The sequence below is a fragment of the Lissotriton helveticus genome, chromosome 3_1, assembly GCF_964261635.1.
Source record: "Lissotriton helveticus chromosome 3_1, aLisHel1.1, whole genome shotgun sequence".
Taxonomy (NCBI): domain Eukaryota; kingdom Metazoa; phylum Chordata; class Amphibia; order Caudata; family Salamandridae; genus Lissotriton; species Lissotriton helveticus.
In genome coordinates this window covers 196,725,588-197,013,945 of record NC_136061.1, presented here as the reverse complement: position 1 = coordinate 197,013,945, position 288,358 = coordinate 196,725,588, and positions in this window count along the sequence as shown.

The window sequence follows — 288,358 nt, the reverse complement described above, 5'->3', positions numbered from 1 at the left end:
TATGTTATGGTTGGAAGGAGGTGCGGTATATCTGGTTCATGCCATAACTCTAATGTTGGGCGGATGAACCAGATATACCGCAGTATATCAGGTTACAGGAGGGATTGCTGGCCCCCAAGCGCCCTCTGGAGCCAAGGGGGAGTTCATTCCCTAACTAGTAGTGCACCAGGAGGTGCATTGGCAGAGTGGTGGAGAAAGGGTGCGTGGCCACCAAAAACCTCTCAGCTAACTTTGTACCATAAGATACAAGTCAACAGAACTTGAGGAGAGGAAAACAGATTTGGTTTTTTTATACACCGAGTCCGATTTTGAATGGAATGCTACTTTCAGCATATTGGCTGGAGTGTAAATGAATTTACACAAACATGGGGCATGCAGCATGGACAGGGGGCAATTGTTTATGCAGAATTAGCCAAATAAAGTGCAGTGCAAATGCAGTAAAAGTTCCAAATTTGGGCTGCAAAATTTCCATATTGGTTCTGCAAAATTTGCATACCCATGCCACAATATCCTGGGGCGATACAAAAAACAACGGTCCTAGAACCTTAATCACAATGTAGATTCAATCAAGTACATATTTAAAGTATTTCCTTAATTTTAAGAGGTAGTATGGAGCAGAAATAAATATGCAAGGCTCCTCAATGTCTGAGTCAAATTAAATAAACTTTAAATAAACGTAAAGATAAACAGAACACATACCATAGATTCAATTCTTCTGGTAATTTAATACTCATTAATAAAGAAATCAAGTAATATTCATGAGATAGAGGCAAAAAGCAGGTTGCTCCAAAGGGGAACGTGCTGGGGAAGGGGTGCTCAGTGTTGGTCAGTGAGAGAAAAGGATTTCAGTGGCATAGAAGGGAGAGAAAACGTCATGTTATTTACTTAAACAATATGAACGGTTGACATTCACAGTCATATGTGGCCTAGCTTTTCATATATTACAGTTCATGATTATATACACTGATACAGAAATAAGTTCAAATTTGCACGGTAAGGAACAGGTAGAGGTAAGTCTAGGCCTATCCAAATGTGTCGACGTTTCGATCCGACTTAGGGCACAAGAGGAATTAGCAGCCTCAGCCGTGCGGATCTTCTTCAGGACAGAGGTAGTAGGGAGCAACCAGGGTAGCGGTGGCTTAGTCACCTAATGTGTATAAGGGAATTGATCAGGTCTGTGACTGGGTATCAAAAAGGCACATCAAGCACATGTGCGATAAGTTAAAAAGGCTTACCCTCCGCGTGTTGCGAGGAGCCCAGGCAATGTAGGTATGTCATGGAGATTCCAATTTATGTATTAATCCATATGAAGATAGCTGGGGAGAAGAAGGTAATGCATTATAGGCCAGAAGTGGCTGGAAGTGGTGAATACCACGAGTTAATCCTGTGATAGCTGTGGAGCAAGACATCCCTTATAACCCTTAGAGCATGTAGCGCGGATAAGGAAAAGGGGCACCGTCGTAGTCCGTGCCAAATAATCCACGAATTTGGATTGGCGTTCTGGAATTACAAAAGGAGGGAGCGCTCAGTGCTAAGTTCAAAGTACAAACAGCATACGGGCACTAAGGGTTAAGCCACGTATTCAGAGAACCGATTACCTGAAAGTGAAGCAGAAGCGTGTCCGTTCAATCTCCCTGCAACTGCATATAATGAAGGGCGCACTCGCTCGCGGCTTGATTTAAATGCCGTAACCGCGGGACATGCACGGCCGGCCAGTGTAGAAAGACTAGATCAGGACAAGCGCCGTAAGGGCGGTGGAAATTGTCTTGTGAGATGAGGATCACAAGGGTAGAGTTGGACCTATTAATAAATCATGGCGAATTGGGCTCCAAAAGGGAAAACAAATTATCGCAACCATGTCAGCTTCATTAAAATTGGCATGCTATATATACAGTCACGTATTCACTAATTAAAATTCAAAAACAGAACAACAAGTGTACACAGTATATACAGTGACGATGTGGTTACAGAGTAACAGAATAAACCGTTGCAATAACATTAAGTCGGGGCAAGACATGTACAAATGGCATTTGATATACATTAAACCATCTACAATAATTGTCCTAAAATCTTGGTATGTGAGGTCAGATCACATATGTAGTGCAACAAGTCGGTAATTGTGGGGCATATATGGTACAATATAGGTCACTAATCAGCTAAGGCGCAATAGCATTGGATCAAATTACAGGGTTGGTATGTGTGAAAGAACCTTGTGTGAGTCAGGCGTTATGCATGACAGACACTCGTCTGTTAATCTCTTCGGATTCGTTGAAACCCCGTGCAATTGTATCAAGGGCATGTATCCACCTACATTTGCGTTTCCTGAGTATACTGGCAAAATCACCACCTGGTGGATTGGGTCTGACCTTTTCTATAATTCACCGCCTGAGGCTTTCTGGTGTATGTTCAATGGATGGTGGAGAAGTGGTCTACCAGAGGAGCCCCCGGTACTTGGCATCTGATGCGGCTGCAATGTTGTAATATGTGGCACTTTATTTTTTATAGTGTGTCCTATGTACAAGAAACTACAAGGGCAGATGATGGCATAGATAACTCCAGAGGAGTTGCAGTTGCTGTGATCCTTGAGTTCATAGGTCTTACCATTATGTGTGAAATCCGTCATCTCCCTAGTCATTTGGCATGCTTTGCACGAGCCACATTTATAGTGGCCCTTGACTTGAGGGAGTCCCCTAAGTGTGCTTTGTCCAGGGTTGCAGGGTAGGGGTATTAGGGATTTTACTACGTAGTCCCTCACATTCTTCCCTTTTCTAAAGGCATGGAGGGGAGAGGCATGTTCCCCAGTTCATCAGTTACCAAATGCCAATGTTTATTAATGGCTTTCTTGATGCTGTTACTCTTAGTATTAAACGTGGTGAACCAGACCAAACGTTCCTCATTGATGTTCTTTACTCTGGGGGCAAGTAGGAATTCTCTATGATTATGCCAGGCTCTCTTCCTTGCCTTCTTCAGGAGTCTAATAATAATCCACATTTGTAAAGCGCACAATCACCCGTTAGGGTCTCTAGGCGCTGGGGGCCGTCGGGAAGATTAAGCAAGCTATTGCCCAGAGTCACATGGTGCTGGACTAACCTGCCGCCGGAGCCGGGGATCGAACCGTGATCCCCAGATTCCAGCGTCAGTCGCCCTGGCCGCGGCGCCACACCTCTTCCTGGGATAGCCACGTTCTAAAAGTCTTGTAAGGAGGCCAGAAGGTTCATTAAAGTAATCCTCCTTCTTTGTGCAGTTCCTCCGCAACCTCAGAAACTGACCAAACGGTAAGTTGTCCCTGAGGTTGCGGGGGTGGTGACTAGTGTACCTGAGCAAGGTGTTGCACTCGCTACTCTTTCTATATAGACTAGTTATCAGTGAGCCTGATTCTGCCTTAATCACAATGTCCAAGAAGTTTATAGATGTTTTGTCAAATTCTAGTGTGAACTGAATGTCAGGTGAGCATGTGTTGAGCCATGTATGGAACTGTTCCAATTCAGTTGCTGAGCCTTCCCAGAGGATAAACACGTCGTTGATGTATCGCCGCCACATTTTTATGCAACTCTGGTGAGGGTTATCAATACTCAAGCTATACTCTCGCTCATACTCATGCATGTAAATGATGGCCAGATTAGGGGCAAAGCTTGCCGCCATAGCCACTCCCTTCGTCTGTTCATAGTATTTCCCTTGAAAGTAAAAGAAATTTTGGTCATAGCTATGTTGAGTAAGTTAATGATGAAGTCAGTAGGGGCCGCATGAGGAGTAGGTCTCCGTTTAAGTACCGCTTCCATGCATTTAAGGGCTGCATCTTGTGGTATATTGGTGTAAAGTGCAGCGATGTCCATAGTGGCAAGTAAGTTAGTTTCAGTTTTGAATGGGTGGCCATCGACAAGTTGGATAGTCTGCATCGTATCCCTCAAATATGTGGATGTGCTTACCGCTATAGGTTTTAGGAATATGTCTATATATTTACAGAGGGGTTCTAGGATGGACCCACACCCTGAAATTATGGGTCTTCCTGGTGGGGTTTGCATGTTTTTGTGAATCTTGGGCAGAGTATAAATAGTGGGCATACTAGGGTGTTTATTGTTTAAATAGTCAAACTCAGACTTACTTAGGAAGCCATCCTCAAAGGCCTTTTTGGTGATATTCATTATCATTTTGCCAATCTCCTTGGTGGGATCTTTATTGAGTCTAGCATAATTCCCCCTTACCTCCAGTTGGGATAGTATCTCATGTTTGTAGTCCTGAGTATTTTGAACCACAATGGCTCCGCCCTTGTCGGCGGGCTTGATGACAATATTCGGATTGGATTTAAGGGAGCTCAGAGCGTCTCTTTCTGATTTGCTTATGTTGTATTTGACATATTGTCTTTCATTGAGTATCTTGGTCACATCCCTCATCACCACCTGCTCGTATGCTAACAGTTTAGGTGGCATCAGGTGAGTGGGGGGGGTTAAATTTGGATGGTGGTCTTAGACCACTACCAGAAAAGGTAACTTTGGGTGGTATTTTGAGAAAGTGATGTTTAAGCCTTAGTTTGCTGAAAATTTGGTACAGCTCAACCTGAAGGTTAACATTGTTGGGCATAGATGTCGGGACAAACGATAGGCCTTTGGACAATATCTCCTGCTCATCAGGTTTGAGAGCATAGTTGGACAGGTTAACTATTGGGTAAGAGGGTATGTAGGCTACCATCTGTAGTGCTGCCGTCTGGTTTGGATCTCCCCATGCGACTCTTGTAGGAAGTGGGTTTGTCTCCTCCCTCTGCCCCTGCCCTGATTCCATGGTTGAGTCCTTGTTCCCCTGGGGCGACCCCAGGGACGTCCCCGTCCCCTCTGGCCCCACCACGGATCCTTCCCTAAAAAAGGCTGTTGGTCCGTGTAGGTATTGACCTCATATACCAAGATTTTAGGGCAATTATTGTAGATGGTTTAATGTATATAAAATGTCATTTGTACATGTCTTGCCCCGACTCAATGTTATTGCAATGGTTTATTCTGTTACTCTGTAACCACATCGTCACTGTATATAGTGTGTACACTTGTTCTGTTTTTTAATTTTAATTAGTGAATATGTGACTGTATATATAGCATGACAATTTTAATGAAGCTGACATGGTTGCGATAATTTGTTTTCCCTTTTGGAGCCGAATTCGCTATGATTTAATAATAGGTCCAACTCTACCCTTATGATCCTCATCTCACGAGACAATTTCCACCGCCATTACGGCGCTTGTCCTGATCTAGTCTTTCTACACTGGCCCGCCGCGCACGTTTTCCCGCGGTTATGGCATTTAAATCAAGCCGCGAGTGAGGGCGTCGTTCTTTATATGCTGTTGCAGGGAGATTGAACGGACGCGCTTCTGCTTCACTTTCAGGTAATCGGTTCTCTGAATACGTGGCTTAACCCTTAGTGCCCGTATGCTGTTTGTACTTTCAACTTAGCACTAAGCGCTCCCTCCTTTTGTAATACCAGAACGCCAATCCAAATTCGTGGATCATTTGGCACGGACTAAAACGGTGCCCCTTTTCCTTATCCGCGCTACATGCTCTAACGGTTATGAGGTATGTCTTGCTCCACAGCTATCACAGTATTAACTCGTGGTATTCACCACTTCCAGACACTTCTGGCCTATAATGCATTACCTTCTTCTCCCCAGCTATCTTCATATGGATTAATACGTAAATTGGAACCGCCATGACATGCCTACATTGCCTGGGCTCCTCGGAGGGTAAGCCTTTTTAACTTATCGCACATGTGCTTGATGTGCCTTTTTGATACCCAGTCACAGACCTGATCAATTCCCTTATACACATTAGGTGACTAAGCCACCGCTACCCTGGTTGCTCCCTACTACCTCTGTCCTGAAGAAGATCCGCACGCCCGAGGCTGCTAATTCCCCTTGCGCCCTAAGTCTGATCGAAACGTCGACACATTTGCATAGGCCTAGACTTACCTCTACCTGTTCCTTCCCGTGCAAATTTGAATTTATTTCTGTATCAGTGTATATAATCATGAACTGTAATATATGAAAAGCTAGGCCACATATGACGGTGAATGTCAACCGTTCATATTGTTTATGTAAATAACATGAAGTTTTCTCTCCCTTCTATGCCACTGAAATCCTTTTCTCTCACTGACCAACACTGAGCACCACTTCCCCACCAACACGTTCCCCTTTGGAGCAACCTCCTTTTTGCCTATATCTCATGAATATTACTTGACTTCTTTATTAATGAGTATTACATTACCAGAAGAATTGAATCTATGGTCTGTGTTCTGTTTATCTTTACGTTTATTTAAAGTTCACATAATTTGACTCAGCCATTGAGGAGCTTTGCATATTTATTTCTGCTCCATACTCCTCTAAAAATTAAAGAAATACTTTAAATATGTACTTGATTGAATCTACATTGTGATTAAGGTTCTAGGACAATTGTTTTTTGTATCGTATAAAGTCCCCAGGTCCAGGACCATTATTGGGTTAACCCCATTTTCTAAAATGGCCACAATATCCTGGGGGTCTGCTTAATAATACCAACTATCATACTGAAGGTAAGTTTTCGTATTGACTTTGGATAATGCTTAAGTAACTTTATTTTGATTTGATATTTGAAAAGAAAAAAAACGATTTCACTTACACAGTACAACAAGTGACACAATTGTCAAATGACATAACAAATCTTTACAAATAATTGCTCTTGACAATAATTTAGTAGTAATTTCTATGTGGATCTTTGCTAGGAACCTTTTCAGCTATCTGGAACCAATACCTAGATGTCAATGCAATGGAGGGAAACACCCAGTCACCCAGCTTGCTATCAATTCCCAAGTACTTTAGAGAAACTACGATTTGGAGGCACGCTTTCAATTTGTTCAACTCACATGTATGAGATGTACATGTCACATGTATTGGTCTGGATGAGTAACTACACAAAGTTTATTTATTCTAATTTCTTTATAGCGCTACTCATCTCAATGTTTGGTGTCAGAGAACTCTACGTCACACGTATATATATATATATATATGTATATATATATATATACATATATATATATATATATACATATTACCTACTGGCGGTCGCCAGTAGGTATATATAGTTAGGATTTTTTCTCTATGGGATTTTTGAAAATTCTATGTCTAATAACTTTGGCGTTTGTGGACGGAATTGGCTGAAATTTTCAGGAAAATGGAACATTTTGTTTCTGAGCAGCCCCTGAAAATTTGGGGGGGTTTCGTCAAGGGGGGCCGAGAAAAAAGGGGGTCCCAAAACGTGTTTTTAACATTGAGTTTTCCATAGGGCGGTTGGCCTCACTTTTAGCCCGAACGGCTGAATGGATTTGCACGAAACTTGGCAAAATTGTAGGGACTGGTAGCCCGATGTGCCTTTTGTAGGTCTCAATATATGTGCTACAGTGGATTTTGAGAAATTAACGTTTAAAAAAAGATATATATCTGTAACAGCGGACCGGGCAGCGCTCCAGTACGCGTACTTTTCGCGCAACGGAGCTTTGTGAAGCGAAGCTGATTGGTTCTCCGGCGTCTGTAAACATTCCAAACAGTCCGTAGCGGCCGCCATCTTGTCTCTCGGTAGGATCGAGAGACAAGAGGAGGCCAAAGCGAAGGGGCAAATGACCATAAGGGGGCATAGTAGATCCTCGCTGACCCCCTAGGTTTGATGTGGAGGTTTTAAAAGGGCCCCGCGGGGCAAAAAAAAAAAATAATAATAATAATCGAACGGCTGAATGGATTTGCACGAAACTTGGTAAAATATTAGGGACTGGTAGCCCGATGTGCCTTTGCTAGGTCTCAATATATGTGCTCCAGTGGATTTTGAGAAATTAACGTTGAAAAAAAGATATATATCTGTAACAGCGCTCCGCTTCGCGTACTTTTCGCGTTACGGAGGTTTGCGAAGCTGATTGGTTCTTCGGCGTCTGTAAACATTCCAAACAGTCCGTAGCGGCCGCCATCTTGTCTCTCGGTAGGATTGAGAGACAAGAGGAGGCCAAAACAAAGGGGGAAATAACCATAAGGGGGCATAGTAGATCCTCCCTGACCCCCTAGGTTTAATGTGGAGGTTTTAAAAGGGCCCGGGGGGGGAAAAAAAAAAAAAAAAATTTTGTGTAGCGGCCGCCATCTTGTCTCTCGGTAGGATTGAGAGACAAGAGGAGGCCAAAACAAAGGGGGAAATAACCATAAGGGGGCATAGTAGATCCTCCCTGACCCCCTAGGTTCAATGTGGAGGTTTTAAAAGGGCCCCGCGGGGCAAAAAAAAAAAAATTTTTTTTGTTTTTTTTGCGTGGGTAGGGCCCGGTCCGCGAACCTTAAGCGTTACGGGAGTCCACCATTTTGTGTTTCAGTCGAATTAAGATACAAAATGGAGGGCAAATAATGTTCAGAATGGGTAGAAGGGGGCACGGTAGACTTATCTTGACCCCCTAGGTTTTGTTAGGATGGCTGAGGAGGCTTATATGTGCGAAAAAAAACATTTTTTTTTAAAATTTCGCGAGGTTAGCTCCCGGTTCGCGTACCGGGTAGCGCCCCGGGGAGCGTACTTTGTTGAAAATTAGTGAAAAAAGTTAGAGTAAAATAATAATTGTGAGTGATCAGATGTAGGGTAGCTCTGAGAAGAGCTTTTGGGTTTATGGTACATTTAGGTACTTATAAGTAGGTACCAATGCACATTCTTAAATTCAGAATGAAAATTCTGTTGCCCTCATCTGAGAAGTGAACTCCATCTCCTCTGTAGATATCTTGCATGTAGTAACGCAAGTTATTGTTGTACAGGGAGCCCATTCCATGGTCTCTCATGTAAGCTGAAACAGATTTGTTTACATGCTTCCTCGACTTCTCAATTTGTGGACAAAATTGGTTCGACCACCTCCATTTCTGTCTTTGGCATATATTTGAATATACCAAGGCAGTCTGAGGAAAAAGTGCCATTAATTGCTCAAAGGTGTCCTTTAAAAGCATTTCCAGACCTACCCCAGTCAAAGTGCCCAAGTCATTACCTCCACAGTGCACAATTAACAGGTCAGGTTTTGGCAAATGCATAAAGGTTTTCACCAATGGTATCAATTGGTGACATTTTAATCCTCTGTGGCCAAACCACTTAATTTCCACATCTTGTAAATTGAGGTTAGGTAATTTTCTGTTCTCAGCATACCTGTGAGCCCAGTGGATATAACTATGTCCAACAATCTAGACAGAAAACATGGTGAGAGAAGGTTCTGCTGCAGTCAGATGAAGTGTGGCAATGAAATGGCAGTTGAAAAAATGAGAGTTTAAAATGAAAAAAACTGTGGAGTTTCTGTGTTAATGAAGCAGTAACAGTGATTGGTGGATTTTGATTGCTGAAAACAGAAAGTTAGGGTGCATGGGTGAGTTCTTTGAAAGATGTATTTTGAATGGTCAATAAATAATCATTAAATGAAAGATTGCAGTGGATACGCAGGTGCACTGAAAGTTCAGAGTTCAATTGCAACATTGTTGTGTGAACTTGCAAACACCAGAGGTCTTGCAAGAGGTGGTTGCTATGCAGAAAAGGCATGAAATGGCAGAGGGGGGAAGGGTTTTCATTTGAAAAAAAGTGAGGGAAGAGTTTTGATTGGGTGACATGAGATATATGTGTGAAGAATTACAGCATTTCTGTGCTTTTGATAGCTGCAGAGTCTGGAGTGCATACCTTTTGCTCTGCTGAAGACAAATTGGTGTGTTTCTGAGACTGTTTTCAAACTCAAAGTATTTGCTAAGGTGAGAAAATATTTCTTTAATTTAGATAGAGAATAGTGTGCTTTAAGGAGAAAATTATGAAGAAAGTTGTGTTTTTCAAATGTTGCTTTGTCTCAAGTGTTTTACAAATAGATTTTGTTTCTTTGAGAAAATGTAATTGGAGAAAATGTGAAGTATTAGTACTGACAGGGTGTTTTTCTGCATAGGAGCTGTGGAGTCTTTTCAAATTATGACTTGAGAATCGTTTTTGAGGAAGATGAATGGTTATAATATTTCTGACAAGGACATAATGGTGTATGCTTCTTTATAATGTAATTGAATGTCTCTGATGTTATTTTTCCCATTTTAATGTAAGACCTTTCTCTGTGGCGCAAATTGCTTGTAAATATGCTCCCACCTGTGCATGGTAAATTTAGATTTTGAATGTTTGTGTTACATAGCCATGTTAAAAGTGATACAAACATGCTGCAAAGGCAATCAAAAAACGCTTTTATGTGTCTTAAGGACATTTAAAGTAATTTTCCCATGTGCAGTGTTTTGTACAGGGAGCCCATTCCATGGTCTCTCATGTAAGCTGAAACAGATTTGTTTACATGCTTCCTCGACTTCTCAATTTGTGGACAAAATTGGTTCGACCACCTCCATTTCTGTCTTTGGCATATATTTGAATATACCAAGGCAGTCTGAGGAAAAAGTGCCATTAATTGCTCAAAGGTGTCCTTTAAAAGCATTTCCAGACCTACCCCAGTCAAAGTGCCCAAGTCATTACCTCCACAGTGCACAATTAACAGGTCAGGTTTTGGCAAATGCATAAAGGTTTTCACCAATGGTATCAATTGGTGACATTTTAATCCTCTGTGGCCAAACCACTTAATTTCCACATCTTGTAAATTGAGGTTAGGTAATTTTCTGTTCTCAGCATACCTGTGAGCCCAGTGGATATAACTATGTCCAACAATCTAGACAGAAAACATGGTGAGAGAAGGTTCTGCTGCAGTCAGATGAAGTGTGGCAATGAAATGGCAGTTGAAAAAATGAGAGTTTAAAATGAAAAAAACTGTGGAGTTTCTGTGTTAATGAAGCAGTAACAGTGATTGGTGGATTTTGATTGCTGAAAACAGAAAGTTAGGGTGCATGGGTGAGTTCTTTGAAAGATGTATTTTGAATGGTCAATAAATAATCATTAAATGAAAGATTGCAGTGGATACGCAGGTGCACTGAAAGTTCAGAGTTCAATTGCAACATTGTTGTGTGAACTTGCAAACACCAGAGGTCTTGCAAGAGGTGGTTGCTATGCAGAAAAGGCATGAAATGGCAGAGGGGGGAAGGGTTTTCATTTGAAAAAAAGTGAGGGAAGAGTTTTGATTGGGTGACATGAGATATATGTGTGAAGAATTACAGCATTTCTGTGCTTTTGATAGCTGCAGAGTCTGGAGTGCATACCTTTTGCTCTGCTGAAGACAAATTGGTGTGTTTCTGAGACTGTTTTCAAACTCAAAGTATTTGCTAAGGTGAGAAAATATTTCTTTAATTTAGATAGAGAATAGTGTGCTTTAAGGAGAAAATTATGAAGAAAGTTGTGTTTTTCAAATGCTGCTTTGTCTCAAGTGTTTTACAAATAGATTTTGTTTCTTTGAGAAAATGTAATTGGAGAAAATGTGAAGTATTAGTACTGACAGGGTGTTTTTCTGCATAGGAGCTGTGGAGTCTTTTCAAATTATGACTTGAGAATCGTTTTTGAGGAAGATGAATGGTTATAATATTTCTGACAAGGACATAATGGTGTATGCTTCTTTATAATGTAATTGAATGTCTCTGATGTTATTTTTCCCATTTTAATGTAAGACCTTTCTCTGTGGCGCAAATTGCTTGTAAATATGCTCCCACCTGTGCATGGTAAATTTAGATTTTGAATGTTTGTGTTACATAGCCATGTTAAAAGTGATACAAACATGCTGCAAAGGCAATCAAAAAACGCTTTTATGTGTCTTAAGGACATTTAAAGTAATTTTCCCATGTGCAGTGTTTTGAAATTATGATTTTAAAATCGTTTTTGGGGAAAAGGAATTTTTTTAAAATTAATAACAAGGACATAATGGTGTATGCTTTTTTATAAGGCAATTGACTGTCTCTGATGTTATTTTTCCCATTTTAATGTAAGACCTTTCTCTGTGGCGCAAATTGCTTGTAAATATGCTCCCACCTGTGCATGGCAAATTTAGATTTTGAATGTTTGTGTTAAATAGCCATGTTAAAAGTGACCCAACCATGCTGGAAAGGCAATCAAAAAACACTTTCATGTGTCTTAAGGACATTTTAAGTCATTTCCTCATGTGCAGTGTTTTCAAATTATGATTTAAAAATCGTTTTTGGGGAAAAGGAATGGTTTGTACATTTATGACAAGGATATAATGGTGTATGCTTCTTTATAAGGCATTTCTGTGTCTCTGATGTCATTTTTCCCATATTATATTAAAAGACCTTTCTCCGTGGGCCACATTCATTGTAAATATGGTCACACTTGTGCATGTTAATTTTGGTTTTTACTGTTTGAGTTACATAACCATGTTAAAAGTAACCCAAAAAAATTGCAAAGGCTTTCAAAAAACACTTTCATGTGTCTTAAGAACATTTTAGGTAATTTCCCTGTGGGCAGTGTTTTCAAATTATGAATTGAAAATCGTTTTTGAGGTAATGGAATGTTGTTAAAATTTATGTGCGCCATATGCCCCCAAATTTCTTTTTCAGGGGTGCAGCAGGGTGTTCTTGAGACACACATGCACCCTTGGAAAAATTCCTAATTTGCGATGAGCTAATTGCTAATCGCAAATTGCACCTTCATTCCTATGAGCCTCCTAGCCCATGGAAATGAATGGGTAATTTGCAATTAGCAATTTGCTCATTGCAAATTAGGAATGGTAAAGAATTGCTATTTATTCCTTAAAATTTGCTATTTTGGAAATGCAAAATAGTTATATGATACATATGCCGGTTGATGTCTAACAAGATAAGAAGCTTAGGGATACATTTATGATGACTGGCGCAATGAAGTGGACATTAGTTACTTCATTGGTAGAGCTTTACATGTATTATGTCCTCTGTATTCTTCATCAAGCGTAACTTTAATCTGCAATCCTGAGTAGGCCTCACCTTAAACAAACCTCTGGATAGGCCACACCTTATCGTCATCATGAATTAATCATTTAAAATGCTAGGGACAGATTTATGATAGGTGTATGCCTCTTTTGCGCCACTTACAAAACACTGTCCACGGGGAAATGACTTAAAATGTGCTTAAGACACATGAATGTGTTTTTTTAAAGCGTTTGCAATTTTTTTGGGTCACTTTTAACATGGCTATGTGACTCAAACAGTCAAAATCTACATTCACCATGCACAGGTGGGAGCATATTTACAAGGAATGTGCTCCATGGGGAAAGGTCTTATAATGTAATATGGGAAAAATGACATCAGAGACAGTGAAATGCCTTATAGAGAAGCATACACCATTATGTCCTTGTCATAAATTTGCAAACCATTCCTTTTCCCCAAAAACGATTTTCAAATCATAATTTCAAAACACTGCACATGTGGAAATGACTTAAAATGTCCTTAATTCAAAATTTGCCATTCCTTATTTTGCGATTGCACTGAAGGATTTGCAAATTTTGCGATTTCTTAAATGCAATGTATCAAACAAAAAATATGTAAAAAATGACATTAAGGATTTGGAAACTACCACCAACTTCTAGTTTGTGGTAATTTGCGAATTCTTTTCAAAAAGAATTTTTAAAAAAAAAACAAAAGGTGCCACATGACGCCAATACATGCCCTTAGGGCATGTATGTGCGCCATATGCCCCCAAATTTCTTTTTCAGGGGTGCAGCAGGGTGTTCTTGAGACACCCATGCACCCTTGGAAAAATTCCTAATTTGCGATGAGCTAATTGCTAATCGCAAATTGCACCTTCATTCCTATGAGCCTCGTAGCCCATGGAAATGAATGGGTAATTTGCAATTAGCAATTTGCTCATTGCAAATTAGGAATGGTAAAGAATTGCTATTTATTCCTTAAAATTCGCTATTTAGGAAATGCAAAATAGTTTGATGGTACATATGGCGGTTCATCTGTAACAAGATAAGAAGCTTAGGGATAGATTTATGATGACTGGCGCATCACCAGGGATGTGCCAGTCATTTTGCGCCGCTGTTCCGCCACCCATGGTGTGCTGCATTTACAATGCGGCGCAGCATGGGGCAAAAATGGCACAGATGCGTGACGTATCTGTGCTGTAAAGGTGGCGTATTGCTGGAATTGTATCGCAAGTGCGATGCAGCTCAAGCAAGGCTCAGGGGTGCCCCATCTCCACAATGCCTGCTTAAAGCAGGCGCAGGGTTTTGACGCAGCTTTCTCCTATCTGATTGTAAATACGGCACACCATGGGTGGCAGAGCAGCGGTGCACGTTAACTGGTGCATGCCTGGGGATGTGCCATTTAACATAAATCTGCCCCTTTACATTTAAGTATGTGCAGGGGACACAGAGTTGGTGAGGCTTATCCAAGGTTAAGAAGAGATGAGTCCTGTTCACTGAAAAATTAGACATAGGCTTCACCTGCTCAGCATCGCTGGACATGGCTAAATAATAGCTGCAAAATGTTACTCTTGTTAAACAATTTTACTATTATAATCTCTGAGATTTGTCTCTTACTCTGCAACATCTCATTGTTGTTATCTTTCTTTAAAGATAAAGACAACATCAATATGAGCGACAATCTGCAATCAGTTGATTTTGACCTCATCATTGAACTTGTAATTGAAACATCAGTGGATGTTGATCCCTTGGATGATTTAAATCCTGAGGATGAAGAAGAGCGTGATGAGGATGCAGATTTGTCCGAATTATATGACATAGGGTGGGAAGCTGACCTGCTTGAGCCTATGGAACTATAAACATTTATTTTTAAAATTTATAATAAATAAAAAGTAAAAGTGTAAACCGTTTAATTTAAAAATAAAGACACCTTCAAAAACAGGTTATGTGTAGTGTCTTCAATAAAATATTAAAATATGCTCATAAAATTAGATCAGATTCACATATAAAATAGCACAGGTAACATGAATATAAATTCCATTTCTTTTCTGCTATTTCTGTATTGTAAATCTGCCAAGGACTAAAAAATCTTCTATTTAAAATGTCAAGTAGTGTGTTAAGTTTTTGATCACTGTTATTGATTTACTGTTTGGTAATAGTGGTTAATAACATTTTTTAATATATTTTACCACAGATTCAACTGCAGATCATTTCAACATTTCACCATGCCAACGAAAGAAAGAGAGAGAAAGGCTGCAAAACGTCAAAGACAGCAGGCCAATCAAAAGAAGCAGCAGTCCTCTAACAAAAAGATTTGTCAAGTCACGAAGAAAGCACTGGGTAAGAGTACAAAAACATTCATAAGAAATATGTGTAGTAAAAAAAATATTACTACAGAAAATGTTTCAGTCCATAAAAAGAGAAGCAATTCAAATGGAAAGGAAAGGCCAATCAAAAATGTTACTGCTAGAGCAAGAGATAACTCTGTGCATGATAGTAGAAGGAAACAACAGTTTAGGGACATTCGTAAACGAATGTTCCGCAACAGGATAATTGGCAATTTGTTAAAAAATATTAAGAAAGGTCAACAGAAAGTGGTTTTTTATAAGAGAAAAAAAAAAGTTGAGAAAGTTATTGATCAGGCATTTGAAATTAAACGTAAGTTATTTATTTTGATAATCAATAGAATTAGGAAGGTAAACAAGGCAATTTATGATTTCAAAAGAAATAGTAGATGGAAGAGAATAGTTAATCGTAGTAATTTTTGTGAAGTTTTTTCTGGAGAATGGATGCATAGTTCAAGCTCTGAGGCATTTTTTAATGAGGAGAGTTTTTTCCAGGATAATGATTTGGTGCATGCAGTTGACACCAGTGGTCGTGCTTATGAAGTGAAAGATGGTTGTCCAGTTGAAAAAGAAAAACTTGTGACAACAGAGGCAGAAGAGGTGTTAGGTAATGAGGTTTTAGGAAGACGTGCTAAGGGTCCTGTGTACACCTGGAAGTGTAGTAGTATTTGTAGTGTGCGACAGGATTCCATCAATTTGCTTTGTGATTTTGTACGGTCATTTAATAAGAAAAGTTTGAAGCAGAAAATGATGTTGTTGCAAGAATTAGATCCTTGCAGAGTGAGAGAAGTGACAGGTTTGCATGGTCATTCACTGGCTTGTCTTTCCAGGAGAGTATGCCAGAGTGTTTTTCATCATTTCAGGATGCTAGCAGTGCATCATAATAAAGTGAGGAAATTAGTTAGAATGTTGTATTATGCTAAGAGTCCAGCAATTATGCTTAAACAATTATGCGCTGCTCTTTTGCATGGTTCTGAAATAGATGTGAAGAATATATGTGAAGAAATTGAGTTTTGTTACTTTGGAAGTAAAGAGGAGAATGTTGAAATTGAGCAAGAAGAAGCGGGTAATGTGGAAGATAGTGTACAGGTTTCCAGTACAGATAATTTCCAGAGGGAAATTGCGACGTTTCAGGTCAAATCAAGTGAGAGGCCAAATTTCACTTGTGTGTGTTGTCGACGCACTTATTATAAGAATCAGACTAAGTTAGTGGATTTATATGCAAAAAGTGAAAGGGAAAATAATAGTGAATGGAAGGATTTCACAACATACTTGATGGTAGAAAATTGTTTTGATTTGGGATTGGATCAACGTGTGTGTACTTATTGTTGTAACAAATTAAATCAAAACCAGATGCCTGCTAGAGCAGTTCATAATAATCTGGAATTGATTGAGATTCCTTCTGAATTGAAGGATTTAAATACTTATGAATCTATTTTGATTCAAAGTATCCATCCCTTTCAGGCTATTGTAAGAATGGAGCCAAAGACAGGGAAATTGCCTCCATCAGATTTACAGAGAGGATTAAAGGGAAGAGTTGTTTATTTGCCTCTAGATTTGAAGAAAAACATTAACACAATTGGAGTAGAAAAAGTGGACGAGGAACCTCTGGTTATCTTAGTTAATGGGGTTCCGACAAAGAATAAGAAAATATGGCAAGATTTAGTAGATGTTAGGAAAGTTAAAAAGGCAACATTGTATTTGAAAAAAAATAATAAATTCTATAAGAATGTATATGTTGCAGAAGAGGAAGTAAGTGAGGAAGAGGATAGCGATTTGTGTGCTGGTCAAATTGAGAAAGTAGAACCCTCTACTAGTGAAGAAATATATGAACATTATAGTGTTCATCCTTTGCATTCCAAGGAAGTCATGGGGAATGCTATTGAGTTGTTTCAAATGAAACAAGCCAAAGGGAGTCCCATTAGTGTTTGGGATGAAAGTTTGGAAGCTCGGTGTTTCCCACAGCTTTTTCCAACAGGTCAGGGAGGAAGATATGATGAGCGACCTCATCAAATTCCTGCTTCTGAATACCGGACTTTGCGATTGTATGCAGGAGATGCTAGGTTTCGACAATGCATTCCTTATTTGTTTCATCTCCTGTTTGAAAGCGATCTGTCTGGACTGTCATATGCAGTGAACCACATCTTGAAAAGTGGTATACACATGCAAAACATCTCGGCAAGTGACTTTATGGATAAAGTCAATGTCCAAGACAGTATTTTGGATTCTCACCTGATTAATCTCATGGCGTGTCAGCGTGGTACTAATGAGTATTGGTACCGTCGTCATGGTGATTTAAAATGTATGCTGAGGAACTTAGGTACTCCCACATGGTTCCTCACTCTGAGCTGTGCCGAGTATGGCTGGGAAGACTTACTTGAATTTCTACGAGAGGCAAATGCTAACGTAGATAACATCGAATTCAAGACACCCGGAGAACTGTGCTCTTTGGATCCAGTCAATGTATGTAGGTACTTCAATCATAGATTTGAAGCTATGATGTCTTTCATCATGAATAAGAAGAATCCACCTCTTGGAGAGGTGTTGGATTTCTTCTGGAGAAAGGAGTACCAAGCAAGAGGTGCTCCTCATATACATATGTTGCTGTGGATCAAGGATGCACCTAAATTTGGAACGGATCCAGAAGACTCAGTGATGAGTTTCATCCAACAGTATTCTACGTGTGCTGTTCCAAACGCAAAGGAGAAGAAAAGCCTAAGAGAAAAAGTTCTGCGTTTCCAAAGCCATCGATGTGGAAAGTACTGCCGTCGTAAATTCCGAAACAAGGACAAGTTCTACACCAAATGTCGTTTCGGCTTTCCACGACCGGTGATTTCTAAAGGAAGAGTAAACAGTTTGATGTCTTCGCTGCGACATAATGTGATGAAGAAATCACCTAAAAACACATACAATTTGAAGAGGAACGAAGAGTCCAAGTACATCAACGACTACAACCCGGTGATTTTGTCCATGTGGAATGCTAACATGGATATACAGTTTGTGGCTGATAACTGTATGGCTGTGGCTCGGTATGTGACATCTTACATCACCAAAAAAGAGAAGACAGAATTGAAGGATATGTGGGAGGACATTTCCCATGAAAAGAGCCTCAGCAAGAAGTTGTACAGTTTCAGTCTGAAGATGTTGTCGCATCGAGAAATCGGAGCTTACGAATGTTCTGACCGGTTGTCTTCAGCAAGTCTCTATGCCAAGTCCAGGAGTATCGTTTGGGCGAGTGTTGGTCTTGCTGCAACGCGTAATCGAGTTCTGAAACCTGTGAGGGAAATTGAGTATTTGGCGGAAAAGGAGCCAAACAGTACCGACATTTTGAAGAGCAACATGTTGGATACATATTATCCAAATCGAAGCAGTCACCTCGAGAATGTTTGTCTGTATGAGGTTCTGCAAAATTACATATTCAAGAGGAACATCAAAGAAGATACTGAGAAAGGAGTGTATGCTGTAATAGGAAGTGAGGGATGTCTGGTCAAGCAAAGAAAATGCCACTTGATAAACCATCGAAAATTGAGTGGCGAATCTCCTGAAAAAAAGGAGTTTTTCTATTTAGCACTTTTGCAACTTTTTAAGCCATGGCGTGCAGAAGAGGAACTGCTTGGAGATTTCCTTTGTTACGAAGACTCATTCAATGCTGCCAAGGAGACCATAGAATGTCCTGCTTTTCCCAAATATGTAGAAATGTTGAATGTGGAAATTGAGCAGGAAGCAACGATTGCAGCCGAGATTGCCAGAGACAGTTCTCAGGACAGTCAGAGTTCTGCTTCATTGAGTCAGAATCCACTAGGAGGACCTCTTATCGAAAATGAAGCTGCCACTGCTATGAATGAAGTGGAAAGAGCCATGGCACATGCTCAGGAGGATGCGGTTAACTTAGAAGAGTTGGAAAGACAACTCAAGGTTGAGCAGAGGAAAATATATGACGAACTTACCATGCAAATTGATCATGGATTAAGTCATGACAAGAAAGAGTGCTCATGTACGTCGTTGAAGCCTGTCCGACTGTATGTGAGTGGAGAAGCAGGAACTGGAAAAAGTTTCCTTATTAAAGCAATTTCATGTTATTTGCAGGAAAGGACAGAGTCATCGCTGTCTTGTGTTGTCACCGCTCCAACTGGACTGGCAGCACATAACATTAAGGGATTACTTTACATCGTTTACTGATGTTGCCAGTGGAGCATGACAACAAATTAGAATATCACAAGCTATCTGGAGATGCTTGTTTTGAAGTTTCAAGAGTCTTGAGGAAAATGAAACTTCTTATCATTGACGAAGTAAGCATGGTTTCCAATGTCATGCTTGCCTTTGTGCATTTGAGAATGCAAGAAGTTCTCAAAACAGAGTATGATGTGTTATTTGGTGGCAAACACATCATTGTTTTCGGAGATCTTCTGCAGCTGACACCAGTGAAAGGGCAACCTGTGTTCAAAATGCTCACGCATGAAGATACCAGGAAGTGCTTAGGGAGCATTGGCAACGTCAATATATGGTTAAACTTCAATTATGCTGAACTGCATGAAAATATGCGTCAGGCAAAGGATGAAGTTTACAAGACTATTCTACAAGATGTTAGAATTGGAAAAGTGACCGAGCATGGGAAAGAAGCTTTACATGCACGATTACTGACAAATTTATATCCAGACGAAGATGTTGTGCCTGAGAATATTTTTCAGAAAGTTACTGAGAAAAAATCTGGAATATGTTTGATGCCAACTCTTGCAGAATGTGCCAAATTCAACAACAAAATGTTGCATTTAGAAAAGCAAGAGATTGTGAAACTGGAAGCTATTGACAGAGTAGAGCATATGGGATCAACAATTATTTTGTCTGAGAATCTGAAAACAAAATTGGATTCATTAGAGAAGAGTATATCTAAAACTGCGGGTTTTGAAAAGACTCTGAATGTGTGCTTGAACTGCCGTATAATTTTAAGAAGGAATTTACATGTTGAAAGAGGTCTGGTAAATGGATCAATGGGTAATGTTGTTGATTTTGTGAAATACAGAAATAGAGATGGAATTGAATTTTTAAAAATTAAATTTGATGGCATTGAGGAAGTACAGCTAATTGCTCGTTGTTCTGCTAGATTTTTGCTTGTAAAAGACTTATATGTTCGTCGTAAGCAGTTTCCTGTTTGCTTGGCATATGTGGTGACAATCCATAAATCGCAAGGTTTAAGTGTAGACTGTGCATTGGTGAATATTGGCAGTTCTGTGTTCAAGGAGGGTATGGCATATGTGGCATTGTCACGAGTTAGAACTTTATCGGGATTGTACTTGATTGAGTGTGATGTCACAAACATTTGTGAGGATCTAGATTGTGTTAAGGAATACAATAGGTTAAGAAGAGAGTATGCGCCACATTTGCCTCAGTATCCTTTGTTTGAGAAACGTGTGGTAGGCCGGAAACGAAGAAATGTGACCAATACTGGGGAGGTTGTAGCAAAAAGACGAAAAGTCGATGAACCTGAAATTATAAGCAGAAACAAAAAGGATTCTGTTGAAGATGTTGTTGGTTTTCAATTTGAAAACAGTTCTGGTGTCAACTGCTATGCTAATGTAGTGGTTAATGTTTTGTTTTCTCTAGAAAATGTAAAAGAAGAGATTGTGGTCAATTCTGATCAAAGATTTTGCAGTTTGTTAAATTCTGTGTTAGAGAAATGTAGCACTGATAGAACAAACATAGAAAGTGTGTCTGAAATTCGAAATCTGTTAGACAGATGTTCAGGCCAAACACAATTCTCTCAAAATAGTCAGCAAGATTGTCAGGAGTTTTTAATGTATATGCTTGATGTATTGCATGATGAAGGTGTAGATGTAGATCACCTGTTTGGGCTTTCTTATCAATGGCAGCATGACTGCGAGAACTGTAGGGTATCAAGTACTACTAGTGTAGACTCAGAAAGATTTATATATTTAACTTTGCCAGACAGTAAATCAGTCTCTTTTAATAAGCTAGTAAAAGCAGCTGATCACAACATGGAGTGTAGCCAATGTAAATCTGAAATGATGTCCACATTATTTATACGAACATATGGCCAGTATGTCATTTTAATGTTCCAACGATGTAGGCCTGATGGAACAAAATTGACAACTTTAATTAAAAATTTTGTGGCTTCACAGTTGTCAATATCAGGAAGGACTTTTGTAACTGTAGCATTATATATCATGATGGTCCTTCAATAACATCAGGACATTATACAGCTTATTTAAAGTGTAGAAATGGCTGGTCATTCTGCAATGATTCTGTTTTAATTTTCAAAAAACAATAGCCGTATGACCTTAAAAACTCTTACCTGGTGTTTTTAAAACCAAAATTTTAGGGAAAGAATCTCGGGATGTGCTCTGAGGAATTTCAAGAAGTTCTAATGGCTCCTACAGGATTTGGCCTTGAGGATAAGTGTAGTACAGAGACATAACTTCTTACCATAACACTGGACGTCATGGAGAAATACGTGCACTTTGAATGAGTTCAGAAAAACTGTTTCTTTTTATAAGCTAATTGAAGCAGCCAATCAAAACATGGAGTAGAGGGAATGTAAGTCTGCAATGCTGTCTACTGTTTTACATTGCTTTGTCATTAAAAGTGATGTAGAGAATTAAATAATTGTACTAGTCATAAAGGTAGTGTAAGTCTGCTTCATAGTAAGCAGTATCAGTGTGATAGGAAATGTAGAACATGATTGAGCAAGAAGGGGAAGATATTACTAGTCCAGGATTGTGAAAATGATCTTCAACATTTTAATTGTGAAAGTTGCGGAAATACAACATGACGGGATTGGCTTAAAAGAATTCTAAGAGTTATAAATGGCTCAGACACGATTTGGCCTTGTGGAAACGTGTGGTAGAGAGCGAGAAGTCATTTATTGTATGTAACATGTTTTTGAAAACTATGGAGGTTTTCTTTCAGAAAGTGGCGGGTTGAAAGTAATAACAGCACAACAGAGTGTAAGCTGTTCATAGGACATCCTTGGCCGTCATGGAAAGTAAGTTAACTTTAAGGAGTTCTGAATTCTGATTTGTTATGTTGTATGGGTTTTTTAAACACAATCATTTTGATTGTGTTTTTTTTCCCCGCTGTTATATGATGAATACCTTCAAGTCACTGTTTTAGTGAAATTTGATACATTCTGAGAACAGCAAAAATAAACCATTTAACATGTATAATTAATTCTGTTCTGTTTGCATTTATGATGTACATGTAGAACTGTGTAGGAGGCATGGAGAAGGTGAGGCTTCTGTAAGTGTCAAAGTTGTTGCATACAGTGCTCATATTCTACGTAGTCTTTTATATTTCATTACTTTCACTGTTTCTGACTGATCTAAACATTTTTTTTTAAAAAGAACAGTAAGTATAAGGGAAGGAAACAGACAGTTATGTTAAAAGAAACACAGCTATAGGGAATAAACTAGGGATACTGTTACCTGCAATCCTCTGCTGATGATGTCACTGAGCATGTCATGAATGATGTAATATGTGACATCATCAGCAGTGGATTACGGGTAATAGTATCTCTAGTTTACTTCCCTATAGCTGTCTTTCTTTTAACATAACTGTCTGTTTCCTTCCCTTATACTTACTGTTCTTTTTTAAAAAAAAAAAATTTTGGTTCGCTTCCGGTTCGCGTACCGGGGAGCGAACTGGGAAGCGAACTAAGAGAAATAGAGATTGGCACAGTTCGAAATATTGTACCAATTTTTTAATAACGGGGAGGTAGTTCTGAAAAGAACTTTTTTTTTTTATTGTTTTTGTTGTTTTATATTTTTTTTATTATTTTTCTGAATTTTTTTTTACTTTTTTTGAATTTTTCTGAACAGTTTTATATATATATTTTTTTTTTTTCGGAGGGGGCAACTAAAACGATTCATTGTAAAGGGCTCAACAGGAGCAACAAAACAAAAAAAAGAATTTATTGTTTGGGGCGTTTCGGACAAACATGAGCATGATTGTCAATAGCTCTGTTGATCAGAGTGATGCTACTTTCTCCGTAGCAAATGAATCCATTGCAATGTACGCAGACGTGTTTTAGTTCACGAAATCTCATTTGTATATTTGGCACCATCTCCCTGCCCTCTGGTCCCGTTACTTCCGGTACAACAGATCTTCTGGCCATAATAGGGAGATTATCTAGGTCGTCCTGTTCCTCTTCTTCCTCTTCTTGCTGAATTATAACTTTAGCAGGTGGTCCACTCTTCCTTGGATGTGGTGGAGGTGGTGGGGAAGCACCAGCTGAAGCTACTAAAGAAGCCATTGCTCACTGGTAACAAAGGGTCTTTCTCTCACAATGATGAAAGTCAGAGTGAGGAAAGAAGGAGGGATTTTCATCATTTGGGAAAAACAATAGTTCTCAACCAATGAAAAGTGTTCATTTTAGATCATATGACCTAGTCTTACATCATTAGGAAACCAAAAGTGAAATGAACCAATGAAAAGTGTTATTACCAAGTCACATGACCTGCTGTGTTTACGTTACGCGCTTTGCAGGGCCTCCCGGTTTGCTTCCAGAAACCTGTGCTTTGCGACTTGGTAAGCGTACCAGTTCGCTAACGTAGCACGTCATATGAGGTATCACGCGACAACGCGAAACGTCATGCGGACGGGAGGCGTCACAATGTTGTTTTCTAACGCGGCAGTTGCGGTAAAGAAACGTTTACCGGCTCGCGGTCTATTTCGCGGCATCAAGGTCAGCTAACGGGAAGGATCCCGATTCGCGAAGCGGGAACGAAGAAAAAAATAATATTAAAAAAAAAAGTTATTAATAAACATATAAAATATCTTTTTGGATTTAAAGAAGAATACATTTTACAGCTACAGATATTAGCTGTTAAAAAACCAATGAAATTCACTGAAAAAACCATAGGTTATAGACCATATATAGTTAGGAATTAGCATTTACAAAACCTTGAAAATTCACTGAAAAAACCATAGGTTATAGACCATATATAGTTAGGAATTAGCATTTAGAAAACCTTATTTTACTCACACAAAACCATTGAAATTCCATATATAGTTAGTTGCACTAACTATATATCGCGCACCCGCAATCCACTGCTGATGATGTCACATATTACATCATTCATGACATGGTCAGTGACATCACTGATGACATCACTGATGACATCTCAAATGACATCACTGATGACATCACTGATGACATCTCAAATGACATCACTGATGACATCATGACACACCAATACCAGTTACTACATACGCACTCACTGATTCCTACGTCTACACACACATTCACTCATTCACCCATACAATCACTCATACATACAGTCACTTATTATTAGAACACTATCATATGCACTCATACACCTATGCAGACAGTCACACACTGCCACTCATCCATGGAGTTACTCACACACCAAGTCAGTCCTGTAAAGAATCAATCACACTTCCATTTCTTCATCTATACAGTTAAACACAGAACACCATACTTCAGTGACATCACTGATGACATCACTAATGACATCTGAAATGACATCACTGATGACATCTCAAATTACATCACTGATGACATCATGACACACCAATACCAGTTACTACATACGCACTCACTGATTCGTACGTCTACACACACATTCATTCATTCACCCATACAATTACTCATACATACAGTCACTTATTATTAGAACACTATCATATGCACTCATACACCTAGTCAGTCCTGTGAAGAATCAATCACACTTCGATTTCCTCATCTATAGTTAAACACAGAACACCATACTTTTCACACATATACTAACACATACTTAGTCTCTTATACAATCACTGATACAAGTACGCATTGATATGCACAGAGTCACATACCTCCCAGCCAGCCACACACACACTCAGTCTTCCATACATCCAGTCATTCTTCAATATGTAAAACGTATTTAAACTTTACAAAAACACACAGACACTAGATGATGTCATCAGTGATGTCATTTGAGATGTCATCAGTGATGTCATCAGTGATGTCACTGACCATGTCATGAATGATGTAATATGTGACATCATCAGCAGTGGATTGCGGGTGCGCGATATATAGTTAGTGCAACTAACTATATATGGAATTTCAATGGTTTTGTGTGAGTAAAATAAGGTTTTCTAAATGCTAATTCCTAACTATATATGGTCTATAACCTATGGTTTTTTCAGTGAATTTTCAAGGTTTTGTAAATGCTAATTCCTAACTATATATGGTCTATAACCTATGGTTTTTTCAGTGAATATATATATATTGGTTTTGTAAATGCTAATTCCTAACTATATATGGTCTATAACCTATGGTTTTTTCAGTGAATATATATATATATTGACATCACTGATGACATCATCTAGTGTCTGTGTGTTTTTGTAAAGTTTAAATATGTTTTACATATTGAAGAATGAGTGGATGTATGGAAGACTGAGTGTGTGTGTGGCTGGCTGGGAGGTGTGTGACTCTGTGCATATCAATGTGTACTTGTATCAGTGATTGTATAAGAGAGTAAGTATGTGTTAGTATATGTGTGAAAAGTATGGTGTTCTGTGTTTAACTGTATAGATGAGGAAATCGAAGTGTGATTGATTATTCACAGGACTGACTAGGTGTATGAGTGCATATGATAGTGTTGTAATAATGAGTGACTGTATGTATGAGTGATTGTATGGGTGAATGAGTGAATGTGTGTGTAGACGTAGGAATCAGTGAGTGCGTATGTAGTAACTGGTATTGGTGTGTCATGATGTCATCAGTGATGTCATTTGAGATGTCATCAGTGATGTCATTTGAGATGTCATCAGTGATGTCATCAGTGATGTCACTGAAGTATGGTGTTCTGTGTTTAACTGTATAGATGAGGAAATGGAAGTGTGATTGATTCTTTACAGGACTGACTAGGTGTGTGAGTAACTCCATGGATGAGTGGCAGTGTGTGAGTGTCTGCATAGGTGTATGAGTGCATATGATAGTGTTGTAATAATGAGTGACTGTATGTATGAGTGATTGTATGGGTGAATGAGTGAATGTGTGTGTAGACGTAGGAATCAGTGAGTGCGTATGTAGTAACTGGTATTGGTGTGTCATGATGTCATCAGTGATGTCATTTGAGATGTCATCAGTGATGTCATCAGTGATGTCATTTGAGATGTCATCAGTGATGTCATCAGTGATGTCACTGACCATGTCATGAATGATGTAATATGTGACATCATCAGCAGTGGATTGCGGGTGCGCGATATATAGTTAGTGCAACTAACTATATATGGAATTTCAATGGTTTTGTGTGAGTAAAATAAGGTTTTCTAAATGCTAATTCCTAACTATATATGGTCTATAACCTATGGTTTTTTCAGTGAATTTTCAAGGTTTTGTAAATGCTAATTCCTAACTATATATGGTCTATAACCTATGGTTTTTTCAGTGAATTTCATTGGTTTTTTAACAGCTAATATCTGTAGCTGTAAAATGTATTCTTCTTTAACTCCAAAAATATATTTTATATGTTTATTAATAATTTTTTTTTTTTAATATTTTTTTTTCTTCGTTCCCGCTTCGCGAATCGGGAAGCTTCCCGTTAGCTGACCTTGATGCCGCGAAATAGACCGCGAGCCGGTAAACGTTCCTTTACCGCAACTGCCGCGTTAGAAAACAACATCGTGACGCCTCCCGTCCGCATGACGTTTCGCGTTGTCGCGTGATACGTCATATGACGTGCTACGTTAGCGAACTGGTACGCTTACCGAGGCGCAAAGCGCAGGTTTCTGGAAGCAAACCGGGAGGCCCTGCAAAGCGCGTAACGTAAACACAGCAGGTCATGTGACTTGGTAATAACACTTTTCATTGGTTCATTTCACTTTTGGTTTCCTAATGATGTAAGACTAGGTCATATAATCTAAAATGAACACTTTTCATTGGTTGAGAACTATTGTTTTTCCCAAATGATGAAAATCCCTCCTTCTTTCCTCACTCTGACTTTCATCATTGTGAGAGAAAGACCCTTTGTTACCAGTGAGCAATGGCTTCTTTAGTAGCTTCAGCTGGTGCTTCCCCACCACCTCCACCACATCCAAGGAAGAGTGGACCACCTGCTGAAGTTATAATTCAGCAAGAAGAGGAAGAAGAGGAACAGGAGGAAGAGCACGAAGAGAGGCACTTTTTGCCTGAGGAGCCCAGGACGTCTCACCGGAAAGAAAACTTCATTTGGCAATTTTTTTAAATTCCCAAAGGTCAGAAAAAAGTAAATGCAAGATACGTAACTTGCCTTATATGTCAAGATAGACTGTCCAGAGGGACCGACAAAAAATACAGTTTCGGAAACTACACAATGCATCGCCATATGACTAGGTGGCATCCTAACAACTACAGTGCTGCACAGTTTCGTAACGACCTAGATAATCTCCCTATTATGGCCAGAAGATCTGTTGTACCGGAAGTAACGGGACCAGAGGGCAGGGAGATGGTGCCAAATATACAAACGAGATTTCGTGAAGTAAAACAAGTCTGCGTACATTGCAATGGATTCATTTGCTACGGAGAAAGTAGCATCACTCTGATCAACAGAGCTATTGACTATCATATGCAAGTTTGTACGAAACGCCCCAAATAATAAATTCTTTTTTTTTTTTTGTTGCTCCTGTTGAGCCCTTTACAATGAATCGTTTTCGTTGCCCCCTCCGAAAAAAAAACAAAAAATATATAAAACTGTTCAGAAAAATTCAAAAAAAGTAAAAAAATGTTCAGAAAAATAATAAAAAAAATATAAAACAACAAAAACAATAAAAAAAAGTTCTTTTCAGAACTACCTCCCCGTTATTAAAAAATTGGTACAATATTTGGAACTGCGCCAACCTCTATTTCTCTTAGTTCGCTTCCCAGTTCGCTCGCCGGTACGCGAACCGGAAGCGAACCCAAAATTTTTTTTTAAAAAAAAGAACAGTAAGTATAAGGGAAGGAAACAGACACTTATGTTAAAAGAAAGACAGCTATAGGGGAGTAAACTAGAGATACTATTACCCGTAATCCACTGCTGATGATGTCACATATTACATAATTCATGACATGCTCAGTGACATCATCAGCAGAGGATTGCGGGTTTTTTGGCAACGTGCCTTATCCACGGTTTAATAACGCTGCCTTTTGCTTTATATAAGTTTTCAAATTGTATGAAATATATACCAATAGGTCGTTATGAACCTTTAGGTAGTGGTTTTCTTCATGAGGTCTGGTCGCTTCCATACACATACAGATGTTTCAAAGATGATCAAGAAGTTTATCTGAATGGAGAGGAATGCACTGAGACGCCAGATCATTCACTAATGTGTAGGCACATACAGTTACACGGTTCATGCAACAAACACCGACCAAATATGGCTTGCGTGTTGCAAGGCACGCCAGTTCCTGCTATCATCCCCACGTTCAAGTTGTTGGAAAATGGTAGTTATTTGATGCTCAATAATGAAGATTGTTCTGGGTTAATTAAAAGTATTCCTTTTATCGTAACAGTAAGTGAACGGGTTATTTGCTGCAGAAATGTTCTATTTCCTCCCACACATGAACATAGGGAGTTTTCAATCTGGCCACAAATACCAACCTTGGGAGCAGATTTCAACGGCATGGCAAGAATAAGAGCTCTTTTGTCTCAGAGAGAGGTGGCCTTGAGTTCGGCCCGTGAAACTTTCGTGCTTCACATAGCGAACACCCGTACAGAGGTGCAGACCCTTTTAAATACTGATTCGCCTTTCCATTTCAGCAAGATGGTTCGGACTATCTTTAACGCGTCCTCCACAAAGGGCCTGGCGCACTTTTTTAAAGTTGTTACCAGTGGTCTCGTGACTTCATTTGAGAAAATCTTTGGAGTCATCCCTGCTTTCTTTCATTCTATTTTTTCCACTGTGCTTGGTGGATTCCCATTTTTACTTGCATTACCAGCGGACGCTCTTGTGCTTTTTTACATTTTTAAATATGGATGTCCCTCCTGTGCAAGCTCCCGCCCTGCAGCTGCTGACGCTGTTCCGCAATCGCATGCTTGAATATTATGGCACAATGCCGTTGGCGATATTAAGCACGGCATATGGATTATCTTTTCGATTCTCCTACTTCACCTGTGTCCAGCCTGTATTTCACTGCCTGACCTGTGATTTCGATTGGGCCATTGATTTGTGTCTCTGCGGACCGGTTTCTCCTGACATCGACTTTAATCAGCTGATGACTCCTATCATTACTCACGAGTTGGCTTGTCCTGGCGAAAGGATTATGGCTGTGGCATTGATGCATGGACTAATTGGTCCCTGGAATTTACTGGCGGCAACACAGTCTTTCTTGGAACAGAGCTTTCTTGAAAACCCACCGAGCTGTCCTCTGATGGTGATAGAGGATCCGGTGCTGGGAGAGCACGTATGTTCTTTTCCGCTTTTAAATTGGATGGCTGAACTCTTTTCGGATGAAGACGGTGACTTCCTATTGGAGGCTGTTGCAGCTTATTTTGCATACACAGTTATGTCATAGACCTTTTTCATGTTTGATATGCTGAGTACTAGCATTTCATTGACAATTCATTGACTTATTTGTCAAGTTTTTATTATTTAGCTTGCCTATTGGCTTAAGCCTCGATAAAGTAGTTGGCTGTTTTATTTTTCTTTAGCATTAAATTTTCCTAGTTTTTAATGTTTTACCTTGCGGACCGTCCACATATAAAGTTGCAATCTGCTCTCATGAGATGGCACTTCTATTATCTTATTCAGTTCGTTTCCGGATCATGGGGAGGTGTCATCTAGGTCCTGGATATCTTTACACCGTGTTAAGTTAGCATGGGCTCATTACCGGTTTAAACGCCATTTTTCCTTTTTTGCAACTTCTGCACACGACACTTAGTTGTTGCTTTAGCTTTCAACCTAGTAGTTCATCGTGGTTTACATGAGAATAATATGTTATTGCTCTACTATCTGCTTTGCTTGTTAAACTATATCTGTACAGCGAGTGCTGAAGTTTCAAGAACAACACGATACAGAATTGTTATGAGGTCTGATCTCCACGACATGAGGCGGGTTTTATATTGCTTTGCCGAACACACATACACAACACTTGATGCGGTTCACATGAAGAGAGAGCTGGTGTATGCTGATGTGATTCCTTCAAATCTAAGACACTAAAGTATGGGCACGCCCTAAACCAACACAAAGAGACCTTCTTAGCAAATAATATAATATGTGTATTAGGGAGGGTGAGATATAAGCAGCCGCGGGCCGTGGAGGGAGTTACGGTGGGGCAGGGAGGCGGGGAGGGGGAGGGGCAGGGTGGAGCCTTCTCCACCCTGCCCCTCCCCCTCCCCGCCTCCCTGCCCCACCGTAACTCCCTCCACGGCCCGCGGCTGCTTATAAGTGTTGCTAACTCTTATTCATTTACAGCATGTTAACATACTGTCACCATTCGCTTTTTATGTACTACTAACTATGCTGGTAATTTTGCTACTGATAATATGTGTACTTGTATAATCTAAGATACTACGCCTGAGAAGACGGCATTAGTAAATAAACATTCCAAATACACATGTGTTCTTCTTAACTCCATGTTCTGGTTTCTAAGAACTATATAACGACCGAGTGTTCATGAGTTCCACGTATCCTGAGGTACTATAAGTTCATATTCTGGATTGTCTAAACATTGAGAGTTTGTTATATCCAATGTGACACTGTACCTAGCTTGCTAAGCGGTTTTTGATTACTAAGGTGAGTTTTGGGGCACCCTAATTCGCCGAGGTTCCAATCCTCTGTGCACAGTTCTCTGTGAGAACAGAAACCCTGCGACAGGGGCACCCCTGAGCCTTGCTGGAGCTTCATCACACTTGCGATACAACTCCAGCAATGCGCCACCTTTACGGCACAGATACGTCACGCATCTGTGCTGTTTTTGCCCCATGATGCGCCGCATTGTAAATGCAGCACACCATAGGTGGCGGAACAGCGGCACAGGATGACTAACACATCCCTGGTGATGCGCCAGTCATCATAAATCTATCCCTATGCTTCTTATCTTGTTAGAGATGAACCGCCATATGTATCATCAAAGTTTTTTGCATTTCCTAAATAGCGAACTTTAAGGAATAAATAGCGATTCTTTACCATTCCTAGTTTGCGATGAGCTATTTGCTAATTACAAATTACCCATTCATTTCCATGGAGCAGGAGGCCCATACGAATGAAGGTGCAATTTGCGATTAGCAATTACCTCATCGCAAATTACGAATTTTTCCGAGGGTGCAGGGGTATCTCAAGAACACCCTGCTGCACCCCTGAAAAAGAAATTTGGGGGCATATGGCGCACATAAATTTTGAAAACATTCCTTTACCTCAAAAACGATTTTCAACTCATAATTTGAAAACACTGCCCACGGGGAAATGACTTAAAATGTCCTCAAGACACATGAAAGTCTTTTTTTAAAGCCTTTGCAACTTTTTTGGGTCACTTTTAACATGACTATGTAACTCAAACAGTCAAAATCTACATTTACCATGCACAGGTGGGAGCATATTTACAAGGAATTTGCTCCACGGGGAAAGGTCTTTTAATTTAATATTGGAAAAATAACATCAGAGACACTGAAATGCCTTATAAAGAAGCATACACCATTATGTCCTTGTCATAAATTTTAAAAGCCTTCATTTTCCCCAAAAACGATTTTCAAGTCATAATTTAAAAACACTCCACATGGGGAAATGACTTAAAATGTCCTTAAGACACATGAATGCGTTTTTTGATTGCCTTTGCAGCATGTTTCGGTCACCTTTAACATGCCTATGTAACGCAAACATTCAAAATCTAAATTTGCCATGCACAGATGGGAGCATATTTACAAGCAATTTGCTCCACAGAGAAACTTCTTACATTGAAATGGGAAAAATAACATCAGAGACTCTCAATTGCCTTATAAAGAAGCATACACCATTATGTCCTTGTCATAAATATTAAAACCATTGCTTTTCCTCAAAAACGATTTACAAGTCATAATTTGAAAACACTCCACAGCTCCTATGCACATAAAAACCCTGTCAGTACTAATACTTCACATTTTCTCCAATTACAATTTCTCAAAGAAACAAAATCTATTTGTAAAACACTTCAGACAAACCAACATTTGAAAAACACAACTTTCTTCATAATTTTCTCCTTAAAGCACACTATTTTCTATCTAAATTAAAGAAATCTTTTCTCACCTTAGCAAATACTTTGAGTTTCAAAACAGTCTCAGAAACACACCAATTTGTCTTCAGCAGAGCAAAAGGTATGCACTCCAGAGTCTGCAGCTATCAAAAGCACAGAAATTCTGTAATTATTCACACATATCTCTCATGTCACCCAATCAAAACTCTTCCCTCACTTTTTTTCAAATCAAAACCCTTCCCCCCTCTGCCCCCTCTCTGCTTTTTCTGCATAGCAACCACCTCTTGCAAGACCTCTGGTGTTTCCAAGTTCACACAACAATGTTGCAATTGAACTCTGAACTCTCAGTGCTCCTGCATATCCAGTGCATACTTTCATTTAATGATTTTTTCTTCGCCACTCAAAATACATCTTTCAACGAACTCATCCATGCACCCTAACTTTCTGTTTTCAGCAATCAAAATCCACCAATCACTCTTACTGCTTCATTAACACAGAAACTCCTCAGTTTTTTTCATTTTACACTCTCATTTTTTCAACTGCCATTTCATTGCCACACTTCATCTGACTGCAGGAGAACCTTCTCTCGCCATGTTTTCTGTCTGGATTGTTGGACATAGTTACATCTATTGGGCTCAGAGGTACGCTGAAAACAGGAATTTACCTAACCTCAATTTACAAGATGTGGAAATTAAGTGGTTTGGTCACAGAGGATTAAAATGTCACCAATTGATACCATTCGTGAAAACCTTTATGCATTTGCCAAAACCTGACCTGTTAATTGTGCACTGTGGAGGTAATGATTTGGGCACTTTGACTGGGGTAAGTCTGGAAATGCTTTTAAAGGACACCTTTGAGCAATTGATGGCACTTTTTCCTCAGACTGCCTTGGTATATTCAAATATATGCCAAAGACAAAAATGGAGGTGGTCGAACCAATTTTGTCCACAAATTGAGAAATCGAGGAAGCATGTAAACAAATCTGTTTCAGCTTACATGAGAGACCATGGAATGGGCTCCCTGTACAACAATAACTTGCGTTACTACATGCAAGATATCTACAGAGGAGATGGAGTTCACTTCTCAGATGAGGGCAACAGAATTTTCACTCTGAATTTAAGACTGTGCATTGGTACCTACTTATAAGTACCTAAATGTACCATAAACCCAAAAGCTCTTCTCAGAGCTACCCTACATCTGATCACTCACAATTATTATTTTAGTCTAACTTTTTTCACTAATTTTCAAGAAAGTACGCTCCCCAGAACGCTTCCCGGTTCGCGAACCGGGCGCACTCCACGCAAAAAAACTAAAAAAACGATATTTTTTTTTTTGCCCTGCGAGACCCTTTTAAAGCCTCCACATCAAACCTAGGGGGTCAGGGAGGATCTACTATGCCCCCTTATGGTCATTTGCCCCTTCGCTTTGGCCTCCTCTTGTCTCTCGATCCTACCGAGAGACAAGATGGCGGCCGCTACGGACTGTTTGGAATGTTTACAGACGCCGAAGAACCAATCAGCTTCGCAAAGCTCCGTAACGCGAAAAGTACGCGAAGCAGAGCGCTGTTACAGATATATATCTTTTTTTGAACGTTAATTTCTCAAAATCCACTGGAGCACATATATTGAGACCTAGCAAAGGCACATCGGGCTACCAGTCCCTACAATTTTGCCAAGTTTCGTGCAAATCCATTCAGCCGTTCGATTATTATTATTTTTATTTTTTTTTGCCCCGCGGGGCCCTTTTAAAACCTCCACATCAAACCTAAAGGGTCAGGGAGGATCTACTATGCCCCCTTATGGTCATTTGCCCCTTCGGTTTGGCCTCCGCTTGTCTGTCGATCCTACCGAGAGACAAGATGGCGGCCGCTATGGACTGTTTGGAATGTTTACAGACGCCGGAGAACCAATCAGCTTCGCTTCACAAAGCTCCGTACCGCGTAAAGTCCGCGAACCGGAGCGCTGCCCGGTCCGCTGTTACAGATATATATCTTTTTTTGAACGTTAATTTCTCAAAATCCACTGAAGCACATATATTGAGACCTACAAAAGGCACATCGGGCTACCAGTCCCTACAATTTTGCCAAGTTTCGTGCAAATCCATTCAGCCGTTCGGGCTAAAAGTGAGGCCAACCGCCCTATGGAAAACTCAATGTTAAAAACACGTTTTGGGACCCCCCTTTTTTCTCGGCCCCCCCTTGACGAACCCCCCCCAAATTTTCAAGGGCTGCTCAGAAACAAAATGTGCCATTTTCCTGAAACTTTCAGCCAATTCCGTCCACAAACGCCAAAGTTATTAGACATAGAATTTTCAAAAATCCCATAGGGAAAAAATCCTAACTATATATACCTACTGGCGACCGCCAGTAGGTAATATATATATATACACATATATATATATATACTATTCCCATATGATGACCTCCGCTTTCGGGTCATAGATGGGGCGCACACGGGGAGATATGTATTTTGACAGTTTATTTTTGATGCACAGCAAAAACACCTGACAGACGCGTTTCAGCTACACGCCTTTGTCAATGTCCTATATATATATACACAATGACAATAAAGTAATTAAGGGTGTAAATCAATGTACAGGATGCGTTACATAAGACAACAAAGATTAAAAGGTATAGGAATCACATATCGCCATCCTTACTAGTAGGCCTTATATGTTAAGAGTACATAGATGGGAGAAACACAAAATCAGGATTAAAAATGAACCACAGTGCTTGGGGGTTGTCTGTACCAATAAAACGTTATAACGGCCCAAAGCAACCCTTTTTAGCAGCCAGAAAAACAATAAGGTTCGAATCACATGTCTTTTTGCAGTATTCATGCAGCTCCTTGATGCGGTTCATAGCTCACTGTGCTATATTAGAATGATATCAATTTATGAACTGCAAGTAACAAACGGATCTCTGTGACAACAGCAATAACCCAGTTACCTATCTACATAAAATAAAAATATGTGATCTGCTTGTTACACGATGTAGGAAAATGCATTAACTACCAGAGTTACTTTACCATTAGTATTATCCTGTGAGATGTGCTAGATGCGCAGAAAGAGCTCTGCTGCAGGTGCCTTAACTAAGCCTGGGTGGTGAACTCCGCTCCATTCGCAGACTTTGCGGAGTTTTTCGCACTTCGTGCTCCACGGAGCTTGCGAAGTTCCCAAAAACTCTGCATAGCAGAGCGGAGCTTTATCCTCGCTCACACTTGCTAACAGTAATTGGCACAAGCAAGGAAAATCCTGTGATATTTACCAATGGGGGTGGCCATGGATGTTCACTACCGCTCGCACTGAGAAACCTTCCTTTCTAGTTGAAGAAGCTGCGGCTCAAGTAGAACTTCTACTCAAGCGACAAAAAGAAGCAGCGGCCCCTTGCACTGTGCAAGATGCCATTGGCACTGATTTTACAGCACGGGATAAACACCTGGCATTAAAAATCAGTGCAAAGGGCGCAAGATAACTGACTCTGCTGCTCGTGGAATGCAGCGTGGCTTGGCGGAGATTTTTTGTCACTACACGGTACTTGGAAACCCTGAACTCCACCCAGGCTTATCCTTAACCCCATCCAATATTTTAAAATGCAGCCTTTGTGACCAATTAAGCCAGGACAGATTTACTTTCATGTTTGTCCTTCTTGCCAAATTCTTTGCAGAAGAGATTCTTAAAAAATAAGGTGAATATTTACTCAATAATCATGCAGCGTAGCAAGTCACCTTGCTGTGCTGAGTGAGTGATAGGCAAAGGGCAGAAATGCACTGTACTTAGCAATATATGGTGCATTACTGTAATTTCCCAGTATTGGTGCACAATGTGCTGACTAGTGCCAATGCAGCACCCTTTGCACCAGGGTGCAATGTTGCCTGCATTGTAAGCATCATTTTTTTTTGTGCAGGAAGCAACACCTTCCTGCACAAAAACAATCATCTGAGGTATATTCCTCTTTCTATGTGTGCTGCAGAGTTATGGTAAATCTGGGAATGTGCCAAAATCCACGGGTGGATACATGGTAAAACCCCGTGGTCCGCCTATGGAACACTTCCCTGCGGTACTTGCGCTGCATTGCATTACTCTAGATTCATAAAGCCACGCAAGGTGGCCTTGCGTGGCATGATAAATTAAACTTGAGTCACATCACCCATGCGCCTCATTGCATAGCATAAGGGCAATGCAACTCCTACATAAGTATGCCCTTAAATGTATAAGTTGACTCTCAGACTTTGCTTTTCATGTAAATGTAAATGTAAATGTAGTATACTTGTAAAGCGCACAGCTGCCCCAGCAACGGGGCGTCCCGGCGCTGTATAACTCTGGGGAACCCGTCCTGGCTTTCCCTGTGGGATGGTCCCTTGCTGGGAGTCCCCAAGGTGGAGCCAGGCATCCCCGGAATTGGTGGGGCCGTTGTGGAGATTAGGCAAGCTAATGCCCAGAGTTGCCGAGTGGAACCCCTGATTAGAGTAAGCACCGAAGCGAGAATTATCGAGTCCGCTGACCAAGGTCCACGACCCTGCCGCGTCGGGAATTGAACCCTGGTCCCAGGCTGACTTCTGCTCTCAGGCCTGCCGCCTCTAACCAGTGAGCCACACTACTCCGTCATGACTCCACACCTCGTAATGTAGGTAGGCGTGGTGTTGGTGCATGCCTGTGCACAACACGTCAGCGGCGTACTATCATGAGCCAATGCCAGCACTGACAGTGAGGTTCCCCGAGACAAGGAGGAATCTGCTGGCCAAGTGTTCTGCCTGTAGCGACCCCAGTGAGGTTGTCGCCGAGCGGGCGAAGTACCGGCTGACCCGGTGGGCAAGTGAGCCCGCGAGGTGGAGGAGGTGCAGAAGAGTGGTGGTGTTCCCGTCTGTGAAGTAAGGGGTGGAGTGCCAGGTCTAGTACATGGACCCTGAGTAGGGAGCTCACCGGTCGCCCACCCCACATCAGGAGAGCCAGCTGTGGAAGAGGAACAGCTTGAGATACCCACTGGGCATGTGGAAAAGGAGGAGCTGAGAGAGAGACCACAAGGTGGCAGTATAAGGCACCTGCATCTGCCATGAGTAACCAGCGTCCACGGGGTGTAAACAAGGATGGCATACAGGAAGCGGCATGCAGCCCCAATAAAGACTATGGATGCAAAATAACTAAGGCATGACCCACAGTGGAAGGAAAGTTGCAGCTTCCAGGAGAAGTGCTGCGCTGCAGCAAGACTAGTGCGGCCGTGGGGAGAAAATGATGACTACAGCCTGCTGTTCCCCCCACCCCTGAGAATTGGTACATCGCCTATTGGTACTAACCCGGCCCCGGTGAAAGAACAGTTGGAGGTGAGAGATGGTGTGAAGAGCTTGTAGTGTAGATGGACTGTTCGCGGCTGAAGAAGTGCTCAGCCTAAAGTGGGAGGAGTGGTGCCCGGGGCCATGCTAGTATGGTGTAAAGGCCTGAGGTAGAAGAGTGACTGCCGCCGGAAAAGAAAAGGACTAAGACGACAGCTCAGCTAGGCGGAGGCCATAGCCTGCTGGCAGAAAGCTAGGTACAGTGGCAGTACCACCTTGTGGTCCCAGGATGAACAGTGGCCTGCAGTGAAAAAACATAATATTCATTAAAACTAAAGGAACAGTGTGCACTGAAACAGACAGCAGCACAGGAACGGCTGCTGCGGTGCATAGTTAATGGGGGAGGTGCACCTGTGTGGGAGAAATGCTGGTGTCTGCAGTGGTGGGGAAGAGAACGTGGATTAGGCACCACTACTTCCAAGGGGAGTGTACCCCCTGCAGATTTTTCGACAGAGCCAGTCAAGAAAGGCAGCATGGCCTGCTGCATGAAATGGACTACCATTTTAGGCACCTGCAGCACCACCTAGTGGCCACAGGTGGTACTGCACGTCTTATAGCAAGTCTGGTACAGTGCAACAGCCCTCAGTGCAAGGAAGGTGTCAGTAGCCCAAAGCTGAAGGGACAGCAGCACAAAGCGGTTTGTACTGTGACGGAGACAGTGACTAAGCACCCCTAATGCAATGAACCCCACAAGATGCACCTATGGAGAACATGATGAGGAGAGGACTGGGCAGAGAAGAGACTGGACATTTACTCCTGGCATCACAGCAGAGAGAATTCAAGGGGGTTTGTTTAATATTTTCAAGGGGAGAGACTGGACACCCCTGCAGGAGGAGTGCCTCAAGTAGCCTGAATCGGCCTGCATCAAGAAAACTGCGGGGAGGATGGTAAAGTAAGCTGATGGAAACCTTGGACCACAACCAAGAAGTCATCACCACAAGAGAGGTGCAGGTGAGCATGGCACCAGTCGAAGGCTCACCTAAAGTGAACGACAGAGGGCACAAAGTTAGAAGCATGCTGAAGACGCCACCTGAAAAGCTGACAGTATGGGCAGGAGCCTGGAAGTGCGAGCCATGCAAGGCAGAGGATCAATGTAGTCACAGGGTGTGACAGACCCTGTGAAGCCTGCCTGAGTGGAGGTAGAAAGAGCGCTACGATGGCGTAGCCCTAAGGCGCAGGGAGTGCGGCCTCAAGTGAAGACTAAGACCTGTGAGAGGTCAACAAAGAGACCTGTGAGAAGTTGACGGATAGGAGACCTATGAGAGGTCGATGAAGAGACCTGTGAGAGGTCGATCGAGAGCAGACCTGTGAGAAGTCGACGAAGAGACCTGTGAGAGGTCAATGCAGAGAAGCCCTGTGAGAGGCCCATGACGATAAGGATTGTGAGAGGCCCAAGAAGAAGACCTTTGAGAGGTTGTGAAAAGAAGAGGGACACAACGAGAGATCTGGTCAGTAAACGAAGAGAAGGCTCAGTCCAAGGGGTAGGACGTGGCCATGGAGACCCGTGTGAAGTGCACATCACCTGGAGAGGCCTACTCAAAAGAAAGAAGAGTAAGGCACAATGGCACCAGACAACATCCTGTAGAAGTGACATGAGGCCACAAGTTTAAATATTGAGGCAGAAGAAAAGAAGATGGAAAAGAAACTGTGGCACAAGGCCACATCACTAGAGTCTGAAGAAGAAGAAGAGACTGGTGTGTAGTAGTCACCTAGCATACCGCAAATTACAGAATATGAACTGTAAGTGTTATTATCACAATCAAGTACATCCCTAAGAACATCTAAGGACTCTTGGACATCTAGAGTGGAGCACTGTGCCTATGAAACACCCTGAGGTCAATGAGGCATCTTTGGTGCAGTCAGAGACTGGCCGCCCAGAAATCTTCAGGTAGACCAAGTGAAACGGAAGCCTGCTGAAGATAGCATTCTGGACCATTTGTACCACCATCCACATTTGGGGCTGCACGTGAGACTTGGTTGTGATCCAGTTTGGTCGTCCTGAGTGACCTCGGTCGTGGAGATTAAAAGAGGATCCAAGCAATCCACCCCAGCCCATGGCAATCCAGGGGTCAGGACTTCAGGGATTGCCTGTGAGAGAGGAATTCCAACATGAGAGCTGCGTCTGCATCTGTGACCCAGCACTTACCAGGAAGCATGAAGGTCTTGGTCGCAGTCTGGCTACCCCAAAGACTATCCAACAGAGGCTGGTGCACCAGAGTCAGGATGGCAGGAGCATTCCGACCTTGGAACAACTACTCTTGAGGCAGAGCGAGTGACTTAAAGGTGGGACTGGTAGTGATTCTTCCATGGGCCTATAGTATGGCATTGGAGCGACACAGCGCAGTTCTCACAGTCCTGTGGAAGCCCAGTGAAGAGAACCTCAGGGGACTCCCGTGAGGGGGAAATCCTAGTAAGAGTGGGGAATCTTGGTGAGAGAAGGAAGACAGAATTTGCTCCACCATTGGGCAGCTGGAAGCACTGTGGCATCTGAGGAAGACTCTTCAACAGTCGTACGGACTTCATCAGTCTTTGGAGGTTTGCTGTCCATGGAGCCAGGGCGTCTATGAAACCGTATCAGGAACAGACTTCACTATTGCTCCACATACACCCTCACAGTAAACAGTGTATATGGACTTCCACACAGTGAGGCCAGATGGGGCAGGACCCACAGTGCCCAGGTGAACTGTGACAATTTGGACTCGCGAGCGATAAATCCAGATTTCATCTACACTGCCATTCGTGCCCAGAGCAGTCTGGTTAAAACGACAGAGCTGTGCCGTGATGCCTGGTGCTCCCACTTGCACCTGTCCACTCATCCTGTCTGGAAAGCAGCCTGAATAGATTTGGTGGAGTTTTGTATTGTTGTTTTGTTCTCTCCCATAGGTCGTACTCGTTTGTCCCATTTTTATTAAACTTTGGGAGGGATGAAGTGGCCGGCTAGTCGCGTTCTAGTGTTTCTCAGTAATGTGTTTCCACCAGCTACCCCTAGAGGGCTGGCTTCCACACTCACCCCAAACCCATACATCGCAGGTATCACAGGTCATGTGACCCTGCCAATAAAAGGGGCCGGCCGAAGAGGCTCCCCTCCAGTTCTAGATAGTAAACCATGGTGTCTATGTGGTCATTATTACTGCATGGGGGCCTAGGACCCGACCCTTACAGCTTTCTCCAAACAGCTGAACAACTCTGAAAAATAAAAGAGGCAGTGGGGATGGGCCTAATGTGTCATCAGTCAGACATGACTTCTGCTGAGGTTTTTATGTATCTGTCTTTTTTTGTAATGATGTGTGTGCAGTGGCAAACCGTTGCCCCTCCCACTTGTAGTTCTATTCAATTGATGATCTTGGTTTCATGACCAACAGTTATGTATTTTTTCCTTAAATCCGTCAGTCATTACATTTGACGACCAGGCCCCACTGCGCCCACTTAGCGCGAGATGTTCCCGAGGACTATGTATTTACATTTTTGCAGCCTCTGAGCTGGAACTTAACATCACTGTGTGAGAGTGACTGCTCTCTGGCCGAAACCTCTGAATGAAATAATAAGGTATCATGAATGTATAAAGTCTTTCGCCTAACACTCGATTTATTTGATCTTTTAAGACTCGCATGCATAATACAGGCAGGGTAGGAATGCGCACCTACTACTATCTAATATTGCCTTTTTTTGCCAAAGTATAACTCTTGCCTGTGCGTTACATAGAACCTTACTTAGCAATTAGTTATTTCATACCAAACAGAGATTAATTCAGGAATTTAAACTGAAAAGGCAATGGTTTGCATCAACTACCCATCTTATGTCGTCATCTAGACTTGCAATGCAGTACTACAGCGTGTGTTTTTAACATTAAAATCAATTTCAGCACCTCCTTTCTTTCTCACAATTTTTGAACAAACATTTACCACCAGTATAAAATATGTAAAGGCTACAACTGGTGGAAAAATCTTTTCTCACATTTTTTGCCATTGTTTACACGAAGGCCATAATCAGGTGCAAAAATACATCGGACGCCAAGAGTTAATGTTGTTTTCTTGTATCACATCGTATATTATTTAGTTCTTGAGCCAACCTGAGCCTGTTTATGGAATCCAGCCAATATCATTATGTACAAAACGTGAGTTTCCTTATGTACAAAACCTGTGAGCATCTTTATGTACAAAACCTGTGAGTGCTGCGGAGCCGTTTTAACCTGTTTGTCGCCTACCCTTCCCTCATCCCGCCCGGCAGCGTGCTCGGCATGTTTTCCACCTTATAAATAAAATATCTTCTGAGGTTGCTCCAATTTTCCGCTGTATGAACAACTCAGGCTCGCTAGTCGGTATTTCCCGCCGTTCCCCTCTGCAGAGCTTGCCGGAACTTTGCCCTCGGCATTTATTTGGGAGGAAAAAGCACATCTTCTGCGCCTGGAAAAAAGGAAAGTAAAGACAGAGGTTTAAAATCAAATGCCTCCAACTGCAGATGGGCAGCCCCGCTGCCTCGCCAACAACCAAAATGAGCTGTCAGTGGTTCCGCCTGCCCGCAGGCTGGCACACGGCCTTCTCGAGGCTTCTGCCACTGCGCAGGTTTATCTCTTGCTTGGAACGTGTCTTTTGTGCTTCTGTTTTCATCACTTGGAAAGCGAACACACAGAATCTTTATCTTTCAAAGCGATTGCATAAGCAAACTCCTTTCATTGCTGCTTGTTGAAAACAAAATGTAAAAAAAAAACAGCTAACAGTTATAACACTCCGGATTTGAAACCTACTGGTTTTTGCATCGTGTTAAAAAACATATGAGAAAAATTGCTCCAATCAAGCAATCAGATTTCTTATAAAGCATTACTACTCAATAGTGGCGTAGCAAGGGAGGGTGCGGGTGCTTTCCGACCCTTGGCGGCACAAGTTTTGGGGGTGGTGCCCCCGGACGCAGGAATTGCAAGCATCCCACCTGCTCTTCAGATTTGGCCGCTGCAGGGTGTCGTCAGAGGTGAGGGTGGTCCATTTGGGAAAGCTTTGCTGGAGTCCGGAGCCATTGACTGCAGTGTTTGCAGGGGGGTGGGTAGGTCTTTGTCGTGTTCCCCCCAGCTCAGGAACACACTCAGGACGCGATGTAGATTTGGCAGGTACCTTTATTCTTGTGGATGTGTACATACGTGCAGTACAGTGTTCCTGCGACCTCTCACCCCGAGGTCCTGGTTCTTACTCCCCTGTCTCCTCCCCTGACCAGATGTGGTGTCCGGTGTCCCCTGTCCCCCTCCCTTTGGGGGTGGTGCCCCCGGACGCAGGAATTGCAAGCATCCCCCCTGCTCTTCAGATTTGGCCGCTGCAGGGTGTCGTCAGAGGTGAGGGTGGTTCATTTGGGAAAGGTCTGCTGGAGTCCGGAGCCATTGAGTGCAGTGTTTGCAGGTGGGGTGGGTAGGTCTTTGTCGTGTTCCCCCCAGCTCAGGAACACACTCAGGATGCGATGTAGATTTGGCAGGTACTTTTATTCTTGTGGATGTGTACATACGTGCAGTACAGTCTTCCTGCGACCTCTCACCCCGAGGTCCTGGTTCTTACTCCCCTGTCTCCTCCCCTGACCGGATGTGGTGTCCGGTGTCCCCTGTCCCCCTCCCTGTGTCCACAGGGTCCTAGTGCCATCGTCTGGGCACGACATCTCCCCCCTTGTTCTGAACAAAACATTTTCTGGACATGTGTCCCTTGACTGGTGATAGTGAGAAAAGAGAGAGAGAGAGAGAGAGAGAGAGAGAGAGAGAGAGAGAGAGAGAGCGCGAGAGAGAGAGAGAGAGAGAGAGCGAGAGAGAGAGAGAGAGAGAGAGAGAGAGAGAGAGAGAGAAAGTCACTCTCCTGACATGTCAATGTCCATGTCCCAGTCCCTTCATATCTATTCGATCAGTCTCTTTGTCTTTTTTGCATTCTCTTCTTGGTCGCTGTTCTCTGACGTCCGTTGGGGACTCTGCTTGTGGTGTGTCCCCTTCTTGCTCTTGTTTTGGTGTATCTCCTTCTTTTGATCTCAGTTCCTTGAAGTGGGAGCTGTTTCTTGTAATGTGGTATCGGCCGACAGATGCGGTGACCATCGGTCCATTTACCTCTGTCACTGTCAGAGGATCCTTTGAGAAGGCGCTATCTGACTTTCTCGCCTGTCGCTGCTTCACAAGCACGGTGTCTCCTTTTATTTTGGTGCTTGTCGCATGCCGTTGTAGGTCTGCGTAGGCCTTCATCTTTGCTTTCTGGTCCTTGTCTCTTGCAGTGATCTCTTGATGTCCCGTTCTCTCTGCTTCTTTTGTTTTGGGCAGTCTGGTTCTGCTTGAGCGCCCCAGTACCAGCTCGGCTGGGCACCTTCCCGTGGAGCTGTGAGGGGTATTTCGATAGTCCCTTAGTACTTGACATAGTGCTTGTCCAGTTGATATTTGAGTAAGCTTTGCCCTCTGTATCGCTTTCTTGATGGTTCCCATGAACCATTCTGCCATGCCATTCGCCTGCGGCCACAGTGGTGTGATTCTCCTGTGGTTTATTCCCAGGTATGACATGAATCTCTTGAACTCTTCACCGGAGCATGGTGGGCCATTGACGTCATCTAATACTGGATGTGTTGGGCGGCTGATGTTGATGATACTGGTCTCACTATGGGAAACCTTGAGTACTCATCGATTATGACCAACAGGTAGCTTCCTGTTTCCAGGGGCCCATAGAAGTCTGCTGCCAACTCTGTCCACACTGCCTTTGATAGTTGGGACATTTGTATGTTGTCCAGTCCTGGGAACCACACCTTTTCTCGCAGCATTTTCTTAGTCACCACCATTCCCCTGTGTGATTCATGCGCCAGCTCTACTGCTCTACTGTTCTTCTTCTCAGTGTCCTGGGCACTACTATCCTTGTGCCTCTCATTATGACTCCATTTTCACACTCCGACAGTTCTTCATTTATTCTTTTGAACGCCAGTAGCTCCTCTTTGTCTACTCCTCTTTCCACGCTGGTGCTGCCATTTACATGTCTCCATCGTTGCTTCTTAGTAATCCTCATGGTCTCCTGCATGGTGTCATCGTGTTTTGTTTCACATTCTAGCTCTTCTAATGTTATTGTTTCTGGTGTGCTGAGCTTCAACGCCAAATTGAGATATTCTTCTGCCATTGCTGTCGCCTGTGTAGCTTGTGGCAGGGGATGTCGCAACACATAGTCCGCCGGGTTGTGCTCCTTTCCTGGTTTGTGGATGATCTTAAAGTTGTAGTCCATGAGCCTGATTTTCCCACCTCCCTATCCTGGGCGGTATCTTTGCATTTGGGTTTCCATAGATTGTATTGAGTTCCTGATGGTCTGTTATGATGATGAATGGTTTCCCGTGGACGAATATATGGTAATGTTCGCAGGCCCACACCACTGCCAAACTCTCTTTTTCCGGTTGTGAGTATCCCTTTTCAACCTCCGACAGGCTCTTTCTTCCGTGTGCCCCTATGTTTCTTGGAGAGTCCCTCCCTGGTTGGTGCTGCGCCAGTGTTGCTCCTAGTACCATTGAACTCGCGTCTACTGTTAATTCGGTGCACAGTCTTTGGTCGAAGTATGCTAGGTGATCCACTGCTGTCACGGCCTCTCTTGGTTCTTCGAACGCTTTGCTGCATTCATTGGTCCACGAGAAACCCTGTCCTTGCTTTGTCAGCTCTCTCAATCGTGCGCTTACAGTGGCAAAGTATTTTATGTGCTTGCTAGCCCAAGAAATGACCTTACTTCCGCTACATCCACGGGCTTCTTTGCCCTTTCCAGTGCCTCCACCTTGCTATGATCCGGCCGCATTCCTTTCTTTGAGAAGATGTGGCCGAAGAAAACCAGCTCATTTCTCCCCAGTTTGCACTTATCTTTGTTCAGTGTCACTCTTCTGTGATGCTGTGCGACTGGCCTCACTGTCTCGTCAATGTGCAGCGTAATTTGTCGGCCTTTCAGCTTTCCTAGTCCTTGTAGTATCTTGGGGTATTCTCTTAGAATGTTCTTCTTTTCTGACATGTTGTATGTCATTGCCATGAGACCCATTGCTTGAGCCGTGATGTTGCTCAGCAGGCATGGCGCCGGGATGTCTCCTTTTAGTACGTTGATCTCTTCTGTTGTCCTTTGATCTTTGTATGCCAGCTCTTCTTTGAATTTTCCCATATTTATCACTGGTCTTTTGGCCCCCCACGTTAATTCTCTGACCCGAGATGGTCTTAGAACTGGCTTTATCTTCATTTTCTCATATTCAGAGATGCACATGATGTTGCATGTTGCACCGCTATCCAGGACAAATTCTGCTTCATGTGGCCCCACCTTTATGTTCACCGATTCTGTTTTATTGTCTTTTTGTCTATCAGGCATATTCTTTCTTCATCTTCCCTTTCCATTTCTGACTCTGTGGTAATGTCTGTCATGAGATACAGTCGTTCAGTTTTTTCTTCTTCTTCCTCTTCTTCTGACTCTATTGATGAGCTTCTTGCCCCTGCCTCGACATGTCTGATGTGTTTGTTTATTGGCATTGGTGCTCTTCCTGGCCTTCCTCGGTCATTTCTAAATTGACTCCCTTGGCATACGCCGGCATAGTGGTCTCTTCCATTGCATTTTTCTGGCCAAAAGCCAGGCATGGGCCTCTGTGCGGGAACTCTAGTCCGCACCTGTAGCATGTTCCTTCTAGCTGCTTCCTCGCCGTCTGTTCACTCTTTCCTTTTCTCCAGCCTCCTGGGCGGTTGTTGTTCGTCATTCGTTGTATTTGCTCTATGCCTCTAGCTGTTCTTCGTTCCATTTCCTTTGCATGCGCTGTCGCTCTGGCTTCAGCCCTTCCTAGCGCCAGTATGCTTTCAAGTAATATTGGTTCCTTTAGTATTCTTGTGCGGAAGCCGATGTCACGACAGCCTTCGATGATTCGCAACCTTATTGCCTGCTCGTTGTCTAATTTGTCAAACTCACAATGTGTTACAAGTTTCCGCAGTCTTGTTGCGAAATCATCCAGAGATTCATCTGCTTGTTGGAATGCGATCGTGAAGCTGTATCGCTTGAAATCAACATTTCTCTGGGGGTCAAATTTATTTGTTAGACATTTCTTTAGCTTGTCATAGGTGTCAATCTCTTCTTTTGGCAGTGTCACTAGGAGGTCTTCCACTTCGTCTCCTACCAAGTTCAGAAATAGCCCTAATTTCTTGGCTGTCGTTACATCTGTCGCTTCCACGTAGTTCTCAAATTGTCCGACCCACTTTTCCCATCGTATTCCAGTTTGGGGTTCATTGATACTAAATGGTAGTGGTATCCTGTATTGTGCGCTTTGTTTTGGGTCTGCCATTCTTTTTCTTTATTTGTTCTTTATTCTTTGCGTCCCCTTTGATTTATTTTATTTTCTTTCAATTTTTTCTTTTCTCCTTTTATTTGCCCTTTTTCTTTTAATTTCCTCCTTTCTGCCCCCTCAGGTCACTTCTGTGACTTATTTTGCCTTTAATCCGCTTTTGTATGTCTTTCTGCACCTTTTGGTGCTTCCTCGCACTTTGCCTGGCCTCAAAATGGCCGCCGCGCTATTCCTCGCTTTCTATTGGCTCTCGTGCCTGATTTTGAAATGGCTGCCGTTGTTCTCGCATTGTTTCCTGTCCAATCGGGACGCTGCCTGACTTAAAAATGTCCGCCCGTCTATTCTTTGCTCTCATTGGCTCTCGCGCCTGTTCCTAAGATGGCCGCCGAGACTCTCGCGAGAGCTCGCGCCGATTTCTTCCAGTCTTCGCGCTTCGCGTGGAAGGGTATACTCAGATGTGAGTCCCTTGCTCATTGCACCATCAGGATTCAAGTAAGCCGGGCCGACGACGCCTGAAATGGCAGAAACCGGTCCCCGGAAGCTTGTTTCCTTCCCAGTACAAGAATTGGCTTGGTAGTTTGGTTTGCCCTGTTCCCATCATGCACTGGGACAGGAACAGACTAATTTGCATATAGCCAAGTTCTGAGCTGGGATGGTGCAGTGAGCTAAAAAACGGTGATGGATCAAGCCCTGATCTTTGGACTGGGTAAGAGTGGTCTGCTTAATTCAGGCACTCTGTTCATCACCACCCCCTTTTCTGAATCATTTTGTCCACCATAAGCGTGGAAGGGTATACTCAGATGTGAGTCCCTTGCTCATTGCACCATCAGGATTCAAGCAAGCCGGGCCGACGACGCCTGAAATGGCAGAAACCGGGCCCCGGAAGCTTGTTTCCTTCCCAGTACAAGAATTGGCTTGGTAGTTTGGTTTGCCCTGTTCCCATCATGCACTGGGACAGGAACAGACTAATTTGCATATAGCCAAGTTCTGAGCTGGGATGGTGTAGTGAGCTAAAAAACGGTGATGGATCAAGCCCTGATCTTTGGACTGGGTAAGAGTGGTCTGCTTAATTCAGGCACTCTGTTCATCACCACCCCCTTTTCTGAATCATTTTGTCCACCATAAGCGTGGAAGGGTATACTCAGATGTGAGTCCCTTGCTCATTGCACCATCAGGATTCAAGCAAGCCGGGCCGACGACGCCTGAAATGGCAGAAACCGGTCCCCGGAAGCTTGTTTCCTTCCCAGTACAAGAATTGGCTTGGTAGTTTGGTTTGCCCTGTTCCCATCATGCACTGGGACAGGAACAGACTAATTTGCATATAGCCAAGTTCTGAGCTGGGATGGTGTAGTGAGCTAAAAAACGGTGATGGATCAAGCCCTGATCTTTGGACTGGGTAAGAGTGGTCTGCTTAATTCAGGCACTCTGTTCATCACCACCCCCTTTTCTGAATCATTTTGTCCACCATAAGCGTGGAAGGGTATACTCAGATGTGAGTCCCTTGCTCATTGCACCATCAGGATTCAAGCAAGCCGGGCCGACGACGCCTGAAATGGCAGAAACCGGTCCCCGGAAGCTTGTTTCCTTCCCAGTACAAGAATTGGCTTGGTAGTTTGGTTTGCCCTGTTCCCATCATGCACTGGGACAGGAACAGACTAATTTGCATATAGCCAAGTTCTGAGCTGGGATGGTGCAGTGAGCTAAAAAACGGTGATGGATCAAGCCCTGATCTTTGGACTGGGTAAGAGTGGTCTGCTTAATTCAGGCACTCTGTTCATCACCACCCCCTTTTCTGAATCATTTTGTCCACCATAAGCGTGGAAGGGTATACTCAGATGTGAGTCCCTTGCTCATTGCACCATCAGGATTCAAGCAAGCCGGGCCGACGATGCCTGAAATGGCAGAAACCGGTCCCCGGAAGCTTGTTTCCTTCCCAGTACAAGAATTGGCTTGGTAGTTTGGTTTGCCCTGTTCCCATCATGCACTGGGACAGGAACAGACTAATTTGCATATAGCCAAGTTCTGAGCTGGGATGGTGCAGTGAGCTAAAAAACGGTGATGGATCAAGCCCTGATCTTTGGACTGGGTAAGAGTGGTCTGCTTAATTCAGGCACTCTGTTCATCACCACCCCCTTTTCTGAATCATTTTGTCCACCATAAGCGTGGAAGGGTATACTCAGATGTGAGTCCCTTGCTCATTGCACCATCAGGATTCAAGCAAGCCGGGCCGACGACGCCTGAAATGGCAGAAACCGGTCCCCGGAAGCTTGTTTCCTTCCCAGTACAAGAATTGGCTTGGTAGTTTGGTTTGCCCTGTTCCCATCATGCACTGGGACAGGAACAGACTAATTTGCATATAGCCAAGTTCTGAGCTGGGATGGTGCAGTGAGCTAAAAAACGGTGATGGATCAAGCCCTGATCTTTGGACTGGGTAAGAGTGGTCTGCTTAATTCAGGCACTCTGTTCATCACCACCCCCTTTTCTGAATCATTTCGTCCACCATAAGCGTGGAAGGGTATACTCAGATGTGAGTCCCTTGCTCAGTGCACCATCAGGATTCAAGCAAGCCGGGCCGACGACGCCTGAAATGGCAGAAACCGGTCCCCGGAAGCTTGTTTCCTTCCCAGTACAAGAATTGGCTTGGTAGTTTGGTTTGCCCTGTTCCCATCATGCACTGGGACAGGAACAGACTAATTTGCATATAGCCAAGTTCTGAGCTGGGATGGTGCAGTGAGCTAAAAAACGGTGATGGATCAAGCCCTGATCTTTGGACTGGGTAAGAGTGGTCTGCTTAATTCAGGCACTCTGTTCATCACCACCCCCTTTTCTGAATCATTTTGTCCACCATAAGCGTGGAAGGGTATACTCAGATGTGAGTCCCTTGCTCATTGCACCATCAGGATTCAAGCAAGCCGGGCCGACGACGCCTGAAATGGCAGAAACCGGTCCCCGGAAGCTTGTTTCCTTCCCAGTACAAGAATTGGCTTGGTAGTTTGGTTTGCCCTGTTCCCATCATGCACTGGGACAGGAACAGACTAATTTGCATATAGCCAAGTTCTGAGCTGGGATGGTGCAGTGAGCTAAAAAACGGTGATGGATCAAGCCCTGATCTTTGGACTGGGTAAGAGTGGTCTGCTTAATTCAGGCACTCTGTTCATCACCACCCCCTTTTCTGAATCATTTTGTCCAGCATAAGCGTGGAAGGGTATACTCAGATGTGAGTCCCTTGCTCATTGCACCATCAGGATTCAAGCAAGCCGGGCCGACGACGCCTGAAATGGCAGAAACCGGTCCCCGGAAGCTTGTTTCCTTCCCAGTACAAGAATTGGCTTGGTAGTTTGGTTTGCCCTGTTCCCATCATGCACTGGGACAGGAACAGACTAATTGGCATATAGCCAAGTTCTGAGCTGGGATGGTGCAGTGAGCTAAAAAACGGTGATGGATCAAGCCCTGATCTTTGGACTGGGTAAGAGTGGTCTGCTTAATTCAGGCACTCTGTTCATCACCACCCCCTTTTCTGAATCATTTTGTCCAACATAAGCGTGGAAGGGTATACTCAGATGTGAGTCCCTTGCTCATTGCACCATCAGGATTCAAGCAAGCCGGGCCGACGACGCCTGAAATGGCAGAAACCGGTCCCCGGAAGCTTGTTTCCTTCCCAGTACAAGAATTGGCTTGGTAGTTTGGTTTGCCCTGTTCCCATCATGCACTGGGACAGGAACAGACTAATTTGCATATAGCCAAGTTCTGAGCTGGGATGGTGCAGTGAGCTAAAAAACGGTGATGGATCAAGCCCTGATCTTTGGACTGGGTAAGAGTGGTCTGCTTAATTCAGGCACTCTGTTCATCACCACCCCCTTTTCTGAATCATTTTGTCCACCATAAGCGTGGAAGGGTATACTCAGATGTGAGTCCCTTGCTCATTGCACCATCAGGATTCAAGCAAGCCGGGCCGACGACGCCTGAAATGGCAGAAACCGGTCCCCGGAAGCTTGTTTCCTTCCCAGTACAAGAATTGGCTTGGTAGTTTGGTTTGCCCTGTTCCCATCATGCACTGGGACAGGAACAGACTAATTTGCATATAGCCAAGTTCTGAGCTGGGATGGTGCAGTGAGCTAAAAAACGGTGATGGATCAAGCCCTGATCTTTGGACTGGGTAAGAGTGGTCTGCCTAATTCAGGCACTCTGTTCATCACCACCCCTTTTTCTGAATCATTTTGTCCACCATAAGCGTGGAAGGGTATACTCAGATGTGAGTCCCTTGCTCATTGCACCATCAGGATTCAAGCAAGCCGGGCCGACGACGCCTGAAATGGCAGAAACCGGTCCCCGGAAGCTTGTTTCCTTCCCAGTACAAGAATTGGCTTGGTAGTTTGGTTTGCCCTGTTCCCATCATGCACTGGGACAGGAACAGACTAATTTGCATATAGCCAAGTTCTGAGCTGGGATGGTGCAGTGAGCTAAAAAACGGTGATGGATCAAGCCCTGATCTTTGGACTGGGTAAGAGTGGTCTGCTTAATTCAGGCACTCTGTTCATCACCACCCCCTTTTCTGAATCATTTTGTCCACCATAAGCGTGGAAGGGTATACTCAGATGTGAGTCCCTTGCTCATTGCACCATCAGGATTCAAGCAAGCCGGGCCGACGACGCCTGAAATGGCAGAAACCGGTCCCCGGAAGCTTGATTCCTTCCCATTACAAGAATTGGCTTGGTAGTTTGGTTTGCCCTGTTCCCATCATGCACTGGGACAGGAACAGACTAATTTGCATATAGCCAAGTTCTGAGCTGGGATGGTGCAGTGAGCTAAAAAACGGTGATGGATCAAGCCCTGATCTTTGGACTGGGTAAGAGTGGTCTGCTTAATTCAGGCACTCTGTTCATCACCACCCCCTTTTCTGAATCATTTTGTCCACCATAAGCGTGGAAGGGTATACTCAGATGTGAGTCCCTTGCTCATTGCACCATCAGGATTCAAGCAAGCCGGGCCGACGACGCCTGAAATGGCAGAAACCGGTCCCCGGAAGCTTGTTTCCTTCCCAGTACAAGAATTGGCTTGGTAGTTTGGTTTGCCCTGTTCCCATCATGCACTGGGACAGGAACAGACTAATTTGCATATAGCCAAGTTCTGAGCTGGGATGGTGCAGTGAGCTAAAAAACGGTGATGGATCAAGCCCTGATCTTTGGACTGGGTAAGAGTGGTCTGCTTAATTCAGGCACTCTGTTCATCACCACCCCCTTTTCTGAATCATTTTGTCCACCATAAGCGTGGAAGGGTATACTCAGATGTGAGTCCCTTGCTCATTGCACCATCAGGATTCAAGCAAGCCGGGCCGACGACGCCTGAAATGGCAGAAACCGGTCCCCGGAAGCTTGTTTCCTTCCCAGTACAAGAATTGGCTTGGTAGTTTGGTTTGCCCTGTTCCCATCATGCACTGGGACAGGAACAGACTAATTTGCATATAGCCAAGTTCTGAGCTGGGATGGTGCAGTGAGCTAAAAAACGGTGATGGATCAAGCCCTGATCTTTGGACTGGGTAAGAGTGGTCTGCTTAATTCAGGCACTCTGTTCATCACCACCCCCTTTTCTGAATCATTTTGTCCACCATAAGCGTGGGAGGGTATACTCAGATGTGAGTCCCTTGCTCATTGCACCATCAGGATTCAAGCAAGCCGGGCCGACGACGCCTGAAATGGCAGAAACCGGTCCCCGGAAGCTTGTTTCCTTCCCAGTACAAGAATTGGCTTGGTAGTTTGGTTTGCCCTGTTCCCATCATGCACTGGGACAGGAACAGACTAATTTGCATATAGCCAAGTTCTGAGCTGGGATGGTGCAGTGAGCTAAAAAACGGTGATGGATCAAGCCCTGATCTTTGGACTGGGTAAGAGTGGTGTGCTTAATTCAGGCACTCTGTTCATCACCACCCCCTTTTCTGAATCATTTTGTCCACCATAAGCGTGGAAGGGTATACTCAGATGTGAGTCCCTTGCTCATTGCACCATCAGGATTCAAGCATGCCGGGCCGACGACGCCTGAAATGGCAGAAACCGGTCCCCGGAAGCTTGTTTCCTTCCCAGTACAAGAATTGGCTTGGTAGTTTGGTTTGCCCTGTTCCCATCATGCACTGGGACAGGAACAGACTAATTTGCATATAGCCAAGTTCTGAGCTGGGATGGTGCAGTGAGCTAAAAAACGGTGATGGATCAAGCCCTGATCTTTGGACTGGGTAAGAGTGGTCTGCTTAATTCAGGCACTCTGTTCATCACCACCCCCTTTTCTGAATCATTTTGTCCACCATAAGCGTGGAAGGGTATACTCAGATGTGAGTCCCTTGCTCATTGCACCATCAGGATTCAAGCAAGCCGGGCCGACGACGCCTGAAATGGCAGAAACCGGTCCCCGGAAGCTTGTTTCCTTCCCAGTACAAGAATTGGCTTGGTAGTTTGGTTTGCCCTGTTCCCATCATGCACTGGGACAGGAACAGACTAATTTGCATATAGCCAAGTTCTGAGCTGGGATGGTGCAGTGAGCTAAAAAACGGTGATGGATCAAGCCCTGATCTTTAGACTGGGTAAGAGTGGTCTGCTTAATTCAGGCACTCTGTTCATCACCACCCCCTTTTCTGAATCGTCGCTCTGGCTTCAGCCCTTCCTAGCGCCAGTATGCTTTCAAGTAATATTGGTTCCTTTAGTATTCTTGCGCGGAAGCCGATGTCACGACAGCCTTCGATGATTCGCAACCTTATTGCCTGCTCGTTGTCTAATTTGTCAAACTCACAATGTGTTACAAGTTTCCGCAGTCTTGTTGCGAAATCATCCAGAGATTCATCTGCTTGTTGGAATGCGATCGTGAAGCTGTATCGCTCGAAATCAACATTTCTCTGGGGGTCAAATTTATTTGTTAGACATTTCTTTAGCTTGTCATAGGTGTCAATCTCTTCTTTTGGCAGTGTCACTAGGAGGTCTTCCACTTCGTCTCCTACCAAGTTCAGAAATAGCCCTAATTTCTTGGCTGTCGTTACATCTGTCGCTTCCACGTAGTTCTCAAATTGTCCGACCCACTTTTCCCATCGTATTCCAGTTTGGGGTTCATTGATACTAAATGGTAGTGGTATCCTGTATTGTGCGCTTTGTTTTGGGTCTGCCATTCTTTTTCTTTATTTGTTCTTTATTCTTTGCGTCCCCTTTGATTTATTTTATTTTCTTTCAATTTTTTCTTTTCTCCTTTTATTTGCCCTTTTTCTTTTAATTTCCTCCTTTCTGCCCCCTCAGGTCACTTCTGTGACTTATTTTGCCTTTAATCCGCTTTTGTATGTCTTTCTGCACCTTTTGGTGCTTCCTCGCACTTTGCCTGGCCTCAAAATGGCCGCCGCGCTATTCCTCGCTTTCTATTGGCTCTCGTGCCTGATTTTGAAATGGCTGCCGTTGTTCTCGCATTGTTTCCTGTCCAATCGGGACGCTGCCTGACTTAAAAATGTCCGCCCGTCTATTCTTTGCTCTCATTGGCTCTCGCGCCTGTTCCTAAGATGGCCGCCGAGACTCTCGCGAGAGCTCGCGCCGATTTCTTCCAGTCTTCGCGCTTTTTCTCGGCGCTTACCGGTTTGCTTGGTCTTCTCCCTGCAGCGCTTGGGGTGGGCTCCCACGTCGCTGTACGTCTATGGATGGCACTTCCTTCTTCTTCTCGTCACGATGCGATCCAGGGTGGGCTCCTGGTTTAAAATCGCGATGTTTACTCGTCGGTGGGTCCTGATCCCTCCTTCGTCGCCAGATGTCGTGTTCCCTCCAGCTCAGGAACACATTCAGGACGCGATGTAGATTTGGCAGGTACCTTTATTCTTGTGGATGTGTACATACGTGCAGTACAGTCTTCCTGCGACCTCTCACCCCGAGATCCTGGTTCTTACTCCCCTGTGCCCTCCTCTGACCGGATGTGGTGTCCGGTGTCCCCTTTCCCCCACCCTGTGTCCACAGGGTCCTAGTGCCATCGTCTGGGCACGACAGTCTTGGGTTGTGAAGCTGTTGTAGATCTCCTTGAAATTGCAGTGGAAGAAGGTGGCGGGGTTTTCGCAGAGGTCTTGAGAGGGGGCAATGTCTGCTGGGTCTGAGCTGGGTTTGACAAATTCTTTCACCAAGGCAAAGAGTTCTTTGCTGTAGTGTCCGTGGCGTTGATGCGTTCCTCTTTGGCTCCTTTCTTTGTTGATCTGCTGAGGTGGTGGTGTGCGGTGATTAAGCATGAGCGCAAAATCCGCTCTGATCGAGGATTTTGCGGATTTTCGGTAAATTCGCGGTCCGCGAACTCTCGCGAATTTACCGAAAATCCGCAATCCGCGATCGGAGTGGATTTTGCGGTCAAAAGTTCAAGCGAGCCTAATTTACGATGGCGCCGGCAAGCTGCCAGCGCCATCCTCAAATAGTTACTTAATTAGCTTCAACAGGAAGCTCTAATAGATAAGATACAGCAGGGGCTCGAGCGCCTGCTTTATTTTATCAGTTGGAGCTTCCTGTTGAAGCTAATTAAGTAACTTTTGCAGGATGGCGCTGGCAGCTTGCCGGCGCCATCGTAAATTATTTATGATGGTGAAAAACGGTGGTGTCTTCTTGAATAAATATGAAGGGCAGGGTTCATTCGGGCACGACGGTCCTGGCACAAAAAATAAACCTCAACAGGAAACACTTGCAGATATCAATAAAGCATGTGCCCTAGTTGAAGCTTAAATTCAGTGACTCATTCATCAGCCCAAAAACAATCGTGAGCGTTGTGGGGGCTGGGCAGGTGTGCCTTCTTCCCAAATATACCATCGAAAATCCGCTGTGATGCTGGCCAGACGCATTTGCATCTTTGACTTTCACGAGCGCAATCCCCGTGCTGTTCCTGTGACCAGGAGCTTCTGTCTCTTAATCTGCTGCTCTGATCGGTCTCTGAGTGACCTTTTATACACACAAGAGGCATGTGCGCTCGCATGGAAGCCCCGTCCGTTTGGCCCCGCCCACACACTCGAGGAACACTTGCAGATATCAATAAAGCATGTGCCCTAGTTGAAGCTTAAATTCAGTGACTCATTCATCAGCCCAAAAACAATCGTGAGCGTTGTGGGGGCTGGGCAGGTGTGCCTTCTTCCCAAATATACCATCGAAAATCCGCTGTGATGCTGGCCAGAGGCATTTGCATCTTTGACTTTCACGAGCGCAATCCCCGTGCTGTTCCTGTGACCAGGAGCTTCTGTCTCTTAATCTGCTGCTCTGATCGGTCTCTGACCTTTTATACACACAAGAGGCATGTGCGCTCGCATGGAAGCCCCGTCCGTTTGGCCCCGCCCACACACTCGAGGAAGCCCCGCCCCCAAATCCGCCGATCCGCACAATCCGCGGATTTTGCGGATCCACGATCCGTGAATCCGCAAATTCGTGAATCGTGGATCCGCAAAATCCGCCCATGCTTAGCGGTGACAGCAGTTTTGAAGGCTGCGTATTCTGCTATGATCTTGCTGCTCCTCCATCATTTCTCAAGCTGTCTGCCGGTGTTGTATGGCGTTTTAGATTCCGAATGGATTTTCCTGATTCATGCCCTTATATAGGTACAATTCATGTTGCCCTTGTATAGGCATAGAAATCAAGCCCTTATTTAGGCATAGCCCATGCAGCCCAAATACAGGCATGGCTACTTCCATCCGTTCACCAAACATCACAATGATTTCTTGGAAAACCTGCTTAAGCCGTTAGGGACATCCCCTTGCTTGAATATTGATTTCTCTAAGAACTCAGTTAGTTTTACAATGAACATCTATTCATTAGGGGTTCATTCATGATGTTCATATGCCTGACTTTACGTCAAACATGGCATTCCTAAACACCTTCAAGATATAAATATACCTTCACTTGCTGTAGCAAAGGACAGTGGCTCGGAGCAGTTCGATGACCTACTTGCCCAATGCAGCTCGCTACAGCAAGTGCTGAAGGAAGCGAACTCTCCAACTGACGCACTGATCAGGAAGCTGCCCTCCTCTGCTGAGAAATCCAGCTGTAGTGTTTCTGACTCCCCTTGCGGGGTGTTGGGAAATCGAGTCCCGAGACAGAGATACCAGACCTCCTTCATTCTAAGGTATGGAGTTGATTAGAACCTAGAGAAACCTTTGGTAGATTCTTGGCAAAAACTAAACCTATGCTAAGGATCATACTTCTTCCCTCGTACTAGACCTAGGTTAGGTACATTGAGTTAGGCGTATTTTAGCAGCACCAGTTGAGTATTTTAGCCTGTGTTATTTATGTGTGTATTTTTATATGGCTTAGAAACCATACAACGCTATTACAGTATTATTTTATAATACTATTCTCGCTATACGCATTATACTTTGCATTCTGTCTAACGATTGTAGCAGTTCACCTCTCTTGCATGAGAAAGAAGACTGCTCAATAAACCTTTTATTGAAAACGCCTGTCTCACTATTTCTCTGCAACTCTGTAGGATCGAAGCATGCACGATTGACTGAGTGAAATGCTTATCTATTGTTTCCACGACTCTGAAAATAGTTATTACAGTCCTAGGGAAACAAAGTTGTCATGTTTATGCAGTTGTCAGAAACTAATCCCTTCTTGTGTATTCGAGAAAGTTTCTAGTGACCTCTGAGCTAGCTGGCACTCACAATTAAGTTTAGTATATTCGATAGAGGCCTACCGACCTAAGTCCTACGTCATATCTATAGGATATATTATTCCAATGCGCAGAGCCTATTGGGAATATAGGAACTACACTACATGGCGCCCAAAGTTTGGTAAGGCACTCATTTAATGCTAGATACTAAAGTAACTCAGTTGTGCTTTTCTGAGAGACCCCTTTTTCTGTAATACTCCAATGGACGTCTGGAGTGGGTAAAAGGATAATATCCGCCATAGCTGAGTAGGACGAAAAATCCTATGTATTAGCTTTTTGGTTTGTCCAACGTTGAAGGATACAGTGTTCCAAAATATTGTGCACCTTATCTTTGTTTTGTTGAAACTTGTTCTGCAAGCTTTCGGTCAACAAACTTCCGGATAGTGACAACAACACCGAAGCCGGTGGTGCTGCGGCTTATCCAGCCGTTGCAGCTTTAAACTACTCAGGTTTCCAAGAAACCAACGATGATGCTATAAGCATACCTCTAAATTTAAGGAAAGCCATCACTCTAAAACTTATAAAAAATGGCTATCAGCAAGAGGTGGTGGGGCAGTTTTTGTGATAGAGGCACATGAATATCACCAGACAGAGGTATTCTATTTGTGGATAGTCTTACACATGTGTTTCATTTCTACAAAGAAGATGAACCGCCAACGGAATACATTCCTTTCGAGGATATTGAAATTCCACTAACTTACCAAGAGCATGCGCTCTAGTTCAACGGCGCCCTAAACAATATAAATCACATTACCAGGCTCGGTTCACTAGGAAGACTAGGAGCAACATGGCTAGCTTTAGCTAACTACAGACCTGACCCTGACATTGAGGACGGTCAGAACACAAGGAAGAACGCGTGAAGTCCAAAGATGATCAACACGTTCAAAAAAGCAAGATACCTCAATTCACGAAAAAGAAGGTAGCAGGTCTAAAAATCAGACATGCCGATGATCTTGAGGACACAACTCAAGAACGGGGAATGGACTCAGACAATGTTGGACAGCGCAGCAGAAGTCACCATAGCTCGCACGATCTTGAAGGATCATCTGGAGACAGTGGATTTGAATTAATTCATTCAAGCGGAAACTGCAGATACCAGGGTTAGTTGTCCACATAAGTTACAAGGAATAACACTCCAGATGGAGGGGGATATACCAAGAAAAGTGAGAGCACTCTTTTGGGAGCGACTTTCTAAGGGTTATGACATTCTTCTAGCTGAACAAGACTGGCCACCACAATTTGTCAGAGAGTGCCCACATGGCAAAGACATCATTATGCCAGCCTTCTCCAACCACATTCCAATTAATTTAAAATATACTTATGCCAGGAAATGGGCAGTTGCCCCAGCTCCTGCATTATACAAAAATCATTTAGGATGGGATGAGGACTCGCCTCACCATAAAATCCAACTAAAAAATCAACCAATTGCACAAAGGCAGTACCCAGTTAAGCAAGAAGCTAAAAAACAGGTCAGGGAGATAAGGCAGCATGCCCTGCAACTTATGAACTTTGCTTTTTTTCCCTACTGACGATTGAGGAATCATGAAACACCTGTCTAGGGATACGAATTGAAACTTATAATACAGCACTGGCTATGAACACTTTGAATTGAGCGAGAAATAATGAACTACATGAACCATCATGCTAGAGGTAATTACGTTGGGGCGTGTCTGGTGCGCTCCCACCCCCCTGAAAGTATCAAATACCTGTGAGCTGACGAGCTCGGGAGCCTGCGCCTTCATGCTGTGAGTGGAACTGGTCCTGAGAGATAAGGCAGCATGCCCTGCAACTTATGAACTTTGCTTTTTTTCACTACTGACGATTGAGGAATCATGAAACACGTGTCTAGGGATACGAATTGAAACTTATAATACAGCACTGGCTATTAACACTTTGAATTGAGAGAGAAATAATGAACTACATGAACCATCATGCTAGAGGTAATTACGTTGGGGCGTGTCTGCTGAGCTCTCGCCCCCCTGAAAGTATCAAATACCTGTGAGCTGACGAGCTCGGGAGCCTGCGCCTTCATGCTGTGAGTGGAACTGGTCCTGAGAGATAAGGCAGCATGCCCTGCAACTTATGAACTTTGCTTTTTTTTCCCTACCGACGATTGAGGAATCATGAAACACGTGTCTAGGGATACAAATTGAAACTTATAATACAGCACTGGCTATGAACACTTTGAATTGAGCGAGAAATAATAAACTACATGAACCATCATGCTAGAGGTAATTACGTTGGGGCGTGTCTGGTGCGCTCCCACCCCCCTGAAAGTATCAAATTCCTGTGAGCTGACGAGCTTGGGAGCCTGCGCCTTCATGCTGTGGGTGGAACTGGTCCTGAGAGATAAGGCAGCATTCCCTGCAACTTATGAACTTTGCTTTTTTTCCCTACTGACGATTGAGGAATCATGAAACACGTGTCTAGGGATACGAATTGAAACTTATAATACAGCACTGGCTATGAACACTTTGAATTGAGCGAGAAATAATGAACTACATGAACCATCATGCTAGAGGTAATTACGTTGGGGCGTGTCTGGTGCGCTCCCACCCCCCTGAAAGTATCAAATTCCTGTGAGCTGACGAGCTCGGGAGCCTGCGCCTTCATGCTGTGAGTGGAACTGGTCCTGAGAGATAAGGCAGCATGCCCTGCAACTTATGAACTTTGCTTTTTTTCCCTACTGACGATTGAGGAATCATGAAACACGTGTCTAGGGATACGAATTGAAACTTATAATACAGCACTGGCTATGAACACTTTGAATTGAGCGAGAAATAATGAACTACATGAACCATCATGCTAGAGGTAATTACGTTGGGGCGTGTCTGCTGCGCTCTCGCCCCCCTGAAAGTATCAAATTCCTGTGAGCTGATGAGCTCGGGAGCCTGCGCCTTCATGCTGTGAGTGGAACTGGTCCTGAGAGATAAGGCAGCATGCCCTGCAACTTATGAACTTTGCTTTTTTTCCCTACCGACGATTGAGGAATCATGAAACACGTGTCTAGGGATACAAATTGAAACTTATAATACAGCACTGGCTATGAACACTTTGAATTGAGCGAGAAATAATGAACTACATGAACCATCATGCTAGAGGTCATTACGTTGGGGCGTGTCTGGTGCGCTCCCACCCCCCTGAAAGTATAAAATTCCTGTGAGCTGACGAGCTTGGGAGCCTGCGCCTTCATGCTGTGAGTGGAACTGGTCCTGAGAGATAAGGCAGCATGCCCTGCAACTTATGAACTTTGCTTTTTTTCCCTACTGACGATTGAGGAATCAAGAAACACGTGTCTAGGGATACGAATTGAAACTTATAATACAGCACTGGCTATGAACACTTTGAATTGAGCGAGAAATAAGGAACTACATGAACCATCATGCTAGAGGTAATTACGTTGGGGCGTGTCTGGTGCGCTCCCACCCCCCTGAAAGTATCAAATTCCTGTGAGCTGACGCGCTCGGGAGCCTGCGCCTTCATGCTGTGAGTGGAACTGGTCCTGAGAGATAAGGCAGCATGCCCTGCAACTTATGAACTTTGCTTTTTTCCCTACTGACGATTGAGGAATCATGAAACACGTGTCTAGGGATACGAATTGAAACTTATAATACAGCACTGGCTATGAACACTTTGAATTGAGAGAGAAATAATGAACTACACGAACCATCATGCTAGAGGTAATTACGTTGGGGCGTGTCTGCTGCGCTCTCGCCCCCCTGAAAGTATCAAATACCTGTGAGCTGACGAGCTCGGGAGCCTGCGCCTTCATGCTGTGAGTGGAACTGGTCCTGAGAGATAAGGCAGCATGCCCTGCAACTTATGAACTTTGCTTTTTTTTCCCTACCGACGATTGAGGAATCATGAAACACGTGTCTAGGGATACAAATTGAAACTTATAATACAGCACTGGCTATGATCACTTTGAATTGAGCGATAAATAATGTACTACATGAACCATCATGCTAGAGGTAATTACGTTGGGGCGTGTCTGGTGCGCTTCCACCCCCCTGAAAGTATCAAATTCCTGTGAGCTGACGAGCTCGGGAGCCTGCGCCTTCATGCTGTGAGTGGAACTGGTCCTGAGAGATAAGGCAGGATGCCCTGCAACTTATGAACTTTGCTTTTTTTTCCCTACTGACGATTGAGGAATCATGAAACACGTGTCTAGGGATACGAATTGAAACTTATAATACAGCACTGGCTATGAACACTTTGAATTGAGCGAGAAATAATGAACTACATGAACCATCATGCTAGAGGTAATTACGTTGGGGCGTGTCTGCTGCGCTCTCGCCCCCCTGAAAGTATCAAATTCCTGTGAGCTGATGAGCTCGGGAGCCTGCGCCTTCATGCTGTGAGTGGAACTGGTCCTGAGAGATAAGGCAGCATGCCCTGCAACTTATGAACTTTGCTTTTTTTCCCTACCGACGATTGAGGAATCATGAAACACGTGTCTAGGGATACAAATTGAAACTTATAATACAGCACTGGCTATGAACACTTTGAATTGAGCGAGAAATAATGAACTACATGAACCATCATGCTAGAGGTAATTACGTTGGGGCGTGTCTGGTGCGCTCCCACCCCCCTGAAAGTATCAAATTCCTGTGAGCTGACGAGCTTGGGAGCCTGCGCCTTCATGCTGTGAGTGGAACTGGTCCTGAGAGATAAGGCAGCATGCCCTGCAACTTATGAACTTTGCTTTTTTTCCCTACTGACGATTGAGGAATCAAGAAACACGTGTCTAGGGATACGAATTGAAACTTATAATACAGCACTGGCTATGAACACTTTGAATTGAGCGAGAAATAATGAACTACATGAACCATCATGCTAGAGGTAATTACGTTGGGGCGTGTCTGGTGCGCTCCCACCCCCCTGAAAGTATCAAATTCCTGTGAGCTGACGAGCTCGGGAGCCTGCGCCTTCATGCTGTGAGTGGAACTGGTCCTGAGAGATAAGGCAGCATGCCCTGCAACTTATGAACTTTGCTTTTTTTCCCTACTGACGATTGAGGAATCATGAAACATGTGTCTAGGGATACGAATTGAAACTTATAATACAGCACTGGCTATGAACACTTTGAATTGAGCGAGAAATAATGAACTACATGAACCATCATGCTAGAGGTAATTACGTTGGGGCGTGTCTGGTGCGCTCCCACCCCCCTGAAAGTATCAAATTCCTGTGAGCTGACGAGCTCGGGAGCCTGCGCCTTCATGCTGTGAGTGGAACTGGTCCTGAGAGATAAGGCAGCATGCCCTGCAACTTATGAACTTTGCTTTTTTTCCCTACTGACGATTGAGGAATCATGAAACACGTGTCTAGGGATACGAATTGAAACTTATAATACAGCACTGGCTATGAACACTTTGAATTGAGCGAGAAATAATGAACTACATGAACCATAATGCTAGAGGTAATTACGTTGGGGTGTGTCTGCTGCGCTCCCACCCCCCTGAAAGTATCAAATTCCTGTGAGCTGACGAGCTCGGGAGCCTGCGCCTTCATGCTGTGAGTGGAACTGGTCCTGAGAGATAAGGCAGCATGCCCTGCAACTTATGAACTTTGCTTTTTTTCCCTACTGACGATTGAGGAATCATGAAACACGTGTCTAGGGATACGAATTGAAACTTATAATACAGCACTGGCTATGAACACTTTGAATTGAGCGAGAAATAATGAACTACATGAACCATCATGCTAGAGGAAATTACGTTGGGGCGTGTCTGGTGCGCTCCCACCCCCCTGAAAGTATCAAATACCTGTGAGCTGACGAGCTCGGGAGCCTGCGCCTTCATGCTGTGAGTGGAACTGGTCCTGAGAGATAAGGCAGCATGCCCTGCAACTTATGAACTTTGCTTTTTTTCCCTACTGACGATTGAGGAATCATGAAACACGTGTCTAGGGATACGAATTGAAACTTATAATACAGCACTGGCTATGAACACTTTGAATTGAGCGAGAAATAATGAACTACATGAACCATCATGCTAGAGGAAATTACGTTGGGGCGTGTCTGGTGCGCTCCCACCCCCCTGAAAGTATCAAATACCTGTGAGCTGACGAGCTCGGGAGCCTGCGCCTTCATGCTGTGAGTGGAACTGGTCCTGAGAGATAAGGCAGCATGCCCTGCAACTTATGAACTTTGCTTTTTTTCCCTACTGACGATTGAGGAATCATGAAACACGTGTCTAGGGATACGAATTGAAACTTATAATACAGCACTGGCTATGAACACTTTGAATTGAGCGAGAAATAATGAACTACATGAACCATCATGCTAGAGGTAATTACGTTGGGGCGTGTCTGGTGCGCTCCCACCCCCCTGAAAGTATCAAATTCCTGTGAGCTGACGAGCTCGGGAGTCTGCGCCTTCATGCTGTGAGTGGAACTGGTCCTGAGAGATAAGGCAGCATGCCCTGTAACCTATGAACTTTGCTTTTTTTCCCTACTGACGATTGAGGAATCATGAAACACGTGTCTAGGGATACGAATTGAAACTTATAATACAGCACTGGCTATGAACACTTTGAATTGAGCGAGAAATAATGAACTACATCAACCATCATGCTAGAGGTAATTACGTTGGGGCGTGTCTGGTGCGCTCCCACCCCCCTGAAAGTATCAAATTCCTGTGAGCTGACGAGCTCGGGAGCCTGCGCCTTCATGCTGTGAGTGGAACTGGTCCTGAGAGATAAGGCAGCATGCCCTGCAACTTATGAACTTTGCTTTTTTGACCTACTGACGATTGAGGAATCACGAAACACGTGTCTAGGGATACGAATTGAAACTTATAATACAGCACTGGCTATGAACACTTTGAATTGAGCGAGAAATAATGAACTACATGAACCATCATGCTAGAGGTAATTACGTTGGGGCGTGTCTACTGCGCTCCCACCCCCCTGAAAGTATCAAATTCCTGTGAGCTGACGAGCTCGGGATCCTGCGCCTTCATGCTGTGAGTGGAACTGGTCCTGAGAGATAAGGCAGCATGCCCTGCAACTTATGAACTTTGCTTTTTTTCCCTACTGACGATTGAGGAATCATGAAACACGTGTCTAGGGATACGAATTGAAACTTATAATACAGCACTGGCTATGAACACTTTGAATTGAGCGAGAAATAATGAACTACATGAACCATCATGCTAGAGGTAATTACGTGGGGGCGTGTCTGGTGCGCTCCCCCCCCCTGAAAGTATCAAATTCCTGTGAGCTGACGAGCACGGGAGCCTGCGCCTTCATGCTGTGTGTGGAACTGGTCCTGAGAGATAAGGCAGCATGCCCTGCAACTTATGAACTTTGCTTTTTTTCCCTACTGATGATTGAGGAATCATGAAACACGTGTCTAGGGATACGAATTGAAACTTATAATACACCACTGGCTATGAACACTTTGAATTGAGCGAGAAAAAATGAACTACATGAACCATCATGCTAGAGGTAATTACGTTGGGGCGTGTCTGCTGCGCTCCCACCCCCCTGAAAGTATCAGATTCCTGTGAGCTGACGAGCTCGGGAGCCTGCGCCTTCATGCTGTGAGTGGAACTGGTCCTGAGAGATAAGGCAGCATGCCCTGCAACTTATGAACTTTGCTTTTTTTCCCTACTGACGATTGAGGAATCATGAAACACGTGTCTAGGGATAAGAATTGAAACTTATAATACAGCACTGGCTATGAACACTTTGAATTGAGCGAGAAATAATGAACTACATCAACCATCATGCTAGAGGTAATTACGTTGGGGCGTGTCTGGTGCGCTCCCACCCCCCTGAAAGTATCAAATTCCTGTGAGCTGACGAGCTCGGGAGCCTGCGCCTTCATGCTGTGAGTGGAACTGGTCCTGAGAGATAAGGCAGCATGCCCTGCAACTTATGAACTTTGCTTTTTTTCCCTACTGACGATTGAGGAATCATGAAACACGTGTCTAGGGATACGAATTGAAACTTATAATACAGCACTGGCTATGAACACTTTGAATTGAGCGAGAAATAATGAACTACATGAACCATCATGCTAGAGGTAATTACGTTGGGGCGTGTCTGCTGCACTCTCGCCCCCCTGAAAGTATCAAATTCCTGTGAGCTGACGAGCTCGGGAGCCTGCGCCTTCATGCTGTGAGTGGAACTGGTCCTGAGAGATAAGGCAGCATGCCCTGCAACTTATGAACTTTGCTTTTTTTTCCCTACCGACGATTGAGGAATCATGAAACACGTGTCTAGGGATACAAATTGAAACTTATAATACAGCACTGGCTATGAACACTTTGAATTGAGCGAGAAATAATGAACTACATGAACCATCATGCTAGAGGTAATTACGTTGGGGCGTGTCTGGTGCGCTCCCACCCCCCTGAAAGTATCAAATTCCTGTGAGCTGACGAGCTTGGGAGCCTGCGCCTTCATGCTGTGAGTGGAACTGGTCCTGAGAGATAAGGCAGCATGCCCTGCAACTTATGAACTTTGCTTTTTTTCCCTACTGACGATTGAGGAATCATGAAACACGTGTCTAGGGATACGAATTGAAACTCATAATACAGCACTGGCTATGAACACTTTGAATTGAGCGAGAAATAATGAACTACATGAACCATCATGCTAGAGGTAATTACGTTGGGGCGTGTCTGGTGCGCTCCCACCCCCCGAAAGTATCAAATTCCTGTGAGCTGACGAGCTCGGGAGCCTTCGCCTTCATGCTGTGAGTGGAACTGGTCCTGAGAGATAAGGCAGCATGCCCTGCAACTTATGAACTTTGCTTTTTTTCCCTACTGACGATTGAGGAATCATGAAACACGTGTCTAGGGATACGAATTGAAACTTATAATACAGCACTGGCTATGAACACTTTGAATTGAGCGAGAAATAATGAACTACATGAACCATCATGCTAGAGGTAATTACGTGGGGGCGTGTCTGGTGCGCTCCCCCCCCCCGAAAGTATCAAATTCCTGTGAGCTGACGAGCACGGGAGCCTGCGCCTTCATGCTGTGAGTGGAACTGGTCCTGAGAGATAAGGCAGCATGCCCTGCAACTTATGAACTTTGCTTTTTTTCCACACTGATGATTGAGGAATCATGAAACACGTGTCTAGGGATACGAATTGAAACTTATAATACACCACTGGCTATGAACACTTTGAATTGAGCGAGAAATAATGAACTACATGAACCATCATGCTAGAGGTAATTACGTTGGGGCGTGTCTGCTGCGCTCCCACCCCCCTGAAAGTATCAAATTCCTGTGAGCTGACGAGCTCGGGAGCCTGCGCCTTCATGCTGTGAGTGGAACTGGTCCTGAGAGATAAGGCAGCATGCCCTGCAACTTATGAACTTTGCTTTTTTTTCCCTACTGACGATTGAGGAATCATGAAACACGTGTCTAGGGATACGAATTGAAACTTATAATACAACACTGGCTATGAACACTTTGAATTGAGCGAGAAATAATGAACTACATGAACCATCATGCTAGAGGTAATTACGTTGGGGCGTGTCTGCTGCGCTCTCGCCCCCCTGAAAGTATCAAATTCCTGTGAGCTGATGAGCTCGGGAGCCTGCGCCTTCATGCTGTGAGTGGAACTGGTCCTGAGAGATAAGGCAGCATGCCATGCAACTTATGAACTTTGCTTTTTTTCCCTACCGACGATTGAGGAATCATGAAACACGTGTCTAGGGATACAAATTGAAACTTATAATACAGCACTGGCTATGAACACTTTGAATTGAGCGAGAAATAATGAACTACATGAACCATCATGCTAGAGGTAATTACGTTGGGGCGTGTCTGGTGCGCTCCCACCCCCCTGAAAGTATCAAATTCCTGTGAGCTGACGAGCTTGGGAGCCTGCGCCTTCATGCTGTGAGTGGAACTGGTCCTGAGAGATAAGGCAGCATGCCCTGCAACTTATGAACTTTGCTTTTTTTCCCTACTGACGATTGAGGAATCAAGAAACACGTGTCTAGGGATACGAATTGAAACTTATAATACAGCACTGGCTATGAACACTTTGAATTGAGCGAGAAATAATGAACTACATGAACCATCATGCTAGAGGTAATTACGTTGGGGCGTGTCTGGTGCGCTCCCACCCCCCTGAAAGTATCAAATTCCTGTGAGCTGACGAGCTCGGGAGGCTGCGCCTTCATGCTGTGAGTGGAACTGGTCCTGAGAGATAAGGCAGCAAGCCCTGCAACTTATGAACTTTGCTTTTTTTCCATACTGACGATTGAGGAATCATGAAACACGTGTCTAGGGATACGAATTGAAACTTATAATACAGCACTGGCTATGAACACTTTGAATTGAGCGAGAAATAATGAACTACATGAACCATCATGCTAGAGGTAATTACGTTGGGGCGTGTCTGGTGCGCTCCCACCCCCCTGAAAGTATCAAATTCCTGTGAGCTGACGAGCTCGGGAGCCTGCGCCTTCATGCTGTGAGTGGAACTGGTCCTGAGAGATAAGGCAGCATGCCCTGCAACTTATGAACGTTGCTTTTTTTCCCTACTGACGATTGAGGAATCATGAAACACGTGTCTAGGGATACGAATTGAAACTTATAATACAGCACTGGCTATGAACACTTTGAATTGAGCGAGAAAAAATGAACTACATGAACCATAATGCTAGAGGTAATAACGTTGGGGTGTGTCTGCTGCGCTCCCACCCCCCTGAAAGTATCAAATTCCTGTGAGCTGACGAGCTCGGGAGCCTGCGCCTTCATGCTGTGAGTGGAACTGGTCCTGAGAGATAAGGCAGCATGCCCTGCAACTTATGAACTTTGCTTTTTTTCCCTACTGACGATTGAGGAATCATGAAACACGTGTCTAGGGATACGAATTGAAACTTATAATACAGCACTGGCTATGAACACTTTGAATTGAGCGAGAAATAATGAACTACATGAACCATCATGCTAGAGGTAATTACGTTGGGGCGTGTCTGGTGCGCTCCCACCCCCCTGAAAGTATCAAATACCTGTGAGCTGACGAGCTCGGGAGCCTGCGCCTTCATGGTGTGAGTGGAACTGGTCCTGAGAGATAAGGCAGCATGCCCTGCAACTTATGAACTTTGCTTTTTTTCCCTACTGACGATTGAGGAATCATGAAACACGTGTCTAGGGATACGAATTGAAACTTATAATACAGCACTGGCTATGAACACTTTGAATTGAGCGAGAAATAATGAACTACATGAACCATCATGCTAGAGGTAATTACGTTGGGGCGTGTCTGGTGCGCTCCCACCCCCCTGAAAGTATCAAATTCCTGTGAGCTGACGAGCTCGGGAGCCTGCGCCTTCATGCTGTGAGTGGAACTGGTCCTGAGAGATAAGGCAGCATGCCCTGCAACCTATGAACTTTGCTTTTTTTCCCTACTGACGATTGAGGAATCATGAAACACGTGTCTAGGGATACCAATTGAAACTTATAATACAGCACTGGCTATGAACACTTTGAATTGAGCGAGAAATAATGAACTACATGAACCATCATGCTAGAGGTAATTACGTTGGGGCGTGTCTGGTGCGCTCCCACCCCCCTGAAAGTATCAAATTCCTGTGAGCTGACGAGCTCGGGAGCCTGCGCCTTCATGCTGTGAGTGGAACTGGTCCTGAGAGATAAGGCAGCATGCCCTGCAACCTATGAACTTTGCTTTTTTTCCCTACTGACGATTGAGGAATCATGAAACACGTGTCTAGGGATACCAATTGAAACTTATAATACAGCACTGGCTATGAACACTTTGAATTGAGCGAGAAATAATGAACTACATCAACCATCATGCTAGAGGTAATTACGTTGGGGCGTGTCTGGTGCGCTCCCACCCCCCTGAAAGTATCAAATTCCTGTGAGCTGACGAGCTCGGGAGCCTGCGCCTTCATGCTGTGAGTGGAACTGGTCCTGAGAGATAAGGCAGCATGCCCTGCAACTTATGAACTTTGCTTTTTTGACCTACTGACGATTGAGGAATCACGAAACACGTGTCTAGGGATACGAATTGAAACTTATAATACAGCACTGGCTATGAACACTTTGAATTGAGCGAGAAATAATGAACTACATGAACCATCATGCTAGAGGTAATTACGTTGGGGCGTGTCTACTGCGCTCCCACCCCCCTGAAAGTATCAAATTCCTGTGAGCTGACGAGCTCGGGATCCTGCGCCTTCATGCTGTGAGTGGAACTGGTCCTGAGAGATAAGGCAGCATGCCCTGCAACTTATGAACTTTGCTTTTTTTCCCTACTGACGATTGAGGAATCATGAAACACGTGTCTAGGGATACGAATTGAAACTTATAATACAGCACTGGCTATGAACACTTTGAATTGAGCGAGAAATAATGAACTACATGAACCATCATGCTAGAGGTAATTACGTGGGGGCGTGTCTGGTGCGCTCCCCCCCCCCTGAAAGTATCAAATTCCTGTGAGCTGACGAGCACGGGAGCCTGCGCCTTCATGCTGTGAGTGGAACTGGTCCTGAGAGATAAGGCAGCATGCCCTGCAACTTATGAACTTTGCTTTTTTTCCCTACTGATGATTGAGGAATCATGAAACACGTGTCTAGGGATACGAATTGAAACTTATAATACACCACTGGCTATGAACACTTTGAATTGAGCGAGAAAAAATGAACTACATGAACCATCATGCTAGAGGTAATTACGTTGGGGCGTGTCTGCTGCGCTCCCACCCCCCTGAAAGTATCAGATTCCTGTGAGCTGACGAGCTCGGGAGCCTGCGCCTTCATGCTGTGAGTGGAACTGGTCCTGAGAGATAAGGCAGCATGCCCTGCAACTTATGAACTTTGCTTTTTTTCCCTACTGACGATTGAGGAATCATGAAACACATGTCTAGGGATAAGAATTGAAACTTATAATACAGCACTGGCTATGAACACTTTGAATTGAGCGAGAAATAATGAACTACATGAACCATCATGCTAGAGGTAATTACGTTGGGGCGTGTCTGCTGCGCTCTCGCCCCCCTGAAAGTATCAAATTCCTGTGAGCTGACGAGCTCGGGAGCCTGCGCCTTCATGCTGTGAGTGGAACTGGTCCTGAGAGATAAGGCAGCATGCCCTGCAACTTATGAACTTTGCTTTTTTTTCCCTACCGACGATTGAGGAATCATGAAACACGTGTCTAGGGATACAAATTGAAACTTATAATACAGCACTGGCTATGAACACTTTGAATTGAGCGAGAAATAATGAACTACATGAACCATCATGCTAGAGGTAATTACGTTGGGGCGTGTCTGGTGCACTCCCACCCCCCTGAAAGTATCAAATTCCTGTGAGCTGACGAGCTTGGGAGCCTGCGCCTTCATGCTGTGAGTGGAACTGGTCCTGAGAGATAAGGCAGCATGCCCTGCAACTTATGAACTTTGCTTTTTTTCCCTACTGACAATTGAGGAATCATGAAACACGTGTCTAGGGATACGAATTGAAACTTATAATACAGCACTGGCTATGAACACTTTGAATTGAGCGAGAAATAATGAACTACATGAACCATCATGCTAGAGGTAATTACGTTGGGGCGTGTCTGGTGCGCTCCCACCCCCCTGAAAGTATCAAATTCCTGTGAGCTGACGAGCTCGGGAGCCTTCGCCTTCATGCTGTGAGTGGAACTGGTCCTGAGAGATAAGGCAGCATGCCCTGCAACTTATGAACTTTGCTTTTTTTCCCTACTGACGATTGAGGAATCATGAAACACGTGTCTAGGGATACGAATTGAAACTTATAATACAGCACTGGCTATGAACACTTTGAATTGAGCGAGAAATAATGAACTACATGAACCATCATGCTAGAGGTAATTACGTTGGGGCGTGTCTGGTGCGCTCCCACCCCCCTGAAAGTATCAAATTCCTGTGAGCTGACGAACTCGGGAGCCTGCGCCTTCATGCTGTGAGTGGAACTGGTCCTGAGAGATAAGGCAGCATGCCCTGCAACTTATGAACTTTGCTTTTTTTCCCTACTGACGATTGAGGAATCATGAAACACGTGTCTAGGGATACGAATTGAAACTTATAATACAGCACTGGCTATGAACACTTTGAATTGAGCGAGAAATAATGAACTACATGAACCATCATGCTAGAGGTAATTACGTTGGGGCGTGTCTGCTGCGCTCCCACCCCACTGAAAGTATCAAATTCCTGTGAGCTGACGAGCTCGGGAGCCTGCGCCTTCATGCTGTGAGTGGAACTGGTCCTGAGAGATAAGGCAGCATGCCCTGCAACTTATGAACTTTGCTTTTTTTCCCTACTGACGATTGAGGAATCATGAAACACGTGTCTAGGGATACGAATTGAAACTTATAATACAGCACTGGCTATGAACACTTTGAATTGAGCGAGAAATAATGAACTACATGAACCATCATGCTAGAGGTAATTACGTGGGGGCGTGTCTGGTGCGCTCCCCCCCCGAAAGTATCAAATTCCTGTGAGCTGACGAGCACGGGAGCCTTCGCCTTCATGCTGTGAGTGGAACTGGTCCTGAGAGATAAGGCAGCATGCCCTGCAACTTATGAACTTTGCTTTTTTTCCACACTGATGATTGAGGAATCATGAAACACGTGTCTAGGGATACGAATTGAAACTTATAATACACCACTGGCTATGAACACTTTGAATTGAGCGAGAAATAATGAACTACATGAACCATCATGCTAGAGGTAATTACGTTGGGGCGTGTCTGGTGCGCTCCCACCCCCCTGAAAGTATCAAATTCCTGTGAGCTGACGAGCTCGGGAGCCTGCGCCTTCATGCTGTGAGTGGAACTGGTCCTGAGAGATAAGGCAGGATGCCCTGCAACTTATGAACTTTGCTTTTTTTTCCCTACTGACGATTGAGGAATCATGAAACACGTGTCTAGGGATACGAATTGAAACTTATAATACAGCACTGGCTATGAACACTTTGAATTGAGCGAGAAATAATGAACTACATGAACCATCATGCTAGAGGTAATTACGTTGGGGCGTGTCTGCTGCGCTCTCGCCCCCCTGAAAGTATCAAATTCCTGTGAGCTGATGAGCTCGGGAGCCTGCGCCTTCATGCTGTGAGTGGAACTGGTCCTGAGAGATAAGGCAGCATGCCCTGCAACTTATGAACTTTGCTTTTTTTCCCTACCGACGATTGAGGAATCATGAAACACGTGTCTAGGGATACAAATTGAAACTTATAATACAGCACTGGCTATGAACACTTTGAATTGAGCGAGAAATAATGAACTACATGAACCATCATGCTAGAGGTAATTACGTTGGGGCGTGTCTGGTGCGCTCCCACCCCCCTGAAAGTATCAAATTCCTGTGAGCTGACGAGCTTGGGAGCCTGCGCCTTCATGCTGTGAGTGGAACTGGTCCTGAGAGATAAGGCAGCATGCCCTGCAACTTATGAACTTTGCTTTTTTTCCCTACTGACGATTGAGGAATCAAGAAACACGTGTCTAGGGATACGAATTGAAACTTATAATACAGCACTGGCTATGAACACTTTGAATTGAGCGAGAAATAATGAACTACATGAACCATCATGCTAGAGGTAATTACGTTGGGGCGTGTCTGGTGCGCTCCCACCCCCCTGAAAGTATCAAATTCCTGTGAGCTGACGAGCTCGGGAGCCTGCGCCTTCATGCTGTGAGTGGAACTGGTCCTGAGAGATAAGGCAGCATGCCCTGCAACTTATGAACTTTGCTTTTTTTCCCTACTGACGATTGAGGAATCATGAAACATGTGTCTAGGGATACGAATTGAAACTTATAATACAGCACTGGCTATGAACACTTTGAATTGAGCGAGAAATAATGAACTACATGAACCATCATGCTAGAGGTAATTACGTTGGGGCGTGTCTGGTGCGCTCCCACCCCCCTGAAAGTATCAAATTCCTGTGAGCTGACGAGCTCGGGAGCCTGCGCCTTCATGCTGTGAGTGGAACTGGTCCTGAGAGATAAGGCAGCATGCCCTGCAACTTATGAACTTTGCTTTTTTTCCCTACTGACGATTGAGGAATCATGAAACACGTGTCTAGGGATACGAATTGAAACTTATAATACAGCACTGGCTATGAACACTTTGAATTGAGCGAGAAATAATGAACTACATGAACCATAATGCTAGAGGTAATTACGTTGGGGTGTGTCTGCTGCGCTCCCACCCCCCTGAAAGTATCAAATTCCTGTGAGCTGACGAGCTCGGGAGCCTGCGCCTTCATGCTGTGAGTGGAACTGGTCCTGAGAGATAAGGCAGGATGCCCTGCAACTTATGAACTTTGCTTTTTTTCCCTACTGACGATTGAGGAATCATGAAACACGTGTCTAGGGATACGAATTGAAACTTATAATACAGCACTGGCTATGAACACTTTGAATTGAGCGAGAAATAATGAACTACATGAACCATCATGCTAGAGGTAATTACGTTGGGGCGTGTCTACTGCGCTCCCACCCCCCTGAAAGTATCAAATTCCTGTGAGCTGACGAGCTCGGGATCCTGCGCCTTCATGCTGTGAGTGGAACTGGTCCTGAGAGATAAGGCAGCATGCCCTGCAACTTATGAACTTTGCTTTTTTTCCCTACTGACGATTGAGGAATCATGAAACACGTGTCTAGGGATACGAATTGAAACTTATAATACAGCACTGGCTATGAACACTTTGAATTGAGCGAGAAATAATGAACTACATGAACCATCATGCTAGAGGTAATTACGTGGGGGCGTGTCTGGTGCGCTCCCCCCCCCTGAAAGTATCAAATTCCTGTGAGCTGACGAGCACGGGAGCCTGCGCCTTCATGCTGTGAGTGGAACTGGTCCTGAGAGATAAGGCAGCATGCCCTGCAACTTATGAACTTTGCTTTTTTACCCTACTGATGATTGAGGAATCATGAAACACGTGTCTAGGGATACGAATTGAAACTTATAATACACCACTGGCTATGAACACTTTGAATTGAGCGAGAAAAAATGAACTACATGAACCATCATGCTAGAGGTAATTACGTTGGGGCGTGTCTGCTGCGCTCCCACCCCCCTGAAAGTATCAGATTCCTGTGAGCTGACGAGCTCGGGAGCCTGCGCCTTCATGCTGTGAGTGGAACTGGTCCTGAGAGATAAGGCAGCATGCCCTGCAACTTATGAACTTTGCTTTTTTTCCCTACTGACGATTGAGGAATCATGAAACACGTGTCTAGGGATAAGAATTGAAACTTATAATACAGCACTGGCTATGAACACTTTGAATTGAGCGAGAAATAATGAACTACATGAACCATCATGCTAGAGGTAATTACGTTGGGGCGTGTCTACTGCGCTCCCACCCCCCTGAAAGTATCAAATTCCTGTGAGCTGACGAGCTCGGGATCCTGCGCCTTCATGCTGTGAGTGGAACTGGTCCTGAGAGATAAGGCAGCATGCCCTGCAACTTATGAACTTTGCTTTTTTTCCCTACTGACGATTGAGGAATCATGAAACACGTGTCTAGGGATACGAATTGAAACTTATAATACAGCACTGGCTATGAACACTTTGAATTGAGCGAGAAATAATGAACTACATGAACCATCATGCTAGAGGTAATTACGTGGGGGCGTGTCTGGTGCGCTCCCCCCCCCTGAAAGTATCAAATTCCTGTGAGCTGACGAGCACGGGAGCCTGCGCCTTCATGCTGTGAGTGGAACTGGTCCTGAGAGATAAGGCAGCATGCCCTGCAACTTATGAACTTTGCTTTTTTACCCTACTGATGATTGAGGAATCATGAAACACGTGTCTAGGGATACGAATTGAAACTTATAATACACCACTGGCTATGAACACTTTGAATTGAGCGAGAAAAAATGAACTACATGAACCATCATGCTAGAGGTAATTACGTTGGGGCGTGTCTGCTGCGCTCCCACCCCCCTGAAAGTATCAGATTCCTGTGAGCTGACGAGCTCGGGAGCCTGCGCCTTCATGCTGTGAGTGGAACTGGTCCTGAGAGATAAGGCAGCATGCCCTGCAACTTATGAACTTTGCTTTTTTTCCCTACTGACGATTGAGGAATCATGAAACACGTGTCTAGGGATAAGAATTGAAACTTATAATACAGCACTGGCTATGAACACTTTGAATTGAGCGAGAAATAATGAACTACATCAACCATCATGCTAGAGGTAATTACGTTGGGGCGTGTCTGGTGCGCTCCCACCCCCCTGAAAGTATCAAATTCCTGTGAGCTGACGAGCTCGGGAGCCTGCGCCTTCATGCTGTGAGTGGAACTGGTCCTGAGAGATAAGGCAGCATGCCCTGCAACTTATGAACTTTGCTTTTTTTCCCTACTAACGATTGAGGAATCATGAAACACGTGTCTAGGGATACGAATTGAAACTTATAATACAGCACTGGCTATGAACACTTTGAATTGAGCGAGAAATAATGAACTACATGAACCATCATGCTAGAGGTAATTACGTTGGGGCGTGTCTGCTGCGCTCTCGCCCCCCTGAAAGTATCAAATTCCTGTGAGCTGACGAGCTCGGGAGCCTGCGCCTTCATGCTGTGAGTGGAACTGGTCCTGAGAGATAAGGCAGCATGCCCTGCAACTTATGAACTTTGCTTTTTTTTCCCTACCGACGATTGAGGAATCATGAAACACGTGTCTAGGGATACAAATTGAAACTTATAATACAGCACTGGCTATGAACACTTTGAATTGAGCGAGAAATAATGAACTACATGAACCATCATGCTAGAGGTAATTACGTTGGGGCGTGTCTGGTGCGCTCCCACCCCCCTGAAAGTATCAAATTCCTGTGAGCTGACGAGCTTGGGAGCCTGCGCCTTCATGCTGTGAGTGGAACTGGTCCTGAGAGATAAGGCAGCATGCCCTGCAACTTATGAACTTTGCTTTTTTTCCCTACTGACGATTGAGGAATCATGAAACACGTGTCTAGGGATACAAATTGAAACTTATAATACAGCACTGGCTATGAACACTTTGAATTGAGCGAGAAATAATGAACTACATGAACCATCATGCTAGAGGTAATTACGTTGGGGCGTGTCTGGTGCGCTCCCACCCCCCTGAAAGTATCAAATTCCTGTGAGCTGACGAGCTCGGGAGCCTTCGCCTTCATGCTGTGAGTGGAACTGGTCCTGAGAGATAAGGCAGCATGCCCTGCAACTTATGAACTTTGCTTTTTTTCCCTACTGACGATTGAGGAATCATGAAACACGTGTCTAGGGATACGAATTGAAACTTATAATACAGCACTGGCTATGAACACTTTGAATTGAGCGAGAAATAATGAACTACATGAACCATCATGCTAGAGGTAATTACGTTGGGGCGTGTCTGGTGCGCTCCCACCCCCCTGAAAGTATCAAATTCCTGTGAGCTGACGAACTCGGGAGCCTGCGCCTTCATGCTGTGAGTGGAACTGGTCCTGAGAGATAAGGCAGCATGCCCTGCAACTTATGAACTTTGCTTTTTTTCCCTACTGACGATTGAGGAATCATGAAACACGTGTCTAGGGATACGAATTGAAACTTATAATACAGCACTGGCTATGAACACTTTGAATTGAGCGAGAAATAATGAACTACATGAACCATCATGCTAGAGGTAATTACGTTGGGGCGTGTCTGCTGCGCTCCCACCCCACTGAAAGTATCAAATTCCTGTGAGCTGACGAGCTCGGGAGCCTGCGCCTTCATGCTGTGAGTGGAACTGCTCCTGAGAGATAAGGCAGCATGCCCTGCAACTTATGAACTTTGCTTTTTTTCCCTACTGACGATTGAGGAATCATGAAACACGTGTCTAGGGATACGAATTGAAACTTATAATACAGCACTGGCTATGAACACTTTGAATTGAGCGAGAAATAATGAACTACATGAACCATCATGCTAGAGGTAATTACGTGGGGGCGTGTCTGGTGCGCTCCCCCCCCCGAAAGTATCAAATTCCTGTGAGCTGACGAGCACGGGAGCCTGCGCCTTCATGCTGTGAGTGGAACTGGTCCTGAGAGATAAGGCAGCATGCCCTGCAACTTATGAACTTTGCTTTTTTTCCACACTGATGATTGAGGAATCATGAAACACGTGTCTAGGGATACGAATTGAAACTTATAATACACCACTGGCTATGAACACTTTGAATTGAGCGAGAAATAATGAACTACATGAACCATCATGCTAGAGGTAATTACGTTGGGGCGTGTCTGCTGCGCTCCCACCCCCCTGAAAGTATCAAATTCCTGTGAGCTGACGAGCTCGGGAGCCTGCGCCTTCATGCTGTGAGTGGAACTGGTCCTGAGAGATAAGGCAGCATGCCCTGCAACTTATGAACTTTGCTTTTTTTTCCCTACTGACGATTGAGGAATCATGAAACACGTGTCTAGGGATACGAATTGAAACTTATAATACAGCACTGGCTATGAACACTTTGAATTGAGCGAGAAATAATGAACTACATGAACCATCATGCTAGAGGTAATTACGTTGGGGCGTGTCTGCTGCGCTCTCGCCCCCCTGAAAGTATCAAATTCCTGTGAGCTGATGAGCTCGGGAGCCTGCGCCTTCATGCTGTGAGTGGAACTGGTCCTGAGAGATAAGGCAGCATGCCCTGCAACTTATGAACTTTGCTTTTTTTCCCTACCGACGATTGAGGAATCATGAAACACGTGTCTAGGGATACAAATTGAAACTTATAATACAGCACTGGCTATGAACACTTTGAATTGAGCGAGAAATAATGAACTACATGAACCATCATGCTAGAGGTAATTACGTTGGGGCGTGTCTGGTGCGCTCCCACCCCCCTGAAAGTATCAAATTCCTGTGAGCTGACGAGCTTGGGAGCCTGCGCCTTCATGCTGTGAGTGGAACTGGTCCTGAGAGATAAGGCAGCATGCCCTGCAACTTATGAACTTTGCTTTTTTTCCCTACTGACGATTGAGGAATCAAGAAACACGTGTCTAGGGATACGAATTGAAACTTATAATACAGCACTGGCTATGAACACTTTGAATTGAGCGAGAAATAATGAACTACATGAACCATCATGCTAGAGGTAATTACGTTGGGGCGTGTCTGGTGCGCTCCCACCCCCCTGAAAGTATCAAATTCCTGTGAGCTGACGAGCTCGGGAGCCTGCGCCTTCATGCTGTGAGTGGAACTGGTCCTGAGAGATAAGGCAGCATGCCCTGCAACTTATGAACTTTGCTTTTTTTCCCTACTGACGATTGAGGAATCATGAAACACGTGTCTAGGGATACGAATTGAAACTTATAATACAGCACTGGCTATGAACACTTTGAATTGAGCGAGAAATAATGAACTACATGAACCATAATGCTAGAGGTAATTACGTTGGGGTGTGTCTGCTGCGCTCCCACCCCCCTGAAAGTATCAAATTCCTGTGAGCTGACGAGCTCGGGAGCCTGCGCCTTCATGCTGTGAGTGGAACTGGTCCTGAGAGATAAGGCAGCATGCCCTGCAACTTATGAACTTTGCTTTTTTTCCCTACTGACGATTGAGGAATCATGAAACACGTGTCTAGGGATACGAATTGAAACTTATAATACAGCACTGGCTATGAACACTTTGAATTGAGCGAGAAATAATGAACTACATGAACCATCATGCTAGAGGTAATTACGTTGGGGCGTGTCTGGTGCGCTCCCACCCCCCTGAAAGTATCAAATACCTGTGAGCTGACGAGCTCGGGAGCCTGCGCCTTCATGGTGTGAGTGGAACTGGTCCTGAGAGATAAGGCAGCATGCCCTGCAACTTATGAACTTTGCTTTTTTTCCCTACTGACGATTGAGGAATCATGAAACACGTGTCTAGGGATACGAATTGAAACTTATAATACAGCACTGGCTATGAACACTTTGAATTGAGCGAGAAATAATGAACTACATGAACCATCATGCTAGAGGTAATTACGTTGGGGCGTGTCTGGTGCGCTCCCACCCCCCTGAAAGTATCAAATTCCTGTGAGCTGACGAGCTCGGGAGCCTGCGCCTTCATGCTGTGAGTGGAACTGGTCCTGAGAGATAAGGCAGCATGCCCTGCAACCTATGAACTTTGCTTTTTTTCCCTACTGACGATTGAGGAATCATGAAACACGTGTCTAGGGATACCAATTGAAACTTATAATACAGCACTGGCTATGAACACTTTGAATTGAGCGAGAAATAATGAACTACATGAACCATCATGCTAGAGGTAATTACGTTGGGGCGTGTCTGGTGCGCTCCCACCCCCCTGAAAGTATCAAATTCCTGTGAGCTGACGAGCTCGGGAGCCTGCGCCTTCATGCTGTGAGTGGAACTGGTCCTGAGAGATAAGGCAGCATGCCCTGCAACCTATGAACTTTGCTTTTTTTCCCTACTGACGATTGAGGAATCATGAAACACGTGTCTAGGGATACCAATTGAAACTTATAATACAGCACTGGCTATGAACACTTTGAATTGAGCGAGAAATAATGAACTACATCAACCATCATGCTAGAGGTAATTACGTTGGGGCGTGTCTGGTGCGCTCCCACCCCCCTGAAAGTATCAAATTCCTGTGAGCTGACGAGCTCGGGAGCCTGCGCCTTCATGCTGTGAGTGGAACTGGTCCTGAGAGATAAGGCAGCATGCCCTGCAACTTATGAACTTTGCTTTTTTGACCTACTGACGATTGAGGAATCACGAAACACGTGTCTAGGGATACGAATTGAAACTTATAATACAGCACTGGCTATGAACACTTTGAATTGAGCGAGAAATAATGAACTACATGAACCATCATGCTAGAGGTAATTACGTTGGGGCGTGTCTACTGCGCTCCCACCCCCCTGAAAGTATCAAATTCCTGTGAGCTGACGAGCTCGGGATCCTGCGCCTTCATGCTGTGAGTGGAACTGGTCCTGAGAGATAAGGCAGCATGCCCTGCAACTTATGAACTTTGCTTTTTTTCCCTACTGACGATTGAGGAATCATGAAACACGTGTCTAGGGATACGAATTGAAACTTATAATACAGCACTGGCTATGAACACTTTGAATTGAGCGAGAAATAATGAACTACATGAACCATCATGCTAGAGGTAATTACGTGGGGGCGTGTCTGGTGCGCTCCCCCCCCTGAAAGTATCAAATTCTTGTGAGCTGACGAGCACGGGAGCCTGCGCCTTCATGCTGTGAGTGGAACTGGTCCTGAGAGATAAGGCAGCATGCCCTGCAACTTATGAACTTTGCTTTTTTTCCCTACTGATGATTGAGGAATCATGAAACACATGTGTAGGGATACGAATTGAAACTTATAATACACCACTGGCTATGAACACTTTGAATTGAGCGAGAAAAATATGAACTACATGAACCATCATGCTAGAGGTAATTACGTTGGGGCGTGTCTGCTGCGCTCCCACCCCCCCTGAAAGTATCAGATTCCTGTGAGCTGACGAGCTCGGGAGCCTGCGCCTTCATGCTGTGAGTGGAACTGGTCCTGAGAGATAAGGCAGCATGCCCTGCAACCTATGAACTTTGCTTTTTTTCCCTACTGACGATTGAGGAATCATGAAACACGTGTCTAGGGATAAGAATTGAAACTTATAATACAGCACTGGCTATGAACACTTTGAATTGAGCGAGAAATAATGAACTACATCAACCATCATGCTAGAGGTAATTACGTTGGGGCGTGTCTGGTGCGCTCCCACCCCCCTGAAAGTATCAAATTCCTGTGAGCTGACGAGCTCGGGAGCCTGCGCCTTCATGCTGTGAGTGGAACTGGTCCTGAGAGATAAGGCAGCATGCCCTGCAACTTATGAACTTTGCTTTTTTTCCCTACTGACGATTGAGGAATCATGAAACACGTGTCTAGGGATACGAATTGAAACTTATAATACAGCACTGGCTATGAACACTTTGAATTGAGCGAGAAATAATGAACTACATGAACCATCATGCTAGAGGTAATTACGTTGGGGCGTGTCTGCTGCGCTCTCGCCCCCCTGAAAGTATCAAATTCCTGTGAGCTGACGAGCTCGGGAGCCTGCACCTTCATGCTGTGAGTGGAACTGGTCCTGAGAGATAAGGCAGCATGCCCTGCAACTTATGAACTTTGCTTTTTTTTCCCTACAGACGATTGAGGAATCATGAAACACGTGTCTAGGGATACAAATTGAAACTTATAATACAGCACTGGCTATGAACACTTTGAATTGAGCGAGAAATAATGAACTACATGAACCATCATGCTAGAGGTAATTACGTTGGGGCGTGTCTGGTGCGCTCCCACCCCCCTGAAAGTATCAAATTCCTGTGAGCTGACGAGCTTGGGAGCCTGCGCCTTCATGCTGTGAGTGGAACTGGTCCTGAGAGATAAGGCAGCATGCCCTGCAACTTATGAACTTTGCTTTTTTTCCCTACTGACGATTGAGGAATCATGAAACACGTGTCTAGGGATACGAATTGAAACTTATAATACAGCCCTGGCTATGAACACTTTGAATTGAGCGAGAAATAATGAACTACATGAACCATCATGCTAGAGGTAATTACGTTGGGGCGTGTCTGGTGCGCTCCCACCCCCCTGAAAGTATCAAATTCCTGTGAGCTGACGAGCTCGGGAGCCTTCGCCTTCATGCTGTGAGTGGAACTGGTCCTGAGAGATAAGGCAGCATGCCCTGCAACTTATGAACTTTGCTTTTTTTCCCTACTGACGATTGAGGAATCATGAAACACGTGTCTAGGGATACGAATTGAAACTTATAATACAGCACTGGCTATGAACACTTTGAATTGAGCGAGAAATAATGAACTACATGAACCATCATGCTAGAGGTAATTACGTTGGGGCGTGTCTGGTGCGCTCCCACCCCCCTGAAAGTATCAAATTCCTGTGAGCTGACGAACTCGGGAGCCTGCGCCTTCATGCTGTGAGTGGAACTGGTCCTGAGAGATAAGGCAGCATGCCCTGCAACTAATGAACTTTGCTTTTTTTCCCTACTGACGATTGAGGAATCATGAAACACGTGTCTAGGGATACGAATTGAAACTTATAATACAGCACTGGCTATGAACACTTTGAATTGAGCGAGAAATAATGAACTACATGAACCATCATGCTAGAGGTAATTACGTTGGGGCGTGTCTGCTGCGCTCCCACCCCACTGAAAGTATCAAATTCCTGTGAGCTGACGAGCTCGGGAGCCTGCGCCTTCATGCTGTGAGTGGAACTGGTCCTGAGAGATAAGGCAGCATGCCCTGCAACTTATGAACTTTGCTTTTTTTCCCTACTGACGATTGAGGAATCATGAAACACGTGTCTAGGGATACGAATTGAAACTTATAATACAGCACTGGCTATGAACACTTTGAATTGAGCGAGAAATAATGAACTACATGAACCATCATGCTAGAGGTAATTACGTGGGGGCGTGTCTGGTGCGCTCCCCCCCCCGAAAGTATCAAATTCCTGTGAGCTGACGAGCACGGGAGCCTGCGCCTTCATGCTGTGAGTGGAACTGGTCCTGAGAGATAAGGCAGCATGCCCTGCAACTTATGAACTTTGCTTTTTTTCCACACTGATGATTGAGGAATCATGAAACATGTGTCTAGGGATACGAATTGAAACTTATAATACACCACTGGCTATGAACACTTTGAATTGAGCGAGAAATAATGAACTACATGAACCATCATGCTAGAGGTAATTACGTTGGGGCGTGTCTGCTGCGCTCCCACCCCCCTGAAAGTATCAAATTCCTGTGAGCTGACGAGCTCGGGAGCCTGCGCCTTCATGCTGTGAGTGGAACTGGTCCTGAGAGATAAGGCAGCATGCCCTGCAACTTATGAACTTTGCTTTTTTTTCCCTACTGACGATTGAGGAATCATGAAACACGTGTCTAGGGATACGAATTGAAACTTATAATACAGCACTGGCTATGAACACTTTGAATTGAGCGAGAAATAATGAACTACATGAACCATAATGCTAGAGGTAATTACGTTGGGGTGTGTCTGCTGCGCTCCCACCCCCCTGAAAGTATCAAATTCCTGTGAGCTGACGAGCTCGGGAGCCTGCGCCTTCATGCTGTGAGTGGAACTGGTCCTGAGAGATAAGGCAGCATGCCCTGCAACTTATGAACTTTGCTTTTTTTCCCTACCGACGATTGAGGAATCATGAAACACGTGTCTAGGGATACAAATTGAAACTTATAATACAGCACTGGCTATGAACACTTTGAATTGAGCGAGAAATAATGAACTACATGAACCATCATGCTAGAGGTCATTACGTTGGGGCGTGTCTGGTGCGCTCCCACCCCCCTGAAAGTATCAAATTCCTGTGAGCTGACGAGCTTGGGAGCCTGCGCCTTCATGCTGTGAGTGGAACTGGTCCTGAGAGATAAGGCAGCATGCCCTGCAACTTATGAACTTTGCTTTTTTTCCCTACTGACGATTGAGGAATCAAGAAACACGTGTCTAGGGATACGAATTGAAACTTATAATACAGCACTGGCTATGAACACTTTGAATTGAGCGAGAAATAAGGAACTACATGAACCATCATGCTAGAGGTAATTACGTTGGGGCGTGTCTGGTGCGCTCCCACCCCCCTGAAAGTATCAAATTCCTGTGAGCTGACGAGCTCGGGAGCCTGCGCCTTCATGCTGTGAGTGGAACTGGTCCTGAGAGATAAGGCAGCATGCCCTGCAACTTATGAACTTTGCTTTTTTCCCTACTGACGATTGAGGAATCATGAAACACGTGTCTAGGGATACGAATTGAAACTTATAATACAGCACTGGCTATGAACACTTTGAATTGAGAGAGAAATAATGAACTACATGAACCATCATGCTAGAGGTAATTACGTTGGGGCGTGTCTGCTGCGCTCTCGCCCCCCTGAAAGTATCAAATACCTGTGAGCTGACGAGCTCGGGAGCCTGCGCCTTCATGCTGTGAGTGGAACTGGTCCTGAGAGATAAGGCAGCATGCCCTGCAACTAATGAACTTTGCTTTTTTTTCCCTACCGACGATTGAGGAATCATGAAACACGTGTCTAGGGATACAAATTGAAACTTATAATACAGCACTGGCTATGAACACTTTGAATTGAGCGAGAAATAATGTACTACATGAACCATCATGCTAGAGGTAATTACGTTGGGGCGTGTCTGGTGCGCTCCCACCCCCCTGAAAGTATCAAATTCCTGTGAGCTGACGAGCTTGGGAGCCTGCGCCTTCATGCTGTGAGTGGAACTGGTCCTGAGAGATAAGGCAGCATGCCCTGCAACTTATGAACTTTGCTTTTTTTCCCTACTGACGATTGAGGAATCATGAAACACGTGTCTAGGGATACGAATTGAAACTTATAATACAGCACTGGCTATGAACACTTTGAATTGAGCGAGAAATAATGAACTACATGAACCATCATGCTAGAGGTAATTACGTTGGGGCGTGTCTGGTGCGCTCCCACCCCCCTGAAAGTATCAAATTCCTGTGAGCTGACGAGCTCGGGAGCCTGCGCCTTCATGCTGTGAGTGGAACTGGTCCTGAGAGATAAGGCAGGATGCCCTGCAACTTATGAACTTTGCTTTTTTTTCCCTACTGACGATTGAGGAATCATGAAACACGTGTCTAGGGATACGAATTGAAACTTATAATACAGCACTGGCTATGAACACTTTGAATTGAGCGAGAAATAATGAACTACATGAACCATCATGCTAGAGGTAATTACGTTGGGGCGTGTCTGCTGCGCTCTCGCCCCCCTGAAAGTATCAAATTCCTGTGAGCTGATGAGCTCGGGAGCCTGCGCCTTCATGCTGTGAGTGGAACTGGTCCTGAGAGATAAGGCAGCATGCCCTGCAACTTATGAACTTTGCTTTTTTTCCCTACCGACGATTGAGGAATCATGAAACACGTGTCTAGGGATACAAATTGAAACTTATAATACAGCACTGGCTAAGAACACTTTGAATTGAGCGAGAAATAATGAACTACATGAACCATCATGCTAGAGGTAATTACGTTAGGGCGTGTCTGGTGCGCTCCCACCCCCCTGAAAGTATCAAATTCCTGTGAGCTGACAAGCTTGGGAGCCTGCGCCTTCATGCTGTGAGTGGAACTGGTCCTGAGAGATAAGGCAGCATGCCCTGCAACTTATGAACTTTGCTTTTTTTCCCTACTGACGATTGAGGAATCAAGAAACACGTGTCTAGGAGTACGAATTGAAACTTATAATACAGCACTGGCTATGAACACTTTGAATTGAGCGAGAAATAATGAACTACATGAACCATCATGCTAGAGGTAATTACGTTGGGGCGTGTCTGGTGCGCTCCCACCCCCCTGAAAGAATCAAATTCCTGTGAGCTGACGAGCTCGGGAGCCTGCGCCTTCATGCTGTGAGTGGAACTGGTCCTGAGAGATAAGGCAGCATGCCCTGCAACTTATGAACTTTGCTTTTTTTCCCTACTGACGATTGAGGAATCATGAAACATGTGTCTAGGGATACGAATTGAAACTTATAATACAGCACTGGCTATGAACACTTTGAATTGAGCGAGAAATAATGAACTACATGAACCATCATGCTAGAGGTAATTACGTTGGGGCGTGTCTGGTGCGCTCCCACCCCCCTGAAAGTATCAAATTCCTGTGAGCTGACGAGCTCGGGAGCCTGCGCCTTCATGCTGTGAGTGGAACTGGTCCTGAGAGATAAGGCAGCATGCCCTGCAACTTATGAACTTTGCTTTTTTTCCCTACTGACGATTGAGGAATCATGAAACACGTGTCTAGGGATACGAATTGAAACTTATAATACAGCACTGGCTATGAACACTTTGAATTGAGCGAGAAATAATGAACTACATGAACCATAATGCTAGAGGTAATTACGTTGGGGTGTGTCTGCTGCGCTCCCACCCCCCTGAAAGTATCAAATTCCTGTGAGCTGACGAGCTCGGGAGCCTGCGCCTTCATGCTGTGAGTGGAACTGGTCCTGAGAGATAAGGCAGCATGCCCTGCAACTTATGAACTTTGCTTTTTTTCCCTACTGACGATTGAGGAATCATGAAACACGTGTCTAGGGATACGAATTGAAACTTATAATACAGCACTGGCTATGAACACTTTGAATTGAGCGAGAAATAATGAACTACATGAACCATCATGCTAGAGGTAATTACGTTGGGGCGTGTCTGGTGCGCTCCCACCCCCCTGAAAGTATCAAATACCTGTGAGCTGACGAGCTCGGGAGCCTGCGCCTTCATGCTGTGAGTGGAACTGGTCCTGAGAGATAAGGCAGCATGCCCTGCAACTTATGAACTTTGCTTTTTTTCCCTACTGACGATTGAGGAATCATGAAACACGTGTCTAGGGATACGAATTGAAACTTATAATACAGCACTGGCTATGAACACTTTGAATTGAGCGAGAAATAATGAACTACATGAACCATCATGCTAGAGGTAATTACGTTGGGGCGTGTCTGGTGCGCTCCCACCCCCCTGAAAGTATCAAATTCCTGTGAGCTGACGAGCTCGGGAGCCTGCGCCTTCATGCTGTGAGTGGAACTGGTCCTGAGAGATAAGGCAGCATGCCCTGCAACCTATGAACTTTGCTTTTTTTCCCTACTGACGATTGAGGAATCATGAAACACGTGTCTAGGGATACGAATTGAAACTTATAATACAGCACTGGCTATGAACACTTTGAATTGAGCGAGAAATAATGAACTACATCAACCATCATGCTAGAGGTAATTACGTTGGGGCGTGTCTGGTGCGCTCCCACCCCCCTGAAAGTATCAAATTCCTGTGAGCTGACGAGCTCGGGAGCCTGCGCCTTCATGCTGTGAGTGGAACTGGTCCTGAGAGATAACGCAGCATGCCCTGCAACTTATGAACTTTGCTTTTTTGACCTACTGACGATTGAGGAATCACGAAACACGTGTCTAGGGATACGAATTGAAACTTATAATACAGCACTGGCTATGAACACTTTGAATTGAGCGAGAAATAATGAACTACATGAACCATCATGCTAGAGGTAATTACGTTGGGGCGTGTCTACTGCGCTCCCACCCCCCTGAAAGTATCAAATTCCTGTGAGCTGACGAGCTCGGGATCCTGCGCCTTCATGCTGTGAGTGGAACTGGTCCTGAGAGATAAGGCAGCATGCCCTGCAACTTATGAACTTTGCTTTTTTTCCCTACTGACGATTGAGGAATCATGAAACACGTGTCTAGGGATACGAATTGAAACTTATAATACAGCACTGGCTATGAACACTTTGAATTGAGCGAGAAATAATGAACTACATGAACCATCATGCTAGAGGTAATTACGTGGGGGCGTGTCTGGTGCGCTCCCACCCCCCTGAAAGTATCAAATTCCTGTGAGCTGACGAGCTCGGGAGCCTTCGCCTTCATGCTGTGAGTGGAACTGGTCCTGAGAGATAAGGCAGCATGCCCTGCAACTTATGAACTTTGCTTTTTTTCCCTACTGACGATTGAGGAATCATGAAACACGTGTCTAGGGATACGAATTGAAACTTATAATACAGCACTGGCTATGAACACTTTGAATTGAGCGAGAAATAATGAACTACATGAACCATCATGCTAGAGGTAATTACGTTGGGGCGTGTCTGGTGCGCTCCCACCCCCCTGAAAGTATCAAATTCCTGTGAGCTGACGAACTCGGGAGCCTGCGCCTTCATGCTGTGAGTGGAACTGGTCCTGAGAGATAAGGCAGCATGCCCTGCAACTAATGAACTTTGCTTTTTTTCCCTACTGACGATTGAGGAATCATGAAACACGTGTCTAGGGATACGAATTGAAACTTATAATACAGCACTGGCTATGAACACTTTGAATTGAGCGAGAAATAATGAACTACATGAACCATCATGCTAGAGGTAATTACGTTGGGGCGTGTCTGCTGCGCTCCCACCCCACTGAAAGTATCAAATTCCTGTGAGCTGACGAGCTCGGGAGCCTGCGCCTTCATGCTGTGAGTGGAACTGGTCCTGAGAGATAAGGCAGCATGCCCTGCAACTTATGAACTTTGCTTTTTTTCCCTACTGACGATTGAGGAATCATGAAACACGTGTCTAGGGATACGAATTGAAACTTATAATACAGCACTGGCTATGAACACTTTGAATTGAGCGAGAAATAATGAACTACATGAACCATCATGCTAGAGGTAATTACGTGGGGGCGTGTCTGGTGCGCTCCCCCCCCCGAAAGTATCAAATTCCTGTGAGCTGACGAGCACGGGAGCCTGCGCCTTCATGCTGTGAGTGGAACTGGTCCTGAGAGATAAGGCAGCATGCCCTGCAACTTATGAACTTTGCTTTTTTTCCACACTGATGATTGAGGAATCATGAAACATGTGTCTAGGGATACGAATTGAAACTTATAATACACCACTGGCTATGAACACTTTGAATTGAGCGAGAAATAATGAACTACATGAACCATCATGCTAGAGGTAATTACGTTGGGGCGTGTCTGCTGCGCTCCCACCCCCCTGAAAGTATCAAATTCCTGTGAGCTGACGAGCTCGGGAGCCTGCGCCTTCATGCTGTGAGTGGAACTGGTCCTGAGAGATAAGGCAGCATGCCCTGCAACTTATGAACTTTGCTTTTTTTTCCCTACTGACGATTGAGGAATCATGAAACACGTGTCTAGGGATACGAATTGAAACTTATAATACAGCACTGGCTATGAACACTTTGAATTGAGCGAGAAATAATGAACTACATGAACCATAATGCTAGAGGTAATTACGTTGGGGTGTGTCTGCTGCGCTCCCACCCCCCTGAAAGTATCAAATTCCTGTGAGCTGACGAGCTCGGGAGCCTGCGCCTTCATGCTGTGAGTGGAACTGGTCCTGAGAGATAAGGCAGCATGCCCTGCAACTTATGAACTTTGCTTTTTTTCCCTACCGACGATTGAGGAATCATGAAACACGTGTCTAGGGATACAAATTGAAACTTATAATACAGCACTGGCTATGAACACTTTGAATTGAGCGAGAAATAATGAACTACATGAACCATCATGCTAGAGGTCATTACGTTGGGGCGTGTCTGGTGCGCTCCCACCCCCCTGAAAGTATCAAATTCCTGTGAGCTGACGAGCTTGGGAGCCTGCGCCTTCATGCTGTGAGTGGAACTGGTCCTGAGAGATAAGGCAGCATGCCCTGCAACTTATGAACTTTGCTTTTTTTCCCTACTGACGATTGAGGAATCAAGAAACACGTGTCTAGGGATACGAATTGAAACTTATAATACAGCACTGGCTATGAACACTTTGAATTGAGCGAGAAATAAGGAACTACATGAACCATCATGCTAGAGGTAATTAGGTTGGGGCGTGTCTGGTGCGCTCCCACCCCCCTGAAAGTATCAAATTCCTGTGAGCTGACGAGCTCGGGAGCCTGCGCCTTCATGCTGTGAGTGGAACTGGTCCTGAGAGATAAGGCAGCATGCCCTGCAACTTATGAACTTTGCTTTTTTCCCTACTGACGATTGAGGAATCATGAAACACGTGTCTAGGGATACGAATTGAAACTTATAATACAGCACTGGCTATGAACACTTTGAATTGAGAGAGAAATAATGAACTACATGAACCATCATGCTAGAGGTAATTACGTTGGGGCGTGTCTGCTGCGCTCTCGCCCCCCTGAAAGTATCAAATACCTGTGAGCTGACGAGCTCGGGAGCCTGCGCCTTCATGCTGTGAGTGGAACTGGTCCTGAGAGATAAGGCAGCATGCCCTGCAACTAATGAACTTTGCTTTTTTTTCCCTACCGACGATTGAGGAATCATGAAACACGTGTCTAGGGATACAAATTGAAACTTATAATACAGCACTGGCTATGAACACTTTGAATTGAGCGAGAAATAATGTACTACATGAACCATCATGCTAGAGGTAATTACGTTGGGGCGTGTCTGGTGCGCTCCCACCCCCCTGAAAGTATCAAATTCCTGTGAGCTGACGAGCTTGGGAGCCTGCGCCTTCATGCTGTGAGTGGAACTGGTCCTGAGAGATAAGGCAGCATGCCCTGCAACTTATGAACTTTGCTTTTTTTCCCTACTGACGATTGAGGAATCATGAAACACGTGTCTAGGGATACGAATTGAAACTTATAATACAGCACTGGCTATGAACACTTTGAATTGAGCGAGAAATAATGAACTACATGAACCATCATGCTAGAGGTAATTACGTTGGGGCGTGTCTGGTGCGCTCCCACCCCCCTGAAAGTATCAAATTCCTGTGAGCTGACGAGCTCGGGAGCCTGCGCCTTCATGCTGTGAGTGGAACTGGTCCTGAGAGATAAGGCAGGATGCCCTGCAACTTATGAACTTTGCTTTTTTTTCCCTACTGACGATTGAGGAATCATGAAACACGTGTCTAGGGATACGAATTGAAACTTATAATACAGCACTGGCTATGAACACTTTGAATTGAGCGAGAAATAATGAACTACATGAACCATCATGCTAGAGGTAATTACGTTGGGGCGTGTCTGCTGCGCTCTCGCCCCCCTGAAAGTATCAAATTCCTGTGAGCTGATGAGCTCGGGAGCCTGCGCCTTCATGCTGTGAGTGGAACTGGTCCTGAGAGATAAGGCAGCATGCCCTGCAACTTATGAACTTTGCTTTTTTTCCCTACCGACGATTGAGGAATCATGAAACACGTGTCTAGGGATACAAATTGAAACTTATAATACAGCACTGGCTAAGAACACTTTGAATTGAGCGAGAAATAATGAACTACATGAACCATCATGCTAGAGGTAATTACGTTAGGGCGTGTCTGGTGCGCTCCCACCCCCCTGAAAGTATCAAATTCCTGTGAGCTGACAAGCTTGGGAGCCTGCGCCTTCATGCTGTGAGTGGAACTGGTCCTGAGAGATAAGGCAGCATGCCCTGCAACTTATGAACTTTGCTTTTTTTCCCTACTGACGATTGAGGAATCAAGAAACACGTGTCTAGGAGTACGAATTGAAACTTATAATACAGCACTGGCTATGAACACTTTGAATTGAGCGAGAAATAATGAACTACATGAACCATCATGCTAGAGGTAATTACGTTGGGGCGTGTCTGGTGCGCTCCCACCCCCCTGAAAGAATCAAATTCCTGTGAGCTGACGAGCTCGGGAGCCTGCGCCTTCATGCTGTGAGTGGAACTGGTCCTGAGAGATAAGGCAGCATGCCCTGCAACTTATGAACTTTGCTTTTTTTCCCTACTGACGATTGAGGAATCATGAAACATGTGTCTAGGGATACGAATTGAAACTTATAATACAGCACTGGCTATGAACACTTTGAATTGAGCGAGAAATAATGAACTACATGAACCATCATGCTAGAGGTAATTACGTTGGGGCGTGTCTGGTGCGCTCCCACCCCCCTGAAAGTATCAAATTCCTGTGAGCTGACGAGCTCGGGAGCCTGCGCCTTCATGCTGTGAGTGGAACTGGTCCTGAGAGATAAGGCAGCATGCCCTGCAACTTATGAACTTTGCTTTTTTTCCCTACTGACGATTGAGGAATCATGAAACACGTGTCTAGGGATACGAATTGAAACTTATAATACAGCACTGGCTATGAACACTTTGAATTGAGCGAGAAATAATGAACTACATGAACCATAATGCTAGAGGTAATTACGTTGGGGTGTGTCTGCTGCGCTCCCACCCCCCTGAAAGTATCAAATTCCTGTGAGCTGACGAGCTCGGGAGCCTGCGCCTTCATGCTGTGAGTGGAACTGGTCCTGAGAGATAAGGCAGCATGCCCTGCAACTTATGAACTTTGCTTTTTTTCCCTACTGACGATTGAGGAATCATGAAACACGTGTCTAGGGATACGAATTGAAACTTATAATACAGCACTGGCTATGAACACTTTGAATTGAGCGAGAAATAATGAACTACATGAACCATCATGCTAGAGGTAATTACGTTGGGGCGTGTCTGGTGCGCTCCCACCCCCCTGAAAGTATCAAATACCTGTGAGCTGACGAGCTCGGGAGCCTGCGCCTTCATGCTGTGAGTGGAACTGGTCCTGAGAGATAAGGCAGCATGCCCTGCAACTTATGAACTTTGCTTTTTTTCCCTACTGACGATTGAGGAATCATGAAACACGTGTCTAGGGATACGAATTGAAACTTATAATACAGCACTGGCTATGAACACTTTGAATTGAGCGAGAAATAATGAACTACATGAACCATCATGCTAGAGGTAATTACGTTGGGGCGTGTCTGGTGCGCTCCCACCCCCCTGAAAGTATCAAATTCCTGTGAGCTGACGAGCTCGGGAGCCTGCGCCTTCATGCTGTGAGTGGAACTGGTCCTGAGAGATAAGGCAGCATGCCCTGCAACCTATGAACTTTGCTTTTTTTCCCTACTGACGATTGAGGAATCATGAAACACGTGTCTAGGGATACGAATTGAAACTTATAATACAGCACTGGCTATGAACACTTTGAATTGAGCGAGAAATAATGAACTACATCAACCATCATGCTAGAGGTAATTACGTTGGGGCGTGTCTGGTGCGCTCCCACCCCCCTGAAAGTATCAAATTCCTGTGAGCTGACGAGCTCGGGAGCCTGCGCCTTCATGCTGTGAGTGGAACTGGTCCTGAGAGATAACGCAGCATGCCCTGCAACTTATGAACTTTGCTTTTTTGACCTACTGACGATTGAGGAATCACGAAACACGTGTCTAGGGATACGAATTGAAACTTATAATACAGCACTGGCTATGAACACTTTGAATTGAGCGAGAAATAATGAACTACATGAACCATCATGCTAGAGGTAATTACGTTGGGGCGTGTCTACTGCGCTCCCACCCCCCTGAAAGTATCAAATTCCTGTGAGCTGACGAGCTCGGGATCCTGCGCCTTCATGCTGTGAGTGGAACTGGTCCTGAGAGATAAGGCAGCATGCCCTGCAACTTATGAACTTTGCTTTTTTTCCCTACTGACGATTGAGGAATCATGAAACACGTGTCTAGGGATACGAATTGAAACTTATAATACAGCACTGGCTATGAACACTTTGAATTGAGCGAGAAATAATGAACTACATGAACCATCATGCTAGAGGTAATTACGTGGGGGCGTGTCTGGTGCGCTCCCCCCCCCTGAAAGTATCAAATTCCTGTGAGCTGACGAGCACGGGAGCCTGCGCCTTCATGCTGTGAGTGGAACTGGTCCTGAGAGATAAGGCAGCATGCCCTGCAACTTATGAACTTTGCTTTTTTTCCCTACTGATGATTGAGGAATCATGAAACACGTGTCTAGGGATACGAATTGAAACTTATAATACACCACTGGCTATGAACACTTTGAATTGAGCGAGAAAAAATGAACTACATGAACCATCATGCTAGAGGTAATTACGTTGGGGCGTGTCTGCTGCGCTCCCACCCCCCTGAAAGTATCAGATTCCTGTGAGCTGACGAGCTCGGGAGCCTGCGCCTTCATGCTGTGAGTGGAACTGGTCCTGAGAGATAAGGCAGCATGCCCTGCAACTTATGAACTTTGCTTTTTTTCCCTACTGACGATTGAGGAATCATGAAACACGTGTCTAGGGATAAGAATTGAAACTTATAATACAGCACTGGCTATGAACACTTTGAATTGAGCGAGAAATAATGAACTACATCAACCATCATGCTAGAGGTAATTACGTTGGGGCGTGTCTGGTGCGCTCCCACCCCCCTGAAAGTATCAAATTCCTGTGAGCTGACGAGCTCGGGAGCCTGCGCCTTCATGCTGTGAGTGGAACTGGTCCTGAGAGATAAGGCAGCATGCCCTGCAACTTATGAACTTTGCTTTTTTTCCCTACTGACGATTGAGGAATCATGAAACACGTGTCTAGGGATACGAATTGAAACTTATAATACAGCACTGGCTATGAACACTTTGAATTGAGCGAGAAATAATGAACTACATGAACCATCATGCTAGAGGTAATTACGTTGGGGCGTGTCTGCTGCGCTCTCGCCCCCCTGAAAGTATCAAATTCCTGTGAGCTGACGAGCTCGGGAGCCTGCGCCTTCATGCTGTGAGTGGAACTGGTCCTGAGAGATAAGGCAGCATGCCCTGCAACTTATGAACTTTGCTTTTTTTTCCCTACCGACGATTGAGGAATCATGAAACACGTGTCTAGGGATACAAATTGAAACTTATAATACAGCACTGGCTATGAACACTTTGAATTGAGCGAGAAATAATGAACTACACGAACCATCATGCTAGAGGTAATTACGTTGGGGCGTGTCTACTGCGCTCCCCCCCCCTGAAAGTATCAAATTCCTGTGAGCTGACGAGCACGGGAGCCTGCGCCTTCATGCTGTGAGTGGAACTGGTCCTGAGAGATAAGGCAGCATGCCCTGCAACTTATGAACTTTGCTTTTTTTCCCTACTGATGATTGAGGAATCATGAAACACGTGTCTAGGGATACGAATTGAAACTTATAATACACCACTGGCTATGAACACTTTGAATTGAGCGAGAAAAAATGAACTACATGAACCATCATGCTAGAGGTAATTACGTTGGGGCGTGTCTGCTGCGCTCCCACCCCCCTGAAAGTATCAGATTCCTGTGAGCTGACGAGCTCGGGAGCCTGCGCCTTCATGCTGTGAGTGGAACTGGTCCTGAGAGATAAGGCAGCATGCCCTGCAACTTATGAACTTTGCTTTTTTCCCTACTGACGATTGAGGAATCATGAAACACGTGTCTAGGGATAAGAATTGAAACTTATAATACAGCACTGGCTATGAACACTTTGAATTGAGCGAGAAATAATGAACTACATGAACCATCATGCTAGAGGTAATTACGTTGGGGCGTGTCTGCTGCGCTCTCGCCCCCCTGAAAGTATCAAATTCCTGTGAGCTGACGAGCTCGGGAGCCTGCGCCTTCATGCTGTGAGTGGAACTGGTCCTGAGAGATAAGGCAGCATGCCCTGCAACTTATGAACTTTGCTTTTTTTTCCCTACCGACGATTGAGGAATCATGAAACACGTGTCTAGGGATACAAATTGAAACTTATAATACAGCACTGGCTATGAACACTTTGAATTGAGCGAGAAATAATGAACTACATGAACCATCATGCTAGAGGTAATTACGTTGGGGCGTGTCTGGTGCGCTCCCACCCCCCGGAAAGTATCAAATTCCTGTGAGCTGACGAGCTTGGGAGCCTGCGCCTTCATGCTGTGAGTGGAACTGGTCCTGAGAGATAAGGCAGCATGCCCTGCAACTTATGAACTTTGCTTTTTTTCCCTACTGACGATTGAGGAATCATGAAACACGTGTCTAGGGATACGAATTGAAACTTATAATACAGCACTGGCTATGAACACTTTGAATTGAGCGAGAAATAATGAACTACATGAACCATCATGCTAGAGGTAATTACGTTGGGGCGTGTCTGGTGCGCTCCCACCCCCCTGAAAGTATCAAATTCCTGTGAGCTGACGAGCTCGGGAGCCTTCGCCTTCATGCTGTGAGTGGAACTGGTCCTGAGAGATAAGGCAGCATGCCCTGCAACTTATGAACTTTGCTTTTTTTCCCTACTGACGATTGAGGAATCATGAAACACGTGTCTAGGGATACGAATTGAAACTTATAATACAGCACTGGCTATGAACACTTTGAATTGAGCGAGAAATAATGAACTACATGAACCATCATGCTAGAGGTAATTACGTTGGGGCGTGTCTGGTGCGCTCCCACCCCCCTGAAAGTATCAAATTCCTGTGAGCTGACGAACTCGGGAGCCTGCGCCTTCATGCTGTGAGTGGAACTGGTCCTGAGAGATAAGGCAGCATGCCCTGCAACTTATGAACTTTGCTTTTTTTCCCTACTGACGATTGAGGAATCATGAAACACGTGTCTAGGGATACGAATTGAAACTTATAATACAGCACTGGCTATGAACACTTTGAATTGAGCGAGAAATAATGAACTACATGAACCATCATGCTAGAGGTAATTACGTTGGGGCGTGTCTGCTGCGCTCCCACCCCACTGAAAGTATCAAATTCCTGTGAGCTGACGAGCTCGGGAGCCTGCGCCTTCATGCTGTGAGTGGAACTGGTCCTGAGAGATAAGGCAGCATGCCCTGCAACTTATGAACTTTGCTTTTTTTCCCTACTGACGATTGAGGAATCATGAAACACGTGTCTAGGGATACGAATTGAAACTTATAATACAGCACTGGCTATGAACACTTTGAATTGAGCGAGAAATAATGAACTACATGAACCATCATGCTAGAGGTAATTACGTTGGGGCGTGTCTGCTGCGCTCTCGCCCCCCTGAAAGTATCAAATTCCTGTGAGCTGACGAGCTCGGGAGCCTGCGCCTTCATGCTGTGAGTGGAACTGGTCCTGAGAGATAAGGCAGCATGCCCTGCAACTTATGAACTTTGCTTTTTTTTCCCTACCGACGATTGAGGAATCATGAAACACGTGTCTAGGGATACAAATTGAAACTTATAATACAGCACTGGCTATGAACACTTTGAATTGAGCGAGAAATAATGAACTACACGAACCATCATGCTAGAGGTAATTACGTTGGGGCGTGTCTACTGCGCTCCCACCCCCCTGAAAGTATCAAATTCCTGTGAGCTGACGAGCTCGGGATCCTGCGCGTTCATGCTGTGAGTGGAACTGGTCCTGAGAGATAAGGCAGCATGCCCTGCAACTTATGAACTTTGCTTTTTTTCCCTACTGACGATTGAGGAATCATGAAACACGTGTCTAGGGATACGAATTGAAACTTATAATACAGCACTGGCTATGAACACTTTGAATTGAGCGAGAAATAATGAACTACATGAACCATCATGCTAGAGGTAATTACGTGGGGGCGTGTCTGGTGCGCTCCCCCCCCCTGAAAGTATCAAATTCCTGTGAGCTGACGAGCACGGGAGCCTGCGCCTTCATGCTGTGAGTGGAACTGGTCCTGAGAGATAAGGCAGCATGCCCTGCAACTTATGAACTTTGCTTTTTTTCCCTACTGATGATTGAGGAATCATGAAACACGTGTCTAGTGATACGAATTGAAACTTATAATACACCACTGGCTATGAACACTTTGAATTGAGCGAGAAAAAATGAACTACATGAACCATCATGCTAGAGGTAATTACGTTGGGGCGTGTCTGCTGCGCTCCCACCCCCCTGAAAGTATCAGATTCCTGTGAGCTGACGAGCTCGGGAGCCTGCGCCTTCATGCTGTGAGTGGAACTGGTCCTGAGAGATAAGGCAGCATGCCCTGCAACTTATGAACTTTGCTTTTTTTCCCTACTGACGATTGAGGAATCATGAAACACGTGTCTAGGGATAAGAATTGAAACTTATAATACAGCACTGGCTATGAACACTTTGAATTGAGCGAGAAATAATGAACTACATGAACCATCATGCTAGAGGTAATTACGTTGGGGCGTGTCTGCTGCGCTCTCGCCCCCCTGAAAGTATCAAATTCCTGTGAGCTGACGAGCTCGGGAGCCTGCGCCTTCATGCTGTGAGTGGAACTGGTCCTGAGAGATAAGGCAGCATGCCCTGCAACTTATGAACTTTGCTTTTTTTTCCCTACCGACGATTGAGGAATCATGAAACACGTGTCTAGGGATACAAATTGAAACTTATAATACAGCACTGGCTATGAACACTTTGAATTGAGCGAGAAATAATGAACTACATGAACCATCATGCTAGAGGTAATTACGTTGGGGCGTGTCTGGTGCGCTCCCACCCCCCTGAAAGTATCAAATTCCTGTGAGCTGACGAGCTTGGGAGCCTGCGCCTTCATGCTGTGAGTGGAACTGGTCCTGAGAGATAAGGCAGCATGCCCTGCAACTTATGAACTTTGCTTTTTTTCCCTACTGACGATTGAGGAATCATGAAACACGTGTCTAGGGATACGAATTGAAACTTATAATACAGCACTGGCTATGAACACTTTGAATTGAGCGAGAAATAATGAACTACATGAACCATCATGCTAGAGGTAATTACGTTGGGGCGTGTCTGGTGCGCTCCCACCCCCCTGAAAGTATCAAATTCCTGTGAGCTGACGAGCTCGGGAGCCTTCGCCTTCATGCTGTGAGTGGAACTGGTCCTGAGAGATAAGGCAGCATGCCCTGCAACTTATGAACTTTGCTTTTTTTCCCTACTGACGATTGAGGAATCATGAAACACGTGTCTAGGGATACGAATTGAAACTTATAATACAGCACTGGCTATGAACACTTTGAATTGAGCGAGAAATAATGAACTACATGAACCATCATGCTAGAGGTAATTACGTTGGGGCGTGTCTGGTGCGCTCCCACCCCCCTGAAAGTATCAAATTCCTGTGAGCTGACGAACTCGGGAGCCTGCGCCTTCATGCTGTGAGTGGAACTGGTCCTGAGAGATAAGGCAGCATGCCCTGCAACTTATGAACTTTGCTTTTTTTCCCTACTGACGATTGAGGAATCATGAAACACGTGTCTAGGGATACGAATTGAAACTTATAATACAGCACTGGCTATGAACACTTTGAATTGAGCGAGAAATAATGAACTACATGAACCATCATGCTAGAGGTAATTACGTTGGGGCGTGTCTGCTGCGCTCCCACCCCACTGAAAGTATCAAATTCCTGTGAGCTGACGAGCTCGGGAGCCTGCGCCTTCATGCTGTGAGTGGAACTGGTCCTGAGAGATAAGGCAGCATGCCCTGCAACTTATGAACTTTGCTTTTTTTCCCTACTGACGATTGAGGAATCATGAAACACGTGTCTAGGGATACGAATTGAAACTTATAATACAGCACTGGCTATGAACACTTTGAATTGAGCGAGAAATAATGAACTACATGAACCATCATGATAGAGGTAATTACGTGGGGGCGTGTCTGGTGCGCTCCCCCCCCGAAAGTATCAAATTCCTGTGAGCTGACGAGCACGGGAGCCTTCGCCTTCATGCTGTGAGTGGAACTGGTCCTGAGAGATAAGGCAGCATGCCCTGCAACTTATGAACTTTGCTTTTTTTCCACACTGATGATTGAGGAATCATGAAACACGTGTCTAGGGATACGAATTGAAACTTATAATACACCACTGGCTATGAACACTTTGAATTGAGCGAGAAATAATGAACTACATGAACCATCATGCTAGAGGTAATTACGTTGGGGCGTGTCTGGTGCGCTCCCACCCCCCTGAAAGTATCAAATTCCTGTGAGCTGACGAGCTTGGGAGCCTGCGCCTTCATGCTGTGAGTGGAACTGGTCCTGAGAGATAAGGCAGCATGCCCTGCAACTTATGAACTTTGCTTTTTTTCCCTACTGACGATTGAGGAATCAAGAAACACGTGTCTAGGGATACGAATTGAAACTTATAATACAGCACTGGCTATGAACACTTTGAATTGAGCGAGAAATAATGAACTACATGAACCATCATGCTAGAGGTAATTACGTTGGGGCGTGTCTGGTGCGCTCCCACCCCCCTGAAAGTATCAAATTCCTGTGAGCTGACGAGCTCGGGAGCCTGCGCCTTCATGCTGTGAGTGGAACTGGTCCTGAGAGATAAGGCAGCATGCCCTGCAACTTATGAACTTTGCTTTTTTTCCCTACTGACGATTGAGGAATCATGAAACATGTGTCTAGGGATACGAATTGAAACTTATAATACAGCACTGGCTATGAACACTTTGAATTGAGCGAGAAATAATGAACTACATGAACCATAATGCTAGAGGTAATTACGTTGGGGTGTGTCTGCTGCGCTCCCTCCCCCCTGAAAGTATCAAATTCCTGTGAGCTGACGAGCTCGGGAGCCTGCGCCTTCATGCTGTGAGTGGAACTGGTCCTGAGAGATAAGGCAGGATGCCCTGCAACTTATGAACTTTGCTTTTTTTCCCTACTGACGATTGAGGAATCATGAAACACGTGTCTAGGGATACGAATTGAAACTTATAATACAGCACTGGCTATGAACACTTTGAATTGAGCGAGAAATAATGAACTACATGAACCATCATGCTAGAGGTAATTACGTTGGGGCGTGTCTACTGCGCTCCCACCCCCCTGAAAGTATCAAATTCCTGTGAGCTGACGAGCTCGGGATCCTGCGCCTTCATGCTGTGAGTGGAACTGGTCCTGAGAGATAAGGCAGCATGCCCTGCAACTTATGAACTTTGCTTTTTTTTCCCTACTGACGATTGAGGAATCATGAAACACGTGTCTAGGGATACGAATTGAAACTTATAATACAGCACTGGCTATGAACACTTTGAATTGAGCGAGAAATAATGAACTACATGAACCATCATGCTAGAGGTAATTACGTGGGGGCGTGTCTGGTGCGCTCCCCCCCCCTGAAAGTATCAAATTCCTGTGAGCTGACGAGCACGGGAGCCTGCGCCTTCATGCTGTGAGTGGAACTGGTCCTGAGAGATAAGGCAGCATGCCCTGCAACTTATGAACTTTGCTTTTTTACCCTACTGATGATTGAGGAATCATGAAACACGTGTCTAGGGATACGAATTGAAACTTATAATACACCACTGGCTATGAACACTTTGAATTGAGCGAGAAAAAATGAACTACATGAACCATCATGCTAGAGGTAATTACGTTGGGGCGTGTCTGCTGCGCTCCCACCCCCCTGAAAGTATCAGATTCCTGTGAGCTGACGAGCTCGGGAGCCTGCGCCTTCATGCTGTGAGTGGAACTGGTCCTGAGAGATAAGGCAGCATGCCCTGCAACTTATGAACTTTGCTTTTTTTCCCTACTGACGATTGAGGAATCATGAAACACGTGTCTAGGGATAAGAATTGAAACTTATAATACAGCACAGGCTATGAACACTTTGAATTGAGCGAGAAATAATGAACTACATCAACCATCATGCTAGAGGTAATTACGTTGGGGCGTGTCTGGTGCGCTCCCACCCCCCTGAAAGTATCAAATTCCTGTGAGCTGACGAGCTCGGGAGCCTGCGCCTTCATGCTGTGAGTGGAACTGGTCCTGAGAGATAAGGCAGCATGCCCTGCAACTTATGAACTTTGCTTTTTTTCCCTACTAACGATTGAGGAATCATGAAACACGTGTCTAGGGATACGAATTGAAACTTATAATACAGCACTGGCTATGAACACTTTGAATTGAGCGAGAAATAATGAACTACATGAACCATCATGCTAGAGGTAATTACGTTGGGGCGTGTCTGCTACGCTCTCGCCCCCCTGAAAGTATCAAATTCCTGTGAGCTGACGAGCTCGGGAGCCTGCGCCTTCATGCTGTGAGTGGAACTGGTCCTGAGAGATAAGGCAGCATGCCCTGCAACTTATGAACTTTGCTTTTTTTTCCCTACCGACGATTGAGGAATCATGAAACACGTGTCTAGGGATACAAATTGAAACTTATAATACAGCACTGGCTATGAACACTTTGAATTGAGCGAGAAATAATGAACTACATGAACCATCATGCTAGAGGTAATTACGTTGGGGCGTGTCTGGTGCGCTCCCACCCCCCTGAAAGTATCAAATTCCTGTGAGCTGACGAGCTTGGGAGCCTGCGCCTTCATGCTGTGAGTGGAACTGGTCCTGAGAGATAAGGCAGCATGCCCTGCAACTTATGAACTTTGCTTTTTTTCCCTACTGACGATTGAGGAATCATGAAACACGTGTCTAGGGATACAAATTGAAACTTATAATACAGCACTGGCTATGAACACTTTGAATTGAGCGAGAAATAATGAACTACATGAACCATCATGCTAGAGGTAATTACGTTGGGGCGTGTCTGGTGCGCTCCCACCCCCCTGAAAGTATCAAATTCCTGTGAGCTGACGAGCTCGGGAGCCTTCGCCTTCATGCTGTGAGTGGAACTGGTCCTGAGAGATAAGGCAGCATGCCCTGCAACTTATGAACTTTGCTTTTTTTCCCTACTGACGATTGAGGAATCATGAAACACGTGTCTAGGGATACGAATTGAAACTTATAATACAGCACTGGCTATGAACACTTTGAATTGAGCGAGAAATAATGAACTACATGAACCATCATGCTAGAGGTAATTACGTTGGGGCGTGTCTGGTGCGCTCCCACCCCCCTGAAAGTATCAAATTCCTGTGAGCTGACGAACTCGGGAGCCTGCGCCTTCATGCTGTGAGTGGAACTGGTCCTGAGAGATAAGGCAGCATGCCCTGCAACTTATGAACTTTGCTTGTTTTCCCTACTGACGATTGAGGAATCATGAAACACGTGTCTAGGGATATGAATTGAAACTTATAATACAGCACTGGCTATGAACACTTTGAATTGAGCGAGAAATAATGAACTACATGAACCATCATGCTAGAGGTAATTACGTTGGGGCGTGTCTGCTGCGCTCCCACCCCACTGAAAGTATCAAATTCCTGTGAGCTGACGAGCTCGGGAGCCTGCGCCTTCATGCTGTGAGTGGAACTGGTCCTGAGAGATAAGGCAGCATGCCCTGCAACTTATGAACTTTGCTTTTTTTCCCTACTGACGATTGAGGAATCATGAAACACGTGTCTAGGGATACGAATTGAAACTTATAATACAGCACTGGCTATGAACACTTTGAATTGAGCGAGAAATAATGAACTACATGAACCATCATGCTAGAGGTAATTACGTGGGGGCGTGTCTGGTGCGCTCCCCCCCCCCGAAAGTATCAAATTCCTGTGAGCTGACGAGCACGGGAGCCTGCGCCTTCATGCTGTGAGTGGAACTGGTCCTGAGAGATAAGGCAGCATGCCCTGCAACTTATGAACTTTGCTTTTTTTCCACACTGATGATTGAGGAATCATGAAACACGTGTCTAGGGATACGAATTGAAACTTATAATACACCACTGGCTATGAACACTTTGAATTGAGCGAGAAATAATGAACTACATGAACCATCATGCTAGAGGTAATTACGTTGGGGCGTGTCTGCTGCGCTCCCACCCCCCTGAAAGTATCAAATTCCTGTGAGCTGACGAGCTCGGGAGCCTGCGCCTTCATGCTGTGAGTGGAACTGGTCCTGAGAGATAAGGCAGCATGCCCTGCAACTTATGAACTTTGCTTTTTTTTCCCTACTGACGATTGAGGAATCATGAAACACGTGTCTAGGGATACGAATTGAAACTTATAATACAGCACTGGCTATGAACACTTTGAATTGAGCGAGAAATAATGAACTACATGAACCATCATGCTAGAGGTAATTACGTTGGGGCGTGTCTGCTGCGCTCTCGCCCCCCTGAAAGTATCAAATTCCTGTGAGCTGATGAGCTCGGGAGCCTGCGCCTTCATGCTGTGAGTGGAACTGGTCCTGAGAGATAAGGCAGCATGCCCTGCAACTTATGAACTTTGCTTTTTTTCCCTACCGATGATTGAGGAATCATGAAACACGTGTCTAGGGATACAAATTGAAACTTATAATACAGCACTGGCTATGAACACTTTGAATTGAGCGAGAAATAATGAACTACATGAACCATCATGCTAGAGGTAATTACGTTGGGGCGTGTCTGGTGCGCTCCCACCCCCCTGAAAGTATCAAATTCCTGTGAGCTGACGAGCTTGGGAGCCTGCGCCTTCATGCTGTGAGTGGAACTGGTCCTGAGAGATAAGGCAGCATGCCCTGCAACTTATGAACTTTGCTTTTTTTCCCTACTGACGATTGAGGAATCAAGAAACACGTGTCTAGGGATACGAATTGAAACTTATAATACAGCACTGGCTATGAACACTTTGAATTGAGCGAGAAATAATGAACTACATGAACCATCATGCTAGAGGTAATTACGTTGGGGCGTGTCTGGTGCGCTCCCACCCCCCTGAAAGTATCAAATTCCTGTGAGCTGACGAGCTCGGGAGCCTGCGCCTTCATGCTGTGAGTGGAACTGGTCCTGAGAGATAAGGCAGCATGCCCTGCAACTTATGAACTTTGCTTTTTTTCCCTACTGACGATTGAGGAATCATGAAACACGTGTCTAGGGATACGAATTGAAACTTATAATACAGCACTGGCTATGAACACTTTGAATTGAGCGAGAAATAATGAACTACATGAACCATCATGGTAGAGGTAATTACGTTGGGGCGTGTCTGGTGCGCTCCCACCCCCCTGAAAGTATCAAATTCCTGTGAGCTGACGAGCTCGGGAGCCTGCGCCTTCATGCTGTGAGTGGAACTGGTCCTGAGAGATAAGGCAGCATGCCCTGCAACTTATGAACTTTGCTTTTTTTCCCTACTGACGATTGAGGAATCATGAAACACGTGTCTAGGGATACGAATTGAAACTTATAATACAGCACTGGCTATGAACACTTTGAATTGAGCGAGAAATAATGAACTACATGAACCATAATGCTAGAGGTAATTACGTTGGGGTGTGTCTGCTGCGCTCCCACCCCCCTGAAAGTATCAAATTCCTGTGAGCTGACGAGCTCGGGAGCCTGCGCCTTCATGCTGTGAGTGGAACTGGTCCTGAGAGATAAGGCAGCATGCCCTGCAACTTATGAACTTTGCTTTTTTTCCCTACTGACGATTGAGGAATCATGAAACACGTGTCTAGGGATACGAATTGAAACTTATAATACAGCACTGGCTATGAACACTTTGAATTGAGCGAGAAATAATGAACTACATGAACCATCATGCTAGAGGTAATTACGTTGGGGCGTGTCTGGTGCGCTCCCACCCCCCTGAAAGTATCAAATACCTGTGAGCTGACGAGCTCGGGAGCCTGCGCCTTCATGGTGTGAGTGGAACTGGTCCTGAGAGATAAGGCAGCATGCCCTGCAACTTATGAACTTAGCTTTTTTTCCCTACTGACGATTGAGGAATCATGAAACATGCGTCTAGGGATACGAATTGAAACTTATAATACAGCACTGGCTATGAACACTTTGAATTGAGCGAGAAATAATGAACTACATGAACCATCATGCTAGAGGTAATTACGTTGGGGCGTGTCTGGTGCGCTCCCACCCCCCTGAAAGTATCAAATTCCTGTGAGCTGACGAGCTTGGGAGCCTGCGCCTTCATGCTGTGAGTGGAACTGGTCCTGAGAGATAAGGCAGCATGCCCTGCAACTTATGAACTTTGCTTTTTTTCCCTACTGACGATTGAGGAATCAAGAAACACGTGTCTAGGGATACGAATTGAAACTTATAATACAGCACTGGCTATGAACACTTTGAATTGAGCGAGAAATAATGAACTACATGAACCATCATGCTAGAGGTAATTACGTTGGGGCGTGTCTGGTGCGCTCCCACCCCCCTGAAAGTATCAAATTCCTGTGAGCTGACGAGCTCGGGAGCCTGCGCCTTCATGCTGTGAGTGGAACTGGTCCTGAGAGATAAGGCAGCATGCCCTGCAACTTATGAACTTTGCTTTTTTTCCCTACTGACGATTGAGGAATCATGAAACAGGTGTCTAGGGATACGAATTGAAACTTATAATACAGCACTGGCTATGAACACTTTGAATTGAGCGAGAAATAATGAACTACATGAACCATCATGGTAGAGGTAATTACGTTGGGGCGTGTCTGGTGCGCTCCCACCCCCCTGAAAGTATCAAATTCCTGTGAGCTGACGAGCTCGGGAGCCTGCGCCTTAATGCTGTGAGTGGAACTGGTCCTGAGAGATAAGGCAGCATGCCCTGCAACTTATGAACTTTGCTTTTTTTCCCTACTGACGATTGAGGAATCATGAAACACGTGTCTAGGGATACGAATTGAAACTTATAATACAGCACTGGCTATGAACACTTTGAATTGAGCGAGAAATAATGAACTACATGAACCATAATGCTAGAGGTAATTACGTTGGGGTGTGTCTGCTGCGCTCCCACCCCCCTGAAAGTATCAAATTCCTGTGAGCTGACGAGCTCGGGAGCCTGCGCCTTCATGCTGTGAGTCGAACTGGTCCTGAGAGATAAGGCAGCATGCCCTGCAACTTATGAACTTTGCTTTTTTTCCCTACTGACGATTGAGGAATCATGAAACACGTGTCTAGGGATACGAATTGAAACTTATAATACAGCACTGGCTATGAACACTTTGAATTGAGCGAGAAATAATGAACTACATGAACCATCATGCTAGAGGTAATTACGTTGGGGCGTGTCTGGTGCGCTCCCACCCCCCTGAAAGTATCAAATACCTGTGAGCTGACGAGCTCGGGAGCCTGCGCCTTCATGGTGTGAGTGGAACTGGTCCTGAGAGATAAGGCAGCATGCCCTGCAACTTATGAACTTAGCTTTTTTTCCCTACTGACGATTGAGGAATCATGAAACATGCGTCTAGGGATACGAATTGAAACTTATAATACAGCACTGGCTATGAACACTTTGAATTGAGCGAGAAATAATGAACTACATGAACCATCATGCTAGAGGTAATTACGTTGGGGCGTGTCTGGTGCGCTCCCACCCCCCTGAAAGTATCAAATTCCTGTGAGCTGACGAGCTCGGGAGCCTGCGCCTTCATGCTGTGAGTGGAACTGGTCCTGAGAGATAAGGCAGCATGCCCTGCAACTTATGAACTTTGCTTTTTTTCCCTACTGACGATTGAGGAATCATGAAACACGTGTCTAGGGATACGAATTGAAACTTATAATACAGCACTGGCTATGAACACTTTGAATTGAGCGAGAAATAATGAACTACATGAACCATAATGCTAGAGGTAATTATGTTGGGGTGTGTCTGCTGCGCTCCCACCCCCCTGAAAGTATCAAATTCCTGTGAGCTGACGAGCTCGGGAGCCTGCGCCTTCATGCTGTGAGTGGAACTGGTCCTGAGAGATAAGGCAGGATGCCCTGCAACTTATGAACTTTGCTTTTTTTCCCTACTGACGATTGAGGAATCATGAAACACGTGTCTAGGGATACGAATTGAAACTTATAATACAGCACTGGCTATGAACACTTTGAATTGAGCGAGAAATAATGAACTACATGAACCATCATGCTAGAGGTAATTACGTTGGGGCGTGTCTACTGCGCTCCCACCCCCCTGAAAGTATCAAATTCCTGTGAGCTGACGAGCTCGGGATCCTGCGCCTTCATGCTGTGAGTGGAACTGGTCCTGAGAGATAAGGCAGCATGCCCTGCAACTTATGAACTTTGCTTTTTTTCCCTACTGACGATTGAAGAATCATGAAACACGTGTCTAGGGATACGAATTGAAACTTATAATACAGCACTGGCTATGAACACTTTGAATTGAGCGAGAAATAATGAACTACATGAACCATCATGCTAGAGGTAATTACGTGGGGGCGTGTCTGGTGCGCTCCCCCCCCCTGAAAGTATCAAATTCCTGTGAACTGACGAGCACGGGAGCCTGCGCCTTCATGCTGTGAGTGGAACTGGTCCTGAGAGATAAGGCAGCATGCCCTGCAACTTATGAACTTTGCTTTTTTACCCTACTGATGATTGAGGAATCATGAAACACGTGTCTAGGGATACGAATTGAAACTTATAATACACCACTGGCTATGAACACTTTGAATTGAGCGAGAAAAAATGAACTACATGAACCATCATGCTAGAGGTAATTACGTTGGGGCGTGTCTGCTGCGCTCCCACCCCCCTGAAAGTATCAGATTCCTGTGAGCTGACGAGCTCGGGAGCCTGCGCCTTCATGCTGTGAGTGGAACTGGTCCTGAGAGATAAGGCAGCATGCCCTGCAACTTATGAACTTTGCTTTTTTTCCCTACTGACGATTGAGGAATCATGAAACACGTGTCTAGGGATAAGAATTGAAACTTATAATACAGCACTGGCTATGAACACTTTGAATTGAGCGAGAAATAATGAACTACATGAACCATCATGCTAGAGGTAATTACGTTGGGGCGTGTCTGGTGCGCTCCCACCCCCCTGAAAGTATCAAATACCTGTGAGCTGACGAGCTCGGGAGCCTGCGCCTTCATGGTGTGAGTGGAACTGGTCCTGAGAGATAAGGCAGCATGCCCTGCAACTTATGAACTTTGCTTTTTTTCCCTACTGACGATTGAGGAATCATGAAACACGTGTCTAGGGATACGAATTGAAACTTATAATACAGCACTGGCTATGAACACTTTGAATTGAGCGAGAAATAATGAACTACATGAACCATCATGCTAGAGGTAATTACGTTGGGGCGTGTCTGGTGCGCTCCCACCCCCCTGAAAGTATCAAATTCCTGTGAGCTGACGAGCTCGGGAGCCTGCGCCTTCATGCTTTGAGTGGAACTGGTCCTGAGAGATAAGGCAGCATGCCCTGCAACCTATGAACTTTGCTTTTTTTCCCTACTGACGATTGAGGAATCATGAAACACGTGTCTAGGGATACCAATTGAAACTTATAATACAGCACTGGCTATGAACACTTTGAATTGAGCGAGAAATAATGAACTACATGAACCATCATGCTAGAGGTAATTACGTTGGGGCGTGTCTGGTGCGCTCCCACCCCCCTGAAAGTATCAAATTCCTGTGAGCTGACGAGCTCGGGAGCCTGCGCCTTCATGCTGTGAGTGGAACTGGTCCTGAGAGATAAGGCAGCATGCCCTGCAACTTATGAACTTTGCTTTTTTTCCCTACTGACGATTGAGGAATCAAGAAACACGTGTCTAGGGATACGAATTGAAACTTATAATACAGCACTGGCTATGAACACTTTGAATTGAGCGAGAAATAATGAACTACATGAACCATCATGCTAGAGGTAATTACGTTGGGGCGTGTCTGGTGCGCTCCCACCCCCCTGAAAGTATCAAATTCCTGTGAGCTGACGAGCTCGGGAGCCTGCGCCTTCATGCTGTGAGTGGAACTGGTCCTGAGAGATAAGGCAGCATGTCCTGCAACTTATGAACTTTGCTTTTTTTCCCTACTGACGATTGAGGAATCATGAAACACGTGTCTAGGGATACGAATTGAAACTTATAATACAGCACTGGCTATGAACACTTTGAATTGAGCGAGAAATAATGAACTACATGAACCATCATGGTAGAGGTAATTACGTTGGGGCGTGTCTGGTGCGCTCCCACCCCCCTGAAAGTATCAAATTCCTGTGAGCTGACGAGCTCGGGAGCCTGCGCCTTAATGCTGTGAGTGGAACTGGTCCTGAGAGATAAGGCAGCATGCCCTGCAACTTATGAACTTTGCTTTTTTTCCCTACTGACGATTGAGGAATCATGAAACACGCGTCTAGGGATACGAATTGAAACTTATAATACAGCACTGGCTATGAACACTTTGAATTGAGCGAGAAATAATGAACTACATGAACCATAATGCTAGAGGTAATTACGTTGGGGTGTGTCTGCTGCGCTCCCACCCCCCTGAAAGTATCAAATTCCTGTGAGCTGACGATCTCGGGAGCCTGCGCCTTCATGCTGTGAGTGGAACTGGTCCTGAGAGATAAGGCAGCATGCCCTGCAACTTATGAACTTTGCTTTTTTTCCCTACTGACGATTGAGGAATCATGAAACACGTGTCTAGGGATACGAATTGAAACTTATAATACAGCACTGGCTATGAACACTTTGAATTGAGCGAGAAATAATGAACTACATGAACCATCATGCTAGAGGTAATTACGTTGGGGCGTGTCTGGTGCGCTCCCACCCCCCTGAAAGTATCAAATACCTGTGAGCTGACGAGCTCGGGAGCCTGCGCCTTCATGGTGTGAGTGGAACTGGTCCTGAGAGATAAGGCAGCATGCCCTGCAACTTATGAACTTAGCTTTTTTTCCCTACTGACGATTGAGGAATCATGAAACATGCGTCTAGGGATACGAATTGAAACTTATAATACAGCACTGGCTATGAACACTTTGAATTGAGCGAGAAATAATGAACTACATGAACCATCATGCTAGAGGTAATTACGTTGGGGCGTGTCTGGTGCGCTCCCACCCCCCTGAAAGTATCAAATTCCTGTGAGCTGACGAGCTCGGGAGCCTGCGCCTTCATGCTGTGAGTGGAACTGGTCCTGAGAGATAAGGCAGCATGCCCTGCAACTTATGAACTTTGCTTTTTTTCCCTACTGACGATTGAGGAATCATGAAACACGTGTCTAGGGATACGAATTGAAACTTATAATACAGCACTGGCTATGAACACTTTGAATTGAGCGAGAAATAATGAACTACATGAACCATAATGCTAGAGGTAATTACGTTGGGGTGTGTCTGCTGCGCTCCCACCCCCCTGAAAGTATCAAATTCCTGTGAGCTGACGAGCTCGGGAGCCTGCGCCTTCATGCTGTGAGTGGAACTGGTCCTGAGAGATAAGGCAGGATGCCCTGCAACTTATGAACTTTGCTTTTTTTCCCTACTGACGATTGAGGAATCATGAAACACGTGTCTAGGGATACGAATTGAAACTTATAATACAGCACTGGCTATGAACACTTTGAATTGAGCGAGAAATAATGAACTACATGAACCATCATGCTAGAGGTAATTACGTTGGGGCGTGTCTACTGCGCTCCCACCCCCCTGAAAGTATCAAATTCCTGTGAGCTGACGAGCTCGGGATCCTGCGCCTTCATGCTGTGAGTGGAACTGGTCCTGAGAGATAAGGCAGCATGCCCTGCAACTTATGAACTTTGCTTTTTTTCCCTACTGACGATTGAGGAATCATGAAACACGTGTCTAGGGATACGAATTGAAACTTATAATACAGCACTGGCTATGAACACTTTGAATTGAGCGAGAAATAATGAACTACATGAACCATCATGCTAGAGGTAATTACGTGGGGGCGTGTCTGGTGCGCTCCCCCCCCCTGAAAGTATCAAATTCCTGTGAGCTGACGAGCACGGGAGCCTGCGCCTTCATGCTGTGAGTGGAACTGGTCCTGAGAGATAAGGCAGCATGCCCTGCAACTTATGAACTTTGCTTTTTTACCCTACTGATGATTGAGGAATCATGAAACACGTGTCTAGGGATACGAATTGAAACTTATAATACACCACTGGCTATGAACACTTTGAATTGAGCGAGAAAAAATGAACTACATGAACCATCATGCTAGAGGTAATTACGTTGGGGCGTGTCTGCTGCGCTCCCACCCCCCTGAAAGTATCAGATTCCTGTGAGCTGACGAGCTCGGGAGCCTGCGCCTTCATGCTGTGAGTGGAACTGGTCCTGAGAGATAAGGCAGCATGCCCTGCAACTTATGAACTTTGCTTTTTTTCCCTACTGACGATTGAGGAATCATGAAACACGTGTCTAGGGATAAGAATTGAAACTTATAATACAGCACTGGCTATGAACACTTTGAATTGAGCGAGAAATAATGAACTACATCAACCATCATGCTAGAGGTAATTACGTTGGGGCGTGTCTGGTGCGCTCCCACCCCCCTGAAAGTATCAAATTCCTGTGAGCTGACGAGCTCGGGAGCCTGCGCCTTCATGCTGTGAGTGGAACTGGTCCTGAGAGATAAGGCAGCATGCCCTGCAACTTATGAACTTTGCTTTTTTTCCCTACTAACGATTGAGGAATCATGAAACACGTGTCTAGGGATACGAATTGAAACTTATAATACAGCACTGGCTATGAACACTTTGAATTGAGCGAGAAATAATGAACTACATGAACCATCATGCTAGAGGTAATTACGTTGGGGCGTGTCTGCTGCGCTCTCGCCCCCCTGAAAGTATCAAATTCCTGTGAGCTGACGAGCTCGGGAGCCTGCGCCTTCATGCTGTGAGTGGAACTGGTCCTGAGAGATAAGGCAGCATGCCCTGCAACTTATGAACTTTGCTTTTTTTTCCCTACCGACGATTGAGGAATCATGAAACACGTGTCTAGGGATACAAATTGAAACTTATAATACAGCACTGGCTATGAACACTTTGAATTGAGCGAGAAATAATGAACTACATGAACCATCATGCTAGAGGTAATTACGTTGGGGCGTGTCTGGTGCGCTCCCACCCCCCTGAAAGTATCAAATTCCTGTGAGCTGACGAGCTTGGGAGCCTGCGCCTTCATGCTGTGAGTGGAACTGGTCCTGAGAGATAAGGCAGCATGCCCTGCAACTTATGAACTTTGCTTTTTTTCCCTACTGACGATTGAGGAATCATGAAACACGTGTCTAGGGATACAAATTGAAACTTATAATACAGCACTGGCTATGAACACTTTGAATTGAGCGAGAAATAATGAACTACATGAACCATCATGCTAGAGGTAATTACGTTGGGGCGTGTCTGGTGCGCTCCCACCCCCCTGAAAGTATCAAATTCCTGTGAGCTGACGAGCTCGGGAGCCTTCGCCTTCATGCTGTGAGTGGAACTGGTCCTGAGAGATAAGGCAGCATGCCCTGCAACTTATGAACTTTGCTTTTTTTCCCTACTGACGATTGAGGAATCATGAAACACGTGTCTAGGGATACGAATTGAAACTTATAATACAGCACTGGCTATGAACACTTTGAATTGAGCGAGAAATAATGAACTACATGAACCATCATGCTAGAGGTAATTACGTTGGGGCGTGTCTGGTGCGCTCCCACCCCCCTGAAAGTATCAAATTCCTGTGAGCTGACGAACTCGGGAGCCTGCGCCTTCATGCTGTGAGTGGAACTGGTCCTGAGAGATAAGGCAGCATGCCCTGCAACTTATGAACTTTGCTTTTTTTCCCTACTGACGATTGAGGAATCATGAAACACGTGTCTAGGGATACGAATTGAAACTTATAATACAGCACTGGCTATGAACACTTTGAATTGAGCGAGAAATAATGAACTACATGAACCATCATGCTAGAGGTAATTACGTTGGGGCGTGTCTGCTGCGCTCCCACCCCACTGAAAGTATCAAATTCCTGTGAGCTGACGAGCTCGGGAGCCTGCGCCTTCATGCTGTGAGTGGAACTGGTCCTGAGAGATAAGGCAGCATGCCCTGCAACTTATGAACTTTGCTTTTTTTCCCTACTGACGATTGAGGAATCATGAAACACGTGTCTAGGGATACGAATTGAAACTTATAATACAGCACTGGCTATGAACACTTTGAATTGAGCGAGAAATAATGAACTACATGAACCATCATGCTAGAGGTAATTACGTGGGGGCGTGTCTGGTGCGCTCCCCCCCCCCGAAAGTATCAAATTCCTGTGAGCTGACGAGCACGGGAGCCTGCGCCTTCATGCTGTGAGTGGAACTGGTCCTGAGAGATAAGGCAGCATGCCATGCAACTTATGAACTTTGCTTTTTTTCCACACTGATGATTGAGGAATCATGAAACACGTGTCTAGGGATACGAATTGAAACTTATAATACACCACTGGCTATGAACACTTTGAATTGAGCGAGAAATAATGAACTACATGAACCATCATGCTAGAGGTAATTACGTTGGGGCGTGTCTGCTGCGCTCCCACCCCCCTGAAAGTATCAAATTCCTGTGAGCTGACGAGCTCGGGAGCCTGCGCCTTCATGCTGTGAGTGGAACTGGTCCTGAGAGATAAGGCAGCATGCCCTGCAACTTATGAACTTTGCTTTTTTTTCCCTACTGACGATTGAGGAATCATGAAACACGTGTCTAGGGATACGAATTGAAACTTATAATACAGCACTGGCTATGAACACTTTGAATTGAGCGAGAAATAATGAACTACATGAACCATCATGCTAGAGGTAATTACGTTGGGGCGTGTCTGCTGCGCTCTCGCCCCCCTGAAAGTATCAAATTCCTGTGAGCTGATGAGCTCGGGAGCCTGCGCCTTCATGCTGTGAGTGGAACTGGTCCTGAGAGATAAGGCAGCATGCCCTGCAACTTATGAACTTTGCTTTTTTTCCCTACCGACGATTGAGGAATCATGAAACACGTGTCTAGGGATACAAATTGAAACTTATAATACAGCACTGGCTATGAACACTTTGAATTGAGCGAGAAATAATGAACTACATGAACCATCATGCTAGAGGTAATTACGTTGGGGCGTGTCTGGTGCGCTCCCACCCCCCTGAAAGTATCAAATTCCTGTGAGCTGACGAGCTTGGGAGCCTGCGCCTTCATGCTGTGAGTGGAACTGGTCCTGAGAGATAAGGCAGCATGCCCTGCAACTTATGAACTTTGCTTTTTTTCCCTACTGACGATTGAGGAATCAAGAAACACGTGTCTAGGGATACGAATTGAAACTTATAATACAGCACTGGCTATGAACACTTTGAATTGAGCGAGAAATAATGAACTACATGAACCATCATGCTAGAGGTAATTACGTTGGGGCGTGTCTGGTGCGCTCCCACCCCCCTGAAAGTATCAAATTCCTGTGAGCTGACGAGCTCGGGAGCCTGCGCCTTCATGCTGTGAGTGGAACTGGTCCTGAGAGATAAGGCAGCATGCCCTGCAACTTATGAACTTTGCTTTTTTTCCCTACTGACGATTGAGGAATCATGAAACACGTGTCTAGGGATACGAATTGAAACTTATAATACAGCACTGGCTATGAACACTTTGAATTGAGCGAGAAATAATGAACTACATGAACCATCATGCTAGAGGTAATTACGTTGGGGCGTGTCTGGTGCGCTCCCACCCCCCTGAAAGTATCAAATTCCTGTGAGCTGACGAGCTCGGGAGCCTGCGCCTTCATGCTGTGAGTGGAACTGGTCCTGAGAGATAAGGCAGCATGCCCTGCAACTTATGAACTTTGCTTTTTTTCCCTACTGACGATTGAGGAATCATGAAACACGTGTCTAGGGATACGAATTGAAACTTATAATACAGCACTGGCTATGAACACTTTGAATTGAGCGAGAAATAATGAACTACATGAACCATAATGCTAGAGGTAATTACGTTGGGGTGTGTCTGCTGCGCTCCCACCCCCCTGAAAGTATCAAATTCCTGTGAGCTGACGAGCTCGGGAGCCTGCGCCTTCATGCTGTGAGTGGAACTGGTCCTGAGAGATAAGGCAGCATGCCCTGCAACTTATGAACTTTGCTTTTTTTCCCTACTGACGATTGAGGAATCATGAAACACGTGTCTAGGGATACGAATTGAAACTTATAATACAGCACTGGCTATGAACACTTTGAATTGAGCGAGAAATAATGAACTACATGAACCATCATGCTAGAGGTAATTACGTTGGGGCGTGTCTGGTGCGCTCCCACCCCCCTGAAAGTATCAAATACCTGTGAGCTGACGAGCTCGGGAGCCTGCGCCTTCATGGTGTGAGTGGAACTGGTCCTGAGAGATAAGGCAGCATGCCCTGCAACTTATGAACTTTGCTTTTTTTCCCTACTGACGATTGAGGAATCATGAAACACGTGTCTAGGGATACGAATTGAAACTTATAATACAGCACTGGCTATGAACACTTTGAATTGAGCGAGAAATAATGAACTACATGAACCATCATGCTAGAGGTAATTACGTTGGGGCGTGTCTGGTGCGCTCCCACCCCCCTGAAAGTATCAAATTCCTGTGAGCTGACGAGCTCGGGAGCCTGCGCCTTCATGCTGTGAGTGGAACTGGTCCTGAGAGATAAGGCAGCATGCCCTGCAACCTATGAACTTTGCTTTTTTTCCCTACTGACGATTGAGGAATCATGAAACACGTGTCTAGGGATACCAATTGAAACTTATAATACAGCACTGGCTATGAACACTTTGAATTGAGCGAGAAATAATGAACTACATGAACCATCATGCTAGAGGTAATTACGTTGGGGCGTGTCTGGTGCGCTCCCACCCCCCTGAAAGTATCAAATTCCTGTGAGCTGACGAGCTCGGGAGCCTGCGCCTTCATGCTGTGAGTGGAACTGGTCCTGAGAGATAAGGCAGCATGCCCTGCAACCTATGAACTTTGCTTTTTTTCCCTACTGACGATTGAGGAATCATGAAACACGTGTCTAGGGATACCAATTGAAACTTATAATACAGCACTGGCTATGAACACTTTGAATTGAGCGAGAAATAATGAACTACATCAACCATCATGCTAGAGGTAATTACGTTGGGGCGTGTCTGGTGCGCTCCCACCCCCCTGAAAGTATCAAATTCCTGTGAGCTGACGAGCTCGGGAGCCTGCGCCTTCATGCTGTGAGTGGAACTGGTCCTGAGAGATAAGGCAGCATGCCCTGCAACTTATGAACTTTGCTTTTTTGACCTACTGACGATTGAGGAATCACGAAACACGTGTCTAGGGATACGAATTGAAACTTATAATACAGCACTGGCTATGAACACTTTGAATTGAGCGAGAAATAATGAACTACATGAACCATCATGCTAGAGGTAATTACGTTGGGGCGTGTCTACTGCGCTCCCACCCCCCTGAAAGTATCAATTCCTGTGAGCTGACGAGCTCGGGATCCTGCGCCTTCATGCTGTGAGTGGAACTGGTCCTGAGAGATAAGGCAGCATGCCCTGCAACTTATGAACTTTGCTTTTTTTCCCTACTGACGATTGAGGAATCATGAAACACGTGTCTAGGGATACGAATTGAAACTTATAATACAGCACTGGCTATGAACACTTTGAATTGAGCGAGAAATAATGAACTACATGAACCATCATGCTAGAGGTAATTACGTGGGGGCGTGTCTGGTGCGCTCCCCCCCCCCTGAAAGTATCAAATTCTTGTGAGCTGACGAGCACGGGAGCCTGCGCCTTCATGCTGTGAGTGGAACTGGTCCTGAGAGATAAGGCAGCATGCCCTGCAACTTATGAACTTTGCTTTTTTTCCCTACTGATGATTGAGGAATCATGAAACACGTGTGTAGGGATACGAATTGAAACTTATAATACACCACTGGCTATGAACACTTTGAATTGAGCGAGAAAAATATGAACTACATGAACCATCATGCTAGAGGTAATTACGTTGGGGCGTGTCTGCTGCGCTCCCACCCCCCTGAAAGTATCAGATTCCTGTGAGCTGACGAGCTCGGGAGCCTGCGCCTTCATGCTGTGAGTGGAACTGGTCCTGAGAGATAAGGCAGCATGCCCTGCAACTTATGAACTTTGCTTTTTTTCCCTACTGACGATTGAGGAATCATGAAACACGTGTCTAGGGATAAGAATTGAAACTTATAATACAGCACTGGCTATGAACACTTTGAATTGAGCGAGAAATAATGAACTACATCAACCATCATGCTAGAGGTAATTACGTTGGGGCGTGTCTGGTGCGCTCCCACCCCCCTGAAAGTATCAAATTCCTGTGAGCTGACGAGCTCGGGAGCCTGCGCCTTCATGCTGTGAGTGGAATTGGTCCTGAGAGATAAGGCAGCATGCCCTGCAACTTATGAACTTTGCTTTTTTTCCCTACTGACGATTGAGGAATCATGAAACACGTGTCTAGGGATACGAATTGAAACTTATAATACAGCACTGGCTATGAACACTTTGAATTGAGCGAGAAATAATGAACTACATGAACCATAATGCTAGAGGTAATTACGTTGGGGTGTGTCTGCTGCGCTCCCACCCCCCTGAAAGTATCAAATTCCTGTGAGCTGACGAGCTCGGGAGCCTGCGCCTTCATGCTGTGAGTGGAACTGGTCCTGAGAGATAAGGCAGCATGCCCTGCAACTTATGAACTTTGCTTTTTTTCCCTACTGACGATTGAGGAATCATGAAACACGTGTCTAGGGATACGAATTGAAACTTATAATACAGCACTGGCTATAAACACTTTGAATTGAGCGAGAAATAATGAACTACATGAACCATCATGCTAGAGGTAATTACGTTGGGGCGTGTCTGGTGCGCTCCCACCCCCCTGAAAGTATCAAATACCTGTGAGCTGACGAGCTCGGGAGCCTGCGCCTTCATGGTGTGAGTGGAACTGGTCCTGAGAGATAAGGCAGCATGCCCTGCAACTTATGAACTTTGCTTTTTTTCCCTACTGACGATTGAGGAATCATGAAACACGTGTCTAGGGATACGAATTGAAACTTATAATACAGCACTGGCTATGAACACTTTGAATTGAGCGAGAAATAATGAACTACATGAACCATCATGCTAGAGGTAATTACGTTGGGGCGTGTCTGGTGCGCTCCCACCCCCCTGAAAGTATCAAATTCCTGTGAGCTGACGAGCTCGGGAGCCTGCGCCTTCATGCTGTGAGTGGAACTGGTCCTGAGAGATAAGGCAGCATGCCCTGCAACCTATGAACTTTGCTTTTTTTCCCTACTGACTTTTGAGGAATCATGAAACACGTGTCTAGGGATACCAATTGAAACTTATAATACAGCACTGGCTATGAACACTTTGAATTGAGCGAGAAATAATGAACTACATGAACCATCATGCTAGAGGTAATTACGTTGGGGCGTGTCTGGTGCGCTCCCACCCCCCTGAAAGTATCAAATTCCTGTGAGCTGACGAGCTCGGGAGCCTGCGCCTTCATGCTGTGAGTGGAACTGGTCCTGAGAGATAAGGCAGCATGCCCTGCAACCTATGAACTTTGCTTTTTTTCCCTACTGACGATTGAGGAATCATGAAACACGTGTCTAGGGATACCAATTGAAACTTATAATACAGCACTGGCTATGAACACTTTGAATTGAGCGAGAAATAATGAACTACATCAACCATCATGCTAGAGGTAATTACGTTGGGGCGTGTCTGGTGCGCTCCCACCCCCCTGAAAGTATCAAATTCCTGTGAGCTGACGAGCTCGGGAGCCTGCGCCTTCATGCTGTGAGTGGAACTGGTCCTGAGAGATAAGGCAGCATGCCCTGCAACTTATGAACTTTGCTTTTTTGACCTACTGACGATTGAGGAATCACGAAACACGTGTCTAGGGATACGAATTGAAACTTATAATACAGCACTGGCTATGAACACTTTGAATTGAGCGAGAAATAATGAACTACATGAACCATCATGCTAGAGGTAATTACGTTGGGGCGTGTCTACTGCGCTCCCACCCCCCTGAAAGTATCAAATTCCTGTGAGCTGACGAGCTCGGGATCCTGCGCCTTCATGCTGTGAGTGGAACTGGTCCTGAGAGATAAGGCAGCATGCCCTGCAACTTATGAACTTTGCTTTTTTTCCCTACTGACGATTGAGGAATCATGAAACACGTGTCTAGGGATACGAATTGAAACTTATAATACAGCACTGGCTATGAACACTTTGAATTGAGCGAGAAATAATGAACTACATGAACCATCATGCTAGAGGTAATTACGTGGGGGCGTGTCTGGTGCGCTCCCGCCCCCTGAAAGTATCAAATTCTTGTGAGCTGACGAGCACGGGAGCCTGCGCCTTCATGCTGTGAGTGGAACTGGTCCTGAGAGATAAGGCAGCATGCCCTGCAACTTATGAACTTTGCTTTTTTTCCCTACTGATGATTGAGGAATCATGAAACACGTGTGTAGGGATACGAATTGAAACTTATAATACACCACTGGCTATGAACACTTTGAATTGAGCGAGAAAAATATGAACTACATGAACCATCATGCTAGAGGTAATTACGTTGGGGCGTGTCTGCTGCGCTCCCACCCCCCTGAAAGTATCAGATTCCTGTGAGCTGACGAGCTCGGGAGCCTGCGCCTTCATGCTGTGAGTGGAACTGGTCCTGAGAGATAAGGCAGCATGCCCTGCAACTTATGAACTTTGCTTTTTTTCCCTACTGACGATTGAGGAATCATGAAACACGTGTCTAGGGATAAGAATTGAAACTTATAATACAGCACTGGCTATGAACACTTTGAATTGAGCGAGAAATAATGAACTACATCAACCATCATGCTAGAGGTAATTACGTTGGGGCGTGTCTGGTGCGCTCCCACCCCCCTGAAAGTATCAAATTCCTGTGAGCTGACGAGCTCGGGAGCCTGCGCCTTCATGCTGTGAGTGGAACTGGTCCTGAGAGATAAGGCAGCATGCCCTGCAACTTATGAACTTTGCTTTTTTTCCCTACTGACGATTGAGGAATCATGAAACACGTGTCTAGGGATACGAATTGAAACTTATAATACAGCACTGGCTATGAACACTTTGAATTGAGCGAGAAATAATGAACTACATGAACCATCATGCTAGAGGTAATTACGTTGGGGCGTGTCTGCTGCGCTCTCGCCCCCCTGAAAGTATCAAATTCCTGTGAGCTGACGAGCTCGGGAGCCTGCACCTTCATGCTGTGAGTGGAACTGGTCCTGAGAGATAAGGCAGCATGCCCTGCAACTTATGAACTTTGCTTTTTTTTCCCTACAGACGATTGAGGAATCATGAAACACGTGTCTAGGGATACAAATTGAAACTTATAATACAGCACTGGCTATGAACACTTTGAATTGGGCGAGAAATAATGAACTACATGAACCATCATGCTAGAGGTAATTACGTTGGGGCGTGTCTGGTGCGCTCCCACCCCCCTGAAAGTATCAAATTCCTGTGAGCTGACGAGCTTGGGAGCCTGCGCCTTCATGCTGTGAGTGGAACTGGTCCTGAGAGATAAGGCAGCATGCCCTGCAACTTATGAACTTTGCTTTTTTTCCCTACTGACGATTGAGGAATCATGAAACACGTGTCTAGGGATACGAATTGAAACTTATAATACAGCCCTGGCTATGAACACTTTGAATTGAGCGAGAAATAATGAACTACATGAACCATCATGCTAGAGGTAATTACGTTGGGGCGTGTCTGGTGCGCTCCCACCCCCCTGAAAGTATCAAATTCCTGTGAGCTGACGAGCTCGGGAGCCTTCGCCTTCATGCTGTGAGTGGAACTGGTCCTGAGAGATAAGGCAGCATGCCCTGCAACTTATGAACTTTGCTTTTTTTCCCTACTGACGATTGAGGAATCATGAAACACGTGTCTAGGGATACGAATTGAAACTTATAATACAGCACTGGCTATGAACACTTTGAATTGAGCGAGAAATAATGAACTACATGAACCATCATGCTAGAGGTAATTACGTTGGGGCGTGTCTGGTGCGCTCCCACCCCCCTGAAAGTATCAAATTCCTGTGAGCTGACGAACTCGGGAGCCTGCGCCTTCATGCTGTGAGTGGAACTGGTCCTGAGAGATAAGGCAGCATGCCCTGCAACTAATGAACTTTGCTTTTTTCCCCTACTGACGATTGAGGAATCATGAAACACGTGTCTAGGGATACGAATTGAAACTTATAATACAGCACTGGCTATGAACACTTTGAATTGAGCGAGAAATAATGAACTACATGAACCATCATGCTAGAGGTAATTACGTTGGGGCGTGTCTGCTGCGCTCCCACCCCACTGAAAGTATCAAATTCCTGTGAGCTGACGAGCTCGGGAGCCTGCGCCTTCATGCTGTGAGTGGAACTGGTCCTGAGAGATAAGGCAGCATGCCCTGCAACTTATGAACTTTGCTTTTTTTCCCTACTGACGATTGAGGAATCATGAAACACGTGTCTAGGGATACGAATTGAAACTTATAATACAGCACTGGCTATGAACACTTTGAATTGAGCGAGAAATAATGAACTACATGAACCATCATGCTAGAGGTAATTACGTGGGGGCGTGTCTGGTGCGCTCCCCCCCCCCCGAAAGTATCAAATTCCTGTGAGCTGACGAGCACGGGAGCCTGCGCCATCATGCTGTGAGTGGAACTGGTCCTGAGAGATAAGGCAGCATGCCCTGCAACTTATGAACTTTGCTTTTTTTCCACACTGATGATTGAGGAATCATGAAACATGTGTCTAGGGATACGAATTGAAACTTATAATACACCACTGGCTATGAACACTTTGAATTGAGCGAGAAATAATGAACTACATGAACCATCATGCTAGAGGTAATTACGTTGGGGCGTGTCTGCTGCGCTCCCACCCCCCTGAAAGTATCAAATTCCTGTGAGCTGACGAGCTCGGGAGCCTGCGCCTTCATGCTGTGAGTGGAACTGGTCCTGAGAGATAAGGCAGCATGCCCTGCAACTTATGAACTTTGCTTTTTTTCCCTACTGACGATTGAGGAATCATGAAACACGTGTCTAGGGATACGAATTGAAACTTATAATACAGCACTGGCTATGAACACTTTGAATTGAGCGAGAAATAATGAACTACATGAACCATCATGCTAGAGGTAATTACGTTGGGGCGTGTCTGGTGCGCTCCCACCCCCCTGAAAGTATCAAATTCCTGTGAGCTGACGAGCTCGGGAGCCTGCGCCTTCATGCTGTGAGTGGAACTGGTCCTGAGAGATAAGGCAGCATGCCCTGCAACTTATGAACTTTGCTTTTTTTCCCTACTGACGATTGAGGAATCATGAAACACGTGTCTAGGGATACGAATTGAAACTTATAATACAGCACTGGCTATGAACACTTTGAATTGAGCGAGAAATAATGAACTACATGAACCATCATGCTAGAGGTAATTACGTTGGGGCGTGTCTGCTGCGCTCTCGCCCCCCTGAAAGTATCAAATTCCTGAGAGCTGATGAGCTCGGGAGCCTGCGCCTTCATGCTGTGAGTGGAACTGGTCCTGAGAGATAAGGCAGCATGCCCTGCAACTTATGAACTTTGCTTTTTTTCCCTACCGACGATTGAGGAATCATGAAACACGTGTCTAGGGATACAAATTGAAACTTATAATACAGCACTGGCTATGAACACTTTGAATTGAGCGAGAAATAATGTACTACATGAACCATCATGCTAGAGGTAATTACGTTGGGGCGTGTCTGGTGCGCTCCCACCCCCCTGAAAGTATCAAATTCCTGTGAGCTGACGAGCTTGGGAGCCTGCGCCTTCATGCTGTGAGTGGAACTGGTCCTGAGAGATAAGGCAGCATGCCCTGCAACTTATGAACTTTGCTTTTTTTCCCTACTGACGATTGAGGAATCATGAAACACGTGTCTAGGGATACGAATTGAAACTTATAATACAGCACTGGCTATGAACACTTTGAATTGAGCGAGAAATAATGAACTACATGAACCATCATGCTAGAGGTAATTACGTTGGGGCGTGTCTGGTGCGCTCCCACCCCCCTGAAAGTATCAAATTCCTGTGAGCTGACGAGCTCGGGAGCCTGCGCCTTCATGCTGTGAGTGGAACTGGTCCTGAGAGATAAGGCAGGATGCCCTGCAACTTATGAACTTTGCTTTTTTTTCCCTACTCACGATTGAGGAATCATGAAACACGTGTCTAGGGATACGAATTGAAACTTATAATACAGCACTGGCTATGAACACTTTGAATTGAGCGAGAAATAATGAACTACATGAACCATCATGCTAGAGGTAATTACGTTGGGGCGTGTCTGCTGCGCTCTCGCCCCCCTGAAAGTATCAAATTCCTGTGAGCTGATGAGCTCGGGAGCCTGCGCCTTCATGCTGTGAGTGGAACTGGTCCTGAGAGATAAGGCAGCATGCCCTGCAACTTATGAACTTTGCTTTTTTTCCCTACCGACGATTGAGGAATCATGAAACACGTGTCTAGGGATACAAATTGAAACTTATAATACAGCACTGGCTATGAACACTTTGAATTGAGCGAGAAATAATGAACTACATGAACCATCATGCTAGAGGTAATTACGTTGGGGCGTGTCTGGTGCGCTCCCACCCCCCTGAAAGTATCAAATTCCTGTGAGCTGACGAGCTCGGGAGCCTGCGCCTTCATGCTGTGAGTGGAACTGGTCCTGAGAGATAAGGCAGCATGCCCTGCAACTTATGAACTTTGCTTTTTTTCCCTACTGACGATTGAGGAATCATGAAACATGTGTCTAGGGATACGAATTGAAACTTATAATACAGCACTGGCTATGAACACTTTGAATTGAGCGAGAAATAATGAACTACATGAACCATCATGCTAGAGGTAATTACGTTGGGGCGTGTCTGGTGCGCTCCCACCCCCCTGAAAGTATCAAATTCCTGTGAGCTGACGAGCTCGGGAGCCTGCGCCTTCATGCTGTGAGTGGAACTGGTCCTGAGAGATAAGGCAGCATGCCCTGCAACTTATGAACTTTGCTTTTTTTCCCTACTGACGATTGAGGAATCATGAAACACGTGTCTAGGGATACGAATTGAAACTTATAATACAGCACTGGCTATGAACACTTTGAATTGAGCGAGAAATAATGAACTACATGAACCATAATGCTAGAGGTAATTACGTTGGGGTGTGTCTGCTGCGCTCCCACCCCCCTGAAAGTATCAAATTCCTGTGAGCTGACGAGCTCGGGAGCCTGCGCCTTCATGCTGTGAGTGGAACTGGTCCTGAGAGATAAGGCAGCATGCCCTGCAACTTATGAACTTTGCTTTTTTTCCCTACTGACGATTGAGGAATCATGAAACACGTGTCTAGGGATACGAATTGAAACTTATAATACAGCACTGGCTATGAACACTTTGAATTGAGCGAGAAATAATGAACTACATGAACCATCATGCTAGAGGTAATTACGTTGGGGCGTGTCTGGTGCGCTCCCACCCCCCTGAAAGTATCAAATACCTGTGAGCTGATGAGCTCGGGAGCCTGCGCCTTCATGCTGTGAGTGGAACTGGTCCTGAGAGATAAGGCAGCATGCCCTGCAACTTATGAACTTTGCTTTTTTTCCCTACTGACGATTGAGGAATCATGAAACACGTGTCTAGGGATACGAATTGAAACTTATAATACAGCACTGGCTATGAACACTTTGAATTGAGCGAGAAATAATGAACTACATGAACCATCATGCTAGAGGTAATTACGTTGGGGCGTGTCTGGTGCGCTCCCACCCCCCTGAAAGTATCAAATTCCTGTGAGCTGACGAGCTCGGGAGCCTGCGCCTTCATGCTGTGAGTGGAACTGGTCCTGAGAGATAAGGCAGCAAGCCCTGCAACCTATGAACTTTGCTTTTTTTCCCTACTGACGATTGAGGAATCATGAAACACGTGTCTAGGGATACGAATTGAAACTTATAATACAGCACTGGCTATGAACACTTTGAATTGAGCGAGAAATAATGAACTACATCAACCATCATGCTAGAGGTAATTACGTTGGGGCGTGTCTGGTGCGCTCCCATCCCCCTGAAAGTATCAAATTCCTGTGAGCTGACGAGCTCGGGAGCCTGCGCCTTCATGCTGTGAGTGGAACTGGTCCTGAGAGATAAGGCAGCATGCCCTGCAACTTATGAATTTTGCTTTTTTGACCTACTGACGATTGAGGAATCACGAAACACGTGTCTAGGGATACGAATTGAAACTTATAATACAGCACTGGCTATGAACACTTTGAATTGAGCGAGAAATAATGAACTACATGAACCATCATGCTAGAGGTAATTACGTTGGGGCGTGTCTACTGCGCTCCCACCCCCCTGAAAGTATCAAATTCCTGTGAGCTGACGAGCTCGGGATCCTGCGCCTTCATGCTGTGAGTGGAACTGGTCCTGAGAGATAAGGCAGCATGCCCTGCAACTTATGAACTTTGCTTTTTTTCCCTACTGACGATTGAGGAATCATGAAACACGTGTCTAGGGATACGAATTGAAACTTATAATACAGCACTGGCTATGAACACTTTGAATTGAGCGAGAAATAATGAACTACATGAACCATCATGCTAGAGGTAATTACGTGGGGGCGTGTCTGGTGCGCTCCCCCCCCCTGAAAGTATCAAATTCCTGTGAGCTGACGAGCACGGGAGCCTGCGCCTTCATGCTGTGAGTGGAACTGGTCCTGAGAGATAAGGCAGCATGCCCTGCAACTTATGAACTTTGCTTTTTTTCCCTACTGATGATTGAGGAATCATGAAACACGTGTCTAGGGATACGAATTGAAACTTATAATACACCACTGGCTATGAACACTTTGAATTGAGCGAGAAAAAATGAACTACATGAACCATCATGCTAGAGGTAATTACGTTGGGGCGTGTCTGCTGCGCTCCCACCCCCCTGAAAGTATCAGATTCCTGTGAGCTGACGAGCTCGGGAGCCTGCGCCTTCATGCTGTGAGTGGAACTGGTCCTGAGAGATAAGGCAGCATGCCCTGCAACTTATGAACTTTGCTTTTTTTCCCTACTGACGATTGAGGAATCATGAAACACGTGTCTAGGGATAAGAATTGAAACTTATAATACAGCACTGGCTATGAACACTTTGAATTGAGCGAGAAATAATGAACTACATCAACCATCATGCTAGAGGTAATTACGTTGGGGCGTGTCTGGTGCGCTCCCACCCCCCTGAAAGTATCAAATTCCTGTGAGCTGACGAGCTCGGGAGCCTGCGCCTTCATGCTGTGAGTGGAACTGGTCCTGAGAGATAAGGCAGCATGCCCTGCAACTTATGAACTTTGCTTTTTTTCCCTACTGACGATTGAGGAATCATGAAACACGTGTCTAGGGATACGAATTGAAACTTATAATACAGCACTGGCTATGAACACTTTGAATTGAGCGAGAAATAATGAACTACATGAACCATCATGCTAGAGGTAATTACGTTGGGGCGTGTCTGCTGCGCTCTCGCCCCCCTGAAAGTATCAAATTCCTGTGAGCTGACGAGCTCGGGAGCCTGCGCCTTCATGCTGTGAGTGGAACTGGTCCTGAGAGATAAGGCAGCATGCCCTGCAACTTATGAACTTTGCTTTTTTTTCCCTACCGACGATTGAGGAATCATGAAACACGTGTCTAGGGATACAAATTGAAACTTATAATACAGCACTGGCTATGAACACTTTGAATTGAGCGAGAAATAATGAACTACATGAACCATCATGCTAGAGGTAATTACGTTGGGGCGTGTCTACTGCGCTCCCACCCCCCTGTAAGTATCAAATTCCTGTGAGCTGACGAGCTCGGGATCCTGCGCCTTCATGCTGTGAGTGGAACTGGTCCTGAGAGATAAGGCAGCATGCCCTGCAACTTATGAACTTTGCTTTTTTTCCCTACTGACGATTGAGGAATCATGAAACACGTGTCTAGGGATACGAATTGAAACTTATAATACAGCACTGGCTATGAACACTTTGAATTGAGCGAGAAATAATGAACTACATGAACCATCATGCTAGAGGTAATTACGTGGGGGCGTGTCTGGTGCGCTCCCCCCCCCCTGAAAGTATCAAATTCCTGTGAGCTGACGAGCACGGGAGCCTGCGCCTTCATGCTGTGAGTGGAACTGGTCCTGAGAGATAAGGCAGCATGCCCTGCAACTTATGAACTTTGCTTTTTTTCCCTACTGATGATTGAGGAATCATGAAACACGTGTCTAGGGATACGAATTGAAACTTATAATACACCACTGGCTATGAACACTTTGAATTGAGCGAGAAAAAATGAACTACATGAACCATCATGCTAGAGGTAATTACGTTGGGGCGTGTCTGCTGCGCTCCCACCCCCCTGAAAGTATCAGATTCCTGTGAGCTGACGAGCTCGGGAGCCTGCGCCTTCATGCTGTGAGTGGAACTGGTCCTGAGAGATAAGGCAGCATGCCCTGCAACTTATGAACTTTGCTTTTTTTCCCTACTGACGATTGAGGAATCATGAAACACGTGTCTAGGGATAAGAATTGAAACTTATAATACAGCACTGGCTATGAACACTTTGAATTGAGCGAGAAATAATGAACTACATGAACCATCATGCTAGAGGTAATTACGTTGGGGCGTGTCTGCTGCGCTCTCGCCCCCCTGAAAGTATCAAATTCCTGTGAGCTGACTAGCTCGGGAGCCTGCGCCTTCATGCTGTGAGTGGAACTGGTCCTGAGAGATAAGGCAGCATGCCCTGCAACTTATGAACTTTGCTTTTTTTTCCCTACCGACGATTGAGAAATCATGAAACACGTGTCTAGGGATACAAATTGAAACTTATAATACAGCACTGGCTATGAACACTTTGAATTGAGCGAGAAATAATGAACTACATGAACCATCATGCTAGAGGTAATTACGTTGGGGCGTGTCTGGTGCGCTCCCACCCCCTGAAAGTATCAAATTCCTGTGAGCTGACGAGCTTGGGAGCCTGCGCCTTCATGCTGTGAGTGGAACTGGTCCTGAGAGATAAGGCAGCATGCCCTGCAACTTATGAACTTTGCTTTTTTTCCCTACTGACGATTGAGGAATCATGAAACACGTGTCTAGGGATACGAATTGAAACTTATAATACAGCACTGGCTATGAACACTTTGAATTGAGCGAGAAATAATGAACTACATGAACCATCATGCTAGAGGTAATTACGTTGGGGCATGTCTGGTGCGCTCCCACCCCCCTGAAAGTATCAAATTCCTGTGAGCTGACGAGCTCGGGAGCCTTCGCCTTCATGCTGTGAGTGGAACTGGTCCTGAGAGATAAGGCAGCATGCCCTGCAACTTATGAACTTTGCTTTTTTTCCCTACTGACGATTGAGGAATCATGAAACACGTGTCTAGGGATACGAATTGAAACTTATAATACAGCACTGGCTATGAACACTTTGAATTGAGCGAGAAATAATGAACTACATGAACCATCATGCTAGAGGTAATTACGTTGGGGCGTGTCTGGTGCGCTCCCACCCCCCTGAAAGTATCAAATTCCTGTGAGCTGACGAACTCGGGAGCCTGCGCCTTCATGCTGTGAGTGGAACTGGTCCTGAGAGATAAGGCAGCATGCCCTGCAACTTATGAACTTTGCTTTTTTTCCCTACTGACGATTGAGGAATCATGAAACACGTGTCTAGGGATACGAATTGAAACTTATAATACAGCACTGGCTATGAACACTTTGAATTGAGCGAGAAATAATGAACTACATGAACCATCATGCTAGAGGTAATTACGTTGGGGCATGTCTGGTGCGCTCCCACCCCCCTGAAAGTATCAAATTCCTGTGAGCTGACGAGCTCGGGAGCCTTCGCCTTCATGCTGTGAGTGGAACTGGTCCTGAGAGATAAGGCAGCATGCCCTGCAACTTATGAACTTTGCTTTTTTTCCCTACTGACGATTGAGGAATCATGAAACACGTGTCTAGGGATACGAATTGAAACTTATAATACAGCACTGGCTATGAACACTTTGAATTGAGCGAGAAATAATGAACTACATGAACCATCATGCTAGAGGTAATTACGTTGGGGCGTGTCTGCTGCGCTCCCACCCCACTGAAAGTATCAAATTCCTGTGAGCTGACGAGCTCGGGAGCCTGCGCCTTCATGCTGTGAGTGGAACTGGTCCTGAGAGATAAGGCAGCATGCCCTGCAACTTATGAACTTTGCTTTTTTTCCCTACTGACGATTGAGGAATCATGAAACACGTGTCTAGGGATACGAATTGAAACTTATAATACAGCACTGGCTATGAACACTTTGAATTGAGCGAGAAATAATGAACTACATGAACCATCATGCTAGAGGTAATTACGTGGGGGCGTGTCTGGTGCGCTCCCCCCCCGAAAGTATCAAATTCCTGTGAGCTGACGAGCACGGGAGCCTTCGCCTTCATGCTGTGAGTGGAACTGGTCCTGAGAGATAAGGCAGCATGCCCTGCAACTTATGAACTTTGCTTTTTTTCCACACTGATGATTGAGGAATCATGAAACACGTGTCTAGGGATACGAATTGAAACTTATAATACACCACTGGCTATGAACACTTTGAATTGAGCGAGAAATAATGAACTACATGAACCATCATGCTAGAGGTAATTACGTTGGGGCGTGTCTGGTGCGCTCCCACCCCCCTGAAAGTATCAAATTCCTGTGAGCTGACGAGCTCGGGAGCCTGCGCCTTCATGCTGTGAGTGGAACTGGTCCTGAGAGATAAGGCAGGATGCCCTGCAACTTATGAACTTTGCTTTTTTTTCCCTACTGACGATTGAGGAATCATGAAACACGTGTCTAGGGATACGAATTGAAACTTATAATACAGCACTGGCTATGAACACTTTGAATTGAGCGAGAAATAATGAACTACATGAACCATCATGCTAGAGGTAATTACGTTGGGGCGTGTCTGCTGCGCTCTCGCCCCCCTGAAAGTATCAAATTCCTGTGAGCTGATGAGCTCGGGAGCCTGCGCCTTCATGCTGTGAGTGGAACTGGTCCTGAGAGATAAGGCAGCATGCCCTGCAACTTATGAACTTTGCTTTTTTTCCCTACCGACGATTGAGGAATCATGAAACACGTGTCTAGGGATACAAATTGAAACTTATAATACAGCACTGGCTATGAACACTTTGAATTGAGCGAGAAATAATGAACTACATGAACCATCATGCTAGAGGTAATTACGTTGGGGCGTGTCTGGTGCGCTCCCACCCCCCTGAAAGTATCAAATTCCTGTGAGCTGACGAGCTTGGGAGCCTGCGCCTTCATGCTGTGAGTGGAACTGGTCCTGAGAGATAAGGCAGCATGCCCTGCAACTTATGAACTTTGCTTTTTTTCCCTACTGACGATTGAGGAATCAAGAAACACGTGTCTAGGGATACGAATTGAAACTTATAATACAGCACTGGCTATGAACACTTTGAATTGAGCGAGAAATAATGAACTACATGAACCATCATGCTAGAGGTAATTACGTTGGGGCGTGTCTGGTGCGCTCCCACCCCCCTGAAAGTATCAAATTCCTGTGAGCTGACAAGCTCGGGAGCCTGCGCCTTCAAGCTGTGAGTGGAACTGGTCCGGAGAGATAAGGCAGCATGCCCTGCAACTTATGAACTTTGCTTTTTTTCCCTACTGACGATTGAGGAATCATGAAACATGTGTCTAGGGATACGAATTGAAACTTATAATACAGCACTGGCTATGAACACTTTGAATTGAGCGAGAAATAATGAACTACATGAACCATCATGCTAGAGGTAATTACGTTGGGGCGTGTCTGGTGCGCTCCCACCCCCCTGAAAGTATCAAATTCCTGTGAGCTGACGAGCTCGGGAGCCTGCGCCTTCATGCTGTGAGTGGAACTGGTCCTGAGAGATAAGGCAGCATGCCCTGCAACTTATGAACTTTGCTTTTTTTCCCTACTGACGATTGAGGAATCATGAAACACGTGTCTAGGGATACGAATTGAAACTTATAATACAGCACTGGCTATGAACACTTTGAATTGAGCGAGAAATAATGAACTACATGAACCATAATGCTAGAGGTAATTACGTTGGGGTGTGTCTGCTGCGCTCCCACCCCCCTGAAAGTATCAAATTCCTGTGAGCTGACGAGCTCGGGATCCTGCGCCTTCATGCTGTGAGTGGAACTGGTCCTGAGAGATAAGGCAGCATGCCCTGCAACTTATGAACTTTGCTTTTTTTCCCTACTGACGATTGAGGAATCATGAAACACGTGTCTAGGGATACGAATTGAAACTTATAATACAGCACTGGCTATGAACACTTTGAATTGAGCGAGAAATAATGAACTACATGAACCATCATGCTAGAGGTAATTACGTGGGGGCGTGTCTGGTGCGCTCCCCCCCCCCCCCTGAAAGTATCAAATTCCTGTGAGCTGACGAGCACGGGAGCCTGCGCCTTCATGCTGTGAGTGGAACTGGTCCTGAGAGATAAGGCAGCATGCCCTGCAACTTATGAACTTTGCTTTTTTACCCTACTGATGATTGAGGAATCATGAAACACGTGTCTAGGGATACGAATTGAAACTTATAATACACCACTGGCTATGAACACTTTGAATTGAGCGAGAAAAAATGAACTACATGAACCATCATGCTAGAGGTAATTACGTTGGGGCGTGTCTGCTGCGCTCCCACCCCCCTGAAAGTATCAGATTCCTGTGAGCTGACGAGCTCGGGAGCCTGCGCCTTCATGCTGTGAGTGGAACTGGTCCTGAGAGATAAGGCAGCATGCCCTGCAACTTATGAACTTTGCTTTTTTTCCCTACTGACGATTGAGGAATCATGAAACACGTGTCTAGGGATAAGAATTGAAACTTATAATACAGCACTGGCTATGAACACTTTGAATTGAGCGAGAAATAATGAACTACATCAACCATCATGCTAGAGGTAATTACGTTGGGGCGTGTCTGGTGCGCTCCCACCCCCCTGAAAGTATCAAATTCCTGTGAGCTGACGAGCTCGGGAGCCTGCGCCTTCATGCTGTGAGTGGAACTGGTCCTGAGAGATAAGGCAGCATGCCCTGCAACTTATGAACTTTGCTTTTTTTCCCTACTAACGATTGAGGAATCATGAAACACGTGTCTAGGGATACAAATTGAAACTTATAATACAGCACTGGCTATGAACACTTTGAATTGAGCGAGAAATAATGAACTACATGAACCATCATGCTAGAGGTAATTACGTTGGGGCGTGTCTGGTGCGCTCCCACCCCCCTGAAAGTATCAAATTCCTGTGAGCTGACGAGCTTGGGAGCCTGCGCCTTCATGCTGTGAGTGGAACTGGTCCTGAGAGATAAGGCAGCATGCCCTGCAACTTATGAACTTTGCTTTTTTTCCCTACTGACGATTGAGGAATCATGAAACACGTGTCTAGGGATACAAATTGAAACTTATAATACAGCACTGGCTATGAACACTTTGAATTGAGCGAGAAATAATGAACTACATGAACCATCATGCTAGAGGTAATTACGTTGGGGCGTGTCTGGTGCGCTCCCACCCCCCTGAAAGTATCAAATTCCTGTGAGCTGACGAGCTCGGGAGCCTTCGCCTTCATGCTGTGAGTGGAACTGGTCCTGAGAGATAAGGCAGCATGCCCTGCAACTTATGAACTTTGCTTTTTTTCCCTACTGACGATTGAGGAATCATGAAACACGTGTCTAGGGATACGAATTGAAACTTATAATACAGCACTGGCTATGAACACTTTGAATTGAGCGAGAAATAATGAACTACATGAACCATCATGCTAGAGGTAATTACGTTGGGGCGTGTCTGGTGCGCTCCCACCCCCCTGAAAGTATCAAATTCCTGTGAGCTGACGAACTCGGGAGCCTGCGCCTTCATGCTGTGAGTGGAACTGGTCCTGAGAGATAAGGCAGCATGCCCTGCAACTTATGAACTTTGCTTTTTTTCCCTACTGACGATTGAGGAATCATGAAACACGTGTCTAGGGATACGAATTGAAACTTATAATACAGCACTGGCTATGAACACTTTGAATTGAGCGAGAAATAATGAACTACATGAACCATCATGCTAGAGGTAATTACGTGGGGGCGTGTCTGGTGCGCTCCCCCCCCCCCGAAAGTATCAAATTCCTGTGAGCTGACGAGCACGGGAGCCTGCGCCTTCATGCTGTGAGTGGAACTGGTCCTGAGAGATAAGGCAGCATGCCCTGCAACTTATGAACTTTGCTTTTTTTCCACACTGATGATTGAGGAATCATGAAACACGTGTCTAGGGATACGAATTGAAACTTATAATACACCACTGGCTATGAACACTTTGAATTGAGCGAGAAATAATGAACTACATGAACCATCATGCTAGAGGTAATTACGTTGGGGCGTGTCTGCTGCGCTCCCACCCCCCTGAAAGTATCAGATTCCTGTGAGCTGACGAGCTCGGGAGCCTGCGCCTTCATGCTGTGAGTGGAACTGGTCCTGAGAGATAAGGCAGCATGCCCTGCAACTTATGAACTTTGCTTTTTTTTCCCTACTGACGATTGAGGAATCATGAAACACGTGTCTAGGGATACAAATTGAAACTTATAATACAGCACTGGCTATGAACACTTTGAATTGAGCGAGAAATAATGAACTACATGAACCATCATGCTAGAGGTAATTACGTTGGGGCGTGTCTGGTGCGCTCCCACCCCCCTGAAAGTATCAAATTCCTGTGAGCTGACGAGCTTGGGAGCCTGCGCCTTCATGCTGTGAGTGGAACTGGTCCTGAGAGATAAGGCAGCATGCCCTGCAACTTATGAACTTTGCTTTTTTTCCCTACTGACGATTGAGGAATCAAGAAACACGTGTCTAGGGATACGAATTGAAACTTATAATACAGCACTGGCTATGAACACTTTGAATTGAGCGAGAAATAATGAACTACATGAACCATCATGCTAGAGGTAATTACGTTGGGGCGTGTCTGGTGCGCTCCCACCCCCCTGAAAGTATCAAATTCCTGTGAGCTGACGAGCTCGGGAGCCTGCGCCTTCATGCTGTGAGTGGAACTGGTCCTGAGAGATAAGGCAGCATGCCCTGCAACTTATGAACTTTGCTTTTTTTCCCTACTGACGATTGAGGAATCATGAAACACGTGTCTAGGGATACGAATTGAAACTTATAATACAGCACTGGCTATGAACACTTTGAATTGAGCGAGAAATAATGAACTACATGAACCATAATGCTAGAGGTAATTACGTTGGGGTGTGTCTGCTGCGCTCCCACCCCCCTGAAAGTATCAAATTCCTGTGAGCTGACGAGCTCGGGAGCCTGCGCCTTCATGCTGTGAGTGGAACTGGTCCTGAGAGATAAGGCAGCATGCCCTGCAACTTATGAACTTTGCTTTTTTTCCCTACTGACGATTGAGGAATCATGAAACACGTGTCTAGGGATACGAATTGAAACTTATAATACAGCACTGGCTATGAACACTTTGAATTGAGCGAGAAATAATGAACTACATGAACCATCATGCTAGAGGTAATTACGTTGGGGCGTGTCTGGTGCGCTCCCACCCCCCTGAAAGTATCAAATACCTGTGAGCTGACGAGCTCGGTAGCCTGCGCCTTCATGGTGTGAGTGGAACTGGTCCTGAGAGATAAGGCAGCATGCCCTGCAACTTATGAACTTTGCTTTTTTTCCCTACTGACGATTGAGGAATCATGAAACACGTGTCTAGGGATACGAATTGAAACTTATAATACAGCACTGGCTATGAACACTTTGAATTGAGCGAGAAATAATGAACTACATGAACCATCATGCTAGAGGTAATTACGTTGGGGCGTGTCTGGTGCGCTCCCACCCCCCTGAAAGTATCAAATTCCTGTGAGCTGACGAGCTCGGGAGCCTGCGCCTTCATGCTGTGAGTGGAACTGGTCCTGAGAGATAAGGCAGCATGCCCTGCAACCTATGAACTTTGCTTTTTTTCCCTACTGACGATTGAGGAATCATGAAACACGTGTCTAGGGATACCAATTGACACTTATAATACAGCACTGGCTATGAACACTTTGAATTGAGCGAGATATAATGAACTACATGAACCATCATGCTAGAGGTAATTACGTTGGGGCGTGTCTGGTGCGCTCCCACCCCCCTGAAAGTATCAAATTCCTGTGAGCTGACGAGCTCGGGAGCCTGCGCCTTCATGCTGTGAGTGGAACTGGTCCTGAGAGATAAGGCAGCATGCCCTGCAACCTATGAACTTTGCTTTTTTTCCCTACTGACGATTGAGGAATCATGAAACACGTGTCTAGGGATACCAATTGAAACTTATAATACAGCACTGGCTATGAACACTTTGAATTGAGCGAGAAATAATGAACTACATCAACCATCATGCTAGAGGTAATTACGTTGGGGCGTGTCTGGTGCGCTCCCACCCCCCTGAAAGTATCAAATTCCTGTGAGCTGACGAGCTCGGGAGCCTGCGCCTTCATGCTGTGAGTGGAACTGGTCCTGAGAGATAAGGCAGCATGCCCTGCAACTTATGAACTTTGCTTTTTTGACCTACTGACGATTGAGGAATCACGAAACACGTGTCTAGGGATACGAATTGAAACTTATAATACAGCACTGGCTATGACCACTTTGAATTGAGCGAGAAATAATGAACTACATGAACCATCATGCTAGAGGTAATTACGTTGGGGCGTGTCTACTGCGCTCCCACCAACCTGAAAGTATCAAATTCCTGTGAGCTGACGAGCTCGGGATCCTGCGCCTTCATGCTGTGAGTGGAACTGGTCCTGAGAGATAAGGCAGCATGCCCTGCAACTTATGAACTTTGCTTTTTTTCCCTACTGACGATTGAGGAATCATGAAACACGTGTCTAGGGATACGAATTGAAACTTATAATACAGCACTGGCTATGAACACTTTGAATTGAGCGAGAAATAATGAACTACATGAACCATCATGCTAGAGGTAATTACGTGGGGGCGTGTCTGGTGCGCTCCCCCCCCCTGAAAGTATCAAATTCTTGTGAGCTGACGAGCACGGGAGCCTGCGCCTTCATGCTGTGAGTGGAACTGGTCCTGAGAGATAAGGCAGCATGCCCTGCAACTTATGAACTTTGCTTTTTTTCCCTACTGATGATTGAGGAATCATGAAACACGTGTGTAGGGATACGAATTGAAACTTATAATACACCACTGGCTATGAACACTTTGAATTGAGCGAGAAAAATATGAACTACATGAACCATCATGCTAGAGGTAATTACGTTGGGGCGTGTCTGCTGCGCTCCCACCCCACTGAAAGTATCAGATTCCTGTGAGCTGACGAGCTCGGGAGCCTGCGCCTTCATGCTGTGAGTGGAACTGGTCCTGAGAGATAAGGCAGCATGCCCTGCAACTTATGAACTTTGCTTTTTTTCCCTACTGACGATTGAGGAATCATGAAACACGTGTCTAGGGATAAGAATTGAAACTTATAATACAGCACTGGCTATGAACACTTTGAATTGAGCGAGAAATAATGAACTACATCAACCATCATGCTAGAGGTAATTACGTTGGGGCGTGTCTGGTGCGCTCCCACCCCCCTGAAAGTATCAAATTCCTGTGAGCTGACGAGCTCGGGAGCCTGCGCCTTCATGCTGTGAGTGGAACTGGTCCTGAGAGATAAGGCAGCATGCCCTGCAACTTATGAACTTTGCTTTTTTTCCCTACTGACGATTGAGGAATCATAAAACACGTGTCTAGGGATACGAATTTAAACTTATAATACAGCACTGGCTATGAACACTTTGAATTGAGCGAGAAATAATGAACTACATGAACCGTCATGCTAGAGGTAATTACGTTGGGGCGTGTCTGCTGCGCTCTCGCCCCCCTGAAAGTATCAAATTCCTGTGAGCTGACGAGCTCGGGAGCCTGCGCCTTCATGCTGTGAGTGGAACTGGTCCTGAGAGATAAGGCAGCATGCCCTGCAACTTATGAACTTTGCTTTTTTTTCCCTACAGACGATTGAGGAATCATGAAACACGTGTCTAGGGATACAAATTGAAACACATAATACAGCACTGGCTATGAACACTTTGAATTGAGCGAGAAATAATGAACTACATGAACCATCATGCTAGAGGTAATTACGTTGGGGCGTGTCTGGTGCGCTCCCACCCCCCTGAAAGTATCAAATTCCTGTGAGCTGACGAGCTTGGGAGCCTGCGCCTTCATGCTGTGAGTGGAACTGGTCCTGAGAGATAAGGCAGCATGCCCTGCAACTTATGAACTTTGCTTTTTTTCCCTACTGACGATTGAGGAATCATGAAACACGTGTCTAGGGATACGAATTGAAACTTATAATACAGCCCTGGCTATGAACACTTTGAATTGAGCGAGAAATAATGAACTACATGAACCATCATGCTAGAGGTAATTACGTTGGGGCGTGTCTGGTGCGCTCCCACCCCCCTGAAAGTATCAAATTCCTGTGAGCTGACGAGCTCGGGAGCCTTCGCCTTCATGCTGTGAGTGGAACTGGTCCTGAGAGATAAGGCAGCATGCCCTGCAACTTATGAACTTTGCTTTTTTTCCCTACTGACGATTGAGGAATCATGAAACACGTGTCTAGGGATACGAATTGAAACTTATAATACAGCACTGGCTATGAACACTTTGAATTGAGCGAGAAATAATGAACTACATGAACCATCATGCTAGAGGTAATTACGTTGGGGCGTGTCTGGTGCGCTCCCACCCCCCTGAAAGTATCAAATTCCTGTGAGCTGACGAACTCAGGAGCCTGCGCCTTCATGCTGTGAGTGGAACTGGTCCTGAGAGATAAGGCAGCATGCCCTGCAACTAATGAACTTTGCTTTTTTTCCCTACTGACGATTGAGGAATCATGAAACACGTGTCTAGGGATACGAATTGAAACTTATAATACAGCACTGGCTATGAACACTTTGAATTGAGCGAGAAATAATGAACTACATGAACCATCATGCTAGAGGTAATTACGTTGGGGCGTGTCTGCTGCGCTCCCACCCCACTGAAAGTATCAAATTCCTGTGAGCTGACGAGCTCGGGAGCCTGCGCCTTCATGCTGTGAGTGGAACTGGTCCTGAGAGATAAGGCAGCATGCCCTGCAACTTATGAACTTTGCTTTTTTTCCCTACTGACGATTGAGGAATCATGAAACACGTGTCTAGGGATACGAATTGAAACTTATAATACAGCACTGGCTATGAACACTTTGAATTGAGCGAGAAATAATGAACTACATGAACCATCATGCTAGAGGTAATTACGTGGGGGCGTGTCTGGTGCGCTCCCCCCCCCCGAAAGTATCAAATTCCTGTGAGCTGACGAGCACGGGAGCCTGCGCCTTCATGCTGTGAGTGGAACTGGTCCTGAGAGATAAGGCAGCATGCCCTGCAACTTATGAACTTTGCTTTTTTTCCACACTGATGATTGAGGAATCATGAAACATGTGTCTAGGGATACGAATTGAAACTTATAATACACCACTGGCTATGAACACTTTGAATTGAGCGAGAAATAATGAACTACATGAACCATCATGCTAGAGGTAATTACGTTGGGGCGTGTCTGCTGCGCTCCCACCCCCCTGAAAGTATCAAATTCCTGTGAGCTGACGAGCTCGGGAGCCTGCGCCTTCATGCTGTGAGTGGAACTGGTCCTGAGAGATAAGGCAGCATGCCCTGCAACTTATGAACTTTGCTTTTTTTTCCCTACTGACGATTGAGGAATCATGAAACACGTGTCTAGGGATACGAATTGAAACTTATAATACAGCACTGGCTATGAACACTTTGAATTGAGCGAGAAATAATGAACTACATGAACCATCATGCTAGAGGTAATTACGTTGGGGCGTGTCTGGTGCGCTCCCACCCCCCTGAAAGTATCAAATTCCTGTGAGCTGACGAGCTCGGGAGCCTGCGCCTTCATGCTGTGAGTGGAACTGGTCCTGAGAGATAAGGCAGCATGCCCTGCAACTTATGAACTTTGCTTTTTTTCCCTACTGACGATTGAGGAATCATGAAACACGTGTCTAGGGATACGAATTGAAACTTATAATACAGCACTGGCTATGAACACTTTGAATTGAGCGAGAAATAATGAACTAAATGAACCATCATGCTAGAGGTAATTACGTTGGGGCGTGTCTGCTGCGCTCTCGCCCCCCTGAAAGTATCAAATTCCTGAGAGCTGATGAGCTCGGGAGCCTGCGCCTTCATGCTGTGAGTGGAACTGGTCCTGAGAGATAAGGCAGCATGCCCTGCAACTTATGAACTTTGCTTTTTTTCCCTACCGACGATTGAGGAATCATGAAACACGTGTCTAGGGATACAAATTGAAACTTATAATACAGCACTGGCTATGAACACTTTGAATTGAGCGAGAAATAATGAACTACATGAACCATCATGCTAGAGGTCATTACGTTGGGGCGTGTCTGGTGCGCTCCCACCCCCCTGAAAGTATCAAATTCCTGTGAGCTGACGAGCTTGGGAGCCTGCGCCTTCATGCTGTGAGTGGAACTGGTCCTGAGAGATAAGGCAGCATGCCCTGCAACTTATGAACTTTGCTTTTTTTCCCTACTGACGATTGAGGAATCAAGAAACACGTGTCTAGGGATACGAATTGAAACTTATAATACAGCACTGGCTATGAACACTTTGAATTGAGCGAGAAATAAGGAACTACATGAACCATCATGCTAGAGGTAATTACGTTGGGGCGTGTCTGGTGCGCTCCCACCCCCCTGAAAGTATCAAATTCCTGTGAGCTGACGAGCTCGGGAGCCTGCGCCTTCATGCTGTGAGTGGAACTGGTCCTGAGAGATAAGGCAGCATGCCCTGCAACTTATGAACTTTGCTTTTTTCCCTACTGACGATTGAGGAATCATGAAACACGTGTCTAGGGATACGAATTGAAACTTATAATACAGCACTGGCTATGAACACTTTGAATTGAGAGAGAAATAATGAACTACATGAACCATCATGCTAGAGGTAATTACGTTGGGGCGTGTCTGCTGCGCTCTCGCCCCCCTGAAAGTATCAAATACCTGTGAGCTGACGAGCTCGGGAGCCTGCGCCTTCATGCTGTGAGTGGAACTGGTCCTGAGAGATAAGGCAGCATGCCCTGCAACTAATGAACTTTGCTTTTTTTTCCCTACCGACGATTGAGGAATCATGAAACACGTGTCTAGGGATACAAATTGAAACTTATAATACAGCACTGGCTATGAACACTTTGAATTGAGCGAGAAATAATGTACTACATGAACCATCATGCTAGAGGTAATTACGTTGGGGCGTGTCTGGTGCGCTCCCACCCCCCTGAAAGTATCAAATTCCTGTGAGCTGACGAGCTTGGGAGCCTGCGCCTTCATGCTGTGAGTGGAACTGGTCCTGAGAGATAAGGCAGCATGCCCTGCAACTTATGAACTTTGCTTTTTTTCCCTACTGACGATTGAGGAATCATGAAACACGTGTCTAGGGATACGAATTGAAACTTATAATACAGCACTGGCTATGAACACTTTGAATTGAGCGAGAAATAATGAACTACATGAACCATCATGCTAGAGGTAATTACGTTGGGGCGTGTCTGGTGCGCTCCCACCCCCCTGAAAGTATCAAATTCCTGTGAGCTGACGAGCTCGGGAGCCTGCGCCTTCATGCTGTGAGTGGAACTGGTCCTGAGAGATAAGGCAGGATGCCCTGCAACTTATGAACTTTGCTTTTTTTTCCCTACTGACGATTGAGGAATCATGAAACACGTGTCTAGGGATACGAATTGAAACTTATAATACAGCACTGGCTATGAACACTTTGAATTGAGCGAGAAATAATGAACTACATGAACCATCATGCTAGAGGTAATTACGTTGGGGCGTGTCTGCTGCGCTCTCGCCCCCCTGAAAGTATCAAATTCCTGTGAGCTGATGAGCTCGGGAGCCTGCGCCTTCATGCTGTGAGTGGAACTGGTCCTGAGAGATAAGGCAGCATGCCCTGCAACTTATGAACTTTGCTTTTTTTCCCTACCGACGATTGAGGAATCATGAAACACGTGTCTAGGGATACAAATTGAAACTTATAATACAGCACTGGCTATGAACACTTTGAATTGAGCGAGAAATAATGAACTACATGAACCATCATGCTAGAGGTAATTACGTTGGGGCGTGTCTGGTGCGCTCCCACCCCCCTGAAAGTATCAAATTCCTGTGAGCTGACGAGCTTGGGAGCCTGCGCCTTCATGCTGTGAGTGGAACTGGTCCTGAGAGATAAGGCAGCATGCCCTGCAACTTATGAACTTTGCTTTTTTTCCCTACTGACGATTGAGGAATCAAGAAACACGTGTCTAGGGATACGAATTGAAACTTATAATACAGCACTGGCTATGAACACTTTGAATTGAGCGAGAAATAATGAACTACATGAACCATCATGCTAGAGGTAATTACGTTGGGGCGTGTCTGGTGCGCTCCCACCCCCCTGAAAGTATCAAATTCCTGTGAGCTGACGAGCTCGGGAGCCTGCGCCTTCATGCTGTGAGTGGAACTGGTCCTGAGAGATAAGGCAGCATGCCCTGCAACTTATGAACTTTGCTTTTTTTCCCTACTGACGATTGAGGAATCATGAAACATGTGTCTAGGGATACGAATTGAAACTTATAATACAGCACTGGCTATGAACACTTTGAATTGAGCGAGAAATAATGAACTACATGAACCATCATGCTAGAGGTAATTACGTTGGGGCGTGTCTGGTGCGCTCCCACCCCCCTGAAAGTATCAAATTCCTGTGAGCTGACGAGCTCGGGAGCCTGCGCCTTCATGCTGTGAGTGGAACTGGTCCTGAGAGATAAGGCAGCATGCCCTGCAACTTATGAACTTTGCTTTTTTTCCCTACTGACGATTGAGGAATCATGAAACACGTGTCTAGGGATACGAATTGAAACTTATAATACAGCACTGGCTATGAACACTTTGAATTGAGCGAGAAATAATGAACTACATGAACCATAATGCTAGAGGTAATTACGTTGGGGTGTGTCTGCTGCGCTCCCACCCCCCTGAAAGTATCAAATTCCTGTGAGCTGACGAGCTCGGGAGCCTGCGCCTTCATGCTGTGAGTGGAACTGGTCCTGAGAGATAAGGCAGCATGCCCTGCAACTTATGAACTTTGCTTTTTTTCCCTACTGACGATTGAGGAATCATGAAACACGTGTCTAGGGATACGAATTGAAACTTATAATACAGCACTGGCTATGAACACTTTGAATTGAGCGAGAAATAATGAACTACATGAACCATCATGCTAGAGGTAATTACGTTGGGGCGTGTCTGGTGCGCTCCCACCCCCCTGAAAGTATCAAATACCTGTGAGCTGACGAGCTCGGGAGCCTGCGCCTTCATGCTGTGAGTGGAACTGGTCCTGAGAGATAAGGCAGCATGCCCTGCAACTTATGAACTTTGCTTTTTTTCCCTACTGACGATTGAGGAATCATGAAACACGTGTCTAGGGATACGAATTGAAACTTATAATACAGCACTGGCTATGAACACTTTGAATTGAGCGAGAAATAATGAACTACATGAACCATCATGCTAGAGGTAATTACGTTGGGGCGTGTCTGGTGCGCTCCCACCCCCCTGAAAGTATCAAATTCCTGTGAGCTGACGAGCTCGGGAGCCTGCGCCTTCATGCTGTGAGTGGAACTGGTCCTGAGAGATAAGGCAGCATGCCCTGCAACCTATGAACTTTGCTTTTTTTCCCTACTGACGATTGAGGAATCATGAAACACGTGTCTAGGGATACGAATTGAAACTTATAATACAGCACTGGCTATGAACACTTTGAATTGAGCGAGAAATAATGAACAACATCAACCATCATGCTAGAGGTAATTACGTTGGGGCGTGTCTGGTGCGCTCCCACCCCCCTGAAAGTATCAAATTCCTGTGAGCTGACGAGCTCGGGAGCCTGCGCCTTCATGCTGTGAGTGGAACTGGTCCTGAGAGATAAGGCAGCATGCCCTGCAACTTATGAACTTTGCTTTTTTTCCCTACTGACGATTGAGGAATCATGAAACACGTGTCTAGGGATACGAATTGAAACTTATAATACAGCACTGGCTATGAACACTTTGAATTGAGCGAGAAATAATGAACTACATGAACCATCATGCTAGAGGTAATTACGTGGGGGCGTGTCTGGTGCGCTCCCCCCCCCTGAAAGTATCAAATTCCTGTGAGCTGACGAGCACGGGAGCCTGCGCCTTCATGCTGTGAGTGGAACTGGTCCTGAGAGATAAGGCAGCATGCCCTGCAACTTATGAACTTTGCTTTTTTTCCCTACTGATGATTGAGGAATCATGAAACACGTGTCTAGGGATACGAATTGAAACTTATAATACACCACTGGCTATGAACACTTTGAATTGAGCGAGAAAAAATGAACTACATGAACCATCATGCTAGAGGTAATTACGTTGGGGCGTGTCTGCTGCGCTCCCACCCCCCTGAAAGTATCAGATTCCTGTGAGCTGACGAGCTCGGGAGCCTGCGCCTTCATGCTGTGAGTGGAACTGGTCCTGAGAGATAAGGCAGCATGCCCTGCAACTTATGAACTTTGCTTTTTTTCCCTACTGACGATTGAGGAATCATGAAACACGTGTCTAGGGATAAGAATTGAAACTTATAATACAGCACTGGCTATGAACACTTTGAATTGAGCGAGAAATAATGAACTACATCAACCATCATGCTAGAGGTAATTACGTTGGGGCGTGTCTGGTGCGCTCCCACCCCCCTGAAAGTATCAAATTCCTGTGAGCTGACGAGCTCGGGAGCCTGCGCCTTCATGCTGTGAGTGGAACTGGTCCTGAGAGATAAGGCCGCATGCCCTGCAACTTATGAACTTTGCTTTTTTTCCCTACTGACGATTGAGGAATCATGAAACACGTGTCTAGGGATACGAATTGAAACTTATAATACAGCACTGGCTATGAACACTTTGAATTGAGCGAGAAATAATGAACTACATGAACCATCATGCTAGAGGTAATTACGTTGGGGCGTGTCTGCTGCGCTCTCGCCCCCCTGAAAGTATCAAATTCCTGTGAGCTGACGAGCTCGGGAGCCTGCGCCTTCATGCTGTGAGTGGAACTGGTCCTGAGAGATAAGGCAGCATGCCCTGCAACTTATGAACTTTGCTTTTTTTTCCCTACCGACGATTGAGGAATCATGAAACACGTGTCTAGGGATACAAATTGAAACTTATAATACAGCACTGGCTATGAACACTTTGAATTGAGCGAGAAATAATGAACTACATGAACCATCATGCTAGAGGTAATTACGTTGGGGCGTGTCTGGTGCGCTCCCACCCCCCTGAAAGTATCAAATTCGTGTGAGCTGACGAGCTTGGGAGCCTGCGCCTTCATGCTGTGAGTGGAACTGGTCCTGAGAGATAAGGCAGCATGCCCTGCAACTTATGAACTTTGCTTTTTTTCCCTACTGACGATTGAGGAATCATGAAACACGTGTCTAGGGATACGAATTGAAACTTATAATACAGCACTGGCTATGAACACTTTGAATTGAGCGAGAAATAATGAACTACATGAACCATCATGCTAGAGGTAATTACGTTGGGGCGTGTCTGGTGCGCTCCCACCCCCCTGAAAGTATCAAATTCCTGTGAGCTGACGAGCTCGGGAGCCTTCGCCTTCATGCTGTGAGTGGAACTGGTCCTGAGAGATAAGGCAGCATGCCCTGCAACTTATGAACTTTGCTTTTTTTCCCTACTGACGATTGAGGAATCATGAAACACGTGTCTAGGGATACGAATTGAAACTTATAATACAGCACTGGCTATGAACACTTTGAATTGAGCGAGAAATAATGAACTACATGAACCATCATGCTAGAGGTAATTACGTTGGGGCGTGTCTGGTGCGCTCCCACCCCCCTGAAAGTATCAAATTCCTGTGAGCTGACGAACTCGGGAGCCTGCGCCTTCATGCTGTGAGTGGAACTGGTCCTGAGAGATAAGGCAGCATGCCCTGCAACTTATGAACTTTGCTTTTTTTCCCTACTGACGATTGAGGAATCATGAAACATGTGTCTAGGGATACGAATTGAAACTTATAATACAGCACTGGCTATGAACACTTTGAATTGAGCGAGAAATAATGAACTACATGAACCATCATGCTAGAGGTAATTACGTTGGGGCGTGTCTGCTGCGCTCCCACCCCACTGAAAGTATCAAATTCCTGTGAGCTGACGAGCTCGGGAGCCTGCGCCTTCATGCTGTGAGTGGAACTGGTCCTGAGAGATAAGGCAGCATGCCCTGCAACTTATGAACTTTGCTTTTTTTCCCTACTGACGATTGAGGAATCATGAAACACGTGTCTAGGGATACGAATTGAAACTTATAATACAGCACTGGCTATGAACACTTTGAATTGAGCGAGAAATAATGAACTACATGAACCATCATGCTAGAGGTAATTACGTGGGGGCGTGTCTGGTGCGCTCCCCCCCCCCCAAAAGTATCAAATTCCTGTGAGCTGACGAGCACGGGAGCCTGCGCCTTCATGCTGTGAGTGGAACTGGTCCTGAGAGATAAGGCAGCATGCCCTGCAACTTATGAACTTTGCTTTTTTTCCACACTGATGATTGAGGAATCATGAAACACGTGTCTAGGGATACGAATTGAAACTTATAATACACCACTGGCTATGAACACTTTGAATTGAGCGAGAAATAATGAACTACATGAACCATCATGCTAGAGGTAATTACGTTGGGGCGTGTCTGCTGCGCTCCCACCCCCCTGAAAGTATCAAATTCCTGTGAGCTGACGAGCTCGGGAGCCTGCGCCTTCATGCTGTGAGTGGAACTGGTCCTGAGAGATAAGGCAGCATGCCCTGCAACTTATGAACTTTGCTTTTTTTTCCCTACTGACGATTGAGGAATCATGAAACACGTGTCTAGGGATACGAATTGAAACTTATAATACAGCACTGGCTATGAACACTTTGAATTGAGCGAGAAATAATGAACTACATGAACCATCATGCTAGAGGTAATTACGTTGGGGCGTGTCTGGTGCGCTCCCACCCCCCTGAAAGTATCAAATTCGTGTGAGCTGACGAGCTTGGGAGCCTGCGCCTTCATGCTGTGAGTGGAACTGGTCCTGAGAGATAAGGCAGCATGCCCTGCAACTTATGAACTTAGCTTTTTTTCCCTACTGACGATTGAGGAATCATGAAACACGTGTCTAGGGATACGAATTGAAACTTATAATACAGCACTGGCTATGAACACTTTGAATTGAGCGAGAAATAATGAACTACATGAACCATCATGCTAGAGGTAATTACGTTGGGGCGTGTCTGGTGCGCTCCCACCCCCCTGAAAGTATCAAATTCCTGTGAGCTGACGAGCTCGGGAGCCTTCGCCTTCATGCTGTGAGTGGAACTGGTCCTGAGAGATAAGGCAGCATGCCCTGCAACTTATGAACTTTGCTTTTTTTCCCTACTGACGATTGAGGAATCATGAAACACGTGTCTAGGGATACGAATTGAAACTTATAATACAGCACTGGCTATGAACACTTTGAATTGAGCGAGAAATAATGAACTACATGAACCATCATGCTAGAGGTAATTACGTTGGGGCGTGTCTGGTGCGCTCCCACCCCCCTGAAAGTATCAAATTCCTGTGAGCTGACGAACTCGGGAGCCTGCGCCTTCATGCTGTGAGTGGAACTGGTCCTGAGAGATAAGGCAGCATGCCCTGCAACTTATGAACTTTGCTTTTTTTTCCCTACTGACGATTGAGGAATCATGAAACACGTGTCTAGGGATACGAATTGAAACTTATAATACAGCACTGGCTATGAACACTTTGAATTGAGCGAGAAATAATGAACTACATGAACCATCATGCTAGAGGTAATTACGTTGGGGCGTGTCTGCTGCGCTCTCGCCCCCCTGAAAGTATCAAATTCCTGTGAGCTGACGAGCACGGGAGCCTGCGCCTTCATGCTGTGAGTGGAACTGGTCCTGAGAGATAAGGCAGCATGCCCTGCAACTTATGAACTTTGCTTTTTTTCCACACTGATGATTGAGGAATCATGAAACACGTGTCTAGGGATACGAATTGAAACTTATAATACACCACTGGCTATGAACACTTTGAATTGAGCGAGAAATAATGAACTACATGAACCATCATGCTAGAGGTAATTACGTTGGGGCGTGTCTGGTGCGCTCCCACCCCCCTGAAAGTATCAAATTCCTGTGAGCTGACGAGCTTGGGAGACTGCGCCTTCATGCTGTGAGTGGAACTGGTCCTGAGAGGTAAGGCAGCATGCCCTGCAACTTATGAACTTTGCTTTTTTTCCCTACTGACGATTGAGGAATCAAGAAACACGTGTCTAGGGATACGAATTGAAACTTATATTACAGCACTGGCTATGAACACTTTGAATTGAGCGAGAAATAATGAACTACATGAACCATCATGCTAGAGGTAATTACGTTGGGGCGTGTCTGGTGCGCTCCTACCCCCCTGAAAGTATCAAATTCCTGTAAGCTGACGAGCTCGGGAGCCTGCGCCTTCATGCTGTGAGTGGAACTGGTCCTGAGAGATAAGGCAGCATGCCCTGCAACTTATGAACTTTGCTTTTTTTCCCTACTGACGATTGAGGAATCATGAAACACGTGTCTAGGGATACGAATTGAAACTTATAATACAGCACTGGCTATGAACACTTTGAATTGAGCGAGAAATAATGAACTACATGAACCATAATGCTAGAGGTAATTACGTTGGGGTGTGTCTGCTGCGCTCCCACCCCCCTGAAAGTATCAAATTCCTGTGAGCTGACGAGCTCGGGAGCCTGCGCCTTCATGCTGTGAGTGGAACTGGTCCTGAGAGATAAGGCAGCATGCCCTGCAACTTATGAACTTTGCTTTTTTTCCCTACTGACGATTGAGGAATCATGAAACATGTGTCTAGGGATACGAATTGAAACTTATAATACAGCACTGGCTATGAACACTTTGAATTGAGCGAGAAACAATGAACTACATGAACCATCATGCTAAAGGTAATTACGTTGGGGCGTGTCTGCTGTGCTCCCACCCCACTGAAAGTATCAAATTCCTGTGAGCTGACGAGCTCGGGAGCCTGCGCCTTCATGCTGTGAGTGGAACTGGTCCTGAGAGATAAGGCAGCATGCCCTGCAACTTATGAACTTTGCTTTTTTTCCCTACTGACGATTGAGGAATCATGAAACACGTGTCTAGGGATACGAATTGAAACTTATAATACAGCACTGGCTATGAACACTTTGAATTGAGCGAGAAATAATGAACTACATGAACCATCATGCTAGAGGTAATTACGTGGGGGCGTGTCTGGTGCGCTCCCCCCCCCCCCCGAAAGTATCAAATTCCTGTGAGCTGACGAGCACGGGAGCCTGCGCCTTCATGCTGTGAGTGGAACTGGTCCTGAGAGATAAGGCAGCATGCCCTGCAACTTATTAACTTTGCTATTTTTTCCACACTGATGATTGAGGAATCATGAAACACGTGTCTAGGGATACGAATTGAAACTTATAATACACCACTGGCTATGAACACTTTGAATTGAGCGAGAAATAATGAACTACATGAACCATCATGCTAGAGGTAATTACGTTGGGTTGTGTCTGCTGCGCTCCCACCCCCCTGAAAGTATCAAATTCCTGTGAGCTGACGAGCTCGGGAGCCTGCGCCTTCATGCTGTGAGTGGAACTGGTCCTGAGAGATAAGGCAGCATGCCCTGCAACTTATGAACTTTGCTTTTTTTTCCCTACTGACGATTGAGGAATCATGAAACACGTGTCTAGGGATACGAATTGAAACTTATAATACAGCACTGGCTATGAACACTTTGAATTGAGCGAGAAATAATGAACTACATGAACCATCATGCTAGACGTAATTACGTTGGGGCGTGTCTGCTGCGCTCTCGCCCCCCTGAAAGTATCAAATTCCTGTGAGCTGATGAGCTCGGGAGCCTGCGCCTTCATGCTGTGAGTGGAACTGGTCCTGAGAGATAAGGCAGCATGCCCTGCAACTTATGAACTTTCCTTTTTTTCCCTACCGACGATTGAGGAATCATGAAACACGTGTCTAGGGATACAAATTGAAACTTATAATACAGCACTGGTTATGAACACTTTGAATTGAGCGAGAAATAATGAACTACATGAACCATCATGCTAGAGGTAATTACGTTGGGGCGTGTCTGGTGCGCTCCCACCCCCCTGAAAGTATCAAATTCCTGTGAGCTGACGAGCTTGGGAGCCTGCGCCTTCATGCTGTGAGTGGAACTGGTCCTGAGAGATAAGGCAGCATGCCCTGCAACTTATGAACTTTGCTTTTTTTCCCTACTGACGATTGAGGAATCAAGAAACACGTGTCTAGGGATACGAATTGAAACTTATAATACAGCACTGGCTATGAACACTTTGAATTGAGCGAGAAATAATGAACTACATGAACCATCATGCTAGAGGTAATTACGTTGGGGCGTGTCTGGTGCGCTCCCACCCCCCTGAAAGTATCAAATTCCTGTGAGCTGACGAGCTCGGGAGCCTGCGCCTTCATGCTGTGAGTGGAACCGGTCCTGAGAGATAAGGCAGCATGCCCTGCAACTTATGAACTTTGCTTTTTTTCCCTACTGACGATTGAGGAATCATGAAACACGTGTCTAGGGATACGAATTGAAACTTATAATACAGCACTGGCTATGAACACTTTGAATTGAGCGAGAAATAATGAACTACATGAACCATCATGCTAGAGGTAATTACGTTGGGGCGTGTCTGGTGCGCTCCCACCCCCCTGAAAGTATCAAATTCCTGTGATCTGACGAGCTCGGGAGCCTGCGCCTTCATGCTGTGAGTGGAACTGGTCCTGAGAGATAAGGCAGCATGCCCTGCAACTTATGAACTTTGCTTTTTTTCCCTACTGACGATTGAGGAATCATGAAACACGTGTCTAGGGATACGAATTGAAACTTATAATACAGCACTGGCTATGAACACTTTGAATTGAGCGAGAAATAATGAACTACATGAACCATAATGCTAGAGGTAATTACGTTGGGGTGTGTCTGCTGCACTCCCACCCCCCTGAAAGTATCAAATTCCTGTGAGCTGACGAGCTCGGGAGCCTGCGCCTTCATGCTGTGAGTGGAACTGGTCCTGAGAGATAAGGCAGCATGCCCTGCAACTTATGAACTTTGCTTTTTTTCCCTACTGACGATTGAGGAATCATGAAACACGTGTCTAGGGATACGAATTGAAACTTATAATACAGCACTGGCTATGAACACTTTGAATTGAGCGAGAAATAATGAACTACATGAACCATCATGCTAGCGGTAATTACGTTGGGGCGTGTCTGGTGCGCTCCCACCCCCCTGAAAGTATCAAATACCTGTGAGCTGACGAGCTCGGGAGCCTGCGCCTTCATGGTGTGAGTGGAACTGGTCCTGAGAGATAAGGCAGCATGCCCTGCAACTTATGAACTTTGCTTTTTTTCCCTACTGACGATTGAGGAATCATGAAACACGTGTCTAGGGATACGAATTGAAACTTATAATACAGCACTGGCTATGAACACTTTGAATTGAGCGAGAAATAATGAACTACATGAACCATCATGCTAGAGGTAATTACGTTGGGGCGTGTCTGGTGCGCTCCCACCCCCCTGAAAGTATCAAATTCCTGTGAGCTGACGAGCTCGGGAGCCTGCGCCTTCATGCTGTGAGTGGAACTGGTCCTGAGAGATAAGGCAGCATGCCCTGCAACCTATGAACTTTGCTTTTTTTCCCTACTGACGATTGAGGAATCATGAAACACGTGTCTAGGGATACCAATTGAAACTTATAAAACAGCACTGGCTATGAACACTTTGAATTGAGCGAGAAATAATGAACTACATGAACCATCATGCTAGAGGTAATTACGTTGGGGCGTGTCTGGTGCGCTCCCACCCCCCTGAAAGTATCAAATTCCTGTGAGCTGACGAGCTCGGGAGCCTGCGCCTTCATGCTGTGAGTGGAACTGGTCCTGAGAGATAAGGCAGCATGCCCTGCAACCTATGAACTTTGCTTTTTTTCCCTACTGACGATTGAGGAATCATGAAACACGTGTCTAGGGATACCAATTGAAACTTATAATACAGCACTGGCTATGAACACTTTGAATTGAGCGAGAAATAATGAACTACATCAACCATCATGCTAGAGGTAATTACGTTGGGGCGTGTCTGGTGCGCTCCCACCCCCCTGAAAGTATCAAATTCCTGTGAGCTGACGAGCTCGGGAGCCTGCGCCTTCATGCTGTGAGTGGAACTGGTCCTGAGAGATAAGGCAGCATGCCCTGCAACTTATGAACTTTGCTTTTTTGACCTACTGACGATTGAGGAATCACGAAACACGTGTCTAGGGATACGAATTGAAACGTATAATACAGCACTGGCTATGAACACTTTGAATTGAGCGAGAAATAATGAACTACATGAACCATCATGCTAGAGGTAATTACGTTGGGGCGTGTCTACTGCGCTCCCACCCCCCTGAAAGTATCAAATTCCTGTGAGCTGACGAGCTCGGGATCCTGCGCCTTCATGCTGTGAGTGGAACTGGTCCTGAGAGATAAGGCAGCATGCCCTGCAACTTATGAACTTTGCTTTTTTTCCCTACTGACGATTGAGGAATCATGAAACACGTGTCTAGGGATACGAATTGAAACTTATAATACACCACTGGCTATGAACACTTTGAATTGAGCGAGAAAAAATGAACTACATGAACCATCATGCTAGAGGTAATTACGTTGGGGCGTGTCTGCTGCGCTCCCACCCCCCTGAAAGTATCAGATTCCTGTGAGCTGACGAGCTCGGGAGCCTGCGCCTTCATGCTGTGAGTGGAACTGGTCCTGAGAGATAAGGCAGCATGCCCTGCAACTTATGAACTTTGCTTTTTTTCCCTACTGACGATTGAGGAATCATGAAACACGTGTCTAGGGATAAGAATTGAAACTTATAATACAGCACTGGCTATGAACACTTTGAATTGAGCGAGAAATAATGAACTACATCAACCATCATGCTAGAGGTAATTACGTTGGGGCGTGTCTGGTGCGCTCCCACCCCCCTGAAAGTATCAAATTCCTGTGAGCTGACGAGCTCGGGAGCCTGCGCCTTCATGCTGTGAGTGGAACTGGTCCTGAGAGATAAGGCAGCATGCCCTGCAACTTATGAACTTTGCTTTTTTTCCCTACTGACGATTGAGGAATCATGAAACACGTGTCTAGGGATACGAATTGAAACTTATAATACAGCACTGGCTATGAACACTTTGAATTGAGCGAGAAATAATGAACTACATGAACCATCATGCTAGAGGTAATTACGTTGGGGCGTGTCTGCTGCGCTCTCGCCCCCCTGAAAGTATCAAATTCCTGTGAGCTGACGAGCTCGGGAGCCTGCGCCTTCATGCTGTGAGTGGAACTGGTCCTGAGAGATAAGGCAGCATGCCCTGCAACTTATGAACTTTGCTTTTTTTTCCCTACCGACGATTGAGGAATCATGAAACACGTGTATAGGGATACAAATTGAAACTTATAATACAGCACTGGCTATGAACACTTTGAATTGAGCGAGAAATAATGAACTACATGAACCATCATGCTAGAGGTAATTACGTGGGGGCGTGTCTGGTGCGCTCCCCCCCCCTGAAAGTATCAAATTCCTGTGAGCTGACGAGCACGGGAGCCTGCGCCTTCATGCTGTGAGTGGAACTGGTCCTGAGAGATAAGGCAGCATGCCCTGCAACTTATGAACTTTGCTTTTTTTCCCTACTGATGATTGAGGAATCATGAAACACGTGTCTAGGGATACGAATTGAAACTTATAATACACCACTGGCTATGAACACTTTGAATTGAGCGAGAAAAAATGAACTACATGAACCATCATGCTAGAGGTAATTACGTTGGGGCGTGTCTGCTGCGCTCCCACCCCCCTGAAAGTATCAGATTCCTGTGAGCTGACGAGCTCGGGAGCCTGCGCCTTCATGCTGTGAGTGGAACTGGTCCTGAGAGATAAGGCAGCATGCCCTGCAACTTATGAACTTTGCTTTTTTTCCCTACTGACGATTGAGGAATCATGAAACACGTGTCTAGGGATAAGAATTGAAACTTATAATACAGCACTGGCTATGAACACTTTGAATTGAGCGAGAAATAATGAACTACATCAACCATCATGCTAGAGGTAATTACGTTGGGGCGTGTCTGGTGCGCTCCCACCCCCCTGAAAGTATCAAATTCCTGTGAGCTGACGAGCTCGGGAGCCTGCGCCTTCATGCTGTGAGTGGAACTGGTCCTGAGAGATAAGGCAGCATGCCCTGCAACTTATGAACTTTGCTTTTTTTCCCTACTGACGATTGAGGAATCATGAAACACGTGTCTAGGGATACGAATTGAAACTTATAATACAGCACTGGCTATGAACACTTTGAATTGAGCGAGAAATAATGAACTACATGAACCATCATGCTAGAGGTAATTACGTTGGGGCGTGTCTGCTGCGCTCTCGCCCCCCTGAAAGTATCAAATTCCTGTGAGCTGACGAGCTGGGGAGCCTGCGCCTTCATGCTGTGAGTGGAACTGGTCCTGAGAGATAAGGCAGCATGCCCTGCAACTTATGAACTTTGCTTTTTTTCCCTACCGACGATTGAGGAATCATGAAACACGTGTCTAGGGATACAAATTGAAACTTATAATACAGCACTGGCTATGAACACTTTGAATTGAGCGAGAAATAATGAACTACATGAACCTTCATGCTAGAGGTAATTACGTTGGGGCGTGTCTGGTGCGCTCCCACCCCCCTGAAAGTATCAAATTCCTGTGAGCTGACGAGCTTGGGAGCCTGCGCCTTCATGCTGTGAGTGGAACTGGTCCTGAGAGATAAGGCAGCATGCCCTGCAACTTATGAACTTTGCTTTTTTTCCCTACTGACGATTGAGGAATCATGAAACACGTGTCTAGGGATACGAATTGAAACTTATAATACAGCACTGGCTATGAACACTTTGAATTGAGCGAGAAATAATGAACTACATGAACCATCATGCTAGAGGTAATTACGTTGGGGCGTGTCTGGTGCGCTCCCACCCCCCTGAAAGTATCAAATTCCTGTGAGCTGACGAGCTCGGGAGCCTGCGCCTTCATGCTGTGAGTGGAACTGGTCCTGAGAGATAAGGCAGCATGCCCTGCAACTTATGAACTTTGCTTTTTTGACCTACTGACGATTGAGGAATCACGAAACACGTGTCTAGGGATACGAATTAAAACTTATAATACAGCACTGGCTATGAACACTTTGAATTGAGCGAGAAATAATGAACTACATGAACCATCATGCTAGAGGTAATTACGTTGGGGCGTGTCTACTGCGCTCCCACCCCCCTGAAAGTATCAAATTCCTGTGAGCTGACGAGCTCGGGATCCTGCGCCTTCATGCTGTGAGTGGAACTGGTCCTGAGAGATAAGGCAGCATGCCTTGCAACTTATGAACTTTGCTTTTTTTCCCTACTGACGATTGAGGAATCATAAAACACGTGTCTAGGGATACGAATTGAAACTTATAATACAGCACTGGCTATGAACACTTTGAATTGAGCGAGAAATAATGAACTACATGAACCATCATGCTGGAGGTAATTACGTGGGGGCGTGTCTGGTGCGCTCCCCCCCCCTGAAAGTATCAAATTCCTGTGAGCTGACGAGCACGGGAGCCTGCGCCTTCATGCTGTGAGTGGAACTGGTCCTGAGAGATAAGGCAGCATGCCCTGCAACTTATGAACTTTGCTTTTTTTCCCTACTGATGATTGAGGAATCATGAAACACGTGTCTAGGGATACGAATTGAAACTTATAATACACCACTGGCTATGAACACTTTGAATTGAGCGAGAAAAAATGAACTACATGAACAATCATGCTAGAGGTAATTACGTTGGGGCGTGTCTGCTGCGCTCCCACCCCCCTGAAAGTATCAGATTCCTGTGAGCTGACGAGCTCGGGAGCCTGCGCCTTCATGCTGTGAGTGGAACTGGTCCTGAGAGATAAGGCAGCATGCCCTGCAACTTATGAACTTTGCTTTTTTTCCCTACTGACGATTGAGGAATCATGAAACACGTGTCTAGGGATAAGAATTGAAACTTATAATACAGCACTGGCTATGAACACTTTGAATTGAGCGAGAAATAATGAACTACATCAACCATCATGCTAGAGGTAATTACGTTGGGGCGTGTCTGGTGCGCTCCCACCCCCCTGAAAGTATCAAATTCCTGTGAGCTGACGAGCTCGGGAGCCTGCGCCTTCATGCTGTGAGTGGAACTGGTCCTGAGAGATAAGGCAGCATGCCCTGCAACTTATGAACTTTGCTTTTTTTCCCTACTGACGATTGAGGAATCATGAAACACGTGTCTAGGGATACGAATTGAAACTTATAATACAGCACTGGCTATGAACACTTTGAATTGAGCGAGAAATAATGAACTACATGAACCATCATGCTAGAGGTAATTACGTTGGGGCGTGTCTGCTGCGCTCTCGCCCCCCTGAAAGTATCAAATTCCTGTGAGCTGACGAGCTCGGGAGCCTGCGCCTTCATGCTGTGAGTGGAACTGGTCCTGAGAGATAAGGCAGCATGCCCTGCAACTTATGAACTTTGCTTTTTTTTCCCTACCGACGATTGAGGAATCATGAAACACGTGTCTAGGGATACAAATTGAAACTTATAATACAGCACTGGCTATGAACACTTTGAATTGAGCGAGAAATAATGAACTACATGAACCATCATGCTAGAGGTAATTACGTTGGGGCGTGTCTGGTGCGCTCCCACCCCCCTGAAAGTATCAAATTCCTGTGAGCTGACGAGCTTGGGAGCCTGCGCCTTCATGCTGTGAGTGGAACTGGTCCTGAGAGATAAGGCAGCATGCCCTGCAACTTATGAACTTTGCTTTTTTTCCCTACTGACGATTGAGGAATCATGAAACACGTGTCTAGGGATACGAATTGAAACTTATAATACAGCACTGGCTATGAACACTTTGAATTGAGCGAGAAATAATGAACTACATGAACCATCATGCTAGAGGTAATTACGTTGGGGCGTGTCTGGTGCGCTCCCACCCCCCTGAAAGTATCAAATTCCTGTGAGCTGACGAGCTCGGGAGCCTTCGCCTTCATGCTGTGAGTGGAACTGGTCCTGAGAGATAAGGCAGCATGCCCTGCAACTTATGAACTTTGCTTTTTTTCCCTACTGACGATTGAGGAATCATGAAACACGTGTCTAGGGATACGAATTGAAACTTATAATACAGCACTGGCTATGAACACTTTGAATTGAGCGAGAAATAATGAACTACATGAACCATCATGCTAGAGGTAATTACGTTGGGGCGTGTCTGGTGCGCTCCCACCCCCCTGAAAGTATCAAATTCCTGTGAGCTGACGAACTCGGGAGCCTGCGCCTTCATGCTGTGAGTGGAACTGGTCCTGAGAGATAAGGCAGCATGCCCTGCAACTTATGAACTTTGCTTTTTTTCCCTACTGACGATTGAGGAATCATGAAACACGTGTCTAGGGATACGAATTGAAACTTATAATACAGCACTGGCTATGAACACTTTGAATTGAGCGAGAAATAATGAACTACATGAACCATCATGCTAGAGGTAATTACGTTGGGGCGTGTCTGCTGCGCTCCCACCCCACTGAAAGTATCAAATTCCTGTGAGCTGACGAGCTCGGGAGCCTGCGCCTTCATGCTGTGAGTGGAACTGGTCCTGAGAGATAAGGCAGCATGCCCTGCAACTTATGAACTTTGCTTTTTTTCCCTACTGACGATTGAGGAATCATGAAACACGTGTCTAGGGATACGAATTGAAACTTATAATACAGCACTGGCTATGAACACTTTGAATTGAGCGAGAAATAATGAACTACATGAACCATCATGCTAGAGGTAATTACGTGGGGGCGTGTCTGGTGCGCTCCCCCCCCCCTGAAAGTATCAAATTCCTGTGAGCTGACGAGCACGGGAGCCTGCGCCTTGATGCTGTGAGTGGAACTGGTCCTGAGAGATAAGGCAGCATGCCCTGCAACTTATGAACTTTGCTTTTTTTCCACACTGATGATTGAGGAATCATGAAACACGTGTCTAGGGATACGAATTGAAACTTATAATACACCACTGGCTATGAACACTTTGAATTGAGCGAGAAATAATGAACTACATGAACCATCATGCTAGAGGTAATTACGTTGGGGCATGTCTGCTGCGCTCCCACCCCCCTGAAAGTATCAAATTCCTGTGAGCTGACGAGCTCGGGAGCCTGCGCCTTCATGCTGTGAGTGGAACTGGTCCTGAGAGATAAGGCAGCATGCCCTGCAACTTATGAACTTTGCTTTTTTTCCCTACTGACGATTGAGGAATCATGAAACACGTGTCTAGGGATAAGAATTGAAACTTATAATACAGCACTGGCTATGAACACTTTGAATTGAGCGAGAAATAATGAACTACATCAACCATCATGCTAGAGGTAATTACGTTGGGGCGTGTCTGCTGCGCTCTCGCCCCCCTGAAAGTATCAAATTCCTGTGAGCTGACGAGCTCGGGAGCCTGCGCCTTCATGCTGTGAGTGGAACTGGTCCTGAGAGATAAGGCAGCATGCCCTGCAACTTATGAACTTTGCTTCTTTTTCCCTACCGACGATTGAGGAATCATGAAACACGTGTCTAGGGATACAAATTGAAACTTATAATACAGCACTGGCTATGAACACTTTGAATTGAGCGAGAAATAATGAACTACATGAACCATCATGCTAGAGGTAATTACGTTGGGGCGTGTCTGGTGCGCTCCCACCCCCCTGAAAGTATCAAATTCCTGTGAACTGACGAGCTTGGGAGCCTGCGCCTTCATGCTGTGAGTGGAACTGGTCCTGAGAGATAAGGCAGCATGCCCTGCAACTTATGAACTTTGCTTTTTTTCCCTACTGATGATTGAGGAATCATGAAACACGTGTCTAGGGATACAAATTGAAACTTATAATACAGCACTGGCTATGAACACTTTGAATTGAGCGAGAAATAATGAACTACATGAACTATCATGCTAGAGGTAATTACGTTGGGGCGTGTCTGGTGCGCTCCCACCCCCCTGAAAGTATCAAATTCCTGTGAGCTGACGAGCTCGGGAGCCTGCGCCTTCATGCTGTGAGTGGAACTGGTCCTGAGAGATAAGGCAGCATGCCCTGCAACTTATGAACTTTGCTTTTTTTCCCTACTGACGATTGAGGAATCATGAAACACGTGTCTAGGGATACGAATTGAAACTTATAATACAGCACTGGCTATGAACACTTTGAATTGAGCGAGAAATAATGAACTACATGAACCATCATGCTAGAGGTAATTACGTTGGGGCGTGTCTGGTGCGCTCCCACCCCCCTGAAAGTATCAAATTCCTGTGAGCTGACGAACTCGGGAGCCTGCGCCTTCATGCTGTGAGTGGAACTGGTCCTGAGAGATAAGGCAGCATGCCCTGCAACTTATGAACTTTGCTTTTTTTCCCTACTGACGATTGAGGAATCATGAAACACGTGTCTAGGGATACGAATTGAAACTTATAATACAGCACTGGCTATGAACACTTTGAATTGAGCGAGAAATAATGAACTACATGAACCATCATGCTAGAGGTAATTACGTTGGGGCGTGTCTGCTGCGCTCCCACCCCACTGAAAGTATCAAATTCCTGTGAGCTGACGAGCTCGTGAGCCTGCGCCTTCATGCTGTGAGTGGAACTGGTCCTGAGAGATAAGGCAGCATGCCCTGCAACTTATGAACTTTGCTTTTTTTCCCTACCGACGATTGAGGAATCATGAAACACGTGTCTAGGGATACGAATTGAAACTTATAATACAGCACTGGCTATGAACACTTTGAATTGAGCGAGAAATAATGAACTACATGAACCATCATGCTAGAGGTAATTACGTTGGGGCGTGTCTGGTGCGCTCCCACCCCCCTGAAAGTATCAAATTCCAGGGAGATATTAGATCAAGTTGAATACCAATGGGTGATTGAAACATGCACCTCGTCAATGAACAATCCTTTGTTTCCTGCCTCCAAACCAGACAATACGTATCGTCTAGTATTGAATTACAGACATCTAAACTTTTGTTGCAAAAGTTTTGCAGTACAAAATGCACACAGTGCAGCATTAATGAATAACATTGTGCGTAAAAAGTATAAAACCACATTAGATATTTCTAACAGTTTCTTCTGTCAAAACATTGCACCAGAAAGTAGGTATTTGACCGCTTTCTCAATTATGGTGACACAGCGTCACTTCTGTCGTATCCCTCAGGGATTTAAGAATAGTCCTGGGATATTTTCAGCTACTACAAACGTATGATGACGAAGCCTTATCATATGTGGATGACATCTATCTGACAGATGATGACTTGGATAGGCACTTGAATAGGGTAAATACAATTATATTGGGATTCGCCTCTGAAGGGTACAAATTCAATTTAAAAAAAATCTAGAATTGCCCATTTAAACATCCACTTTCTAGGATATCAACTTTCAAGTGAAGGCAAAAGCCTGTCAGCAAACTTTCCAGATAAACGTGCGCTGCTCCAACCTCCAAAAACACTGAAAAACTTACAGTTGATTCTAGGTTTCCTACATTTGGGAAGAACATACATTCTAAATTATGCAGAAAGGGTTAAACCTCTCTACAAATTAATCAATCCTGATTTTAAAACAGTAAATTGGACACAAAAACACACAGAAATTTGGCTTTCATTGCAAACAGACATGTTAGCAACAAAACATTTGCAAAGACGCGTAAACGTACGAAACTTAGTGACCCGAATCATTCCAGGACAATGCGGATTCACATACTTAACTTTTAACGAAGGTGAAAAAGTACCATAGCTTACAAATCACATTTGTACACACAAGCAGAAATGAAATTCACTTCAACAGAAACAATTCTGACAGCGGATCAAACTGCAGTAGCAAAAAAGAGAGCCCTCGCACAGGGTAAACGAATTATGGTCGTTACACCTGTACCTGCCTTAGAGGCAGTAACAAAAACGAGCATTCCAAATGCAAAAGCTTTACATCCGTGATGGATACAATGGGTTAATTCTCTTGCTGCAACAGACGTTGAATTTGTTTTTGATCCATATTTGAAGACACAAGCATTTCTACTGTACGAACAAGAATGTCCTCTCCCTACTGAAATTCTGCCTGTAGATCTGTATGAATGTATAATTTATACTGAAAGATCAGCTCAACCCGCTACGGGGGGTAAACAAGGCAATAGTGGGGCATGCGAGATCGTTAAAAGTCATTGGCGCAATGGCAAATTCCGACCAATGGTCACTAAAACTCAATCTCTAAGACATTGTACAGCTCAGCGAGCTGAACTACAGCATTCAAGTTGGCACTTGAAAATACAGATTGCGAATTCCCCACACTCATAGCGTGCGATCCTTATTATTGTGTTCAATCTTACAATGAATACTTGCAAAACTGGATTCAAAACGGTTACAAAGATACAGAAGGTGGCACAATCAAGCATAAACTGCTTTGGGAACAAGTAGTTCAGTTACGACAAGGACTACAAAACACTCAGGTGATACATACGCTGAGTCATCAACGTGATGGCGTTCACATTGCAGGGAATTCATTGGCTGATGAAGCCACAAAGGCAGCTGTGCAAACAGCTTCCGTAGCTGCAATCACTCGTTCAAAAATGAAAATAGAGGGCGGAATAAAGTTAACAGTCAATGCCACAAGCAAAGGCAGTGGTGCAGCATTACCTAATATGTTTCCACTCAAATACTCATATATAATTGATGCAAGCTCCTTTCCTTTTGCTCGAATCCCTGGAGTTGTACACAAAAGCGCATGTGGTGCTGTACGCATTCAAAGCAAAGTTTCATTCTAAGCATAAAGTTCACATTTGTAAATGCTGTCTGAATGAATCACGAAAATACATTTATGAAATGGCTCCTTAATACAGAATAAAAAGGTGCCAAAATAATTTCATGTCATATCACATATGACTGGTGGTATGAGGACAAGGTCAAATATTGTCTCTGGAAGAATTCTAGTTCTCTATGAATAGTTCTACTTTAACCCCTTCGCCATGGGGGTAATTCCCTCGCAGTGCTGGAGGAGGGGGCGCGAACAGTGCCCCGGTGCTCGTGACGGTGGTGCTGTGCTCATGACAAGCTGAGCTCGTCACGGCCAAACCCGTTTCTTTAGAACGCTCAGCACAGCGGGGGAATTATCCCCGCGTGCGAGCATTGCGGGCGTTATGACGAGCTTAGCTCGTCATGAGCACACGGCCACCGTAGCTCATGACGAGCTCAGCTCATCATGAGCACGCAAGAGGTTAAGCAGATTACTATGTGCCAAAAAAATGAAAAATATAAATTTGGAAAAATTAATAATCATAGAAAAAAAGAGTTCCAAAGTTAGAACTTTGTTTTAAAAAATGAAGGTCGAATTCAGAGTCTCTCAGAACACTGTGTGCTAAATCAAAAGTCAGTGTTATTGGTGGTTATGTTAGGTGAAAGTAAGATTACCTCGTTAAGAAGATCAACTGCACATAGATGTGAAGCATCGCCGTCAGCATTGGTCGCATTAGCAATGTTCGAAATGGATGATACCTGTGTGACTTTTCCTCTCGTACCTCGCCATCAGCAATTTACGCCAGTGAGATCTCAATGAATACCGTAATCAGAATTGATAAGCCGCTGGGGACAGCACAGTGCATGGGCCGTTTACTGGTTTGAGCAAAATATCAACATCCGTTGGCATGACTGATGGGAGTGTCAGACATGTGTATAACACGCATTCTTCTCCACATAGCAGGCAGAGGAGAAAAGGTAAGATGCAATCTTGCAAAATTGGTCTGAGTGATAGAAACCATGTGGTATTCAATTCTGTTAGACGAGTTAATCCCAAAATTTGAACGATGCGCTCACAACACTTCATCGCCAGTAGAGTTGTCTCCATGGAGAACTGGGTGTCGCTTGTGGGTTGACTTGCCCAATTGCAGCAGTAGGAGCAAAAATAGTATCCCTGCAGCGAGTCCCAAAATGAGAGTCAATCCGCTAAACACAGAGTGCATGAAGTTTGGAAATATTCCTAGGACTGCTTCAAAAGGTGCTAACAGTCCAGAAAATACTGTCTTAAATACATGTACAATACCACTCGTATTAGACATGTTTAAGAAACGACTTAACATTTCCGAGAAATGCATAGGGCAATTTGTCGTTAAGAGGGCGTGTATCTCTGCAGAAATCCTTGCGACTTGCAGATCATAGGTTTCTTTGGCCGAGGTCAGTGCCACAGTTTTCTGTAAAAGAATGGCTTTCATTCTGCTTAAAGTATCAATTCGTATAAAAGAGATGTTCAGTGAAGGCCATAACGGCCACTACCGGTCTGTCTTGGTTTTTGGAAACAATACTTGCATGCAGCAAGTGACCCTGGCTGATACAGTTACTAGATAGGGTAAACCTGGCAACATGCCACAGCAGCTGTGATCTTTCAACATAATGTAACTTCCATTTGAAAGTTGTCCAAAAAGTGGATCAATCACCGCAGCCGGTGAACCTTGCAGGTGGCAGGATAAATTGTTAGAGGAACCATCGCAGGCCCGGTGTAAGTTTATACCCTGACAAAGGAGAGAACCGCTTAGTGCTTTTTCACAGTTTTTCCCACTAAGAAACACTTCTTTTCTCCCACTCCAACATCTGTGTGTGTATGGTAATTCCCAGGATGTCTTGATATATTCTTTACCCAACCTTTCATATGGGCCTGCTGGTATATGTTTTTACAAAAAGGGGGTGGTGATGGACAGAGTATCTGAGTTAATCAGAACACTCCTACCCAGTCAACAGATCAGGGCTTGATCCATCACCATTTTTTAGCTCACTGCACCATCCCAGTTCAGAACCTGGCTGTATGCAAATTAGTCTGTCCCTGGCCCAGTGCATCATGGGAACAGGGCAGACCAAACTACCAAGCCAATTCTTCACTGGAAAGGAAACAAGCTTCCGGGGACCGGTTTCTGGCATTACAGCCGTCTTCGGCCCGGCTTGCTTGAATCCTGATGGTGCATTGAGCAAGGGACTCATGTCTGAGCATACCCTTCCACACTCATGGTGGCCAACATAATTACAAAAAGGGGGTGGTGATGGACAGAGTATCTGAGTTAATCAGAACACTCCTACCCAGTCAACAGATCAGGGCTTGATCCATCACCGTTTTTTAGCTCACTGCACCATCCCTGTTCAGAACCTGGCTGTATGCAAATTAGTCTGTCCCTGGCCCAGTGCATCATGGGAACAGGGCAGACCAAACTACCAAGCCAATTCTTCACTGGAAAGGAAACAAGCTTCCGGGGACCGGTTTCTGGCATTACAGCCGTCTTCGGCCCGGCTTGCTTGAATCCTGATGGTGCATTGAGCAAGGGACTCATGTCTGAGCATACCCTTCCACACTCATGGTGGCCAAAATAATTACAAAAAGGGGGTGGTGATGGACAGACTATCTGAGTTAATCAGAACACTCCTACCCAGTCAACAGATCAGGGCTTGATCCATCACCGTTTTTTAGCTCACTGCACCATCCCTGTTCAGAACCTGGCTGTATGCAAATTAGTCTGTCCCTGGCCCAGTGCATCATGGGAACAGGGCAGACCAAACTACCAAGCCAATTCTTCACTGGAAAGGAAACAAGCTTCCGGGGACCGGTTTCTGGCATTACAGCCGTCTTCGGCCCGGCTTGCTTGAATCCTGATGGTGCATTGAGCAAGGGACTCATGTCTGAGCATACCCTTCCACACTCATGGTGGCCAACATAATTACAAAAAGGGGGTGGTGATGGACAGAGTATCTGAGTTAATCAGAACACTCCTACCCAGTCAACAGATCAGGGCTTGATCCATCACCGTTTTTTAGCTCACTGCACCATCCCTGTTCAGAACCTGGCTGTATGCAAATTAGTCTGTCCCTGGCCCAGTGCATCATGGGAACAGGGCAGACCAAACTACCAAGCCAATTCTTCACTGGAAAGGAAACAAGCTTCCGGGGACCGGTTTCTGGCATTACAGCCGTCTTCGGCCCGGCTTGCTTGAATCCTGATGGTGCATTGAGCAAGGGACTCATGTCTGAGCATACCCTTCCACACTCATGGTGGCCAAAATAATTACAAAAAGGGGGTGGTGATGGACAGACTATCTGAGTTAATCAGAACACTCCTACCCAGTCAACAGATCAGGGCTTGATCCATCACCGTTTTTTAGCTCACTGCACCATCCCAGTTCAGAACCTAGCTGTATGCAAATTAGTCTGTCCCTGGCCCAGTGCATCATGGGAACAGGGCAGACCAAACTACAAAGCCAATTCTTCACTGGAAAGGAAACAAGCTTCCGGGGACCGGTTTCTGGCATTACAGCCGTCTTCGGCCCGGCTTGCTTGAATCCTGATGGTGCATTGAGCAAGGGACTCATGTCTGAGCATACCCTTCCACACTCATGGTGGCCAAAATAATTACAAAAAGGGGGTGGTGATGGACAGAGTATCTGAGTTAATCAGAACACTCCTACCCAGTCAACAGATCAGGGCTTGATCCATCACCGTTTTTTAGCTCACTGCACCATCCCAGTTCAGAACCTGGCTGTATGAAAATTAGTCTGTCCCTGGCCCAGTGCATCATGGGAACAGGGCAGACCAAACTACCAAGCCAATTCTTCACTGGAAAGGAAACAAGCTTCCGGGGACCGGTTTCTGGCATTACAGCCGTCTTCGGCCCGGCTTGCTTGAATCCTGATGGTGCATTGAGCAAGGGACTCATGTCTGAGCATACCCTTCCACACTCATGGTGGCCAAAATAATTACAAAAAGGGGGTGGTGATGGACAGAGTATCTGAGTTAATCAGAACACTCCTACCCAGTCAACAGATCAGGGCTTGATCCATCACCGTTTTTTAGCTCACTGCACCATCCCAGTTCAGAACCTGGCTGTATGAAAATTAGTCTGTCCCTGGCCCAGTGCATCATGGGAACAGGGCAGACCAAACTACCAAGCCAATTCTTCACTGGAAAGGAAACAAGCTTCCGGGGACCGGTTTCTGGCATTACAGCCGTCTTCGGCCCGGCTTGCTTGTATCCTGATGGTGCATTGAGCAAGGGACTCATGTCTGAGCATACCCTTCCACACTCATGGTGGCCAAAATAATTACAAAAAGGGGGTGGTGATGGACAGAGTATCTGAGTTAATCAGAACACTCCTACACAGATGGTGCAGTGAGCTAAAAAACGGTGATGGATCAAGCCCTGATCTTTTGACTGGGTATGAGTGTTCTGTTTAACTCAGATGCTCTGTCCATCACCACCCCCTTTCTGAATCGTTTTGGCCACTATAGGAGTGGCAGGGTATGCTCAGATGTGAGTCCCTTGCTAACTGCACCATCAGGATTCAAGCAAGCCGGGCCGAAGACGGCTGTAATGCCAGAAACCGGTCCCCGGAAGCTTGTTTCCTTTCCAGTAAAGAATTGGCTTGGTAGTTTGGTCTGCCCTGTTCCCATGATGCACTGGGCCAGGGTCAGACTAATTTGCATATAGCCAGGTTCTGAACTGGGATGGTGCAATGAGCTAAAAAACGGTGATGGATCAAGCCCTGATCTTTTGACTGGGTATGAGTGTTCTGTTTAACTCAGATGCTCTGTCCATCACCACCCCCTTTCTGAATCGTTTTGGCCACTATAGGAGTGGCAGGGTATGCTCAGATGTGAGTCCCTTGCTAACTGCACCATCAGGATTCAAGCAAGCCGGGCCGAAGACGGCTGTAATGCCAGAAACCGGTCCCCGGAAGCTTGTTTCCTTTCCAGTAAAGAATTGGCTTGGTAGTTTGGTCTGCCCTGTTCCCATGATGCACTGGGCCAGGGTCAGACTAATTTGCATATAGCCAGGTTCTGAACTGGGATGGTGCAGTGAGCTAAAAAACGGTGATGGATCAAGCCCTGATCTTTTGACTGGGTATGAGTGTTCTGTTTAACTCAGATGCTCTGTCCATCACCACCCCCTTTCTGAATCGTTTTGGCCACTATAGGAGTGGCAGGGTATGCTCAGATGTGAGTCCCTTGCTAACTGCACCATCAGGATTCAAGCAAGCCGGGCCGAAGACGGCTGTAATGCCAGAAACCGGTCCCCGGAAGCTTGTTTCCTTTCCAGTAAAGAATTGGCTTGGTAGTTTGGTCTGCCCTGTTCCCATGATGCACTGGGCCAGGGTCAGACTAATTTGCATATAGCCAGGTTCTGAACTGGGATGGTGCAGTGAGCTAAAAAACGGTGATGGATCAAGCCCTGTTCTTTTGACTGGGTATGAGTGTTCTGTTTAACTCAGATGCTCTGTCCATCACCACCCCCTTTCTGAATCGTTTTGGCCACTATAGGAGTGGCAGGGTATGCTCAGATGTGAGTCCCTTGCTAACTGCACCATCAGGATTCAAGCAAGCCGGGCCGAAGACGGCTGTAATGCCAGAAACCAGTCCCCAGAAGCTTGTTTCCTTTCCAGTAAAGAATTGGCTTGGTAGTTTGGTCTGCCCTGTTCCCATGATGCACTGGGCCAGGGTCAGACTAATTTGCATATAGCCAGGTTCTGAACTGGGATGGTGCAGTGAGCTAAAAAACGGTGATGGATCAAGCCCTGATCTTTTGACTGGGTATGAATGTTCTGTTTAACTCAGATGCTCTGTCCATCACCACCCCCTTTCTGAATCGTTTTGGCCACTATAGGAGTGGCAGGGTATGCTCAGATGTGAGTCCCTTGCTAACTGCACCATCAGGATTCAAGCAAGCCGGGCCGAAGACGGCTGTAATGCCAGAAACCGGTCCCCGGAAGCTTGTTTCCTTTCCAGTAAAGAATTGGCTTGGTAGTTTGGTCTGCCCTGTTCCCATGATGCACTGGGCCAGGGTCAGACTAGTTTGCATATAGCCAGGTTCTGAACTGGGATGGTGCAGTGAGCTAAAAAACGGTGATGGATCAAGCCCTGATCTTTTGACTGGGTATGAGTGTTCTGTTTAACTCAGATGCTCTGTCCATCACCACCCCCTTTCTGATTCGTTTTGGCCACTATAGGAGTGGCAGGGTATGCTCAGATGTGAGTCCCTTGCTAACTGCACCATCAGGATTCAAGCAAGCCGGGCCGAAGACGGCTGTAATGCCAGAAACCGGTCCCCGGAAGCTTGTTTCCTTTCCAGTAAAGAATTGGCTTGGTAGTTTGGTCTGCCGTGTTCCCATGATGCACTGGGCCAGGGTCAGACTAATTTGCATATAGCCAGGTTCTGAACTGGGATGGTGCAGTGAGCTAAAAAACGGTGATGGATCAAGCCCTGATCTTTTGACTGGGTATGAGTGTTCTGTTTAACTCAGATGCTCTGTCCATCACCACCCCCTTTCTGAATCGTTTTGGCCACTATAGGAGTGGCAGGGTATGCTCAGATGTGAGTCCCTTGCTAACTGCACCATCAGGATTCAAGCAAGCCGGGCCGAAGACGGCTGTAATGCCAGAAACCGGTCCCCGGAAGCTTGTTTCCTTTCCAGTAAAGAATTGGCTTGGTAGTTTGGTCTGCCCTGTTCCCATGATGCACTGGGCCAGGGTCAGACTAATTTGCATATAGCCAGGTTCTGAACTGGGATGGTGCAGTGAGCTAAAAAACGGTGATGGATCAAGCCCTGATCTTTTGACTGGGTATGAGTGTTCTGTTTAACTCAGATGCTCTGTCCATCACCACCCCCTTTCTGAATCGTTTTGGCCACTATAGGAGTGGCAGGGTATGCTCAGATGTGAGTCCCTTGCTAACTGCACCATCAGGATTCAAGCAAGCCGGGCCGAAGACGGCTGTAATGCCAGAAACCGGTCCCCGGAAGCTTGTTTCCTTTCCAGTAAAGAATTGGCTCGGTAGTTTGGTCTGCCCTGTTCCCATGATGCACTGGGCCAGGGGCAGACTAATTTGCATATAGCCAGGTTCTGAACTGGGATGGTGCAGTGAGCTAAAAAACGGTGATGGATCAAGCCCTGATCTTTTGACTGGGTATGAGTGTTCTGTTCAACTCAGATGCTCTGTCCATCACCACCCCCTTTCTGAATCGTTTTGGCCACTATAGGAGTGGCAGGGTATGCTCAGATGTGAGTCCCTTGCTAACTGCACCATCAGGATTCAAGCAAGCCGGGCAGAAGACGGCTGTAATGCCAGAAACCGGTCCCCGGAAGCTTGTTTCCTTTCCAGTAAAGAATTGGCTTGGTAGTTTGGTCTGCCCTGTTCCCATGATGCACTGGGCCAGGGTCAGACTAATTTGCATATAGCCAGGTTCTGAACTGGGATGGTGCAGTGAGCTAAAAAACGGTGATGGATCAAGCCCTGATCTTTTGACTGGGTATGAGTGTTCTGTTTAACTCAGATGCTCTGTCCATCACCACCCCCTTTCTGAATTGTTTTGGCCACTATAGGAGTCGCAGGGTATGCTCAGATGTGAGTCCCTTGCTAACTGCACCATCAGGATTCAAGCAAGCCAGGCCGAAGACGGCTGTAATGCCAGAAACCGGTCCCCGGAAGCTTGTTTCCTTTCCAGTAAAGAATTGGCTTGGTAGTTGGTCTGCCCTGTTCCCATGATGCACTGGGCCAGGGTCAGACTAATTTGCATATAGCCAGGTTCTGAACTGGGATGGTGCAGTGAGCTAAAAAACGGTGATGGATCAAGCCCTGATCTTTTGACTGGGTATGAGTGTTCTGTTTAACTCAGATGCTCTGTCCATCACCACCCCCTTTCTGAATCGTTTTGGCCACTATAGGAGTGGCAGGGTATGCTCAGATGTGAGTCCCTTGCTAACTGCACCATCAGGATTCAAGCAAGCCGGGCCGAAGACGGCTGTAATGCCAGAAACCGGTCCCCGGAAGCTTGTTTCCTTTCCAGTAAAGAATTGGCTTGGTAGTTTGGTCTGCCCTGTTCCCATGATGCACTGGGCCAGGGTCAGACTAATTTGCATATAGCCAGGTTCTGAACTGGGATGGTGCAGTGAGCTAAAAAACGGTGATGGATCAAGCCCTGATCTTTTGACTGGGTATGAGTGTTCTGTTTAACTCAGATGCTCTGTCCATCACCACCCCCTTTCTGAATCGTTTTGGCCACTATAGGAGTGGCAGGGTATGCTCAGATGTGAGTCCCTTGATAACTGCACCATCAGGATTCAAGCAAGCCGGGCCGAAGATGGCTGTAATGCCAGAAACCGGTCCCCGGAAGCTTGTTTCCTTTCCAGTAAAGAATTGGCTTGGTAGTTTGGTCTGCCCTGTTCCCATGATGCACTGGGCCAGGGTCAGACTAATTTGCATATAGCCAGGTTCTGAACTGGGATGGTGCAGTGAGCTAAAAAACAGTGATGGATCAAGCCCTGATCTTTTGACTGGGTATGAGTGTTCTGTTTAACTCAGATGCTCTGTCCATCACCACCCCCTTTCTGAATCGTTTTGGCCACTATAGGAGTGGCAGGGTATGCTCAGATGTGAGTCCCTTGCTAACTGCACCATCAGGATTAAAGCAAGCCGGGCCGAAGACGGCTGTAATGCCAGAAACCGGTCCCCGGAAGCTTGTTTCCTTTCCAAAAAAGAAGTGGCTTGGTAGTTTGGTCTGCCCTGTTCCCATGATGCACTGGGCCAGGGTCAGACTAATTTGCATATAGCCAGGTTCTGAACTGGGATGGTGCAGTGAGCTAAAAAACGGTGATGGATCAAGCCCTGATCTTTTGACTGGGTATGAGTGTTCTGTTTAACTCAGATGCTCTGTCCATCACCACCCCCTTTCTGAATCGTTTTGGCCACTATAGGAGTGGCAGGGTATGCTCAGATGTGAGTCCCTTGCTAACTGCACCATCAGGATTCAAGCAAGCCGGGCCGAAGACGGCTGTAATGCCAGAAACCGGTCCCCGGAAGCTTGTTTCCTTTCCAGTAAAGAATTGGCTTGGTAGTTTGGTCTGCCCTGTTCCCATGATGCACTGGGCCAGGGTCAGACTAATTTGCATATAGCCAGGTTCTGAACTGGGATGGTGCAGTGAGCTAAAAAACGGTGATGGATCAAGCCCTGATCTTTTGACTGGGTATGAGTGTTCTGTTTAACTCAGATGCTCTGTCCATCACCACCCCCTTTCTGAATCGTTTTGGCCACTATAGGAGTGGCAGGGTATGCTCAGATGTGAGTCCCTTGCTAACTGCACCATCAGGATTCAAGCAAGCCGGGCCGAAGACGGCTGTAATGCCAGAAACCGGTCCCCGGAAGCTTGTTTCCTTTCCAGTAAAGAATTGGCTTGGTAGTTTGGTCTGCCCTGTTCCCATGATGCACTGGGCCAGGGTCAGACTAATTTGCATATAGCCAGGTTCTGAACTTGGATGGTGCAGTGAGCTAAAAAACGGTGATGGATCAAGCCCTGATCTTTTGACTGGGTATGAGTGTTCTGTTCAACTCAGATGCTCTGTCCATCACCACCCCCTTTCTGAATCGTTTTGGCCACGATAGGAGTGGCAGGGTATGCTCAGATGTGAGTCCCTTGCTAACTGCACCATCAGGATTCAAGCAAGCCGGGCAGAAGACGGCTGTAATGCCAGAAACCGGTCCCCGGAAGCTTGTTTCCTTTCCAGTAAAGAATTGGCTTGGTAGTTTGGTCTGCCCTGTTCCCATGATGCACTGGGCCAGGGTCAGACTAATTTGCATATAGCCAGGTTCTGAACTGGGATGGTGCAGTGAGCTAAAAAACGGTGATGGATCAAGCCCTGATCTTTTGACTGGGTATGAGTGTTCTGTTTAACTCAGATGCTCTGTCCATCACCACCCCCTTTCTGAATCGTTTTGGCCACTATAGGAGTCGCAGGGTATGCTCAGATGTGAGTCCCTTGCTAACTGCACCATCAGGATTCAAGCAAGCCAGGCCGAAGACGGCTGTAATGCCAGAAACCGGTCCCCGGAAGCTTGTTTCCTTTCCAGTAAAGAATTGGCTTGGTAGTTTGGTCTGCCCTGTTCCCATGATGCACTGGGCCAGGGTCAGACTAATTTGCATATAGCCAGGTTCTGAACTGGGATGGTGCAGTGAGCTAAAAAACGGTGATGGATCAAGCCCTGATCTTTTGACTGGGTATGAGTGTTCTGTTTAACTCAGATGCTCTGTCCATCACCACCCCCTTTCTGAATCGTTTTGGCCACTATAGGAGTGGCAGGGTATGCTCAGATGTGAGTCCCTTGCTAACTGCACCATCAGGATTCAAGCAAGCCGGGCCGAAGACGGCTGTAATGCCAGAAACCGGTCCCCGGAAGCTTGTTTCCTGTCCAGTAAAGAATTGGCTTGGTAGTTTGGTCTGCCCTGTTCCCATGATGCACTGGGCCAGGGTCAGACTAATTTGCATATAGCCAGGTTCTGAACTGGGATGGTGCAGTGAGCTAAAAAACGGTGATGGATCAAGCCCTGATCTTTTGACTGGGTATGAGTGTTCTGTTTAACTCAGATGCTCTGTCCATCACCACCCCCTTTCTGAATCGTTTTGGCCACTATAGGAGTGGCAGGGTATGCTCAGATGTGAGTCCCTTGATAACTGCACCATCAGGATTCAAGCAAGCCGGGCCGAAGACGGCTGTAATGCCAGAAACCGGTCAACGGAAGCTTGTTTCCTTTCCAGTAAAGAATTGGCTTGGTAGTTTGGTCTGCCCTGTTCCCATGATGCACTGGGCCAGGGTCAGACTAATTTGCATATAGCCAGGTTCTGAACTGGGATGGTGCAGTGAGCTAAAAAACAGTGATGGATCAAGCCCTGATCTTTTGACTGGGTATGAGTGTTCTGTTTAACTCAGATGCTCTGTCCATCACCACCCCCTTTCTGAATCGTTTTGGCCACTATAGGAGTGGCAGGGTATGCTCAGATGTGAGTCCCTTGCTAACTGCACCATCAGGATTCAAGCAAGCCGGGCCGAAGACGGCTGTAATGCCAGAAACCGGTCCCCGGAAGCTTGTTTCCTTTCCAGTAAAGAATTGGCTTGGTAGTTTGGTCTGCCTGTTCCCATGATGCACTGGGCCAGGGTCAGACTAATTTGCATATAGCCAGGTTCTGAACTGGGATGGTGCAGTGAGCTAAAAAACGGTGATGGATCAAGCCCTGATCTTTTGACTGGGTATGAGTGTTCTGTTTAACTCAGATGCTCTGTCCATCACCACCCCCTTTCTGAATCATTTCGGCCACTATAGGAGTGGCAGGGTATGCTCAGATGTGAGTCCCTTGCTAACTGCACCATCAGGATTCAAGCAAGCCGGGCCGAAGACGGCTGTAATGCCAGAAACCGGTCCCCGGAAGCTTGTTTCCTTTCCAGTAAAGAATTGGCTTGGTAGTTTGGTCTGCCCTGTTCCCATGATGCACTGGGCCAGGGTCAGACTAATTTGCATATAGCCAGGTTCTGAACTGGGATGGTGCAGTGAGCTAAAAAACGGTGATGGATCAAGCCCTGATCTTTTGACTGGGTATGAGTGTTCTGTTTACCTCAGATGCTCTGTCCATCACCACCCCCTTTCTGAATCGTTTTGGCCACTATAGGAGTGGCAGGGTATGCTCAGATGTGAGTCCCTTGCTAACTGCACCATCAGGATTCAAGCAAGCCGGGCCGAAGACGGCTGTAATGCCAGAAACCGGTCCCCGGAAGCTTGTTTCCTTTCCAGTAAAGAATTGGCTTGGTAATTTGGTCTGCCCTGTTCCCATGATGCACTGGGCCAGGGTCAGACTAATTTGCATATAGCCAGGTTCTGAACTGGGATGGTGCAGTGAGCTAAAAAACGGTGATGGATCAAGCCCTGATCTTTTGACTGGGTATGAGTGTTCTGTTTAACTCAGATGCTCTGTCCATCACCACCCCCTTTCTGAATCGTTTTGGCCACTATAGGAGTGGCAGGGTATGCTCAGATGTGAGTCCCTTGCTAACTGCACCATCAGGATTCAAGCAAGCCGGGCCGAAGACGGCTGTAATGCCAGAAACCGGTCCCCGGAAGCTTGTTTCCTTTCCAGTAAAGAATTGGCGTGGTAGTTTGGTCTGCCTTGTTCCCATGATGCACTGGGCCAGGGTCAGACTAATTTGCATATAGCCAGGTTCTGAACTGGGATGGTGCAGTGAGCTAAAAAACGGTGATGGATCAAGCCCTGATCTTTTGACTGGGTATGAGTGTTCTGTTTAACTCAGATGCTCTGTCCATCACCACCCCCTTTCTGAATCGTTTTGGCCACTATAGGAGTGGCAGGGTATGCTCAGATGTGAGTCCCTTGCTAACTGCACCATCAGGATTCAAGCAAGCCGGGCCGAAGACGGCTGTAATGCCAGAAACCGGTCCCCGGAAGCTTGTTTCCTTTCCAGTAAAGAATTGGCTTGGTAGTTTGGTCTGCCCTGTTCCCATGATGCACTGGGCCAGGGTCAGACTAATTTGCATATAGCCAGGTTCTGAACTGGGATGGTGCAGTGAGCTAAAAAACGGTGATGGATCAAGCCCTGATCTTTTGACTGGGTATGAGTGTTCTGTTTAACTCAGATGCTCTGTCCATCACCACCCCCTTTCTGAATCGTTTTGGCCACTATAGGAGTGGCAGCGTATGCTCAGATGTGAGTCCCTTGCTAACTGCACCATCAGGATTCAAGCAAGCCGGGCCGAAGACGGCTGTAATGCCAGAAACCGGTCCCCGGAAGCTTGTTTCCTTTCCAGTAAAGAATTGGCTTGGTAGTTTGGTCTGCCCTGTTCCCATGATGCACTGGGCCAGGGTCAGACTAATTTGCATATAGCCAGGTTCTGAACTGGGATGGCGCAGTGAGCTAAAAAACGGTGATGGATCAAGCCCTGATCTTTTGACTGGGTATGAGTGTTCTGTTTAACTCAGATGCTCTGTCCATCACCACCCCCTTTCTGAATCGTTTTGGCCACTATAGGAGTGGCAGGGTATGCTCAGATGTGAGTCCCTTGCTAACTGCACCATCAGGATTCAAGCAAGCCGGGCCGAAGACGTCTGTAATGCCAGAAACCAGTCCCCGGAAGCTTGTTTCCTTTCCAGTAAAGAATTGGCTTGGTAGTTTGGTCTGCCCTGTTCCCATGATGCACTGGGCCAGGGTCAGACTAATTTGCATATAGCCAGGTTCTGAACTGGGATGGTGCAGTGAGCTAAAAAACGGTGATGGATCAAGCCCTGATCTTTTGACTGGGTATGAGTGTTCTGTTTAACTCAGATGCTCTGTCCATCACCACCCCCTTTCTGAATCGTTTTGGCCACTATAGGAGTGGCAGGGTATGCTCAGATGTGAGTCCCTTGCTAACTGCACCATCAGGATTCAAGCAAGCCGGGCCGAAGACGGCTGTAATGCCAGAAACCGGTCCCCGGAAGCTTGTTTCCTTTCCAGTAAAGAATTGGCTTGGTAGTTTGGTCTGCCCTGTTCCCATGATGCACTGGGCCAGGGTCAGACTAATTTGCATATAGCCAGGTTCTGAACTGGGATGGTGCAGTGAGCTAAAAAACGGTGATGGATCAAGCCCTGATCTTTTGACTGGGTATGAGTGTTCTGTTTAACTCAGATGCTCTGTCCATCACCACCCCCTTTCTGAATCGTTTTGGCCACTATAGGAGTGGCAGGGTATGCTCAGATGTGAGTCCCTTGCTAACTGCACCATCAGGATTCAAGCAAGCCGGGCCGAAGACGGCTGTAATGCCAGAAACCGGTCCCCGGAAGCTTGTTTCCTTTCCAGTAAAGAATTGGCTTGGTAGTTTGGTCTGCCCTGTTCCCATGATGCACTGGGCCAGGGTCAGACTAATTTGCATATAGCCAGGTTCTGAACTGGGATGGTGCAGTGAGCTAAAAAACGGTGATGGATCAAGCCCTGATCTTTTGACTGGGTATGAGTGTTCTGTTTAACTCAGATGCTCTGTCCATCACCACCTCCTTACTGAATCGATTTGGCCACTATAGGAGTGGCAGGGTATGCTCAGATGTGAGTCCCTTGCTAACTGCACCATCAGGATTCAAGCAAGCCGGGCCGAAGACGGCTGTAATGCCAGAAACCGGTCCCCGGAAGCTTGTTTCCTTTCCAGTAAAGAATTGGCTTGGTAGTTTGGTCTGCCCTGTTCCCATGATGCACTGGGCCAGGGTCAGACTAATTTGCATATAGCCAGGTTCTGAACTGGGATGGTGCAGTGAGCTAAAAAACGGTGATGGATCAAGCCCTGATCTTTTGACTGGGTATGAGTGTTCTGTTTAACTCAGATGCTCTGTCCATCACCACCCCCTTTCTGAATCGTTTTGGCCACTATAGGAGTGGCAGGGTATGCTCAGATGTGAGTCCCTTGCTAACCGCACCATCAGGATTCAAGCAAGCCGGGCCGAAGACGGCTGTAATGCCAGAAACCGGTCCCCGGAAGCTTGTTTCCTTTCCAGTAAAGAATTGGCTTGGTAGTTTGGTCTACCCTGTTCCCATGATGCACTGGGCCAGGGTCAGACTAATTTGCATATAGCCAGGTTCTGAACTGGGATGGTGCAGTGAGCTAAAAAACGGTGATGGATCAAGCCCTGATCTTTTGACTGGGTATGAGTGTTCTGTTTAACTCAGATGCTCTGTCCATCACCACCCCCTTTCTGAATCGTTTTGGCCACTATAGGAGTGGCAGGGTATGCTCAGATGTGAGTCCCTTGCTAACTGCACCATCAGGATTCAAGCAAGCCGGGCCGAAGACGGCTATAATGCCAGAAACCGGTCCCCGGAAGCTTGTTTCCTTTCCAGTAAAGAATTGGCTTGGTAGTTTGGTCTGCCCTGTTCCCATGATGCACTGGGCCAGGGTCAGACTAATTTGCATATAGCCAGGTTCTGAACTGGGATGGTGCAGTGAGCTAAAAAACGGTGATGGATCAAGCCCTGATCTTTTGACTGGGTATGAGTGTTCTGTTTAACTCAGATGCTCTGTCCATCACCACCCCCTTTCTGAATCGTTTTGGCCACTATAGGAGTGGCAGGGTATGCTCAGATGTGAGTCCCTTGCTAACTGCACCATCAGGATTCAAGCAAGCCGGGCCGAAGACGGCTGTAATGCCAGAAACCGGTCCCCGGAAGCTTGTTTCCTTTCCAGTAAAGAATTGGCTTGGTAGTTTGGTCTGCCCTGTTCCCATGATGCACTGGGCCAGGGTCAGACTAATTTGCATATAGCCAGGTTCTGAACTGGGATGGTGCAGTGAGCTAAAAAACGGTGATGGATCAAGCCCTGATCTTTTGACTGGGTATGAGTGTTCTGTTTAACTCAGATGCTCTGTCCATCACCACCCCCTTTCTGAATCGTTTTGGCCACTATAGGAGTGGCAGGGTATGCTCAGATGTGAGTCCCTTGCTAACTGCACCATCAGGATTCAAGCAAGCCGGGCCGAAGACGGCTGTAATGCCAGAAACCGGTCCCCGGAAGCTTGTTTCCTTTCCAGTAAAGAATTGGCTTGGTAGTTTGGTCTGCCCTGTTCCCATGATGCACTGGGCCAGGGTCAGACTAATTTGCATATAGCCAGGTTCTGAACTGGGATGGTGCAGTGAGCTAAAAAACGGTGATGGATCAAGCCCTGATCTTTTGACTGGGTATGAGTGTTCTGTTTAACTCAGATGCTCTGTCCATCACCACCCCCTTTCTGAATCGTTTTGGCCACTATAGGAGTGGCAGGGTATGCTCAGATGTGAGTCCCTTGCTAACTGCACCATCAGGATTCAAGCAAGCCGGGCCGAAGACGGCTGTAATGCCAGAAACCGGTCCCCGGAAGCTTGTTTCCTTTCCAGTAAAGAATTGGCTTGGTAGTTTGGTCTGCCCTGTTCCCATGATGCACTGGGCCAGGGTCAGACTAATTTGCATATAGCCAGGTTCTGAACTGGGATGGTGCAGTGAGCTAAAAAACGGTGATGGACCAAGCCCTGATCTTTTGACTGGGTATGAGTGTTCTGTTTAACTCAGATGCTCTGTCCATCACCACCCCCTTTCTGAATCGTTTTGGCCACTATAGGAGTGGCAGGGTATGCTCAGATGTGAGTCCCTTGCTAACTGCACCATCAGGATTCAAGCAAGCCGGGCCGAAGACGGCTGTAATGCCAGAAACCGGTCCCCGGAAGCTTGTTTCCTTTCCAGTAAAGAATTGGCTTGGTAGTTTGGTCTGCCCTGTTCCCATGATGCACTGGGCCAGGGTCAGACTAATTTGCATATAGCCAGGTTCTGAACTGGGATGGTGCAGTGAGCTAAAAAACGGTGATGGATCAAGCCCTGATCTTTTGACTGGGTATGAGTGTTCTGTTTAACTCAGATGCTCTGTCCATCACCACCCCCTTTCTGAATCGTTTTGGCCACTATAGGAGTGGCAGGGTATGCTCAGATGTGAGTCCCTTGCTAACTGCACCATCAGGATTCAAGCAAGCCGGGCCGAAGACGGCTGTAATGCCAGAAACCGGTCCCCGGAAGCTTGTTTCCTTTCCAGTAAAGAATTGGCTTGGTAGTTTGGTCTGCCCTGTTCCCATGATGCACTGGGCCAGGGTCAGACTAATTTGCATATAGCCAGGTTCTGAACTGGGATGGTGCAGTGAGCTAAAAAACGGTGATGGATCAAGCCCTGATCTTTTGACTGGGTATGAGTGTTCTGTTTAACTCAGATGCTCTGTCCATCACCACCCCCTTTCTGAATCGTTTTGGCCACTATAGGAGTGGCAGGGTATGCTCAGATGTGAGTCCCTTGCTAACTGCACCATCAGGATTCAAGCAAGCCGGGCAGAAGACGGCTGTAATGCCAGAAACCGGTCCCCGGAAGCTTGTTTCCTTTCCAGTAACGAATTGGCTTGGTAGTTTGTTCTGCCCTGTTCCCATGATGCACTGGGCCAGGGTCAGACTAATTTGCATATAGCCAGGTTCTGAACTGGGATGGTGCAGTTAGCTAAAAAACGGTGATGGATCAAGCCCTGATCTTTTGACTGGGTATGAGTGTTTTGTTTAACTCAGATGCTCTGTCCATCACCACCCCCTTTCTGAATCGTTTTGGCCACTATAGGAGTGGCAGGGTATGCTCAGATGTGAGTCCCTTGCTAACTGCACCATCAGGATTCAAGCAAGCCGGGCCGAAGACGGCTGTAATGCCAGAAACCGGTCCCCGGAAGCTTGTTTCCTTTCCAGTAAAGAATTGGCTTGGTAGTTTGGTCTGCCCTGTTCCCATGATGCACTGGGCCAGGGTCAGACTAATTTGCATATAGCCAGGTTCTGAACTGGGATGGTGCAGTGAGCTAAAAAACGGTGATGGATCAAGCCCTGATCTTTTGACTGGGTATGAGTGTTCTGTTTAACTCAGATGCTCTGTCCATCACCACCCCCTTTCTGAATCGTTTTGGCCACTATAGGAGTGGCAGGGTATGCTCAGATGTGAGTCCCTTGCTAACTGCACTATCAGGATTCAAGCAAGCCGGGCCGAAGACGGCTGTAATGCCAGAAACCGGTCCCCGGAAGCTTGTTTCCTTTCCAGTAAAGAATTGGCTTGGTAGTTTGGTCTGCCCTGTTCCCATGATGCACTGGGCCAGGGTCAGACTAATTTGCATATAACCAGGTTCTGAACTGGGATGGTGCAGTGAGCTAAAAAACGGTGATGGATCAAGCCCTGATCTTTTGACTGGGTATGAGTGTTCTGTTTAACTCAGATGCTCTGTCCATCACCACCCCCTTTCTGAATCGTTTTGGCCACTATAGGAGTGGCAGGGTATGCTCAGATGTGAGTCCCTTGCTAACTGCACCATCAGGATTCAAGCAAGCCGGGCCGAAGACGGCTGTAATGCCAGAAACCAGTCCCCGGAAGCTTGTTTCCTTTCCAGTAAAGAATTGGCTTGGTAGTTTGGTCTGCCCTGTTCCCATGATGCACTGGGCCAGGGTCAGACTAATTTGCATATAGCCAGGTTCTGAACTGGGATGGTGCAGTGAGCTAAAAAACGGTGATGGATCAAGCCCTGATCTTTTGACTGGGTATGAGTGTTCTGTTTAACTCAGATGCTCTGTCCATCACCACCCCCTTTCTGAATCGTTTTGGCCACTATAGGAGTGGCAGGGTATGCTCAGATGTGAGTCCCTTGCTAACTGCACCATCAGGATTCAAGCAAGCCGGGCCGAAGACGGCTGTAATGCCAGAAACCGGTCCCCGGAAGCTTGTTTCCTTTCCAGTAAAGAATTGGCTTGGTAGTTTGGTCTGCCCTGTTCCCATGATGCACTGGGCCAGGGTCAGACTAATTTGCATATAGCCAGGTTCTGAACTGGGATGGTGCAGTGAGCTAAAAAACGGTGATGGATCAAGCCCTAATCTTTTGACTGGGTATGAGTGTTCTGTTTAACTCAGATGCTCTGTCCATCACCACCCCCTTTCTGAATCGTTTTGGCCACTATAGGAGTGGCAGGGTATGCTCAGATGTGAGTCCCTTGCTAACTGCACCATCAGGATTCAAGCAAGCCGGGCCGAAGACGGCTGTAATGCCAGAAACCGGTCCCCGGAAGCTTGTTTCCTTTCCAGTAAAGAATTGGCTTGGTAGTTTGGTCTGCCCTGTTCCCATGATGCACTGGGCCAGGGTCAGACTAATTTGCATATAGCCAGGTTCTGAACTGGGATGGTGCAGTGAGCTAAAAAACGGTGATGGATCAAGCCCTGATCTTTTGACTGGGTATGAGTGTTCTGTTTAACTCAGATGCTCTGTCCGTCACCACCCCCTTTCTGAATCGTTTTGGCCACTATAGGAGTGGCAGGGTATGCTCAGATGTGAGTCCCTTGCTAACTGCACCATCAGGATTCAAGCAAGCCGGGCCGAAGACGGCTGTAATGCCAGAAACCGGTCCCCGGAAGCTTGTTTCCTTTCCAGTAAAGAATTGGCTTGGTAGTTTGGTCTGCCCTGTTCCCATGATGCACTGGGCCAGGGTCAGACTAATTTGCATATAGCCAGGTTCTGAACTGGGATGGTGCAGTGAGCTAAAAAACGTGATGGATCAAGCCCTGATCTTTTGACTGGGTATGAGTGTTCTGTTTAACTCAGATGCTCTGTCCATCACCACCCCCTTTCTGAATCGTTTTGGCCACTATAGGAGTGGCAGGGTATGCTCAGATGTGAGTCCCTTGCTAACTGCACCATCAGGATTCAAGCAAGCCGGGCCGAAGACGGCTGTAATGCCAGAAACCGGTCCCCGGAAGCTTGTTTCCTTTCCAGTAAAGAATTGGCTTGGTAGTTTGGTCTGCCCTGTTCCCATGATGCACTGGGCCAGGGTCAGACTAATTTGCATATAGCCAGGTTCTGAACTGGGATGGTGCAGTGAGCTAAAAAACGGTGATGGATCAAGCCCTGATCTTTTGACTGGGTATGAGTGTTCTGTTTAACTCAGATGCTCTGTCCATCACCACCCCCTTTCTGAATCGTTTTGGCCACTATAGGAGTGGCAGGGTATGCTCAGATGTGAGTCCCTTGCTAACTGCACCATCAGGATTCAAGCAAGCCGGGCCGAAGGTGGCTGTAATGCCAGAAACCGGTCCCCGGAAGCTTGTTTCCTTTCCAGTAAAGAATTGGCTTGGTAGTTTGGTCTGCCCTGTTCCCATGATGCACTGGGCCAGGGTCAGACTAATTTGCATATAGCCAGGTTCTGAACTGGGATGGTGCAGTGAGCTAAAAAACGGTGATGGATCAAGCCCTGATCTTTTGACTGGGTATGAGTGTTCTGTTTAACTCAGATGCTCTGTCCATCACCACCCCCTTTCTGAATCGTTTTGGCCACTATAGGAGTGGCAGGGTATGCTCAGATGTGAGTCCCTTGCTAACTGCACCATCAGGATTCAAGCAAGCCGGGCCGAAGACGGCTGTAATGCCAGAAACCGGTCCCCGGAAGCTTGTTTCCTTTCCAGTAAAGAATTGGCTTGGTAGTTTGGTCTGCTCTGTTCCCATGATGCACTGGGCCAGGGTCAGACTAATTTGCATATAGCCAGGTTCTGAACTGGGATGGTGCAGTGAGCTAAAAAACGGTGATGGATCAAGCCCTGATCTTTTGACTGGGTATGAGTGTTCTGTTTAACTCAGATGCTCTGTCCATCACCACCCCCTTTCTGAATCGTTTTGGCCACTATAGGAGTGGCAGGGTATGCTCAGATGTGAGTCCCTTGCTAACTGCACCATCAGGATTCAAGCAAGCCGGGCCGAAGACGGCTGTAATGCCAGAAACCGGTCCCCGGAAGCTTGTTTCCTTTCCAGTAAAGAATTGGCTTGGTAGTTTGGTCTGCCCTGTTCCCATGATGCACTGGGCCAGGGTCAGACTAATTTGCATATAGCCAGGTTCTGAACTGGGATGGTGCAGTGAGCTAAAAAACGGTGATGGATCAAGCCCTGATCTTTTGACTGGGTATGAGTGTTCTGTTTAACTCAGATGCTCTGTCCATCACCACCCCCTTTCTGAATCGTTTTGGCCACTATAGGAGTGGCAGGGTATGCTCAGATGTGAGTCCCTTGCTAACTGCACCATCAGGATTCAAGCAAGCCGGGCCGAAGACGGCTGTAATGCCAGAAACCGGTCCCCGGAAGCTTGTTTCCTTTCCAGTAAAAAATTGGCTTGGTAGTTTGGTCTGCCCTGTTCCCATGATGCACTGGGCCAGGGTCAGACTAATTTGCATATAGCCAGGTTCTGAACTGGGATGGTGCAGTGAGCTAAAAAACGGTGATGGATCAAGCCCTGATCTTTTGACTGGGTATGAGTGTTCTGTTTAACTCAGATGCTCTGTCCATCACCACCCCCTTTCTGAATCGGTATATGTTTTTAGGCAATACTGAAAATGGAAAATTGTAAAAGGCAGAGTGATTGTTCCATGTATAATCCATTCTGTGGCTGGCTTTTCAGATATAGTAAATGGCAATCTTTCCAGTTTTTCAATGCTCAGCACTGTATAGTCTGCTCCCCTCTGTGCCAGTTTGAACTGTTTATCTGTGAGATAGAATTCTGAAAACAGTAATGTAGTATTCATTAAACGAAAAGTCACATAGCCTGAACGTAGGTTTTGTAACGTCCAGCCTAATAGTATGATAGAACGTAATTGCGACTGACCATGTTGCAACATGAGCAAGTCCTGTTCCATGATGTCTATGGCAGAGGATACTATGCTGTCCAAAGAATATATCCTGGATGACAGAGTCGTTAACCCATTGTCAACTACAGAGAGAGTTTTCTCTAAATTAATACGATCAATTTCTCGTATTCTTTCTGGAGTCTCTGCTCGAGTAATCTTCCCTGCTTCATTATAAGCAGCATAGATACTGGCATATATAAAACGTTTATGAGGCAGTGTTCTTGATCCTAGCAAGAATTCCCTAAGATCAGCGCCATCTTTAAGTAAAGATAAATGTTGTTTTACATCCTTGAGTGTAGATTTATCTAACCATTCAAGGCACAGTTTCCCTACACTGTATGTTGTTAATATTCCTGGATGCTGTCTCTGAACACATCTTGGATCTGGCCTAGTGAATGTGAACCCCTGTGTTTTATTGAGGAATCTATCTTGATAGTTGTTTGTGTCTGTGGGCCAGATTAACCATTTTTTCCAATCTGGATCTGTTCTGTTGTGATGCAAAATAGTATATACGTTGACCTCCCCCTCTGAAGTGTATTGCTATCAGGTGTAAGTGTAGGTATGGATGGATTGTTTAGGTCTTTTATCTAGGCTAAACAAGATGTCTGTTGGACAGTGTCATTCAAAAACATAATTTGCTCTGGGATGATGCAGGCTCTAAATAGAGCTTCTATCCCCTGCACCTGCCAATATTTTGTGCTCCATACAGTTTTTGTCTCAATGTTGTCTTTCCAAAAGTCTAAACCTAGTGAAGACAGATGAGCATAAAAGGCTGCGAAACACATTTGTTTGGTATTTGTTAACATACTTTTCATTCCTGTTTTGTTTATATTTCTAAAGTAAAATGATTCAGCATTAGATACATTGAACCCTTAAAAATATGGACATTTTCTTGCAAATGTTTTTGAACTACCCTTTGGTGGTTTAGGACTATGTTCCTATTGGTTATACATTAGTTCATTTCTAGGAGTTGCAGATTTGTGCAAGAAATGATGACCATAGTGATTATAACAATACATTTGTTCATAGTCTGATGAACCTTCTAAATATTCATTATTAGTGAATTCTGCAGATATTTCTAAGTCTGACATCATATTTTAACAGTCTTGAAGTCCCAATCATCAGAAAAGATACTAGATGAAACAAAGTCACTTAATGAGATCTTAAATTGGTGTAGAATTTTCAACAGCTCCGACGGGCCAAACATGTCATAGTCAGTTCTGTCCCAAGCTATACCGCCAGGTATAGGAACGGCTGTGATGTTCACTGATGACAAGTCTCTTTGTTCACGATGAGATGAATTGTGGCTTGAGTTGTAAGTTGATGTTCTTACTTGCTGTTTCCTTTTTAACATATATCCCATTTATCAGCATGCACAAAGTTTTTACCAGAGTCAACCAAAGTAGAAGAAAAAGCACACCCAACACAATCCAAAGTTCAATCCATGGTGAAACCAGATAAGTCTTTTCCAAGTGATGAAAAATGTCTGTTGCTTGTTCTTTCAAAGTTCTTTTTACTGGCGTCGTTTCAGGTTCGCTGGGCTCCTCAGAAAACGTATCAAAGTTAATGAAATATCCAGAGGCAGTTCTGTCACTTGTTGGGATTGCATCAGGATTCATTGAAATCACTGGAACCACTTGATCTCTTGATACATTTGTGTACTCTGATGCTACTTCGTTGTAGACAGGTGTTTCTTGACGAATGTTATTTGGGTCTCAAGAGGTACAAGTTCCATAGCTTTGTTGCATATACCTTCATTTTGCACTGCAGATTCTTCAAAGGTGATGAGTCTCTCAGTTTGAACCTCTTGGATAGTAGCCAGATTAGGGCATCTGCTACATTGTTGAATCCACTTGGCCTACTGCTTATGATTGGCCACATGATGTGGTTTGACCAGGTCGATGGACACAACCCTGTTCTCCATTTTACCACCAAGGGGCGGCAGAAATACTGTTCTTGATCCCTGGATTGCTAGGACAGGTACTGGTTGTCTGTAAGAAGGCCGAAATTCCTTCTTGTCCGCGATCTTCACTCTGACTAGATCCCCAAGCTTAGGAATCCAGACAGGCCTTGCTGGGACGGTCGGTTTCTCTTCAGTGTTGGTTGGCTTCAGGAAGAAGAATGTGTGCTAGACACATGTCTGACACTCCCATCAGTCAAGCCAACAGATGTTGATACTTTGCTCTAACCAGTAATGGCCCATGCACTGTGTTGTCCCAAGCGGCTACCAATTCTGACGACGGCATTCATTGAGATCTCACTGACACAAATTGCTGACTGTGAGGTACGAGAGGGAACAGGCACACAGGTATCATCCATTTTGAACATTACTATTCCCACTCCAGAGAGTGCAACAGTAGGGAAAGCGTTGGATAGCGTAGGGGTAAAAATTACTATTCCCACTCCAGTGAGTGCAACAGTAGGGAAAGCGTTAGATAGCAAGAGGGTAAAAATTACTATTCCCACTCCAGTGAGTGCCACAGTAGGAAAAGTAAATACCTAATATATAAATATAAATACAAATAAATTAAATATTAATACCAATTACAAATTAATTAAAATAATTAACACTTTTATATAATATATTAATTAATCAATTAAAAATACAAATACACATTAATTAATAAAAATAATTACCTACTAATACAAATTATTTACAAATTAACAATAACTTAATTAACAATTAAAAAATAATTAAAAATTAGATAAAAAAAGATTTTAAAAATAGAATTACTTTCAATTAAATTACTCCCCGCCCTATTCCCCTATAAACCCACAACCCACTACAGAAAATAAATTAATAAAATTAACATAATTATCAATTAATTAATTAATTAAAATTAATTACTCATTATATTTTAATTACCAATTAATAATTAATTACCAATTAATTCAAAATAAATACAAATAAATAAATTAACATATTTAATTATTTATAATTAAATTACTTCCCACCCTATTCCCCTATAAACCCACAACCCGCTACAGAAAATAAATTACTAAAATTAACATATTTATCAATTAATCAATTAATTAAAATTAATTACCAATTATATTTTAATTAATTACCAATTATTAATTAATTAACAATGAATTCAAAATAAATACCTATTAATAAATTAACATATTTAATTAAATTACTTCCCACCCTATTCCCCTATAAACCCACAACCCGCTACAGAAAATAAATTACTAAAATTAACATAATTATCAATTAATCAATTAATTAAAATTAATTAACAATTATATTTTAATTAATTTACCAATTAATAATTAATTAACAATTAATTCAAAATAAATACCAATAAATTAACATATTTAATTAATTATAATTAAATTACTTCCCACCCTATTCCCCTATAAACCCACAACCCACTACAGAATTATATTACGCAAAAATTAAATACCATAAAAATAATTAATTAATATAAATAATATAGGGGACTCACCTGGGTGATTATTGAAGGTTGCTGTGTTGCTTCTTGCCCCCTGACCTCGGAACCGAGTGCTGCCGCTGCCGCTGCCTCTCGCCGCACCCGCTCCGCGGGTGCCGCTTCGCGGCTCAACGAGGGAGCGCCGCCTGAGGCGTTGGCCAGTGGGAGGTCCAGGAAAACATCAACGGCGCTGCAGCAGGGACTCGGAAGTCCAGGAGTCCCTGCTTCCTCAAGTGCGCGCGGACGCGCCCACCAACAGACACGCCCCCCGCCTGGCCAGAGTGAAAAGGCGCGTGTTCCTTCACTGGTTGGGACTCACCTGGGTGATTATTGAAGGTTGCTGCGTTGCTTCTTGCCCCCTGACCTCGGAACCGAGTGCTGCCGCTGCCGCTGCCTCTCCCCGCACCCGCTCCGCGGGTGCCGCTTCGCGGCTCAACGAGGGAGCGCCGCCTGAGGCGTTGGCCAGTGGGAGGTCCAGGAAAACATCAACGGCGCTGCAGCAGGGACTCGGAAGTCCAGGAGTCCCTGCTTCCTCAGGTGCGCGCGGACGCGCCCACCAACAGACACGCCCCCCGCCTGGCCAGAGTGAAAAGGCGCGTGTTCCTTCACTGGTTGGGACTCACCTGGGTGATTATTGAAGGTTGCTGCATTGCTTCTTGCCCCCTGACCTCGGAACCGAGTGCTGCAGCTGCCGCTGCCTCTCGCCGCACCCGCTCCGCGGGTGCCGCTTCGCGGCTCAACGAGGGAGCGCCGCCTGAGGCGTTGGCCAGTGGGAGGTCCAGGAAAACATCAACGGCGCTGCAGCAGGGACTCGGAAGTCCAGGAGTCCCTGCTTCCTCAGGTGCGCGCGGACGCGCCCACCAACAGACACGCCCCCCGCTTGCAACGCTCCTACTTCACGTTCTGCACAACGCTCAGCGGGACGCGAGCGGGACGCCGAGCGAAGCCCGAGCAAAGGGCGGGCAGTCTGTGGCAGTCCGGGGCTGTCAGAGGCTGGGCTGGGCCACGTCTCTTACATTCAGCACCGAGCACAGGTGGGCCGTGTGTGACTCCCTAGGGTTTACCCCCAACCATGTCTACCCGTTCTGGCAAATTGCTCAGGAGTGAGGGCGTAAGGGGAGTTGCGGGTGGGAACCCAGTGATCGGATCTATGGACCGTTTTATTACCAGAGTGACGGCTGTCATAGAAAAGGAGATTGCTATGTCCGAACGCCGTCTATCCGAGGTCTATCTCCCGTCCAGACGCTCATCCTTTGGGGCCGTTGCACAGGCCTTGACTCCGGCTAGTGAGCGGGACCAATCTGCCCCCCTTGCTGGTGTCCCGGGCTGCTCTATAGACCCCCCCGAGCTGTTAGAAGTAGGGCAAAACATAGACAGGTTGGAACATCTGGCCGCATTTCTACCGAGTGGCATTGAGGAAGAGGGTGGCCCTAGCACTCCACCTCTACCTGCATTATGTACGCCCCTAAATAAAGCTAAAACCCAGCCACCATTGCCAACATTGCCCACTCCCATCACAGTAATCCCACATGGGGTGCCTTCGGTAACTGGCGCAAGTAGGCAGAATAAAAGGGCTACAAGCAAAAAGGCAGGTAACCATAATAAGGGCAGGCTGGTGAGACAGGCCGCGCTCTATAAACGCACAAGTAAGCCTTTTGGCCAAGGCGGGAAAGGCGCAAAGGGCCTGATCCTAGAGGATAAGGCTGAGGAGGAGGGGGACGCCGTGGTTTCACACATGGGTTTAAATAACTGCCCACCTTCTAGTAATGGTACTGACAATGTCCCCAAATTGATTGATCCTATGACTATTGATTCCATTTTGGAGAGGGTAAATAGTCTCTTGATGCCCTTGCTGACTCGGGTTGAGGGCCTGGGGGCTAGAATAGACAAACTAGAGCAATCAACCCTCGATGGGTTTTACTCACTTAAAACTTTATTTAAACAGCAAAAAAGAGTGAGTGACAATCAGGACATGGGACCAAAGGGGAGTGTGCCCCCAGTAGTTTCTTTACCACCACAGGTAGATTCTATTCCTCCAAACAGAACAAATAAGGCTGAAACCAGCAGAGTGCAAGCTCCAGCACCTAAAATTCCTTCCCCTCCTAAAGTAGGGCCAAAACCCAAGGGAATGTCAACACCCACAGAGGCTGCCAAGACTACATCTAAGCCACTTCCGCAAGTGCAGCCCCTGGCAAGTAGTGGGAAAGCTAAAGCTAGCCAAACACCTGGCATACAAGATAAAGCAAAGGGAACAGCGACAGGAATGGTCGCCAAAACTGCTCCTCAATCTATAACCCCAGCTGTTACTACAGTGCCCCCTCAAAACTTCACACGGCGGATCCCCCCTGTAAACCTCCCACCAGATTGCCAACCTTTTGTCGCTGTTGTAGTAAATGTTCCTTTTCTGAAGGAGGGCCAGTTGGAAAACCACCAATCTCTTAAGAATAAGTGCATCCACTGGTTAAAGTCAAACAAGCCAATTCCGGCTGGTGTGGATGGGCTCATTCTAAGTGTTCGCAGAGTAGGGTGGGTAGGGCAAGGAAAAAAATCACAGGAGGGGGACTGTATAATAATAAACTTCCAAGATCCCAGAGTAGTGAGCGCCATCTGTAGTCCGATAAAAAGTATGGATTCAGTAGGGGTTAAAGTAGTGGACTTAACCTTTTTCTACCCTAGGCAAATTACTATGTCACCATGGGAGGGTCCTAGTACCCTTGGTTTTTGTCAAAACTGGGACACACGCTGGGTTGGGAACCTTGGGTGCAATGGGCTGAACCCCTCGTGGGTGCCGGGGAGTTGTTGACTGGACGAGGGCGGCATGAGGGAAAATACAGCTGCAGATATGGCAGCTGTTAATAGAATAGGCCAAATGGTAGCATCACCACCCCGAACAGTCTCACCCCCAACGGCAAGCGCTAGTGGGTTGGTAGCCTCCCTGCCCCTTTCTTTAGATTGTTGTTTCCATGTTCCTCCTGTGAGGCCTGCGGATAGTAGTGTTCTCGCGACCAGCGACACATCAGCTGTGACGGACCCAGTTTTTAAGGTTTGCAGCTGGAATGTCGCAGGGATCGCAAGAAAGCTGGCCCTCCCAGATTCGAATGCCTTCGTCGATGAGTACTCCTTGTGCATCTTCCAAGAGACCTGGAGTTTGGAGTCGGTACATAGGGTGGGATTCTCTTCCTACTCTGTGCCCGCGTTAACCTCGGAATCAGGGAGAGGACGCCCCTTGGGTGGCTTGCTTATATGGGTAGCAGCCTCCCTAGACTGCAGAATAGAGGAGCCACAGACAGGTAGTCCGGACATTCAAAATATTATTTTAAGAGACCTTAGGGGGCGAATAATATTAAATGTCTACAATGTGTACGCCAGAGGGACTAAGGGCGGGAGGAAGTCCTCTGTATTATCTCTCTTAGAGACCCTTTTGAATTTAACTCCGCACAAGTCATGTATCCTGGTCGCGGGGGACATGAATTGTACGTTCGAGCCCTTGGGCTCGGACGTTGCCCTAGACCAGGATGAGGAGGATACTAGGAAAGGGATCCCTGGTTTAGAGATTCCACCCATTAGGATATGGTCACAGGTGGCGTTACAGCTATACTCCCTGAGCCTTGAATTAAACCTAAGGGCAGTGAATGGAAGGACAACTTCAGATAGGGGGGGGCCCATACATATAATAGACCAGGACACACCTCTAGAATAGACTATATCTTACTAGATGTATGTCTCTGGAGCCAAGTGAGGGATATGGTTGTGGTCCCGACGATTGAAAGTGACCACAACCTTCTTTCCTTAACCATGGCCCAGTGGTGGTGCCTTCCTAAAAAGGGTCCCATTAATTCTGTAGTATCTCCCCCCGATGAGTCTGTAGTCTCTCTCTGTGGTAGGCGCTTAAAATGGGCCAAATTGGTCCTCTCTGAGGAAAGGGTTGGAGAAATCTCAACCTTCTTAAATCAAGCAGTGTCAAACCTGGGGTCTCTACCTGAAGGGGTGGGCAAGGTGAGTGGGGTCTTTGTCTCCCTAGTAGAGGCTCTGACAAAGGTGTTTACAATCCCCTCTAGTAAGTCAGGGAATAAAAGAGGCAAAAAGCAAGGCAATGGTTGGTACACTCAAACATGCAGGGTACACAAAACAAGTCTTGTAGAGGCAGTGAAGTGCAAATCTCACAGCGACATACTGGAAGCAAGGAAGGCTTACAATAGATCCCTTAAAATTGCGAGAATGGAGTGGGAAGAGAAATTTTGGGAGGACCTACTCCTTGCTAGCAAAAGTAAAGATTCAAGGGGCTTTTGGAATCTTGTAGGCTCCCGGAACAGGCCCGAGGAAACTATGAGACCCTGTAATATTCCCCCACAAAGCTGGGTAAAACACTTTAGGGCTTTATACCTCCCGGCGGATGGGGAATTAAATGTCAGGGTGACCTCCCTACTGGTATCCGAACCCCACACCTATAATCTCTTTACACCTCTAGAGATCGAAAAGGTAATTGGGTGGGTAGCCCCCTGCAAGGCAGCAGGCCCAGATGGTTTACCGGGGGATCTCATGCGGGCACATCCAGTGGTGTGGGGAAGGGTTATTGCAGCTCTCCTTAATGACATTATCCCGATTCCTGGAAGGGGGCGGTGGTGGTCCCGATCTATAAAAAAGGATGCAGAGAAACCCCGGGGAACTACCGCCCCATAAGCCTGATAGACTCCACCCAAAAGATAGCAGGAAAAGCTATACTTGGCAGGATTCTTCATTGGGTGGAGGAAAATAAAATATTATCAGACTTCCAGGCAGGCTTTCGAGCAGGAATGGGGACGATAGAGCAGGTGTTTAGGTTGGCACTTCTTGGGTGGAAGGTGGTGGAGCTAGGCAAGGGCAGTCTATATCTGGCCTTTATAGACCTGAGGACGGCCTTTGACCTAGTTCCCCGGGAGGAGTTATGGAGGGTGCTCTATGGGTTGGGATTGCCTCCTTACATCGTGTCCCTCCTTATTAGCCTTCATGCCCACACCTTTGCCCAGGTCCGCTGGGGAAGAAATGGAGAGCTATCAGAGAAAATACCAGTGTCCAGGGGTGTGAGACAGGGATGCGTTCTGGCACCCACCCTTTTTTCATTATATGTAAATGTGTGGTGGAATATCTCCAGCAAGAACCAGCCGACGCCCCCTGTCTCGGAGGAGTGCGGATCCCCACCCTGCTCTTTGCGGACGACACGCTCTTGATTTCTAAGACCCCGCAAGGCCTCCAGAAACTGCTAACCCGTTTCCAGAACTTCTGTGTTGCAAATGGCCTAGTAATCAATGTGGATAAAACTAAGTTTTTAGTCCTAAATCCTCCAAGGAAACTGGGCCGCCCCCCTATTCTCAATTCTGTCGCCTTGGAGAAAGTATCCGAATTTGACTATCTCGGAATTCGGATCACGGACAGCATGAACTGGTCGCACCACATTGCTAAAATGGCCCTGAATCATAAGAGAGTTGGAGGTGCCCTCTTGAGGGAATTCTGTGCATCATCGAGGAGGTCGCTCGCCCCAGTAATTGACATATACAAGGCTAAGGTAGTAACATCAGCCTTGTATGGGGCTGAACTGTGGGGGCATTGCTGTCTGGACTCCCTGGCAACAGCAGAGAGCAAACTCCTGAAATCCTTAATTGCCATCCCTCCGAGCACTCCAACAGTTCCTGTGCTATTGGACACAGGATGTAAGAACATTAAAGACCAAGCCCGGCTTCGCCCACTCCTCTTATGGACATGTATCTGGAGGGGTGAAGAGTTAAAATCATATGCTGAAGGGTTGGCGGAGATTATGAGCCTGGGCGGTTGGGCAAAAATAGGGTGGTTGAGAGATACTAAAAAACTTTTGTAGGAAATTGGACTGGGGGACTGTTGGTTATCAAGATCGGCCCCACCAAAAGAGGTTCTGAAGAGACTATACTGGAACTGGGTTGCGGAACGGCTAGTTACACATTCCGAACATTGTAAATCTACAGCTGCCTTTTTAACAGTAAAAGATGCAGTAGTCTACGAGCCTTATCTGGACCTTATTACTCTTCCAGTTGATCGAGCTCTGTATTTTAAATTTAGAGTGGGCTCCCTTCCAGTTGGGGCTCTGGTGTCAAAATGGAAATCAGTTGCTCACATGTCCCCTTTTTGTGCATGTTGTCCCACTAGGATAGAGTCCATTACGCATGTCCTATTTGAATGTCCCGACTATGCGAAGCCCAGGAGTTTTTGGCTTAAACCCATCTGCCGCAATATGGGCACACGTAGTTATTTAGTAGCCCTGCGTATATTAATGACGGACACTTCCCCCCCTATTGTCTGTGGTATTGCCAAATTTTTAAAACAGTTTTGGTTGATTCGATGCAAGAGATTGTCAATATCAGTTTAATCCCTTTTTAGCTAATTTATGCTGGCATTATATGTCCTTTTATCTTTTTAAATGTGCATTTAATATTGCTTTTTAAATAATGTCTTTTTTAGTTTTGCAAATGGCTGTATTCTGTGTACGCTTACAAGATATCTTGCATATCGAATAAAAGCTCATCAATCAATTAACAATTAAAAAATAATTAAAAATTAGATAAAAAAAGATTTTAAAAATAGAATTACTTTCAATTAAATTACTCCCCGCCCTATTCCCCTATAAACCCACAACCCACTACAGAAAATAAATTAATAAAATTAACATAATTATCAATTAATTAATTAATTAAAATTAATTACTCATTATATTTTAATTACCAATTAATAATTAATTACCAATTAATTCAAAATAAATACAAATAAATAAATTACTTCCCACCCTATTCCCCTATAAACCCACAACCCGCTACAGAAAATAAATTACTAAAATTAACATATTTATCAATTAATCAATTAATTAAAATTAATTACCAATTATATTTTAATTAATTAACAATTAATAATTAATTAACAATGAAATCAAAATAAATACCTATTAATAAATTAACATATTTAATTAAATTACTTCCCACCCTATTCCCCTATAAACCCACAACCCGCTACAGAAAATAAATTACTAAAATTAACATATTTATCAATTAATCAATTAATTAAAATTAATTACCAATTATATTTTAATTAATTACCAATTAATAATTAATTAACAATGAAATCAAAATAAATACCTATTAATAAATTAACATATTTAATTAAATTACTTCCCACCCTATTCCCCTATAAACCCACAACCCGCTACAGAAAATAAATTACTAAAATTAACATAATTATCAATTAATCAATTAATTAAAATTAATTTACCAATTAATAATTAATTAACAATTAATTCAAAATAAATACCAATAAATTAACATATTTAATTAATTATAATTAAATTACTTCCCACCCTATTCCCCTATAAACCCACAACCCACTACAGAATTATATTACGCAAAAATTAAATACCATAAAAATAATTAATTAATATAAATAATATAATAAATATACACTTTTCAAACATATACTAACATAAAAAACACTTTAAAAATTGATATTAACTTACTTACCTCAAATTCGATATTTTTGTAGTCTATATTCGGTCCATTCTATATTTTATTAGTCTATATTCTGTCCATTCGATATTATGTCCATTCTATATTTTTTGATTCGATATTAATGCTATCCTATTCGATATTTTTGTAGTCTATATTCTGTCCAGTCGATATTGTGTCCATTCTATATTTTTTAATCGATATTAATGCAGATCGATTTTAAAAACTCGATATTTTGACTCTATACCAACAGCAACACCAACCTCAGGACTGTGAAACTACCCCCTCAGGACAACAACACTGTCACTATCAATGTGACACTAATCCTTAGAACAATTTACAACAAGAGTGGTGATGGACAGAGTCTCTGAATTAAGCAGAATACTCTCACCCAGTCAAGAGATCAGAGCTAGATACAACACCGTTTTTTAGCTCATTGCACCATCCCAGTTTCAGAACCTGGCTGTATGCAAATTAGTCTGTCCCTGGCCCAGTGCATCATGGGAACAGGGCAGACCAGACTACAAAAGCCAATTCTTACACTGGGAAGGAAACAAGCTTCTGGGGACCGGTTTCTGGCATTTCAGCCGTCTTCGGCCCGGCTTGCTTTAATCCTGATGGTGCAATGAGCAAGGGACTCACATCTGAGTATACCCTTCCACGCTTAGGGTGGACAAAATAATTTACAACAAGGGGTGGTGATGGACAGAGTCTCTGAATTAAGCAGAATACTCTCACCCAGTCAAGAGATCAGAGCTAGATCCAACACCGTTTTTTAGCTCATTGCACCATCCCAGTTTCAGAACCTGGCTGTATGCAAATTAGTCTGTCCCTGGCCCAGTGCATCATGGGAACAGGGCAGACCAGACTACAAAAGCCAATTCTTACACTGGGAAGGAAACAAGCTTCCGGGGACCGGTTTCTGGCATTTCAGCCGTCTTCGGCCCGGCTTGCTTGAATCCTGATGGTGCAATGAGCAAGGGACTCACATCTGAGTATACCCTTCCACGCTTAGGGTGGACAAAATAATTTACAACAAGGGGTGGTGATAGGGGCGTGGCTTAGGCGCCGACCGGGATGGCTGCGTGAGCGAGTTGCTCCGCGCCGAGTCCCGTCTTCATCCTGGTGTAACTAGCCCCACACCGCCTGGCGGCTGGCACTGGCCTCTGGTGGAATCGCTGCACCAGCGGGGAGCGTCTGGGCCCCGTCGGGCCCCGGGGCGCTGCAGGCGGACGGTCCTGGCGTCCCGCTCGGAGTGGCCGAGGAACAAAGGCAAGATGGCGGCGCCGCAAGAGCCAGGGCTCGGAGAGCGGAGCGATGTGTGGTGCGGCGCGGTTTGAGGCGCCTGGGGGCCCTTGTGCAGCGGAGTACCGTTGGGGGACCCTGGGGAGCGGGACCGGAGCAAAAGAGAAGGACGGCGGCACTGCCCGGGTGCGAGCGGCGCCCCTCCCCCACCTGCTAGCTGCGGGAGCGTGAAGCTCTCACTCGCGCTGCGCTGGTGGCGGCGCGGCTGACATCTGTGGCCGACCCATCCCTGAGGGTGTTGCAGCAGAGGCCACCGGGACATAGTGTGGACCGGCGAGTTGGCCGTGTGCTGGGGGGGCGGCTGCCCGGAGCGACTGGAGACCCGGCCAGAGGCAGGAGTGGGTGAGGCCGACCAGGCTGTGTGTGGACCCTGCTGTGCGCTGTAGCCGCGCGGATTGGTACCGCCGAGGGCGGTGGGCTCCAACTGCTCGGTGGGACGACCCCTGCTTATCGGTCTCCTGAGGGGGCTTCTACCCCTGACCTCCGCACTCTGGTGACGCACTGAGGATATCGGTGGGGCTGCACGGGATCCATTTCTGGGCAGGGGGTTGGCGACGGAGCGCAGAGGAAGGACAGTTGGCGCCGTCTGGTGATTGGGGAGCTGTGCCCTTGTGATCTGCCATTGGGATACGCCAGGTGGCCCTAGGGACGGGAAGGACGGACGGACTGCGGCCGCCGGCCGTCATTGACAGAGGCGGCATTGGTGGCACGTTTCCCGTTGTCGAGATGGCCGCGCAAGGAGCTGGCCTCGCTGTGCCTCCTGAGCGAGGTGACGGGACGTCCGAGACCGCAGATGGCGATCACCCACCAGGGCCCTCGCCGCAGGAGCTGCGGCTGAACCTCCGTCTTGATGCCATTTTGGCCGCGATCACTGCCACCAAGGATGAGCTGCACCAGGATATTGCGCAGGTGGCGACCGGGCTTGGCCTGCTGAGAGCGGACCACGCCAAGCTCTCTGACCATGTGAAATCCAACGAACTACTGCTCCAGGACGTTATCCATCGACTGGCGATTCTGGAGCGTCGTGCAGAGGACGCGGAAGGACGCAACCGCCGAAACAACGTGAGGGTGGTGGGGCTTCCGGAGAAAATTGAGAAGGGTGATGCGGTGGCCTACTTGGAGGACTGGTTCCGCACAGTGGTGGCGCCGGAGGGCCTCTCCCCCTTCTTCTCCCTGGAAAGAGCGCACAGGGTGCCCGCGAAGCCTCCCCTGGAGGGCCGACCGCCCCGACCGATGGTGGCCAGACTGCTGCACTATAAGGATCGGGATCTGCTGATCCAAAGGGCGAGAGATCGTGGGCCCTTCCAGGTAGACAACAGCAAGGTGACGATATTTCCGGACTATACGCAGGAGGTGCAGCGGAGCAGGGCCTCTTTTCTGTCGGTGAAAAAAGAGCTGAGAGAGGAGGGGATTCAATACTCCTTGCTTTTTCCAGCCAAGCTGCGGATCATCGTTGATGAAAGGACTCACTTTTTCCAAACACCCGATGAAGCATGGTCCTGGCTGGAACTGTATCGTGCAGGGACGGATCGGGCACACAGGCCCGCCAGGGATCGAGAGCTACCGGTCAGGGTCAGGAAATCGCAGCGCATCCGCTCCCGGAATAGGCGCCAACGGGCCGAGCGTGAGGCACAAATGCTGGCCGATAGACAGAGTGCGTTGGAGGCCACGGCGAACATCACGGGCTCACAGCGAGATGACGCCTCCAGGGGTTCGGCTTCGGAGGGTGAAGGTGGAGGTGAGAAGACCGGCGATGAAGACTCGGAGGTGGGGGGAGCGCAGGGGCCGGAGGTTACCCCGCAAACATCAGATGGTATCTTTAATGGGTGAAGCTCGTGGCTGCTGAACCTTTTATCAGGCCTGGACGCTCCTGACTTCTTTTGGACTGCCAGGTATGGGGCTGCATTAGCAGCATGGGGCTGTGGGCGCGGGGTGGTTGCTCTGTCGTCCTGGTTCGGGGCTCCATAGTCCTCTTTAGACCCTTAAGGTCTTCTGTGGTGTCGACCACAGATTAGTGTGATGTGTTGGGTGTTTGAGGTTTGGAACGGGGCTGAAGCTGGGTTACTAGGCCCTGTCCTGGGGAGGGGGGGGATGGGCGTTACGGGGTATGTTTTGAAGGGGTGGTACAATTGCTGCGATGCGGGTCACATTTGTTGGCGAGCGCCACTGTTGGGATTGATGCTCTATGGGGACGTTACCTGATTTGAAATGTGTCACATGGAATGTCCGGGGTATTCGAACTATGGTTAAGCGCCACAAGGTACATGCCTACTTGGTGAGGCGGGGCAATCAGATAGCGATGCTTCAAGAGACTCACTTAACGCAGCAGGAATGTGGGGCGTTACAGAGGAGGTGGCGGGGTCAGGTGTTTGGCACGACTTACTCAGCATTTGCCAGAGGGGTGTTAATATGGATCAGAGCGGGCACGCCATTCCAAGTCACGAGTCAGAAGATTGATCCGGAGGGTCGTTATGTGGTGGTGGAAGGAAGGCTGTGTGGGAGGGAGGTGGTGCTGTGCAACATCTATGCCCCCAACGCTGATCAAGCACATTTCTTTGAGGGTTTGTCGCGCTCACTGGCGTATTATTTGGCGGGCCCTATATTGCTGGCGGGGGATTTTAACTCCATCTCAGATGTGCTGTTGGACAGGTCACACCCGCCTTTGGTAGACTCCCCAGTGCGCAGACTTGCGACTCATAGGCGGGACTGGCAGGAGAGGTGGGGCCTAGTGGATGTATGGAGGGCGCAGCACCCTGAGACTCGAGATTACTCCTACTTCTCAGCACTGCATGATCTGCATGTTCGCTTGGATTCGGTGCTGTGCTGTGAGTCTCTGGCGCAGGTGGTGATTCACTCTGAGTACTTGTCTAGAACCATCTCGGACCATAACCCACTGTTGATCTCTGTGCAATGGCAGTTGGCGAGGTCGGCGGTCCCTACGTGGAGACTTCGTCCGGAGACGCTGGATGACCCGGCGTTCTGTGACACGGTCCGACAGGGCATAGACGACTACTTCACGGTCAATGCTGGGTCGACAGCGACTAGAGCGAATGAATGGGATGCGATGAAAGTGGTGGTGAGGGGGGTGTGTATGGGACGGTTTCTGACTGTGCGAGGAACGGTGCTGAATGACCTCGCGAAGGCGGAGGAAGTGCTGAGAGGGGTGGAACGGCAGCGACCTGAGAAGCCGGAGCTGCAAAACAGCTTGGTACGTGCTAAGGAGGCGGTGGCGACTGAGACAGAGAGATTGCGGTGCTATGATTATAAGTTGTATGCGGTGAAAGTGCATGAGGAGCGCGATAAAGTGGGCACGCTCCTTGCGAAGTTGGCTGATCCGAACCCTAGAGGTTGTCCGGTTATGAGTGTGCGACTGGAGGACGGGGAGGTGGTTTATTCGCAGTCAGCGGTCCTGGGGCGTTTTCAATCCTACTACACGGGTCTGTACACCAGCCACCTCGAAGTGGAAGCCACGGACATTGGCGGTTATTTGGATCAGATCCCTTTGCCGGTATTGGATGAGGAGGAAGCCCGGGATCTGGGGGGCCCTGTCACCCTGGCCGAAATCAGAGGGGCGATTAGTCACATGGCGCGGAACAAAACCCCTGGGGTTGATGGGTTGCCGATCGAGTTTTATGCCAAATTTATGGAAGTACTGGCACCCAGACTGCAGGTTGTGTATGCAGAGGCGGAACAATTGGGGCGGTTGCCTGACTCTATGACGGAGGCGCTGGTTGTGCCCCTGCTGAAGCCGGGCAGGGATGCTTTAGATGTCTCTTCTTATCGTCCGTTGTCTATGCTGACTGTGGATTATAAGATTTTGAGCCGAATCCTAGCCACCCGGCTCCTACCACTGATGTCCTCTTTGGTGCATAGGGATCAAGCGGGGTTTATCCCCTCTAGGAGCACCTCGATGAATATCCGTCGGCTGATAGGGGTCATTGATAGTGCTGCCTTGGCGGATCCGGGACCGGTAGTGCTGACGGTTGATATTGAAAAGGCGTTTGATAGCTTGGAATGGGATTTTTTAGATGGCGTGCTGTTAAAGTTCGGGGTTGGGGAGGGGTTCCGAGGCTGGACGAGAGTGCTTTATTCCTCGGCTAAGGCGCGGGTGCGGCTGGGGACCTTGGTCTCCTCGGTTTATCCGGTCTGTAGGGGCACGAGGCAGGGCTGCTCGCTGTCCCCTCTGCTTTTTGCTCTAGCAATGGAACCACTAGCGGCGCAGGCGAGAACGGGGGTTGTGTTCGACGGCATTGCGCAGGGACTTGACTCGCATTATATCTCGTTGTATGCCGACGACTTGTTGCTGTACTTGGCGGACGCTGGAAGGGCTCTGGAAGGCGCGGTGGACATGTTGGGCAGGTTCGGGAGGCTCTCAGGCCTCAGGGTGAACTGGACTAAGACCTGTGTGTTTCCGCTGCGGAAGACCACGCTCTGTCCGCAGCTCACGAGGCCGGTGGTATGGGAACCCTCTTGTTTTGTTTACTTGGGAGTGCGCATCTACCATGATGCGGCAAACCTCCTTGAGGGGAATGTGGGGCGCTGTATTCGGGCGCTGAGGGGCAGTATGGACTTCTGGGCATCACTTCCGCTGTCTGTACTGGGCCGTGTGGCGCTGTTGAAAATGGTGGCACTCCCGAGGCTCCTCTACTATTTTAGAACGCTACCGGTGTGGATCCCGCAGAGTATTTTTAGGGAACTGAAGACGTTGGTGACTGGCTTTCTCTGGGGCCACGGTCGCAGACGGGTGGCATTGTCCACTCTGCTGAGACCCAAGTGTGAGGGAGGGATGGCAGTCCCCGACTACGAGTTGTATTATCTGGCAGCGCAGCTCCAGGTCCTGCCGCAGAACGTGGCCAGAGAATTCAGGGGGCCTGAAGAAGGCCGGGGGGTCGGCATTCAGAGGCATGTCTTGTCGTCTATCGTGATGCAACAGAGGCTGGCCAGTAGGGATCTCACGATGGAGGAATGGACATTCAGATTGTGTTGGAACAGGAACCTGAAGAGGGCTGGGAAGCGCCGGCCATATGCCCCGGAGATTCCGGTGGGAATGCTCACTGCCTTACCGCACGGGGGTGATTGGTCCAGATTATTAGAGTGGGAGGACCTGGGCTTGCAGATGGTAGGGGACCTCTATGTGGACGGGACGCTGGCCCCGTTCCAGACCTTACAGGAGCAGTTTGGCCTGCCGAGTGGCACCTTCTTGCTGCATGCGGCGGTTGTCGCGGCTCTGCAGAAGCATTGGGGGGGCGGATTGGCTGAACCGGAGGTGACGGCGGTGTGCCAATATGTGGTGATGGTGGCGGGCACCGTCAAGGCGGTGACCTGCCTCCACAATAGGATGTTAACTGAAGGTCTGGCCCCGTTAGTAGAGTTGAAGTCGCGCTGGGAGACCAGCGTCGGTAGACAAATCCCGGACGCCGTATGGGGTCAGGTGCTGTACAGGACCTGGAAAGGGACGAGGAATGCGAGATTCCAACAGGTGCATTATTTTGTGATCCATAGGGCATATTTGACCCCGGAGAGGTTACGTTGACACTTCCAGGTGCTTGATGCCATGTGCCCGCGATGTTTGGACCCTGAGGTGGATCTTGACCACATGCTGTGGGGTTGCCCGAAATTGGGGGACTACTGGTCCGAGGTAGGAGACCTCTTGAATGCTGTCACGGATCGGGAGGTGGACTTTGATATGGCCGCATGCCTGCTTCTTTGGTTCCCGCATACCAAAAAGACCAAGGTTACGAGCAAATTCATTGGGCTGGGACTGATACTGGCACAGCGTGAGATCACTTGGCATTGGAAGTCTAAAGAGGGGCCGTCTGTACGGAGGTGGAGGAATGAATTGGTGAAGTGGTCGAGCTGTGAGAGTGTGTTACGAATGCGCCAGGCGACTAGAACTGGTAATGAGAAGAGCTTGGACCTGGCGCGGTCCTGGGAGCTGGTGGTGCAGGCATTAAGGGACTACCTAACTGAAGGCGAAGAAACTGATCAGTTGTAGGCAGGGATTCCATGTAACTACTTGCTAGTCAACACTTCCTGATAGTTGTCACCCTGGAGCAGGAGGAGGATGGTGGGACCCGCATTAGCAGCAGTTGGGGGGAGGGTACTGAGAAGGGTTCGGAGGAGGGGGTGGTTTGCCGGCTAGCGGCAGCCTACCGGAACCGGGTGGCCCAGGAAGGTAGTTGTGATGATTTAGTGACATGACATTGGAGTGGCCTAGGCTTGGATGGAGAGGGTGGGTTGGTTGTTCTGGGATAAAAGCAGAAACGAAGTACTACACTTGACCTGTGTCCCGAATAGGGCTTGCGCCGAGGTACCTCCAGTGAACTGACTCATTGAAGCGCCGCCCAGCCTCCGGGATGTGGGCTAATCGGCTGTGTATTGTATTAATGTCGCACTGTACGCTGGGTGCCGTTGGTGTATGGGTTGACTTGCTGGATGTGTCTATTCCTGATTCTGCAATAAAAATATATTTAAAAAAAAAAAAAAAACAAGGGGTGGTGATGGACAGAGTCTCTGAATTAAGCAGAATACTCTCACCCAGTCAAGAGATCAGAGCTAGATCCAACACCGTTTTTTAGCTCATTGCACCATCCCAGTTTCAGAACCTGGCTGTATGCAAATTAGTCTGTCCCTGGCCCAGTGCATCATGGGAACAGGGCAGACCAGACTACAAAAGCCAATTCTTACACTGGGAAGGAAACAAGCTTCCGGGGACCGGTTTCTGGCATTTCAGCCGTCTTCGGCCCGGCTTGCTTGAATCCTGATGGTGCAATGAGCAAGGGACTCACATCTGAGTATACCCTTCCACACTTAGGGTGGACAAAATAATTTACAACAAGGGGTGGTGATGGACAGAGTCTCTGAATTAAGCAGAATACTCTCACCCAGTCAAGAGATCAGAGCTAGATCCAACACCGTTTTGTAGCTCATTGCACCATCCCAGTTTCAGAACCTGGCTGTATGCAAATTAGTCTGTGTCTGTCCCTGGCCCAGTGCATCATGGGAACAGGGCAGACCAGACTACAAAAGCCAATTCTTACACTGGGAAGGAAACAAGCTTCCGGGGACGGGTTTCTGGCATTTCAGCCGTCTTCGGCCCGGCTTGCTTGAATCCTGATGGTGCAATGAGCAAGGGACTCACATCTGAGTATACCCTTCCACGCTTAGGGTGGACAAAATAATTTACAACAAGGGGTGGTGATGGACAGAGTCTCTGAATTAAGCAGAATACTCTCACCCAGTCAAGAGATCAGAGCTACATCCAACACCGTTTTTAGCTCATTGCACCATCCCAGTTTCAGAACCTGGCTGTATGCAAATTAGTCTGTCCCTGGCCCAGTGCATCATGGGAACAGGGCAGACCAGACTACAAAAGCCAATTCTTACACTGGGAAGGAAACAAGCTTCCGGGGACCGGTTTCTGGCATTTCAGCCGTCTTCGGCCCGGCTTGCTTGAATCCTGATGGTGCAATGAGCAAGGGACTCACATCTGAGTATACCCTTCCACGCTTAGGGTGGACAAAATAATTTACAACAAGGGGTGGTGATGGACAGAGTCTCTGAATTAAGCAGAATACTCTGACCCAGTCAAGAGATCAGAGCTGGATCCAACACCGTTTTTTAGCTCATTGCACCATCCCAGTTTTAGAACCTGGCTGTATGCAAATTAGTCTGTCCCTGGCCCAGTGCATCATGGGAACAGGGCAGACCAGACTACAAAAAAAACGGTGTTGGATCTAGCCCTGATCTTTTGACTGGGTGAGAGTATTCAGCTTAATTCAGAGACTCTGTCCCTCACCACCCCTTGTTGTAAATATTTTTGTCCACCCTAAGCGTGGAAGGGTATACTCAGACATGAGTCCCTTGCTCATTGCACCATCAGGATTCAAGCAAGCCGGGCCGAAGACGGCTGTAATGCCAGAAACCGGTCCCCGGAAGCTTGTTTCCTTCCCAGTGTAAGAATTGGCTTTTGTAGTTTGGTTTGCCCTGTTCCCATCATGCACTGGGACAGGAACAGACTAATTTGCATACAGCCAGGTTCTGAAACTGGGATGGTGCAATGAGCTAAAAAACGGTGTTGGATCTAGCCCTGATCTTTTGACTGGGTGAGAGTATTCTGCTTAATTCAGAGACTCTGTCCCTCACCACCCCTTGTTGTAAATATTTTTGTCCACCCTAAGCGTGGAAGGGTATACTCAGACATGAGTCCCTTGCTCATTGCACCATCAGGATTCAAGCAAGCCGGGCCGAAGACGGCTGTAATGCCAGAAACCGGTCCCCGGAAGCTTGTTTCCTACCCAGTGTAAGAATTGGCTTTTGTAGTTTGGTTTGCCCTGTTCCCATCATGCACTGGGACAGGAACAGACTAATTTGCATACAGCCAGGTTCTGAAACTGGGATGGTGCAATGAGCTAAAAAACGGTGTTGGATCTAGCCCTGATCTTTTGACTGGGTGAGAGTATTCTGCTTAATTCAGAGACTCTGTCCCTCACCACCCCTTGTTGTAAATATTTTTGTCCACCCTAAGCGTGGAAGGGTATACTCAGACATGAGTCCCTTGCTCATTGCACCATCAGGATTCAAGCAAGCCGGGCCGAAGACGGCTGTAATGCCAGAAACCGGTCCCCGGAAGCTTGTTTCCTTCCCAGTGTAAGAATTGGCTTTTGTAGTTTGGTTTGCCCTGTTCCCATCATGCACTGGGACAGGAACAGACAAATTTGCATACAGCCAGGTTCTGAAACTGGGATGGTGCAATGAGCTAAAAAAACGGTGTTGGATCTAGCCCTGATCTTTTGACTGGGTGAGAGTATTCTGCTTAATTCAGAGACTCTGTCCCTCACCACCCCTTGTTGTAAATATTTTTGTCCACCCTAAGCGTGGAAGGGTATACTCAGACATGAGTCCCTTGCTCATTGCACCATCAGGATTCAAGCAAGCCGGGCCGAAGATGGCTGTAATGCCAGAAACCGGTCCCCGGAAGCTTGTTTCCTTCCCAGTGTAAGAATTGGCTTTTGTAGTTTGGTGTGCCCTGTTCCCATCATGGACTGGGACAGGAACAGACTAATTTGCATACAGCCAGGTTCTGAAACTGGGATGGTGCAATGAGCTAAAAAACGGTGTTGGATCTAGCCCTGATCTTTTGACTGGGTGAGAGTATTCTGCTTAATTCAGAGACTCTGTCCCTCACCACCCCTTGTTGTAAATACTAATCCTTAGAACAGCACCACCCATCAACTCCACCATACCATCGCTGCACTGTGACGCCACCTACTTGAACTGGGGCAGCACTCCCATATTATTGTATGACACAGCACCTTCTGGAACTGTGATACCAGTCCCTGGGAACTCCACTTCCAACACTGATACATCCCACTGCTCCAATTTCCTCTAGCACAACTCCCACCAGAAGGGTGGTACTGCTATCCGGCACTGCAGCACCACTCCTGCAGCACTGTGGCCCTGGGACACCCTGCCCACAGCACTGCGACACGACTCCCTAGCAGTATAATGTCTCCCCACGGTGGTGTGACACTACCCCTCAGCACTATGACACCGAACCGAGTACTGCTGCACCACAACATATGACATGTGTTTTCTTAAAACTAACAGACACAATCAATACCATTAGCATTGACAACTAAACAAACATATAATTACTCACCAGCGAACACATCCAAATTTCACTTAGTGACTAAAAACAAACATATACTCATTAGAACTTAATGCAATAAAAACACAGGAACTTAATAACATTAATACTCAATATCTTGGCATGTGCATGTTTGAAATCTCTTTGAACTCCTTCTCCTGATGTGGGTGCCCCTTGGAGGTGAGATTTGTTTCCACTTCCTGGAAAGAAGCTATTAAAACAAATCTTTAAGCCACAGCCAGCACTTTCCAAGAAGGACCCTATTCCATTACCATATGTGGCCTTTGAACAAAATTGATTTTAAAGGCCTTGGACATGTTGTTTGATTTATAGGTAAGGAGCAGTGTGGTGCTCCCTTAGTGCTTAGCCCAGGAAAGCATCTCAAACCAAGGTCTGCACTGAGGAGAGGCAGGGCACTGGAACTGGTATTAAAGACTTAGCCATTCGATAGAAACACCCTCTAGAGCAGTGGCCTTTAAACTTTTTAAGGCCGCACCCCCTCCCAGTGAAAAAATATAATGAATCGCCCCCCTCCCTCGTCACAATAATTTTATTCAGTTGGCAATTTTTAAATATGTCTCAACATATTTAAACAAAAAACATATTTAAACATACAGGTAAATCCTGTCACCGTTTTAAAAACGCAATCAAATACATGATTGCCAAACATACTATTCTGTTCAGGTAACAATTACTAACATGTAAAAGTATCCACGGTGTGACTATTAGAAATGGGGGTGGGTTTTTGAAGAATACTTGGAGCCCCTTCCTATTTGACACATACTCCCAGCTAGGATATCAATAACAAAAGATGTTAGTGATGGCCCATTACAGAGCGAATACTGCCGCTCATTTATTTCCCGCTAAAACCAAAGCACTGCTATCAGCATAATGCTTCTTTTGGTAAGAGCGCCCGCCCTCCCCACCCCCCATCTCTTGAGGCCCCCATAGGGGGAACCGCCCACCAGTTTGAAGACCCCTGCTCTTGTGCGACAAGATACACAAGAATAGGCAATTCAAAGGAGGATCCTTCCGCTCTTTAAGTTACTAGAAAACCTAACTTTCACGAACAAGCACATACGTGCACACATATACATTCTTGCATTTAAAAAACTATGTCTGTTTTTTCCCAAAATATCCTACAAATGTTTGCAAAGGCAATCATAACACACTATAGTAAGGTTTACGGAAGGATAGAAATTTGTTAGAGACCTGAATAAGGTCCTTCTTCTCTGCAACTTTTGAAATATTATTTAGACTAGTTTTTCTTCATTTTCACATCACGAAGTTCCTATTTCTTAAATCCATCTTTTGGCATCCTTTTGCATAAAAATGTAGATGATTTAGCCAACATGAACCAAAACATTCTTTCTCCTCTGCTTTCTATTTTAGAGGTATGGGATGATCAATTAGTTCATTTGTTTGCTCTGTCACTTAGAGCTGAACTCTGATAACTTTATCTTTGACTCCTTGTTTCCATATTTTATGAACACTATCTAGTGGCTCTATTACATTATTCAGCACAAATATTTTTCAGCATGGTGGGTAGAAACAAAGAGGTGTATTAGATTTGAAGAAGAAACTAATGTATTGTATTGAAAGATCAGAACTTGGAAGGGGCAGCTGGTAGGTATGGTGGCTTCCACAAGGGCTTGTTGACATTGGCACCGCCCCAGAGGATCAGGGAGATTCAGGCACTCCCTGAGGTAAAGAGGGTCCGTGATATGTGGTCTTTCATCATCATTCTAGCCTTATCAAAAGCCAAGAAGGGAGAAGTATCTAAATCTACACTCAAGGTTCAGGCCAAATGAACCTCCCCATCCCCCCTTTGGGCGATCCGGCCAGCACCCTTTTCCTTTAGTAGATGGTTATGGAAGTATGCAGGGATTGCACCCTGTCTAAAACGCACCCTACTCATAGGGACCAAATGAGCTGCCTTAACATCCCCAGATGCCCATCACCACCAATATCAGTACAGAGCTGAAAACCACTTATGTGGTGTTACATTGGTCAGAGAAGCAGCAACCCACAATATAATAAAGGTATGTATTGGATAGAGATGATGTGCCTTAAAATTAACTCTTTAGAATCAACCTGACCGGTGAATCAATGAAAAAACGTCTCATTTCTGAGATGCTAGGGGTTCTGTGCTAGGGGATGTGGTCATTTGAGATAAATAAAGTGAAGAAGGCTTCACAGCAACCAATTTGTGATTCAGTGCGACAAAAAGGTACTTGCTAATGCTTCTATTCTCCACTTTACCACTCCAGGGATGGCAGGATTGGCTGCAAAAGATCCCACTGATGACAATACTCTTTGGATTGCAATGGAAAAGTCTTACTTCCAACCAGACTGTAGTTATCAGAGCTAAACCACACCAACAATTAAATAAAGCCTTTAAAACCATTCTTATGAATTTCCCCTTAGAAAAGTCACTGCCACATACGATTGAAATTGGATGGTTCAGCCCTGGACGCTCATTTTGCATTTCATCTGTCTCTCCAGCAGGTAATATTTGCTTCAAGAGAGTTCGACCAGACAGAGTGCCCTCACTCTTACAAAACTGCACCTGGCGAAAAGCAGATAAAAGTCTTGTACCTGGTGTTGCAAAGGCTGTTGGTTTGCTTCTTCTAAACACTAAACTTTAGCCTTTAATGTAATTGGAATGAAAAAGAGATGTCCCTTGATGGTTTCTCTTGCATGATAAATTCACATTTCTTCTAATAGGCAGAAAAACACATCCCTTGAGCGCCTACAAACTTCTGAGCTACTTCGTTCATGCCAAGCCCTCTCAAATCTCCCAGCATTCAGAATGAGATCATCGGGCCCCATCACTTGAGTTCCTACTTTTTAATCCAATTGTTTGTTGTAAAGAAATAAAATACTTTAGTGAATCGCCTGAATTTTACCAATCGATTAGAAACAATTCTTTGTAAATATTGGCGGGTTCACACACAAACAACAAGGTAAAAGGAGAATTCTTCATTCTTTCACATCCCTTCCCCTCCTGCTGATCTTGTGAATCGCATATTCAAGGTTATTGTGGACGGTTTTCACTATCAATCAAATATTTAAATTGTGATTACAAGCTGTCAGCTGATCAGTGGAATGATTCTAAAATAATGAAACTTGTGAAAGCTCTAGATATGAAATATGGGCTTATTGATTCACACTTCACTGCATGGATGAACGAGGGGGAGCCGGACACTGCTGGTTGTAGGGCTGGAGCCTTTTACTTCTATCTGATGTGTTATCATGAACATGGCAAGGATGTTATCATGACATGTTATAATATGGCTAGTTCCTGTCAGAGGTGGCAAGTCAATCAATCAATCAATCAATACATTTGTAGAGTGCGCTACTCACCCGTGAGGGTATCAAGGCACTGAAGGGCGGGGGTGGGCGTGGGGGGGGTGCCGCTACTGCTCGAATAACCAGGTCTTCAGGTGTCTCCTGAAGGTGAGATGGTCCTGGGTCAGTCGTAGGTGTGCGGGGAGGGAGTTCCATGTCTTGGCTGCAAGGAAGGAGAACGATCTTCCTCCGGTGGTGGCTCTGCGAATCCGTGGGACGTGGCGAGGACAAGGCTGGTGGAGCGGAGCTGGCGGGTGGGGGTGTAGAACGAGAGGCGGTTTTTGAGGTATTCGGGGCCCATGTTGTGGAGCGCTTTGTGTGCGTGGGTGAGCAGCCTAAACGTGATACTCTTGCTGACAGGGAGCCAATGCAGGTTTCTCAGGTGGGCGGATATGTGGTTGTGGCGAGGGATGTCGAGGATGAGTCGTGCGGAGGCGTTCTGTATGCGCTGAAGCCGTTTCTGAAGTTTGGCTGTGGTTCCTGCGTATAGGGCGTTCCCGTAGTCCAGTCGGCTGGTGACGAGGGCCTGGGTGACCGTCTTTCTGGTTTCAGTGGGGATCCACCGGAAGATCTTTCGGAGCATGCGCAGGGTGTTGAAGCATGAGGGCGAGACTGCGTTGACTTGCTTGGTCATTGTGAGGGAGGAGTCCAGGATGAATCCCAGGTTGCGTGCGTGGTCCGTGGGTGTCGGTGCGGTGCCCAGCGTCGTGGGCCACCAGGAGTCGTCCCAGGCGGATGGGGATTGACCGAGGATGAGGACCTCCGTCTTGTCCGAGTTGAGCTTAAGACAGCTGTGATTCATCCTTTCTGCGACATCTTTCATTCTGTCCTGGAAGTTGGCTTTGGCGGTGAGAGGGTCTTTGGTGAGAGAGAGTATCAGTTGGGTGTCGTCGGCGTAGGAGATTATGTTGATGTTGTGTTTACGTGCGTGGGAAAAAAGAATGATCGACTGTAATGTGGCCCACACAAATTACTAGTAGCTGAGATTAATGTAAGCATTCCATCCATCACTTTCTTATGTACCTCAGGTATGCCCAAAACGTAGCTCCTGTGCACATGGTGCCGTAAGGCTCCAGCTACCCAACCCCAAACAGGCCAACAACCAGTCTCTGGTTGCTTGCGTGCTGGAGCAAGATGAAGCCTGATTTTTGAGTAGGCAGAGTATGCAAAGAAACAATGGACTTGGATGCAGCCCAGATTCATTACCAGTGGATGAGATTAATACAGATATGCCATCCATCATTCTGACTCCCTATGTGCTATGGGTATGCCCAGATGTTGGTATCCTACTCCTTGTGGATTGATTGCTGGCTCAGTGGATTAATGCACCCACTGCAGAGGCCTGTGTTTGACTGCATGGTCACAGGTTCAAATCCCTACAGGTCCACTCAGCCGCTCATCCTTTCTGAGGCCAATAAATTGGGTACCATTGGGTAACAATAAACATCTGTTAATCAGTGCCAGGATGCCCCTTTTGGGGTGAATGTGTGCTTTACAAATGCACGTGTTATGTTATTGTGCCACCAGGCTCAAGATGCACCTGATTGAAGAGGCCTAAACTGGTCTTGGATTGCTTTTAGTTCCAATTCAGAGAGAGACTGGCCTGGCAGCTGAGGCTAGACTGTTGGGACAGGATCAAGACTGATTTGCATTTGGCAGGCACCTATCTGAGGTGACATGGTGGGCAAAAAGCAATTGACTGGAATACGACCCATAGTAATTACCAGTGGCAATCCAAGCATTTCACTCATCACTTTTTTGTGTACCTCATGTTATCGTGTACACAGCAGCCATGCTTCTGTTTCTAAGACAACCCACGGATATAACAGTATCCACTAGTTAGAATTACTAAATACCCACCCAGCCGCTAGTGAAAGGATTTCTTATTGATTATAAAGGTGCAGAATTAAAGATGTTGGTTCAACAACACTATTATTTTCATGAATGATGCTGCTAAAATGATATGAGTACAAAAGGTGGGGATGTATTCCTGCAGCTAAATTGCCTACTGTGAATTCAGCAAACCCAAGTTCTAATCCCGACTTCCCACTTCATTGCACTGTGTGATTCTGGACTAATCAACTTACTTACTACCAGAAGAATGAGACAAATATCAACCTGCCCACTTGTTGTTGCCAGAAAATTGATTACTATAATATTGTCAATGAAAGTATATATGGCTCAGAATAGATTTACTGTACCTACTACACATACTTACATTGAAAATGTGCACAAATTCAATATATGTAGATGGGATAAATCTATACTTACCTACGTAAACTTATCTCCACCATATTCCAGTGGTCAATATTACTATATTCAATATTTTGTCCTAAACTTTAACTTCCTTTGGTCTCTGAACCCTTAACTGCTGCATTGGAGAGCGTAGTAGACATATGCTACCGGCAAGCCATAGGCATACATGCCTGCAAACTCGATTCAGATAGGAGACTCCTGGGGGGATATGTACAAGGAGGTGGCGGAGAGAGGCATTAGCCTTCCTGGCTAAACGCTTCTCTCCGTCACTTATGAAACGCAAGGCTGCACCTGAATGTGGTGCAGCCTTGCGTTTCCCCCTGCAATGGTACTAAGTTTAGCACCTTAACGCCACCGCAGACACCCTTGCACCATAGTGCAAGGGAGTGTGCGTGCAGGGGAAGGGTTGTTTATGTGTAGGAAGGTGTCCCTTCCTGCACATAAACAATCCTAAAATGCCAATCTGTCACTGTCGTGTGTGCTGCTACGTGCAGCACACATGAAAATCACAACATTGTTTTTTTTAAGGATTGTTTATGTATAGGAAGGGACACCTTCCGACACATAAACAGTCCATGGGATTTTGCTTTTTCCATGTGTGCTGCACAAAGCAAGGAGAAATAATGCATTTCTCCTCGTTTCGCCAATTTAAGACCAGGTTTTTCCTGGTCTTAATTTTGGGGCTCCCACCTATGTACGCCACCCGTGTACATAGAGGGCAGCGTCAAAAACAATGGGCGCTGCGGTGGAACGCCCACCACTACACCCACTGCCCACCCCTTTCACGCTAACCATAGCATGAAAGGGGTCCTTATTTACAAGGCAGCTTTAAGCCACGTTAAGGCGCAGCCCCTATCGCCACCACAATGTCGGTAAAAAGTGATGTTGTGGTGGTGATAGGGGCTTGTAGATATGACCCCCCCCCCTTTTTTTTACGACCAAAGGGGCTTTATTTTTGCTGTCTCCCGCCTAAAACCGCCTGCGCGTCAATGCAGAAGTGTAAATTCCACCGATTTCCCCCAAATCTCCCTCGTTTCAGTTTCAAAATGTTGGCATGTATGCATGAGGACTGTATGTAGGCACGTGCGTGACGCTGCAGCGCCCAGCCTGATAGTCCTCGTTTGTCAGCTTGACAATATTATGCCAAGCTGCTGATACCTACAGACGTGTTAATTGCCTGCCTGCTGTTTTTCATTGACATCTTGTGAATAATTCAATGGCAGGCAGTTAGTAATGCCATATCAGCTTCCGTTCTCCACTCGAGCAGCTCGCAGACGTCATCACGCAGCGGCTAATACAACTGCCTTGTGAAAATCCATCGCCGGTGTGCAACGCCTGCAATGGCCTCTGGTGTGCCAGCCTGTCATTAACGTGCCAGCTTGCTGCTGAGAAAGTGATGTGTGAATCAGAATCTGCTGTTTACCGTATAACTGTGAGCAGCAATGGCACTTTGACAGGAAAGGTTGTGAATTGCAACAACAACACAGTCATTAATAATAGCCTGTGTGACAAACAGAGGAGACTGAGTGATGGCTGAGGGGCGGCCGCGGTACCTACCTATGTGCATACAGTTGTCACATATGCACATTTAAAGCAGGAGGCATGGACCGGGAAGGGGTGGGGGGCGGAAGGCATCGGTGAGACGCTCACCGCAACTGGTGTGGTGCCAGCCTGCCAGCTGTACTTGATTTTACCACGTGTGCCAGGGGGATTAAATCACTATGAGGGGCGTATCTATCGACTGTGCAGTAGGTGCTGTGGCACCAGGTACCACACGTCTGAGGCGGCCCACTGAACCCCGTTCACTACTCTGTTTTGCTACCCATCCAACAGTCATGGGGCACGTTTTCCTTGCTCGCACTAGGACCCGTGACGCACTACCTATGCCACTGCTGTGCCAAGCTGCTGATGCTACTTTGCCATCCTGAAGGCTACTGAAACCTCTCTCAGTTGCGACAATGAGGCACCAGGTGTCAAAGTGATGTGTCCAAGATCACACAGTTTATTCATGTGATGAAGCCAAGACATGGTGTGACCTGTTGCCAAACCATATAACCTAACCTATACACTGTTAATCCTTACATGATTTACCCAACAGAGGGGAAAAAACACTCTTTCAAAGTCACTCAGTCGTCCATGTTGGTTGGAACTTGGAAGGAGGGTCACATACGACTCACGCACAACATAAAATGGCAGCGTGGAGCAGTCGGTTGCCTCCGCTTCTGCCCGCAGCGCCACTGTCCTCTGATGCGAGCCAGCTGCCAGCATAAGACGGGAAGGCGACGGGGACACTGCGGCTGTCCCTACCGCTCAGCGCGGCCATGTCTAGCGCTAATCGCTCTGCCACAAATGATGGAAAGATACATTACTACTGCTGCTATGCCAGCTGACAGGGCGCGCGCCTTCTGGCTACTGCTGTTCTCCTGTCTCTCCATTATCATTAGGCCAGATGAAGGAAGTTGATGTTACAATCAACTGCTACTGATGCGCTGGACATCCGTCAGCTTACCAATAGGAGAAGGCGTACCCTTTGACCTCCGCTGGCCGCCCACCTGCGGGTGACCTTGACGCCTGACCACTGGGGTTAGTTATCTTATTCGCCATTGACAGTGGCGTAAGTACGCATGCCTCAAACTCTTACAAAATAAAAAAGAACCGGTGAGTTGGATGAGCTGTATTTCATACTACACCATGTAGATAGGTTTATAAAAAGTTTCGAGGGGAGGCAATTGTCTGTAATTATAAGCACATGCATATTTACAAACGTTTCCCCTTATGTATCCATGCATTCCTCCATAGGAACGAATAGGTAAAACCTTTTGATACTATAGGTCCTGGATTGTTTATGCTTGGGAGGTGATGAGGAAGGGTGGCCACCAGGTCATCGTCCCCGAGCACCATGCACGTTTCTGTACTCATGGGGCGAGCTCCGGCCCTGCCCCATCTTTGACTTCCATGGTCCTAACTAAAGAGAATGCTCCGTAACATAAATCTGGTACATACAATGACAACAGAACTGGTGCTGTCTCCTCTCATTTAAAAGTAGGTAGACAACCTCAACTAACCATATGTCGGGCTCAAACAGAGATAATTTCAAGCACAACTGTGAGAAACGTCATGCAGGTTTTACGCATCTCTAAAAGAAAGTGTCCTCTCCGAATCACAAGCATTATTGCACAACAGAATAGCTTGAAAAACAGGGCAACCTCACAACCTTCCCCTCAAATAGAATAACCACCAATAATTGTGCACTGCAGTTACAAAACGTATGTAAGGATAAATACAGAACTATATGAGACAATTAACCACACTGTACTGTAGACTTGTTGCTTCACAACCAACCCCACAACCACAACCAACATTCACTGAACTAATGAATGCCATACTTCGTGGCGCTAGTGTACCCACCTGTTCTGGAAATGCAGTCTCCCAGCAACAAATGAAAGACTGCATCCACTTCCTCTCACACACCATGTGGGCAAGGCCCAATTGTCGAAATTACCCCAGAATTATTTAGGTCGCAGCTGGTAGATTTCCCAAATTTCAAAAGGAAAATGCAACTTTCTCAGAGCAAAGGAAAACCAGCAGGTGCGCCTCACCCCTCCCCACTGACCTATGCTCGTATGAGTAGGAGTGTGTAGGAGTCCAACACTATAGTGAAAAATAACAAGGACCCCCTGTTGCATTGATACCGCAATTGCTTGGACAGGGCACTAACACAGCGTATTGAACATCCATAGGCAATTAGAAATGTACAGTTGTTACAAATCCATAAATATATTCGACTAATCTGTATATAGTTTTTATGAACTCATTGTAACAATCAACCAGATAAATGCAATAGCAATTCGTTCTAATTAAAAACAATCATTTATTACAAGTTAAAAATCAATTTATAACACATATCAAGTTCTATATATCTAATTTGCATATACATACATATGTTAATTATAAAAAACAATTACATGAAGAAAATAACTCTTTCTGCCACGACTTGAATTGTGTCTATTTTTTATGTAATTGTTTTTTATGATTCAACATACGTATGTATATGCCAATTAGATATATAGGACTTGATATGTGTTATAAATGGATTTTTAACTTGTAATAAATGATTGTTTTTAATTAGAATGAATTGCTATTGCATTTATCTGGTTGATTGTTACAGCGAGTTCATCAAACGATGTACTGATAAGACGGATATATTTATGGATTTGTAACAACTGTACATTTCTAATTGCCTAGGGATGTTCAATACACTGTAGGAGTTCAACACTACCTGCTGGAGAATCTTTCATCTGCAGGTGATGTTGCAGAGCCGCACCCTGAAATCAGTACACTTACAAACATTGGTGTTTTATAACAGTATTTTGTATACCGTTCTTCTAGAGTAAGGATTGTGAAAATAACAAACTGCTCAGCAAACGATCTATCAAAAGAGCAAAGGTACACACGCCCCAATCCTAATTCATCACACATTCCTTATCAATGAGTCTAATCCAGACCCAGATTAGAACTCCCAGATTAACAGCATCGTTGCATACTTTTATTCTATGCTAAATCATATAAAGCCCCTCACAATCAGGCTTGAAGGTAGGAAGTAGGCAGGATTACATGCGTCACCCTGCCCCAATCATGGGCATATTTATAGATCTTGTAAATGAAGATCTGTGGAGTAAGAATGGGTTAGTTTGTGCTGGAGAGGACAGTGAATAATACTTTATTCATAGGATAGAAAGTAAACAGAAGCCTATCGCTACGGTATCACCCACTCCATCTGTAAAGATGGAAATTACAAATATTTTACTAAACTAAATGGTGAGGCCTGTTTTCTAGACCTTATTTTTCCATCACAAACTCCAGAACATTCAAGGTGTGAACAGTGACCATGCTAATTCCCGACGCGGCCTCTGGGGTATTCAACATTATAAAACACATCAAAAAGCCAGGCCACGCGTGTCGAAAATTCTCATGGTTCGAATGCGATTGAGGTATTGGTGACCAGCACTGCTGCTGAAATATCTCAACTTTACCCTACCTAGGTCTAAAGCAAACAGCTGCCCAACCTAAACGCCACCTTACAGTCCAAGATCTCAGTGAAGACTCGACTGATAACCTCTGGTTTTACATTAGTGTTGCGTTCAGGCCTTATACATTGCTGGTTCCTGTTGTTGAAGATATCATAGACATGTGAGGCTCCTTCCACACCTGCTGGTACCCGTTGAATGCCGGAGCCTTGATTACTCAGTTGAGGCCGGACAGGCCTCATTCCACCGGGCATTTCACCAGTGGGGTGGGGCTCCAAGAAGCTTGCTTTTAGGGCAGGAGGACGCTTTTGGTGCCTCTGTCACTTTCCGCAGTCCTCCAAGGTTAACTGCAACAGGCACAAAGAGGCTTCAAGAGAGATAGAAGAAGCGAGGGGAAGGTAGAGAGAAAGCCATCATAGGAGAAGAAAGAGCAAATGAGAGAGAAAAAAAGGATGAATGCATGGATGAGAAGAGACAGATTGCTCGAGGAGATGAAGGGTGTGTGCTAGTTGAGCATTTTCCCCAGAAATTCTTTGATTCCTGAGAGCAGGCTAGAACCCAGTGCCTCTCAGCCATCTAATCCCTTTATCAGGTATCATGGCGAGCAATGCAATACACCAGACCAGCCTGTAAATCAGCATTCTCGTTTCAAAATGGAAACACCGTCTTCACCTCTTTCCTTTCCTTTATCATGCATCTCTTCCCATCTGCTCCCCAGCCATGTTCCCCACTGGCCTTAACATACAAAAATCCAGCTCTAAATTGACTATCAGCTAGGCTGAAAACTCACAACAGGTTGCCGATTTAATTATTCATTCTCAACGCTCCCGAGACCATGCCAACAGAGGGGTATTAACAGAAGTCAGCTAACAAAAATCATGTCCACCACATCCACCAACATAGCTTAAGTAGCACCCAAATATGCACTATCACACAAAGCAATGTCTTGGGGATAAACTTTGTATGCATTTATACTGTAATCCAGGAAAAATCTGATAGCACACATTTAGTAACCTGGGTATAGTTCAATAGCACCCATTCAGTTATCTAGGTCTTGTTTGGCAGCACCAATTCAGTAACCTTGGGAAAGTTCAACAGCACCCATTCAGTAACCTGGGTAAATTTTATAGAACCCATTCGTAATCCAGGTAAAGTTCAGCAGCATCCATTCAGTAACCTCTGTAAAGCTTGACAGAACCTATTATGTAACCCAGATAACATTCAATAGCACCTATTTAGTAACCTTGGTAAAGTTCAATAGCAGTCTAGACAACAAAAAAGGGGGACTGAGGTGGGGGCTTTTTAAAGAGGACCAGACTCCCTGCCCACCCAGGACTTGTTACAAAAAAGGGAAGTGGGAGTAGTTCCTCTATGTTTGTGGTCACCAACCAGTTAATAAGTGGTGGTGAAGGTTGGGGTTGGAGGAGGAAGCAGGAAAAGGGGGGGGGGAATCCCACTTGGGCGGAACTAGGGTCCTCACACACCCAGCAAGCTAGGTGTCATGCTTCATCATATGGACCTGCTCCTCGTTGAGCCGGCGCTGCAATGCTCAACGGGCACCGGCGAAGGGGCTCTTTACAGGAGATCTTTTGTTCCTCGCCGTATGATGAAGTGCGGGTATGTGGCCCTTGTGTGTGTAGATAAAAGGGGGGGGGGGGTTGGTGGTGCAGTGAGTGCGTGTTAGTTAAAAATGGTTGGATATTCCAGATTGCGTTTTCATTCTGATTGGTAATCCACCTTAATAAAAAAGTATATATAAGAGTGGCAACGGCCCGGGTCAGGGCTATTTATTAAATCTCGTGCTCTCCTCTAAGGGTCAACATGTTTCTTGCCCCATTGGACTGTAAGTACCGTGGCCATATGATGAAGCATGACACCTAGCTTGCTGGGTGTGTGAGGATCCTAGTTCCGCCCAAGCGGGATTGCCCTCCCTTTTCCCGCTTCCTCCTCCAACCCCAACCTTCAACACCACTTATTAACTGGTTGGTGACCACAAACATAGAGGAACTACTCCCAGTTCCCTTTTTTGTAAAAAGGTCAATAGCACCTGTTAGACCTGTCTGCTTCTGAGAGTCCCCTCACACTATGATTTATTTTGTTCCCCCGTGCCTCCTAAAATTTGTCGCTTTTTCTTTGTCTACCAGGACCTTTTTGTGTGTTGTCCCATGGGGCTAGATGCTCTTTGATGCCCAGTTGCTCACCAGGTTCCTGGCACCTATGTACAAGGCGCCTGACGGAACCGGTGGCATAACCAACTGGGGTTGTCAACCCTAAAATGGTGGACACCATTGTCCCCTGTGAGAGTGACTCCCATTGGAGCCCCTCTGACCTCTGACCCTTTGAAGGTTTTGGCGCACTTTGTGTAACCTGCAAACCTGACAGGAATCCCCTCAGGAGTTACAAGTACACAAAATGGCTGCCTTAGGAAGCCCAGTACGGTGGCTCCTAATGACCAAAAAGATACCTTGAAAGGGCCATGTCATTGACATAGCCAGGGAAGGTTCTAGAACCTTCTGGCTTGTGCTGGCATCCTAGGGCACTGGCTATAAAAGGCCCAGTCCCTGGCGGCCATGTTGGAGAAGAATGATCAAAGAACACCAGAAGAAGAGGACTTGACCCCAGATTGACACCTGCCCTGTTAACCCCCAGAGGCAGCTGATAGCTCAGGCAGAAGAGCAGCAGAGGTTGCTGGCGTGGACCCTGACTGGCGTTCCAGTCAAGAGCGTGATCAGTGTCCTCTAGCCTTCAGCGCCTGGTCAGCGAGTGCCCAATTGCCCCTCAGAGACTGTGGCCATAGTTAGAGCCTCCCCGCCCCCCAGTGGTGAGATCGCAACCGCAACTCTTAAAGTGCCACCTTCAACTTAAGTGCCTCCTGGCGGGCGTTCGGACGTCTCCGAACCCACCGCCGTCGAATGCGCTGTTTGTGGATAGAAGGTGAGGTGCTGCGCTGGGGCGTGGAAAGGCTGGCCTTCATTTGGGCGAGATTACTGTCTCTGCCCTGCCCGAGTGACTTGGGAGCTGGTGTGTGGGCGGGAACCCCCCCCCCGTGAGTGAGCTCGGAGGGAGGATCGCGGAGCCCCTGGAACCCCCCTTCGCCCTTGGGAGAAGTGCCATACTGACTGGAGCGCTTACCGGCGCCGTCGAAGTGAGGTGGGCCGTCTCTACCCCTGAAGTTGCCGCGTTGTTGTGGAACTGTGATGCGGTTTTGGCCCCTCCGGCAGCCCGTTCGACGGTCCCAAGACTCGTGAACTGGAGCCGCCTTCGGAAACCCCGCCTGCGCTGACAGAAGCGCACAGACTCCTCCGACAGCAGTAGCATTGAACCGGCTGACCGCGGAGTGTAATTGCCGTAGTCATTTTATGCCTTTATCTTCCAGATATACGCGCAATGAGTTGTGAGTGCAACTAAGGGATTATCACGCGTATCTTGTGCCCAGAGAGCCCGAACCCGTGAACACTTCAAAAACTGTAAGAGCACGCATTCCGCATCGAATGACAAACGTAATGTGTTTACCCTGAAAGTGATTAATTGGTGGCAGCGATACCAGAATGACCCTGTGATATTTATGTGAAACGATCAGTATCTAACCTGCTAGGAAACTGTCTAGTCATTGCTGATATTTATTCCAGTCATTGCTGATATTTATTCCAGTCATTGCTGATATTTATTCCAGTCATTGCTGATATTTATTCCAGTCATTGCTGATATTTATTCTAATGTATTGAATCCTGATATTTATCCAGTATATTTATTTATTAGAGTCCAACTATTTATTCCTGAGAAACCAGTACACAGCTAATCAAACCCATGTAAGAAATGTGAATGTGATTACCTAAGTGAACTTCCTTCAAACCCAGAGAACTTTTACATAAACAAAACGTATTTTTCTATAACAGTGGTGTGGTGTCCTTCTTTTTGTGTGGTGTGCAGGGAGTTATTATTGGGTCAGAGCCGGCTTAACACTACAGCCTTCACTTGCCTTGTCACTTGAGCCAAGCTACCCCCTTTGTGCTGGGCTTGCCCATCGCAGGTCCAACATAAAATTGGTGCTCAGCGGGTGGGATTGCGAGCCGTGCTTGTTTTGAACCCCATAATAATTCAGTGTGCACCACAGGTACACACCCGGAGTTTTCTCCTAGCGGCCCTCAAATTCAACGTTTTGCTTTTTCCAAATTCTTTCCTGGAGGTGGGTGGAAGTGACCCTCAAAGTTCTTATCCTGGTCACCTACTTCGGGGTGGTGGTCCACACTTTTCACTGACTAGATGGAATTCGAAATGTCAGAGCTGGAGACCTATACTGTGGCCCAGCTCAAGGATTTCTGTCAGGAGAGGGGAGTGTTTGTCAGGCGAGGGGCCAAAAGAGAGGAGCTCCGTACTAGTCTGCGAGCATGGGTGGAAGCACACACGGAGGGAACGGTGGAGGAGGAGGAATCGGACAGAGGTACTGTCATTGATAGGACTGCGGAATGTCCCCCGGGGGTGGGTGAGATGTCAATCAGCCCCAAGGCAACCTCACGGGAGGGCAGCAGTGTGTCATCGAGAGGGTTGTCAGAAACCGAGTTAGCTGACAGGAGAGAGGAAAGACTGTTAAGGTGGGAAATAGCAAAAATGGAGTTGGAAGAAAGGAGGGAGGGGAGGAGGTTGGAACATGAGTCCAAGCTGGAGATGGAAAGGAAAAGGATGGAACACGAGTTCAAGCTACGAGAACTCGAATTCCAGGCCCCTAACATCACTCCGAAGGGTGTCGAGTCAAAGGAATTTGCCAGGGAGTCCAGGCCCCATTTACCCAAGGACGTAGTCGCCAGTTATACCGCTGGAGACGACATAGCCAAGTGGCTGGCAGCCTATGAGGTCTCCTTAAGAGCCCATGGGATCCATGAGAAGCATTGGGGTGGTGGATTATACCGGTACATGCCTCCGACAGGTAAGGATGCCCTATTGGCCCTAGACCGGGTGGAGCAGGTTAATTACCCCGCCATGAAGGTGGCGCTCATCAGGAAGTTTGGGTTGACCCCCGAGAAATACCGGCAAAGGTTTAGGGGCAGCCACAAGCTGAGCTCACAAAATTGGGTTGACTTCCTGGATTTTGCCAAGAAAGCCCTGGAAGGGTGGGTCCAAGGTAGTGAGGTGGAGGACTATCAAGGGTTGTATGACTTAATCCTCAAGGAGCATCTACTCGAGAAATGTCTTCCCGAGCTGAGGCAACACCTGGTAGACAGCAAACTTACTTGCCCCCGTAAGCTTGCTGAGGAGGCGGACATTTGGGCGAGTACCCGAGTGTCCACGAAGGGGACTGGAGGAGATTCTCAGAAGTCCGGACAGGGCGCTCCCCAGAGGAAAGAGGGGGGAGATAATAAGAAAGAGTTCTCCAAAGGTCCCCAAAATAACTTTAAGGGGAAAAACACCTTTTCCAACTCTAAGGCTAACCCGCAGAAGAACCCTAACCCTGGCCAGAGTCAGCAGCCAAGGGTTGTCCATTGCTTTGAGTGCGGTGGTATTGGACATTACAAAGGAGACCCGAAATGCCCAAAGAGACCACCCCCTCCCACTGGAGGAAAGGCCCCGGGAGTCGCTAGTGTAGCGCTCGGGGAGGAGATGTCCTTAAGTAAGGGAAGGGAGTGGGTGGGAGTCACCTTAGTGTCCCCTGGGTGATCGGGAGATGGTTCCAAAGATCCAGGTGCCCGCGAATACTACCAAGTATGGGCAGTGGATCACCATCAATGGCCATAGAGGGGAAGCTCTGAGAGATACAGGAGCCAGTATGACTATGGTAAGGAGTCATCTGGTGTCCTCGGAGCAGGTGATGCCAGGCGTACTTCATCCAGCCGCAATGGCTGACGGCAGAATGGGTCACTATCCTGTGGCCGAAGTTCCCTTTGAGTGGGGAGGGGTTGCAGGTCCACTTCGAGTCGCCGTAAGCCCCGCCGTGCCAGTCGATTGTTTGCTGGGCAATGATATGGAGCACAATGCTTGGATGGAGGTGGAATACCGGGCTCATTCTGAGATGCTGGGTACACCTGATTGGGCCTGTGTGAGTACCAGGTCGGCGACTGCTCGAGAGGAGAAGTCGCAGGGGTCGGAGTCTGGAACAATGGCCCGCCCCGTAGCTGCTGATGAGGGAGCATGTCGAGGACAGGAGGAGCCTGCCTCGACGTCCGTGCCCCGTGAGGCGGATAGGCCACCTGCGGAGGTGGACCCGGAGTCCACGGAGGAGGACCTGGTTCCGTTGGAGAACTTACCTATCCCCGCTGATTGGCGAGTGGAGGGAGGTCCGTCCAGGGAGGAACTGAGCAAGGGACAAAGGGAATGTCCCTCCCTCGAGGGTCTGAGGCAACAGGCTGAAGCCCAAGCAGCGGGTAACGAGTCTGGGAACTATCATGTTTACTGGGAGGATGGCCTTCTCTGCAGTGAACCCATAGCGCCAGTGCACGGATTGTCACGGGCCCTGGTAGTCCCACAGTGTTACCGAGCCTTCCTGTTAGAGTTGGCTCATGAGATTCCCTTGGCAGGACACTTGGGTCAGGACAAGACCTTTGCCAGGCTTGTCCCCCACTTTTATTGGCCTCGAATGATGGTGGCGTCCGACGCATACTGTCGGTCGTGTGTGTCATGCCAAGCCAGTGGGAAAACAGGGATGAAGCTGAAAGCTCCCCTGGAACCACTTCCCGTCGTTGGCACCCCCTTTGAAAGGGTGGGCATCGACATTGCTGGGCCCCTAGATCCACCAACAACCTCCGGTCACAGGTTTATCCTGGTACTGGTGGATCATGCCACAAGGTATCCAGAGGCAATTCCTCTGAGAACCATCACTGCACCGGTGGTGGCAAAGGCCCTGATGGGGATCTTTACCCGAGTGGGTTTCCCCAAGGAAGTTGTGTCTGATAGGGGGACCAACTTCATGTCAGCATACATGCGGGCAATGTGGAAGGAGTGTGGAGTGACCTACCGGTTCACCACTCCTTATCACCCACAGGCCAATGGCCTTGTGGAAAGATTCAACAAGACGTTGAAGGGTATGATCAGAAGTCTACCCGAAAGCCTGCGGAGGAAATGGGACGTCCTCTTACCCTGTTTACTTTTTTCTTACAGGGAAGTGCCGCAGAAGGGAGTGGGCTTCAGCCCCTTCGAGCTTTTGTACGGGCACCCTGTACGTGGACCTCTCAGCCTGGTGAGGGACTCCTGGGAAAAGTCTCCCCGGAAAGTTCCCCAGGATGTGGTGAGCTACATGCTGGCCTTCCGGAGCCAAATGGCTAAGTTGTGGAAGCAAGCTTCTGACAACTTGGAAGCCAGCCAGGCAGTGATGAAAGCGTGGTACGACCACAACGCTCACCCAGTGGAGCTGGAGCCTGTACAGAAGGTGTGGGTGATGGAGCCGGGAGAGCTGAGCGCTCTTCAGGAACGTTGGACAGGCCCCTATGAGGTATTGGAAAAGATGGGCAAGTCTACCTACCTGGTGGACGTCAAGACCCCACGGCATCCCCATAGGGTGCTGCATGCCAATCGCCTCAAGCCCCACTATGAGAGGCCCGAAGTCATGTTAATCATGGTGACTGATGGATCGGAGGAAGAGGACACTGAGCCTCTCCCCGACCTGTTTGCGTCTCAAGAGAAGGATGGGTCAGTGGGGGGAGTGAAACTCTCACCATCCCTAACTCTGGAGCAGCAGGAGGAATGTCGCCAGGTCTTGGGGTCATTCTCTCCTCTGTTCTCCCTTGTCCCGGGTAAGACCCATCTGTGTGTTCATGACGTGGACACCGGTGACAGCCCACCTGTGAAGTCTAAGTCTTACCGGCTGTCGGACAAGGTGAAGGCCAGCATCCGAAGCGAAGTAGCTAAGATGCTGGAGCTCGGAGTCATTGAACCTTCGAATAGCCCTTGGTCTAGCCCGGTGGTTTTAGTTCCCAAAGCTGCACCACCTGGCACCACGCCAGAATTGCGATTCTGCGTGGACTATCGAGGACTCAATTCGGTCACGAAGACCGATGCTCATCCGATCCCTCGGGCGGATGAACTAATTGACCGGTTGGGAGCTGCCCAATATCTGAGTACCATTGACCTCACAGCAGGGTACTGGCAGATTCCCATGACTGATGGAGCAAAGGAAAGGTCAGCCTTCTCCACACCTGATGGACACTACCAGTTCTGTGTGATGCCCTTTGGGCTCAAGAACGCTCCTGCAACATTCCAGCGACTGGTGAACACGATCCTCACTGGGAAGGAATCCTTCTCCGCTGCTTACCTGGACGACATTGCCGTCTTCAGTAGCAGGTGGGAGGATCACTTGCAGCACCTGCAAGACGTTCTCCTGGCTCTGGAACAAGCTGGTCTGACGATCAAGGCCAGCAAGTGTCAGATTGGGCAGGCGTCGGTGGTGTACTTAGGTCACTTGGTGGGCCGGGGAACGGTGCAACCCCTTCAGGCAAAGATTGAGGCAATCGTGGCCTGGGAACCCCCGAAGACCCAGACTGAGGTCCGAGCCTTCCTGGGCCTCACAGGTTACTACATACGGTTCGTGAAGGGGTATGGCACTATCGTGGCTCCCCTTACTGAACTCACGGCCAAGAAGCAACCCAGGAGAGTCATCTGGACCGAAGCTTGCCAACGAGCCTTCCACACCCTGAAACAAGCATTGTGCAACGCTCCAATTTTGAAGGCTCCAGATTTCTCAAAGGAATTCATTGTCCAGACAGACGCATCCGACATTGGCATTGGGGCGGTGCTATCGCAACTCAATGAAGAGGGTCTGGATCAACCCGTGGTCTTCCTGTCACGGAGACTACTTCCCCGGGAACAGAGATGGAGTACCATTGAGCGGGAAGCCTTTGCGGTGGTCTGGGCACTGAAGAAGCTGCGACCATACCTGTTTGGTTCGCACTTCCTGGTTCAGACAGACCACCGACCCCTTTGTTGGCTCATGCAGATGAAGGGGGAAAACCCAAAACTGTTGAGGTGGTCTATCTCCCTACAGGGAATGGACTTTCGGGTGGAACATCGGCCCGGAGCTGACCACGCCAATGCAGACGGTCTCTCCAGGTATTTCCGCCTTAGTGTTGAGAACTCCCAAGGGGTTGGGTAGCTCTCCCCACTTTCAGCTGGGGGGGACGCGTGTTAGACCTGTCTGCTTCTGAGAGTCCCCTCACACTATGATTTATTTTGTTCCCCCTTGCCTCCTAAAATTTGTCGCTTTTTCTTTGTCTACCAGGACCTTTTTGTGTGTTGTCCCATGGGGCTAGATGCTCTTTGATGCCCAGTTGCTCACCAGGTTCCTGGCACCTATGTACAAGGCGCCTGACGGAACCGATGGCATAACCAACTGGGGTTGTCAACCCTAAAATGGTGGACACCATTGTCCCCTATGAGAGTGACTCCCATTGGAGCCCCTCTGACCTCTGACCCTTTGAAGGTGTTGGCGCACTTTGTGTAACCTGCAAACCTGACAGGAATCCCCCCAGGAGTTACAAGTACACAAAATGGCTGCCTTAGGAAGCCCAGTACGGTGGCTCCTAATGACCAAAAAGATACCTTGAAAGGGCCATGTCATTGACATAGCCAGGGAAGGTTCTAGAACCTTCTGGCTCGTGCTGGCATCCTAGGGCACTGGCTATAAAAGGCCCAGTCCCTGGCGGCCATGTTGGAGAAGAATGATCAAAGAACACCAGAAGAAGAGGACTTGACCCCAGATTGACACCTGCCCTGTTAACCCCCTGAGGCAGCTGATAGCTCAGGCAGAAGAGCAGCAGAGGTTGCTGGCGTGGACCCTGACTGGCGTTCCAGTCAGAAGCGTGAGCAGTGTCCTCTAGCCTTCAGCGCCTGGTCAGCGAGTGCCCAATTGCCCCTCAGAGACTTTGGCCATAGTTAGAGCCTCCCCGCCCCCCAGTGGTGAGATCGCAACCGCAACTCTTAAAGTGCCACCTTCAACTTAAGTGCCTCCTGGCGGGCGTTCGGACGTCTCCGAACCCACCGCCGTCGACGCGCTGTTTGTGGATAGAAGGTGAGGTGCTGCGCTGGGGCGGGGAAAGGCTGGCCTTCATTTGGGCGAGATTACTGTATCTGCCCTGCCCGAGTGACTTGGGAGCTGGTGTGTGGGCGGGAACCCCCCCCGTGAGTGAGCTCGGAGGGAGGATCGCGGAGCCCCTGGAACCCCCCTTCGCCCTTGGGAGAAGTGCCATACTGACTGGAGCGCTTACCGGCGCCGTCGAAGTGAGGTGGGCCGTCTCTACCCCTGAAGTTGCCGCGTTGTTGCTGAACTGTGATGCGGTCTCATTTTGAACTGTGCGCGCAGGTGTTTTGGCCCCTCCGGCAGCCCGTTCGACGGTCCCAAGACTCGCGAACTGGAGCCGCCTTCGGAAACCCCGCCTGCGCTGACAGAAGCGCACAGACTCCTCCGGCAGCAGTAGCATTGAACCGGCTGACCGCGGAGTGTAATTGCCGTAGTCATTTTATGCCTTTATCTTCCAGATATACGCGCAATGAGTTGTGAGTGCAACTAAGGGATTATCACGCGTATCTTGTGCCCAGAGAGCCCGAACCCGTGAACACTTCAAAAAATGTAAGAGCACGCATTCCGCATTGAATGACAAACGTAATGTGTTTACCCTGAAAGTGATTAATTGGTGGCAGCGATACCAGAATGACCCTGTGATATTTATGTGAAACGATCAGTATCTAACCTGCTAGGAAACTGTCCAGTCATTGCTGATATTTATTCCAGTCATTGCTGATATTTATTCCAGTCATTGCTGATATTTATTCCAGTCATTGCTGATATTTATTCCAGTCATTGCTGATATTTATTCCAGTCATTGCTGATATTTATTCTAATGTATTGAATCCTGATATTTATCCAGTATATTTATTTATTAGAGTCCAACTATTTATTCCTGAGAAACCAGTACACAGCTAATCAAACCCATGTAAGAAATGTGAATGTGATTACCTAAGTGAACTTCCTTCAAACCCAGAGAACTTTTACATAAACGAAACGTATTTTTCTATAACAGTGGTGTGGTGTCCTTCTTTTTGTGTGGTGTGCAGGGAGTTATTATTGGGTCAGAGCCGGCTTAACACTACAGCCTTCACTTGCCTTGTCACTTGAGCCAAGCTACCCCCTTTGTGCTGGGCTTGCCCATCGCAGGTCCAACAGCACCCATTCTGTAATCCAGGTAGCATTTCCTAACACCCACTTAGTAACCTTGGTAAAGTTTGATAGTACCCATTCAGCAATCCAGTTAAAATGTGGCAGCACCCATTCAGTAACTTGGGTAAAGTTTATAGAAGCCATTCTGCAATCCAGGTAATGTTCAGCAGCATCCACCCAGTAACCTCTGTAAAGTTTGACAGCACCTATTCTGTAATCCAGGTAAAATTCAATTTCACCTATTTAGTAACCTGGGTGAAGTTCAATGGCACCCTTTCTGTAATCCAGGTTACGTTCCCTAGCACCCACTCAGTAACCTTGGTAAAGTTTGATAGCACCCATTCAGCAATCTAGGTAACATTTGTCAGCGTCCTTTCAGTAACCTGGGTAAAATTTATAGAACCCATTTGTAATCCATGTAAAGTTCAGCAGCATCCATTCAGTAACCTCTGTAAAGCTTGACAGCACCTATTCTGTAATCCAGATAACATTCAATAGCACCTATTTAGTAACCTGGGTAAAGTTCAATAGCACCCATTCTGTAATTCAGGTAGCATTTCCTAGCACCCACTCGGTAACCTTGGTAAAGTTTGATAGCACCCATGCAACAATCTAGGTAAAATTTGGCAGCACCTATTCAGTAACTTGGGTAAAGTTTATAGAATCCATTCTACAATTCAGGTAAAGTTCAGCAGCATCCACTTAGTAACCTCTGTAAAGTTTGACAGCACCTATTCCGAAATCCAAGTAAAATTTATTAGCACCAACTCAGTAACCTTGGTAAAGTTTGATAGCGCCCATTCAGCCATCCAGGTCAAATTTGGCAGCACCGATTCAGTAGCAGTGGGAAGTTGGAAAGCACCCATTAGGGAATGCAGTTAAAGTTCGACGGTGCCTCCCACTGAAATAATAATGTGACAGGACAATCCTTTACTGACCAGCGCCTTATCTACACCATCCCAAAACTCAGGAACATCATTGTGTGGACATCAACAGCCCCAAGACTAGAGTGACCTTCTCACACATTGTGGACACTGTAGGACTTAGAAGCACAGGACAGGTTACATGCGTGAGTAATGGCAGTTGCACATAGCGCTTACCCAACTGTGACAGTAAACTCACAGCACTAGCGACATCGGCATCCGGCCAGATTACTACAGCAAAGCTTGCATAGGCAAGCACAAAGTCTGATGGTTTTTTTGAGGTGGGCATTCCAAAGCTTCGCCCTTTAAAAGAAACATCTGTCACTACATAATACAAATGGTATTTCAGTTTCTGTTCTGCTTATGCTCAGGGAAAAGGATTCTGGGAAATTGGAACACGTGATCAACAATTTCTTGTTTCCTTTTAAATGACTCTGTAAAGAAGAGCAATGCTCTCAAAGTGTTTTTATTGATTTTGCGTTCTTAGTTTGCTTTTTTCTTTCGTGCTCCATGGGCTTACTAGTTGGGGCTGCCAATGGGAGCCTGGGAGGAGAGAGGCCCTGTGCTTCTCCCTCCAGGGTCATCTGCGTATTGGTGCACTCCAGGGACCAGGAGGCCTCTGGATTGGCGAGGTCGTAGGGTTGCTGAACATTCGTGACCTGGGGTCAGGTTGACCTCAATTGCAGTTGGCCAGGACTTAGTTTGAAAAAGTAAAAAAAATAAGTGCTTGGGCTCTCACCAGGAGACCACTGCAGCTTGCACCACAGATTGCCCCTGCCATGCTGCCAATGATAGTAACAACACAACTACTAACCATCACACTCCTACAAGTGAGCCAATTCGGAATATGTCAGGCTCTCAAAGCTATAAGAATAGCTTGGGCAGCAGGTAATAGTTATTTTAATGTATTTTTAACCGATAATTAACTGTTGTTGTGGTCATCTCTAAATTATCTAGACAGTGCTGTTATGAAGAATAGACGTAGCCGTTGTTTATAGATGATCCTTTATTGATAACATAACCCCGATTCACAGAGGAGACACGGACGCAGCCGCCGACCAGCTCTCACCACCCGAACTGCCCCCAACCACCTACATACATCAGGAATCTCCACCACAGTTTGAATAATAACACATTAGGCAGAGCGAGGATGCACAAGCGCAAGAACACAGCTGTGCAGTGCCCGAGCCAAGAAGTGTAAGGAACAGGTTCCTAGCTCGAGACACAAGGTGCTCGAGCCTAGGAGTGCGAGGAACAGGTTCCTGGCTGGAGACACAACACTTCTCCCCCCTTTACAATAAGAAACAAAATAACAAACAAAACGTACCTGGGTCAAAACCCAAGACTCTTCTCCCCCCTTCACAATAACAACCATGAGACATAAAACATACAAAAACAAAAAAAAAACATAAGGTAAAAAGATTTCTCCATGCTATACACTCCTATTAGATTGCACCTTCAGTTATGTCCCTGTCAACATGTTCCTGTAAATACGCAATAATAAGTGCGAAAGACCCTGAAGAAAACTATTCATAACATCCTTACACAATAACTAATTCATCATCAGACTCATCACTTACATAAGAAACCACAACGTCACCAATATCTTGTTCCCCACCATCATAGTCCTCATCGCATTCCTCTACAATACACAACACCCTTTTATTATTTTTACAAGCCCTAGCAAAATGACCGGTCATTTTGCAAAAGGCACATGTTTGACCTAAGGCAGGGCATCTTCTGTCATTAGCCAGATGTGATGAACTACCACAACGAAAACAATCCCCCTTATTCTCAAAGGTTGTACTGTTGCTGTTTTCTCTTGTTACGCCTTTCCCCTTACTTTGGACAAAATTTCTCTTGGATTGAACAGGTGTTCTAACTATTTTAATCATTTCATCACTATTTCCATCATTGGCTTTATTAACTACAGTTTTAGCACACCTTGATGTTAATTCAGCTTTGCCAATTATTGCTGAAATTTCTCTTAGACTGGCATCACCATTTACCCACAACTTATCTTGCAAACCACTATTGTTGCAATGCATCACAAGTTGATCGCGTATCAATTCCTCCTCAATGGTGCCAAAATTACAAGACAAGGCAAGTCTTTAGAGCGAAGCGATATCATCCTCTATTTTCTCATTAGGCTCTTGCTTCCTATGATAAAAATTGAACCTATGTACTGCCTTACATACAGTAGGTGCAAAGTAAGCATTGAGATCATTAATAGCCTGTGTAAAGACATTACTATCACTTCCTCCAGCATTATTTTTCTCAATTCTATTGTAAACTCTCAACCCACCTGGTCCAAGACAATGCAAAAGTATTTTCTTCTTCCTTTCTGAGGGCAACTCCTTATTCTCAAACGTTTCCAAATAATTTATCAAATAATCCCTCCATTCCTCCCATCTCTGACTCGAAACTTCCCCATCTCTTATCAAAAATGCCTGAGGCGCTGGCAAATTCATTGTAGTAGTTGCCATTTTAGTTATCAAAATGAATAAATACTCCTATTTCTTTAAAAACAATGTTTTACCTTACATCAACATGCGCTCTATACTTAAATTACTTTATACCAATAAGCAATGACGAGACAACCACACAAAAAAATAGTCACCTATCAAGCATCAAGTAAATCACAGAGTTAACAACAATCCGAGTACTATTGACTAAAGGATGTTTTTTTTCCTTCACAGTATCCGAATGCGTCTTAATTACTTATGTACCACAATGTATTGAAATACACTTATAATATTTTGAATTGTACTGAATATCTTCTATCTGAATACTATATAACTTCAGTTACAGTCTTAACATTACCAGATAGTATTTATAATAACATTCCTAGATCGAGCAGAGAATAACTATAATATTCGATAGTGTGCGTATCACTGGTGAATTAATGATACACTCGCAATACCTTGTAAAATATTCCCACCTAGTGAACGTATCATCACAGAATGTATGTGAGTAACCGAACAATTTCCGAAATGACACGCAGTCTGCCTGTCACTGATGATTTTCCGAAATGACACACAGTGTGCGTGTCACAGATGGTTTGTCGAAATGACACGCAGTGTGCGTGTCACTGATGAGGGTAATGTTTTCCGAAATGACACCCAGTGTGCGTGTTACTGATGGTTTGCCGAAATGACACGCAGTGTGCGTGTCACTGATGAGGGTAATTCTGCTTCGTTTCCGCCTTTATTTATTAAGCCTTCAAAGACCAACAATGCGGAGTATGCGATTACACAAGAGTTCCGATGTGTTCCTTTTATGTTGCTTGGTAACTAGTTTAACAAAATGGAGTCACGTCTCTTGACCCACTGCGTGACCCTGCGCCGGTGTCTACGTCGTCGATCGTAATGATGTGCTGTGAACCGCGTTCATTCCACACTCCAATGCAGCTAGAACGGAACGTTCCTGCTTTCAGAACACGCCAGTTCCAACGTCAGGTTAACTTTATTCTTTTCCAAGTATTCCAGCTTCAGTCTCCCAATTATTTCACGTCGTGAACTTTTCCAAAAATCCTTTCATTCCACAAATTATAATTTAGGATAACTAACTTTATCTTCAAAATAGTATTTAAATCTTAAATGTATTCCATGACACACTACGGTAACAGGTTCCTTCTACATTCACTTTTAACTGAAAATTCCGTAATTCTATGTAAGAAGCGGCGGCGAGGATTTTGCTAGTCCTTTCTCCATTTTATTGGACAGCAAGTTAGAAGTAAGAAAAAACAATAAGCCATGGACTACCCAAACCAACATGGCCGCGGTAGTCCTGGTAACATATCAACCATTCAGAGTCCAACAGTTAGCATATAGGGAATCCCATCTGTTAGTCCTTCCTCTTTCTCCATTGCTGCCTCGGCAAGATAAGTCACGTTTTACTATCTGCTTGATCTTTGTCGTGGCAGTTGTGTTTTCAAGTATTGACAGCTTTATTCTTATGTTGTTTTATTTGCCTTGACTTCGCCTTTGTTGTAGGCGGTGTAATTGTGCTAACGCGGTAGGCTTTCAGCCCGAGCGTTTCTTCTTCGCGCGTGCGCGGTCTTGGTGTCGGCTTCTGACGCCGACCAGCTGTTCTCCTCAGCGCTCTTCGCGCTTGAGTGGAAACACGCTGAGGCTTTGCGCTTCATTTGTTCTTTGGCCTCTTCCCTCACACTGACGCCGTTTTCGACGGCAGGAATGTTTTTCTGACTGAAATTTTATAAATACGATTTATTTTTCTGTCAGTATTTTTGTGTTTCAGGCTCTTGATTGGTATTAGCCTGTGTGGTACCTGTGTGAAGGGTTTTTCCCCTTTTATATAGTTGGGGTGTTGTTTATGGGTACCAGCTATTCTGCCAAAATGCAGTCCGGTCCTTCTACTGTTGAGGTGGTGGCTCCTATCGATCAACCACAACTGACCCCTTCACACACTCCTGCAGAGGTGGACAGGCTTCTCTCTTCGGCGATAGCTCAGGCTCTGGCACCTCTGCAGGACAGTGTTAATAAACTGTCAGCCCATGTGTTCAAGAATGATTCAGGTGTTTTTGGGGACAGTGGGGCATGGCCCAGTGGTTTTCCTTGTGCTATACCACGTACGGCCAGGAAGCGTGACGCGGGGCACCTGGAGGGCTTCAGTAGATTATCTGAGGTCTTTCGTAAGAGTGCGCGCACGCTTAGAAGCGCACCCTACCGGGGGGACGACTCGCCCGGAGAGACTGGTGGTTTTGCCACCCAGGACCTTGACCCGGAAGAAGGGTTCCCCATTGAGGGAGATGATGAGGAGGACGAATACGTAGATGAGGATGAGGACGCTTCCTCAGAGGATTTTTCTGACGTAAGCAGGTCTTGGCGCCCAAAACCTAGCGCTCCTAGTCTTACGGGTGGCGATCTTGCGCCTCCTAATATGTTTGACCCATCTACTATTGTAAGACCTAGGTCATCAGAGTGGTTTCCTGAGCAGTCTACAGCTGATTATGTCGCAGCTAAGCTTCGACAGCCTTTACCTCAGGATGTCCGCCTTCGCCTTCGTTCTGAGTGCCCTCGCCCTTCCCTTCCCTTTAGGGTGGCATGTACCCCTGAGATTGATCCGAAGTTGTGTACCTTCTTCGCCAAGTATATCAAGGACCCTAAGAAGGGTATAGATAGGTCCTGGAAGGCCTGTCAGGATAAGCTTTTGGATGTCGTGGGTCCCCTGACGAAAATAATTGAATTGGCCCAACGTTCTAAAGAGTCGGGCTTGCCGATGTCGGTTGATGAAGTGGCTGGTTGGTCGCAACGGGCAGTTTGCCTTCTGGGCAATGCCAATTGTGCGCTTTCGGCGGAGCGTCGATGATCCTTGCTACTTAAGATTGATCCTAAGCTAGGAGAGTTGTAGTCTTCGGAGGCGGGCCCGGTTGCGCAGGGTGCTTTGTTTGGAGACCCCTTTGTGAAGGAGTTGGGGAAGTTTGTTGCTACTTTTTCTGCACTGGATAAAGCTCAGGCTTCTATGAAGAAGTTTTTCCCCAAAAAGGTTTTTGGCGGGGCCGGCAGAGGCAGGGGTCGCTCTTCCGGCCGTCAGGTCCAGCAGGGCTCCAACAGAGGCCAATTCAGAAGAAACAACGGCTGGAATGATGGGCGTCAGGGTACCTTTTACCCTTCCAGAGGAGGCAGAGGCCAAGGCAGGGGACGTGGTGGATACCAGTCCAACTCCAGAGGATTTAATGGTAAGATTTCGCATCATATCTCTGGTTCAAATGGGGGGAAGATTGGCGTTGTTTCCCCAGGCCTGGTCATCGATAACTTCAGATTCTTGGGTTCTAGAGACCGTTCAGGGGTTTCACATCGAATTTTACGGTTCCCCCGTTCAACTCTCTCGTCCTCGCCCTCTAGTTTTTTCTGTCACAGAGCAAGAACTTATAGATTTGGAGGTGCGGGCGATGTTACAAAAAGGCGCCATCATCCCCTCGGTGCTCCATCCAAACGGATTCCTCAGCAACATCTTCCTTGTGGAAAAGAAGGGCAAAGGGTTCAGACCAGTAATCAACCTCCGCTCCTTCAACGAATGGCTGATTTACAGGCATTTCAAGATGGAGGGCATCCATCTTTTGAGAGACCTTCTGTTGCAAGACGATTGGTTGGTTCGCTTGGACCTGAAGGATGCTTATCTTTTGGTTCCAATCTTTCCTCCTCATTGTCGGTTCCTCCAGTTTCTGTGGAAGGATCAGGTCTACGAGTTTCGTACGCTCCCCTTTGGTCTTTCCTCAGTACCTTGGTGCTTTACCAAACTCCTACGCCCGGTGGTAGAACATCTCCGTACCATGGGGATTCGTCTTATAATTTACCTGGACGACGTTCTTTTAATGAATCAGTCCAAGGATCTCCTTCTTCACCATCTTCAGGTTACAATAACCCTTCTTCAATCTCTGGGTTTCATCATCAATACCCAGAAGTCGGACCTCATTCCTCGTCAGGAAATGACTTTCCTTGGCTTTCTGATCATAACTACGGATGCGACGCTTCATCTTCCTTCCGAAAAGATCTCCAAGATCAAGAAGGAGATTCGCAAGGTTCTCCGGCGGGATCGGATATCCCTCCGCCAATTGGCCAGGATTGTGGGATTACTGTCTTCATCGATCCAGGCCATTTTTCCAGGCCCGCTTCATTACAGGGCTCTTCAGAGGATGAAGGCGTTTCACCTTCGCAAGGGTCTCACTTACTCGGAACTGATTTCCTTAAACCTGGAAGCCAGGTCGGAGCTTCTTTGGTGGTTAGATCACATGGATGCTTGGAACGGGAAGGCGATTTTCGGTTCCCGTCCGGATCTTGTGATCGAGTCAGATGCCAGCCGTCAGGGTTGGGGAGCCCGGTGTGGCTCCCTCTCGGTGGGCGGCAGGTGGACGGAGGAGGAACTTCACCTCCACATCAATTGCTTGGAGCTCCTCGCGGGTTCCTTCGCAATCCGCTCTTTCACCACGACCAGGGTTTCGTGTTGTGTTCTTCTTCGGATGGACAACACGACTGCGGTCAGGTACATCAATCGGTTGGGCGGCACTCATTCCAAGGTCCTAGCGGATCTTGCGAAGGACTTCTGGAACTATTGCCTTCTTCGTCAGATTTCTGTCACAGCGGAGTATCTCCCAGGCGATCTGAACGCGGTTGCGGATTGGCAGTCCAGGAATTTTCGAGATGCCAGCGATTGGAGGCTGGATCTTTCGGTATTCCAGAGAATTTCGGACCTTTGGGGTCTTCCTGTGATGGACTTATTTGCGTCCAGGTGGAACGCCCACCTTCCCCGCTTCTACAGCTGGAAACCGGACCCGGGTGCGGAAGCAGTGGATGCCTTCCTACAGGACTGGTCCCGGTTTCCAGCTTATGCGTTTCCTCCCTTTCTTTTCATTCAGAGGGTGGCAGCTCAAGTCCGCAGACAGAGAGCTTCTCTGATTCTGATCACACCAATCTGGAAAGCTCAATGCTGGTTCCCTTCTCTTCTAAAGCTGTCCTGGGACAAACCTCTTCGGCTACCGTCGTTCGATCACATTCTGACAGATCCTTTGGGTCACCCGCATCCCCTGGTTCTCCAGGGCCATCTACATCTCATGGCCTGGAGGATTTCAGGAGACGTTGGTCTTGCGACTCACTTTCGAGAGACGCTGAACTCCTCATCCAAGGAGCCTGGGCCCCTAACACCACTAAGCGTTATAGATCAGCATGGAACAGATGGGTTCGTTGGTGTGTGGCAAAACACCTGGATCCCATGGGCTCCTCTGTCACTGAGGTGATTAACTTCCTCGCTGATCTTTTCCAAAAGAAATTGGCATACAGCACCATCAACTCTTTTAGGTCGGCAATCTCTGCTGGTCATGCCCTTGTTGATGGCTCTCCGGTGGGTGAGCATTCTTGGGTTTGTAAGCTCCTAAAGGGTATTCGCCTTTCGCGCCCCCCAGAGCCTCGTTATTCTGGATTATGGGATGTTAATGTGGTCTTGAATTTTCTTAAATCCTGGCAGGATAATCAGTACCTTTCCCGCAAGGAACTTTCGGCCAAATTGGCGATTCTTCTCTGCCTGATTTCATGTAAGCGTGCTTCAGATGTTCGTGCTCTGGATATCTCAGCCAGGGTTTTTACCCCAGAAGGGGTTACGTTTACGGGTTCAAGAAGAACTAAATGTAACACCAGGTCAGTAACTTACCCAGCTTTCCCAGATTCGCCAAAGCTCTGTGTTGTTCGCTGCCTCAAAACCTATGAGGATGTTACTCTTGAGTTCCGCCCTCCGGGCGAGAGACAGCTGCTTATAGCGGTTAAAAAACCTTTCAAGGCAGTTTCCTCTCCCACCATTGCCAGATGGGTCAGGTGGATTATGTCAGAAGCTGGAATTAACATCTCTGACTTTGGGGCTCATTCCACTAGAGGTGCAATGGCTTCTAAGGCTGTACAAGTTGGTGGACGATTGGAGGATATCATGAATGCAGCAGATTGGTCTTCGGATTCCACTTTTAAAAAGTTCTTCTTTAAGCCAATCCATGAGGCTGCATCGTTGGTGGTGAGTAAGCTTTGAACAAGCAAAATCCTCGCCTCCGCTTCCTGACATAGAATGAGAAATTTCCTAGTTATCACAAAGGAAAGTTTCAATTCTATTAAGGAGGCGGAGGCGAGGATTTTCCCACCCAGGCTTTATCGAGCCTTCCCTCCCGAACATGGACTATGATGATTTTACTTCGTCTAAGGGAAGTACCTCTTTTCCTATGTATTAATGTTCTCATTGACAATCTGTGCAATACTGTTTATTTCCTCTTTGCAATTCGATTCTATTGCTCCATTGCAATGTTCTTGACTTGTTCTACATTGTTCTGGGCAAGATATTATTATTATTGTTTCTTTTCCCTAGGCTCCGATCAAAAAACGGACTAGTGGATGGATGACTTCTTTCCTGCGGCAGCACCCAAGAAAGAGGAAGGACTAACAGATGGGATTCCCTATATGCTAACTGTTGGACTCTGGTTGGTTGATATGTTACCAGGACTACCGCGGCCATGTTGGTTTGGGTAGTACATGGCTTATTGTTTTTTCTTACTTCTAACTTGCTGTCCAATAAAATGGAGAAAGGACTAGCAAAATCCTCGCCTCCGCCTCCTTAATAGAATTGAAACTTTCCTTTGTGATAACTAGGAAATTTCTCAGCATCTGTGCCAAATTCTTTCCGACTTTCGGTATCAGGTCCAATAACTTCACGTTAAATCACTCTTTTTTAGGATGCGGTATCAAATCCATAAACGTAAGATTTTAATCAGTCTCAGTCTAACTCAATTACGGTAACTTGACTTTCTAACGTAAAATGTAACTTACGTCGGATGTTCTATTCAGGTGGTAGCCAAACTCACTTTTCTTTTGGTTTGTTGCTTAATTACTCCTCTTATTATTCTTTCGATTCTTCTTCTTTTTTTTTTTTTAAATCACAATTTCCTTAATAAATTGCTTCTTGCGTGGGTTCTTCTGGGGTTATGTACCATCGTCGCCATTGTTATCAAGAATAGACGTAGCCGCTGTTTATAGATTATCCTTTATTGATAACATAACCCCAATTCACAGAGGAGACACGGACGCAGCCGCCGACCAGCTCTCACCACCTGAACTGCCCCAACCACCTACATACATCAGGAATCTCCACCACAGTTTGAATAATGACACATTAGGCAGAGCGAGGATGCACGAGCGTAAGAACATAGCTGTGCAGTGCCCGAGCCAAGAAGTGTAAGGAACAGGTTCCTAGCTCTAGACACAAGGTGCTCGAGCCTAGGAGTGCGAGGAACAGGTTCCTGGCTCGAGACACAACAAGTGCCATCTTGAGGCAGACTGTCACAAGCGCCAGTGTTGACAAATAAGTGCCAGCGCGAGAACCATAAACCACCTGGGAGCGTTAACAGAGGTGTGGGTAGTACAAGCATGACATTAGGATAAAATAATAGAGGATGGAAATGGGGACAAAAAGAGGAGAGTGGGTCTGGATACCGGCAGAAGATCAGTAACTGGACCTGATGGGGCAAGTTAGATCATTCCCCACCCGGACAGGACCACAGCCCTTCCAAACTAGGGCATCTTGAGTGTTTACAGGGGAGCAAGGGGAAATGTAGCAGTACCTGGTCAAGTCTGAAACAGGCTGGGATCACGTGTCTAAAGGGAGGGAATGGCAGAATGCAGCCCACCCAACAATGGAAGAGCATCCATCACCAAAAACAGCATGAAAGGACTTTAGAGTTGATTGGAATGAGCATGGTGGTGGAGTAGGTGATGAGTAGAGACCGGATGAAAGTGATGTTTGTTCAGTAGAGAAGATTACGGAGAGGAGTCGCTTAAACTGGACTATGAGGAGGAACTGATAGAGGGGTGTATATATCAAACTGGGCACAAATAAAGACAAAGTGAACATGATTTGGGGATTGGCTCCAAGAAAGATATTTGTGGATTTTCTAATGATGGGAAACAGTCTTTTATGTTGCAGAAACGCTGGGCACCTAGCGCAGGCATGTTGAGGATGGACACAGCGTGTAGAAAGAGTGTCGTTGGCGCAGCCGATGACAAAGAGAGGAGAGATGTGTGAATACAGCCAGATGGGTGTATAAGGTGGCATGCTTGGGAGGCATTGTGAGGGGAAAAGTGAAAAAAGGGGTAAATATGTGTTCAAAAAATACATTGGCCCACCCCAGGCCATTAAGAACTGAAAAATACGTTTTGCACTCTAATGTTTCACGGGGGTATAAAGTCTCGTGGTCTGTACCTAATTGTTTATTTATATATTAATACCATTGACATATGATAGTTTAAGGTCTGAGGAGTGGTAAGAAATTCTGCAGGTATAGTAGCTGCTTAGATAAACAAATGAACATCACAGACATCGTGAACACTTTCATTCACGCTAAAGAGGCTGCAGGCACCCATCACAAGGTTCCTATGAGCTGAAAACAGTGATGTAACAGAAACGTATTGCAAAGGATTTTCCTTTTACTAGAAAAGTGAGTACAAATGTGTACACAATTAGAATACAGATTCACTCGGGTCTGCTTTATTTTCTTCCCGCTTTGAGGCTATTAAAAACTTGCAACAATACATGAAAAATAAATTAATGGAAAAAGTTAACAAAAGAAAAGTTTTATCTCGTCACTGGCTAAATGAAAGAACATTCTATGCATTACATTAATTCATACAGCATTCATATGTATGTTTATTGTTTCAAATGATAGAATGATTCCTTCTGCAGGGACCTATGGGTCGGGCTACTGAAATTAGGCAATTGTGCCGATGCTGTGTTTTTCTCATATTTGTTGATTTGCCAAATAATCCATTATCTGCTAAATAATCTGCAGATTAAAAAATATATATATTCTAGCTCAAAACCTACTAAAAAGCAGCAACATGTGCTGGCGTACAGTGGAAGATCCTTTCCAAAGGTTGATTGGTTACCTCTCTGTTGCTTATTACCATGGTTTGGTGTTAAACTGGTACCAATAAGGTGCATTATATGCCCAGACAGTGTTAACAAGTGTAAAAAAGTCAAAATAAGTAAATAAAACTCACAAAATGTGCAGCATCATGCCACATAGTTTACCTTTTCTTGCTGCATTCTTTAGTCAACCCTGACCCATAATTTAGCCTTCCCCTGCCGCATAATTCCAGTGACCCTGCCTACGTGTAACAGGTAAGACACTTTAATTATTCTCAGCATGGTCACCTCAGGATTTCATTCTCATGAGGCTGATAAAATAGGTGTCTCATGGTCGAATAATAGGGACTCTTGTGGCTATATGTAAGGCTCCCATAGAATGTAATGGCCAAAAGAAGCAACATCTCAGACAAAAAGACCTGGACAGACTCAAACCCAGATGGGAAAACGAGAGGCCCAATACAAATGGATTAAAGGAGGGGTTCTAGGGGGATACATTTAGGGTTCAGGGTGGGTATGGGTTTGAGGGTACCAGGGGGGTAATTTTAGCGTTCAGGGCAGGTGTGGCTTTTAAGGGGCCAGGGGAGTAATTTTAGGATTCAGGGCGGGTATGAGTTTTTGGGGGGCAGGGGTAATTTTAGGGTTTATGGTGGGTATGGGTTTTGGGATGCAAGGGGGGGACACTTTAGGGTTCAGGGCGGCTATGGGTTGTGGGGTAATTGTTGTCCAGTTTCAAATGCAGAATGCACCACTTTTTTTCTCAGCTTGGCCTGAGCATTAGCCAACCCTGATTGTCTGCCATTTTAGCCCGGTCCCTATTGATTAACATTAGCCACGCCCCTTCATTTGCCAGGTTTGCCCCCCCCCTGGAAAAATTTCTGCGGACGCCCATGCCTAAGGGTCAAGTAATGCCTGTTATCTCAAGCTGTACAGTGAAAGGAGTGTGATAGTGACTGTAGGACAAATATCTCTGTGCACAGACTGCCTCCTGCAACTTATGTCACCCCCTGGTGCACTGGTACTTGCTCAGAGTGGTAAGTGCTCTTAGTGGTGACCTACTGTGCATCGCCCAATAAGACCTGCCAATCTAAGAATACTTTTTACTGTGTGATTGTACATGACCTTGGTGGTGAAGCGGGGTCATGACAAATGGAGCTTCTGACCACTTTGAGTAAACAGAAACAGTTTTCTCCTCCATAGTAGTAGGGAACTCATCTGGCACCACCTCCCATGGCGAGGCTTGGGTAGGTGTTAATCAAATCAAATCAAAAATCTTTATTCGATTGTAGAACATACAATCATTAAAGTACAATTCATAAATACTCATTTTAAAAACAATTCCAGACAATATATTTCATATGGCAAATAGCGGACACAGAATACAGTACAAATAGGAGTAGGTACGGCGGGTGCTATGAGCATGGGCAATGTGAGGTTAAAAACATAAATTACTATATTAGTTAAAAGACACCTAAAATATTCACAGCATAATTAGGTAGGTGTTAATTGGAGCTCAGCTAGGTAGAGCATTCATATCTGGGCTGGAAACCCCCTTCAACTCTATGTAATCTCAGTACTCTAAGTCCTAATCCCTTGCTTTCTTTCCTTACTTCCCCTCTTTCCTCCCAGTCATGCAGACCAACTAGGCATGGTGACGTCTGTGCAGGAGGAATGGAGGGAGCAGGGGCATTTTATCTTAAACACCTGGTGATTGGTTGTCCGAGGAGGCAGTACTGCCTCGAATCGTAAGCAAGCAAAGCGATTGAATAGGACACAGAGCAATGTGATTACTGATCAATCAATCAATCAGCATTTGTGTAGCGCAGCACTGTCACTCCTAGGGATATCTGGGCGCTGTGGGTGTGACGTCTCAGTCGAAGAGCCAGGTCTTGAGTTTCTACCTGAAGTCCTCCTGGGAGGGTACTGTTCGAAGATGGAGGGGTAGGTCGTTCCAGGAATTGACAGCGAAGTAGGAGAAAGAGCGCCCACCGCTGCCGCTATGACGGATGTGCGCGCAGGCTAGTGAGGAGGAGCGCAGGTGTCTTACGAGTAGGCCATAGTTCAGTCGTAGGGTGATTACTGATAAGTAGCCGGGGCATTATTATCTTTACATTCATACACTGAAAACGTCGATAATCTTCAGCATAGATGGACGCCATCTTTCATCTTCCTCACTTTTTCCTTAGACCGAGCCCAGCTCTGTGACTCCCACGCCATGTGATCTTGGATTCACCGGAGTCTTTAGTACCTCACTTTACGCAGCTGTAATTGGGCGATGACAATAATTGCTATGCTGCTATTTGCTGTGAATAAAGAGTATATGTTTTTTTTCACATGCAACTTAAACCTCTTGATGTTATTTAAAGAAAAAAATATAAAACCTCCATAAACTTTGCAGTTTCGGCGTTTTTCCCCAGCTCCCACGTCGCTGTAATCAGGCGAACACACAAAATGAATGTCTCAGCGTCCTGCTCAGCGTAGAGTAATGTCTCCCGAGCTTTCCTGCCCTCACAAAACTCATTAAAACAATTATCCCACGCACAGGCTAACAACCTCTTTTCCAGGTTTTTGTCTTGTACAGTAATCCCATGCGATTTTCCCCTCCTTTTCTTGTTCCTAGCGAAAAGGTTTATATTTTATTTTAATTTTGAAATGCTAGGAGGAGGAAAGATTTTAAGCCAAAGACCCCTTTTTTCAATTATTCACTAAATTTGCCTTTTACGGAGAGCGAACAGGGCTGAAAGTGCAATTATCCTGCAATTTCGTGGGATCCAGCATGGCCAATTATCTTCCTCACCAAGAAGAAAAGTTAATTAAAAGCACAATATTAGGATGGCCCCAGTAGGAGGCCGCGGGAGAGAGGAAGGGAACTGGCTGGTGTGGTGGCGAAGATCGGAGCGCTCCGCCTGTGGGGTGCGGGGGACAACAGAATGACGCCAACCCATGGGAACGCGCACATGAATGCCAGGTGTTGCTGCTGGAAATCTGGCCGCAATGGAAGCAAAACAATAATTCTCCACACAAAGTAAGGGATAAATGCAGGCCCTCCTTTTCCTACAGTCAGTGCTTTAAATGGACCGGTGCTGTCTGGCACTTCTCAGCACTGTTGCTATACATTTAATAGGAGAGTACCGGCACTTCTCAGGAGCAGACAGGTACTCTGAGTAGTGAGTACTTGCACTTCTAGATTTCCATCAAAACACTGCCTAAAAGGTATTTGTGAATCTGCGCGTGAGAGTGGTAGGACTACAGCATGTACACTGTCAAATGACCACAAGGCATGATATCTGCTTGGAAGAAACCAATAATGACCGAAGAGTTGACGAGGTAATCTCATTGGCTGTCGCAAATGTGCTAGGAATTTTCCAGCAGGAGATGGTCAGGAGAGACAGTGGACCAACATGCGCTGCCTGTGCTGTTTGAGGGATCCTGCTCAAACACAGAACTATGCGCAGGCTTATAGGACCTTGGTGTATAGGGACTGAGGGGCATATTATCAACAACAAGCGATATTTATCGATAAATAAGCTTAGCGGCATTTCTTTTATTGCCGCGCATCACCGGATTTTATCGCAGAGATAACGTGCTATTAGCAACGTTTATCTCTAAAGCGATAACATTTCAGGCTATAGCGGCGAAATGCGTGAATATCGCTGGTAATCCAGCGATATTCAGGCATTATCGCTAACAGTGTCTTAGCCTGAATATCCACCTCCCATTGGATATACAGGCTAAGAACTGGTCTGAGCAGGCGTTAGATTTTGGAGATATTCGCGCTTATATATGCGTTGATAATAGGCGATAGCGATGTTAGCATCTGCTTTCAGCCGCTAACAGGTTGGGTACGCCCACTTTGCATGTCATTAGCGATAAATATCGCTGACATGCAAAGCGGGCCCCCAACCGCTCGCTATCGCCTACAAGCTGTCGCTAACGGCTGTTAGCGACAGCTTGCTAATAGGGCGATAAAATTATCGCTGCTTAGCAGCCGAAAACGGCCGCTAAAGCGGCGATAATCTCTTATCGCCCGCCTTGATAATATGCCCCTGAGTCTTCCTACCACCTTAGTACCCATGAGCCCAGGACCAACTAACTATAGTGTCTCACTTGCTCTCCTACTCACTCACAGGAAAACAAATGATTAGGCACCCCAGAACACAACACTCCCAGATGTACCAGGAATCGCGGTAACAAGACACACCCTTTCGCTCTCACTCTTGTACATGTCCACAATAAGATCTGACAGAGACACGGAAGAGTTTGAAATATTTATTTCAACTTACGTGCCCTAACATGCAGTATATGTGCTACAACAAGCAGGAAAATGCATAGTACAAATATAGTCAGCTTAGATGCTAGTCCATATATCATGAAAGGGGATGTCATAATGAAAATACAAAAGAGCCTAACCTTCCTCCCCTTGTTAAGAAGCAGTATTATTATATATTAGAAGATCTCTGGGTTTTGTCAGCAGACCCCATACCTTAGTCGATAGATGGGAGAACTACATCATAGGTGTTGTCTTTCTTTTCTCCCTGGAAAGGTCCTTCTCCAAGTGTGTACCACCTATTTGTGTATTCTAATAAGATCAAAATGTGTTTGTCCAGACAACAGCTGAATCAGTATGTTTTGTCTAAGGGCTAATGCCTTGCCAGAACAAAATAACAAGGGGCATTGTTGTACTACCTTGCTCACAATGTTCAGTCAAAATCCCAGGACCAAGCAGAGAGTGAACGTAGAGATGAGTTCTCATGTGAAAACAGCCGTAGAAATCATTACAAAAATAAAGACGTAAATTAACGTGCGCAAAGCAGCAGGCAAGCTGCAACGTGCTTATGCTAACTTAATGAACAAGCATTTGCAATGCAATAGGTCTCGCATCGACACAAGTTTGAGCTATTGACATTCCAAATAACAATGCCTTTTAGTTTTGTTTTCTTTTTAGAAACATAAATGAAAGGCATTGTTATTTATAATGCCAATAGCTTAAACTCGCATAACTGCGAGGCCTATTGCATTGCAAAGGCTTGTTGCAACTAGTCACAAGATATGGAATCAGCACCCATCAAAAAGTATCTTCAACAGTTTTTAGTCTCTTTCAGTCAATCAGCAAAGTAAATTCCATAATGAACAGATCCGGACTTGAATGAAGTTAGCTTTCAATTCTTTATTGTAGTATTCAAAAGTAGATAAAAAGATCCAATTTTACAACAGATTTTTTTCTTTTTTTTAGCCAACGCGTTTCGTCTCAGAAATGAGACTTCTTCAGGGCTAAAGATAAAACATACAAAAAATGACACACTCATATATATATATATATATATATATATATATATATATATATACACGAAATAACCTATTTACAAGAAATGTATACAAAACAAACACATCAAAAAAAGTTTAAAAACAAGTTAGATCAGTCCGAGTTGATTTAAATTAAAAAGAATTTTTTTTTACAGGTTGTATTTCACTTTCATTATACACAGATTCCGTGTTCATTCATTTAGATTCTGGAGATTCAGAAGGTATAAGATTTTATCAAAACTTAGTTACACAAGTAATAATAGACACCAGAGAAGAAGATTCTACAAAAAAGAGAATTATATCTAGTTCCAGGCAACTAATGGAGATGATTCAAAATGAAAGCATGGAAATCAACATACCTCATAAAACTGTCTTTATGAAACTAATGTAAAACTGGATGGTTCCTTGGTTCAAGCAAATATTTAGTTGATCTGGAGAGATACATGAGGTGTATTAAATAACTAACGTATTGTATCCTGAATTTATATTGCTTGGTTTGTAATCATCCCTTATATAGGGATATACCTTTTCATGCGAAAAGGATTTTTGGTCCTGGATTTGCCCATTTATACCTCCCATTCATAGCGAATAAATGTATCAAATGACCGATGAATTCATAAATAAGGTTTCTTTGAATATTGGCCACTATTTGTAACATCAATGCCTTTTGCCATAACTACAGCTAACTTCGCACTAAGGCAGCTCTGCCCCGGATTTAATTAATTAATTTTTTTAATCATGAGGTTTTGAATTTCGAATGTATTCAGTAACAATCTCAATCACATGGATACAATCGATACTTTGTTTTTAGATACTTTGCCCAAGAAACTATGATTCATAAGGATTCATTCATGAGGCTTTGAAATATCCGGCAAACTAACCGTATTGCGTGGATATAAGCAAAACAAAACTATTTTGTCCCCCTTTTTTATCCTTCTGATTGTGAAACTTTATCAACAAGAGGAATTACATCCTCCTAAGATGGCCCCCGAGGTAGTGCGGTCTAGTGTTTCCCTTCCTCAAACCCGGATATGGAAAGTAACAAAAACATCCCCCGCCGAACGCACTGTAAGATGCGGTCCGACGGGGAAGCAGCTAGGTAATACTACGCGGTGTTGCCGATCAGGAAGTAAGTGCACCATCCCCCTTTTTTTCTTCCCCCGTTTCGGCGAGAAAGACATAGCAAGGCTTCAAAATTCAGCCTGCTCGATACAAACAAACTTTATTCTGGAAACTAATCGCATTTCTTGTTAATCCCGCTGCTGCAGCAATGTTTCCACAGAAGTGACACCGCCCCCCTAAGAGACCATGAAGTGCTATTAGGCACCCGTAAATGTAAATATTGAGAATCTTGTTCGGTATAAGTGTTATTTGTAGTGTATGTTTATCATCTTTGTCACAATAAGACGTGTGTCGTTTTTGTGTGTGATTTCACGTCACAATTACTCTGTGTGTATTTTGTTAACTATGCACCGGACCTGAGAGCCTGCACGCACCGATATGGGGCAATTTGCACCATACATATATATACTCTAAACATGCGGCTTGAAGGATATACGTGTACCCGATCTCTATGAGAAAGGGGTGAGGTGCCATTAACTCTGTGTCATTTCTTACATGTTCATCAAAGAGTAATACGTACGTCAATTAGCAACAACGTATGTTTTCTGTACCACGCATGTTTCTATATTGAGCAGCGTTAACAATTGTGAAATCTTTTTTCAATTAATTAATTTCAAACCCTTTACTTAGGTTTATAGGAGTGGCATATACAGGGCTGTCCCTGTATGGTCCTGAAGAAACGCCAGGGGTAGCGTGAAACATGTTGACCATACACTGATCCTACCTACATAGCAGGTCGGAATACAGTGTAAACCCCACTTTTAATATACCAACCTAGGAGCAGAATAAATTATTGAGGCCCACTAGCATGGTATTTTTAATCCACCCACACCCACTCCACCCCACTACACTCTAGCACCACACATAGTCCTTCACAACTGAGTGCTCCTTCGTAGTTCGCAAGTCGCAGCACGCCCCTTTTCGTAGAGAACTGGGATGGCCCCAATGATGAAGCATGTCACCGCGAGGAAACTCCGGTGAGTGAGGGGACTCAAGAAAGAAAGATTTCTTTCTTCATTCTGGCTCCACTTATTTTGGTGAGCAGCCGCAACACAAGACAGGTCTTGGATCCCAGGAATGTGGGCTCCTACTTTCATAATCCATACTAGTAGTCAGCATATTTTAAAGATTTGGTCTGGAGAAGCACAAAGTCGGGATTTAAAATGCACCACAGTGGTTGGAGTTGGCTTTGCTAATAAGAATGTATTTTAACCAAACAAACCCTTTTCAGTACCATTAGGCGAATGAAAGACTAGAAAAAAACATAACATTCTTATCTATTCCATACAGATTGTGTCATGCAGCTCTTTGCAGCTCTTTGATCAGTTCATAGGTCACTGTATTATATTAGGATTGTAATTTATGAACTGCAAGTAACAAAAAGATCTCTGTGACAAAAACACTAACACACTGAGCTATCCACATAAAATACAGTTCTGTGATCTGCATGGTACACGTTCTTTGCAGCAGGCATACTAACCCTCTTCACTACTTTATGATGAGCAAAGACTTCCACTATACCAAACTCCAATCTCTAGCCAGCAGGAACATTAATCAACAGAGTTATTGTTGTCTGAAAGCTGGCAGACATACAAGGAAGGCTACAGCAGATGCTTTTAAACTCAAAAGTTATTTCTAAAGACATCCCCCCCAGCTCAGTGCCCGGTGCAGCTACCCCTCCATGTTGTACTTTCCTCGAGCCCATGCCAATGAACACATCAAAGTATAAAGAATGGAGGTGCTTTATTGGATCAATACCTGACTTCATGCATATGCAGCAAGCGGCAGGCCTGCCAACTCACATGGTACTGCCTTTATACCCGTAGAGCGGCCACGCTTCCCAGGTCCACGCATGATGTGCTGGTCCAGTTCAGATTGTTTTGCTTTCAATCATTCAATCAATCAGGCGTTTGTAGAGCGCGATTACTCACCCGTGAGGGTCTCAAGGCGCTGGGGGTGGGGGATGCAGGTTCCTGTCCATTAAGGTCCTCAGTCGAAGAGCCAGGTCTTGAGGTCTCTTACGAAGATGGGAAGCGATGTTGTTTGTCTGAGGTGGAGCGAAAGGGCGTTCCAGGCCTTGGCCGCGAGGAAGGAGAAGGAGCGTCCTCCCGATTTGGTTTTTCTGGTGCTTGGGACCATGGCGTAGGAGAGCTGGGCTGCTCATAGGATTCTTTAGGGTGCGTGGAAATTGAGTCGGCTGTTCAGGTCTGCTGGTCCCGTGTCTTGGAGGGCCTTGTGTGTGCGGTGAGCATCTTGAAGGTGGCTCTTGCTTCGATGGGGAGCCAGTGGAGTGTGCACAGGTGCTGAGAGATATGGCAATGTTTTGGCAGGATGAGGACCAGTCTTGCAGCGGAGTTCTGGACATTCTGTAGCTTGCAGGTGAGGTTTTTATTTATTCCGGCGTAGAATGCGTTGCCGTAGTCGAGTCTGCTGGTGACAGGGGCGTGAGTGACTGTCTTTCTGTGTTCAAGGAGGATCCATTTGTAGGTCTTGCGTAGGAGGTGAGGATGTGGAAGCAGGAGGACGAGACCGAGTTGATCTGGCAGTCCATTTTGAGCTCGGAGTCCAGGATGATTCCCAGGTTTCTTGCGCGGTCCGTGGGGGTGGGCGGTTTCTGAGGACGGGGGGCCACCCGGTGTTGTTCCAGGCATCGGAAGATGTGGTATGAGCAGGTATCCGAAAGGGATCCTGAGTTGATGCTATTCATGGTCTTGAGTGTGTCCTCTGTTGTGAGCAGGATCCAGCAGAGCACGGTATGTCGGGGTGAGGTGTGCTTGCGTGCGGTGGTTGCAGGCGTATTGACAGCATCTAAGGTTTCTAAACTGTTATAGATCTGTCTGATCTTGTGGTGGAAGAAGGTGCTGAATTTGTTACAGAGGTCTTGGGAGGGAGGGACATCTGTGGTCTCGCTGATGGGCCTAGCGAACTCCTTGATGATGGCAAAGAGTTATTTGCTGTTGTGTGTATTGGCGTTGCTTCTGTCTTGGAGGGCTGTTTTTTTGTGGTTTTGCGGAGGAGATGGCGGATTTGAAGGTAACGTGGGTTTCCTGGGTTTTGTTGTTTCTCTATCTCTTCTCCAGTCATCTTCTTGTGCGTCTGGACTCGTGGAGGGCAGGGGTAAACCATCTGGCATACTTGGCATGTTGCTTTACTGGTCTTTTGCTGAGGGGTGCCAAAATGTCAGCACCGTTAGAGATCCATCAGTGGCAGTTACGTGCTGCGGTGTTGGAGTCCGTTGTTGTTGGCGGAGTGGTTGTACTGAGGGAGAAGACAAGAAGTTCTTGGGTGGATTTGATTCAGCTATAGCACGGGGGAAGTGAGGGCGGTAGTGTACGGTAGGTATGGCAAAGTCGAGATGTTTGCAGTGGTGGTCAGTCCAGGAGAGTTCGGTAGTGTTGCTGTAGCTGATGTTCCAGCTGGCAGAGAAGACAGGGTCAAGCACATGTCCGGCTGTGTGGGTTGGTTAGGGAAGAGGTGTGGCGCCGCGGCCAGGGCGACTGACGCTGGAATCTGGGGACCACAGTTCGATCCCCGGCTCCGGCGGCAGGTTAGCCCAGCACCATGTGACTCTGGGCAATAGCTCGCTTAATCTTCCCGACGGCCCCCCAGCGCCTAGAGACCCTTACGGGTGATTGTGCGCTTTACAAATGTGGACTTTACTTTTACTTTACTTTGGTTTGGTGACCAGCTGTTTGAGTCCGATGTTGGCGTGGTTCTCCAGTAGGGAGGCAGTGTTCTGGTTGCTGGGTTTGTCCACAAGGAATTTGAGGTCTCTGAGTAGAATGTATTCTGTGGATGTGAGAGCCTAGGGTGCGATGAGGTCTAAAATGGCAACAGTGAAGGGCAGGCGGAGGTCGGGGGGCCTGTAGACGATGGTGGTGTTGGGGTTGGTCTGGAGCTGAAAGTGGAGGTGTTCCATGGTCATCGTAGGGTTGTCGGAGTGCGTGATCAGTCAGAGGGCATTCTTGTGGACGATGGTTATGCCTCCTCCTAGGTGATCGGGGTGGTCCTTGCGGGTGATTTTGTAGTTATTGGGAATGGCGATGGAGATGTAGTCCGGAGCAGGGTTTAGTCCATGTTTCCGTGAAGAAAGCGATGTTAGGGGAGATAGCGTCGCGGAGGTCCCAGATTTTTGAGGCATGTTTGTGGAGGGACCGCACATTGAGGAGGATGCAGTTGAGGCAGTCGGGTGCGCTCTTGGTCGGCTGGGCCATGAGAGGAGTTGGAGTATTGGCGTTGGTGACGGTGCGGTTGCAGTTTCGGCAGGCAAAGGGTTCCTTGGGTCTTCTTCAGTGACGCTAGATGGCAGGCAGTGTGGCGTCCATGGTTGAGGGCGATGAGGGTGCTGGCATCATAGTGGTGGAAAGTCTGAGAGCCAGCATGCCTGCCGCTGGGCACGGTCCAGGTGCAGACGGGCACGGACAGGCGCAGACTGGCTTGCCTTTGGTGCGCATTCGGGGCACCAGCAGCAAGTAGTGCTGCGGGGGTGGCTGGACAGCTGGGAGGAAACAGGAGGAGAGGGAATGACGGGAAAAAAGCAGAAACCGAGGCAAAGAAAAAGAATAAAGCAGAAAGAGAGACAGAGAGAGCAGATAAAGAGAAGGAGACAGGAGGGGGCAGGGCCACGGGGATCGCAGCGACATGGGCAGGGAAGGAGAAAACAGGAGGAAGAAAAATGAAAAGATCAAGCCGAGGGCAAAATAAAAGAGAAAGGAAAAAAAAGACAGAGAGACAGGAAAAACGGGAAGGGAGACAGAAGGGTAGTCAAGCAGCATAGCGATTGTAGTGTAGTTCCTATTATCCCAATGGGCTCTGCGCATTGGAATAATACCTTCAATAGTATAGGCCTAGACCAGACGTTAACTAGGTCTGCTACTGTCGATATTAGACTTAAAGTTTTGGGTTTGCCAGCTAGCTCAGAGTTCACTAGAAACTTTCTCGAATAGGCAAGGAGGAGTTGAACCTCCCTGGATAGACAAGAAGGGATTTAATTTCTGACAACCATAGAATATGACAACTTTGCTCTCCCCTAATCAAGAGTATATCTCTAGAGTCGTGTGAAAACAAAAGACAACTTATTTTACTCAGTCAGTACGTGCATTCTTAGTCTCACCAGATTGTAGAGAAAAGGAAGAGACGGGCGTGTTCAATAAAAGATGGTATTTATTGATCAGTCTCTTTTCTCATACAAGAGAAATGGATCGATATTATCGCAATACTTATGGTTAAGTAAAGTGCATACAATAAAAGCAGAAGTATAAAATAATACTGTAAAAACATTTATATGGTTTCTAAGCCATATGCAGGTTTAAAATGGATAAAATATATATATATACATATATACATTTGACTAATCGTACTCAACTGGTGTTTCTAACTACGCCTATCCCGGTGTACCTGACCTAAGCCTAATACGTGGGCGGGAATAGAAAGTAGCAGTTTAAGTTAAGTTTGTTTTGCCAAGTGACTGACTCAAGAATTCTCTGCGAGGGGTTATTCAGTTCTGTACCTGGAATTTAGGATGAATGAGGGATGGTATCTCTCGTCTCTGGTCTCGATATTCCAGGCTGCCTGCGAGGGCTACCCGGAAGCGCCGGAGCTGGATTTCTCGGCAGGAGAAAGCAGCGTCTCGTTCTCAGCGCGTCAGGAAGGCGGGGCTGTGCCAGCGGGGTCTGCTCTGCTCTGGGCTTCGGCAAGTCTGGCTGCTCCGATCTCGTCACCACCGCGTGTGTTTGCTTAAGGCAATATCGGTAATATTTATACCTGTAAGGTGCCGAGATTGACGTAAGGATGGACATAGATACGTCAATAAGGATGTCATACGACTTGGTCGTTAGCACATTCTTTTGCTGAAGTTCTCGATGAAATCAAAACAATGGCCGCAGGGTTTTTCCCAGGTTGTCATAGGTTTGATTTGTTTTGAGAACTCCGTATGCCTTATCAGGGGCTGGAGGAATATTGCTTGTCTAATTAGATGGCAAGCGTTATGACCTAATCAGATAACACGTTCCTGTGCCGTGGTGTGGCTTCATCAGATAACGGTTTCTGCATCATGGGATGGCTGCTAGTTAACTTGTTAAGCAGAACAGGGTCAGGAATAGGGGGATCGATACAGAACCTATAGGAATACATCACACCCACTCCACGCTAACTATGGCCATGTTTACGAATCTAGGCATAGTAAAACATACTGTAGAGTATCGTGTATACCTTACCACCCCAAAATACATATAATGCATTTCGAATTTATCTAATATACGAAAAAATAGTCACATGTACTATATGCACTCAAGCTGTAGAATAATGCCAAAGTAATCAAGCATATGTATACATTATTACTAATCGAATATGAGAATTACACATGAAATGGCTCTTAATACAGAAGAAAAAGTTCGAGACCATTCCATCACAGAATAAAATAATTATGAACATACCAGCGGGCAGCTAATGTCTATAAAGTATCTAAAAATAGAAATTTTTAGTTCTCTAAGAATAGTTTTTACTTTAAGCAGAAGATAAGTGTCCCGAAAAATCGTAAAAATATTTTGGGGCTGCTGAAAAAGTTGCTGTCCGTGAACTGGAGGGAAAATTGTTCATGGTATTTAGTTTATTAAAGTTGAAGGCCAAATTCAGGGTGTTGGGAACGCCGTGTGCTAGCTTGCTCAAAAGTCGTTATTTCTGCTCCGGTGAGAACATCATATCATTTAGACTGTCGAAAAAGCTGTCAACAGCTTCCTGGGAGAGTTCCACTAACTCGGAAAAAGGTGTAACCATGCATTCGTGCGCATGATTGTCTCCATTGACGTGTTGATTAGTATTGCTGACAGAAGGTCGTACCTGATTAATGCTGCTTTCATCTTGAACTTCACCACCCCTTAATCGTAGCGGTGAAGTCTCCACGAATGCCGTCATCAGGATTGGCAGCCGTTGAGGGCAGCACAAAGCATGAGCCGTTATCGGACCCAACAATGTTTCTGCATCCATAGGCGCATCCGATTGTAGCGTCAGACAGGTGTCCAACACGCATTCTTCTCCGCACAGCAAGCACCTTAATACAGGTAAAACACATCGATGCCACATTGGTCGAAATGAAAGAAACCAAGTCATGTTCAGGTCTCTAAGCCGGGATAGTCCCAGGATTTGTGATATCCGGTCCCGGTATCCAATGGCTCGGATTGTTTCTTCCCTTGTCGCAGGTGTTTTGTCTGTGACACGGTTTGCCATAACGAAATATTAGGACCAAGAATAGGATTCCTGCAATTAGTCCCAAAATGAGGGGGAGTCCGCCAAAAATCGAATGGACGAAGTCTGGAAAAATACCCAGTATGGCTTTGAATGGTGTTAATGCCATCGAAAATACTGTCTTAAATACTTTTGAGACTCCACTGGTATCAGAAATATTTAAGATTTCATTCAGGATTTCTGCGAAATGTATGGGGGAATTAGTTGATAACAATGAATGAATCTCTGCAGTCGTCCTTGTGACTAGGAGATCATACGTTTCTTTTGATGACGTGAACCTGGTTGGCGTCTGAAGAAGCACTGTTTTCATTCTGCTTAAAGTGTCTATTCGAATAGAAGTCATTTTCAAGTTGGGCCATGCCCTTGCCTCCCTGTCTGGAAAGGAGCTGGGGAACAATAAGCGTCCACAGCACTTGACCTTCGCAGTCGTAGTTACGAGATAAGGAGTCCCGGGCATAAGACTACAGCATCTGCGGTCCACAATTAGAATGTAACTCCCATTATAGAGTCTTTGAAAAAATGGTTCTATCTCTGTTGCAGGTGTGCCTAGCTGGTGACATGAAAGGTTATTTGAGTTCCCTTCACAGGCTCCATGCAAACTAATTCCATTACACAGAAGTGTACCGCTTAGTGACATCGCACAATTATTGCCACTAAGAAACACTTTCTGTCCTTTATTACTGACACATGCATGTGAATAGGGCAAGTTCCATGTTGTCTTAATGTACCCTTTTCCCAATTTTTCGTACATGCCAGCCTGTATATATTTTTGGCAGTATTGAAACCTGAAGGTTGATATTGGAATATTAATTATCCCATGTATTATCCATTCACTGACAGGTCGTTCTGACATTGTCACTGGTAATCTCTCGAGTTTCTCAATGCTCAGGATTGTATAATCAGCACCCTTCTGTGCCATACTGATTTGTTTATCAGTAAGGTTAAAGATATTGAATAGTGACGTTGTGTTGATTAAACGCCAAGGCACATAGCCTGAACGCAGATTTTGTAACGTCCAGCCAAGCTGTACAATAGAACCCAATTGAGACTGACCGTGTTGTAACAACAGTAAGTCTTGCGATAAAATGTCGATTGCTGAAGACACAATGCTGTCCAAAGAAAAAATTCTGGAGGACAGAGTCATTAACCCATTGTCCACTACAGAAAGTGATTTTTCCAAATTAATACGGTCAATTTCCCGTATACTTTCTGCTGTCTCAATTTGAGTCACCTTCCAGGCCTCGTTGTAAGCTGCATATACAGAGGCTGCTATGAAACGTTTCTGACGCTGTTTGCGCGGTCCCATAATGAAATCACGCAAGTCAGCACCATCAGTAAGTAAAGTTAGGTGTTGCTTAATTTCTGTCAGTGTGGAAGTTTGTAGCCATTGAAGGCATAATTTGCCCACACTGTAGGTGGTTATTATCCCTGGGTGTTGTCTTTGGGAATATCTAGGGTCTGGCCTGGTCAATGTGAACCCCTGTGTTTTGTTCAGGAATCTATCTTGACAGTTATTAGTATCTGTGGGCCAGATCAACCATTGTTTCCAATCAGGATGTGTTCTGTTTTGGTTTAATACATAGTTTACGTCTATCTCTTCATATGTAGAGCTATTGCTGTTCATTGTTGGCTTTGGAATAGACGGTTTATTTAAGTCTTTGATTTTGGCTAAGCCAAGACAGGTAGTTTGTTGAACAGTGTCATTCAAAAATATAATTTGTTCTGGGATCATGCAGGCTCTAAACAATGATTCTATACCTTGTACTTGCCATTCTTTTGTACCCCGAACACTTTTTACTTCAACATTTGTGTCCCAATAATCAAAACCAAAAGTATTCATTTGTTCAAAAGATGAGTCTGAATATATCAATTTCGTGTTTGTAAGCATGGTCTTTGTCCCTGTCTTATTTGACAATTTGAAATAAAATGTTTCAGCATTACTTGTGTTGAACCCTGAAAAGTATGAATATTTGTCGTAAAAGGTTCTTGAGCTTCCTTTTGGAGGGGTTGCACAATGTTCCCATTGATTATAATTTAAAACATTTCTAGGTTGTGCCGATTTATGTAGAAAATGGTTACCATAGTGGTTGTAACAGTACATACTATCATAATTAGTCGAACCCTGCAAATAATCATGTTTGGTAAATTTAGCAGACATCACTAAGTCAGACATCATATCATTTATGTTTTCAAAGTCCCAATCATCCGCAAATGAGCTTGGTTTTACAAAGTCACTCAACGAGATCTTGATTTGGTGTGGATATTTCAGGATTTCAACCGGACCATAAATTTCGTAGTCAGTATTGTCCCATGCTACCCCACCTGGTATAGGATTGGCTGTGAAGTTGACTGAAGAAAGTTCTCTTTTCTCGACGTGTGAAGATGTGTGTGGCTTGAGGATCAAGTTGATTTTCTGACTTGCTGTGTCCATTTTAGCATATTTTCCCTCAATGATGCGTCCCAAAGTTAGTACCATGATTAGCTAAAGTATGAGGATAAATGCACCAAAACCCACCCAAAATTCAATCCATGGAGAAATCAGATATGTTTCTTTCAGTTGTTTCAAAAGTTCTTTAGCTTTATCTTTAAATGTTTTTGTTGATGGCTGTGTTTTTGATTCACTTAGGTCTTCAGAGGAATCATCGAAGTTTATGAAGTAGCCGGATGCAGTTCTGTCAATTGTTCCAATTGCTTCAGGATTACTGTTTCTTGCAGCTTCAGCATATTCATTTGTTACTTCATTGTATGTTGGTGTGTCTCTACTAAATGTTTTTATTTGGGTTTTTAGAGGTCTGAGTTCCAATGCATTGTTGCATAGTCCTTGTTGTTGTTCTGTAGGCGTTTCGAATGTGATTAGCCTCTTAGATTGGACCTCTGTATTGGTAGCAAATCTTGGTGTTCTACTACTTATCGGGAGTCCACTTGGCCTACTGTTTGTTATCGGCCACATGATTGTGGTTTTACCAGGTCGATGGATACAACTCGGTTCTCCTTTTTACCAGCAAGCGGCGGTAGTACAACTGATCTTGTCCCGTTGATAGACAAGACAGGAACTGCTTTTCTGTAAGAAGGCCCAAATTCCTTCTTTACCGCGATCTTTTCTCTGACTAGATCCCCGACTTTTGGAATCCAGACAGGTCTTGCTGGGACAGGTGGTGGTTCTTCAGTGGTTGTTGGCTGCTGTTTCAACTTTATGTTGCTCAGGTCTTTTCTTGTTTTGTTTAAGTCCTGTAAAATAGCCAAACGATCTTTGATATCAAAGCTTTTTTCCTTCACCACTGAAGTCTGACTGTCAAGATCTAAGACTAACATCCTAGTTCCAAACAATAATTCGTACGGACTGAATCCCTTCAGAGAATTTCTTGGCAAGTTATTTAGACTACGTTGGACACTTATTAGATGTTTGACCCACCCAGCTCCCGAACCTAATATCCTTTCTGTTATAGATAGCTTTATGCCTTGGTTTTTTCTTTACACCATCCCGTATCCCTCAGGAAGGAAGTGAGAAGAATCCCGCTTTGCTATGCTCATTTGGCCGAGCTTTCCCACAAGCTTGAGGGCTATAGTGAAAACATTGGTCAAACGTAGCATGCTCCTAGCGTATATGCCATTTAGACTCGCAAATCTTTGTATAACAGTCCAGACGTCAGCCGAGTGCTGGGGATCTACATTATAAGTGGAAACTAGCCTGTATATGTTAATCGGACGTTTTGCTTTTTACTGTTGATTCTTTCTGGAGTGAAACGCCATGGTATTACACCGTTTCTCTTGCCGCTGCGATCTCTGTTGCAGTCCGGGCATTTTTTTACAAAAATGTGATGCTGCAGGCTCATGCCTGGCCACCAGTACACTGATTGTAGTTCTTCCAGAGAATCTTTTAGTTTGAGGTGTCTGAGACCCTCGCCCATATGTGCGTCTGCAATTAACAAAGTTCTCCTGTCCATGTTTGGAATTACTCTATCCCCCACTCCAGGGATTCGAGCAAAAGGGACGGAGTTTGCATCGATTATGTATGTATAATTGAGTGGATAGTTGATCGGTAGCGCTGAGCAGTCGCCTTTTGATGACGTTTTCACCGCCAGCACTGTTTCACCGTCAATGTATTTCATTGTACGCTTTTTTCTAGCTACGGAAGCCGATTTAGTTGCTACCGCTGTGGCTGTCTCAGCCAATGAATTCCCTGCAACGTGAACGCCATCACGCTGATGACTCAGTGTATGTATCACGTGAGTCTTTGGTAGTTCTTTTTGTAACAGAACTATTTGTTCCCAAAGCAGTTTTTGTTTTATTGTTGCACCTATGTCATCTTTGTAACCGTTTTGAATCCATTTCTGCAAATCGTTGTTATATGATTTGACGCAGTAATATGAATCGGACACTATAAGTGTCGGGAATTCGCGATCCGCATTATCTAGCGCCATTTTCAATGCTATTATTTCAGTCTGTTGTTCTGAATTAGTTTCTACTGAGTGTGTTTTTGTTAATAGAGGTCTTAGTTTACCTCCGCGCCACACTTCTTTTGTAATCTCACATGTGGGGTTGTATGCTTGCTCTCCCCAAACGGAGGGTTGAGCATGTCTGTCTGTATAGATTACACAAGCGTACTGTCGTAAAGGCAGAATGTCGGTTGGCAGAGGGAATATTCTAGATTTTTTAATTCCTTTAGTTCTGGATCAAAGTAGTAGTATACTTTGTCCGTTGTAATTGAATTCACCCATTGTATCCACTTTGGATTCAATGCTGTTGTTGGTAAATTACACTGGGTTGTTAATGCCTCAAAGGCTGATTCTGCTGTTCTGACCGTGATTCGTCTACCGTCAGCTTTATCTTTTTCTCTAGCTATTGCGGTTTGAACTGCATGAACAATGTTTTCTTTAATGCTGAACTTCTTTTCAGCTTCTGTGTACAAGTGTGATTTGAATGCAATTGGTACCTTTTCTCCCTCATTAGAGGTCAGGTATGTGAATCCGCATCTTCCTGGGATGACTCGAATCACAAGATTGCGTGTGTTATCACGTGTTTCTAATTTTGTTTTAATTAACATGTCTGTTTGTAAGGATCTCAGAATTTCTGTGTGTATTTGAGTCCAATTGGTTCTTTTAAAATCTGGTTTTATTAGATCATAAAGTGGTTTGACCCTTTCTGCGTAATTTGCAATGTATGTTCTTCCGAAATTTAGGAAGCCTAGAATTGACTGTAGGTTTTTTAGTGTTCTAGGTGCTTGGAGTACGGCACATTTCTCTAGGAAATTGTCAGCCAGGCTTTTGCCTTCACTTGATAATTCATATCCTAAGAACAGGACTGTTAGATGGGCAATTCTAGATTTTTTAAAGTTGAATTTGTAACCCTCTGCTGCGAACCCAAGTATTATGGTGTTCACTCTCTTCAAGTGAGTATCCAAGTCATCATCTGTTAGGTATATGTCGTCGACATAAGATAATGCTTCGTCATCATATGTTTGTAGTAATTCTGTTACTCTCGCTGAGAATAATCCTGGGCTGTTCTTGTACCCCTGGGGTAACCGACAGAATTGTTTTTGAGCGCCATTTATTGAGAACGCAGACAAGTATCTGCTCTCTGGTGCTATATTTTGACAAAAGAATCCATTAGAGATGTCTAATGTTGTTTTGTATTTTTTGCGCACTATGTTATTCATTAGTGCTGCACTATGCGAGTTTTGCAATGCAAAAGTTTTGCAACATGAGTTAAGGTGTCTGTAATCCAAAACTAGAATGAATTGTCTGGTTTGGAGACCGGAAACAAAGGGTTGTTCATTTGTGAGGTGCAAGTTTCAATCACCCCCTGGTATTCTAATTGGTCTAGGATTTCTTTTACCTGTTTTTTAGCTTCTTGCTTAATTGGGTACTGTCTTTGTGCAGTAGGTTGTGATTTTAACTGGATTTTGTGAGGAGGAGAGTCCTCATCCCACCCTACATGATTTTTATATAAAGCAGGAGCTTGAGCTACTGCCCACTTTCTAGCAAGTGTGTATTTTTTATGAATTGGGATATGATTTGAGAAGGCAGTCATAATTATTTCTTCGCCATGAGGGCAGTCCCTGACAAACTCTGGTGGCCAGTCTTTTTCAGCTAGAAGGATGTCATAGCCCTTGGAGAGATTATCCCAAAATAGTCCCCTTATTTTTCTAGTCTTATCCCCCTCTATACGTAAAGTTATTTCATATATTTTGTGAGGTTTGCTAACTCTGGTGTCTGCAGTTTCCACTTGAAGGTATTCATTCGTGTCCACTGTCTCCAGATGATTCATAAGGACTTTGCGAGCTATGCTCACTTCTGCTGCGCTGTCTAGCATTGTCTGAGCCCATTCTCCGTTTTTCAGTTGTGTCCTCAGTATTCTCGGCATTGTTAACTACTTTAATACTGGCTACCTTCTTTTTTGGAAATTGTAATTTCTTATTTGGATGAGCAGGTTCCTTGTCTTTGGACTTGACGTGCCCTTCCCTGGGTTCCGATCGTCCTCTTCTTTCCGATTTCTGCGAGGAAGTCTGAAAAGATTGAGAGGGACGTGTATCAAAATCTTGATATCTATCCGGTTTCTTTATATTATCCCTATTTCTAAGGTTGTATTTTTTCCCAGAGGGCTCACTTTGGGGAGTCTTGGGTCCTTGGTCCGGAGATCTTTCTCTCCGCCGAGGAGACCTTCCTCTGGACTGGAATCTCTTTTCTTTAGGATTGGATTGTTTGTTTCCATCCCAGTTCTTCTTTTGGCTGTTTAGATTATTTGTAATAAATATTTTTTCAGGACTTTCAATCAGTTGGGGTTTTACTGGTATTCCACCTAAACTATCTCTACCTAGTTCCTCATAGGATTTTTCTATGATTCTGGCAATTTCAGCTGGTTGGTCTGCTATATCTGTTTCTTTTAACCTCTGGCGGATCGCCACGTTTGCTGCTTCTCCCTTTATGTTGGCTAGTAATATAGCCGAGACCTGCTTGAAGTCTTTCAGTAATTTCATACCAAGAGTTAAAGCGGGTTCTGGACCGTATTCATCTTGAATTTGTTTTAGCACATCTGGTATTACCGAGATGGATGGAACACCATGCGTTTTTGTGTAGATGGAAGCAAAGACTGTACCCCAAGTGTCACAGTCCTCCACGTGTGGTGCGATTCCCATTGGAAGACAGATAGTCAGAATCCTGTGTTTATCCACAGGAGTGGTGTCTGGAAACACCGCCTCTATTTGGGTTATTTTTTGTGCTAACCAGAATGGTATTTGTTCCCTTTTAGCTGGTACCTTACCTAGGCAGGACTGTATGTTCTGTGGTGTAATTTTATTTGTGTTCCCCTGATGAGGGGTCAGCTGTGGAATTTTAATTGCTGGTTGGATTGTTGAAGTCCGCATTACATATTGGACTAATTGTCTATGTACTTTTATTAATTGTTTTAGTTGTACTAAAAGGTTTGCTGCAGACATTCTTTCGATGTCTGGATGTGGTGTGTATCCGGCTAGGACCGGCCACGTTGCTCCTGGTCTACCTAGTGGACCGAGCCTGGTGATGTGATTATTATGTTTTAGGGCGCCATTGAACAAGAGCAGGTGCTCTTGAAATTTAAGTGGTACTTCCACCTCCTCGAAAGGAGTGTATTCTTCAGGAGGTTCCTCTGTTTTGTAATGGTGGAAGACCTTTGTTACAGCGTTTGCTGCTGGAAAGTTTATCCATGAATAGAATACCTCTGTCTGCCGATATTCGTGTGCCTCTATTACGAATATGACTGTGCCACCTCTAGGTGTCAGTCCATTTTCTATAAGTTTTAAAGTTATAGATTTCCTTATGTTGACCGGGATGAGTATTAAATCCGGGTCTGCTTCTTGCATAGTATTATCAGCTGCTACGAGTTCAGCTGCTACTCTAGCTATCTCTCTTTCTTCTTCAGTATCTGACATTCTACTGTCAGGAAGGTTATTTTGTTTGTTTGCAGATCAGGTTTCTTATGGAAACAGAGATTAGATGCACAATATTTTGGAACAGTGTATCCTTCAACGTTGACTAAACCAAGAACCATACATAGGAGTTTCCTCCTGCGAGGTTTGGCGGATATGACCTTTCACCCACTCCAGACGTCTTTGGAGTATTATGGGTAAAAAGGGGTCTGAGTGAAAAAGCACGACTGAGTTACTCTAATGTCTTGCGTTAGTTTTATCGCCTTTCCAAACGTTTGGGCGCCATGTAGTGTAGTTCCTATTATCCCAATAGGCTCTGCGCATTGGAATAATACCTTCAATAGTATAGGCCTATACCAGACGTTAACTAGGTCTGCTACTGTCGATATTAGACTTAAAGTTTTGGGTTTGCCAGCTAGCTCAGAGTTCACTAGAAACTTTCTCGAATAGGCAAGGAGGAGTTGAACCTCCCTGGATAGACAAGAAGGGATTTAGTTTCTGACAACCATAGAACATGACAACTTTGCTCTCCCCTAATCAAGAGTATATCTCTAGAGTCGTGTGAAAACAAAAGACAACTTATTTTACTCAGTCAGTACGTGCATTCTTAGTCTCACCAGATTGTAGAGAAAAGGAAGAGACGGGCGTGTTCAATAAAAGATGGTATTTATTGATCAGTCTCTTTTCTCATACAAGAGAAATGGATCGATATTATCGCAATACTTATGGTTAAGTAAAGTGCATACAATAAAAGCAGAAGTATAAAATAATACTGTAAAAACATTTATATGGTTTCTAAGCCATATGCAGGTTTAAAATGGATAAAATATATATATACATATATACATTTGACTAATCGTACTCAACTGGTGTTTCTAACTACGCCTATCCCGGTGTACCTGACCTAAGCCTAATACGTGGGCGGGAATAGAAAGTAGCAGTTTAAGTTAAGTTTGTTTTGCCAAGTGACTGACTCAAGAATTCTCTGCGAGGGGTTATTCAGTTCTGTACCTGGAATTTAGGATGAATGAGGGATGGTATCTCTCGTCTCTGGTCTCGATATTCCAGGCTGCCTGCGAGGGCTACCCGGAAGCGCCGGAGCTGGATTTCTCGGCAGGAGAAAGCAGCGTCTCGTTCTCAGCGCGTCAGGAAGGCGGGGCTGCGCCAGCGGGGTCTGCTCTGCTGTGGGCTTCGGCAAGTCTGGCTGCTCCGATCTCGTCACCACCGCGTGTGTTTGCTTAAGGCAATATCGGTAATATTTATACCTGTAAGGTGCCGAGATTGACGTAAGGATGGACATAGATACGTCAATAAGGATGTCATACAACTTGGTCGTTAGCACGTTCTTTTGCTGAAGTTCTCGATGAAATCAAAACAATGGCCGCAGGGTTTTTCCCAGGTTGTCATAGGTTTGATTTGTTTTGAGAACTCCGTATGCCTTATCAGGGGCTGGAGGAATATTGCTTGTCTAATTAGATGGCAAGCGTTATGACCTAATCAGATAACACGTTCCTGTGCCGTGGTGTGGCTTCATCAGATAACGGTTTCTGCATCATGGGATGGCTGCTAGTTAACTTGTTAACCAGAACAGGGTCAGGAATAGGGGGATCGATACAGAACCTATAGGAATACATCACACGATGACACTCTACCACTGGACCACCAGTCATGAGGAGCATACAGGCGCCTGCAGGTGGAGGAGGGCCTCGAACTCCTGACCTCCAGGTCGGCAGCAGTGCACGGGGACAGCAGCAGCTACCAGACGGAGCTGCGATGGAACAAGTCCACCAATCGTTAGTGGACCTTCACACTGTTTAATAACTGAACTCGTGCAAGTCTGATGCATTGTCAACTCTTGGTTCCAGAAAGAAAAGTCACACAGTATGAAAGAGCGATCAGCATTTCTAAATAGAACTGAGATGGGGTGTCAGCACCGCCATAACGAAACTTGAGGGGGTCCCTCTACAACATACGTGAAGAGGCTCAATCGGGTGATCTCGCCACTCACCCTGAGCGTTGTAGGGGCCTGTGTATGCTACTGGGTGTCAGTCTCATACCTTTAGCACCAAAGCATTATAACACTCAGAGTAGAACATTTACTTATAAAAAAACTCCCTTTTTAATGCACTAAACAATTGTACCCCTTGTTTAAAAAATGTGACTGTTACATCAGGTCAGCTCCTCAATGTGTGGAAATGTTCATGTGATTTACTGCAGTAAAATAACTTAAATGCTATTATCAAATTTCCAATTGGGATGTCTAGATTATCTTTTATAGTGCTCAGTTAGAAAGCAGCTTCAGGAAGCCAATCACAATAAAACACGATCATAAACTTTTTACATCCCATGTGGGTTATAAATGAAAATATGAACGGTATACTGTATATGGAGAAGGTGTTTATAATAAACTCTGCTCACTTTCTTTACCTCATCTGTATTGGTAGAGGAGGGTGTGATAAAGTTGTGAATGCCCTTCTTGTGATCAAGTGATACACAATGCAGGAAGCTAATTTTTCTCCTTTATGTTTTCATTAGGACTCGGGCCCTGCTTTCGGGGTTCAAGGCAAGGCAAGCATGAGCATCCAGCACTTTTTGAATGGTGCTGCACACAATTAATCAGTACTTATATAGCGCAGCTTATCACCCTTGGGGGTGTCCAGGTGCTGAGGTATTGGAGGGCCTTAGTCGAAGAGCCAGGTTTTGAGTCCCTTTCGGAAGTTGGCAAGTGGAAAAGGCAGGTCCGGAGGTGGAGTGGGACATAGGAGGCGGCATAAGTGAAAGAATGACCTCTACTGCGGCTCAGCCGGATCCAGTAGGGGATGTCTGGTAGGCTGGTGGAAGGTAAGTCGGTAGTTGATGTAGTAGGGTCCAGCGTTCACACAATGAATAAGTACATTGGGGCAGATTTACAAGCCCCTTGCGACATTTTTACGCCGCTGTTGCGTCACTTTTGTGACACAACGGCGGTGTAAACAATGCGCCACGTTGCGACTTACTTACAACATCTAGGGAGATGCGTCACGTTGTAAAGCCCTGCGCCACATAAAAACTGTGTCAGGTTTCATGTGGCGTTCTGTCGCAGGGTGGGCGTTCCCTCGCAGGAAAGGATGTAAATGCAATGCATCTGTGGTGGCGCAAGGGGGGGGTTACGTGATGCATCTGTCCTGGCGCATCCCAGCTGATTTGCAGAGATGCGCCAGAACTTGTAAATATGCCCCTCGGTTTATTTATCGTTCATGAGTTAGGGCGAGCTTTTCTTTACCAGGGTCTTTTCCATGGCCCACCATGCATGAGAGTAAAGGCATCCTGCAGGACATGCTCAGTGTTTTTCTTTTGCCCTCCACAGAACTGGTCATATCATCTTAGCCCTACCAATAATGTCGTGAACCTGGCTGCAATGCCCACAAGTGACGTTAGGAGAAAATGTAACAGTGTGTAATTTATGAACACATATGTCGCACACTGTTTCACTGATTTATGCAGGAAAACGTGTCTTAATCATATTTGCAGGCATACGCCTGACTTGTGGATCAGGCCTTTTTAAACTGTGTTTTATATCACCAAAAATATAACAGTTTTTGCCATTTCCAAGCACTAAAAATGAATAGCTACCTTTTAACAGAATATAATAGTTACTTATATATCGACCTTAATAGGATAAAAACACGAGCAGGCTCTACGGAGATTTGAACTTGTGACCTGGAGGTCAAACTCAGATGTAAACATTGAGAGCTTAATTTCACTGGGCCAGTTGTCTAGTCAATCATGCATGGATGTATGACATTACAACGCATGCTTTTACATCGCATGCCTTTACAACGCAAGTATTACAACGCAGTCCATTACAACGCATAGTGCTTTGGGTGTTAAAATCTAGATTGCGACGTAAACATTATCGGCGCCATCTTGTCCCCTTTTAGCTCAAATGTGCGCGTAAGTAGCAGCCATTTTGAACGCCATGGCCTCTCTGCCCACTGCCGATAGCCAGCGCGTCTCTCTCTCTCCCTCTCTGACCCCGCCAGCATCCCCCGCACGCTGACAGCCCACGTTCTCACATGCTTGGGCCATAAACCACCCCTTCAGCGCGGCCCTGCCTCGGAGCCACATCCCGTACCCGACTAACACCTCCCTCCGTCCCTTTAATGATCACGCATCCTTTGATGAACCCCCTTCCTCTGTGCCCGATTGTCCCGCCCGATCCCAGGCCATCACCTAGCCCTGCGGATACAGTTTATTGCCCCTTACAGTAGGAAGCTGTCCCTCTTCAAAGAATCTATGACTGATAAAAGCCCCCACCCCATGAGATCCAATCAGCCGCACACATTCCGGGAGCCGGCGGGATATCCAGCTGCGCGATAGTCATCACCTACTGAGATCGGGGTGGGGACTTTTACTGTAAATATGTGTGGGAACGGGTTTGGAGCGGAGATTCCGAGGATGCCTTTCCGTACATCAAAGTATTGACAAGAATGTGTTTTATGTAATAAAGCAATAAACCTGTGTATAAGAGGCCAGGCCTCAAGGATGCGTTTAGAGCACCTCGAGAAGATACCCTGTTGTCTGATTTGACGTGTTCTGCTCCGTCGGAATAAACTCCTGTTTCCTGCCTTCTGTCTCCAGCGCCTGCCTCTTCGTTTGGTAATCTCGAATGGTATGAGAGGCGGCTAACGCCGGGCAAATACTGAAGGGTTCTTGGTCGAATTCGGCCCTACCTTTCTACAATTGGCGCCCCACGTGGGGCCCATCAGCGACGCGTGGATCCAGTGGGAGAGGTCCCAATGACAGAGTGAACAACTGCAACGATCGGGAAGAGCTCCTGCCCGATAGACCTTCGTCTGGCAGCCGATCATCCGAACTTCACCGGTTCCGAGCAGACCTCTCTCGAGTGATCTACGGTCCTGACTGGGAACCATCAGGAGTGCCACAGCAATTACGGAGAACAGAGGACGATCAGGCGCTGGAAGCGGAAGACGAGAAACTGTCCATGCGGTCCGGGTAAGGTCGTGTAACACGACGAATTGCGAATTGATTGTTTGATTGTTTGAAAATACTAGTATTACTCATTTGATTGTTTCTGAGAGATTCTCTGTTTGCAAACAAGCACAGAGTCGCCATACTCTGTTTAGTCTTTGCAGATAGTGAAGGGTAGGTAACGCAGGCCTTTGCCCCCTTTGTAATCCGTCGTGCCTACTTCCCTCTCCATTTGATTGATTGTTATCCAAGCATTTACTGTTTTGGAATTGGTTCTCTTTGGATCATTCTCTATTTACAAATAAGCACAGAGTCGCAATACTCTGTTTAGTCCTTGTGAATAGTGAAGGACAGGTAACGCAGGCTTTTGCCCCCGTTGTAATACGTCGTGCCTATTTTTATCCCTCATTTGATTGATTGTTTGTCCGAACATTGATCGTTCGGAATTGGTTCTCTTTGGGTTATTCTCTATTTACAAATAAGCACAGAGTCGCAATACTCTGTTTAGTCCTTGTGAATAGTGAAGGATAGGTAGTGCAGACTTTTGTCCCCTTTGTAACCCGTCATGCCTATTTTTGCCCCGTTTGTTGGTAGTTGGTTCAGCCCGGACCGCTTATTAGAGGTGAACCATCCGGCTCCACTGGAGGGCACCCGGACATGTTTACTAAATATGGACTAGTCACCGTGGCTTATAGTAAGCTGTGGCATAAATACACGAGAAAGGATCGGGGAAGTCAGTGGCCACTGATAGGATCCTTTGATAACGACAAAATAAACGCGCTGGAAACAGCCCTTTATAACAATAAAACAACACCCACTATGCTCGATAGCTTCGGCATGTGGCGCAAAGAAACAGAACAGCGAAAGAAGAGAAATGAGGTCAGGTTAGAAAAGGAATTACGCAAGGCAGTTCACCTGGCCGCTAACAAATTAAAGGAAGAAATAAAAGAAAGAGAGGAAACCAAGCTAAAACAAGATTCCGAATCATCAGGCCAGTGTCCCGTCAGGACACCCTCTACACTTTACCCCGAGCTACCTTCGAAACAGCGAACGAACGATGATTTACTATTAGGTCCCCCGATCATCTACATGCCCCCTCCATACGCCCCTTCCCAACCCTTAGCGCAGCACCCGCAACCCCCACCGACAGGCTGACCGAACCCCTCGTACCCAGCGCAGCACGAGCAGCGACTTCAGATGATCCCGGAGCTGGGAGGAAAGACCCTGCGAGATCGAATAGATTAAGTAAGGATGAACGAGCCGGGATGGATAAGATTATAAAGACACTGGTGGTGCGAAAGGAAAGTGAGGATTATATAACGGATATGTGCCATACATATGCCAATAGCCACAGGCGACACTTTGTCGTACGCCTTTGTTACCATACCCTTAATGCCTACGAAGACCGCTACCAAGGAAAAGGCCCTGAAAACCTAACGACTCTGTATAGAAAAGTTGATGTCGGAGATGGGGACGAGTGTGATGTGACGAACCTCTTCACGCCACCTCACGGAACAGAAACCAGAGACTAACACCACGACTCCTGCAGTAACTGAGGCCGGAGTAGAAAAAATTGACACGATGATGCCCATAAAGGAGGCCGCTCCCTATTGGGTTCCCCCACGAGGACAGGGAACACACGACGATATTAACCACCAAGATGCGAGAGGGAGGGTAGTTTACAACTGGGTTTACCAACCATGGGATCGGCAAGACATCCTGACTTTCCGAAAGTCCTTGCCTGATCTGCGAAAGACCCCCCCCGGCCTTCTATACAGAATTAGCCACCGCTCTGGGTTCAACGATTATGACCCTAGCGGATATCGATTTGTTTTTCGGGCTATGTCTGCCAGCTGATGTGTGGAAGCAAATCCGGAAAGTCGACCACCTTGAGCTGTTCGGACATACCTGGATACAACTCGGTAATGTTGACAAACAACGGGAGCCGGGACAGAAACCCTTGAAGGCCATTCTAGACTTACCAGATAAGATTATGCAGAAATTAAAAACCCTAGTTCCAGAAAGGAAGGTGGACTGGTCGATAGTAACGGCCTGCCGCCAGAAACCCCAGGAAGACGTATCAGAATACTTCTCCCGGTTTGAAACGGTGTTCTCCGATTACAGCGGCCAGGACATGACCACTGCGACCGGACATCACTTGTTTGTCCAGAACTATGTGAAAGGCCTGACACCAGAAGTCTCTCAGAAACTACAGACTAGCGAGAGTAGTTGGGCGGACTCCAAGCCCGCAGCTATCCTTCAGATGGCTCAATACTATGAGCGACAAAAGAACGAGAACGATCAAGCGACTGAGAAGAAGAAAAAGGACTTGAAAGAGAGGGTGATGATTGCTCAGTTGCAAGGGGTGACTATAGGAAGGGAACAGTATAGAGGAAACTACCAGTCGAATGCTCCTAGAAATCCACCCCCTAGAGACCGCACACCCGCACCCGGCGCTCCACGAACAGACCTCGATGAGGACCAGTGTGCGTTTTGCAAAAGATTTGGCCACTGGAAGTCTCAATGTCCAGTTCTGCAAGAAGCACTCAGAAATAAAGACACGAGAGACGTAGCGGGCGGGCCGAGAAATAGAGGAGAGGGACGAGGGCACACAAGCGACACCAACAATGACAGACCTGGTAGACCGAACACGTTTGACCGTCCCCGACAGAATCAGTGCCAACAGTCTGACTGCGACAATGCCCACGACTTTGCATAGGACTGCCAAGGGCAAGGAAGGGATCCAGTCGAGCTCTATGTTGACCAGCAAGGCCCTTATGTCACCGCTAAGGTCCTAGGTACAAAGTCTCCATTTCTGGTAGATACTGGTGCAACACGTAGTGCGTTGTCTAAACGATTGATTCCCAGGGCACCCTTGTCTGGCTCACATGTGACATCAATAGGTTTTGATGGAACGCCCTCCACTAATCCCTTGTCCACACCGATCTCTTTTAACTTGGACAATAACACCACTGACACAACGTTTTTGCTCTCCTCCAACACCCCCGACGCCATTATGGGACTTGACTTATTGAAACATTTTCGAGCTACTATTAGGTGTTCACAAGACGGAGTTCGAGTCATTCTGTACGACAACCCAACACTGCTCAGATCTTGTCGCACACAACACATGTTTTCTATCACTGACACTGACTTGTCCTTACTCGACACCCTACCTCTGTACCTATGGGCAAATACTGACTCGGACGTAGGACGCATGATGATAGACCCGGTTCGACAGGACGCAGTACTCCCCAAACTCCCACAGTATCGGATATCGCCCGAAGGCGAGAAGGCGTTGGTAAAAATCATCCAGTCCCTGGTAGATGCAGGAGTGGTAGAAGAAGTAGTTAGCAATGTTTGCAACAGCCCTATCCTACCCATTGTGAAGAAGCAGGGTGAGGGAGATGAAAAAGCGTACCGCTTCATCATCGACCTACGAGAAGTCAACAAAGTGGTTGTACCCCAGTACCCTGTAGTCTCAGACATCACCACCATTCTGACCCTGATTCCTTCCACTGCCACCACCTTCACGGTAATCGACCTCAAGAACGCATTCTTCTCCATCCCCATTCACTCGGACAGCCGCTACCTTTTTGGCTTCACTTTAAAATCCCGCTCATACAGATTTTGCAGAGCACCCCAGGGCTACACTGAAAGTCCAAGCATCTACAGCCAGGCCCTCAAGAGACAGCTGGATGCAGTCCAATTGCCTGATGGAGTGGTGTTGATACAGTACGTCGATGATATCCTTTTGGCGGCCGACACCACTCCACTTGCAGTCACAGCCACCATCCAACTCCTGCACTTCCTCGCGGAAAATGGCATCAAGGTCTCCAAGAAGAAGTTGCAAATCTGCCAACCTCAAGTCACTTACCTAGGCCACCTCTTGTCCAAAGACGGGAGAATGCTCACACCCGATCAAATACAGGCTATTCTAGAGACCCCTATCCCTAAAACCCCGAAGCAAGACTGCTCTTTGGTAGGCCTCACCTCCTTCTGCCGACAATGGTTGCCAAATTTCAGCCTCATTGTGAAACCACTACTTTCCCTACTGGCTAAAGATGTCCCCTTCCCGCTCCCTTGGACCCCTGAATGTCAATCCTCCTTCAAGGAACTACGAGACGCCCTTTTTTCAGCGCCCGTCCTAGGAACCCCTGATTATACAAAGCCCTTCTCTCTCTACACTCACGAAAGGGAGGGATGCGCTTTGTCTGTCCTGACTCAGTCCATTGGCCCCAAACAACGACCATGTGCCTATTTCTCTGCCACTCTTGATCCTGTAGCAAGAGCTTTGCCTGCCTGCCTTCGAGCAGTAGCCGCTGCTGCTCTCTCTATCCGACAAAGTGAGGGAATCGTACTCTCGAATTCCCTCACGGTACTAGTGCCTCATGCTGTTGACACCCTCCTAAACCAGACCAAGACACAACACCTGACCAGCGCGCGACTGACTGGGTACGAACTGACACTGCTCGCACCTCACATCACGCTGAAACGATGCACCACACTGAACCCAGCCACCTTGCTGCCTCTGCCTGGAAACGATCCCGATGTGCCCCCAATACATGACTGTGTGACCCTCACGAACGAACAGACTAGGAGTAGAGTTGACCTCCGAGACACTGCCTTCCCAAACCCTGACGGAGAGCTATGGGTAGACGGCTCTTGCATTAAACTCCCCGACGGCACCACCTCAGCTGCCTATGCAGTTACCACAGCCCGAACTGTAGTTGAAACCGCCCGCATCACGCAACGATCCGCCCAGACGGCAGAACTGATTGCCCTCACACGAGCATGTATCCTAGCAAAGGGGACGACAGCAAACATTTACACGGACAGCCAGTATGCCTTCGGGGTGGTTCATCATTTTGGGCTCTTATGGAAGGAGAGGGGATTTCTGACATCTCATGGCACGCCCATCCTGCACGGAGATCTAGTCTCCGCTCTGACTGAAGCGGTTCTCCTCCCCAAACGACTTGCCGTAATCAAATGCAATGCACACAAAAAGGTGACAGACATCATTGGACAGGGAAATGCACTGGCCGACATCACTGCCCGAACCACAGCCAAGAACAGGACGACGACTCGCATGTACGTGACTAGGTCACAAGCAGAAAAATGGACGGACGCTAGGGAAACTATTAGGGACATCCAAATGGCCAGCTCACCACAAGAATTGACTGAATGGGCACGGGTGGGATTAAAGGATGATGAAGGCTGCTGGCGGACAAAAGACACGAACAAATGGTTGCTGCACAACTCGTACCTGATCCCCATACTGACGATGGCCCATTCCCCTGCACACATAGGATCTGCCCCTATGGCCGAACTTGTCTCCCGAGTTTGGCATAACGATAGTATTACAGAGTCAGCCAAACGATTAGTCCAGCAATGTCTAGTCTGCCTGCAACACAACCCTGGGAAAGGAACTGTCGTACCCCAGGGAGGGTTTGGGGTCCCCAACCATCCATTTGAAGTCCTACAGATGGACTATATCCAGTTAGACAGATGTTAAGGACTGAAGTATGTACTTGTTGTTGTGTGCGCTTTTAGCAAATGGGTGGAAGCCTACCCGACGCGTGACAACACTGCTATTGCCACTGCAAAAGTACTACTGAAAGAGTTCTTCCCTCGCTACGGCCTTTGCCGTATTTTATGGAGTGACAATGGCCCCCGTTTTGTAGTCGAGGTTATCCAGCTCATCCTGAAAGGACTGGGGGTACGACAGAAATTCCACGCAGTTTTTCACCCCCAATCTGCTGGACTGGTCGAGCGGCACAATGCCACATTGAAACTAAAACTGGCGAAAATAGTGGCTACCACAGGACTAAAATGGCCAGACGCTCTCCCCCTAGCATTGCTGTCAATGCGTTCCACCCCCACCAAACACCACTTGACCTCTTACGAGGTCGTTTTCGGCCGGCCCATGAGTATCTGGTCCGCACCCAAACCGGCATCTATTCACGACGTCCCGGACGTCCTATGTCTGACTACCTGTGTAACCTAACTAAAACACTGTCTGTTATTCATCATCAGGTGCTGCAAGCCATCCCCGATGCTTCCAGGGGCCCCGGACATACCATCCAGCCTGGAGATTTCGTCCTGATTCGGAACTTCCAGAGGGAGAAGAGTCTGGAACCCCGCTGGACGGGCCCCTGGCAAGTCTTGATCACCACCCGAACAGCTCTTCGAGTGGAGGGGAAGCGAAATTGGCTGCATGCACATCATTGCAAGAAAATCTCTCCGGCCCTGACGTCGACCGAAGACGTGAGCACCCAGGAAGAGCTCCTGAACAAAGACCGACCATCCCTGAGCTGCTACCCTGAAACAGAGACACTCGAATTGGCGAAATTCCCTGATCCCACTGTGCCATCCAGAGAAGGGTATAACCTGCGACGAAAGGAGGGAGCTTCGGTTAAGTAGACCACTGACTAAGTTATCATTCTCAGAGCGGCGGCCTAACACTACAAAGGCTGCCAGGAGAGAAACCAAACGAAGTCTGTGGTTCTGCCCACTACTGAGCACCTTGAAGATGATGGAAGCGCCCGATACGAAGATGATGGAAGCAACCGGACCTCCGAAGACCCGATACAGGAACACGAAAACTGACAGTTTGCACAGCTCAAAGACTATTGCTCTTCTTATCACTCTTCTCTTTTGCCTCCTCCTCATGACTACCTTCTGGATCGTGGAAGAGAACGCACCGGCTCATAAGACATTTCTAACGACTGCACAGCCTACCACCATGAAAGAACACTACCTGGTCTCTCTTTCACCTCAAATCCAAGAAAGGCGTAAGGAGTTCTGGAACAACTCCTTCGTACAGTTGCTGCACCAACACAACCTTGCTGCAAATGCCACGAATTGGTGGATCTGTGGGTTGATACCACATGCCACCGGACATTCCATCCCCTTCATCCCTTCACCTTTCTCTGTTCATGGCTCCTGCCTTGCCTGGCTGATCCTCTTGCAAGAGAGCTACAGAGACAATGCCACTTCCAGCGAAACTATGTCACACTTTTATCATGGAGTCTGGCTGAACAAAACCGGGAGAGCTGCTGCTCCTTTTTGCCCTCTATCCTCCAATGCCTCTGTTCACATGGACATCCCCGCTAAAGAAATGGTGGAGATGCAAATATTCAACAATCCAGCCAGACCCAGCTTCTCCTACCTCCGGAAACGAACAGCTGCCACCCTGACTGTGGCCCTATCTGTCATCAATGTCTCGGGCCTCGTATGCATCACAGGCCATGGGACACAAATGGTGGGCCACAGCACTTGCCGCATCACCAGAACTTTGTACTCAACAGACCCACCCTCTTTTGTCACCTCTCCAAACATGTACTTCGTCTGTGGTACAAAAGCCTACACCTGGCTCCCAAAGGGCTGGGGAGGTACCTGCTACATAGCCTTCATCCTTCCTCCAACCTATGTGGCTCCGGCAAACCATCACCGACAGAGACGAGCAAAGGTCATCGAGCAGGCCGACTCCACTGGAGCACAATTCTTGGATGCAATGAAAGGACTTGTTCCACTTTGGGGTCCGATGGCGAACAGTCGTGCCATTCGACATTTATCCCAGGCAGTCGAGACAACGATGAACATTACAGCTGGTATCCTCACAAACAATACAGCCGAGCTTCAGGCGGTCCGTCTGGTGGCTCTTCAAAACCGCCTTGTTCTAGATGTGGTTCTGGCGGACCGTGGAGGAGCATGTCGTATCATCGGGTCCAGCTGTTGTACCTACATACCAGACAATTCACCCTCCGTTTACAAGGCCATCGAACACCTCCACAGACTCTCCTCAGAAGTTCATCAGGAACAAGAAGGATGGTCTCTCGGGAGTTGGTTCTGGAGTACTGTAAAGGACTGGGGATGGAGGTTGCTCATGATTGTACTGATACCAATCGTCGTAATATGCGGACTCTGCCTGGGTATTCAATGCTTGCCACCTCTGTGTTCACTATTTGCTAACTGTGTTTGCCCTAAGACTCCGAACTTTGAAGCTGAACGCATGAAAGCTTTGTATGATGTAGAAATCCGTAATATGATGGGGATAGACATAAATTGACAAGCTGGCTAGATATGTTGAAAAGGGAGGACTGTTAAAATCTAGATTGCGACATAAACATTATCGTTGCCATCTTGTCCCCTTTTAGCTCAAATGTGCACGTAAGTAGCAGCCATTTTGAACGCCATGGCCTCTCTGCCCACTGCCGATAGCCAGTGCGTCTCTCTCTCTCCCTCTCTGACCCCGCCAGCATCCCCCGCGCGCTGACAGCCCACGTTCTCACATGCTTGGGCCATAAACCACCCCTTCAGCGCGGCCCTGCCTCGGAGCCACATCCCGTACCCGACTAACACCTCCCTCCATCCCTTTAATGATCACGCATCCTTTGATGAACCCCCTTCCTCTGTGCCCGATTGTCCCGCCCGATCCCAGGCCATCACCTAGCCCTGCGGATACAGTTTATTGCCCCTTACAGTAGGAACCTGTCCCTCTTCAAAGAATCTATGACTGATAAAAGCCCCCACCCCATGAGAACCGATCAGCCGCACACATTCCGGGAGCCGGCGGGATATCCAGCTGCGCGATAGTCATCACCTACTGAGATCGGGGTGGGGACTTTTACTGTAAATATGTGTGGGAACGGGTTTGGAGAGGAGATTCCGAGGATGCCTTTCCGTACATCAAAGTATTGACAAGAATGTGTTTTATGTAATAAAGCAATAAACCTGTGTATAAGAGGCCAGGCCTCAAGGATGCGTTTAGAACACCTCGAGAAGATACCCTGTTGTCTGATTTGACGTGTTCTGCTCCGTCGGAATAAACTCCTGTTTCCTGCCTTCTGTCTCCAGCGCCTGCCTTTTCGTTTGGTAATCTCGAATGGTATGAGAGGCGGCTAACTGTAGAATGGTAGGTCCGAATTCGACCAAGAACCCGTCAGTATTTGCCCGGCGTTAGCCGCCTCTCATACCATTCGAGATTACCAAACAAAGAGGCAGGCGCTGGAGACAGAAGGCAGGAAACAGGAGTTTATTCCGATGGAGCAGAACACGTCAAATCAGACAACAGGGTATCTTCTCGAGGTGCTCTAAACGCATCCTTGAGGCCTGGCCTCTTATACACAGGTTTATTGCTTTATTACATGAAACACATTCTTGTCAATACTTGATGTACGGAAAGACATCCTCGGAATCCTCGCTTCACCCCCGTTCCCACACATATTTACAGTAGAGTTCCCACTTCAACCTCAGCATGTGGTGGTTGTCGCGCAGCTGGACATTCTGCTGGGAACGGGAAAGTGGGCGATCGGTCGGATCTGGAGGTGTGAGGGTATTGATTAACCACCGCTCCTATGATGTGAGGCGAGGTCCTACTGTAGGGGGCAATAAACTGCATCTTTCGGGCTAGGTGATGGCCTGGGATCGGGCTGGACAATCGGGCAGGGAGGAAGAGTTTATCAAAAAGGGGCCTGTTCTTTGAATGAGATGAAAGAGCGAGGGGGTTCAGCACGGGATGTGGCTCGGAGACAGGGTCGCGCTAGAGGTGCGCTTATGGTCCAAACAGGAGAAACCGGGGGCTGTCGGGGCGCGGGGGAATGCTTGTGAGGCTGTGGTGTGAGGGGGAGAGGCGCGCAGGCGATTGGCAGTGGGCAGAGAGGTCGTGACACAAAAATGGCTGCCACCTACTTTCGCGATGGGGCCTAAAAGGGACAAGATGGCGTGGCTACTGTTTTCATGGTTGTCGCTCTACTTTCAACAGTGGCTGTGGTGAACATAAATGAACGCCGCTTATGTATACCGATTTTAGTCATTTTCCACAGTCCCCAGTTTTTATCATGAGTTATTTCATTTCTGTTTATGTCTGAGGTAAGGACGTACAAGCTGACATCTAGTTATACTAATAAGGGAAGCATGTGGCTGGGCTGTCTATCAAGGTCTTTGGTAGCCCATATGCATTACGGGCAGATGGAAATAATCCTGCTATCAATGTTAACAGAATCGTACATAACCACATGTAGTCGATGCGATAGGCGAGGAGGCAGTGCATACAAAATTACATTAGCTGTGTCGTATGTTAGACCTTGGACACGGGGATATTATTTAGACGATCTAGGAAATTCGTTCGAATACAAACATGATGTCATACAAAAATGTTCTGGCCAAATAAGGGCTATTAAGTCATGATACAGAGTTAACGCTTTCTTAGTTATCCATGTACAGTTGAAAGTGACCGAAGCAAGGTTTCGAAAGCTCAATTGGGTGATAATCAATACAAGTGGTTGGGAGAGGAATTCAACTTAATACAAGGGACAGTCAAGGGGTGGCAATGTTCAAAAAGGGTTCGTCTGTCCAGTGTCTTTTTACAGCGAGCCATCACTGGTAGGCTCTCATTGTTTTTCTTCTTTCGTTGGCACTGTTGAGCACCGGCGGTGGAGCTATGCGTCCAGCTCTACTTCAGATCTCGCGTTGCAGGGTGTGGCCATTCTTTGCTCTCAGACCACAGTCCTGTGTTTGTCCTGTTCCTTAACTAACCTATCATAGGTACCTTAGGCGGGGTACCCGCATTCCGTTCTTCTTTCATGACAAACCCTATTCTATCTTTTGTGCTGTCTTTCGTCTCAGAGTCAAGTTCAAAAATTCCATATGAAAAAAGGGGGGTGATGGGGGCGTGCTTTGGGAGGCAGAGGGAAGAGAGGGCGGAGTGGGATCAGATCTGAAACGGACCAAGGAGGGCAGAAATTTCAAGCATGTGGGCCAATCAATCGGGCACAATGGGCTGGGACTTTCGGCACGAGCTCGTCAACGTGCAGGGGCTTCTGGGCGGCCCTTCTTTCCTTCACTTTCCACGCTGAGAACGGTGCCTTGTCCCGCAACTCTTTGCTCTGTGGCTCCACCTTGGTCGAGGTTATAGATATTCCCCGATCTGCAGCCAGGCTGTGCGTCACATCCGGCCCCCCTCCTCCGACGACTGCACGTTATCCTTAAATCAGTACAAAAAAACTGTTTTTTAGAGAATTGGCAGGGGAAGACGTTTACACACTTTAATTTATCTCCCAACCCCAAGTAGTTGGGGAAACGTTCATTGGTCGCGATAGGGTGGATGCTTAGTAATCCTTACATCGGTGGGTGTTGTTAACTCATGCATCATTGCTGTAGTGCAGGTCGGCAAGCATTTTTTTTATATTTTCAAACAACATGTCTGTCTGGCGTTTTACTCTTGTTATATGTGCGAATGTGGCAAGAAGTCTGATATCTAAAAATTACATAGCTTATCGAATTCAAACCGGCTCCTTCAGTAGAGACTCGCGTTTGTCTTAAAACAAATCCCGTTGGGCTATATGTTTCTTCAGGGTCTGTTAATTTATAAAAAAATGTGAAATGCTGTTATCATGGGACTATAGCTACAGTCTTTAAGATTTTCTGGGACGGCTGGTACAGAACTGGGACCATTCTGGAGGAACGGGGACGTATAGGACATTCTATTTTTGTACATTGGGCGGTGGTAATCCGAACGATGAGGGTGGTGTTACCAAAGTACTTAAGACAAAAGCCACTGACATATAGTTCCCTTTTTAAGGGTCAGATTAGGGGACATCAGTCGTCTCACCTGTCCTTTCTTTCTCAGCCAATTAAGTTTCATCATTTTACAGAAAGGAGAGGCAGTAATATGGCAAAATACGATCGTTTTGTTTCTGTCAATTTGTTCAAACACTGTTGTGTCTAAAAGTCAATTATTCCCGTACCGGCGAGGTACAGTGTCGTCATTTATTCAAAAGGGAGCGAGGGAGCCCTCAGAGGGAGAGAGCGTCGTGCGTACCAAATAGGCTATTAGTACAAGTACAACATAAAAAGAGGGAGAGAGAGAGAGAGAGAGACGTGTACAATAATAGGCTATTCAGTGCACACACATATAGATCAGTACAGGTCAGTTTCACGTAAAAAAAAAACACAAGCTGAGGGAAAACATAAATTCATAGTTTACGTATACACAAATACCAGATAGGGTGCGACAGTACATACATCAAGTACGAAAACTTAAGATAAAACAGAGGGCTATTTTTGGCGAAAGAGCCTTTTCATGCGTGTTGCATATTTTCAGTACTCCATTTAATTCATTTGGGGGTCGAGCTCTTCGTTCTCCTTCCTTCCTAATAGCAGACAATTTCTGTTGGTAACCTCGCTTCAATAAATACTTACTCCTTTTAATTGGTCGGACACTGGTCCAGTCGTGCTTATACTCACGGTGGGGTCTTCCAACATCTAACAAATGACGATCCGAGTTGAGGTAAAGGAGGGGTGTCTGTCGGATGTGCGATGGTGCAATTCTGACTTTTCTATGAGGATGGAAGAAGAGGGGGTGAATCTAAAACATGACAATATCCCTAATTTCTGGGCTGAGGGGGGATTTTGGATGAACCCCAACCCGGGGTATCCTTAACTTTTCTCATCTAGTCTGCACATTAAGTTGACTCACTGGTGCGCATCATTTAGGGCGTTCATTTGGGATATCGGGTGGGGTCCGAGGTACTACAATAACCCTTCAAGTTTCTGGCGTAGGCCACTCTCCCATTCACTAGCTCCAGTGAGGGAGAGAGTCGTTCCTAGGTAGGGTAAGTGCTATATTCTTTCTCGTCCTTCACATGCAGGTATCATGTTCGGGCTTGTTTTTCTTATTCCATTAACCGCTCGATCCATACCTCAGTCATACAAAACAAATTCGTCCGTCAACCCAGACGTGCGCCACACATGAGCATTCATACAACACAAATCGGGGCCCGCGTGCGCATTCATATCATACAATTCTTCTTTTTTCTGCGTGTAACACGGTGCATTCTGGGTCTTCTCCATACTCCAGCTGAAATTCCGACATTAACCTGCAGAGAAAGAGAAGGGGGGGGTGACAGCGTACAAAGCACATCAGCGCGCAAAAACACGAAAATGTTTTTACCTACCACGTGCCTAACTTATCTTCTTTGGGAAGCAGTACCTTGCATCTCGGCATTGCAGCCCAGAGGAACTGGTCTATTGTCCTATTCATAGATATATCTAAATATCAGAATCTTTTACCTATTGCTTATGCTGCAGTAATGCAAAAATACGACAAATCTTGACTATTCTTTTCGCATTGTTCGTATGTACCATGCCTTTCTAATTTTTCATAACCAAAATTGCTTCATTTTACTTGTCCTTTATTTATTTTGAAAATAGTAGCCTTTATCCGAGAACCTACCAATCTAAGTGACTGATATGAGGCTAGTACTACATATTTTATTTATTTTTTATTTTAAAACCTTGATTGAAAAAGATGTCAGCATAAAAATACGGGCCTGCAACCATACAGGCCGGCCACGGGGCAGACGGGAAATGTATGAGGTAAGGAGAGATTACACTTGTAGTATAGGAGTACGTGATGAGCGAGCCATTGTAATTGGAAAAACTTAAACGAGACAAATGGTTGCAGGATCAATGAAGGTTGATTTTATAATTGAAATTAAAACAAGATCAGTTACAATAAAATCGTTTATACGCATACCATGGGCGAGCATCATGAGTAGCATAACTTCGAAAATACAATAATCAATAGTGAATAAGAACCAATATCAGTAGGGTTGTCCGCATGCCCAGTCAGTACCCTTCCCCACCCGCCACGTGCTCAAGGACCGTATACATATCCCATAATATCAAGGCTATGTAACTAAAACGTCATAAGGAGTTGCAAGGCTCGCCTATACTGGCGCCATTTTGGGGCGTGGCCGGGTGGGTCCAGAGTATAGTCCAAATGCCTCCGACAACTAGCGGCCGGACCAGAATCCCTTTCGGTAGTTCAAAAAGTTCGTTAGCGCCAACAGAGAGGACAAGCGGGTCACGCTGAGGTCCCATCGGAGCTGATCGAGTTGGCAGTCTACAGTGTCTCTTAGTAATTCGGACAAAGGCCGGTGTCAGCATGAGAGCGCCACCATCTTGTGACAACGTTGTGGCCACTCCGGAGAGCGGAACAGCAGGTGTATCCCTCCACAGATACGTTGAATCAGTCTTTCCTTCGATACCAGATGTGGATAAGGTGGCGGTCGCCCGAGGCAGTGGCATATCCATGGGGGATAGTCGAGCAACAGTGGCGGTGGCCCCCACCGGAAGCCTGCGGGAGTCGAGGGCCAGTGACTTTCGTAGAATTTTTAAAACTGAGAGGACGTCTTCAAGAGTGGGGCTCATGCCCGAGCAGGCAAGCATCCGAGTTCCAAGGTAGCCCAGAGCCATTCTTGCAGGCCAGGCCCAAGTCTGTGGAGCCGACCGCCATTTCGTGAGCTCCGTGGCAGCCGCCTGTCGCTGTACCGCAAGAGCGGGTGCAATTCAGCCGGATGGTGGATGAGACGCTGTAGCCGCAAGAGCAGGCGAAACTCAACCGGCCAAGTGAGGCACTGTGCCGCAAGAGCGGTCGCAACTCAGCTGGCCGAGCGAGGCACTGTGCCACAAGAGCGGGCGCAACTCAGCTGGCCGAGTGAAGCGCTGGGGTGCAGCTGAGGCACCTCCACCTGGGGAGGTGGGGGAGGCTTGTTCGCGCCGCCTCTCCCTCCCAGTGCACCCCACGCCGTTTCCTGGCGCAGGTATATGTGATGGTCGGACCAGGCAGTAAGAGGGGGGGTCATCAGCAAGGCATTCACCTCCCCCACCCGTGGCTCGCTGGATGCCGCCTCAGGGTGGACGAATGGGAAGGCCAGTACAACAACATCGTGGCCGTGGTGCTTCCGGGCCATCCACCCAACGACCTCTTTGGCCGATGGCTTCCAGCAAGGCCTTGGCGTGTTGGGTAGCCTCCGGCCTATTCGCTCAACGGGCCGCTACCGACGCTACCTCGCCGGTTGATGGCTTTTGTAGACTTTTTATAGCCCAAAGCCTACTAAAAAGTAGCTCAAAGTAGCCCAACATTGAAGGCGGGACAGGAACAGCGTTAAGCAGACGGCGAATGCATTTGGGCTTGTTGTTGCAGCCGCTGCCATGTAAATAGTTGTTTAATAAAAAGTTTTAAATAGTTGTTTAATAAAAAGTTTTAAATAGTTACTTTGCTGGGGTGTTGTATATATTTATAATATTTGCATATTGTTTGTCGTTATTTGGGCGGGGTGGGTGGTGGAGCCGGGCTGTCTTGCAGCCATCATGGCGTCGAGCTCGATTCTTCTCACTAGTTTCATATTTCTCATGAGGGGTTGTTCCTAATGTTTCTATTTTAGCGAGGTCAGAAAAGAGATCCCATCAGTGGCCTACTGATTTTGCTCGATTCCTTTTGTTTTTCCTAACGATTTTTATGTTTTTGTTTGCTAGCACGATACAGCGGCTAACCCGCAATTTTTTATATATATTTATGTCCTTTTTATTAGGGGCGTCCTCCGGTGGAGCCGGATGATCTACCTCTAATAAACGGTCCGGGCTGAACCAACTACCAACAAACGGGGCAAAGATAGGCATGACGGGTTACAAAGGGGACAAAAGTCTGCACTACCTATCCTTCACTATCCGCAAAGACTAAACAGAGTATTGCGACCCTGTGCTTATTTGTGAATAGAGAATAACCCAAAGAGAACCAATTCCGAACGATCAATGTTCGGTCAAACAATCAATCAAATGAGGGATAAAAATAGGCACGACGGATTACAACGGGGGCAAAAACCTGCGTTACCTATCCTTCACTATTCACAAGGACTAAACAGAGTATTGCGACTCTGTGCTTTTTTGTAAATAGAGAATGATCCAAAGAGAACCAATTCCAAAACAGTAAATGCTTGGATAACAATCAATCAAATGGAGAGGGAAGTAGGCACGACGGATTACAACAGGGGCAAAGGCCTGCGTTACCTACCCTTCACTATCTGCAAAGACTAAACAGAGTATGGCGACTCTGTGCTTGTTTGCAAATAGAGAATCTCTCAGAAACAATCAAATGAGTAATACTAGTATTTTCAAACAATCAAACAATCAATTCGCAATTCGTCGTGTTACACGACCTTACCCGGACCGCATGGACAGTTTCTCGTCTTCCGCTTCCAGCGCCTGATCGTCCTCTATTCTCCGTAATTGCTGTGGCACTCCTGATGGTTCCCAGTCAGGACCGTAGATCACTAGAGAGAGGTCTGCTCGGAACCGGTGAAGTTCGGATGATTGACTGCCAGACGAGGGTCTATCGGGCAGGTGCACTTCCCGATCGTTGCAGTCATTCACTCTGTCGTTGGGACCTCTCTCACTGGATCCACGCGTCGCTGATGGGCCCCACGTTTGGGACGCCAATTGTAGAATGGGAGGGGCGAATTCGACCAAGAACCCGTCAGTATTTGCCCGGCGTTAGCCGCCTCTCATACCATTCGAGATTACCAAACAAAGAGGCAGGCGCTGGAGACAGAAGGCAGGAAACAGGAGTTTATTCCGACGGAGCAGAACACGTCAAATCAGACAACAGGGTATCTTCTCGAGGTGCTCTAAACGCATCCTTGAGGCCTGGCCTCTTATACACAGGTTTATTGCTTTATTACATGAAACACATTCTTGTCAATACTTGATGTACGGAAAGACATCCTCGGAATCCCCGCTTCACCCCCGTTCCCACACATATTTACAGTAGAGCTCCCACCTCAACCTCAGCATGTGGTGGTTGTCGCGCAGCTGGACATTCTGCTGGGAACGGGAAAGTGGGCGATCGGTCGGATCTGGAGGTGTGAGGGTATTGATTAACCACCGCTCCTTTGACGTGAGGCGAGGTCCTACTGTAGGGGGCAATAAACTGCATCTGTCGGGCTAGGTGATGGCCTGGGATCGGGCTGGACAATCGGGCAGGGAGGAAGAGGTTATCAAAAAGGGGCCTGTTCTTTGAATGAGATGAAAGAGCGAGGGGGCTCAGCACGGGATGTGGCTCGGAGACAGGGTCGCGCTAGAGGTGCGCTTATGGTCCAAGCAGGAGAAACCGGGGGCTGTCGGGGCGCGGGGGAATGCTCGCGAGGCTGGGGTGTGAGGGGGAGAGGCGCGCAGGCTATTGGCAGTGGGCAGAGAGGTCGTGACACAAAAATGGCTGCCACCTACTTTCGCGATGGGGCCTAAAAGGGACAAGATGGCGTGGCTACTGTTTTCATGGTTGTCGCTCTATTTTCAACAGTGGCTGTGGTGAACATAAATGAACGGCGCTTATGTATACCGATTTTAGTCATTTTCCACATAACGCCGGGCAAATACTGAAGGGTTCTTGGTCGAATTCGGCCCTACCTTTCTACATGGGGTGCTGGATAGTGAATAGTTTAATTTACTATTCCAACTCCAGTCCCCGTGGACACTAGGGAAGGTTATTGGATAGTAAATTAACCTATTCCCTATCCTAGAGCGCCCCCCAGAGCAATGCATTGTAATAGTTTGCGTTGTAATGGTTGCGTTGTAAAGGCTCTGCAATGTAAAAGTTGTGTTGTAAAGGTTGTTTACCATAATGCATAGTTTGTGTCATTGAAATAGGAAAACACTCAAAGAGCATCCAGAATCATCACACTTTGCAGGGAAGGAAGGTTAAATTTGGTTCAAAGCGCTCTGGAGTGTCTTGAAGCCACACCAAGATGCATTTATTATCTCATAAGTAAAGTAAAAATTACCATAACACACCAGGACGTTAAACAATAGACTAGTGACAAAAGCCTATTTAACAACGTGTTTTCCTTGGCTTAAGCATTTCTGATGAACGTTGCCCCTGATTTACAAAGTGTTTAGTCCTGGCTGGGATAGTCTGTATGAGAGAGGTGCAGAGGGTGGCTCTGTTTATTGACACCCATAACAAATTCAGAGAAAATAAAGTACGCAAGATCACCTGCCTTTTTCCCCTCCCCACAGAGAATTGTACTGCTCTGTTTTGCAGTGCTGGATATGACAGCCAGAGTGTCCACATGAACACACACTCCTCAGTGACAATGAGCCTTTAATTCCAGGGTTGATAAGAAGTTCTGAACTGAACACCAAGGAGGTAACAGGGACCACGCTCTAAAGGAGGGGTGTGCCGAGCCAACCCACTTGCAACTTCGTGTATTTATTTGTCAAGTTCACAAGCAGAAATTCGTGGATAGGAGAAGCTGCTGTTTCAAGGCGGCTCACGGCAGCAGGTGGCATGATATGGCTGCTTGGCTGCCCCTCATTCCCTGCTCTGAGCCTCAATCCCCTGCAGAGCGAGACATTGGGACCATGAGCCCCCACTGCTCCATGCAAGATCCCCCTCTGTCGTCAGCACCGACCCCTGCCCCTTCCGGGATTGCCGTGTGCCATCCGCACCATTTCGTGCCCTGAGCTCCCACCACACATTTTACCTGGAGATTGTGGGCAGGGTTGAAACAACCATCTCCATCCACAGGATGGCGCTACCAAGAGACATCCTGTGGCAGGAAATCGTCACTGCTGGAGCTCGGATAGGTACATGTTTTCCTCTTGCGAAGTTGGGTGCCATAACCTGACCGCACAAGGATGAAGTTTCACATTTCGCCCACTTTTGCAGGTGAAGTTTACAAGTTCACCCTCACCAGCTGTTAAGTAAAAAGATTGAAAGGGTAACACTTAGGTGTCTCTGCCATTGCAAGGCCTTCACAGACTCAACTGAATGAAAGTCGTTTGTTCCGAATACAATTGTGTTGATCTGAGTGATTGAACACAATGTTGTAAATGTCGTATTTGTTGCCGCTGATGCAGGGTTACAAGATTCCAGAAAGCAGCAAATCTAAGTATCCCCTCAAACCAGCCAGTCATCATCTGTCACAGAGGAGGACAGGGGGCTCCAAGCCTCTTTTAAGGGTACACCACTGAGGAGGGAAACAAGACACCTCCATTGCTTCTCCCAGGCAGGCGGGTGAAGAGGTCATAGACGGCTTCGGGGACTTAATCGAGGATCGAGGTGTTGAGGGGTGCAGAGTGCCAATTTGAGATCCTTCTGAGATCGCCGAATGAGTGAGTCCTGATCGAATTGTCAGACACATCGCTTTTCGATGAAGAACAGTCTACTTGGGAGGTGGAACCCAGGAGAACGCTCTCAGACCCAGGTCGAGTGTGTCTTTGAACTTTCTCTTGCTGGGCCCCGTCAAAGGGAGCCTAATACTCCAGAGCTCAGCTCTGATTCTCTGGGACATATTAAGAACATACAGGGTATGTGCAGGAGTGAATGTTACTTGACTATTTAAAAACACAACTGATCGTAATTGCTGACTTTTCGTTATAACATCATGTCCCTTTCTCCTCAGTAGTTCAATCTGGCTGCTGAGGGAGGGTTCAACGTGGGAGAGGCGGCGATAAAACTCCTGACTCTAGCCATTCCAGTGTTTTGGGATTCCAAGCTCAGTCTGAAAAAATGACCAAGATTACACTATTTCTAGGTGTGTCAGAACTTTGACATGACCTCCAGCATTGTCTCCTGTAACCAGGCGAAGGTTTCAACTGAGAAATGTTCGTTTATTACTAAACAAGCGCCATGCGTGTCAGCTGTCTGCAAGAGAGTTTGCACTCAGTTAAATCTACTGCTGGTAAATACAGACACGAGTGTGGCACTCCTGCTCCAATTTCTGGCTGCCACAGGAGTCTTGGCTCTAATAGCCCATACACGCTTAATTTGTAAAAAAACATAGTGCCGGGGCTCTCAACAGGAGAGCTTGCACCATCCGTTGCCCCTGGCAGCACTGCCAATGACCGCACCAACACACTACTTATCATCACACTCTTAAAAGTGTGACCATTCATACTATTACAGGCTCCCAAACCTATAAGAATGGCTTTGGAGGCACATACTAACAATTTGAAATTGAAGTGCAAATAATAAACAGAAGTTGTTCTGCTCGTACCTAAATTGGCAGACACCACTACCATGTGGCAGACAGTGAGAAGCCCCGGTGCTGAGCTCCTGAAAGCACCTGCACAAATAAAGCACTGAGCCATAACATTATTTGGCATATTAATTGTGCAACAAACATCATATACAACTGATAATTCCTTAGAAATTAAAAAATACAAGTGTAATTTTTAACATGGAGAAGAGTTTCACCATAGTACATCAGATGTTATCACTGCATTGAGAGGCACTAATTGAATGCAATAGCTTTTAAACATGACCTATGACCTTAGAAACACTGATACCCCCCCCCCGCCCGCCTTGATGACAATGCCACTAATGCACCCAATATTTGACTTGCAATCGTATTACACATGGCAGAACAGTATATATTATTAAATGAACCACAAGAGATTTTCGTACAGGGTTCATCCTGAACTCACATATTTGAAGGTGGTCTCATGTGTGATAATCAAGACACAGTCGGCTCGGTGACATTAAACAGTGGTCAAGGATCAGGAGAGGCATGGAAGCCTGGATTAATCACAGGTTTTCTGGTTCCACATTGAACAGTTTTTCCAGATCCCATTCTCTTGCCGTTTTATGGCACTGTCTTTAATTCTTGGCATATGAAGTCCTAACATGAGTGGCAGTCAGAAGTCATATAAGTGCTCGGCTCATTTTGGGCTTGAGCTGAGCCAGTGCTCAGGGCATGGACTGGCTACCGGGCATTTTGGCATTCTGCAGAGCTGGGGGCTGATGTCACTGCGGTGGGGGCTAATTTTGTAGATGGAGACCTGCGTGTGCTTCAAAATCAACAATGCAAAACGAATTTCGTTTTGCACACGCAGGTCCCCATCATCGAAATCAGCCCGCAGCTCTGCAGAATGCCAAAATGCCCGGTAGCCAGTCCGGCCCTGCCAGCACAAGGCTTGTCAAAGAATCAAACAAGGGTCTTGACTCCTAACTCAGCAAGGCTGAGTCCAACCAAATTTTATATATCAAAACAAAAGCCAATGCTGAGAAACCCAATTATCAACAGATAATTAACCACAATAGCTGTTCTCGAATCAAACAAAAACAACCTGCTCACAATATAGCATCATGCGAGATTTATTCTCCTTTGTAGAATTTTCACTTTTTAGCACAATATTTTTAGTGCATGGGAATACAAAGAATTTATATACAATATATACAAACATAAGCATCAATCACAAAGAACATTGTATACATTACATACACACTTGGCCATTCAATCATACAAAGAACATTCACACAAATGGCAAAAAAACAAAACAATATGTCCACGTATTGGTAACGAGCAGATGGAAATAATCCATTTGTGATAGTCAGTTACTATAGTCTGTGTAATTCACAGTTCTACCAGAGAGTCTTTTATAACAAATTTAAGAACTGTTTTATGACATCAGTGATAAACCAAATACAGAACAGGGCTGGTCGACGCGTTTCGAACCCCTGTTTGTCGTTGGGGTTCTCCTCAGGACCGGATGGGTTCTGAAAAAATAACAAAGGCTTGCTTAAAATTGCTTACTAGAAGGAGATAAGAGACCAACTCCAGAAAAACCATAGCCGCTCCCTACCTTGAGATGAATGTCATAAATCACAGTCAATCGTGTAAGCACGCCTGAGAGAGAGAAGGACGGACGCCTTTTTCCTCCATCGGTATGTACGCTCACCAGTCCGATTGACACTCTGTAAGCGTTTGAGACGCCCAGTATGTTTGACAAGTCCAACTTGTGAGACGCTTCCCCGTTTGTTTTACAGCCTAGGAACGGCCGCTTTTTACAAACGAGGATATGCCGGCAAGTAAGAAGCCGCCACAACAGCGTGTAAGCACGACGCCCCTTAGCTAGTACCTCCAGAATGAGTGCTGATTTACATGAATGTATGATTTAATACAGCGCGTGTCTGCATGTTTTCCTTTCACAGTCCCCGTGAATACTTCTCTTGTGGGATACAAATTTAACCCCGTAGCTGGGATACCTACTCTTCACACGATTGACTGGGATTTATGACATTCATCTCAAGGTAGGGAGCGGCTGTGGTTTTTCTGGAGTTGGTCTCTTATCTCCTTCTAGTAAGCAATTTTAAGCAAGCCTTTGTTATTTTTTCAGAACCCATCCGGTCCTGAGGAGAACCCCAACGACAAACAGGGGTTCGAAACGCGTCGACCAGCCCTGTCCCGTATTTGGTTTATCACTGATGTCATAAAACAGTTCTTCAATTTGTTATAAAAGACTCTCTGGTAGAACTGTGAATTACACAGACTATAGAAACTGACTATCACGAAAGGATTATTTCCATCTACTCGTTACCAATACGTGGACATATTGTTTTGTTTTTTTGCCATTTGTGTGAATGTTCTTTGTATGATTGAATGGCCAAGTGTGTATGTAATGTATAAAATGTTCTTTGTGATTTATGCTTATGTTTGTATATATTGTATATAAATTCTTTGTATTCCCATGCACTAAAAATATTGTGCTAAAAAGTGAAAATTCTACAAAAGAGAATAAATCTCGCATGATGCTATATTGTGAGCAGGTTGTTTTTGTTTGATTCGAGAACAGCTATTGTGGTTAATTATCTGTTGATAATTGGGTTTCTCAGCATTGGCTTTTGTTTTGTTATATAAAAAAAAAAAAAAAAGCACAAGGCTTGTGGCTCGAGACTGGCCTTTGGCTTTCAGTGGCTCACCACATTTAGGGCCTCATTATGAGTCTGGTGGACAGAGGACCATCAGACTCGTGGTGGAGCAGCGGTGGCGGATCCAGCCACTGCTGCACTGGTGGTCCGACCACACGATTACAACACGGACATTCGGACTGCCCTAGGACCGCCTGCTGTGCCAGGGACCAGTAGTCAGAGTTCGCAATATACTTGGCGTGACTGCCATG